The 288358-nt window shown below is 41.2% G+C and overlaps 2 protein-coding genes across 2 annotated transcripts; one reads left to right on the top strand and one right to left on the bottom strand.

The window, feature by feature from the left end:
- Window positions 1-79990: 79990 nt before the first annotated feature.
- Window positions 79991-81822, bottom strand: LOC128666982 (putative nuclease HARBI1). The gene is made up of 4 exons (XM_053721827.1): window positions 81416-81822; window positions 81056-81134; window positions 80177-80478; window positions 79991-80087 (listed from the first exon to the last, which is right to left on the bottom strand). The coding sequence occupies exons 1-4, from the start codon at window positions 81534-81536 to the stop codon at window positions 80083-80085; spliced, it is 507 nt and encodes a 168-aa protein (XP_053577802.1). The 5' UTR covers window positions 81537-81822; the 3' UTR covers window positions 79991-80082.
- A 17669-nt stretch (window positions 81823-99491) lies between these two features.
- LOC128636495 (vomeronasal type-2 receptor 26-like) lies at window positions 99492-262997 on the top strand. Its single transcript, XM_053689504.1, has 4 exons — window positions 99492-99500; window positions 106665-106791; window positions 219239-220161; window positions 262836-262997. The coding sequence occupies exons 1-4, from the start codon at window positions 99492-99494 to the stop codon at window positions 262995-262997; spliced, it is 1221 nt and encodes a 406-aa protein (XP_053545479.1).
- The last annotated feature ends 25361 nt before the right edge of the window (window positions 262998-288358 follow it).

The raw sequence follows: 288358 nt of genomic DNA, 5'->3' as shown, positions 1-288358 counted from the left end.
TTCTTACCGGTAAAACACAATTTTAGCAAAGGATTGCCCCCATTAGGAATGGATAACTAACCCTGAATAGCAGAAAAAATGTACAGAATATAAACATTTTTTATCACAGTCAAAGCACAATCTCACAGGTCTGCTGTGAGTGATTACCTCCCTCAAACTAACTTTTGAAGACCCCTGAGCTCTGTAGAGACGAACCGGATCATGCAGGGAAGGAGACAGACTTGTGACTGAATTTTCTGATGCGTAGCAAAAGCGCCAAAATAGGCCCCTCCCCCTCACACACAACAGTGAGGGAGATCAGTAAACTGTCTCAAATTAAATAAAACGACCGCCAAGTGGAAAAAACAGTGCCCAAAAACAATTTTTCACCCAGTACCTCAGATAATTAAACGATTTTAACATGCCAGCAAAAACGTTTAACATCAAATAAATTAAATGTCATTAGAAAGCCTGTTGCTAGTCGTTCCCACTGCAAGTTAGGCTAAAGTCTTATGCATACAGTATTATCCCAGTGAAGTGCCATTCCCCAGAATACTGAAGTGTAAATATACATAAATGACAGCCTGATACCAGTTGCTACTACTGCATTTAAGGCTGAGCTTACATTATATCGGTATGGCAGTATTTTCTAGTCAATTCCATTCTCAGAAAATAATATGCTGCTACATACCTCTTTGCAGGTTAATCTGCCCGCTGTCCCCTGATCTGAAGTTTACCTCACTCCTCAGATGGCCGAGAACAGCAAGATGATTTTAACTACGCCGGCTAAAATCATACAAAAACTCAGGTAGATTCTTCTTCAAATTCTACCTGAGAAGGAACAACACACTCCGGTGCTGTTTTAAAATAACAAACTTTTGATTGAAGGTATAAAACTAAGTATAATCACCACAGTCCTCTCACACATCCTATCTATTAGTTGGGTGCAAGAGAATGACTGGGTGTGACGTAGAGGGGAGGAGCTATATAGCAGCTCTGCTGGGTGATCCTCTTGCACTTCCTGTTGGGGAGGAGTTAATATCCCAGAAGTAATGATGACCCGTGGACTGACCACACTTAACAGGAGAAATCCACTTTAGCTGCAAGTACCAAATTGAACACATATTTTAAAGCTCTGACCACTTCATAGCACTCCGATGTGGAATTAGATGAAGAGGCAGGAGAAATGTCTACAAATGCATCCCCTAAATCAACAACATCAGAGAGAAGTGCCCCATTAACAAGGGCTGATTTAGACTCTTTACCAACCAAAGCGGACTTTAATACCCTATTACAACAAGTTGCAAAGATTGTAAAGGATGGTTTGGCAGAAGTTAGGAAAGACTTGGCAGATATGGGGGAGAGAATTGAATATATGGAAGAGCAAGCAAATGACACCAACAATGTGTTAGATGGTCACTCTAGATGCCTCTCGATACAAGACATTGAAATCCAGCAATTAAAGAGCCATCTGGAGGACCTAGACAATAGGGGGAGACAGCAGAATTTAAGAATTAGAGGAGTACCTGAGAGTGTCACACAGGATCTCACCCCACAATACTTACAAAGACTTTTCCATCACCTAACAAAAGACAATACTGCACCCCCATATCAGCTAGACAGGGCCCATAGGGCACTTAGACCTAAGCCAGGAGATGCTGACCCCCCACGGGATCTAATCATTAAATTCCATCAATACCAAGATAAAGAACTAGTTGCGCAAGCAGCGAGGAAGGCATCTCCTCTCAACTTCGAGGGTCACTCGATACAAATTTATGCAGACCTTAGTCCTATGACACTGAATAACAGAAAAGAAGCCAGGTACCTCACCGAACACTTGCGAGAGTTGGAGATACCCTATAGGTGGGGATTCCCCTTCTGCCTAAAGGTAAACAAAGGAAACAAAGTCGCCACCTATAAATCCACTGAGGACCTTGAAGAATTCTGTAAATTGATTGACATTCCACTACCCACCCCACCATCAATACACAAGAAATCCCTTCCAGGGAGCAACCTAACAGGGGAGACGCAGCTTCCTCAGAGGCCCCACTGGCAAAAGGTCAACCGGAAAAGAACAAGAAACCAGATTCCACCAATACAGAATAAATCGAAGGTGGTGGAGGACACTTGATCAACTAGGAGTGAGACTTAATAAAAAGGATAATTGACTATGAATGAGAGCTCACCCTCCATTAGAAGGACTTTAAATTGAGAGCATTAAGACCTAGTTGAGAATAGATGTACTTGTAGCATTTGGAATTCAGAAATTTATAATATTGTTGCCCTATAGAAGTTAGATCAATAATGAGCTAGTTCTATAAACCCCACAAGATATGCATGTACTATAGAATTCATTTACTGTTCATTTCCCAATGTGAATGTTGAGAGTATTTCAGTCTCTATCCACCCCCTATTTAGTTTAGACACTACTGTGTTTAAAGACCACAATATGTTAATTGTTGTTGATAATTCTGTTTCTGTTATGTTATCATTGATTTTTGTTATTGTTGTTCTGTTTTTAAGAAGTCAGCAAGCGATTCTTCAGAGATACTATTCCCATGTATGTGTTCCAACTGTTCATGAAGGAGCTAGAAATCTTAGACAGTCCGGAAATAGAGAGAGCAGCGGTAAGTCTCGTATTTTTCTGGGGGTGGGGGAGGCCGGCCTGCACCACACTACAGTACACGTCAACAAACTAGCTGATCAGCAAAATCCACTTAGGTCTTATAGATTATGGCTAACAAACCATTAGTGTTGCTGTCCCAAAACTGCAGAGGCCTCAATTCTCCCACAAAGAGGTCTATAGCTCTAAACCACTTTCGTAAACTTAAGGGTGACGTAGTTTTCATCCAAGAGACCCATTTTTTGGGACCTAACGCACCCAAATTTAGGTCAACTGATTACCCTTTAGGTTTCTTTAATGCCAACCCAAGCAAGAAGATAGCGGGAGTAGGGGTCTTGTTAAATAAGAATGTCCCCTTTCAACTACTAGATAAATATGAAGACAGAGAGGGCAGACTCCTCATACTGAGAGGCTCTATATTCGAAACTCCAGTCACGCTGGCCTGTGTTTATGCTCCCAATGTGAAACAAGCAAGGTTCATCAGAAGGGTATGTGAAAAACTCCTTGAGATTAAAAGAGGAATATTAATAGTGGGTGGTGACCTGAATGTACCCCTAGAGCCGAAGATAGATAGCTCAGCTCCTAGATCAAAGGGACCCCATAATGTTAGCATAAGTGTTGCAGACAGCCTTAAATCAGTTGCTTTGGTGGATGTATGGAGACTACAGCACGCACGCTCCAGAGACTTCACCTTTTACTCATTTGCAAAGAAATCATACTCTCGAATAGACTACTTGTTGATAGAACACAGTCATCTCACTTTAGCAACCCACACAGAGATCACCCCGGCAGCTTGGTCTGACCATGCGACAGTACTTTTAGAGATAGACTGGCCCACAAAACCTCTGAGACACTCATTTTGGAGAATAGATGACTCACAACTTCACGACCCTGATATAGTACAAGACATTAGGGAGAAACTGGAAGAATATTTTGCTCATCATTCTGACACAGTAGATACGAAAGGTGTCCTATGGGAAGCTCATAAAGCTGTAATAAGAGGTAATCTTATTAGTCACAGCATCAGATTAAAGAAACTCCATAACTTGACATACAAAGAACTTGCAGCAGAATTACACAGGGCGGAAACCACTCATAAACAGACCCCTGCTGACGACAAGTCCCTCACTGAGGCCTAGATTTGGAGTTCGGCGGTAGCCGTCAAAACCAGCGTTAGAGGCTCCTAACGCTGGTTTTGGCCGCCCGCTGGTATTTGGAGTCAGTGATTAAAGGGTCTAACGCTCACTTTTCAGCCGCGACTTTTCCATACCGCAGATCCCCCTACGCCATTTGCGTATCCTATCTTTTCAATGGGATCTTTCTAACGCTGGTATTTAGAGTCGTTTCTGAAGTGAGCGTTAGAGCTCTAACGACAAAATTCCAGCCGCCTGAAAATAGCAGGAGTTAAGAGCTTTCTGGCTAACGCCGGTTCATAAAGCTCTTAACTACTGTACCCTAAAGTACACTAACACCCATAAACTACCTATGTACCCCTAAACCGAGGTCCCCCCACACCGCCGCCACTCGATTAAAATTTTTAACCCCTAATCTGCCGACCGCCACCTACGTTATATTTATGTACCCCTAATCTGCTGCCCCTAACCCCCGCCGACCCCTGTATTACATTTATTAACCCCTAACTTGCCCCCCACAACGTCGCCGCCAGCTACTTAAAATAATTAACCCCTAATCTTCCGACCGCAAATCGCCGCCACCTACGTTATCCCTATGTACCCCTAATCTGCTGCCCCTAACATCGCCGACCCCTATATTATATTTATTAACCCCTAATCTGCCCCCCTCAACGTCGCCGAAACCTGCCTACACTTATTAACCCCTAATCTGCCGAGCGGACCTCAGCGCTACTATAATAAATGTATTAACCCCTAATCCGCCTCACTAACCCTATCATAAATAGTATTAACCCCTAATCTGCCCTCCCTAACATCGCCGACACCTAACTTCAATTATTAACCCCTAATCTGCCGACCGGAGCTCACCGCTATTCTAATAAATGTATTAACCCCTAAAGCTAAGTCTAACCCTAACACTAACACCCCCCTAAGTTAAATATAATTTAAATCTAACAAAATAAATTATCTCTTATTAAATAAATTATTCCTATTTAAAGATAAATACTTACCTGTAAAATAAATCCTAATATAGCTACAATATAAATTATAATTATATTATAGCTATTTTAGGATTAATATTTATTTTACAGGCAACTTTGTAATTATTTTAACCAGGTACAATAGCTATTAAATAGTTAAGAACTATTTAATAGTTACCTAGTTAAAATAATAACAAATTTACCTGTAAAATAAATCCTAACCTAAGTTATAATTAAACCTAACACTACCCTATCAATAAAATAATTAAATAAATTACCTACAATTACCTACAATTAACCTAACACTACACTATCAATAAATTAATTAAACACAATTCCTATAAATAAATACAATTAAATAAACTAGCTAAAGTACAAAAAATAAAAAAGAACTAAGTTACAGAAAATAAAAAAATATTTACAAACATAAGAAAAATATTACAACAATTTTAAACTAATTACACCTACTCTAAGCCCCCTAATAAAATAACAAAGCCCCCCAAAATAAAAAATTCCCTACCCTATTCTAAATTAAAAAAGTTACAAGCTCTTTTACCTTACCAGCCCTGAACAGGGCCCTTTGCGGGGCATGCCCCAAGAATTTCAGCTCTTTTGCCTGTAAAAAAAAACATACAATACCCCCCCCCAACATTACAACCCACCACCCACATACCCCTAATCTAACCCAAACCCCCCTTAAATAAACCTAACACTAAGCCCCTGAAGATCTTCCTACCTTGTCTTCACCATCCAGGTATCACCGATCCGTCCTGGCTCCAAGATCTTCATCCAACCCAAGCGGGGGTTGGCGATCCATAATCCGGTCCAGAAGAGGCTCCAAAGTCTTCCTCCTATCCGGCAAGAAGAGGACATCCGGACCGGCAAACATCTTCTCCAAGCGGCATCTTCGATCTTCTTCCATCCGGAGCGAAGTGGCAGGATCCTGAAGACATCCAGCGCGGAACATCCATCCGGACCGACGACTGAACGACGAATGACTGTTCCTTTAAGGGACGTCATCCAAGATGGCGTCCCTCGAATTCCGATTGGCTGATAGGATTCTATCAGCCAATCGGAATTAAGGTAGGAATTTTCTGATTGGCTGATGGAATCAGCCAATCAGAATCTAGTTCAATCCGATTGGCCGATCCAATCAGCCAATCAGATTGAGCTCGCATTCTATTGGCTGATCGGAACAGCCAATAGAATGCGAGCTCAATCTGATTGGCTGATTGGATCAGCCAATCGGATTGAACTTGATTCTGATTGGCTGATTCCATCAGCCAATCAGAAAATTCCTACCTTAATTCCGATTGGCTGATAGAATCCTATCAGCCAATCGGAATTCGAGGAACGCCATCTTGGATGACGTCCCTTAAAGGAACAGTCATTCGTCGTTCAGTCGTCGGTCCGGATGGATGTTCCGCGCTGGATGTCTTCAGGATCCTGCCGCTTCGCTCCGGATGGAAGAAGATCGAATATGCCGCTTGGAGAAGATGTTTGCCGGTCCGGATGTCCTCTTCTTGCCGGATAGGAGGAAGACTTTGGAGCCTCTTCTGGACCGGATTATGGATCGCCAACCCCCGCTTGGGTTGGATGAAGATCTTGGAGCCAGGACGGATCGGTGATACCTGGATGGTGAAGACAAGGTAGGAAGATCTTCAGGGGCTTAGTGTTAGGTTTATTTAAGGGGGGTTTGGGTTAGATTAGGGGTATGTGGGTGGTGGGTTGTAATGTTGGGGGGGGGTATTGTATGTTTTTTTTTACAGGCAAAAGAGCTTAAATTCTTGGGGCATGCCCCGCAAAGGGCCCTGTTCAGGGCTGGTAAGGTAAAAGAGCTTGTAACTTTTTTAATTTAGAATAGGGTAGGGAATTTTTTATTTTGGGGGGCTTTGTTATTTTATTAGGGGGCTTAGAGTAGGTGTAATTAGTTTAAAATTGTTGTAATATTTTTCTTATGTTTGTAAATATTTTTTTATTTTCTGTAACTTAGTTCTTTTTTATTTTTTGTACTTTAGCTAGTTTATTTAATTGTATTTATTTGTAGGAATTGTGTTTAATTAATTTATTGATAGTGTAGTGTTAGGTTAATTGTAGGTAATTGTAGGTAGTTTATTTAATTATTTTATTGATAGGGTAGTGTTAGGTTTAATTATAACTTAGGTTAGGATTTATTTTACAGGTAAATTTGTTATTATTTTAACTAGGTAACTATTAAATAGTTCTTAACTATTTAATAGCTATTGTACCTGGTTAAAATAATTACAAAGTTGCCTGTAAAATAAATATTAATCCTAAAATAGCTATAATATAATTATAATTTATATTGTAGCTATATTAGGATTTATTTTACAGGTAAGTATTTAGCTTTAAATAGAAATAAGTTATTTAATAAGAGTTAATTTATTTCGTTAGATGTAAATTATATTTAATTTAGGGGGGTGTTAGTGTTAGGGTTAGACTTAGCTTTAGGGGTTAATCCATTTATTAGAATAGCGGTGAGCTCCGATCGGAAGATTAGGGGTTAATAATTGAAGTTAGGTGTCGGCGATGTTAGGGAGGGCAGATTAGGGGTTAATACTATTTATGATAGGGTTAGTGAGGCGGATTAGGGGTTAATAACTTTATTATAGTAGCGCTCAGGTCCGCTCGGCAGATTAGGGGTTAATAAGTGTAGGCAGGTGTCGGCGACGTTGTGGGGGGCAGGTTAGGGGTTAATAAATATAATATAGGGGTCGGCGGTGTTAGGGGTAGCAGATTAGGGGTACATAGGGATAACGTAGGTGGCGGCGGTTTACGGAGCGGCAGATTAGGGGTTTAAAAAAATATGCAGGGGTCAGCGATAGCGGGGGCGGCAGATTAGGGGTTAATAAGTGTAAGGCTAGGGGTGTTTAGACTCGGGGTACATGTTAGAGTGTTAGGTGCAGACGTAGGAAGTGTTTCCCCATAGGAAACAATGGGGCTGCGTTAGGAGCTGAACGCTGCTTTTTTGCAGGTGTTAGGTTTTTTTTCAGCTCAAACAGCCCCATTGTTTCCTATGGGGGAATCGTGCACGAGCACGTTTTTGAGGCCGGCCGCGTCCGTAAGCAACTCTGGTATCGAGAGTTGCATTTGCGGTAAAAATGCTCTACGCTCCTTTTTTGGAGCCTAACGCAGCATTTGTTTGAACTCTCGATACCAGAGTTAATTTTATGGTGCGGCCAGAAAAAAGCCCGCGGAGCGTTAACAGCCCTTTTACCGCCGAACTCCAAATCTAGGCCTAAGTTAACAGAGGCTAGATTAGCGCTTAACTCATACCTAACCAAAGTCGCTCATAGGAGGGCATTATTTCTGAATAAGGTATATTTCCAGGGCGGAAATAGAGTGGGAGCACTATTAGCAAAAGCTTTACATAAGAAAAAAGCCAAATACCACATTTTTAGCATAAAAGACAGCTCTGGAAATAACATCCATAAGAGTCCAGAGATAGCGGAAGTCTTCAGGCGCTTTTATGACAACATATACAATTTAGACAGGTCCCTACCTTCCCCTAATGCAACAGATATAGACAACTATTTAGGATCTATAGAACTCCCGAGGCAAGCGAACAACAAAGAATAGCGCTAGAAGAGCCAATAACAATACAAGAAATTCTTAAAGCTATTAAATCACTGCCTGCAGGAAAGAGCTCTGGGCCAGATGGCCTATCAAATAAATACTATAAAACCTTTAGTATGGTCCTAGCGCCCCACCTGCTCTCATTGTTCCAAGCTATCGATGAAAGAGAGCAATTTCCCACTCTAACCAAAGAAGCGCACATTGCAGTGATCCCGAAATTAGAAAACCTATCAGATACCCCATCTAAATTTAGACCAATATCCCTCCTAAATACGGATTTGAAAATCTATGCGAAAATCCTGGCAACTAGAATCAGCGCCTTCCTTCCAACCTTGGTACACACAGACCAGGTTGGTTTTGTCCCTGGCAGAGAAGCCAGGGACAACACCATAAGAGCCTTGCAGTTAATGGAATACGCTAAGACACAGGGAATAAGCTCCATTTTATTTACGTCAGATGCAGAAAAGGCGTTCGATCGCCTTAATTGGTCCTTTTTATTTGCCACCTTGAAAAAATTCGGCTTCGGAGAGTTGGCAATAAACAGAATTCAGTCAATGTATATTAAACCAACAGCAAAGATTAAAGTGAATGGTGTATTGTCTGATTCCTTTCAGATAGGGAATGGAACAAGGCAGGGATGCCCTCTGTCTCCCTTGCTATTTGTGCTAGGTATTGAGACACTTGCGGCGCGCATAAGACAGAATGAGCTAATCAAAGGGATATCCCTAGGTCCAAATAACTACAAGGTCTCGCTATATGCGGACGATGTGCTGCTATCTCTTACTTCCCCCGACACTTCCCTACCCGCGGTGACAGAGGAGTTTAGGGAATTTGGTAAACTATCATTTTTTTCAATTAACCATCAAAAGTCTGAGATATTAAACGTAAATTTGACAGAAAAGGAGTTAGAATCACTAATGAAGGACTGTCCCTATCAACTGCAGTCTAAGACTATTAAATATCTAGGAATAAACCTAACGCCAAGAAATAAGCTTCTGTTTAATTCTAACTTTGGGTCACTCTATAATAACACACAGAAAGACCTAAAGGACTGGGGGACGAAGCCCTTCTCTTGGTGGGGGAGGATTCAAACATTGAAAATGACAGCTCTCCCCAGAATTTTGTATATTATGCAAGCACTCCTAATACACCTTCCGCCCAGCTTTCTCAAAAAACTACAGGCTTTGCTGAATAAATATGTTTGGGGTTCGATAAAACCTCGAGTAGATAGGAACACACTTTACAAACCTCTAGCGGACGGGGGGGTGGGACTCCCCTGCATAGCGACATACTATAGGTCAATAGGAGTTCAGAGGGTATTAGATTGGAATAGGAATGAGGCTACAAAGGCATGGATAACGATTGATTCCCACATACTGAAAACCCCGCATGTGGGAGCCTTGTGCTGGATTCCCAAGTCACATAGACCAGTAGCGACTAACACTTTCAAATTCTACACCTCAGTATTTGCGATTTGGGACAAGGTCCTGAGGACTTGCCCCTCCATCTCAACATTGAGATCACCCCTGACCCCGGTGTCCCCGAATGCAGAATTTCTGGGTGGTATGGAATATAGCCTAGTAAACAAAACTCCAGACGAGATTGGATACACGATACCCATACATAAGGTTTTGAACGGACAGAGGCTTAAAGATAGACAGGAGCTAGGGGACATCCTGCATGGGGTTTTTGCAAGCTGGTTAAAATATGGACAGTTGCAACATCTTTTTGAAAAGTCTAAGCATAAACCTGACTGGACGAGACCCATGACCCGTTTTGAGACCATATGCACTGCTCAAGGCCCCCTCAGGCACACATTATCACTAGCAAAATCCATGTTACAGGCAGATGGTAGGGTTACACGACCGTCATATACCACCAAGTGGCAGCAAGACCTAAATATTGTCCTAGAGGACAAAGAATGGAGTAGAATTTATGCTCTGGTGGGGAGGTCATCATCATCCACTAGAATACTAGAGCTCAATTATAAGTTATTATCCAGGTGGTACCTGACACCATCACGCCTTAAAAGTATATACCCACATTCATCCGATCTCTGCTGGAGGGGATGCAGCCTCAGGGGGACTATGTCCCATATGTGGTGGTGTTGCCCCGTGGTTAGGCCATTTTGGCGAGAGATAGAACTTTTCTTAAGACAACTATTAGACGACACATTTACACTAACCCCTGTTATTGCACTGCTGAATGCCCTCCCCAGAAACATGTGCCAAATCAGGCAAAAGGTGATCCAGTTTTCTCTGAACTCAGCTAGGTCTTTGATAGCTAGCAAATGGAAAACCCCTGTAAAACCTACAGTGCAGGAGTGGATGAAACATATTGATGACACACTACTATTAGAGGAATACAGCTATTTTAAAACACAGAGAAAGGCATTATTTTTAGACATCAAATTATACTGGGACCTAACGAAAGCAGGTTTCACACAATCACGGCTGGCCAGGCCTTCAACACCCCCAGTGCGAGACAGGAGTCTAGAATCGGGGAGCTGAGTAATCACTCCTGTAGATGAATTGGAAATAGACTGTATAATATGAAACTAATAAGCACAATGTTATCAAAATGCTCGCCCAGACTATATATACACCAGGAAAAGATGTATCTCAGAAAGTAACTTCTATATGTTAAGCTGACATGAATCGTGTTGTTAAGTTAAATGTTTTAAAGAACTGTTATTTTACCACTATCACTGTATTTTTGTGAAAATACCAATAAAACTCTTTGAAAGTTAAAATACCGTAAAAAACACACCAAGCTGTCAAGTTGAGAATATTAGAATATTAAACAACTTTTTTTTTAAGATTTGAATATGAGCCGTACTCTTTAGCTAGGAATATTTATTTTCTCAAAGTTTTCTTTTTTTCTCAAACTTAACTTTAATTATTAGTTCTATTCTTTTAAGCACAAAGATAGAAATTATCCAAACAGTCTCTTAGAAGCAGCACCTGTGACAATTCCACAGCTAAAACTGTAATTCTTTGTGGGATTTGGGTGTAAACGCTTAATAACATGAGACAACGCTTTTAAAATGACAGCTGATGCCAGTTTGAACAAATAATTTAAAATAGCCGGACTAAATGAAGCTATATTATCTAGTGAGGTCTGCAGCTTATAAATTAGTGAAGACACGCAGGCAATAGATTTTCCATAGAATTTGAGAGAAGGAAACAAAGAAATTAAAGAAGTCAGAAATGTAAGTGGGAAAGGGGGGTGAGAGAGAAAGAGAGAGTGAGTGAAAAAGTGTGAGAGAGGGTGAAAAAGAACAGGAAGCAAGAGAAAAAGAAAGAAATACAAGAAATAGAAAGAAAGATAAAGAGAGAAAGGGAGAGAGAGAGGGTGAGAGAGAGAGAGAGAGAGAGAGAGAGAGAGAGGGAGAGAGAAAGAGGGAGATCAAAAGGGAGAGAGAGAGGGAGATCAAAAGGGAGACAGGGAGAAAGAGGGAGAAAGAAGTGAGAGGGAGAGAAACAGGGAGGGAGAGAAAGAAAGAGTGAAAGAGGAAGAGAAAGAGCTAGAGAAAGAAGAGAGAAAGAGGAAGAGAGGATAATATTTTTTTGAGAAAGAGAGGGAAAGAGGGAGAGAGAGAGAGAGAGAGAGAGAGAGAGAGAGAGAGAGAGAGAGGGAGGGAGAGAGCAAAAGAGAGAGAGAGAGAGAGAGAGAGATAAAATAGAGACAGAAGGAGGGATAGAGAGAGAGGGAGAGAGAGAGAGAGAGAGAGAGGGGGGGGGAGGGAGACACAGAGAGAAAGAGGGATAGAGAGAGAGAGAAAAAGGAAGAGAGAGAGAGAGATAGAGAGAGAAAGAGAGAAACCATCTTTGTAGACCAAGATTTATGTTTAGAATATAGAGACCTATTCAATACACTGACCATACAATTTATATGTTTATTATCTTACCATATATGACCATATAGTTCAACTTTACATTTCTTGGTCAACAATGCAGATGTCACGACAAAACAGTCTGCTGTTGATACTCCTGAATATCTTGTTATGGATGGTGGCTTTAGCTTGTCACTTACAAGACTACAACACTCTGGTATCAGAGATCGAGCTTCCAGGGGATGTTACAGTCGGAATAATCTTGTCAATTAATGGTTTAGAACCTAATGATTTTCCACTGACATTCAGAAATGCGCCTGAGGATTCAAAAAACATTTTGTAAGTAGAGATGAGTGTTTTTCCTGTTGTAGAAAAAAGTTAATTGGATGAAACAACACAGTGTCATGAAAGCTTGCAATTATACTCTTTGTTTACCTTTATGTGTTTCCAATAACTTGTTATACCAGCTGCAGAGTATAAAATGTATGAGAAAATGTTCCTTTTGGTTTATTTTTTATATGAAATAGCTGACTTTGTTGTTTGAAATTGCAACCCATCGAAATGGGTTGAGCTTGCAGGAAAATCAGGTAGCCTTAGTTAATCACTTTCTGTACAAACACATGCTTCTTTATATCATCTCTGTAAATCAAAGCCCAAGACTAAGAACAAATTAAACAACATATGTATTGCTTATCTCTTCTACCTCCTAATGGAAACCTAATTTCTTCTGTTTGCTATGTTTACACAGATTTTATGCTTAAAGGGACATGAAACCCCCAAAAATTATTTCATGATTCACAAAGAGTATACAATTTTCAATGAAGGCATTTTATATATGTATTATACATCATTACAAACAAATACTGAAAGAAAAAAAGAGAGAAGAAAGAAAGAAAGATTGTTTCTCTTACAATCCTGACCTATAAATTAATTACCTAAACCTTTTAAGAGTATACAATTTTAAAAAAACTTTCCAATTTACTTATATTATTTAATTTGCTTCCTTACCTTGTTATTCTTTGCTGAAATGTTTATCTAGTCAAGCTCAGGAGCAGAAGAGAACCTAGGTTCTAGCTGTTGATTGGTGGCTGCATATATATATATATATCGATTGTGATTGGCTCACCCATGTGTTCAGTTAGAAACCATTAGTGCATTGCTCCTCCTTCAACAAATGATACCAAGAGAATGGAACAAAATTAGATAGTTGTAAATTAGAAAGTTGTTTAAAATTGTATTCTCTATCTGAATCATGAAAGAAAATGTTTGGGTTTCATGTCCCTTTAAGTATGGAAACTTTCAGAATAAGTAGGGATACCACAATCAAAAACAGCTATTTCACATGCTGAAGAAGATAGGTTGCTTGTATCTAAAATATAGTTTATAAAGCGAGAAAGCTGGGAGAACTTGAACCAATTATTTACACATCTTTTTTCAGTAAGTTCCTCAAACTATTCCAGTAAGCGCAGTTTCCCATCTACCATCAAATCAGCAAGTGGAAGGGTGTTATGTATAGATGAGGAAATAAACATAGAAGGGATAATAAATAGGGAGAAGTCTGAGTTACTTTTTAGCGATATTAGCGGAGATGGGGAAGTGGATATAGCCTTATGAGTTTTATGCACAGCATGCCATATTTGAAACATTTGAACTGTAATTGGATACTGGGTCTTCTATAGTTGCAACGATAATGTAGGTATCCAACAAGCACTCCCTAAATAAGCTGCATTAACTAAATCATATTCCAAAGTGACCCATTATTTAAAGTGATGGTTGAAGGGACATTAAACACTAAATACATGCTAGATAGAATGATGCATTCAAAGAAAAGATTAGTCCATGAGTAACATGTAGATGTATTTTTTAAAGTTTCATTAGTTGTTTAAAAAGTGACAAAATAAGTGTAAAGTTTCAGCATCTATAAAACACTGGGAGCTGCCATGTTGTAACTTGTGTTACCTTCTCTGCTGTGGCCAATTAGGGTCAGTTATAAATAGGTCACTAGAGTGTGCAGCCAATGGTTGTGCTGGATTTAACAGTGTTCTGCACTTCCATTTCTAACAGGAACTGAAAAGCTCACAATTTCAGAATGGAATTACAGGCAAAGAGGACAAAATAAATAATGAAAGTATATTGCAGAGTTGTTTTATTATATACAATTTATCATTTTATATTACCATCTCAAAGTGTTTAATGACCCTTTAAGTTACCCATGTAATACTTGTTATTTAGAGGGTTAGATTTATGAAATGTCAGACGGACATGATTCGCTGTGGCATTTATCATTACCCAAGCATTTCTGGTGAAATGCATTGCAATGCCTCCCCCTGCACATTTGCGGTTTTGGATTTGTTGCCATTATTTCCAGTTTACATTTTAATAAAATCTTATGCTATTGAATTTGAACAATTGAATGAACCTATCTTTCAATGCCAACAGAACATATGGTTGATTACAATCCTTCAGAAGAGTTTATCTCATGATTTTCTACAAAATTCATAATTTAAGTCTATGGGGCATATCTATCAAGCTCCGTATGGAGCTTGAAGCCCTGTGTTTCTGGCAAGGATTTAGGCTCGCCAGAAACAACAGTTATGAAGCAGAGGTCTAAAGACTGCTGCTCCATAACCTGTCCGCCTGCTCTGAGGGTTCCCCGGTTTTGCATAACCAACACTGTTAAGCAAAATTGGTGATAAAAGTAAATTGGAAAGTTGTTTAAAATTACATTTTTTTTGGACTTGGCTGTCCCTTTAAGTATAACGCTATAGGCCAACTTTGCCACTTGTAGCAAAGGAACATTTAGATTTGTTTAAAGGGACAGTCTATAATATAATTTTTATTGTTTTAAAAGATAGATAATCCCTTTATTACCCATTCCCCAGTTTTGCATAACCAACACAGTTATATTAACCCTTTAATGACCGCAGCACGTTTCCATTTTCTGTCCGTTTGGGACCAAGCTATTTTTACATTTTTGCTGTGTTTGTGTTTAGCTGTAATTTTCCTCTTACTCATTTACTGTACCCACACATATTATATACCGTTTTTCTCGCCATTAAATGGACTTTCTAAATATACCATTATTTTCATCATATCTTATAATTTGCTATAAAAAAAAATATAAAATATGATGAAAAAATTGAAAAAAACACACTTTTCAAACTTTGACCCCCAAAATCTGTTACACATCTACAACCACCAATAAACACCCATGCTAAATAGTTTCTAGATTTTGTCCTGAGTTTAGAAATACCCAATGTTTACTTGTTCTTTGCTTTTTTTGCAAATTATAGGGCCATAAGTACAAGTAGCACTTTGCTATTTCCAACTTTTTTTCAAAATTAGCGCTAGTTACATTAGAACACTGATATCTGTCAGGAATCCCTGAATATCCCTTGACATGTATATATATATTTTTTTTTAGAAGACAACCCAAAGTATTGATCTAGACCCATTTTGGCATATTTCATGCCACCATTTCACCGCCAAATGCAATCAAATAAAAAAAATTGTTCAATTTTTCACAAATTTTTTCACAAACTTTCTCAATGGAATTATTTACAAACAACGTATGCAATTATGGCATAAATGGTTGTAAATGCTTCTCTGGGATCCCCTTTGTTCAGAAATAGCAGACATATATGTCTTTGGCGTTGCTTTTTGGTAATTAGAAGGGCGCTAAATGCCACTGCGCACCACACGTGTATTATGCCCAGCAGTGAATGGGTTAATTAGGGAGCATGTAGGGAGCTTCTATGGTTAATTTTAGCTTTAGTGTAGTGTAGTAGACAACCCCAAGTATTGATCTAGGCCTATTTTGGTATATTTTATGCCACCATTTCATCGCCAAATGCGATCAAATAAAAAAAAAAGCTTTACATTTTTCACAATTTTAGGTTTCTCACTGAAATTATTTACAAACAACTTGTGCAATCTTTTTTATATTTTAATTTTTTTAGCATATTTACATATGCTGCTATGTAGGATCCCCCCTTAGCCCCTAACCTCCCTGATCCCCTCCAAAACAGCTCTCTAACCCTCCCCCTCTGCCTAATTGGGGGCCATCTTGGGTACTGGCAGCTGTCTGCCAGTACCCAATTTGCAAAAAAAAATGTTTTTATTACCAGCCAAATCGATCTTGTTAGATCAAAACTATTCAAAACTATTTGCCCACTTATTTGCAAACTTATTTCTGTAATGTAGCGCAGTGATTTTCAACTAGTGTGCCATGAGAGATTGTCAGGTGTACTGCCGTGAATTGGTCCCTTCTTGCCTAAGTGCACTCCTGAAGCGGAACAGGAGCCGGTAGCTGCTGCTACCCTACGCACTCATCCGTACATGCAGGGACAATCATATCCCAGATTGTATGTTAAACTTTTTCCTCATCTCCCTGCTCCTGCCCAGCTTGTCTGGGTAGGTCATTTCCCAGTGGCACCCAGGGCTGAGCATGTTGCAGGGTCATGGGATGTGTACCCGGTCCGGTATGAGAGTGCAGTTCCCTTCCGTGTTTTGTATATGTCTAGGGTGGTTACATATTCCTGTGCACCCTTCCCTTGTTTTCAGTTTGTTTAGATTTGAAAGCTTGCATTGTGTGGCTGTTTTACGGTCTCAGGTATTGGAAAGGACCTTGACGTGGTACCTGAGCTTGTCCCATTTGGCCAGATGCGGTGACTAACCTTTCCATTTTTGCTTTTAAATCTTAGCTGAGAGCTTGTAAGTGAGTGCTGGGTTTTCTCTGTGTGTTGTATTAATTTGTTTTGTAATTTTCCCTATGGTTCTTGCACCCAGACCTGTCTGGGGTTAACTGCTTGTGGCTCTGGGGACAGCACAGCTTCCTGTAAGTGCCAGTGGCACCCAGGGCTTAGCATGTTGCAGGGTCATGGGATGTGTACCCGGTCCGGTATGAGAGTGCAGTTCCCTTCCGTGTTTTGTATATGTCTAGGGTGGTTACATATTCCTGTGCACCCTTCCCTTGTTTTCAGTTTGTTTAGATTTGAAAGCTTGCATTGTGTGGCTGTTTTACGGTCTCAGGTATTGGAAAGGACCTTGACGTGGTACCTGAGCTTGTCCCATTTGGCCAGATGCGGTGACTAACCTTTCCATTTTTGCTTTTAAATCTTAGCTGAGAGCTTGTGAGTGCTGGGTTTTCTCTGTGTGTTGTATTAATTTGTTTTGTAATTTTCCCTATGGTTCTTGCACCCAGACCTGTCTGGGGTTAACTGCTTGTGGCTCTGGGGACAGCACAGCTTCCTGTGAGTGCCAGTGGCACCCAGGGCTTAGCATGTTGCAGGGTCATGGGATGTGTACCCGGTCCGGTATGAGAGTGCAGTTCCCTTCCGTGTTTTGTATATGTCTAGGGTGGTTACATATTCCTGTGCACCCTTCCCTTGTTTTCAGTTTGTTTAGATTTGAAAGCTTGCATTGTGTGGCTGTTTTAGGGTCTCAGGTATTGGAAAGGACCTTGACGTGGTACCTGAGCTTGTCCCATTTGGTCAGATGCGGTGACTAACCTTTCCATTTTTGCTTTTAAATCTTAGCTGAGAGCTTGTAAGTGAGTGCTGGGTTTTCTCTGTGTGTTATATATATATATATATATATATATATATATATATATATATATATATATATATATATATATATATTTATGCTGTATTAGGCTACAATGTATCATTTTGTAAAATTTTGGGATGGTGGTGTGCCGCAGGATTTTTTAATGTAAAAAAATGTGCCGTGGCAAAAAAAAGGTTGAAAATCACTGGTGTAGCGGTTCCCAACCGCTCCCTCCCCGTGCACGCGTCCGCCCCGCCTCCCCGTGCACGCGTCCGTGGGCGCCCCGGCCATCCCTGCCCACGATCCTGCCCCCTCCGCGTCACAAGGGCCATCTATGGCCGCCACCCGGCTCCCACCCACCAACGAACTTAGCCGTAGATGTCCGGTGCAGAGAGGGCCACAGAGTGGCTTTCTCTGCATCGGATGGCTAAAAATGGTTATTGCAGGATGCCTCAATATCGAGGCATCACTGCAATAACCGGAAAGCAGCTGGAAGCGAGCCAGATCACTTCCAGCTGCTTTCCACACCGAGGACTGACTTTTTTTTTAGGACGTACCCTGCACGTCCTCGGTCGTTAAGGGGTTAATATACTTTTTACTTCTGTGATTACCTTGTATCTAAGCATCTTCTTACAGCCCCCTGATCACATGACTTTGTATGCAGTCTCCTGTTGTGAAAAGCAATTAAAAATTCATGTGATAAGAGGCTGTCTATAGTGGCTTAGAAACAGGCAGAAATGTAGAAGTTTAAATGTTATAAAGTATATTAATCAAACAATGTTGGTCGTGCAAAGCTGGGGAATGGGTAGTAAAGGTGTTGTCTATCTTTTTAAACAATAACAATTTTTGTGTAGACTTTTCCTTTTTAAGGAGACAAATGTAAATGTTCCACGAATATTCAGTATTTGTTTAGTTTAAAACAAAATGAATATAACATAGTGCAGCCAAAGAATATTCGGTTAAACTAATATCCCTGAATATTCATTCCAAAAGATTCAGATGAACTGAAATTATTGGAGCTGCACAAGTCTAATGCCAATATTGTTTTGGTATTTATATTTCTTCACTTATAGAAATGTGTCCATGATGCACAAAGTTTAGAGAGCAACCATACAATTTTGCAAATCTGTTCAAACATGGAAATGAGTGAAAATTGTTGAGATTTGTCACAATAGAAATTCTATGTTAAAACAAGTCTGTGTACTGAAAAATTTATTTTTTTTACAATATACCCCACAAATCCCATTAGAAAGGAAAACTTGGCCACAAAACCAGAGCCACTAATCAGTAAAGTCTTTTGGGGGACCGGGGAGGGGTACTAGCTCCCCCAGCATGGTGGCTGGCTCTCTATGTGCCCCCCAACAAGATTGTCCCTCGGTTTCCCATCCCATTCTGCCCAGGCTCCCCCAGCACTGTGCTGGCCATGCCCACGTCACATCCAGACCACACCCATTGACCACCTTCTGATCACATGTCCCTGCCTACTAACTGGTTGCCCCTCTTCTCTACAGCCCTGTCCATAGCAACGGTGGGCCTCTAGGAAGTTCCCATCTTATAACTTTCTCTTGTAAGGTGTATCCAGTCCACGGATCATCCATTACTTGTGGGATATTCTCCTTCCCAACAGGAAGTTGCAAGAGGATCACCGACAGCAGAGCTGCTATATAGCTCCTCCCCTAACTGCCATATCCAGTCATTCTCTTGCAAGCTCTCAACATAGCTGGAGGTAGTAAGAGGAAAGGGGTGTAATATAGTTAGTTTTTTTCTTCAATCAAAAGTTAATTGTTTTTAAATGGTACCGGAGTTGTACTATTTTATCTCAGGCAGCATTTAGAAGAAGAATCTGCCTGCGTTTTTCTATGATCTTAGCAGAAGTAACTAAGATCCACTGCTGTTCTCACATATGTCTGAGGAGTGAGGTAACTTCAGAGGGAGAATGGCGTGCAGGTTATCCTGCAATAAGGTATGTGCAGTTTAAATTTTTCTAGGGATGGAATTTGCTAGAAAAAAAGCTGCTGATACCGGATTAATGTAAGTTAAGCCTAAATACAGTGATTTAATAGCGACTAGTATCAGGCTTGCTATCAGAGGTATATACTCTGATTAATGTGCAATGTAAAACGTTTGCTGGCATGTTTAATCGTTTTTATATATGCCTTGGTGATAAAACTTATTGGGGCCTAGTTTTTTCCACATGGCTGGCTTGATTTTTGCCTAGAAACAGTTTCCTGAGGCTTTCCACTGTTGTAATATGAGTGGGAGGGGCCTAGTTAAAATTACAGACAGAAACATTCAGCTTCCCTCAGCAGTCCCCTGCATGCTTTAGGACATCTCTGAAGGGCTCAAAAGGCTTCAAAAGTCATATATTGAGGAAGGTAAAGCCACAGTGAAGCTGTGGCAGTTGTTGTGACGGTTTAAAAACGTTTTTTTCAATTTGTTAATCCGTTTTTTGTATTAAGGGCTTAATCATCCATTTGCAAGTGGGTGCAATGCTCTGCTAACTTGTTACATACACTGTAAAAATTTTGTTAGCTTAACTGTCTTTTTTCACTGTTATTTCAAATTTTAGCAAAATGTGTTTCTCTTAAAGGCACAGTAACGTTTTTTATATTGCTTGTTTAACTTGATGCAAAGTGTTTTCCAAGCTTGCTAGTCTCATTGCTAGTCTGTATAAACATGTCTGACATAGAGGAAACTCCTTGTTCATTATGTTTAAAAGCCATGGTGGAACCCCATATGAGAATATGTACTAAATGTATTGATTTCACTTTAAACAATAAAGATCAGCTTTTATCTTTAAAAAATTTATCACCAGAGGATTCTGGCGAGGGGGAAGTTATGCCGACTAACTCTACCCACGTGTCAGACCCTTTGACTCCTGCTCAAGGGACTCACGCTAAAATGGCGCCAAGTACATCAAAGACGCCCATAGCGATTACTTTGCAGGACATGGCGGCAATCATGGATAATACCCTGTCAGCGGTATTAGCCAGACTGCCTGAATTCAGAGGAAAGCGCGATAGCTCTGGGGTTAGACGTAGTACAGAGCGCGCAGATGCCTTAAGGCCCATGTCTGATACTTCGTCACAATATGCAGAAGCTGAGGAAGGAGAGCTTCAGTCTGTGGGTGACATTTCTGATTCGGGGAAACCTGATTCAGATATTTCTACTTTTAAATTTAAGCTTGAGAACCTCTGTGTATTGCTTGGGGAGGTATTAGCTGCTCTTAATGACTGTGACACAATTGCAGTACCAGAGAAATTGTGTAGACTGGATAAATACTATGCAGTGCCGGTGTGTACTGATGTTTTTCCAATACCTAAAAGGTTTACAGAAATTATTAATGAGGAGTGGGATAGACCCGGTGTGCCGTTTTCCCCCCCTCCAATTTTTAGAAAAATGTTTCCAATAGACGCCACCTCACGGGACTTATGGCAGACGGTCCCTAAGGTGGAGGGAGCAGTTTCTACTTTATCAAAGCGTACCACTATCCCTGTCGAGGCATTCTTACGCTGTGTGCAAGACCGCCTAGTTATGGGAGTGATCTGTCCAGTTCCACTGACGGAACAGGGACAGGGTTTTTTATTCAAATCTGTTTGTGGATCCCAAAAAAGAGGGAACCTTCAGACCCATTTTGGATCTAAAGATCTTAAACAAATTCCTCAGAGTTCCATCGTTCAAAATGAAAACTATTCGGACCACCCTACCTATGATCCAGGAGGGTCAGTACATGACCACAGTGGATTTGAAGGATGCTTACCTTCACATACCGATTCACAAAGATCATCATCGGTTCCTAAGGTTTGCCTTTCTGGACAGGCATTACCAATTTGTGGCTCTTCCCTTCGGGTTAGCTACAGCTCCAAGAATCTTTACAAAGGTTCTGGGATCGCTTCTGGCGGTCCTAAGACCGCGAGGTATATCAGTGGCCCCTTATCTGGATGACATCCTGATACAGGCGTCAAGCTTTCAGATTGCCAAGTCACATACAGACATAGTTCTGGCATTTCTCAGGTCACATGGGTGGAAGGTGAACGAGGAAAAGAGTTCTCTATCCCCACTCACAACAGTCTCCTTCCTAGGGACTCTGATAGATTCTGTAAAAATTAAGATTTACCTCACAGAATCCAGGTTATCAAAGCTTCTAAAATCTTGCCGTGTTCCTCATTCTATTCCGCGCCCTTCAGTGGCTCAGTGTATGGAAGTAATCGGCTTGATGGTAGCGGCGATGGACATAGTGCCATTTGCGCGCCTACATCTCAGACCGCTGCAACTATGCATGCTCAGTCAGTGGAATGGGGATTACACAGATTTGTCCCCTCTGCTAAATCTAGATCAAGAGACCAGAGATTCTCTTCTCTGGTGGCTATCTCAGGTCCATCCGTCCAAAGGTATGACCTTTCGCAGGCCAGATTGGACAATTGTAACAATAGATGCCAGCCTTCTAGTTTGGGGTGCAGTCTGGAATTCCCTGAAGGCTCAGAGATCGTGGACTCAGGAGGAGAAACTCCTCCCAATAAATATTCTGGAGTTAAGAGCAATATTCAATGCTCTTCTAGCTTGGCCTCAGTTAGCAACCCTGAGGTTCATCAGATTTCAGTCGGACAACATCACGACTGTGGCTTACATCAACCATCAAGGGGGAACCAGGAGTTCCCTAGCGATGTTAGAAGTCTCCAAGATAATTCACTGGGCAGAGACTCACTCTTGCCACCTATCAGCAATCCATATCCCAGGTGTAGAGAACTGGGAGGCGGATTTTCTAAGTCGTCAGACTTTTCATCCAGGGGAGTGGGAACTCCATCCGGAGGTGTTTGCTCAATTGGTTCTAGCAGCGCCTTGGTTCTTCAACCTGGCTTATGTGTTTCCACCGTTTCCTCTGCTCCCTCGACTGATTGCCAAAATCAAACAGGAGAGAGCATCGGTGATCTTGATAGCGCCTGCGTGGCCACGCAGGACCTGGTATGCAGACCTAGTGGACATGTCATCCTTTCCACCATGGACCCTGCCTCTGAGACAAGACCTTCTACTACAAAGTCCTTTCAATCATCCGAATCTAATTTCTCTGAGACTGACTGCATGGAGATTGAACCTTCATTTTATCAAAGTGTGGCTTCTCCGAGTCAGTCATTGATACCCTTATACAGGCACGAAGCCTGTCACTAGGAAAATCTACCATAAGATATGGCGTAAATACCTTTTTTGGTGTGAATCCAAGAATTACTCATGGAGTAAGGTTAGGATTCCTAGGATATTGTCCTTTCTCCAAGAGGGTTTGGAAAAAGGATTATCAGCTAGTTCTTTAAAGGGACAGATTTCTGCTCTGTCTATTCTTTTGCACAAGCGTCTGGCAGAAGTTCCAGACGTTCAAGCTTTTTGTCAGGATTTGGTTAGAATTAAGCCTGTGTTTAAACCTGTTGCTCCCCCAGGGAGCTTAAACTTGGTTCTTAAAGTTCTTCAAGGGGTTCCGTTTGAACCCCTTCATTCCATTGATATCAAACTTTTATCTTGGAAAGTTCTGTTTTTGATGGCTATTTCCTCGGCTCGGAGAGTCTCTGAGTTATCTGCCTTACAATGTGATTCTCCTTATCTGATTTTCCATTCAGATAAAGTAGTTCTGCGTACAAACCTGGGTTTTTACCTAAGGTAGTTTCTAACAAGAATATCAATCAAGAGATTGTTGTTCCATCATTGTGTCCTAATCCTTCTTCAAAGAAGGAACGCCTTTTACATAATATGGACGTGGTCCGTGCTTTAAAGTTTTACTTACAAGCTACTAAAGATTTTCGCCAAACATCTACACTGTTCGGCAACCTCTCTTTCTTTTTGGCTTCGGAGCGTAATACACTTAGCCTATGAGACTGCTGGACAGCATCCCCCTGAAAGGATTACAGCTCATTCTACTAGAGCTGTGGCTTCCACCTGGGCCTTTAAAAATTAGGCTTCTGTTGAACAGATTTGCAAGGCGGCGACTTGGTCTTCGCTTCATACCTTTTCAAAATTTTACAAATTTGATACTTTTGCTTCTTCGGAGGCTATTTTTGGGAGAAAGGTTCTACAGGCAGTGGTTCCTTCCATCTAAGCCTGCCTTGTCCCTCCCTTCATCCGTGTACTTTAGCTTTGGTATTAGTATCCCACAAGTAATGGATGATCCGTGGACTGGATACACCTTACAAGAGAAAACATAATTTATGCTTACCTGATAAATTTATTTCTCTTGTGGTGTATCCAGTCCACGGCCTGCCCTGTCTTTTTAAGGCAGGTCAAAATTTTAATTTAAACTACAGTCACCACTGCACCCTATGGTTTCTCCTTTCTCGGCTTGTTTCAGTCGAATGACTGGATATGGCAGTTAGGGGAGGAGCTATATAGCAGCTCTGCTGTGGGTGATCCTCTTGCAACTTCCTGTTGGGAAGGAGAATATCCCACAAGTAATGGATGATCCGTGGACTGGATACACCACAAGAGAAATAAATTTATCAGGTAAGCATAAATTATGTTTTTTTTGGATATGTCACTGCCAATATTTTTTTTAAATGTGAAATACAGTCAAACTATATTTCAGTGTATACACTTCCCCCACTTCTTCACAGACTTAGATCCTTGTATATGTAGCCATGTATCCTCTATAACTCTTCCTATTGCTCTGAATAACCCTCCCTAAAACTTATCATATTGCTTCATAAAACCTTTCCATATAACTCCTTCTATTGCTCCTTATAACCCGCTCTATTACTCCTCCTATTGCTCCATATAACCCAACCTATAACTTCTCCTATTTCTCCATATAACTATTCCTATAACTTCTCCTATTGCTCCATGTAACCCTCCATATAACTCCTCGGATTGCTCCATACAACTCTCCCTATAACTTCTCCTATTGCTCCATGTAACTCTCTGTATAACTACTCGGATTGCTCTATATAACTCTCCCTATAACTCCACCTATTGCTCTTTATTACCATCCCTATAACTCCTCCTACTGCTCTATTAACCCCTCATAACTCCTCAAATCGCTCCATATTGCATCAACTTATAATACCCTTATGCTCTATAAAATGCCTCCATATGCCACCTCAGAATGCTCTATATAACGCCTCCATAAAAATCTTCATAATTTTCTAAATAAACCCCCCTATAATTCACCCTATTGCTCCATATAATATTTCCTTATTATGCATTTTGATCCATATAACCTATTACCAAGTATGTTTTATTGTTTTTCTCTTTTTAATGGCAGTATTTACCAGGAAAAATATCAAACTTTCCTAACCATCCTATTTGCCATTGATGAGATCAACGAGAATCCTATCCTCTTGCCAAATATTTCATTGGGATTCAGAATATATGAGTCTTTCCTAAATGAAGCTAAAACTTTGGATGCCTACATGAGAATACTAACTGGGAGCAGTCTTCGAGTTCCAAATTACAACTGTCAAAACCAAGGGAAGCTGGTAGCTATAATAGGGTGTGCCTCATCTGTGCTTTCTATTTTGGCTGCAAATACATTTGGGATATATGGCTATCCACAGGTAAAACCAAAGAAAAAAAATCTCCAAGGGGTACTTGTAGTCAACAACCAAAAAGCAACAACATAGTTTATTAGATAAATATAAAGTAGGAAAATATAAATGCCAAAAATATCAATCACAAAATACTGATAGACAACGCATTTCTAAATGGTCATAGATAGATATACACCCGCTACACAATTAAAAGAAAAACTCTAAAATCCTTTTTGGTTAAGAATCCCTCACATTAAAGGGATACTAAAACCAATTTTTTTTTTATTTCATGATTCAGATAGAGCACGGAACTTTAAGCAACTTGCTAATTTACTCCTAGTATAAATGTTTCTTCGTTCTCTTGCTATCTTTATTTAAAAAGCAGGAATGTAAAGCTTAGGAGACGGCACAAAACCTGGGTTACATTTGTTTATTGGTGGCTAAAAGTAGCCACCAATAAAGCAAGCACTATCCAGGGTGCTGAACCTAAAATGGTCCAGCTTCCTAAAATTTACATACCTGCTTTTTAAATAAAAATAGCAAGAGAACAAAGAAAATTTGAAAATAGAAGTAAATAAGAAAGTTGCTTAAAATTCGGTGTTCTATCTGAATCATTAAAGAAAAAATTTGGATTTAGTATCCCTTTAGGGTGGAATGTACAAAAATATATTATAACAGTAAAAGTAATACTGCTACTATTTATATTAAACTCCTAGAGAGAAGTATGTTAATAATTACATAATATATCATATTAAATAAAAATGAGAAGAGCATTAAACTCTGAATTAGTCCTTCGGAACTCATGTCTATATCTTAAAAACCCAATAGACCTTTTTTATTGACCCTATCGCTTCTTGTCTGTGGGGAAAATACCCTCTCTATTGCTGCCCATGAAAAGCTATCTGTATTCCAAATATACAGTGTAACATGGTTGATTAATATATAAAATAAATAAAAAAGAATATATATATATATATACATATATATATATATATATATATATATATATATATATATATATATATATATATATATATATATATATATATATATATAAATGCAGATTTGTAGGAAAAGGCACTCACTGGTCTTCTGCCATCCGTGACAAAATTCTTTATTAGTTGTGACGTTTCGGAGCCAAATGCTGTCCCTTCCTTTGACCCTCTGACAGCATTTGGTCCCGAAACGTCACAACTAATAAAGACAGTGAGTGCTTATTCCTACAAATTTGCATTTAATCATACTATAGCACCCTGGCAGTTTTTGTTTGACGGTGGGAGTGCATATACCCAATCAGCCTTGTGTATATATATATATATATATATATATATATATATATATATATATATATATATATATATATAAATGGTTTTTAGGTAAGATATATATATATATACCTATATATCTATATGGTTATGTATAAAAAAGATACATACCTTGGGGCTACTGGTAAAGTTTTCTTCTCCCATGGGGGCCGCTTCCAAAATTTCAAACTATACTGTAACTATATACATATATGTAATCATTACACACACACACCCAGACCCCCCCACACACAGAACGACATACACACAGACCCCCCCCCCCCCCCATTGCTCGCTCCAGGCCAAACTAAGATAATAAAAGTTTAAAAAATTATATATATATTTGCTTATTTTGACAACAGGGGAAACCTCAAAACGTTAATAAATACTTTATATTTCTTTGGAACAAGACCCTGTGACTTCCTTACCATCTTACCATTTGAATTATATTTACTACTGCACCCAGGGCAGTGTGGGATTTTTGGGCCTATTATTTTACCAGGAGTGCTACTACCTTTGCTGACATTGTGTGTGTATATATATATATATATATATATATATATATATATACATACACACAGTATATATATATATATATATATATATATATATATATATAGTAAAGGAAAAATCCAGACAAAAAGCTCAAAACAAGGTATCCTTTATTCAATTTAAAAGTCAGTAGTGACAGCAAATATGGGCAAAAAATGGCTATGATGTGGGGCCATTAGGAAGGCTGGGGTGGGCGTCTGACACGTTTCATCTTCTATGGAGCCCTATAACCTTGTACTAATTGATATAGGCTGTCTTAACTAGTTATTGGATACTAAGGCCCCTCTCTGCTACCAATGGTAATACTCTAAAGGGTACACACCCATCTAGGTAGGCTCTTTTATGTGTAGTCATCCTATTCCCCAAATACCTAAGGGAAAATATATACACTGTTGTGATAATCCATTTCTTAAATATAAGAATTGGATTTAAAGTTAACTCACTACTTTATTTATTTTTTGAGAGGAGACATTTTTAGAAACCTTTTTAGAAACATTTTTGGAAATTGAGAATAGATAGATAAATTAAATAGATTTGTCAGTATCAAGTACATATTAATGTAACACAGATAACTAAGGACCTGAATTCTTAAGCTATTACAACCTTAACTGCAGGTTAGCTATATATCTAGGGCCGCTGTGTTAAAGGAAAATAGAAGATACATATTGACTTTATTGGACTTATCTGTTTTTTAGCCTGTAGTGTGCTATTGTATATATGTATAGTGTTGGAAGACAAGTATGGAAGTGAATGAAAAAATGAATGAATATATGTTCCAAGTAAAAGGTAAGGGGGTGAAATAAGTATATAGTCTGCCACTAATTAATGAGTAAATGAGTTAAATAAACTAAATTAAATTCAATTAAATTGAATGAGATAAAGTGGACTTATTTACTTTCCTATAAAGTATATTTCATATTCAATTAATGACTGCACTTTATGTATATTTTACCAGTGATTAATCAGGTCTGTTTCAATATTGAGACCGATAGGTTGTCGAGTCCCTAAAGCGAAGATCCAAAAGACCTCCTTTTTAAAGAGGTCCTTAGATCTATCACCTCCTCTTGGTTTGTTATGGATTTGATCTATGACCATCCAGGAGAAGTCCCTCACATCCCTACAGTGCTCCTCAACAAAATGTTTAGAGGCTCCTGTAGTTATGTTGCCACGCTCAATGTCATTGAGATGGGCTCGTATCCTCTCTCTGACCTCACGAGAGGTACACCCCACATACTGTTTGTCACATTTAGAACATGTAATCATGTAGATGACAAAAATTACCTACAGTTGGTACATTGAAAGTGCGAGTATACTCTCTGTGTTGTCAGTGATTGGAAAACTTTACCTACAGTGACATAACCACAGGCTTTGCAAGTGCTGTAATGTCCTTTTTGTGACAACCAACTGCTCTGTGGTTTAGGTTTTTTGAGCATAGAGGGAGACACTTGATTCCCAATTGTTATATTGCGTCTTGCGATGCAAAAACAACCATCGCTTATCTCATCCTTCAAGTTATCATCAGCCAAAAGTATTGGCAGATTTTTTCATAGAATTTTACATATTGAGTAGTATTGGGAGCTATAGGTAGTCACAAAAGTAGTTTTTTGTCTCGCCTTCTTTGACCTGCTCCCATCCTCAAGCAAAGACAATCTTTCTTTCTGGCTGACCTCATTTAGTGCTTTATATACAACGCCTCTGTCGTATCCTCGTTCTAAGAATTTGTTGGTTAGTTTTTCACATTCACGCGTGAAGCTATCATCCTCGGAACAGTTCCTTCGTAATCTTAAGAACTGGCCTTTTGCTATCCTGTAGCTGGTATGTGGAGAATGACAGCTTCTTGCATGTAGGAAAGTATTTGATTATATAGGTTTAACATACAGCGATGTACTAACCCTATTTTCATCTGGGAGTCCTGTCAAAGTTACATCTATGTAAGGAATCTTGTTTTTTTCAAAGGAAAATGTAAACCTCAATCCAACAACATTATCATTAAGATAGTTAACAAAAAGTTCACTATCACCCTGTGTACCAGACCACACAACCAGAAGGTCATCTATATACCGCTTATAGCTGATAATAGATATAAGAAAAGGATTTTGATCCACGTATAGATATGAGTGCTCCCACCAGCCCATGAAGATATTCGCATAGGCCAGGGCAAATTTGGCCCCCATAGTTGTGCCTCACTTTTGTAGGTAGAAATTCCATGAGAATTCAAAATAATTGTGTGTTAATAGAAAGTCCAAGACTCTCAGAATATATTGTTTTAAATCAATAGAGTAATTGCTAAATGTATCCAGCATATACTTAGTAGCTTCTAATCCTTTATCGTGTGGAATGGCTGAGTACAGTCCCACTACATCTATAGTGAGCCAACCCATGTTGTGGTTCCAGATGTGGTCATTCATCAGCCTTAAGAGATGTTTGGTATACCTCAAGAATGATGGTAAATTATATACCAGGGGTTGTAAAAGGGATTCCAGCCAATAGGATAGATTCTCAAAGAGACAATAGGGCGCCCTTTCACCTCCTCCAAAGATTTATGAACCTTGGGGAAGTGATGGAAAATGGGGACCACTGGATGTTTAACATGGAGATATTCGAAGGTGTCATCATCGATAACTCCTAGATATTTGCCATCATCAAGCAAATACAAAAGGCTCCAAATCGCTGCATGGGATCTCCAGGCAACTTGTTATAGACAACGGTGTCTAAAAGTTGTCTCTCTGCTTCAAGTATATAGTATGATTTATCCAACACAACAATTGAGCCCCCCTTATCGGATTGCTTAACGATGATATCCTCTCTATTCTGAAGCTTCATTAAAGATAGCCTTTGCTTGCGAGTAAGATTAGTCTTAACTTCATTATGTTCACTGACTAATTTTAGGAGGTCTTCCTCTATTCTTCGTTGGAATGACTCAAGGGCTTAACCCCTGAAGTGTATAGGGTAGAAAATAGATTTTGGTTTAAAGCCTTTGTGGGAACCAATAAAGGATTCTTCACCCAGACACTCTGTTTCCAATGCATGGACCAGACACACCGTTGGAGAAAGTAATTTATCAGGTAAGCATAAATTCTGTTTTCTCCAACATTGGTGTGTCCGGTCCACGGCGTCATCCATAACTTGTGGGAACCAATACCAAAGCTTTAGGACACGGATGAAGGGAGGGAGCAAATCAGGTTACCTAAACAGAAGGCACCAGGGCTTGCAAAACCTTTCTCCCAAAAATAGCCTCCGAAGAAGCATAAGTATCAAATTTGTAGAATTTGGCAAAAGTGTGCAGAGAAGACCAAGTCGCTGCCTTACATATCTGATCAACAGAAGCCTCGTTCTTGAAGGCCCATGTGGAAGCCACAGCAATAGTAGAGTGAGCTGTGATACGTTCAGGAGGCTGCCGTCCGGCAGTCTCATAAGCCAATCGGATGATGTTTTTCAGCCAGAAAGAAAGAGAGGTAGCAGTAGCTTTTTGTCCTCTCCTCTTACCAGAATAAACGACAAACAAAGAAGAAGTTTGTCTGAAATCCTTTGTTGCTTCTAAATAGAACTTTAAAGCACGGACTACATCTAAATTGTGTAACAAACGTTCCTTCTTTGAAACTGGATTCGGACACAAAGAAGGAACAACTATTTCCTGGTAAATATTCTTGTTGAAAACAACTTTTGGAAGAAAACCAGGTTTGGTACGCAAAACAACCTTATCTGAATGGAACACCAGATAGGGTAAATCACACTGCAAAGCAGATAATTCAGAAACTCTTCTAGCAGAAGAGATGGCAACCAAAAACAGAACTTTGCAAGTGAGTAACTTGATATCTATGGAATGCAAAGGTTCAAACGGAACCCTTTGAAGAACTGAAAGAACTAAATTTAGACTCCAGGGAGGAGTCAAGGGTCTGTAAACAGGCTTGATTCTGACCAAAGCCTGTACAAAAGCTTGTACATCTGGCACAGCTGTTGTTTGTGTAACAAGACAGATAAAGCAGAAATCTGTCCTTTAAAAGAACTCGCTGACAATCCCTTATCCAAACCTTCTTGGAGAAAGGAGAGGATCTTAGGAATTTTAATCTTATTCCAGGAGAATCTTTTGGATTCACACCAACAGATATATCTTTTCCATATTTTATGGTAAATCTTTCTAGTCACAGTTTTTCTGGCTTGGACCAGAGTGTCTATCACTGAATCTGAAAAACACACGTTTGGACAAAATCAAACGTTCAATTTCCAAGCAGTCAGCTGCAGAGAAACTAGATTTGGATGTTCGAATGGACCTTGTACTAGAAGATCCTGTCTCAAAGGTAGCTTCCATGGTGGAGCCGATGACATATTCACCAGGTCTGCATACCAAGTCCTGCGCGGCCACGCAGGAGCTATCAGAATCACAGAGGCCTTCTCCTGTTTGATCCTGGCTACAAGCCTGGGAAGGAGAGGGAACGGTGGAAACACATAAGCTAGGTTGAACGACCAAGGCGCCACTAATGCATCCAGTAGAGTCGCCTTGGGATCCCTGGATCTGGACCCGTAGCAAGGAACCTTGAAGTTCTGACGAGACGCCATCAGATCCATGTCTGGAATGCCCCATAAGTGAGTCAAATGGGCAAAAACCTCTGGGTGGAGTTCCCACTCCCCCGGATGGAAAGTCTGACGACTCAGATAATCCGCCTCCCAGTTGTCCACTCCTGGGATGTGAATTGCAGATAGGTGGCAGGAGTGATCCTCCACCCATTTGATGATTTTGGATACCTCTCTCATCGCCAAGGAACTCCTTGTTCCCCCCTGATGGTTGATGTAAGCTACAGTTGTCATGTTGTCTGACTGGAATCTTATGAATCCGGCCTTCGCTAGTTGAGGCCAAGCCCGGAGAGCATTGAATATCGCTCTCAGTTCCAGGATGTTTATCGGGAGAAGAGACTCTTCCCGAGACCATAGACCCTGAGCTTTCAGGGAATTCCAGACCGCGCCCCAGCCTAATAGACTGGCGTCGGTCGTGACAATGACCCACTCTGGCCTGCGGAAACTCATTCCCTGAGACAGGTGATCCTAGGACAACCACCAACGGAGTGAGTCTCTGGTCATCTGGTCTACTTGAATCTTTGGAGACAAGTCTGTATAGTCCCCATTCCACTGCTTGAGCATGCACAGTTGTAATGGTCTTAGATGAATTCAAGCAAAAGGAACTATGTCCATTGCTGCAACCATCAACCCTACTACTTCCATGCACTGAGCTATGGAAGGCTGCAGAATAGAAAGAAGAACTTGACAAGCGTTTAGAAGCTTTGACCTTCTGACCTCTGTCAAGAAGATCTTCATTTCTAAAGAATCTATAATTGTTCCCAAAAAGGGAACTCTTGTCGACGGAGACAGGGAACTCTTTTCTACGTTCACCTTCCACCCGTGAGATATGAGAAAGGCTAGAACAATGTCTGTATGAGCCTTTGCCTTGGAAAGAGACGACGCTTGAATTAGAATGTCGTCCAGATAAGGTGCCACTGCAATACCCCTTGGTCTTAGAACCGCTAGAAGGGACCCGAGCACCTTTGTGAAAATTCTGGGAGCAGTGGCTAGCCCGAATGGGAGAGCCACGAACTGATAATGTTTGTCCAGAAGGCGAACCTTAGGAACTGATGATGATCTTTGTGGATAGGAATATGTAGATACGCATCCTTTAAATCCACGGTAGTCATATATTGACCCTCCTGGATTGTAGGTAAAATTGTTCGAATGGTTTCCATTTTGAACGATGGAACTCTGAGAAATTTGTTTAGAATTTTTAAATCCAGAATTGGTCTGAAAGTTCCCTCTTTTTTGGGAACTACAAACAGATCTATCTGTTTGTAGTAGTTTGTGGGAGGGCATGGCCCTTTCCCCCAGTGATGTCTGAAATAATCTCTTTCAATTCTGGCCCAAAAAGGGTCTTACCTTTGAAAGGGATATTAAGCAATTTTGTCTTGGAAGATACGTCCGCCGACCAAGACTTTAGCCAGAGCGCTCTGAGAGCCACAATTGCAAACCCTGAATTTTTCGCCGCTAACCTCGCTAACTGCAAAGCGGCGTCTAAAATAAAGGAATTAGCTAACTTAAGTGCGTGAATTCTGTCCATGACTTCCTCATACGGAGTCTCCCTACTGAGCGACTTTTCCAGTTCCTCTAACCAGAACCACGCCGCTGTAGTGACAGGAATAATGCACAAAATAGGTTGAAGGAGGTAACCTTGCTGTACAAAAATCTTTTTAAGCAAACCCTCCAACTTTTTATCCATAGGATCTTTGAAAGCACAATTGTCCTCAATGGGAATGGTCGTGCGTTTGGCTAGTGTAGAAACCGCCCCCTCGACCTTAGGGACTGTTTTCCTTCCTGGGGTCGACCATAGGGAACAATTTCTTAAATATAGGAGGAGGGACAAAAGGTATGCCTGGCTTCTCCCACTCCTTATTCACTATGTCCGCCACCCATTTAGGTATCGGAAATGCATTAGGGTGTATCGGGACCTCAAGGAACTTGTCCATCTTGCACAATTTTTCTGGAATGACCAAAGAGTCACAATCATCCAGCGTAGTTAGTACCTCCTTAAGTAATGCGCGGAGATGCTCTAACTTAAATTTAAACGTCACAACATCAGGTTCTGCCTGCTGAGAAATTCTTCCTGTATCAGAAATTTCTCCATCTGACAAACCCTCCCTCACTGCCACTTCAGACTGGTGTGAGGGTATGGCAGAAAAAATATCATCAGCGCCCTCCTGCTCTACAGTGTTTAAAACAGAGCAATCGCGCTTTCTCTGAAATGCTGGCATTTTGGATAAAATATTAGCTATGGAGTTATCCATTACTGCCGTCAATTGTTGCATAGTAACAAGCATTGGCACGCTAGAAGTACTAGGGGTCGCCTGCGCGGGCATAACTGGTATAGACACAGAAGGAGAGGATGCAGAACTATCTCTACTTCCTTCATCTGAGGAATCATCCTGGGCAACTTTACTATTTGTGACAGTACTGTCCTTACTTTGTTTGGACGCTATGGCACAATTATCACACATATTTGAAACCACATTGGCTTCCATACATACAGAACATGATCTATCTGAAGGTACAGACATGTTAAACAGGCTTAAACTGGTTAATAAAGCACAAAAACCGTTTTAAAACAAAACCGTTACTGTCTCTTTAAATGTTAAACAGGGCACACTTTATTACTGAATATGTGAAAAACTATTATCCAATCGTTACCAAATTTTCACCACAGTGTCTTAATACATTCAAAGTATTGCACCCCAATTTTCAAGCTGTTAACCCTTAAAATGTGGAAACCGGAGCCGTTTGCAATTTTAACCCCACTACAGTCCCAGCCACAGCCTTTGTTGCGACTTCATCAATCCCAGGGGGGTATACGATACCAATTCAAGCCTTCTAGGAATGTTTTCAGTGGATACCAGACCCTCACACATGCAACTGCATGCACTGTACTCAAAAGTAACTGCGCAATAATGGTGCGAAAATGAGGCTCTGCCTACTATAGTGAAAGGCCCTTCCTGACTGGGAAGGAGTCTTAACTAGTGCCTGACGATAAAAACGTTCCCCAAACAATAAAAGTGTGAAAATTACTTCAAACTTTCAAAAATAACTTAAATAAACAATCGATTTAGCCCTTAAGAGTGTCCACCAGTTAATAGCCCATAATAAGCCCTTTATTCTTTCTAAGTCAAAGAAAATGGCTTACCGATCCCCATGAGGGAAAAATGACAGCCTTCCAGCATTACACAGTCTTGTTAGAAAAATGGCTAGTCATACCTTGAGCAGAAAAGTCTGCAAACTGTTCCCCCCAACTGAAGTTCTCTCAGCTCAACAGTCCTGCGTGGGAACAGCAATTGATTTTAGTTACTGCTGCTAAAATCATACTCCTCTTTTAATTGAAATGGTTTTTATTGATTTTATAAGCATAATAGAAAAACATAGATATACATTAAAGGTGAATATCAGTAATTACACATATTTCGCTGACAAGTGCTGTGGTAGTCTTTTACATATAACTCGTAACCTTTTTACAGCAAGTGGAATTTATCACTTTTGAGAATATCTCACCTTTCAAATTATGGTATAATAAACAATACATCATAACCTTAATACAAAACCCCTCTCCCACCCTCCCCCCAGGTGTTTCCAAACCTTATACGTATCTTTCCTTTATCTAATGAAACGTAATGTCCAGTTATTGCTATGGAAGTCAATGTTAGTAGATTTGTCTCATACTTCGAGGAACCAAATATCTGTCCATAGTGGGATCTTTCTATTTCCTTCCGTGCTACCTCACTATACCTCTCTCTTTTACTCATTTCCCTCCTGGTTGGGGTGTGGTCTAGCATAGCCTTTCATGATCCAGTAGAACCATATTTTTTGAAACTGTTCATTATTCCCCTGTGTCCATGCTGCTAGTTCTGACATTAGGTAGGTATCGTTTATCTTATCTAGTACTTCTGTCCACCCTGGAGCCCCTACCTTCCAATGTCTAGCAATGCATATACGAAGGCAGGTACATAAGGTCTTAATAAAAGTATTAATCGCTGAATTTAGAGGACGTACCCTCTCGTGTAAAAGTGCTTGGGTTATTGTCAACTCAATCCTTTCATCTAATGTGTCGCTAAGGAGGTTCGATAATTTCTCCCATAATGGCCGTACTATGGAACAGTCCCACCACATGTGTCTATACGTGCCCCTCACTCCACACCCCCTGTAACAGAGAGCACTATTTAGGGAGGGAATGTGAGCTGTCCGTTCTGGGGTCAGGTACCATCTAAAGGCTACCTTCAAGCAATTTTCTTTCATGTCTGCACTAAGGAGACCCTTCCCTGTTTCTGAGAAAATCTTTTCCCAAGTTTCCTTTTCCCTCACTTCCCCTACATCTCTCTCCCATCTCTCCATATTGGGACCCTTAAGAGTGTCTTTCTTTCCTTGCAATGTTATGTAAATCTGAGATATTACATGTTTCCCCCTAGATTGTGTGGTGCATAATCTTTCTAGTAAGGTCAAGGGTTGGCTTGTTCTACCCGCCATGTATTGAGAAATAGCTGACGAGATCTGTAGGTAGAGAAACCAGTTTAAAACGTTTGGCTGAATCTTGTCTCTGATCTGGTTAAAAGTGAGTGTTGCTGATTTATCTAGGAAATCCGCTACCCTATATAACCCTTTATTTTCCCATTTTCCCACCACTTTTCTTAGTTCCTTAGGTAGCAAAAACTTTAAAGGTAATAATACTGACTGAGGACTCAACAAGCCCATCTGTTTAGCCATCCTATGCCAGGTGTAAAGTGTCTCATGTGTCACTGGTGATCTGTATGTGAGTTTTTTTGTCTTCCACAAAGGGTCCCATAAAATATCCGCTGGATTCTCGCTGCCCTCAATAGCCGCCTCTATCTTTGGCCAAATGACTCCCTGAAAGTTTTTCCCCAGGATGACCGACTGTGCCAATCTAGACGCGTGATAATAGTCCACTAGATTCGGAACTCCCACCCCCCCATCTGTCTATGTTGTTTCAACAACTGTGATGCAATGCGAGGTTTACCATCTACCCTCAGGAACCGAAATAGATCAGACTGTAAGGCATTTAGATCCGTCACGGGGACCCCAATCGGAAGAGCTCTAAAGAGGTATAAAATCCTAGGGAGGACATTCATTTTTATAGCCGACAGTCTCCCATACCATGAGAACCTACTCTTCTTCCAGTTATTTAGATCCTTCCTAATGGTTTTATAAATAGGAGTATAATTTAACCCATATAAATCTGAGAGAGTGTTATTTATCTTGACACCCAAGTAGGTTATGTGGGTTTTTGCCCATGTCAAATTAAAATTTAGTTCTACTGTTTTTTGTGTATGAGAGGGGAGACAAATCGGCAAGGCTTCGCATTTATCCAGGTTAATCTTATAGCCTGAGATCTCTGCGAATTTCCCTAAAATAGCATACAGGTTAGGTAAGGAAATTAAAGGCTTCGTCAGCGTCAATAAAACGTCGTCCGCAAATAGTGTTAATTTGTATTCGTCGTTTGCTAACTGTACCCCCGACACATCTACTGATTGCCTTATAAGCGCTGCAAGTGGTTCAATACAAATGGCAAATAGAAGCGGTGAGAGTGGGCAGCCCTGACGAGTACCATTCAAAATGTCTATGGACCTAGAGATGTATCCTGCAGCCCCCACTACCGCCGTTGGTCTTGAATATATGGTTGTGAGTGCCTTTATAAAGGCTCCCTTAAATCCCATTTTGTCTAAAACTCTAAACATAAAAGGCCAATCTACCCTGTCGAACGCTTTTTCCGCGTCAAGTGCTAGTAGCAGCGATGGTGTTTTAGTCTGTACAAGGTAGTCTACTAGAGTCAGTGTTCTCCTAACGTTATCTGGGGCCTCCCTTTCCATAATAAAGCCTACTTGGTCTTTGTGGATGAGTGATGGTAGAATCAATTTAAGTCTGTTAGCCATCATTTTTGTAAAGATTTTGAGATCTGTGTTAATCAGGGAAATGGGCCTATAGTTCTGACAATATTTCGAATTTTTTCCTACTTTGGGTATCACCACTATCTTGGCTTGTAACATATCCCTGGGTAATTCCCGTCCCGCCAATATGCCATTATAAAAAGTCAATAAATGGGGTAATAATTCTTTCTTAAATAATTTATAATATTCTCCTGTTAATCCGTCTGGGCCCGGCGCTTTACCCGTTTTAAGGTCCTTGATTACTGATAGTATTTCTAAGGTCGTGATGTCTGCATTCAACCCTGTCAAGTCTGTGTCCTGTATCGTCGGTAGTTTAGCTTGCTCTAGAAAATCCTGTGTTTGCCGACTGAGGTCCCCCCCATCTACCTTTTTCCCATCATAGAGACCTTCATAATACTGAGCGAAAGTCTCAGTTATTTCCTGAGGGTTTGATGTGGAATTTCCATCCTGTTTGTGGATAGAGGGTATGGCAAAGAACTTGGTTCTTTCCCTCAGTTTATATGCCAGATATTTATCTGGCTTATTTGCGTATACATAATAGTGTGCCCTAAGCCTCATAGCTGCGCGCATAGAGTTATAATTTAAAATTGTAGACAATTCTTTCCGTTTGGACTGGAGGGACTTATAAACCCCTGAGGATAGTGTGCGTCTATGTTCTAGCTCAAGTGTCTCGACCTCCCTCTGCAGTGTGGTCACTATGTGTGTTGATTGTTTTACCACTATCGACTTCTCTTTGATAAATAGACCTCTCATCACAGGCTTATGTGCGGCCCAGACCGTTAACGGGTTATCCGTGGACCCCTCAACTGCCAATATTCCCTCAATGCTATTTTTATCTTCTCCTGTATGCCTGGGTTTTTAAGGAGCGCTGGGTTAAATGTCCATGATCTGGGTCTTAAAAAATTTAGAATTCCCGCTAGCTCTAATATTACTAATGTATGATCTGACCATACACACGGTTGCGTGCTCGAGGTCACTAAATTAGGGATCATTATTTGACTCACAAAAATATAATCTAAGGTGGAATATGAGTTGTGTGCCGGTGAATAGTATGTGTAGTCATGATTAGAATATCCTAACGCCTCCCAAGAGTCTATCAGGTTGTGTGCCCCCATCGATTCCCTAATCGATTTGACAACTGCATTATGGCGATGTTGTTTACTTGACTGCCCTTTAGCTCCATCCCCCTTAAAGGAGTTCATGGAAACATTAAAATCCCCCGCCAAGATAATTCTATCCTGTGACCATTGGGTAAGGTGTTGTGAAATTTTCTCAAAAAAGGCATTCTGGGTTTCATTGGGTGCATACACATTACAAAGTGTGACTTTAGTATTTTGAATTGAGCCTCTTAATATCACAAACCTGCCCTCGCTATCCCTTATCTCGCTATCAAGTATAAAGTCCAAAGATTTATGTATTAGGATTGTCACCCCCCTTTTTTTGAGTCGGTTGTTGAATGAAAGTGATGGGGGAACTGTCGCGACCAGTATTTAGGGATTGTCTGGGACACGAAGTGCGTTTCCTGGAGAAAAATTATGTTTGCATTTACCTTCAGGTAGTGTGTCATTGCCGTCCGTCTCTTATTGTCTGTATTCAACCCCCTAACGTTATGGGAGACTAGTCTAATATTATGTGTCATCCATATTCCCCCTCTCCCTTCCTCTCATGTAGTTGTGTTAAGCCTATCTCAGCTATTCTGTTAGAGTTAATAAAAATCTCCTTTCCCACATCAAACCAAAGTACCTGATACCCTCTAGTACCTCGAGATCTCCTCCCATTCTTACTTCCAAATCTATAAGGAAACACCTGGTTAAAAAAACAAAAAATTAAATAACAAAAAACATTGAACATGTAAACAAAAACTTTGATAATCCCCACAGGATTCCAACACATTCTGTTCCTAAGTGCAGATATCATCATACCCTATTCATTATGACTTAATAAATGTCCTATCTAAAGGCAAGAATAGAGAAGGGCAACAAAAAACAGTAGGAAAACATTCCATGGCATAGAGTAATAATTGTAAATAATAAGTCAAACAGGCAGGACCTCATCCCCCACATTCTATCTCTGCATAATACCTGCTAGGGGAAGAAAAAAAGCATGAAATTGCAACCCAAACTTGGCCCCTTCTTCCAGTATGGTTCCCTGTTTATACTGTATGAAACTTTCAAACAACAAACTTTTTTTTATCAAACTATTTGCAGATTGTCATTATACTTATCTGGCCTCTGGAGAGCGTCCTTACTGGCCATATGAGTTCAGAATTTTATCTCCTGTTACCATCCCCTTGTTTTCAACACATAAGAAGGGGAGAAAAGAAAAGAGAAAAGGGGGGGCTCCCCCCTTATTCAAGCAGATTTATTTTAAACTTCAGAGTGATCAGGTTTTCCATTTTTTGTCCGGAATTTTGGACCAATGCTTCTGACGTGGTCTTCCCCCCTGGTTGTTCAGCTCAGAGGAAGGTTCTTGTTGCGGCATAGCCGGAGGATCTAATTTCATTTTACGGCAGATTTCTGGGATTTCCTGAGGATCTTTGATAGAAAAAAACATAATTTATGCTTACCTGATAAATTCCTTTCTTCTGTAGTGTGATCAGTCCACGGGTCATCATTACTTGTGGGATATTAACTGCTCCCCTACAGGAAGTGCAAGAGGATTCACCCAGCAGAGTTGCTATATAGCTCCTCCCCTCTACGTCACCTCCAGTCATTCGACCAAGGAAAAACGAGAAAGAGAAAGCCAAGGGTGTAGTGGTGACTGGAGTATAATTTAAAAAATATTTACCTGCCTTAAAAAACAGGGCGGGCCGTGGACTGATCACACTACAGAAGAAAGGAATTTATCAGGTAAGCATAAATTATGTTTTCTTCTGTTAAGTGTGATCAGTCCACGGGTCATCATTACTTGTGGGATACCAATACCAAAGCAAAAGTACACGGATGACGGGAGGGATAGGCAGGCTCTTTATACAGAAGGAACCACTGCCTGAAGAACCTTTCTCCCAAAAATAGCCTCCGAGGAAGCAAAAGTGTCAAATTTGTAAAATTTGGAAAAAGTATGAAGCGAAGACCAAGTTGCAGCCTTGCAAATCTGTTCAACAGAGGCCTCATTCTTAAAGGCCCAAGTGGAAGCCACAGCTCTAGTGGAATGAGCTGTAATTCTTTCAGGAGGCTGCTGTCCAGCAGTCTCATAAGCTAAACGAATTATGCTACGAAGCCAAAAAGAGAGAGAGGTAGCAGAAGCTTTTTGACCTCTCCTCTGACCAGAGTAAACGACAAACAGGGAAGACGTTTGTCGAAAATCTTTAGTTGCCTGTAAATAAAATTTAAGGGCACGAACTACATCCAGATTGTGCAAAAGACGTTCCTTCCTCGAAGAAGGATTTGGGCACAAGGATGGAACAACAATCTCCTGATTGATATTCCTGTTAGTGACTACCTTAGGTAAGAACCCAGGCTTAGTACGCAGAACTACCTTATCCGAGTGAAAAATCAAATAAGGAGAATCACAATGTAAGGCTGATAACTCAGAGACTCTTCGAGCCGAGGAAATAGCCATTAAAAATAGAACTTTCCAAGATAACAACTTTATATCAATGGAATGAAGGGGTTCAAACGGAACACCCTGTAAAACGTTAAGAACAAGGTTTAAACTCCATGGTGGAGCCACAGCTTTAAACACAGGTTTAATCCTGGCCAAAGCCTGACAAAAAGCCTGAACGTCTGGAACTTCTGACAGACGCTTGTGTAACAGAATGGACAGAGCTGAGATCTGTCCCTTTAAGGAACTAGCGGATAACCCCTTTTCTAAACCTTCTTGTAGAAAAGACAATATCCTAGGAATCCTAACCTTACTCCAAGAGTAACCTTTGGATTCGCACCAATATAGGTATTTACGCCATATTTTATGGTAAATCTTTCTGGTAACAGGCTTCCTAGCCTGTATTAAGGTATCAATAACTGACTCAGAAAAACCACGCTTTGATAAGATCAAGCGTTCAATTTCCAAGCAGTCAGCTTCAGAGAAGTTAGATTTTGATGTTTGAAAGGACCCTGAATCAGAAGGTCCTGTTTCAGAGGTAACGACCAAGGTGGACAGAATGACATGTCCACCAGATCTGTATACCAAGTCCTGCGTGGCCATGCAGGCGCTATTAGAATCACTGATGCTTTCTCCTGTTTGATTCTGGCAATCAATCGAGGAAGCATCGGGAAAGGTGGAAACACATGAGCCATCCTGAAGGTCCATGGTGCTGTCAATGCATCTATCAGGACCGCTCCTGGATCCCTGGATCTGGACCCGTAGCGCGGAAGCTTGGCGTTCTGTCGAGACGCCATGAGATCTATCTCTGGTTTGCCCCAACGTCGAAGTATTTGGGCAAAGACCTCTGGATGAAGTTCCCACTCCCCCGGATGAAAAGTCTGACGACTTAAGAAATCCGCCTCCCAGTTCTCCACTCCCGGGATGTGGATTGCAGACAGGTGGCAAGAGTGAGACTCTGCCCAGCGAATTATCTTCGATACTTCCATCATTGCTAGGGAGCTTCTTGTCCCTCCCTGATGGTTGATATAAGCTACAGTCGTGATGTTGTCCGACTGGAACCTGATGAACCCCCGAGTTGCTAACTGGGGCCAAGCCAGAAGAGCATTGAGGACTGCTCTCAATTCCAGAATGTTTATTGGAAGAAGACTCTCCTCCTGATTCCATAGTCCCTGAGCCTTCAGAGAATTCCAGACAGCGCCCCAACCTAGTAGGCTGGCGTCTGTTGTTACAATTGACCAGTCTGGCCTGCTGAATGGCATTCCCCTGGACAGATGTGGCCGATAAAGCCACCATAGAAGAGAATTTCTGGTCTCTTGAATGGAATGAAGGACACGGCATGCATTTTGAAGTTTTGTTAACCTGTCCTCTGTCAGGTAAATCTTCATTTCTACAGAATCTATCAGAGTCCCCAGGAAGGGAACTCTTGTGAGTGGAAAGAGAGAACCTTTCTCTTCGTTCACTTTCCATCCATGCGACCTTAGAAATGCCAGTACTATCTCTGTATGAGATTTGGCAGTTTGAAAGCTTGAAGCTTGTATCAGTATGTCGTCTAAGTACGGAGCTACTGAAATTCCTCGCGGTCTTAGTACCGCCAGAAGAGTGCCCAGAACCTTTGTGAAGATTCTTGGAGCCGTAGCCAGTCCGAATGGAAGAGCTACAAACTGGTAATGCCTGTCTAAAAAGGCAAACCTTAGATACCGGTAATGACTTCTGTGAATCGGTATGTGAAGGTAAGCATCCTTTAAATCCACTGTGGTCAAGTACTGACCCTCTTGGATCATGGGCAAAATTGTTCGAATAGTTTCCATCTTGAACGATGGAACTCTTAGGAATTTGTTTAGGATCTTTAAATCCAAGATTGGCCTGAAGGTTCCCTCTTTTTTGGGAACTACAAACAGATTTGAGTAAAACCCTTGTCCTTGTTCCAACCGCGGAACTGGATGGATCACTCCCATTAATAAAAGATCTTGTACGCAGCGTAGAAACGCTTCCTTCTTTGTTAGGTTTGTTGACAACCTTGACAGATGAAATCTCCCTCTTGGGGGAGAGGATTTGAAGTCCAGAAGGTATCCCTGAGATATGATCTCTAACGCCCAGGGATCCTGAACATCTTTTGCCCAAGCCTGGGCGAAGAGGGAAAGTCTGCCCCCCACTAGATCCGGTCCCGGATCGGGGGCCCTCAATTCATGCTGTCTTAGGGGCAGCAGCAGGTTTTCTGGCCTGTTTGCCCCTGTTCCAGGACTGGTTAGGTTTCCAGCCTTGTCTGTAGCGAGCAACAGCTCCTTCCTGTTTTGGTGCAGAGGAAGTTGATGCTGCTCCTGCTTTGAAATTACGAAAGGAACGAAAATTGGACTGTCTAGCCTTGGCTTTGGCCTTGTCCTGAGGCAGGGCATGACCTTTACCTCCTGTAATGTCATCAATAATCTCTTTCAAGCCGGGCCCGAATAAGGTCTGCCCTTTGAAAGGAATATTAAGCAATTTAGATTTAGACGTAACATCAGCTGACCAGGATTTTAGCCACAGAGCTCTGCGTGCCTGAATGGCGAATCCTGAATTTTTAGCCGCAAGTTTAGTTAAATGTACTACGGCATCTGAAATAAATGAATTAGCTAACTTAAGGAATTTAAGTTTGTGTGTGATGTCATCTAGTGTGGATGATTGAAGTGTCTCTTCCAGAGACTCAAACCAAAATGCTGCTGCAGCCGTGACAGGCGCAATACATGCAAGAGGTTGCAATATAAACCCTTGTTGAACAAACATTTTCTTAAGGTAACCCTCTAATTTTTTATCCATTGGATCTGAAAAAGCACAGCTATCCTCCACTGGGATAGTGGTACGCTTAGCTAAAGTAGAAACTGCTCCCTCCACCTTAGGGACCATTTGCCATAAGTCCCGTGTGGCGGCGTCTATTGGAAACATTTTTCTGAATATAGGAGGGGGTGAGAAAGGCACACCGGGTCTATCCCACTCCTTAGTAACAATGTCAGTAAGTCTCTTAGGTATAGGAAAAACGTCAGTACTCGTCGGTACCGCAAAATATTTATCCAACCTACACATTTTTTCTGGGATTGCAACTGTGTTACAATCATTCAGAGCCGCTAATACCTCCCCTAGTAACACACAGAGGTTCTCAAGCTTAAATTTAAAATTTGAAATGTCTGAGTCCAGTTTATTTGGATCAGAACCGTCACCCACAGAATGAACCTCTCCGTCTTCATGTTCTGCAAACTGTGACGCAGTATCAGACATGGCCCTTGCATTATCAGCGCACTCTGTTCTCATCCCAGAGTGATCACGTTTACCTCTTAGTTCTGGTAGTTTAGCCAAAACTTCAGTCATAACAGTAGCCATATCTTGTAATGTGATTTGTAATGGCCGCCCAGATGCACTCGGCGCTACAATATCACGCACCTCCTGAGCGGGAGATGCAGGTACTGACACGTGAGGCGAGTTAGTCAGCATAACTCTCCCCTCGTTGTTTGGTGAAATATGTTCAATTTGTACAGATTGACTATTTTTTAAAGTAGCATCAATACATTTAGTACATAAATTTCTATTGGGCTCCACTTTGGCATTAACACATATAGCACAGAGATATTCCTGTGAATCAGACATGTTTAACACACTAGCAAATAAACAGCAACTTGGAAATACTTTTCAAAGTAATTTACAAATAATATGAAAACGAACTGTGCCTTTAAGAAGCACAGAAAAATATTATAACAGATAAAATAATTAAGTTATAGCATCAATCTTTGTCAGAATATACAGTTTTAGCAAAGGATTGTTCCCCTCAGCAAATGATAACTAACCCAGGCAGCAGAAAAAAAAACAAAAAAAAAAAACGTTTTTTATATCACAGTCAATACAATCAGCACAGCTCTGCTGTAATGATTACTTCCCTCAAAAAAGACTCTTGAGATCCCTGAACTCTGTAGAGATGAACCGGAACATGCAGGAAGAAAATGAACCTCTGACTGAGTTTTTCTGATGCATAGTAAAAGCGCCAAAAACGGCCCCTCCCCCACACACATAACAGTGAGAGGGATCAGTGAACTGCTCTAATTTAAATCAAAACTATTGCCAAGTGGAAAAAAAGTGCCCAAAACATTTTTTCACCCAGTACCTCAGAGAAAAAAACGTTTTTACATGCCAGCAAAAAAACATTTTACCTCAATAATTAATTGTCATTTAAAACCTATTGCAAGTCCCTGCAAAATAGGTTAAGTCTATGTATACAGTTTAAAAGCCAGAGAAGTACCATTTCCCAGAAAACTGAAGTGTAAAATATACATACATGACAGCCTGATATCAGCTACATCTACTGCATTCAAGGCTGAGTTTACATTATAACGGTATGGCAGGATTTTCTCATCAATTCCATGTCAGAAAATAATAAACTGCTACATACCTCTTTGCAGATTAATCTGCCTGCTGTCCCCTGATCTGAAGTTTACCTCTCCTCAGATGGCCGAGAAACAGCAATATGATCTTAACTACTCCGGCTAAAATCATAGAAAAACTCAGGTAGATTCTTCTTCAAATTCTACCAGAGAAGGAATAACACACTCCGGTGCTATTATAAAATAACAAACTTTTGATTGAAGATCTAAAAACTAAATATATCACCATAGTCCTCTCACACATCCTATCTAGTCGTTGGGTGCAAGAGAATGACTGGAGGTGACGTAGAGGGGAGGAGCTATATAGCAACTCTGCTGGGTGAATCCTCTTGCACTTCCTGTAGGGGAGCAGTTAATATCCCACAAGTAATGATGACCCGTGGACTGATCACACTTAACAGAAGAAAGACCTGTTTTCCCACGATATATGCAGGGCAAAAGGAAAGCCCCATCTATATGGAACTTGGTTTTTCCTCAGTAGCGAGGTAAAAGGTCGAAAAGAACTTCTTCTCTGTAGGGTCCGTAGGCAAAGGTCCTGATAAAATTGAATAACGTTCCCTTGGTACTTAAAAGTGGGATTCTTCCTCGCAGCAGCTAGCAATTCCTCTCTCTCTTGAAAGCGCAGCATCTTGTTGATAACATCCCTGGGGGGGTCTTCCCCCTTTGGTTTGGGTCGAAGTGCCCTGTGAGCCCTTTCCATTTGGAATTTGTCTTCACCCTCTGAGCCAGTAATACTTAGGAAAAGGTTATGCAGATAGAAATTTAACTCTTTAGGGCCTATTGTTTCAGGGACTCGTTTTAGACGTATATTAGATCTTCTGCTACGGTTCTCTAAATCTTCTAGTTTATCGTATATATCGTCAATTTCTGATTGTTGAGAGGTAGCTTTATTTGTTACTGCATTCAGATCCTCTACCACTGAGTCCCCATTTTCTTCCAGGGAGTTTACTCGGGAACCCAGATCTACTATCTCCTGTTTCAATTCCGTTACACTATTAGTCACAGAATTTTGCAAGCTCTCCATTCTTTCTAGCAGTCTTTCAAAATTTATGTTAATATCTTGCTTGGAGACAAGATGCTCCAAATCTGCTTTGGTGATAGGCCTTGAGTCTTCTGATTTGTCTTTAGAGCCCTCATCCATCTCCCTCTCCTCATCTGAGTGTTGCATCTGTGTATCTGGCATCTTATCTCCCTTCAGAGGTTTAAAGAAAAGGTTAGTCGAGGACTGTTTAGCAAGTGATTGCGTTTTGGAATTTTTCCTTGCAGTCATTGTGATAATTTCTTGTCTCCCTGTGAAGTGTGGCATGTACTATAGGAGTGAGGGACAGCTAGGCTGCTAGCGAAAAACAGCTTTCAGTTTTTATTGTCAGCAGGAATAAGAATATTATGTCCACCGGCACAGGAACTTTAAACATTCACTTTTAGCACCTTTGTTGCCCCTAGTGACCGGCTTTTTCCCAAGGTCTTTTTATATCTGGGCCCCCATGTCGTGTTTAAGAAATAGTGGCTGAAGGGGTACAGGGTTTGGGGCCTGCTGGCTTATAGATAGAGCATAGTAGTAAAAAGAGTCCTCCTCCAGAATCACTCTCCCCGTGTCTTATATCTCCATGTCGCATCTGAGCCTATTAACCCAGTGTATATCTTTGGGAGCGGTGTCTTGGGATAGTGTTATGTCTCTTTTAATTTACTTGTGAGCATGCCTTTTATATAGATCCCTTATAGCCTTTCCATTTAATGACCGGTAAAGGCCTCCAGCCTAAATGATATGCGTGGTCAGGCTTTCCCTGCATACCTGTCAATCCAGAGCCCAGATATTGCAACGGCCGTTTACTCCTTCATCATTTCCCTTCTGTCGCCTCTCCTGTCCTCTCACATATTTGCGGATCGTCGATGCGATTCTTTCAGCCTCCACTTCAAGTGTCTCTAACTCCTTGCGCTCTCGCTGTGAGAGCTATGTGTGAAGTAGTGCCACGTGGGCTGTAGAGATGGCGGCTATACCGCTGTTGCGCTCACCTCCGTAATTAAGGTCCTTGGATCAGCGTGGCAAAGATTCTCTATTAATCCCTAAAGACCACAAACATGTTTTCGTGTGTCAAGCCTCTCCTGTGCTTAATTTCTTGCCTCTTACATCAACTTTTAAGCCTATTTACTTAATGTTCTGCACGGAGCTTCACCCTTAGGCTTCCATTCCTCAGCTCCTCCAGGCTCCGCCCCCATACTCTTTTAAACAGAACTCTTCATCTCTTTCTGTTTCAGAGTAAATAGTACATACCAGTACTATTTCAAAATAACAAACTCTTGATAGAAGAATACAAAACTACAACTAACACCACAAACTCCTCACCATCCCCGTGGAGATGCTACTTGTTCAGAGCGGCAAGGAGAATGACTGGGGGGCGGAGCCTGGGAGAGGCTATATGGACAGCTCTTGCTGTGTGCTCTCCTTGCCATTCCCTGTAGGGGAGGAGAATATCCCACAAGTTATGGATGACGCCGTGGACCGGACACACCAATGTTGGAGAAACACTGAAATTAGAAGTTGGAACAAAGTTAAGACCTAGGCTTAAAACTTCCATCTCAGACTTGGTCAAGGAAACTGTGGATAGACGTATTATATTGGATCTCTGTATCTGTTCGCTTGTCTGCCTCTCCTCAATGTGTAATGTTCCCTCTGTATCCCTTGCCTTGGTCTGCCTCTTCCTCCTTCTTGTCCCTGTGCTATTTGAAAAATCTGCTGCCCTATCTGGGTATCTACCTTAGGGGTATGTTTTTTTTTTTAAACTTATGACCCCTAGGTGGTTTTGGGAGATCTGATTTTTTTTAAATAGCAGGTGTTCCTGTCAACTCATTAGGTTGTAAGGGGGGTATAGTGTCAGAGGGGGGTATGTTGGTATGAACCAAAGGGAGGGAAGGGGGATGTGGATGTGGTGCTTCTAATCCAGTCGCCTGGATAAGCACTCCACCGTCATCATCTGATGATTGTTCACTTGACATAAAGGAGACAAAAGTCCTGAAGATCATCATTCTCATTTGACTCCTGATCAGTGTCAGAGAAATAAACCTTCTTCTGGGCCTTTTTGCCCCCTTTTGGCTGATATATCTTTTTATTGCCCTGGTTTCTATGCCTTGTCTATTTCATTGGGTTCCAATTATACACCCTGTTCTTGTAATCTTCAGTATCTCTTGTATATTTCTTAAATTTAATAGTGTCCATCTTTCTTTTGGCTGTATCCACTGTTAGTTGTAATATGCTGTCCAGCTTGGGATAATCTTTTCTAAAAGATAGGGGGCGCCCTAGAGCGTGATCAAATATCCTAGTGATGACAACTGAAGCGTACTACGTGAGTTACATCCCCCGTGCAAATTAGGAGTTACCTATAGCCCTATGAGCCTCTCGACTATAATCACCTAGAGATGGGTATCAATATATGGTTTTTATTATAGAATACTAATTGGCGAAAGGTTTACTATTAACCTACATGGACTATCAGACAACAAAGAGTGGAAGGGGGGGGGGTGCGCTATTTAATCTATAACCATAGTGAGGTTATTTTATTGCCGTGATGTAGCCAAGCGGCCATCATAACAACTTAGAGGTGCCTCTTACGAATTTCCAGCACTAGGATGACACTCAAAACACACATTTTTGAACTTGAATCCCTTTAAATAGAATAGATGAACCACCTAATATTGCTACGTTACTCAGAGAATACACGCATGCGTACACGTAAGATTAAAAATGACAGATGACATCACACGCATGCGCAGTTAGAATTAGTGAACGCCGTAGGATACACTAGCATGAAGTTTTACTCTCCATCGACATATGATACTACTATGTCAAGTTCAAGTAAGTAAATGCAATTTTAAGGTTATAGACATACACTATCTCCCCAATCTTTAGTTACTATCAGAGGGAATTTGCACTATCGTATCACGCATCTATATATAAAAAAAATTATATCGGTCAATGGTGCCCAATAGGATGATTAATTGTTTAGATGGAGAAATACATATGGGAATATATAATAATAAACAAATAAGCACACTGGTATCGTTGATAAACATCATTTTTTTATAATGTAATGATCTATAGTGAGATTTACATATTGTCTCCCAACACAGTAAATGCTGATAGGGTGTTCTCAAATGGGAGTTGCCTTATGCCACTCCCCTTATAGGTGTGTCCATTTTTTGTTGATACATTGTTTGGTTATAAATAGCAAGTGTTTGAATTATATGTTGTAAGCCTGATGAAACAGCCTGTGTGCTGAGAAACGCGTCGCTTGTTTTTACTTGTTTTTACTAGTAAATATAATACTTTATTAAAACACACTTGCTCTTGTGCATTTTGTGGACCAATTTATTTTGGCCCAATTTATTGGACACCTGCTGACTGCTTCCTGTGGATACCCTGTCTAAAGTCTGTTGGGTGGCTGCGTTGATCCCATCCTGCTTGAGTGGCATCACTGTGGATGCTATATCAAATGTGAGTATATTACTTTAAACACTGTAATATATCCTGGGTCCAAGCCGTGCTGGGCCGTGTGGGCACCTCTGTGTCTCTCTATATATCCACTACAGATTACTCCACTTTATCCTGGAGGTCGGTCTGCTGGGTGGCTGTGATTGATCCCAGGCTGCTTCTATTGCACTGATTGAAGTGCTCCCTGAATTGTGAGTTTGCATATGCACAACTAGATCATATACATTGTGTTGAACAAACAATATTGGGCCATGTGGCGCATCTGTCTCTCTCTTGTTTTGGGATAATCTTCATGATCCATAAAGGTGTTGAGGTCTTTTTGAACATTCTCAATATGTTCTCTTGCTTCCAATAGCTTGATATCTTTATGTTTGACGATGAGTGCCATGAGTCATAGAGCATTCAAATAATATAGTATTCCATTCTAAGGTGAACTTGTCATCAGTGGTAAGAAAAGTGGGACATTTTCTTAATCGTAGGCCTCTGGGAACCATATTTAGAGATGTGTATGTTTCTAGTGTACGTTTATCCCACCATAATTTGTATTCTTTGATAAGTGCTCTCTCCATAGACATAAAGACATCAGATATATCCAATAGGTTCAATTTATTCTCAAATGTTTCTTCTAGACTGGGTCGATTACCCTCTAGATTAGCCACTGTTTGCATAGAGTAAAAGTGTTGAGCCATCATGCCCTTGCTGTACTGTGTACTGTCAAATTCAACAGACAATCAACACTATAATTGCTGTGTTTGCTAATGTGGTATAGCATTGATATTTAAGCCAATCCTATATAACTGTGAACTGTAATCACATGAGAGGGAGTATGTCCATATAACAATCTGGGCACCCTGGAGACTGAAGAGAGTGATTAATAATAATGAAAAGAGGCTTGTGTTGTCAGTCTCTGAAACAGGCTGCTGCCAGATATTGGTTGTTTGTAAATGGAGCAATGCATAAAGAAGGTAGGTATCGATATAATTGCAGATAAAACACACTGCATGAATGTGACAGTTTCTGTGAATATATATATATATATATATATATATATATATATATATATATATATATATATATATATATACAAAACACGAAAGGGAACTGCACTCTCATACCGGACCGGGTACACATCCCATGACCCTGCAACATGCTCAGCCCTGGGTGCCACTGGCACTCACAGGAAGCTGTGCTGTCCCCAGAGCCACAAGCAGTTAACCCCAGACAGGTCTGGGTGCAAGAACCATAGGGAAAATTACAAAACAAATTAATACAACACACAGAGAAAACCCAGCACTCACTTACAAGCTCTCAGCTAAGATTTAAAAGCAAAAATGGAAAGGTTAGTCACTGCATCTGGCCAAATGGGACAAGCTCAGGTACCACGTCAAGGTCCTTTCCAATACCTGAGACCCTAAAACAGCCACACAATGCAAGCTTTCAAATCCAAACAAACTGAAAACAAGGGAAGGGTGCACAGAAATATGTAACCACCCTAGACATATACAAAACACGGAGGGGAATTGCACTCTCATACCGGACCGGGTACACATCCCATGACCCTGCAACATGCTCAGCCACAGGAAGCTGTGCTGTCCCCAAAGCCACAAGCAGTTAACCCCAGACAGGTCTGGGTGCAAGAACCATAGGGAAAATTACAAAACAAATTAATACAACACACAGACAAAACCCAGCACTCGCTTACAAGCTCTCAGCTAAGATTTAAAAGCAAAAATGGAAAGGTTAGTCACCGCATCTGGCCAAATGGGACAAGCTCAGGTACCACTTCAAGGTCCTTTCCAATACCCGAGACCCTAAAACAGCCACACAATGCAAGCTTTCAAATCCAAACAAACTGACAACAACGGAAGGGTGCACAGGAATATGTAACCACCCTAGACATATACAAAACACGGAAGGGAACTGCACTCTCATACCGGACCGGGTACACATCCCATGACCCTGCAACATGCTCAGCCCTGGGTGCCACTGGCACTCACAGGAAGCTGTGCTGTCCCCAGAGCCACAAGCAGTTAACCCCAGACAGGTCTGGGTGCAAGAAGCATAGGGAAAATTACAAAACAAATTAATACAACACACAGAGAAAACCCAGCACTCACTTACAAGCTCTCAGCTAAGATTTAAAAGCAAAAATGGAAAGGTTAGTCACCGCATCTGGCCAAATGGGACAAGCTCAGGTACCATGTCAAGGTCCTTTCCAATACCTGAGACCCTAAAACAGCCACACAATGCAAGCTTTCAAATCCAAACAAACTGAAAACAAGGGAAGGGTGCACAGAAATATGTAACCACCCTAGACATATACAAAACACGGAAGGGAATTGCACTCTCATACCGGACCGGGTACACATCCCATGACCCTGCAACATGCTCAGCCACAGGAAGCTGTGCTGTCCCCAAAGCCACAAGCAGTTAACCCCAGACAGGTCTGGGTGCAAGAACCATAGGGAAAATTACATAACAAATTAATACAACACACAGACAAAACCCAGCACTCACTTACAAGCTCTCAGCTAAGATTTAAAAGCAAAAATGGAAAGGTTAGTCACCGCATCTGGCCAAATGGGACAAGCTCAGGTACCACTTCAAGGTCCTTTCCAATACCCGAGACCCTAAAACAGCCACACAATGCAAGCTTTCAAATCCAAACAAACTGACAACAACGGAAGGGTGCACAGGAATATGTAACCACCCTAGACATATACAAAACACGGAAGGGAACTGCACTCTCATACCGGACCGGGTACACATCCCATGACCCTGCAACATGCTCAGCCCTGGGTGCCACTGGCACTCACAGGAAGCTGTGCTGTCCCCAGAGCCACAAGCAGTTAACCCCAGACAGGTCTGGGTGCAAGAAGCATAGGGAAAATTACAAAACAAATTAATACAACACACAGAGAAAACCCAGCACTCACTTACAAGCTCTCAGCTAAGATTTAAAAGCAAAAATGGAAAGGTTAGTCACCGCATCTGGCCAAATGGGACAAGCTCAGGTACCATGTCAAGGTCCTTTCCAATACCTGAGACCCTAAAACAGCCACACAATGCAAGCTTTCAAATCCAAACAAACTGAAAACAAGGGAAGGGTGCACAGGAATATGTAACCACCCTAGACATATACAAAACACGGAAGGGAACTGCACTCTCATACCGGACCGGGTACACATCCCATGACCCTGCAACATGCTCAGCCCTGGGTGCCACTGGCACTCACAGGAAGCTGTGCTGTCCCCAGAGCCACAAGCAGTTAACCCCAGACAGGTCTGGGTGCAAGAACCATAGGGAAAATTACAAAACAAATTAATACAACACACAGAGAAAACCCAGCACTCACAAGCTCTCAGCTAAGATTTAAAAGCAAAAATGGAAAGGTTAGTCACCGCATCTGGCCAAATTGGACAAGCTCAGGTACCACGTCAAGGTCCTTTCCAATACCTGAGACCCTAAAACAGCCACACAATGCAAGCTTTCAAATCCAAACAAACTGAAAACAAGGGAAGGGTGCACAGGAATATGTAACCACCCTAGACATATACAAAACACGGAAGGGAACTGCACTTTCATACCGGATCGGGTACACATCCCATGACCCTGCAACATGCTCAGCCCTGGGTGCCACTGGCACTCACAGGAAGCTGTGCTGTCCCCAGAGCCACAAGCAGTTAACCCCAGACAGGTCTGGGTGCAAGAACCATAGGGAAAATTACAAAACAAATTAATACAACACACAGAGAAAACCCAGCACTCACTTACAAGCTCTCAGCTAAGATTTAAAAGCAAAAATGGAAAGGTTAGTCACCGCATCTGGCCAAATGGGACAAGCTCAGGTACCACGTCAAGGTCCTTTCCAATACCTGAGACCCTAAAACAGCCACACAATGCAAGCTTTCAAATCCAAACAAACTGAAAACAAGGGAAGGGTGCACTGGGGGGCTTGGGTGGTCACTTTTTTGTTTTTCTTCCCTCCCCCCTCGAATTGATCCTGGGCCCCGTGAAAAACCTGTGATTTTGGAAGTTTCGGGGCTGGTATGTTAGTTTTTACTTTTAGTTTAGCTCCTAAATCAGAACTATTTTTAAGGATACCTTTATTTAAACTACTGGTTGGTGTTTTCTCTTGTATCTGTACAGTTGGTTCATCATCACCAGTTAGAAAATCATCTCCTGATGCTCCATCAATACTGGAGGCAAATCTGTCTTCATCAGAGGGGTCCCCCTCTGAGTCTGAAAAGGTAACCTTTTTAGGGGTGTCATTGGTTGGAACAGAAGGTTCCTTCCTATTCCCTCCATGTTGTCGGTAACCCCTCCTCCTATTCTTATTCCTATTTCTATTCTTATAACTGGGATTATAGCCCTCACCTAGAGGAATATCCTGGTTATCATATTGATACCAGGACTTATTTCTCTGGCGACGACGCCACAGATAAACAGTATCCTGTGTATAGTCTTTCTGGTCCCGTAGGAATTTACTGTGTTTAGTTTGTATAACCAGCTTTTTAGATTCTTCTAATGTTTTCTTAAAAATAGCATCAAACTTTAAATACACCTCATAATCTTTGTATCTATCCATATCAGCTTGGATCTTACAAATTTTAGTTCTAATTTCAGCTAGCAAATAATCCTTATATTCTATCAACAGTGATATAAGTACCAAAGAACAATCAGAGAGAGCAGAATTCCAACGTTTGACAAAGTCCTGGTCAGTAATCTCATAGGTAGGAAATTTATTTAAACGAAGTCCCCTGGGAATCATTTTTAATTTCACATATTTATTCAGAATCCATTTGTCCCACTTGAGCTTCTGCTCCTTTAACTTTAAATATTCATAGTCCTGGAACAGATCACCTAGTACAACTTTAGGTGAATCAAATTTAAAAACATCCTCCAGGTCTAGAGCTTCAAGGTTATCCTCATCCACATCCTTAAACAAAAGAAATTCCATGTCCATATCTTCCTCCATATTTAATGTATAGACAGGCTCAGTCCTAAACGTATCATAAATATTACTACTTCCACTCTCCAAAATACACCTCTAATATGTGCTCCACTATCTCAAAGAAATGACAGGATAACAAATTTTAGATAAAAGATGAACCTTTAAGAATAGTGTAAGAGCAAAGAGGTAAACCAATTCTTCTCAACTTGGTATAAGGCAAACAGGAACACCCAGCTCTCCGTATCAATTATCAGCCAGATTCACTTTACTAGGGTGAGACTTATGTAGTTTTATAATTCGCCCTCTTTAGAGTAAGAAAAACTCTTAGAGAAAAGATACTGCAGCAATTACACTCTTTATTTCTACACACTGCTGCACCTTGCGCAGACCAGTGTGGATAAGATAACAGCAGCACCTTCCAAATGGCGTCTCAGAAACATCAAATTTCACTTCAAACAGTTAGTTTATGGCTTCACTCACCCCTGTAGAGAGTCCGGCTTCAGTTTCCAGCCTCTGTGGAACTAGCTGCGATATTTACTCACAACTCTTCTGTTCCTTCCCGTGTCCGGCGTCTCGAAGCAGCTCCTTGGCTGGCGCCAGATTCTCTCACACGTTGGAACACTAAGTCAGCAGACCGGAAGTGGGAGGCGGCTCCATATGTGCCTATTTGCAGCTCCGTGTTGGTATTAGTATCGAGAGTGGAAGTGTATAGACAGGACTGCCCCAAAACAAAATCCTGGAAAATGTAATCCTATAGTAGCGGACTCCTGACAATCCACAATAAATGATATATGAAAAGAGCAAGGAAGTCCATTCTCCGGATTTAATTAAAAGTTCCTTTTTATTTGGTATTAGTTAAAAAACAGGCATAGAATAACAGTGCAAAGATGCAAAGCCAGCACAAAGTCTGACCGGTTTCGGTCAAAAGACCGTAATCATAGACTAAAATTAAAACATCTGTTTCAATCCTAAATAGGATGTAAAACTGCGTGATTGGTTAAAATCATCAACTGTCTTAGCACCTTAGGTTGTGTGATTGGGGTAAGTGATTTACCAGTTAACCCTTGATAAGCACAGTGGGACAAACATGGATATATACAAATTAGCATTGATAAATGAATAAAATGCATGCTAGTATTAACATTGATTAAATGCTACCTTGGATAAACACTATATACCAGAGCTTTGACCAAACATATATCACGCATACCTAGATCACGCATACCTACATCACAAAAACACAATCTAACAGTTAAAGAAAAGACAGCACTATCCAATTTACAACATAATGATAGTATAATCATAAAACAATCGGACAAAGGGGGGAGTGTTGTCATAATGGATAAAGATATTTATATCAATGAAGCCCTTAGACAATTAAGGGATCCTGAGACCTATTATCAACTTCAAGGGGACCCCACATCTAGGTTTACTCATGAATTGAGTCACCTATTGGATGAGGCTGTGGAAGATGGGTTGATGGACAGAGTGACTGCAAATCAGTTAATGGTAAAAGATCCAATTATCCCCATCTTCCACCACCTCCCAAAGGTGCACAAGAGCCTAGAAAATGTGAGGGGGAGACCCATTGTTGCAGGCATAGGCTCGATGTTCGAGCCATTGTCACAATGGGTAGATCATTTCCTGCAGCCCCTTGTTCCCAGGTTACCAGGGTACATAAGAGATACAACACATGCCCTTAAGACTATGGAAAATATGACATGGGAGGAGGGGTACAGCTGGTTAACCATTGATGTGGTCTCGCTGTACTCCTCCATCCCTAATATCTTTGGATTGAGAGCAGTGGAGTTTTATTTGGATCTGTACACTGATTTATCTGCAGGTATGAAAGAACTTATAGTCCAAGTGGTAAAATTTCTCCTTGAGCATAATTTTTTTATGTTCCAGGGTATATACTATCTCCAGAGACGTGGGACCGCTATGGGGGCAAAGTTTGCCCCCTCCTACGCCAACCTTTTCATGGGTTGGTGGGAGAGGTCCCACGTCTTTGGAGGTGAGGAGACACAGTACAGTGGATGTATTGTTAAATACGTCCGTTTCATAGATGACCTGCTTCTAGTTTGGTCTGGAGAGAAGGCCAAAGCTGATAAGTTTGTACAGCATCTTAATGACAACGAAATAGGCATTCAATTTACCCACGAGTGGAGGAAAGACCAGATATCCTTTTTAGATATAACTCTACAGGGTTTAATAAAGGAAAATAAAGTGGTTTCATCCTTATACAGAAAGCCTATTTCGGGCAACAGTCTGTTACATGCTAAAAGCAACCATCCCAGTCATGTGTTTAAAGGTATTACCAAGGGACAATTCATGAGGGTCCGACGAAATTGTACCCAGGATGATATGTTCCAGAAGGAAAGTATAAAACTCAAGTCAAGGTTTAAAGATAGAGGTTACCCAAAGGAAATGGTAGACAAAGCATGTGAGACAGTAAGTAGGATGGAGCGAACAACACTACTTACTGATAAAAAAATGAGACAGACAGGGAATTTTCCTAGACGACAAATAAAACCAAAGTTTGTCACCTCTTTCTCAAACCAGTATAAAGAGGTTTGCGAAATTGTTGACAAGAATCTACCAATATTAATGGGAGATGTCAAATTGAGAGGAAAAGTTCAGGGAGGTTGCATGTTCGTCGCTAGACGGGCGGCAACATTAGGCAACATTCTGTCACCAAGTATGCTCAAGAGCGAAAGAGCCAGTTCATGGCTACATCATAACGGTACATATAGATGTGGGAGGCGGACATGTACATCCTGTGATCACATTAAAGTTGGAACGGAATTTAAATCACATAATACAAATGACATATTTGAAACAAAGGGCTGCATAAACTGCAAAAGCACATATGTTATCTACCTTATAGGATGCACCATATGTTCCAAGTCCTATGTGGGTAGGACGACACGAGATGTGGGAACAAGGATCAGAGAACATCTGTCCTATATATCAGGAGACAAACCATGCTCTGCATTATCAAGGCATTTCCTTGAAATGCATAATCAGAATGTAACTAGCTTTGAGTGGCAAGCAATAGAACAGATCCCAAAGAAACCTAGAGGAGGGGACAGACAAGCAGTCTTAAACAGACAAGAGACCTACTGGATTTTCAAACTGAAAAGTTTGATAACAGCAGGGTTCAATTCAGAACATGATATAATTAACTACTGGCACAGATAAGTCCAGAGTTGATTATTATTATCATTTCCATCTAATAATATATTGTAGCTTGATACACAAATAAAATAAACTATTGGCCACCCAAGCATTAATAGTTACTATGTGAATAATTATATCATTAAATATTGTGAGAAAGATAAAGCATCTATGGGGTAGTTTGTTCCCGTTTGTTGGTCTCTCCTCCTCATCTATTCTGCAAACTTTATTGTTTGGGATATATTGTTCCTAACATATTAAATTACTGTACAGAGTTATATGTGAGGTAAATTAGACAAGAGAATGATGTACAGGTAGTCACTATTTAATATAATGAGCAATTGTTTGGATACCATCACTTCCCTTAACACTAACTATTGGTTACGAATGTGAGCTATAAATTTAATAATTACCATTATCTGTATAAACCTAATATAGTTGGTTACTTGTAAGGAGGCCCTAATTTATTCAGAAGTATAGATTCCATACCGCAGTTATAGGATGTGTGGTGATATCCCTTTAAGAGATGACTGTTCATAAAAGGTCCCTTTAATTCTGTTTATGGGTCTGTTCAGAAATATAGTTTCTTTAACGCTATGTTAGATTGTGTGGTCCCTTTAAGAGATGACTGTTTATAAAATGCTCCTTTAGTATCTTAAGTATCTGTAACCAAATATCTAGGTATGCGTGATATATGTTTGGTCAAAGCTCTGGTATATAGTGTTTATCCAAGGTAGCATTTAATCAATGTTAATACTAGCATGCATTTTATTCATTTATCAATGCTAATTTGTATATATCCATGTTTGTCCCACTGTGCTTATCAAGGGTTAACTGGTAAATCACTTACCCCAATCACACAACCTAAGGTGCTAAGACAGTTGATGATTTTAACCAATCACGCAGTTTTACATCCTATTTAGGATTGAAACAGATGTTTTAATTTTAGTCTATGATTACGGTCTTTTGACCGAAACCGGTCAGACTTTGTGCTGGCTTTGCATCTTTGCACTGTTATTCTATGCCTGTTTTTTAACTAATACCAAATAAAAAGGAACTTTTAATTAAATCCGGAGAATGGACTTCCTTGCTCTTTTCATATAAGGTATCCTTTATTCAATTTAAAAGTCAGTAGTGAAAGCAAATATGGGCAAAAAATGGCTATGATGTGGGGCCGTTAGGAAGGCAGGGGTGGGCGTCTGACGCGTTTCAGCTCCTATGGAGCCTTAATCATAGACTGTATGGTAACCTATAGCCTTGCACTAATTGATAAAGGCTGTCCTAACTAGTTATTGGATACTAAGGCCCCCCTCTGCTACCAATGGTAATACTCTAAAGGGTACACACCCATCTAGGTAGGCTCTTTTATGTGTAGTATATAAATCTTTATGCTCTATTAAACAGATCCCATCTGTGATGGTTGTGTGTCATATGAGTCATTATTACACACACACGATATGGCATGGCACAGTATTTTAAACAATAAAGCAAGTTATACAGCCCTTCAGATAGGAATTTTCTATACACACCAATAAAAAACTCCCTATAAGTCAGCTGTACTTGGAACATACTTCGCTCAAACCCCCTCGCTTATCCTCCTTTGCTGCTGCTCCTGACCATCTGCTGCCTGCTCAGGCTCAGTTTGCCCCACAGTTCCACTGACAGTGACGCCACACTCCCCCATTGCAGTCCTGGGTCCCCTTATCATTGCTCACCCCAGAGTACAGGCCAAACAAACACAAGCTACAGGCAAAATACTCCTCTACTCGCTCGCTCGCGTTCGTCTTCTGCTGCCACATCCACAAACGGCTATGGTGACAATTGTTTCATGCCCTGCGCACACAGGGGCTTATCTAGGGTCTTGGTCCTGCAGCTCCTCCTGTCCCTGACATTAGATTAATCAGTTACAGCTGAATATTGCATACTTTTTTTTATGTTTTCAGCTACTTGACTGCAAAGGGCTCCAATACACATACACACACAGTGCGTATATATATATATATATATATATATATATATATATATATATATATATATATATATATATATATATATATATATATATATATACACACACATATCTATATACAGGGAGTGCAGAATTATTAGGCAAGTTGTATTTTTGAGGATTAATTTTATTATTGAACAACAACCATGTTCTCAATGAACCCAAAAAACTCATTAATATCAAAGCTGAATATTTTTGGAAGTAGTTTTTAGTTTGTTTTTAGTTTTAGCTATTTTAGGGGGATATCTGTGTGTGCAGGTGACTATTACTGTGCATAATTATTAGGCAACTTAACAAAAAACAAATATATACCCATTTCAATTATTTATTTTTACCAGTGAAACCAATATAACATCTCAACATTCACAAATATACATTTCTGACATTCAAAAACAAAACAAAAACAAATCAGTGACCATATAGCCACCTTTCTTTGCAAGGACACTCAAAAGCCTACCATCCATGGATTCTGTCAGTGTTTTGATCTGTTCACCATCAACATTGCGTGCAGCAGCAACTACAGCCTCCCAGACACTGTTCAGAGAGGTGTACTGTTTTCCCTCCTTGTAAATCTCACATTTGATGATGGACCACAGGTTCTCAATGGGGTTCAGATCAGGTGAACAAGGAGGCCATGTCATTAGATTTTCTTCTTTTATACCCTTTCTTGCCAGCCACGCTGTGGAGTACTTGGACGCGTGTGATGGAGCATTGTCCTGCATGAAAATCATTTTTTTCTTGAAGGATGCAGACTTCTTCCTGTACCACTGCTTGAAGAAGGTGTCTTCCAGAAACTGGCAGTAGGACTGGGAGTTGAGCTTGACTCCATCCTCAACCCGAAAAGGCCCCACAAGCTCATCTTTGATGATACCAGCCCAAACCAGTACTCCACCTCCACCTTGCTTGCGTCTGAGTCGGACTGGAGCTCTCTGCCCTTTACCAATCCAGCCACGGGCCCATCCATCTGGCCCATCAAGACTCACTCTCATTTCATCAGTCCATAAAACCTTAGAAAAATCAGTCTTGAGATATTTCTTGGCCCAGTCTTGACGTTTCAGCTTGTGTGTCTTGTTCAGTGGTGGTCATCTTTCAGCCTTTCTTACCTTGGCCATGTCTCTGAGTATAGCACACCTTGTGCTTTTGAGCACTCCAGTGATGTTGCAGCTCTGAAATATGGCTAAACTGGTGGCAAGTGGCATCTTGGCAGCTGCACGCTTGACTTTTCTCAGTTCATGGGCAGTTATTTTGCGCCTTGGTTTTTCCACACGCTTCTTGCGACCCTGTTGACTATTTTGAATGAAACGCTTGATTGTTCGATGATCACGCTTCAGAAGCTTTGCAATTTTAAGAGTGCTGCATCCCTCTGCAAGATATCTCACTATTTTTTACTTTTCTGAGCCTGTCAAGTCTTTCTTTTGACCCATTTTGCCAAAGGAAAGGAAGTTGCCTAATAATTATGCACACCTGATATAGGGTGTTGATGTCATTAGACCACACCCCTTCTCATTACAGAGATGCACATCACCTAATATGCTTAATTGGTAGTAGGCTTTCGAGCCTATACAGCTTGGAGTAAGACAACATGCATAAAGAGGATGATGTGGTCAAAATACTCATTTGCCTAATAATTCTGCACTACCTGTATGTATACAATATGTATTTAAGTGTGTGTATATGTCTGTAAATACATATATACACCTATATATACAACAAATACATATTTACACATATATAATCATATAATCACATATATTATACATACACACTCACTGGCCACTTTATTAGGTACACCTTGCTAGTACTGGGTTGGACCCCTTTTTACCTTTAGAACTGCCTTAATTCTTCATGGCATAGATTCGACAAGGTGTTGGAAACATTCCTCAGAGATTTTGGTCCATATTGACATGATAGCATCACGCAGTTGCTGCAGATTTGTTGGCTGCACATCCATGATGCAAATCTCCCGTTCCACCACATCCCAAAGGTGCTCTATTGGCTTGAGATTTGGGGACTGTAGGCCACTGGAGTACAGTGAACTCATTGTTATGTTTAAGAAACCGGTTTGAGATCATTTGAGCTTTGAGACATGGTGCATTATCTTGCTGGAAGTAGCCATCAGAAGATGGGTATACTGTAGTCATAAAGGGATGGACATGGTCAGCAAAAATACTCAGGTAGGCTGTGGTGTTTAAACGATGTTCAATTGGTACTAAGGGGCCCCAAGTGTGCCAATAAAATATCCCCCACACCATATACCTTATACCACCAGCCTGAACCATTGAAACAAGGCAGGATGGATCCATTCTTTCATGTTGTTTACACCTAATTTTGACGCTACAATTTGAATGTCGCAGCTGAAATCAAGACTCATCAGACCAGGCAACGTTGTTTCCAATTTTTTATTGTCTAATTTTGGTGAACTTATGTGAATTGTAGGATCAGTATCCTGTTTTTAGCTGACAGGAGTGGCACCAAGAGTGGTCTGCTGCTGCTGTAGCCTGGTTTGTCGTGTTAAGCATTCAGAGATGGTACTCTGCATACCTTGGTTGTAACAAGTGGTTATTTGAGTTAATGTTGCCATTCTATCATCTCGAACCTGTCCATTCTCCTCTGACCTCAACAAGGCATTATCGTCCACACAACTCGCGCTTACTGGATATTTTCTCTTTTTCAGACCATTCTCTGTAAACCCTAGAGATGGTTGTGTGTGAAAATCCAAGTAGATCAGCAGTTTTTTTAAATACCCAGACCAGCCCGTCTGGCACCAACAACCATGTCACATTTAAAGTCACTTAAAGCCCCATTCTTCCCCATTCTGATGCTTGGTTTGAACTTCAGCAAGTCATCTTCACCATGTCTAGATGCCTAAATGCATTGAGTTGCTGCCATGTAATTGGCTGATTAGCATTTTGTCTTACCAAGCAATTGAACAGATGTACCTAATAAAATTGCCGGTAAGTGTGTGTATGTATATATATATATATATATATATATATATATATATATATATATATATGCGCACACGCACATATTTAGACATGTATGAATGTATGCATCTTTATATTAAAGCCCTTTGCAAGGATTTTCTTTTTTATTTAATTTTTTATGTGTTTTGTGCAACTTTTAACAGTAAACTAGAGTTCTGAAGTCGTGCTATTCCAACGTATGTTAAATTAAATTGCGCTCAAGCGAACGCGTTGACTTTAAAACCATGATACTTTTGATGCGTGCAAAAAGCTGTGATAAATCCCTTTTTGCTTGTGCACAAAAGTTACTGTGCTAATCATAATCTAGCTCAAAGTGTTTTATCAAAATATCATAATTTATATTTGGCATGATAAATTGTATCGCACAAGCAACAACGTGTTGGTACCATTAAATAGTAATATTTAAACTATTTTATTATACTTTAGTATGTAAAATAAATAACATTCAACTGAATGTACATTGTAAACAATGAGTCTTGGGCAAAGTACTGCATGACCTAGTAGCTACGTCCATTTGGCATAAGGGTTAAATACTTTCTGTGTTGCTATGAATAGAGTTTTATGCTGTGATTTCTTAAATAAGAGCTTTAGATCATTAGAGTGTTTAACAAAGAAATTAAAAAAAAGTTATATTGTTCATTTGCAGATCAGCTATGGTTCCACAGACCCTTTGTTGAGCAACCATATGAAATTTCCTTATTTTTACCGAACAGTCCCAAGTGAAACCCATCTTTACACTGTTTTGAGCTCTTTGCTGAAACACTTTGGCTGGACTTGGATAGGCATAATTTACTCAGACGATGAAAGCAGTGGAAACGCCATAGAAAAACTTAAAAGAATTATAGTCAACAATGGAGGGTGCATTGATTTTACCGAAAAGTTTTTAAGCTCATCCACATACAAAAGAGAGGTATATATTAGGATGGCTCAGAAAATTGTTCGCTCTACAGCTACTGTAATTTTGTTTTTGGCTGACCTGCAATTTTCATTTGGTTTCTACACTCTGATGAGCAAATTCATTGTCTCCAATAAAGTCTGGGTCATTATATCAGATATGGAACACCTGCTTACGCCAACCATAAATGACCTGGATCTTACGCCATTCCATGGGAGCCTGGGGTTTCAGTTAAGCAGCAGAGAAATTCCTGGGTTGATGTCATATTTCTGGAATGTAACTCTAGATGGTTATCCAAAAAGTCTCTTCAGTATGGTATACAATGCCATGATCAACAAATGCCAAGAAAGCAATGGTCATTTGCTTTATGAGACATGCAAACATGACACTGAAAATATGAAGGAAATGCTTGGTACGCAGACATCCATAGCAAGTTATCGCATATATAACGCCATTTATGCGTTGGCCTATGCATTGCATGAGCTACTTTTAACCAAAAATCATCAATATAATTCCATAAACACAGATGCAAATAAGAAAAACTTTCTTGACTTCCATCCATGGCAGGTACCTTCAATAGAGTAAATATTTTAGGACAAGTGTTTATTTACTGTAGATTTGGGAATAGCAGTTATAAAATACATCTCACAATGCAATTCCCCATCATTTTACTGATGCAAATGAAAAAACAATGCAATGTAATTTGATTTATTTTGCTTGGCTTTGCTACAAAATTCCTTGCTTTTGCTGTAACAAGAAGGGTTAAATAGCAAATTCTGTGCCCTAAGTATGCTGCAAAATATGCATATTGACTGACTAAGCTACAAATAGTATATCTTTGATTATGGATAGGTAATGGATATATGATAGACAGCTGATAGATAAATAGATAGATAGATAGATAGATAGTATGCTCACTGTTAAAGGGATATGAAACCTAAAATGTATTTTGTGATTCAGACAGAGAACTCCATTTAAAAAAAAAAAGGTTCCAATTTACTTCTATTACTAAATTTGCTTTAAGATACAAAAGGAGACAGTGCAATCCTCAACCCAAGGTAGTATTTATTCAAATAAATTGCAGAACACGCTAGTAGTAATATACTCACTAGACGTTAAAATTCAAAAAGCCCCAATAACATAGATTCAGAATGGACAGAAGGTAACAAATGGAGTCAGCGTCTTTGCCAGATCGCAAATGGATAGTTCCGTTTGAAATTTGAAGTTCCCGGCTGTCGGCACAAGGAATTCAGCTGATGTCACACCAAGGCCTCTTCTTCGGATCCTCGTTCAGGACAAAGACTCAACGCGTTTCGCCGGTAGAGTGCTCCAACTTTCTCAAGAGTGTATAGTTCCTCCTTATGTTACAACTTTTGCAGTCTCCTCACTGGTCCCAAGTTTTGTAGTACAAGAGTGTGTCTCTCAGCAAATTTAGATGACAATAGGCCGTTTATGTTCTCAGTCAAATTTATTTATTTATAAAATATTTTACCAGGAAGGATACATTAAGATTTCTCTCGTTTTCAAGTATGTCCTGGGAATTAAAAATAATCACTAAATTTGCTTTGTTACCATGATTTTCTGTGTTGAAGTGATACCTAGGTAGGCATCTGTAGCACTACATGGCAGGAAATAGTGCTGCCATCCAGTGCTCTTGCAAATGGATAACATTCCTGCAAAATTGCTGCCATATAGTGCTCCAAAAATTAATAGAAGAAAATTAGAAAGTTGTTTACAATTGTATGCTCTATCTGAATCACAAAAGAAATATTTGGGGTTTCATATCCATTTAAATCTTATTTTCTTCCCCTACAGCTTCACAAATTTTTAAAGGTCATCAATTTCACTAACACTGCTGGAGAAAACACATATTTTGATGAGAACAAAGAAGTACCGGCTTCATTTGATATCATCAATTGGGTGTATAACTCTAGGAAAACGCTTGCTGGAGTAAAGGTTGGGAAAGCCACATTTAGAACCCAAGAAGACATATTCATCAACAAATCTGCCATTGTCTGGTCCACAAACTTCTCTCAGGTGCTGTATGTATTTTAGTTGACATAAAAGGTTATTTGAAATTTGCCTCAAAATCCCTTTTCTAGAGTTTATTTTCTTTATAGAATGTAGAGGAAACGCATTTTCTTCAATACAGTAAAGGGACACTAAAACCAAATTTTTTCTTTTATGATTCAGATAGAGCAGCAACTTTCTAATTTACTCCTATTATCAATTGTTCTTCATTCTCTTGCTATCTTTATTTGAAAAAGCTGGAATATAAGCTTAAGAGCCGGCCCATCTTTGTATCAGCACCTGGGTAGTGCTTTCTGATTGGTGGTTAAATGTAGCCACCAATCAGCAAGTGCTATTAAGGGTCCTAAACCATAAATGGCCCGTCTCCTATGCTTGCATACCGGCATTTAAAAAGTTGCTTAAAATTGCATACTCTATCTGAATCATGAAATAAAAAATCTGGGTTCAGTACCCCTTTACAAGTTGAGCGGTATTTCGTGTTTTTGCTATAGCCCTCCCTCGTGCAAACACCATAACATATTCGCAAAAGCTCTAACCCAAGATTAAATTCTTAATATATCATATTCCAATGTTTTCGTAAAGCAATGTAAATATTTCTATATAAATCTGATGTTTTTTTAAATATATATTATATATATATATATATATATATATATATATCTATACAGTATATATATATATATATATATATATATATATATATATATATATATATATATATATATATATATATATATATATATATATATATATATATATTTAAATATAAAAGGAAAAAGGAATCCGGACAAAGGCTCAAAGCACAAGACCTTTGATTCAACTATAAAAACAGGTCAGAAAATTCACAGCATAATCAGGCAGATAAAGCGGAGTTGTGGGACCGGTAGGAAAACTGTAGTGGGTGACTGACGCGTTTCAGCTCTGTTGGAGCCTTAATCATAGACTGTTTAGTGCCCTATAGCATAATGCTTGTTAATAAAGGCATTCATTGGATACATGGGGCTCCTACTATGGACCAATGGCTAAGCTGGACGTGAACACACCCACCATATATTAGATTAGTACTACAGTCTATAATCCAACTAAATTCCTAACATAATGGCTACTTAGCTATATTTTAAATACTGGGTTCATCTATTGTAAAGTATTGGAATGTAAAATGAGATATATATATATATATATATATATATATATATATATATATATATATATATATGTGTACATAGAGCATATTCTGCTATGTACAAAACATTGGAATGTGAAATATTTACAGTAAATACATAGTTAAAACCATTAATAAATATGAATATTGCATAAATATGCTTCTACATGTTTTCATCTACTTAACGGCAAAGGGCTCTTATGCACTTATATATGTCTGTGTGTATATATATATATTAATATAGATGTACACACACATATACAGTATATATATATATATATATATATATATATATATATATATATATATATATATATATATATATATATATATATATATATATAATACACACACACACATATTTAGACATATATATATACACACATATTTAGACATATACTGTATACATATACACACGCATATATATATATATATATATATATATATATAATACACACACACACATATTTAGACATATATATATACACACATATTTAGACATATACTGTATACATATACACACGCACATATATATATATATATATATATATATATATATATATATATATATATATATATATATATATACATATACATATACACATATACATCTTTAACAATGTATATGTATGTATCTATCTTAAAGCCCTTTGCAGTCTTTTTTTTTCTAAAACTGAGATCTCATATATTTGAGCCCTTATAACTTTTGTGTGCAATATTTTTTTTCAAATCATTTTTTCAGACAGTGTTAATATGAGTGTAACTTACTTTGTAATGTATTTTTTTAAGTGTTTTGTGCAACATTTTTTTTTTTTGTAAAACAGTTAACCAGAGCTCTGAGGTTGCGGTAAGGACTGAAGCGTAAATCGCATTTCCCTTTATCACCCATTCCCCAGTTTTGCATAACCAACATGGTTATATTAATATACTTTTTACCTCTGTGATTACCTTGTATCTAAGCCTCTGCAGACTGCCCCTTTATTTCAGTTCTTTTGACAGGCTTGCATTTAAGCCAATCAGAGCTGACTTATAAATAACTTCACGGGAGTGAGCACAATGTTATCTACATGACACACATAAACTAGTGCTGTCTTGCTGTAAAAAAACTATCAAAACTGAAAAAAACTGAATTTATGCTTACCTGATAAATTACTTTCTCTTACAGGTGTATTCAGTCCACGGATTCATCCTTACTTGTGGGATATTCTCATTCCCTACAGGAAATGGCAAAGAGAGCACACAGCAAAGCTGTCCATATAGCTCCCCTCAGGCTCCGCCCCCCCAGTCATTCGACCGACGGTTAGGAGAAAAAGGAGAACCATAGTGTGCAGTGGTGACTGTAGTTATTGTAAATTAAATTTGAACCTGACTTAAATATCAGGGCGGGCCGTGGACTGAATACACCTGTAAGAGAAAGTAATTTATCAGGTAAGCATAAATTCTGTTTTCTCTTACTTGGTGTATTCAGTCCACGGATTCATCCTTACTTGTGGGATACCAATACCAAAGCAATAGGACACGGATGAAGGGAGGGAACAAGTCAGGTAACCTAAACGGAAGGCACCACAGCTTGCAAAACCTTTCTCCCAAAAATAGCCTCCGAAGAAGCAAAAGTATCGAATTTGTAAAATTTGGCGAATGTATGCAGTGAAGACCAAGTCGCTGCCTTACAAATCTGTTCAACAGAAGCCTCATTCTTGAAAGCCCATGTGGAAGCCACAGCTCTGGTGGAATGAGCAGTAATTCGTTCAGGAGGTTGTTTTCCAGGAGTCTCATAAGCCAATCGGATGATGCTTTTCAGCCAGAAGGAAAGAGAGGTAGCAGTCGCTTTCTGACCTCTCCTCTTACCAGAATACACAACAAACAAGGATGATGTTTGTCTGAAAAGTAATTTATCAGGTAAGCATAAATTCTGTTTTCTCTTGCAAGGTGTATCCAGTCCACGGATTCATCCTTACTTGTGGGATACCAATACCAAAGCTTTAGGACACGGATGAAGGGAGGGAACAAGACAGGTAACCTAAACGGAAGGCACCACTGCTTGCTAAACCTTTCTCCCAAAAATAGCCTCCGAAGAAGCAAAAGTATCGAATTTGTAAAATTTGGCAAAAGTATGCAGTGAAGACCAAGTCGCTGCCTTACAAATCTGTTCAACAGAAGCCTCATTCTTGAAGGCCCAAGTGGAAGCCACAGCTCTGGTGGAATGAGCTGTAATTCGTTCAGGAGGCTGCTGCCCAGCAGTCTCATAAGCCAATCGGATGATGCTTTTCAACCAAAAGGAAAGAGAGGTAGCCGTCGCTTTTCGACCTCTCCTCTTACCAGAATAGACAACAAACAAAGATGATGTTTGTCTGAAAACAAAATTTATGCTTACCTGATAAATTCCTTTCTCCTGTAGTGTGGTCAGTCCACGGGTCATCATTACTTCTGGGATATTATCTCCTCCCCTACAGGAAGTGCAAGAGGATTCACCCAGCAGAGCTGCTATATAGCTCCTCCCCTCTACGTCACCTCCAGTCATTCGACCAAAGGACCAACGAGAAAGGAGAAGCCCAAGGGTGTAGTGGTGACTGGAGTATAATCCAAAAAAAATCTTTAGCCTGCCATAAAAAACAGGGCGGGCCGTGGACTGACCACACTACAGGAGAAAGGAATTTATCAGGTAAGCATAAATTTTGTTTTCTCCTGTTAAGTGTGGTCAGTCCACGGGTCATCATTACTTCTGGGATACCAATACCAAAGCAAAAGTACACGGATGACGGGAGGGACAGGCAGGCTCTTTATACGGAGGGAACCACTGCCTGAAGAACCTTTCTCCCAAAAACAGCCTCCGAAGAAGCAAAAGTGTCAAATTTGTAAAATTTGGAAAAAGTATGAAGAGAAGACCAAGTTGCAGCCTTGCAAATCTGTTCAACAGAAGCCTCATTCTTAAAGGCCCAAGTGGAAGCCACAGCTCTAGTAGAATGAGCTGTAATTCTTTCAGGAGGCTGCTGTCCAGCAGTCTCATAGGCTAATCGTATTATGCTACGAAGCCAAAACGAGAGAGAGGTAGCCGAAGCTTTTTGACCTCTCCTCTGGCCAGAATAAACGACAAACAGGGAAGACGTTTGCCGAAACTCCTTAGTTGCCTGTAGATAAAATTTCAGGGCACGGACTACATCTAGATTGTGTAGCAGACATTCCTTCTTCGAGGAAGGATTAGGACAGAAGGATGGAACAACAATCTCTTGATTGATATTCCTGTTAGTGACCACCTTAGGTAGGAACCCAGGTTTAGTACGCAGAACTACCTTGTCTAAATGAAAAATCAGATAAGGAGAATCACAATGTAAGGCAGATAACTCAGAGACTCTTCGAGCTGAGGAAATAGCCATTAAAAACAGAACTTTCCAAGATAACAACTTGATATCAATGGAATGAAGGGGTTCAAACGGAACACCCTGTAAAACATTAAGAACTAAGTTCAAACTCCATGGTGGAGCAACAGTTTTAAACACAGGCTTGATCCTAGCTAAAGCCTGACAAAAAGCTTGAACGTCCGGAACTTCTGACAGACGTTTGTGCAAAAGAATAGACAGAGCTGAAATCTGTCCCTTTAAAGAACTAGCGGATAACCCCTTTTCTAAACCTTCTTGTAGAAAAGACAATATCCTTGGAATCCTAACCTTACTCCATGAGTAACTCTTGGATTCGCACCAATATAAGTATTTACGCCATATTTTATGGTAAATCCTTCTGGTAACAGGCTTCCTAGCCTGTATTAAGGTATCAATAACTGGCTCAGAAAACCCACGTTTTGATAAAATCAGGCGTTCAATTTCCAAGCAGTCAGCTTCAGAGAAGTTAGATTTTGATGTCTGAATGGACCCTGAATCAGAAGGTCCTGTTTCAGAGGTAGAGACCAAGGCGGACAGGATGACATGTCCACTAGATCTGCATACCAAGTCCTGCGTGGCCATGCAGGTGCTATTAGGATCACTGATGCTCTCTCCTGCTTGATTCTGGCAATCAATCGAGGAAGCATCGGGAAGGGTGGAAACACATAAGCCATCCCGAAGGACCAAGGTCCTGTCAAAGCATCTATCATAACCGCTCCCGGATCCCTGGATCTGGACCCGTAGCGAGGAAGCTTGGCGTTCTGACGAGACGCCATGAGATCTATCTCTGGTTTGCCCCAACGTCGAAGTATCTGGGCAAAGACCTCCGGATGAAGTTCCCACTCCCCCGGATGAAAAGTCTGACGACTTAAGAAATCCGCCTCCCAGTTCTCCACTCCTGGGATGTGGATTGCAGACAGATGGCAAGAGTGAGACTCTGCCCAGCGAATTATCTTCGATACTTCCATCATTGCTAGGGAGCTTCTTGTCCCTCCCTGATGGTTGATGTAAGCTACAGTCGTGATGTTGTCCGACTGAAACCTGATGAACCCCGAGTTGTTAACTGGGGCCAAGCCAGAAGGGCATTGAGAACTGCTCTCAATTCCAGAATGTTTATTGGAAGGAGACTCTCCTCCTGATTCCATAGTCCCTGAGCCTTCAGAGAATTCCAGACAGCGCCCCAACCTAGTAGGCTGGCGTCTGTTGTTACAATTGACCAGTCTGGCCTGCTGAATGGCATCCCCCTGGACAGGTGTGGCCGTTAAAGCCACTATAGAAGAGAGTTTCTGGTCTCTTGATTCAGATTCAGAGTGGGGGACAAATCTGAGTAATCCCCATTCCACTGACTTAGCATGCACAATTGCAGCGGTCTGAGATGTAGGCGTGCAAAAGGTACTACGTCCATTGCCGCTACCATTAAGCCGATCACCTCCATGCATTGAGCTACTGACGGGTGTTGAATGGAATGAAGGACCCGGCATGCATTTTGAAGCTTTGTTAACCTGTCTTCTGTCAGGTAAATCTTCATTTTTACAGAATCTATCAGAGTCCCCAAGAAGGGAACTCTTGTGAGTGGAAAGAGAGAACTCTTCTTTTCGTTCACCTTCCATCCATGCGACCTTAGAAATGCCAGTACTAACTCTGTATGAGACTTGGCAGTTTGAAAGCTTGAAGCTTGTATCAGAATGTCGTCTAGGTACGGAGCTACCGAAATTCCTCGCGGTCTTAGTACCGCCAGAAGAGTACCCAGAACCTTTGTGAAGATTCTTGGAGCCGTAGCCAGTCCGAATGGAAGAGCTACAAACTGGTAATGCCTGTCTAGAAAGGCAAACCTTAGATACCGGTAATGATCTCTGTGAATCGGTATGTGAAGGTAAGCATCCTTTAAATCCACTGTGGTCATGTACTGACCCTCTTGGATCATGGGCAGAATTGTTCGAATCGTTTCCATCTTGAACGAAGGAACTCTTAGGAATTTGTTTAGGATCTTTAAATCCAAGATTGGCCTGAAAGTTCCCTCTTTTTTGGGAACTACAAACAGATCTGAGTAAAACCCTTGTCCTTGTTCCGACCGCGGAACTGGATGGATCACTCCCATTAATAAAAGATCTTGTACGCAGCGTAGGAACGCTGCTTTCTTTATTTGGTTTGTTGATAACCTTGACAGATGAAATCTCCCTCTTGGGGGAGAGGATTTGAAGTCCAGAAGGTATCCCTGAGATATGATCTCTAACGCCCAGGGATCCTGAACATCTCTTGCCCAAGCCTGGGCGAAGAGAGAAAGTCTGCCCCCTACTAGATCCGGTCCCGGATCGGGGGCCCTCGATTCATGCTGTCTTAGGGGCAGCAGCAGGATTCCTGGCCTGCTTGCCCTTGTTCCAGGACTGGTTAGGTTTCCAGCCTTGTCTGTAGCGAGCAACAGCTCCTTCCTGTTTTGGTGCAGAGGAGGTTGATGCTGTTCCTGCTTTGAAATTACGAAAGGAACGAAAATTAGACTGTCTAGCCCTAGGTTTGGCTTTGTCCTGAGGCAGGGCATGGCCTTTACCTCCTGTAATGTCAGCGATAATCTCCTTCAACCCGGGCCCGAACAAGGTTTGCCCTTTGAAGGGTATATTAAGCAATTTAGATTTGGAAGTAACATCAGCTGACCAGGATTTTAGCCACAGTGCTCTGCGTGCCTGAATGGCAAATCCGGAATTCTTAGCCGTAAGTTTAGTTAAATGTACTACGGCATCTGAAATAAATGAGTTAGCTAACTTAAGGGTTCTAAGTTTGTCTGTAATCTCATCTAGTGTAGATGATTGAAGTGTCTCTTCCAGAGACTCAAACCAAAATGCTGCTGCAGCCGTGACAGGCGCAATACATGCAAGAGGTTGCAATATAAAACCTTGTTGAACAAACATTTTCTTAAGGTAACCCTCTAATTTTTTATCCATTGGATCAGAAAAGGCACAGCTATCCTCCACCGGGATAGTGGTACGCTTAGCTAAAGTAGAAACTGCTCCCTCCACCTTAGGGACCGTTTGCCATAAGTCCCGTGTGGTGGCGTCTATTGGAAACATTTTTCTAAATATCGGAGGGGGGGAGAACGGTACACCGGGCCTATCCCACTCCTTAGTAACATTTTCAGTAAGTCTCTTAGGTATAGGAAAAACATCAGTACTCACCGGTACCGCAAAATATTTATCCAACCTACACATTTTCTCTGGTATTGCAACTGTGTTACAATCATTCAGAGCCGCTAACACCTCCCCTAGTAATACACGGAGGTTTTCCAGCTTAAATTTAAAGTTTGAAATATCTGAATCTAATCTATTTGGATCAGAACCGTCACCCACAGAATGAAGTTCTCCGTCCTCATGTTCTGCCGCCTGTGACGCAGTGTCTGACATGGCCCTAATATTATCAGCGCACTCTGTTCTCACCCCAGAGTGATCACGCTTGCCTCTAAGTTCTGGTAATTTAGCCAAAACTTCAGTCATAACAGTAGCCATATCCTGTAATGTGATTTGAAATGGCCGCCCAGATGTACTCGGCGCTACAATATCACGCACCTCCCGAGCGGGAGATGTAGGTACTGACACGTGAGGCGAGTTAGAGCTCGCTTCCATTGAGTCGTTAAAAATGGAGCCGTAAGCTACCGAAGCGGACGACAGCTAAAAGTAATTTACGGCTCCATTTTAGTACCAGGTTTCCATTGAAAAGATTAGCGTGTTGCGCGCAGTCGCTCTTTTCGGCTGTACGTAAGTTTGCGTTGCCAACCGATGTCGGATTTGTCGAAAAGCGCGCCATAACAAGTGCATTGCCATGGTAACCCGACCTCTGTCTATAAGAATAACGGTTTGCGCCTGCGCTCTTTACCTGTGATCGCCTCTAGAGAGAAAGACACGGGAGCTAGTTGCGTTGGTAGGAGTTTTGGGTTTTTGAGAGTTGTTTGAGAGTTAGTGGAGATTTTGATATTTGATTTTCATATATTCTTATTGTAGGCCTCATATAATATTAGGAACACACACACACATCCATACATTAGTTAATTAACACACATTAGTTTATACACACAAATACACACACACACACATACACACTTTTATTTGATACAAACACATTCACATTTTTTTTTTCATTAACCCCCATATCCCCATCTTCCTTTATTACTCCTTTCATTAATCCCCTTATTCCACTTCCCATCCCCCCTTTGACTACCCTTCCCTTCCTCACTATATAACTTGTTTTTTTATATATATATTTTTCCCATCCTATTTTTTTTTTTTTAGATCCCATATTTTTTGGTTCATTTGACTATATAGCTCACCCCTTTCTTCATTTGCATCCCTTATTATTTTTCTATAATTTTGTTCTAATCCTCCTTAGTTTTTCCTTTTTCATTTACATCCCTTTGTTTATTTTCACCCCCACAATTTTTTTTTTTTTGAGGGATATAGAATAGAGATAGTTAGGGTCTAGATAGGTTAGGTAGTTAGTTTTGGGGCTATTTAATTTAGGGTTTAGTTAGGTGAATTAGTGTAGTTAGGTGAGCTAGGGACTTTAGTGTTAGGTTAGAGTTAGGGAGGAAGGAGAAAGGGATGGATAGGCCTAGTGGAGTTGGGAAGGGGGTGGCTAGGGGGAGGGCAGTGGTGAGGGTGGATAGAGGGAGGGGGAGGGGGGAAGTAGGGAGTAGTATGGGCAGGAATAGGGGCCGAGGTTTGGGTGGAGGATTTGTCCTTCCTCAAACCCTGGCAGAGGAGGGAAGGAGAGAGGGTGGAAGAGGAATGGAGGTGGGAGGAGTGAGGAGGAGTCAGCCTCAGCTAGGCACAAAAAGAAAAGGGAAAGTGGGGCAGACTGTGGCAACTGGGGGTGGGGCTGGTGGTAGCCTGTCACAGCCTGCAGGGACAGAGGAGGTAGAGAGGGCTGGTCCCCAGTCACAGGAGGGAGAGTCTGTGTCTGCTGGCCCTTCAGGTGTGAAGGGCAGGCTTAGAGAGGAGAGGTACTCTGAGGAGGAGAAGGAGGCTCTTGTTGAGGCATACTTGGAGAGGGCAGCTCAGCTGGAGAACCCTAACCTGAGGCCGGCTGTCCGGAATAAGCTGTGGGAGGAGATTCGAGTGGCAGTCAGCTGCTTAGGACGTAATCGTTCTATTGCCAGCATTAAACACCGCTATCATGACTGCAGGAGGGAAACCAAAGCTAAGCTGGCACAGCAGGCCAAATATGCACGTGGGACAGGTGGTGGTCCTAGCAAGAGGATACACCTAAGGTCATGGGAGGAGATGATGGCCAATGTCATCTCAGATGAATCTGTTTACGGATGTAAGGGGACAATGGACACATCAGTGCCAGCTGAAGAGGTCCATGAAGGTGAATATTAAATATCATATGTAATAAATGTTTTATTTCTAACAAATATATGTTAACATCAGAAATATATATCGGCTTTGTTTTTTAAAATATAAATGTAATCATACACATGTGTAATACAGAATATAGAATGTTCATATATTATATATGTTTAGTAATCAATTGTGTTCAAGCATCAGTGGAAAACATACCTAGGTAGGATTAGTACAAGTAATGTTTTACATGGTTCAAAGTCTAATTTGCACAGTAACTTAAAGTGATAGTAAACCCAATTTTTTTATTTCATGATTCAGATAGAGCAGCAATTTTAAGCAACTCTCTAATGTACTACTATTATAGATATTTCTTTGTTCTCTTGGTATCTTTTTCTGAAAAAGTAGGAATGTAAGCTATGGAGACTTTGCATTTTTTGTTCAGAACCCTGGCTAGCGCTCGTGATTGGTGGCTACATTTAGCCACCCAATAAGCAACAGCAACCCAGGTTCTGAAACAAATATTGTCTGGCTCTTAAGCTTTACATTCTTGCTTCTCAAATAAAGATACCAAGAGAAGGAAGAAAATATGATAATAGGAGTAAAATATTAAATGTTGACTAAATTTGCATGCTCTGTCTGAATCATGAAAGTTTAATTTGTACTTCATTGCCCCTTTAATGGCATCTTAACATAGTTGTAGTGGATATATTCATCTGCTCAAACAAGCAAGGGTATAGATTTAAATTCTTTCTATCTATATCATATATATGGACTATGTGTAATACAAAGAGTCGCTTAGAGGCACAATCTTTAAATATACACCTCTGGTTAAATATGTTTAAGTTCATACAGAAATTATATATATATATATATATATATATATATATATATATATATATATATATATATATATATATATATAAAACTATATCTATAAAATTGATTTTCAAATGTTAGATGTTTCATCAGATTAATTTATAATTACAATTTATTTTTCAGAATTGGAACATGAGTATGAGTCCTCAACAAGACCGGAGGCCAGTGATGTTCCGGAATTCAGTGAGGAGGAGGAGGGGGATGTTATTGAAGCTGGATACTCCTACCTCAGCATACTTGAAGGAGATGAGCAACAGCCACTGGCCTATGAGGTTGAAAATGTTCCTGGCCCATCCCCATATTCATCTGGGAGGACATATCATCAGATGCAGCCTCCACCACCACAGCATTATCAGATGCATCCTCCACCACAGCATTATCAGATGCATCCTCCAACGCAGCATTATCAGATGCATCCTCCAACGCAGCATTATCAGATGCATCCTCCAACGCAGCATTATCAGATGCATCCTCCAACGCAGCATTATCAGATGCATCCTCCACCACCACAGCATCGGCAGATGCCTCCTTCATCACCACAGCATCAGCAGATGCATCCTCCACCACCACAGCATCAGCAGATGCCTCCTTCATCACCACAGCATCAGCAGATGCATCCTCCATCACCACAGCATCAGCAGATGCATCCTTCATCACCACAGCATCAGCAGATGCATCCTCCATCACCACAGCATCAGCAGATGCATCCTCCACCGCAGCATATGTACTATATGCCACCTCAACAACACATTCAGCACCCTCCCATGGCACAACAAATGCCGCCACCACTACCACCACCACAACAATCACCACCACCCCCCACCAATGTCTGTCCTCAATTGGATATTGAGCCACCCACACAGTCCCCAAGACTGAGTGACGACAACCTCACACAGAGCCAGGAATATGTGCCGGAGACACCTATACAGCCACAAGTGCCCCCCATGGAATCCAATATCCCCGCGCAGTCCCAGCAGGATGCTCTACTGAGGCTCATTCACAGGGAGCTTAGACTTACTAGGCTCCAGCAGCAGCAGGATTTCAGGAGGCTACAGAGCCAGATGGACATACATAATGCTGCACTCGTCCGCCTGGCAGAGGCAGTGGAGAGGGTTGCAGATAGGCCGCAAACTCCCTCCTCACTCGCATCCTCCGTTATCTCCCTGCAGGACCCTGAATCACATCTTTTAGCCTCCCAGCCAGCTGGTGTGCGTCGCCCAAGACGCCACACTTCCATCCCAAGTACCTCTCCTCCAAAGGCCAAATCCCGCCGCAAGCATTAAGAAGTTTTTTTCTTTTTAAATTCTTTCAAGATATATAATATCTAATTTTTTTATGAAGCACTTTCTTAAGTGTGATTTCCATCTCATAAATATGCATATATTTTTCTAATCAAAATTAGAAAATATATTTCTAAATTGTTTTAATAGCTGTTTATTTTCAAAAACATTAACAGCTTTATTCATTTTTATTTCACATGATGTCAATTAATATGCAGGTGTAAATTGTTGATAAATGTATGTGTCCTTTTATTGAGGATATTATGCCGTTTAAGAATACTTGGGGATACGTGTCTGAAATTTATACAGTATATGCTATCTAACATTGGTCAACGTGACATGTGTAAATGTTATGATTTATATTCCACAAGCATATGTTGTTTGCTCCTTCAGATGAAGCTAATAAGGCTTATACAGTTATAGAAGAGTTGAAAAGTAAATATTCCTTCCTGTTGATATGGCCAAATACCTTGCATTCATTATAGTCCTATGTGGAATGTAATATCTGAAATATATACCTATCATGACTAACGCACTCCTTTTTGTCAAGATTATTATTCAATATTTAGAATAATTAGATAAATGTATCTTTATGATATTTAAGCACTGGTGTATACACAACATATATGTGATTGCCATGATATAGAGGTGATTAATACATTTTAATTGACATCATATGAACAGACACAGACTCTCCCTGGGACCAATGCACAATGCACTTTTAAATTGTTTCAATAACTCCATGTTAAAGACAATACTTCATATCTCTTGAAGTATGTCATATTAAGCACTTATGTATTTTGGTTAATAGTCTAAATATTGCAAATGTATTATCTGCTTTAGCAGACATGACATTACATATATTTTATAAATATTAGTACTATGACACATTATAACTTTAATGTGTCATCGTTTTGTATTGAATAAATATGATTTTCACATTGAAAATTACATTTGAATGAGGGTAAATCTGTAATAATAAAACTCATCTTCATGATAAAAAGATTTTTTCCTTTGACTTATTTTTCGATATTATTTTCTATGAGGTAACCATGCCATTCAAGTGTGCAATCTCAGGGGATTGTATGTATTGATAATGTATCTTTATTTTAAGGATTATATTATATCTGGATTTGTCTCTTTGAAATGAGCATCTGATATATTTCTTAAAGGGATAGCCTATTAAAAATAAAACTCAGGAATTAGAGCATGCAGTATTTATATACTTAAATATGTAATCCTATAATCTATTTAACTTAATTATCATCTGTAATTTAATAAAACAGGAATGTTATCTTAGGAATCTACCCATTTTGAATCTGCACATGGGGAGCGCTTGATGATTGTTGTCTAAATGTAGGCAACAATCAGCAAGTGCACCACAGGTGATGAGCATTAAATGGAATGGCTCCTAAACTTAAATACATGATTGAAATAAGAAACATAAAAGGATTAAATTGATTATGAGTACATATGTAAGTTGATTGGATTTGAATGATTTATCTGGTTCATTAATGTTTTATTGTGAACACACTCTTCCTTTTTTTTTTTAAAGTGACATAAATTCCATTATTTTGCTAAAACATATATATTTAAAAGCAAATCTAATATATTTATATTCTTTATATTTCTTAATATTCTTAGTATCCTTTGATTATAGTTTTATTTAGGTAAGATCAGGAGCAGCATAGAACCTATGTTGGAGCTGTTTATTGTTGCCAACATACAGTATATATCCTGTCTGTCATTGGTTCACCCATGTACTCAATTTTATTAACCAGGAGTGCATAGCTGCTCTTTAAATAATTATACCAAGAGAACAAAGTCATATTTGGAATATAATTAAAATGATATTTTAGATAATTATGTTATACATAAATCATAAGATGAATGCATTGATTAGTACATAGCTGGAAATAAAGAAACATTCACCATGACTATATTTGAGTAAAGTATACATTTATTTAGGGAAAATGTGGTAAATATAGGGATGAGGAGAGAGGGAGGGGAGTGGTATTCCATTTCTGAGAATCTTCAATCTGTAAAACATTAAAAGAAACAAATGTGTATTATTAAAAAACATAATCATAAATAACTAAAAGGTCTCATTACAATACTATAAAAATACCTGAAAAGAATTCTTGAATAGTTGCAGATCTCTCCAAATGGGCATTGAGGGGTTGGGGATGATTAATTACATCAGGCTCAAAGATTTCACCTGGGGGCTGTGGTGTTGGAAGTAAGTCGTTCAACATCCCATGCTCCTGTGCCATGTTGTGTAGACAGCAACATGCCACTATGATTTTAATAGCTTTTTCCGGACTGAATTGGAGATCCCCCCCTGATCTGTCCAGGCAGCGAAAGCGCATTTTTAGAACACCAAACAGTCGTTCTATTATAGCACGTGTTCGGATATGTGCTTCATTATATCTGTATTAAAAGAACAAGAAATATGATTATAATATATAATGTGAAGACAAATCAAATACTAATGAGCTAACTACATTCCTGGTTTGATCTTATAAATCTTTAAACCATTTTATATATATATAAATATATTTATATTGAAGCAGAGAGATTTATAAATGCTTCACTGATAATAGATGATTTGTATTTTGACTGTCCCTTTAAAGGCACTCAGTACAACATTGTTATGTCTGTGATAGTGATATATACACACACACACAAGATAATCAAGCAACAAATGTATGTGCACAAACACAGATATATAGCTTAATAAAGGGGCAGGAGCCCCGAAACGTTGCTCAATAAAGGTGCTGTTGCTCCACATAGAGTGCTACCTGTGTGTTCTATTTCATTACATTTACTGGGACTTTGGAAAAGGAGGTCCTCCAGGTTTGCACCTACATTCACCCAAGAGTGATTTAAAGGGACATTCCTATGAAGTGTGTACTGGTCCTACTTTTCTACAGATTATAGTGAGCATTTTGCAAGGCACAATCAATATTTCTGACACACATGAGCAGAAAATAAATATATATTTTACCTTAATTCAGCAGGCCCAACAACCTGGTTCTCTTTCAATGGTGTCCAAATCCATTTTTTAAGAGGATATGCAGAATCTGCTAAAATATGAATGCATAGATATACAGTATATATATATATAGATATAGATAGATAGATAAACACACATCTTTCCATAAAGCAATGTATGACATAAAATAATGTTATGCATATGTCTTACTATGACATAGTTAATATATATCTTTTAAATGATTAACAATTTATTTATTTAATCAATTTCACCCCCTTAGACACATACATAAAGGATTATAAAGCAATGAAACAATAAAATGTCAAAATATTGAACACATGAAGGCATCATAATATATACATAAACACTTACCGAGGAGATGTCCTTCAGGCATTTGATTTGTCTCAAACAATCTCCACACACCAGAATTCCTGAGGATGTAGGCATCATGGCTACTTCCTGGGAACCCTGCCACAACATTTAATATGCGCATGTTTGCATCACATATAATCTGCACATTTAAGGAGTGGAAGTGTTTCCTATTTCTAAATATTATCTCCCTGCGCACAGGGGGTCTTAGGGCAATATGAGTGCAGTCAATGGCCCCAAGGACATTGGGTATGCCACCTAAAAGAAAAAAGTCCCTCTTAACATCACGCCAACCTCTGGGTGATGTGGGGAAAAAAATAAATTTTCTGCAATTATCATAAAGTCCATCAATAACTTTTGAAAGATGCTTAGAAAGAGTGGACTTATGCACCCCAGTTACAATGCCCCCTGTCACCTGAAAGGATCCAGAAGCCAAAAAATGAAGTGCCCCTAGTAGTTTGGTCATTCCAGGGACAGCCCTGCTTGAATAGCCCTGGCTTTCCAGCCTATCTTGCAACAGGGCATATAACTGATATATTTTCTCCCTGTTGAGCCTGAAACTTTCAAACACCTGCTGCTCATTCAGGGTTTCTATATCCAGCCTCACTCTGGGGATGTCAGGCCTACGCTGTCTAACTTCAGCATTGTCAGCTTCTCTCTCACCCTGCATTTTGAAATATCTGTTCTGAGGTTAGGCTAGGTGTGCTCTTTTTTTATAGCTGTGTGTTGCTTGTTAACATATGTGAAACTGGTGATTGCAATGAATAACATGGGGGGGAGGGCTTATCTTCATCTCATCTAATCCTTAATTTAATGAACAGTTTGAAAGTATATACTTACTCATGACTTTTATTTTTGATATGAACTATAATTTCAACATATATGTAGTTACATATCGGAAATTCAAAGACACTGAATGTAATTATTATATTTTTCAATTTAAATATATCAGCCTTTATCATAACAGTTAAAAGTAATTATTAAAATTATATGATTTATATAGGTCAAATATATATATACAATTATCATACATATATACATGTAGGAGAAGATTATTATTAGATAAAATTATATTTCTATATGTAATTTTTTTGTGATTTGCAATTTCAATGAGAAACAGGCCTCAAAAAGCTCTTTTTTCCTCCTTTACACCTAGTTGAGCTGGGGGTAATATGTCTCAATGTATCGACAGCCTCCGACAGTGTATTAACGGTTAGCGATTTCAATGGAAACCTGGTATAATTTATCGATTAACGGCTTCTATTACTTTCTATGGGACGCGAAAATCTTTTCGGCAGCCGAAGTCCGGAAGCCGATATTAAGGTATAACGCGCCATTGGAAACAGTCGTTAAACGCTATTGCTTTCGACAGCATATTTAACGGTTTGCGAGTGCACGCAAACTGAATTACGACTCAATGGAAGCGAGGCCTTAGGCCTCGCTTCCATTGAGTCGTTAAAAATGGAGCCGTAAGCTACCGAAGCGGCCGACAGCTAAAAGTAATTTACGGCTGCAATTTAGTACCAGGTTTCCATTGAAAAGATTAGCGTGTTGCGCGCAGTCGCTCTTTTCGCGTAGCTGTAAGTTAACGTTGTGTTAACGCTTCCATCTGACGTCGGATTTCTTGAAAATCAATTAGTTGCTAAGGTAACCCGACCTTACGCTATAGAATTTACGTTTAACGTCCGTGCTTCTTACCTGTGATCGCCTCTCAAGAAAAATAAAAAAACACTTATCCATATTTTTAATAATCAAATACTATTTTCTAATATAATTATATTTAACACTTCATAAATATAAGTAATATTTATTGCTGCCCTAGGCATAGGTCTAGTTTGCATTCTGTAGATATGTTCTTGCATATATTATTATATTTAAATATATACTGATATTTCTATTAGAATATAAGTTCAACTATTTCTATACATGAGACAACAATAAATATTACTTATAACAATTTATTTCTACATTAAAACACTTGCATTATATGCAAGTTTTATCATTTCAATAGAAAATAGGTCTCAAAAAGCACAATTTTCCTCCTTTACACCTAGTTGAGCTGGGGGTAATATTTCTCAATGTATCGACAGCCTCCGACAGTGTTTTAACGGTTAGCGCTTTCAATGGAAACCTGGTATAATTTATCGATTAACGGCTTCTATTACTTTCTATGGGACGCGAAAATCTTTTCGGCAGCCGAAGTCCGGCAGCCGATATTGAGGTATAACGCGCCATTGGAAACAGTCGTTAAACGCTATTGCTTTCGACAGCATATTTATCGGTTTGCGAGTGCACGCAAACTGAATTACGACTCAATGGAAGCGAGGCCTTAGTCGGCATAACTCTCCCCTCGTTGTCTGGTGAAATATGTTCAATTTGTACAGATTGACTTTTATTTAAAGTAGCATCAATACAGTTAGTACATAAATTTCTATTGGGCTCCACTTTGGCATTAGCACATATAGCACATGTATCTTCCTCTGAATCAGACATGTTTAACACACTAGCAATTAACTAGCAACTTGGAAATGCTTTTTAAGTAATTTACAATAATATGAAAACGAACTGTGCTTATAAGAAGCACAGAAAAAATTATGACAGTTGAAAATAACTAAGTTATAGCATCAAATCTTTGTAAGAAATAAACAATTTTAGCAAAGGATTGTTCCCATTAGCAAGGATAACTAACCCTGGCACAGAAAAAATACACAAAAAAACGTTTTTTATCACAGTAAACTACACTCTTCACAGCTCTGCTGTGATGATTACCTCCCTCAAACAAGGCTTTGGAGATCTCTGAGTTCTGTAGAGATGAACCGGATCATGCAGGAAGAAAATGAACCTCTGACTGAGATTTTTTGATGCGTAGTAAAAGCGCCAAAAATGGCCCCTCCCCCTCACACATAACAGTGAGAGAGATCAGTGAACTGCTTTAAATTAAACAAAACTATTGCCAAGTGGAAAAAATAGTGCCCAAAACATTTTTTCACCCAGTACCTCAGAGAAATAAACGTTTTTACATGCCAGCAAAAAAACGTTTAACCTCAATAAATGAATTGTTATTTAAAACCTATTGCAAGTCCCTGCAAATTAGGTTAAGTCTATGCATACAGTATAATCCAGTGAAGTACCATCCCCCAGAATACTGAAGTGTAAAATATACATACATGACAGCCTGATACCAGCTACATCTACTGCATTTAAGGCTGAGTTTACATTATAACGGTATGGCAGGATTTTCTCATCAATTCCATGTCAGAAAATAACAAACTGCTACATACCTCTTTGCAGATTAATCTGCCCGCTGTCCCCTGATCTGAAGTTTACCTCTCCTCAGATGGCCGAGAAACAGCAATATGATCTTAACTACTCCGGCTAAAATCATAGAAAAAAACTCAGGTAGATTCTTCTTCAAATTCTACCAGAGAATGAATAACACACTCCGGTGCTATTATAAAATAACAAACTTTTGATTGAAGGTAATAAACGAATTAAATCACCACAGTCCTCTCACACATCCTATCTATTCGTTGGGTGCAAGAGAATGACTGGAGGTGACGTAGAGGGGAGGAGCTATATAGCAGCTCTGCTGGGTGAATCCTCTTGCACTTCCTGTAGGGGAGGAGATAATATCCCAGAAGTAATGATGACCCGTGGACTGACCACACTTAACAGGAGAAATATTTAGTTGCTTTTAAATAGAACTTTAAAGCACGAACCACATCAAGATTGTGCAACAGTCGTTCCGTCTTAGAAACTGGATTAGGGCACAGAGAAGGAACAATGATTTCCTGGTTAATATTCTTATTAGAAACCACCTTTGGAAGGAAACCAGGTTTAGTACGCAAAACAACCTTATCTGCATGGAACACCAGATAGGGTGCATTACACTGTAAAGCAGACAATTCTGAAACTCTTCGAGCAGAAGAAATAGCTACTAAAAACAAAAAACTTTCCAAGATAATAACTTAATATCTATGGAATGCAAAGGTTCAAACGGAACCCCTTGAAGAACTGAAAGAACTAAATTTAGACTCCATGGAGGAGTCACAGGTCTGTAGACAGGCCTGATTCTAACTAGGGCCTGTACAAACGCCTGAACGTCTGGTACAGCTGCCAGACGCTTGTGTAACAGGATAGACAGAGCAGATATCTGTCCCTTTAAGGAACTAGCTGACAGACCTTTCTCCAATCCTTCTTGGAGAAAAGACAATATCCTTGGAATCCTAACTTTACTACACGAGTAACCCTTGGATTCACACCAACAAAGATATTTCCGCCATATCTTGTGGTAAATTTTCCTAGTGACAGGCTTTCTGGCCTGTATCAGAGTATCTATAACTGAATCAGAGAAACCCCGCTTAGCTAGGATTAAGCGTTCAATCTCCAAGCAGTCAGCTGCAGAGAAACTAGATTTGGATGCCTGAAAGGACCTTGGAGTAGAAGATCCTGCCTCGATGGCAGTTTCCATGGTGGGACCGATGACATGCCCACTAGGTCTGCATACCAAGTCCTGCGTGGCCACGCAGGTGCTATCAGAATTACTGAAGCCTCTCCTGTTTGATTCTGGCTATCAGCCGAGGTAGAAGAGGAAATGGTGGAAAGACATAAGCTAGACTGAATGACCAAGGCGCTATTAATGCATCTATCAATGCCGCCTTGGGATCCCTGGATCTGGATCCGTAAAGGGGAAGTTTGGTGTTCTGACGGGACGCCATCAGCTCCAACTCTGGAATGCCCCAAAGCTGAGTTAGTTGAGCAAAAACCTCCGGGTGGAGTTCCCACTCCCCGGATGAAAAGTCTGACGACTTAAAAAATCCGCCTCCCAGTTGTCTACTCCTGGGATGTGAATTGCAGATAGATGGCAGGAGTGATCCTCCGCCCATTTGATAATCTTGGAAACTTCCTTCATCGCCAGGGAACTCTTTGTTCCCCCCTGATGATTTATGTACGCTACAGTCGTGATGTTGTCCGACTGGAATCTGATGAATTTGGCCTCTGCTAGTTGAGGCCATGCCTGGAGCGTATTGAATATCGCTCTCAGCTCCAAAATGTTTATCGAGAGAAGAGATTCTTCCCGAGACCATAGCCCCTGAGCCTTCAGGGAGTTCCAGACCGCACCCCAGCCTAACAGACTGGCATCGGTCGTGACAATGATCCACTCCGGTCTGCGGAAACTCATTCCCTGAGACAGGTGATCTTTTCTGGTCCATTTGAATTTGAGGAGACAAATCTGCGTAATCTCCATTCCACTGATTGAGCATGCACAGCTGCAGTGGTCTGAGATGGATTCGGGCAAAAGGGACTACGTCCATTGCCGCGACCATTAACCCAATTACTTCCATGCACTGAGCCACGGAAGGCCGAAGAATGGAATGAAGAACTCGGCAAGTATTTAACAGTTTTGACTTCTTGACCTCTGTCAGAAAGATTTTCATTTCTACCGAGTCTATTAACGTTCCCAGAAAAGGAACCCTTGTGAGCGGGGACAGAGAACTCTTTTCTACGTTCACCTTCCACCCGTGAGACCTTAGAAAGGCCAGAACGATTTCTGTATGAGCCTTGGCTCTGTGAAAGGACGACGCCTGTATTAATATGTCATCCAGGTAAGGTGCTACTGCAATGCCCCGCGGTCTTAGTACCGCTAGAAGGGACCCTAGCACCTTTGTGAAAATTCTGGGAACCCGAAAGGAAGGGCCACAAACTGGTAATGTTTGTCCAGAAAGGCGAACCTTAGGAACTGATGGTGATCTTTGTGGATAGGAATATGCAGATACGCATCCTTTAGATCCACGGTAGTCATATATTGACCCTCCTGGATCATCGGCAAGATTGTCCGAATGGTTTCCATCTTGAAAGACGGAACTCTTAGGAACTTGTTTAGAATTTTTAGGTCCAGGATTGGCCTGAAAGTTCCCTCCTTTTTGGGAACTATGAACAGGTTTGAGTAAAAGCACAGTCCTTGTTCTGCAATAGGAACTGGGTATATCACTCCCATTTTTAGAAGATCTTCTACACAGCGTAAGAACCCCTGTTTCTTTATTCGGTCTGAAGACAAATGAGAAATGTGGAACCTTCCCCTTGGGGGAGAATCCTTGAATTCTAGAAGGTACCCCTGAGCAACTATTTCTAATGCCCAGGGATCTGGAACGTCTCTTGCCCAAGCCTGAGCGAAGAGAGAAAGTCTGCCCCCTACTAGATCTGATCCCGGATCGGGGGCTACCCCTTCATGCTGTCTTGGTAGCAGGAGCAGGCTTCTTGGCCTGTTTACCCTTATTCCAGCCCTGCAAGGGTTTCCAGGTTGCTTTGGGCTGGGAAGCGTTATCTTGCTTTGCGGCAGCAGAGGTTGTGGCAGATCCGCTCCGGAAGTTGCGAAAGGAGCGAAAATTAGCTTTGTTTTTGGCCTTGAATGGCCTATCTTGTGGAAGGGCATGGCCCTTGCCTCCAGTGATATCTGAAATAATTTCTTTCAGCTCTGGGCCGAAAAGGGTTTTCCCCTTGAAGGGAATGTTTAACAGTTTCATCTTGGACGACACATCCGCCGACCACAATTTGAGCCAAAGTGCTCGTCGCGCCATGACGGCAAAACCAGAGGTTTTTGCCGCTAATTTAGCTGATTGGAGCGCGGCATCAGTGATAAAAGAATTAGCCAGTTTTAAAGCGTGAATTCTATCCATGACCTCATCGTATGAAGTCTCCCTCTGGAGCGATTCCTCCAGAGCCTTGAACCAAAAGGCCGCTGCAGTAGTTACAGGAATAATGCAGGTGATTGGTTGAAGCAGAAAACCTTGCTGAACAAAAATTTTCTTTAGTAAGCCCTCCAATTTTTTATCCATAGGGTCTTTGAAAGCACAACTGTCCTCTATTGGTATAGTTGTACGCTTAGCCAATGTTGAAACAGCCCCCTCTACCTTAGGGACCGTCTGCCACGCGTCCCTCCTGGGGTCATTTATGGGGAACATTTTCTTAAAGATAGGTGGGGGAACAAAGGGTACACCTGGTCTCTCCCACTCCTTAGTCACAATATCCGCCACCCTCTTAGGGATCGGAAATGCCTCAGTGTATACAGGTACCTCTAAGTATCTGTCCATTTTACACAATTTTTCAGGGACCACCATGGGGTCACAATCGTCTAGCGTAGCCAAAACCTCCTTAAGCAGTACGCGGAGGTGTTCCAGCTTAAATTTAAACGCTAAGGAATCTGACTCTGTCTGCTGAGAAACTTTCCCTGTGTCAGAAATTTCTCCCTCAGACAGCCCTTCCCTCACTGCTACCTCTGAGTTTTGTGAGGGTGCTACAGATACATTATCCAAAGCTTAAGATGGCTCATCCTCTATGTTTAACACTGAGCTATCGCGCTTTCTTGGAAAAACTGGCAGTTTGGATAAAAAAGCTGCAAGGGAATTATCCATTACTGCCGCTAATTGCTGTAAGGTAACAGGGGGCAATGCGCTAGAGGTACTAGGCATCGCTTGCGCGGGCGTAACGGACGTAGACACGTGGGGGGAGGAAGGAGGACTATCCTCATTACCCTCCGTTAAAGAATCATCTTGGGCAGCATTTTGTATTGTCACTGGATGATCTTTGAAATGTTTAGATGCTTGTGCACACTTTAAACATAAGTGTAAAGGGGATATTGCCATGGCTTTTGAACATAAAGAACAAGGTCTATCTGAAGACTCAGACATGTTTGACAGACTCAGAAAACACTAAAAGGTTGAAAAAAATACTTTTTGAAAAAACGTTACTGTCTCTTTAAATAATAAAAAGGCACACACTTTTTACCAAATCATCAAAAAACATCCGATCTTAATGAAATTTTCACCACATGATCCTCATGCCTTGAAATGATTGCACACAAGTTTTCAAATCGTTTAACCCCTTAATGCCCAAACCGGAGCAAAATGAGTAAAAAAAAACAGTTTAATCCACTACAGTACTCTGCCACAGTCTTTGCCGTGGCTTTACCTTCCTTTAGGGTTATTTGCAGGAGTAAATGAAGCCTCTCTGAAGTCCTCCAGTACTCTCAAGGCTCTGCACATGAAGCTGCGTGGAGCTGTGTTCCAAACTAACTGCGCAATTGAGGCGCGAAAATGTGGCCTCCTCCTTCTCACTCTAGAGATATTGGGCCTTTCTGAGTCAAAATAGCTGTCTATTACAATGTCAGGCGTAAAAATACCCCAAAAAGTGTTTGCAAACGCTTAAAAACGTTGAATCACATCAGATTACTCTAATAAAGGAATCGATTAGCCCATTAAGTGTCTGTCAGTATTAAGCCCTTAAGTGAAACCCTCTTTCTATACTGTGTCTGAGAAAATGGCTTACCTCCCTCATCGGATATCTGTCAGTTTTCTAGCACTACCAGGTCTTGTTAGAAAATATGACTGAAACATACCTCAAGCAGAATAAGCCTGCAACTGTTCCCCCCAACTGAAGCTCTCCTGTATTCAACAGTCCTGCGTGGGAACAGCAATGGATTTTAGTTACAACATGCTAAAATCTTTTTCCTCTCAGCAGAATCTTCATCACTTTCTGCTGCAGAGTAAATAGTACAAACCGGCACTATTTTAAAATAACAAACTTTTGATTGAGGAAGTAAAAACTACAAATCTAACACCACATACTCTTTACCATCCCCGTGGAGATGCTACTAGTTAGAGCGGCAAAGAGAATGACTGGGGGGGCGGAGCCTGAGGGGAGCTATATGGACAGCTTTGCTGTGTGCTCTCTTTGCCATTTCCTGTAGGGAATGAGAATATCCCACAAGTAAGGATGAATCCGTGGACTGAATACACAAAGTAAGAGAAAAGAGGTGGCCTTCAAGGGCTTAGAAATTAGCATGAGCCTACCGTGGTTTAACTTTCAACTAAGAATACCAAGAGAACAAAGCAAAATAGATGATAAACGTGAATTGGAAACATGTTTAAAATTACATGCCCTATCTGAATCATGAAAGTTTAATTTTGACTAGACTGTCCATTTAAAATATCCATACTCACATTCCTTACTCCTAATTAGTATGAATGTAAAAAAAATAAAAAAATAAAATTAACCCTTTAGTGACCACAGCACTTTTCAATTTTCTTACCGTTTGGGACCAGGGCTATTTTTACATTTCTGCGGTGTTTGTGTTTAGCTATAATTTTCCTCTTACTCATTTACTGTATCCACACATATTATACACCATGTTTCTCGCCATTAAATGGACTTTCTAAAGATACCATTATTTTCATCATATCTTATAATTTACTTTAAAAAAAAAATACAAAATATGATGAAAAAATTGAAAAAAACTGACTTTTTTCTAATTTTGACCCCCAAAATCTGTTACACATCTACAACCACCAAAAAACACCCATGCTAAATAGTTTCTAAATTTTGTGCTGAGTTAAGAAATACCCAATGTTTACATGTTCTTTGCTTTTTTTGCAAGTTATAGGGCAATAAAACATAATTTATGCTTACCTGATAAATTCCTTTCTTCTGTTGTGTGATCAGTCCACGGGTCATCATTACTTCTGGGATATTATCTGCTCCCCTACAGGAAGTGCAAGAGGATTCACCCAGCAGAGTTGCTATATAGCTCCTCCCCTCTACGTCACCTCCAGTCATTCGACCAAAGACCAACGAGAAAGGAGAAGCCAAGGGTGTAGTGGTGACTGAATTATAATTTAAAAAATATGTACCTGCCTTAAAAAACAGGGCGGGCCGTGGACTGATCACACAACAGAAGAAAGGAATTTATCAGGTAAGCATAAATTATGTTTTCTTCTGTTATGTGTGATCAGTCCACGGGTCATCATTACTTCTGGGATACCAATACCAAAGCAAAAGTACACGGATGACGGGAGGGATAGGCAGGCTCATTAAACAGAAGGAACCACTGCCTGAAGAACCTTTCTCCCAAAAATAGCCTCCGAAGAAGCAAAAGTGTCAAATTTGTAAAATTTGGAAAAAGTATGAAGCGAAGACCAAGTTGCAGCCTTGCAAATCTGTTCAACAGAGGCCTCATTCTTAAAGGCCCAAGTGGAAGCCACAGCTCTAGTGGAGTGAGCTGTAATTCTTTCAGGAGGCTGCTGTCCAGCAGTCTCATAGGCTAAACGTATTATGCTACGAAGCCAAAAAGAGAGAGAGGTAGCAGAAGCTTTTTGACCTCTCCTCTGTCCAGAATAAACGACAAACAGGGAAGAAGTTTGGCGAAAATCTTTAGTTGCCTGCAAGTAGAACTTGAGGGCACGAACTACATCCAGATTGTGTAGAAGACGTTCCTTCTTTGAAGAAGGATTTGGACACAAGGAGGGAACAACAATCTCTTGATTGATATTCTTGTTAGAGACAACCTTAGGTAAGAACCCAGGTTTAGTACGCAGAACTACCTTGTCTGAGTGAAAGATCAGATAAGGAGAATCACAATGAAGGGCTGATAACTCAGAGACTCTTCGAGCCGAGGAAATAGCCATTAAAAATAGAACTTTCCAAGATAACAATCTTATATCAATGGAATGAAGGGGTTCAAACGGAACACCCTGTAAAACGTTAAGAACTAAGTTTAAACTCCATGGCGGAGCAACAGTTTTAAACACAGGCTTGATCCTAGCTAAAGCCTGACAAAAGGCCTGGATGTCTGAATTTTCTGACAGACGCCTGTGTAACAAGATGGACAGAGCTGAGATCTGTCCCTTTAATGAGCTAGCCGATAAACCCTTTTCTAAACCTTCTTGTAGAAAAGACAATATCCTAGGAATCCTAACCTTACTCCAGGAGTAATCTTTGGATTCACACCAGTATAGGTATTTACGCCATATTTTATGGTAAATCTTTCTGGTAACAGGCTTCCTAGCCTGTATCAGGGTATCAATAACCGACTCAGAAAACCCACGTTTTGATAAAATCAAGCGTTCAATTTCCAAGCAGTCAGCTTCAGAGAAGTTAGACTTTGATGTTTGAATGGACCCTGAATCAGAAGGTCCTGTCTTAGAGGTAGAGACCACGGCGGACAGGATGACATGTCCACTAGATCTGCATACCAAGTCCTGCGCGGCCATGCAGGCGCTATTAGAATCACTGATGCTCTCTCCTGTTTGATTTTGGCAATCAATCGAGGAAGCAGCGGGAAGGGTGGAAACACATAAGCCATCCTGAAGTTCCAAGGTGCTGACAAAGCATCTATCAGAACCGCTCCCGGATCCCTGGATCTGGATCCGTAGCGAGGAAGTTTGGCGTTCTGGCGAGACGCCATGAGATCTATCTCTGGTTTGCCCCAACGTCTAAGTATTTGGGCAAAGACCTCCGGATGAAGTTCCCACTCCCCCGGATGAAGAGTCTGGCGACTCAAAAAATCCGCCTCCCAGTTCTCCACTCCCGGGATGTGGATTGCTGACAGGTGGCAAGAGTGATACTCTGCCCAACGAATTATCTTTGATACTTCTATCATTGCTAGGGAGCTTCTTGTCCCTCCCTGATGGTTGATGTAAGCTACAGTCGTGATGTTGTCCGACTGAAACCTGATGAACCCCCGAGTCTTTAACTGGGGCCAAGCTAGAAGGGCATTGAGAACTGCTCTCAATTCCAGAATGTTTATTGGCAGGAGACTTTCCTCCTGACTCCATTGTCCCTGAGCCTTCAGAGAATTCCAGACAGCGCCCCAACCTAGAAGGCTGGCGTCTGTTGTTACAATTGTCCAGTCCGGCCTGCTGAAAGGCATCCCCCTGGACAGATGTGGCCGAGAAAGCCACCATAGAAGAGAGTTTCTGGTCTCTTGATCCAGATTCAGAGTAGGGGACAAATCTGAGTAATCCCCATTCCACTGACTCAGCATGCACAATTGCAGCGGTCTGAGATGTAGGCGTGCAAAGGGAACTATGTCCATTGCTGCTACCATTAAGCCGATCACCTCCATGCATTGAGCTACTGACGGGAGTTGAATGGAATGAAGGACACGGCATGCATTTAGAAGCTTTGTTAATCTGTCCTCTGTCAGATAAATCTTCATTTCTACGGAATCTATAAGAGTCCCCAAAAATGGAACCCTTGTGAGAGGCAAGAGAGAACTCTTCTTTTCGTTCACTTTCCATCCATGCAACCTTAGAAATGCCAGAACTAACTCTGTATGAGACTTGGCAGTTTGAAAGCTTGAAGCTTGTATCAGAATGTCGTCTAGGTACGGAGCCACCGAAATTCCTCGCGGTCTCAGAACCGCCAGAAGGGCACCCAGAACCTTTGTGAAGATTCTTGGAGCCGTAGCCAATCCGAATGGAAGAGCTACAAACTGGTAATGCCTGTCTAAGAAGGCAAACCTTAGATACCGGAAATGATCTTTGTGAATCGGTATGTGAAGGTAAGCATCCTTTAAATCCACTGTGGTCATGTACTGACCCTTTTGGATCATGGGCAAGATTGTCCGAATAGTTTCCATCTTGAACGATGGAACTCTTAGGAATTTGTTTAGGATCTTTAAATCCAAGATTGGCCTGAAAGTTCCCTCTTTTTTGGGAACCACAAACAGGTTTGAGTAAAACCCTTGTCCTTGTTCCGACCGCGGAACCGGATGGATCACTCCCATTAATAATAGATCTTGTACACAGCGTAGAAACGCGTCTTTCTTTAATTGGTTTGTTGACAACCTTGACAGATGAAATCTCCCTCGTGGGGGAGATAATTTGAAGTCTAGAAGGTATCCCTGAGATATGATCTCTAGCGCCCAGGGATCCTGGACATCTCTTGCCCAAGCCTGGGCGAAGAGAGAGAGTCTGCCCCCCACTAGATCCGGTCCCGGATCGGGGGCCCTCGGTTCATGCTGTCTTAGGGGCAGCAGCAGGTTTTCTGGCCTGCTTGCCCTTATTCCAGGACTGGTTAGGTTTCCAGCCTTGTCTGTAATGAGCAACAGCTCCTTCCTGTTTTGGTGCAGTGGAAGTTGATGCTGCACCTGCTTTGAAATTCCGAAAGGGACGAAAATTAGACTGTCTAGCCTTAGCTTTGGCCTTGTCTTGAGGTAGAGCGTGGCCCTTACCTCCTGTAATGTCAGCGATAATTTCTTTCAAACCGGGCCCAAATAAAGTTTGCCCCTTGAAAGGTATATTAAGTAATTTGGACTTAGAAGTTACATCAGCCGACCAGGATTTTAGCCACAGCGCCCTACGTGCCTGAATGGCGAATCCTGAATTCTTAGCCGTAAGTTTGGTTAAATGTACTACGGCCTCCGAAACGAATGAATTAGCTAGTTTAAGGACTCTAAGCCTGTCCGTAATGTCGTCCAGCGTAGCGGAACTAAGGTTCTCTTCCAGAGACTCAATCCAAAATGCTGCCGCAGCCGTAATCGGCGCGATGCATGCAAGGGGTTGCAATATCAAACCTTGTTGAACAAACATTTTCTTAAGGTAACCCTCTAATTTTTTATCCATGGGATCTGAAAAAGCACAGCTATCCTCCACCGGGATAGTGGTGCGCTTAGCTAAAGTAGAAACTGCTCCCTCCACCTTAGGGACCGTTTGCCATAAGTCCCGTGTGGTGGCGTCTATTGGAAACATCTTTCTAAATATTGGAGGGGGTGAGAACGGCACACCGGGTCTATCCCACTCCTTAGTAACAATTTCAGTTAATCTCTTAGGTATAGGAAAAACGTCAGTACTCGCCGGTACCGCAAAGTATTTATCCAACCTACACATTTTCTCTGGTATTGCAACAGTGTTACAATCGTTAAGAGCCGCTAAGACCTCCCCTAGTAATACACGGAGGTTTTCCAATTTAAATTTAAAATTTGAAATATCTGAATCCAATCTGCTTGGATCAGAACCGTCACCTACAGAATGAAGCTCTCCGTCCTCATGCTCTGCAAGCTGTGACGCAGTATCAGACATGGCCCTAGAATTATCAGCGCACTCTGTTCTCACCCCAGAGTGATCACGCTTGCCTCTTAGTTCTGGTAACTTAGCCAAAACTTCAGTCATAACAGTAGCCATATCTTGTAATGTTATCTGTAATGGCTGCCCAGATGTACTAGGCGCCATAATATCACGCACCTCCCGGGCGGGAGACGCAGGTACTGACACGTGAGGCGAGTTAGACGGCATAACTCTCCCCTCGCTGTTTGGTGAAATTTGTTCAATTTGTACAGATTGGCTTTTATTTAAAGTAGCATCAATACAGTTAGTACATAAATTTCTATTGGGCTCCACCTTGGCATTGGAACAAATGACACAGGTATCTTCCTCTGAATCAGACATGTTTAACACACTAGCAATAAACATGCAACTTGGTTACAATCTTATTTAACAAAAACGTACTGTGCCTCAAAGAAGCACTAAACGATTAAATGACAGTTGAAATAATGAACTGAAAAACAGTTATAGCATCACTCTTTAAAAACAACATAACTTGTTAGCAAAGGTTTGTTCCCATTAGTAAAGCAATACTAATTAAATTTTAAACATAAAAATCACAGAGCAACGTTTTAAAACACAGTCACTATATAAATCTCACAGCTCTGCTGAGAGAATCTACTTCCCTTCAAAGAAGTTTGAAGACCCCTGAGTTCTGTTAGAGATGAACCGGATCATGCAGAAAATATAAGTGTAACTGACTGGAAATTTTTGATGCGTAGCAAAGAGCGCCAAAAACGGCCCCTCCCCCTCACACACAGCAGTGAGAGAGAAACGAAACTGTCATAATCAAAAAGCAAACTGCCAAGTGGAAAAATAATGCCCAAATATTTATTCACTCAGTACCTCAGAAATGCAAACGATTCTACATTCCAGCAAAAACGTTTAACATGAATTAAATACCTATTAAAAGGTGTAATGTATTTTAACAGAGTAATTCCGGTGAAATACCATCCCCAGAACACTGAAGTGTAGAGTATACATACATGTCATTATAACGGTATAGCAGGATTTTCTCATCAATTCCATTCAGAAAATAAAAACTGCTACATACCTCAATGCAGATTCAACTGCCCGCTGTCCCCTGATCTGAAGCTTTTACCTCCCTCAGATGGCCGAGAAACAGCAATATGATCTTAACTACTCCGGTTAAAATCATAAGAAAAACTCTGGTAGATTCTTCTTCAAACTCTGCCAGAGAAGTAATAACACGCTCCGGTGCTATTGTAAAATAACAAACTTTTGATTGAAGTTATAAAAACTAAGTATAATCACCATAGTCCTCTCACACCTCCTATCTAGTCTTTGGGTGCAAGAGAATGACTGGAGGTGACGTAGAGGGGAGGAGCTATATAGCAACTCTGCTGGGTGAATCCTCTTGCACTTCCTGTAGGGGAGCAGATAATATCCCAGAAGTAATGATGACCCGTGGACTGATCACACATAACAGAAGAAATACAAGTAGCACTTTGCTATTTCCAAACCATTTGTTTTTTTCAAAATTTGCATGTTACATTTTAACACTGATATCTGTCAGGAATCCCTGAATATCCCTTGACATGTATATATATATATTTTAGTAGACAACCCAAAGTATTGATCTAGGCCCATTTTGGTATATTTCATGCCACCATTTCACCGCCAAATGCGTTAAATAAAAAAAAATGTTCACTTTTTCACAAACTTTAGGTTTCACACTGAAATTATTTACAATTAGCTTGTGCAATTATGGCACAAATGGTTGTAAATGCTTCTCTGGGATCCCCTTTGTTCAGAAACAGCAGACATTTATGGCTTTGGCATTGCTTTTTGTAATAAGAAGGCTGCTAAATGCCACTGCGCACCACACTTGTATTATGCCCAGTAGTGAAGGGGTAAATTAGGTAGCTTGTAGGGTTAATTTTAGCTTTTGTGTAGTGTAGTAGACAACTCAAAGTATTGATCTAGGCCCATTTTGGTATATTTCATGCCACCATATTACCGCCAAACACGAAAAAATAAAAAAAATTGTTCACTTTTTCACAAACTTTAGGTTTCTCACTGAAATTATTTACAAACAGCTTGTGCAATTATGGCACAAATGGTTGTAAATGATTCTCTGGGATCCCTTTTGTTCAGAAATAGCAGACATATATGGCTTTGGCATTGCTTTTTGGTAATTAGAAGGCAGATAAATGCCGTTGTGCACCACACTTGTATTATGCCCAGCAGTGAAGGGGTTAATTAGGGAGCTTGAAGGGTTAATTTTAGATTTAGTGTAGAGATCAGCCTCCCACCTGACACATTCCACCCCCTGACCCCTCTCAAATAGCGCTCTTCCCTCCCGCACCTCACTATTGTCACCGCCATCTTTAGAACTGGCAGAAAGTCTGCCAGTATAAATATAAAACGTTTTTGTTTGTTTGTTTTTTATATTTAAATTTTTTTAATTATATATTTTCTGCAGTGTAGGATCCCTCCTTCCCACCCAACCTCCCTGAGCCCCCCAAACAGCTCTCTAACCCTTGCCCCATTTGTCGCCATTTTGGGTACTGGCAGCTGTCTGCCAGTACTCACTTTCAATAAAATGTGCCCTTTTTTATATAAATCAAACTTTTTTTCTGTAGTGTAGCTGCTCCCCCTCAATACCCTACCCCCCTCCCAGATCCCTTTCCCAACATTATTCCTCCCTCCCTCTCCCACCCTTTTCTCCCACCACTTTTTGTTAAAGGTACATAATACTCATATGCTAAATCACTTGAAACTGATGCAGTATAACTGTAAAAAGCTGACAAGAAAATATCACCTGAGCATCTCTATGTAAAAAAAGAAGATATTTTACCTCACAATCTCCTCAGCTCAGCAGAGTAAGTTCTGTGTAAAAAGTTATACTCAGCTGCCGCCCAGCTGCAGGTAAAAAAAAAAAAAAAATGAAGAAATGATCAGCAGCCAATCAGCATCAGTAGTGCTGAGGTCATGAACTCTTTTACTGTGATCTCATGAGATTTTACTTAAAGGGACATGAAACCCAATTTTTTTTCTTTCATGATTCAGATAGAGAATACAATTTTAAGCAACTTTCTAATTTACTTCTATTATCTAATTTATTTCATTCTCTTGGTATAATTTGTTGAAAGAGCAGCAATGCACTAATGGTTTCTAACTGAACACATGGGTGAGCCAATCACAATCGATATATATATGCAGCCACCAATCAACAGCTAGAATCTAGGTTCTCTGCTGCTCCTGAGTTTGCCAAGATAAACCTTTCAGCAAAGGATAACAAGAGAAGGAAGCAAATTAAATAATAGAAGTAAATTGAAAGGTTGTTTAAAATTGTATTCTCTAATCTCTATCTGAATCATAATTCATTAAAATTAAGGGGGAGATAAAAAACTGAAATTAAAATCCTCCATGTCTCAAAATTAAATCAATGTAAATATTTGAATAGGAAATTAGCACATCTAGGCAAGATTCCCCGCTCGCTTTTTCCCAGAAATACCTAATATATAATGTTACCATTGCACAAGGGAATTCTGGGTAAGATATGCAAATTAGATATGTAAATGTTATGATATGTTAAAACAGTATTTTAAAGCAAAACAACTGAGAATTTGCATATCTAATTTGCATATCTTACCCAGAATTTCCTTGTGCAATGGTAACATTGTATATTAGGTATGTCTGGGAAAAAGCGAGCGGGGAATCTTGCCTAGATGTGCTAATTTCCTATGCAAATATTTACATTGATTTACTATCTGAATCATGAAAGAAAAAATTTGGGTTTCGAGTCCCTTTAACTCTCATGAGATTTCATTGTAAATTTTCTTACACTGAATAGGGAAATAAGATGAGTGTGCACGAATGCTCGCTCCTTCTGCTGTCCCGGGACAGACATACTGATTTGTTGCTTAGAAGTCCTTTACAATGGGATGTGGCTACTGAGAAACTTTTGAGGTCAAATATCTTCCTTTTTTACATAGAGATGTTCAGGTGATATTTTCTAGTCAGCTTTTTACAGCTATACTGCATCACTTTCAAGTGTTTAAACATTTGGGTATTATGGCCCTTTAAGTGGTCGCGCGCGCGCACCCACAGAGTGGCTCTCTTTGCATCGGATGCTTAAGAACGGGTATTGCAGGATGCCTCAAAATCGAGCCATCACTGCAATACCCTAAAAGCATTGAGATCATGATCGCTTCCAGCGCTTGAAAACCCTAAAGATGTATAGGGTATGTCCTTGGTCATTATGTACCTAATTAACCCCTTCACTGCTGGGCATAATACAAGTGTGTCGCGCAGCGGTATTTACAGCCTTCTAATTACCAAAAAAGCAATGCCAAAGCCATATATGTCAGCTATTTCTGAACAAAGGGGATCCCAGAGAAGCATTTACAACCATTTGTGCCATAATTACACAAGCTGTTTGTAAATAATTTCAGTGAGAAACCTAAAGTTTGTGAAAGAGTTAGTAAAAAACATAAATTATGCTTACCTGATAATTTCATTTCCATCGTTGGGAGGAGAGTCCATGGCTTCATTCATTACTGTTGGGAATTAAGGAGTAGGCAAAGACACCCCAGCCACCTTAAATACCTCCCCCACTTCCCTCATCCCCCAGTTATTCTGCCAAGGGAACAAGGAACAGTAGGAGAAATATCAGGGTATAAATAGTGCCAGAAGATGAATTCAATTTAGGTCCGCCGATTGGAGATACGGGCGGGAGCCATGGACTCTCCTCCCCACGATGGAAATGAAATTATCAGGTAAGCATAATTTATGTTTTCCATCTAAAGGGGAGGAGAGTCCACAGCTTCATTCATTACTGTTGGGAAACATATACCCAAGCTTTAGAGGACACTGAATGAAACCGGAAGGGTAAAATGTGGACCCTAATCTGAGGACACCACAGCCTGCAAAACCTTTCTCCCCAAAACAGCTTCCGCAGAAGCAAAAACATCTGATTTGTAAAAGTGTGTAAGGAGGACCACGTAGCCGCCTTACAAATTTGCTCCATAGAGGCCTCATTCTTGAAGGCCCAAGACGAAGCCACAGCTTTAGTTGAATGAGCCGTGATCCACTGAGGAGTCTTATACCCCGCTGTCTCATAGGCCAAGCGAATCAAGCTCCTCAACCAAAAGGACAAAGAAGTAGAAGAGGCTCTCTGCCCCTTGCGCTTCCCTGAATACACCACAAAAAGAGATGTAGACTGTCTGAAATCCTTTGTAGCCTGAAGATAGAACTTTAAGGCAGGAACCACATCCAGGTTATGAAGCAACCTCTCCTTAGAAGAAGGGTTAGGACACAAAGAAGGAACAACTATTTCCTGATTGATGTTACGGTTAGACACCACTTTGGGAAGAAATCCCAAATCAGTGCGAAGCACGGCCTTATCCGCATGAAAAACCAGATAAGGATGCTCACATTGCAAGGCAGCCAGTTCACATACTCTACGTGCCGATGCAATGGCCAATAGGAAGAGAACCTTCCAGGACAGAATCCTAATGTCAATAGAATGCATAGGCTCAAACGGAACCTTCTGCAATACCTTAAGAACCAAGTTTAAGCTCCATGGGGGAGCAGACTGTCTAAAAACAGGCCTGATTCTAGACAGAGCATGAACAAAAGATTGGATGTCAGGGACCTCAGCGAGTCTCCTATGCAACAAGACTGATAATGCCGAAATCTTTCCCTTTAAGGAACTGGCGGAAAGACCCTTGTCCAAACCCTCTTGGAGAAAGGACAGAATCCTGGATACCTTCACTTTATGCCAAGGATATCCATGTGTCTCACACAGGAAAAGTAAGTCCTCCACACCTTATGGTAGATGCGGCGAGTGACTGGCTTCCTTGCCTGAATTCGAATATCAATCACACTTTCAGAAAAGCCTCTGTTGGCCAAGACTAGGCGTTCAATCTCCACGCAGTTGGCCTCAGAGAATCGAGATTTTGATGTTGAAAAGTACCCTGTTCCAGCAGATCCCTGCGAGAGGGTAACCGCCACGGCGGAGAGGATGACATCCCCACCAGATCCGCAAACCACCTCCTCCGCGGGCCACGATGGAGCAATCAGAATGGCCGAAGCTCGCTCCTGTTTGATGCGTGCCGCTACACAAGGTAGAAGTGGTAACAGTGGGAAAAATATAAGCTAGGCTTGACCCCCAAGGCACCGCTAAGGCATCTATCAGCTCTGCTTGGGGATCCCTGGACCTCGACCCGTATCGGGGTAGCTTGCAATTGAGTCTGGATGCCATGAGATCTATCTCCGGTGATCACCACCTGAGACAAATCTCTGCAAACACTTCAGGGTGAAGAGACCATTTCCCCAGATGGAAGGATTGTATGCTGAGAAAGTCTGCTTCCCAGTTGTCCACACCTGGAGTGTGAATCGCTGAGAGCTAGCAGCTGTGGGACTCCGCCCACTCCAAGATCCGAGACACCTCCCTCATGGCTATGGAGCTCCTCGTACCTCCCTGATGGCTGATGTAAGCCTCAGAGGCAATGTTGTTGGTCTGGAATCTGATGAAGCTGAATGACCCCAGAGGAGGCCATGCCTTCAGAGCAATGTAGATTGCTCAGAGTTCCAGAATATTTATCGGAAGGAGAGACTCCTCCTGGGACCATTTTCCTTGTGCCATCCTGGCACCCCAAACAGCTCCCCATCCTGCCAGACTCACGTCCGTGGTCACAATCTCCCAGGACGTTCTCAAGAAGGATGTCCCCATGGACAGTTGCTCTGGACAGATCCACCAAGAGAGGGAAATCAGAGTCTGAGCATCCATGGATATCTGCTGAGATAGATCTGAATGATCGCCGTTCCACTATCTCAACATGCACAATTGAAGAGGTCTGAGATGAAACCTGGCGAATGGGATGACGTCTATGCTGGAGACCATGAGTCCGATCACCTCCATACACTGAGCCACTGAGGGGCTTGAGGAGGACTGAAGGGCAAGACAAGAGGACGCAATTTTCTGGTGTTGATGGTCTGTGAGAAATATCTTCATGGACATAGAGTCTATTATCGTGCCCAGCAAATCCACCCTGTTGCTGGGAACCAGGCAACTCTTTCCTGTATGATCTTCCAACTGTGAGATTGGAGCAAAAGAAGACGTGCCCTCGAATGATCCTCTGTGAGACTGAGCAACGTCACCTGGACTATCACAAACTGGAGGTGTTGGTCCAGAAACGCAAATCTTAGGAACTGGAAGTGGTCCCTGTGAATTGGCACATGAAGGTAAGCGTCCTTGAAGTCTATAGTTGTCATGAACTGTCCCTCTGGAAATAGGGGCAGATTAGATCTGATTGTTTCCATTTTGAACGATGGAACACTCAGAAACTTGTTTAAACACTTTAGGTAAAGAAACGGGCGGAACATGCCCTCCTTCTTTGGAACCACAAAAAGATTTGAATAGTACCCTAGACCCCTTTCTGCTTGGGGTATTGGTACAATAATACCTAGAGAGGAGAGATCCCTCACTCATTCTAGAAAGGCTTCTCTCTTTTCCGGTCTTGAAGACAGGTTTGACAGGAGGAATCTGCCCCTGGGCGGATGGGATCGGAACCCTATCCTATAACCCTGGGTGACAACATCCAGAACCCAAGGATCCTGAATGTCCTGCAACCAGGCTTCTGAGAAGAGAGATAATCTTCCCCCTTCTTGGTCCGGAGACCGGTCGGGGGCCGCCCCTTCATGCCGATTTTGAATCGGCGGGCTTCTTGCTCTGCTTAGACTTATTCCAAGACTGAGCCGGTTTCCAAGTTCCCTTGGACAGGTCCGCTTTCGCAGCAGGCTGCTAGTGCTGGGCCTTGTCTGCACAAAAGGGTCGTAAAGTAGATCCTTTAGGCTTAGCCTTCGTATCCTGCGGTAGGAAAGCTCCCTTGCCTCCTGTAACCGAATCCAATCCTGGACCGAACAGAATCTTTCCTTGAAAAGGCAGGGACAACAGTCTCGACTTAGGGGTCATAACCGCAGACCAAGACTTTAGCCACAGAGCCCTTCAGGCTAAAACGGAAAAACCTGACACCTTAGCGTTCAGGCGAATAATTTCCATATTGGCATCACATATGAAAGAATTGGCAATCTTCAGCGCCTTAATTTTATCCTGTATCTCGTCGATGGAAGTCTCCCCCTTGATCATTTCACACAGGGATTCACACCAATATGTTGCAGCTCCGGCGACCATGGCTACAGCCGCTGCTGGCTGAAAAACAAACCCTGTGTGTTGAAACATCTTCCTTAACATGTTTTCCAACCTTTCATCCATGGGCTCTTTAAACGACAAACTATCCTAGAGGGGAATAGTTGTCCGCTTCGCGAGCGTGGAGATAGCACCATCCACCTTAGGGACAGTACCCCACAACTCAAGCTGAGAGTCTGGAATGGGGAACAGTTTCTTAAAGGAAGAAGAAGGGGAAAAGGAGGAACCTAATTGCTCCCATTCATTTTTAATAATATTCGCCATCTTAACAGGAACCGGAAAGGCCTGAGGCACCACCCAGTCCTCATATACCTTATCAAGCTTAGGAATCACCGTTTTTTCTGGAAGTTTCGGTTCCGGCACTTCCAGAGTAGAGAGCACTTGTTTCAGCAAAAAGTGCAAATTTTCCATCCTAAACCTAAAGTCAGGCTCCTCCGGAGCCAGAGGTTTACATGACACAGACTCCGACCCAGAAGGGGCCTCCTCCGAAAAGTCGGAGTGGGCCTCGTCATCGTATAACAACTCTAATATTTCCACAGGCGTAGACAACCCCTGGGCCGGGTCGCCATGATACGCCCTACGCTTAGCAGAACGTGGTAAGGCATGGATCACTTTCAATACCGCCGTTTGCAGTTGATCAGCAAAATCCAACGACCAACAAATCTCTCCAGCAGGAGTAATGGTTGGACCCCGGGGCGCAATTGGAGATGGATGCAGGGAACGCACCTCACGGGACGGGGAACCCTCAGAGGTAGACGGCTCAGTAGTACTAGACATCCGTTTGCTTTTAGATGTCGTAACTTTATTAAGGCATGTGGAACATAGGTGAGCAGGCTGATCTACCAGAACCTCCTCACAATAAACACAGGAATGAGACCTAGTTAAAGAGGGAGAACCCTTCAACGCGCTGCTATTACGGACTTGATTAACTTAATAAATCGGCACCTTTATAATCTCCAATGGCTGTGGCACTAACCATCTCCTATAACCTGGACTACAGAAACCGTTTCATCTCCTGCGCCGCTTATCAATAGAGAAAGAGATAGCCACACCCGGTCACATGGAATGCCTGACAGGACCGCCCCTGCCTAAGGAGAAAACGTGCCCAAAAAAGGTCACGCAATACTTCCCTAAGTCACCTGAAAGTTCCACATATTGCCAGAGCCTCATCTCGCACATAACGCAGCAATGACACAATAAACAATATAATGTATAAACCGCCCTTGTTCAATTATACCCTTTCCAGGAATATTACCCTTGATTCTTTAAGATAAAGGTGTCACACTGTGACCCTAGGGCTGCAACTAACAATTATTTTGATTATTGATTAATCGGCCAATTATTTTTTCGATTAATCGACTAATAAATAAATAACTTCATTTTTTCCTATATTTAAAATAAGATCTACATACTGAGTGTTATAAATATAAACTTCCGACTAAAACTTTACATTAAAACTGTTGGTCCATTTTTTAAGCAGCAGAACACATTTTAATAATTAAGCAAAACAAAACCACAAACTGTTTGAAAAGAGGTAGAACAAGTAATAGGTAGACTATCACTGTTTATAGCATTCTGTGATTCACTCTTTCAGAAAATTTGCAGTGAAATGCAAAAAAATGTCAAACTGTCCACACGCTCCTGGCTGAGGCCAGCTCTCTTTTTTGCAAGCTATTTTGCCTGCAGCAGAGGAGAGGCGCTCAGATGGTATTGAGGTGCCTGAGATGCATAAATAGGGTTTTGCCAATTTCACCAAGGTGTGCTATTTATCATTCTTAGTTCTCCACCAATGTGAGGGGACTCTTAACAAAGTAAGCCTGGACTTCACTTTAACATAAAAATATCTTGAATATCTATATGCAGTGGTAAATAACCATCTATAAGGTTAGGGAGAAAAATATCTAGTCCACTGTTAAACTAACAGATATATTATTAGAGGTTGAATTTGGTACAATTAAAAATAGAAAGAAAAAAAGTCAAAAGGGCTAAAGACTATACATCAGTAAAAGGACCCCAGCCTTACACATTTATCTATACAGTACATATAATCAGCAATAGCAAGCAATCTGCTAAAAATTGTGCAAACAGATAATAGTGACATCAATTCATATAACAAATGCCATCAATCTAAGGCTAGGTATAAATAACAAGCTCTGCAATATATCATGCAAAGCACAGTCCCAAATCACCTTGTTTTATATAAACAATGAAAATTATGACTCCTATTTTATTTATGTGTTGCACATAAGACAGGAGTAGTTGTAAAATTAAAAAGAAACTTATACTGTCCTAAAAAAGTGAAAAGTAAAATATCTGTAGACGTCCTTTAAGCTAAGGGCATAACCATAAAACACAATACCATGTGCAGGAGCTCATTGGGGTAAAGCAGCTGGTGCTGTGCACAGACCAACTAATTGCAAACCAACTAATTGATTATGAGATTTGTTGACAACTATTTTCCTAAATCGATTATTATCAATTATGCCGATTAGTTGTTGCAGCTCTAGACCCTGTCTGTCTTCCATGTTATCATTTATGTAACAAAAAATTAAACAATCTTAACAGAATCTACGCTGTGGAACAGGAACACGGCCCTTTAAGTGTGACAGTTTAGTAGCCTCGCTCTTGACATGGACTTGAGTGAAAAAGCAGGCAGCGAAACTCATCAACACTGATTGCTTGTGGAGCTGTTAATCTGAGTCGGGATGGTTTCGCACAAACACTCTCCCTGCATCTCCGGACTCTTACTTTCGCCCAGGCTCTCACTGAGAGGCTGACAGGACTACTTAAAACTCTAGTCCCAATGCGAAGAGTACTACCCTCCATAAAAGACTACTCCGATCTTTGGCACTTCTCTGCCGTCCTCCTGTGGCAAAGAATGACTGGGGGATGAGGGAAGTAGGGGGAGTATTTAAGCCTTTAGCTACGGTGTCTATGCCTCCTCCTGGTGGCCAGGTTCATAATTCCCAACAGTAATGAATGAAGCCGTGGACTCTCCTCCCCTTTAGATGGAAATTGGGTTTAGTATCCCTTTAAATTGTATTCTGGAGTGTATGGGGAGCCAGTGTAGAGACTTGCAGAGCGGAGCAGCTGATGTTGTGGTTTATTAATTTTATGGCTGCATATTAACAATAGCATAGCCCTTTTTTTAAATATATTAATAAACTGGTGCAATTCATTGTATGTCACCCCACAGGTTCCACCCCAGTCAGTCTGCACTGACAGCTGTCCAAAAGGTTACAGAAAGGTGATCCAGGAAGGGAGGAAATCTTGCTGTTATGATTGTGTCTTATGTTCAAGAGAAGAAATCTCTAACCAAACTGGTGAGTTGTAAAGGAGCCTGAAGGCTACATGTGACCCTTTGCACTAGCTTTTGTGCCCCCAGGGAAAAAGCCAAACTGGGTTTTAAAGAAAAGGGAAGGTGCAGGGGGTGTCTTGGCCTCTTTTCTAGTAAGCTCCTCACAAGCTTAAAACATGAAACAAGAAAAATACAATTACAAATAAAAAGGACGCTGTACAGCAGACAGTTTAAATTTAAAAGGATATACCACTAAATCACAATATTGCATATAGTATAAAATATTTAATAAGAACAATATATAAAATTAAATAGCAACAGCAAAATGAATCAAGGACGTCTCCCTTAAGTTCGCTAGCATAAAATTCCAAAGAGTTAAAAATACCACCTTATCCAAAGAGTTAAAAAGCCATCTTATCCAGATAAGTCTTTATCAAAGGATATTTCAGACACTACAACTGAATTTGCCAAAAAATTTAACGCACGGTTCCAGTGTATCACTGTTTCCCAATAATTTCCAACCAGCTGTATACTGGATTTTGAGAACAGAGCCGCATCAGCTAAAACTGGGAAATAAAAACCGCTTCAACGTTACCTCACCACGGTATGTGATATACCACGCCAAGACTGCAAACCCTCCTTGGAAAGAAAAAACGAGCAGCTCCTCCCCCACGTTTTTGCTCTTAGAGTAGGGATTTCCTGCTGCTCCGTTTGAGTCACCTGCATGTGTGATTGGTAATGCGGTCGACCATCTGACCTGTAGATGTCCTCTGATTGGTCTAAAGTCACTCTTTCAGTTTAAGGCTTCTTTATCAATATCGTATGTCACAGGCTTGATAAAATATGGCTTTCAAAGTATCACAGTGGCACCCCAGTGCCACTGTGATACTTTGAAAGCCATTATTTATCAAGCCTGTAACATATACGATATTAAAGAGAGGCCATAGGGGCATATTTATCATGCTTGACGCCCCTCGTTTCCTGCGAGCCTTCAGGCTCGTCGGAATCAGAAGTAATGAAGTAGCGGTCTAAAGACCGCTGCTCCATAACTTGTCCGCCTGCTCTGAGGCCGCGGACCAAAATCAACCTGATCGAATACGATCTGGTTCATTGACACCCCCTGCTAGCGGCCGATTGGCCGCAAATCTGCAGGGGGCAGCATTGCACCATCAGTTCACAAGAACTGCTGGTGCAATGATAAATGCCAACAGCGAATGCTGTCGGCATTTATCGATGTACAGTGGACATGATACACTACTTCGTATCATGTCCGCTCGCACATTGATAAATATGCCCCTTAAACTGAAAGAGCGATTTTGGATCAATTACCACATTACCAAACACACATGCAGGTGACTCAAAAGGAGCAGCAGGAGATCCCTACTCAAAGAGCAAAAATGCTGTGAGAAGCTGCTCGTTTTTTCCTTCCAAGGAGGGTTTGCAGTCTTGGCGTGGTATATCACATACTGTGGTGAGGTAACGTTGAAGCGGTTTTTATCCCGCAAAAGCCGGCGACGCCGAATTTTGCGCGGGTTTGGTATCCTATATATGGCGTAACCTAGAAGTTACGCTTGTATATTTCTGCCTTCGCCCGCAGTTTTTTGGGCCATAGGCAGGTATACCAAACCCACGCAGTTTGGTATCCAAAATACAGCGTAAGGACTTACGTGGCGAAAATGTAGAAATCTTACTCCATTTTCACCTCGCCACAAAATGCAGCCCTAGTAAGCCTTACACTGTCTATCGGAGCCCCGTAACTCCCTAAACTACCTGCCAAATAAAACCTAACACCTAAAGCATGCGCAATGTCTATCTACCTGTCAACCGCAAACTGCTAAATAAAACCTAACCCACCCAAACCCCCCATAAAAAAAACCTAACACTACCCCCCTGAAGATCTCCCTACCTTGTATTCACCCAGCCGGGCAGAACTCTTCATCTGCTCCGGGCGATGTTTTCAATCAAGCGGCAGAGAAGTCTTCTTCCATCCGGGAGATGTCTTCAATCAAGCGGCAAAGAAGAAGCCTTCATCCCGGCGATGTCTTCAAGCAAGCGGCAGAGAAGTCTTCTTCCATCCGGCGATGTCTTCAAGCAAAGCGGCATCTTCAATCTTCTTTCTTCGCTCCTCCGACGCGGAGCATCCATCCGGCACGACGACTGAACGAGGAATGATTGGTTCAGCCAATCGGATTGAACTTGAATCTGATTGGCTGATTCAATCCGCCAATCAGATTTTTCTACCTTAATTCCGATTGGCTGATAGAATCCTATCAGCCAATCGGAATTCGACGGACGCCATCTTGGATGACGTCATTTAAAGGTACCTCATTCCTCGTTCACTCGTCGTGCCGGATGGATGCTCCGCGGCAGAGGAGCGAAGAAAGAAGATTGAAGATGCTGCTTTGCTTGAAGACATCGGCGGATGGAAGAAGACTTCTCTGCCGCTTGCTTGAAGACATCACCCGGATGGAAGAAGACTTCTCTGCCGCTTGCTTGAAGACATCGCCCGGATGGAAGAAGACTTCTCTGCCACTTGATTGAAGACATCGCCTGGATCGGATGAAGAGTTCTGCCCGGCTGGGTGAATACAAGGTAGGGAGATCTTCAGGGGGGTAGTGTTAGGTTTTTTTAAGGGGGGGTTGGGTGGGTTTAGAATAGGGGTATGTGGGTGGTGGGTTGTAATGTTGGGGGGTGGTATTGTGTTTTTTTTTACAGGCAAAAGAGCTGTTTTCTTTGGGGCATGCCCCGCAAAAGGCCCTTTTAAGGGCTGGTAAGGTAAAAGAGCTGTTACCTTTTTTAATTTAGAATAGGGTAGGGAAATATTTTTATTGTGGGGGTTTTTATTATTTTATTAGGGGGCTTAGAATAGGTGTAATTAGCTTAAAAATCTTGTAATCTTTTTTATTTTTTGTAATTTAGGGTTTTGTTTTTTTGTAATTTAGTTTAGTTTATTTAATTGTATTTTAGTTTAGATATTTGTAGTTTATTTAATTTATTGATAGTGTAGTGTTAGGTGTATTTGTAACTTAGGTTAGGATTTATTTTACAGGTAAATTGGTAATTATTTTAACTAGGTAGCTATTAAATAGTTATTAACTATTTAACAGCTATTGTACCTAGTTAAAATAAATACCAAGTTACCTGTAAAATAAATATAAACCCTAAAATAGCTACAATGTAATTATTAATTACATTGTAGCTATCTTAGGGTTTATTTTATAGGTAAGTATTTAGATTTAAATAGGAATATTTTAATTAATAATATTAATATTAATTAGATTTATTTTAATAAGAATTTAGTTAGGGATGTTAGAGTTAGATAGGGTTATTATACTTAATATATATATAATATAATAACGATATTAACTATATTAACCATAATATAATTAGGGTTAATATAGTTAATATATATAATATAATAACTATATTAACTATATTAACCCTAATATAATTAGGGTTAATATAGTTAATATAGCTGGCGGCTGTGTAGGGGGATTAGATTAGGTGTTAATGTGTTTAATATAGGTGGCGGCGGTGTAGGGGGATTAGATTAGGGGTTAATGTGTTTAATATAGGTGGCGGCGGAGTAGGGGGATTAAATTAGGGGTTAATAATTTTAAAATAGATGGCGGCGGGGTAGGAGCTCACTTTAGGGGGTAGGTAAGGTAGATGGCGGCGGTGTAAGGGGCTCACTTTAGGGGTAGGTAAGGTAGATGGCGGCGGGGTAGGGGCTCACATTAGGGGGTTATAGATTTAATATAGCTGGCGGCGGGGTCCGGGAGCGGCGGTTTAGGGGTTAATAACTTTATTAGGTGGCGGCGGGGTCCGGGGGCGGCGGTTTAGGGGTTAATACATTTTTTATTGTTAGGATAGTGAGAGGGGATAGCGGAGAGAGGGTTAGACGTGTCGGGCTATGTTTGGGAGGCATGTTAGACAGTACGGGTGATTTTATAACAGTCAGGTTTTGTAGGCGCAGGCAGTTTCTAAAGTGCTGTAAGTCACTGGCGACTCCAGAAATTTGTACTTGCGCAGATTTCTGGACATCGCTGGTTTGTCAGACTTACGGCACTTTAGCATCTGACGGCGCCGTATATAGGATAGCTCGAGTTGCGAGCTGAAACTACGGGCGGTGGGGGTTCCCTCGCTTGCGCCGCAAACTACGATCTATATCGGATCGCGCCCCTGGTTGAAAATTATTGGAACAGTGAAACAGTGATACACTGGAACTGTGCAATTAAGTTTTTGGCAAATTCAGTTGTCGTGTCTGAAATATCTTTTGATAAAGACTTATCTTTGGATAAGGTGGTATTTTTAACTCTTTGGAATTTTATGCTAGCGAACTTAAGGGAGACGTGCCTGATTCATTTTTGAGTATATTGCTCTTGCTATTTAATTTTATATATTGTTCTTATTAAATATTTTATACTATATGCAATATTATGATTTAGTGGTATATCCTTTTAAATTTAAACTGTCTGCTGTAGAGCACCCTTTTCATTTGTAATTGTAAAAAGCCAAACTGACTATTTGTGCCATAGTGTTTGTGGTCCAAGGGAAAAACAAGATTAGAAATGTGTGACCACAACTCAAAAAAGCCCTCTGGATAGAAGAACAGAACACAGAGGTCACTCTGAAACATTATCTGCCTCTGGATCTGTGTGGCCCTTAAATGGACAGGAAACCTTGTAATTACAAGACATTTCTGTTGTGTAGCTATAGAATGACATATCAGTCAAGTCTTAAAGGGATAAAAAACGCAATTTTTTTTATGATTCAGATAGAGAATGCAATTTTAAAGAACTTTCTAATTTATTTCTATTATAATTTTTTCTTCATTTACTTAGTATCTTTTGTTGAAAAGCAGGAACTAGAGCACTATATGGCAGCAGTTTTGCTACAATGTTATCCATTTGCAAGAGCACTAGATGGCATGTAGGGCACCAGACACCTTACCAAGGTATCTCTTTAACAAAGAATAACATGGGAACTAAATGTAAAAATAGAAGTAAATTGGAAACTTTTTTGAAAATGGTATGCTCTATCAAACATACAATATTTTGGGGGAGTTCATATCCTTTTAACGTTTTAAAATAAATATTTTTACTGTAGTTATTATTCAATAACAAACTAAACCCGAGATTTGCTTCATTTAGAAGAGCCAATCTGGGCTTTAGTCTGCAGACAACAAGGCTAACTACTCTGATCAATTTAGTATACAATCCATTATTTTGCATTTGTTATCAGTTAAAGCCAATAAGGGAAATATTTGTAGGAAAATAAATGCAATATGTAATTAGGGAAATATATGTAGCAGGTTTAGCCTTGAGAAGTCAGCAAGGTTTATTTCAAGGTTTGAGAGTTAGAAAGTGCTCTATTTTCCCACAGAGCTTAATTACATGAATAGGGGGCAAAATAAACAATAAAAATATATTGCAAAGTTGTTTCTTTATGCATAACATTTTATATAAAAATCTCAAGAAATTTACTGTCCATTTAAAGCTTTTAAAATATTGATCTGCACCCCCATGTTTTAGGAAGTTGGCGGTTACTGGTATAAAGGTTTGTCTAAAATTGCATTTGCATATCGGGTAATTCAGAGAAGAGTTGTTGAGAATAATTACAGAAACAATTAGGAAAATTGTTGGATAGAGAATTACAGAAATATTTTGCATAACAGTTAAAGGGACGCTTAAGTCAAAAATAAGATTTATGCTTACCTAATAAATCCATTTCTTTTCGGATATGGTGAGTCCACGGGTTCATAAAACTGTTGGGAATACCACTCCTGGCCTGCAGGAGGAGGCAAAGAGCACCACAGCAAAAGCTGTTAAAGGGACAGTCAACACCAGAATTTTTGTTGTCTTAAAAGATAGATTTTCCCTTAATTATCAATTCCCCAGTTTTGCAGTATTATAATTATACACGTTTTACCTCTGTAATTACTTTGTATCTAAGCCTCAGCAGACTACCCCTTTATTTCAGTTCTTTTGATAGACTTGCATTTTAACAATCGGAGCTGTCTCCATGGTAAATTCACGTACATGAGCTTAAAGGGACACCGAACCCAATTTTTTTTCTTTCGTGATTCAGATAGAGCATATAATTTTAAGCAGCTTTCTAATTCACTCATATTATCATTTTTTATTTGTTCTCTTGCTTTCTTTATTTGAAAAATAAGGCATCTAAGCTTTTTTCTTGGTTCAGATCTCTGGACAGCACTTGTTTATTGGTGGATGAATTTATCCACCAATCAGCAAGGACAACCCAGGTTGTTCACCAAAAATGGGCCGGCATCTAAACTTACATTCTTGCATTTCAAATAAAGATACCAAGAGAATAAAGAAAATTTGATAATAGGAGTAAATTAGAAAGTTGCTTAAAATTTCATGCTCTATCTGAATCACGAAATAAAAAATTTGGGTTCAGTGTCCCTTTAATGTTATCTATATGAAACACGTGAACTAATGCCCTCTAGTGGTGAAAAACTATCAAAATGCATTTAGACTAGAGGCGGCCTTCAAGGTCTAAGAAATTAGCATAAGAACCTCCTAGGTTTAGCTTTCAACTAAGAATACCAAGGGAACAAAGCAAAATTGGTGATAAAAGTAAATTGGAAAGTTGTTTAAAATTACATGTCCTATTTGAAACATGAAAGTTTTTTTTTAACTTGACTGTCCCTTTAACACAAGGTGTAGAGGTGCCTGATGTTAGTAAAAAATAACTCTCTTAAATAAGAAGGATGGGGCCATGGACTCACCATATCCGAAAAGAATATAGGTAAAGCAAGCATAAATCTTATTTTCTTTTCTAAGATATGGTGAGTCCACGGGCTCATTGATTACTAGTGGGAATCAATACCCAAGCTAGAGGACACAGATGAACAGGGAGGGACAAGACAGGTAGACCTAAACAGAAGGCACCACCGCTTGAAGATTTTATTGGAAGAGATATATGCTCAGCGCTGTTGTGGTATAGGCACTTAGATCTAGAGAAGCTTCCTCTGTGCTTCCAATGTGGTAATCAAGAAAGTGGAGCAAAGAAATAAGAGCGCTGGGAAGCTAATACCAAATGCAGGGAAATAAATATCTATTATACACAAATTACTTTATAATTTTGTTAGTTTATTTCTTTTATAAAATACAATGTATACAGTGTTAATTTTATAATGGTCAGAGAGTTTTCTATTTTTGGTATTTCCTGTGCCTCAGAATATTGTCAGTATGTGTTTGACACACACTGTTTGTGCTTGACCGTGAAGCTTAGTGTGAGTGCTTAGTAATAAAACTGGGTGCGAGTAATCGAATAGGCGATAATGAATTTGTACATTGGTGTGAAATAGCACCTATCACGCATTGTATTTTATGGGATCATGATATTTTGTTTCATTTTATAACAGTAAATAAACTAATAAAATTATTTTATAAAGTAATTTGTGTATAATAGATATTTATTTCCCTCTATTTGGTATTGGCTTCCCAGCGCTCTTATTTCTTTGCTCCACTTTGTTGATTACCACCGCTTGAAGAACCTTTCTCCCAAAAGAAGCCTCAGCCGAGGCAAAAACACAATTTATGCTTACCTGATAAATTTATTTCTCTTGTGGTGTATCCAGTCCACGGATCATCCATTCTTTGTGGGATATTCTCCTTCCCAACAGGAAGTTGCAAGAGGACACCCACAGCAGAGCTGCTATATAGCTCCTCCCCTAACTGCCATATCCAGTCATTCAACCGAAGACAAGCAAGAGAAAGGAGAAACTATAGGGTGCAGTGGCGACTGTAGTTTAAAATAAAAATTACCTGCCTTAAAATGACAGGGCGGGCCGTGGACTGGATACACCACAAGAGAAATACATTTATCAGGTAAGCATAAATTGTGTTTTCTCTTGTAAGGTGTATCCAGTCCACGTATCATCCATTACTTGTGGGATACCAATACCAAAGCTAAAGTACACGGATGAAGGGAGGGACAAGGCAGGTACTTAAACGGAAGGTACCACTGCCTGTAAAACCTTTCTCCCAAAAATAGCCTCCGAAGAAGCAAAAGTATCAAATTTGTAGAATTTTGAAAAAGTATGAAGCGAAGACCAAGTCGCCGCCTTGCAAATCTGTTCAACAGAAGCCTCATTTTTAAAGGCCCAAGTGGAAGCCACAGCTCTAGTAGAATGAGCTGTAATCCTTTCGGGAGGCTGCTGTCCAGCAGTCTCATAGGCTAAGCGGATTATGCTTCTTAGCCAAAAAGAAAGAGAGGTTGCCGAAGCCTTTTGACCTCTTCTCTGTCCAGAGTAAACAAACAAAGCAGATGTTTGACGAAAATCTTTAGTAGCTTGTAAGTAAAACTTTAAAGCACGAACCACGTCCAGATTGTGTAATAGACGTTCCTTCTTTGAAGAAGGATTAGGACACAATGATGGAACAACAATCTCTTGATTGATATTCTTAGTAGATACCACCTTAGGCAAAAACCCAGGTTTGGTACGCAGAACTACCTTATCTGCATGGAAGATCAGATAAGGAGAATCACATTGTAAAGCAGATAACTCAGAGACTCTACGAGCCGAGGAAATAGCCATCAAAAAAATAACTTTCCAAGATAAAAGCTTGATATCTATGGAATGAAGAGGTTCAAACGGAACCCCTTGAAGAACTTTAAGAACCAAATTTAAGCTCCATGGGGGAGCAACAGGTTTAAACACAGGCTTGATTCTAACCAACGCCTGACAAAACGCCTGAACGTCTGGAACATCCGCCAGACGCTTGTGCAAAAGGACAGTGCAGAGATCTGTCCGTTCAAAGAACTAGCTGATAATGCTTTCTCCAAACCCTCTTGGAGAAAAGATAATATCCTGGGAATCCTGACCTTACTCCATGAGTAGCCCTTGGATTCACACCAATAAAGATATTTACGCCATATCTTATGGTAGATTTTCTTGGTAACAGGCTTTCGTGCCTGTATTAAGGTATCAATGACAGACTCGGAGAAGCCACGCTTTGATAAAATCAAGCGTTCAATCTCCATGCAGTCAGTCTCAGAGAAATTAGATTTGGATGATTGAAAGGACCTTGAAGTAGAAGGTCTCGTCTCAAAGGCAGAGTCCAAGGGGGAAAGGATGACATGTCCACTAGGTCTGCATACCAGGTCCTGCGTGGCCACGCAGGCGCTATCAAAATCACTGATGCTCTCTCCTGCTTGATTTTGGCAATCAGTCGAGGGAGCAGAGGAAACGGTGGAAACACGTAAGCCAGGTTGAAAGACCAAGGCGCTGCTAGAGCATCTATCAGCGTCGCTTCCGGGTCCCTGGACCTGGATCTGTAATAAGGAAGCTTGGCGTTCTGGCGAGACGCCATGAGATCCAGTTCTGGTTTGCCCCAACGATGAATCAATTGAGCAAACACCTCCGGATGGAGTTCCCACTCCCCCGGACGAAAAGTCTGACGACTTAGAAAATCCGCCTCCCAGTTCTCTACACCTAGGATATGGATCGCTGATAGGTGGCAAGAGTGTTTCTCTGCCCAGCGAATTATTTTGGAGACTTCTAACATCGCTAAGGAACTCCTTGTTCCCCCTTGATGGTTGATGTAAGCCACAGTCGTGATGTTGTCCGACTGAAATCTGATGAACCTCAGGGTTGTTAACTGAGGCCAAGCTAGAAGAGCATTGAATATTGCCCTCAATTCCAGAATATTTATTGGGAGAAATTTCTCCTCCTGAGTCCACGATCCCTGAGCCTTCAGGGAGTTCCAGACTGCACCCCAAACTAGAAGGCTGGCATCTGTCGTTACAATTGTCCAATCTGGCCTGCGAAAGGTCATACCTTTGGACAGATGGACCCGAGATAGCCACCAGAGAAGAGAATCTCTGGTCTCTTGATCCAGATTTAGTAGAGGGGACAAATCTGTGTAATCCCCATTCCACTGACTGAGCATGCATATTTGCAGCGGTCTGAGATGTAGGCGTGCAAACAGAACTATGTCCATTGCCGCTACCATTAAGACGATTACCTCCATGCACTGAGCCACCGAAGGGCGCGGAATAGAATGGAGAACACGCCAAGAATTTAGAAGTTTTGATAACCTGGACTCCATCAGGTAAATTTTAATTTCTACAGAATCTATCAGAGTCCCTAGGAAGGAGACTCTTGTGAGTGGGGACAGAGAACTCTTTTCCTCGTTCACTTTCCACCAGTGCGACCTCAGAAATGCCAGAACTATGTATGTATGGGACTTGGCAATTTGGAAATTTGACGCCTGTATCAGGATGTCGTCTAGATAAGGGGCCACTGCTATGCCCCGCGGCCTTAGGACCGCCAGAAGCAACCCCAGAACCTTTGTAAAAATTCTTGGGGCTGTAGCTAACCCGAAGGGAAGAGCCACAAACTGGTAATGCCTGTCCAGAAAGGCAAACCTTAGGAACCGATGATGATCTTTGTGTATCGGAATGTGAAGGTAAGCATCCTTTAGATCCACTGTAGTCATATATTGACCCTCCTGGATCATAGGTAGGATGGTCTGAATAGTTTCCATTTTGAATGATGGAACTCTGAGGAATTTGTTTAAGATCTTTAGATCCAAGATTGGTCTGAAGGTTCCCTCTTTTTTGGGAACCACAAACAGATCTGAGTAAAATCCCTGTCCCTGTTCCTCCTTTGGAACTGGATGGATCACTCCCATAACTAGGAGGTCTTGCACACAGTGTAAGAATGCCTCTTTCTTTATCTGGTTGACAGATAATCGTGAAAGGTGAAATCTCCCTTGTGGAGGAGAAGCCTTGAAGTCCAGAAGATACCCCTGAGATATAATCTCCAACGCCCAGGGATCCTGAACATCTCTTGCCCAAGCCTGGGCGAAGAGAGAAAGTCTGCCCCCTACTAGATCCGTTACCGGATAGGGGGCCATTCCTTCATGCTGTCTTAGAGGCAGCAGCAGGCTTTTTGGCCTGCTTGCCTTTGTTCCAGGACTGGTTAGGTTTCCAGGCCGTCTTGGATTGAGCAAAAGTTCCCTCTTGTTTTGTAGCAGAGAAAGTTGATGCTGCACCTGCCTTGAAGTTTCGAAAGGCACGAAAATTAGACTGTTTGGCCCTTGATTTGGACCTGTCCTGAGGAAGGGCATGACCTTTACCTCCAGTAATGTCAGCAATAATTTCCTTCAAACCAGGCCCGAATAGGGTCTGCCCCTTGAAGGGAATGTTAAGTAGTTTAGACTTTGAAGTCACGTCAGCTGACCAAGATTTAAGCCATAGCGCCCTACGCGCCTGGATGGCAAATCCAGAATTCTTAGCTGTTAGTTTAGTCAAATGAACAATGGCATCAGAAACAAAAGAATTAGCTAGCTTAAGTGCTCTAAGCTTGTTAAGTATGTCCTCCAATGGAGTCGTTGTCTGTAAAGCCTCTTCCAGAGACTCAAACCAGAACGCCGCAGCAGCAGTGACAGGAGCAATGCATGCAAGGGGCTGTAGGATAAAACCTTGTTGAATAAACATTTTCTTAAGGTAACCCTCTAAATTTTTATTCATAGGATCTGAAAAAGCACAACTGTCCTCGACAGGGATAGTAGTACGCTTTGCTAAAGTAGAAACTGCTCCCTCCACCTTAGGGACCGTCTGCCATAAGTCCCGTGTGGTGGCGTCTATGGGAAACATTTTTCTAAAAATAGGAGGGGGGGAAACGGCACACCGGGTCTATCCCACTCTTTATTAATAATTTCTGTAAACCTTTTAGGTATTGGAAAAACCTCAGTACACACCGGCACTGCAAAGTATTTATCCAGTCTACACAATTTCTCTGGCACTGCAATTGTGTCACAGTCATTCAGAGCAGCTAAAACCTCCCTAAGCAAAACACGGAGGTTCTCAAGCTTAAATTTAAAAGTAGAAATATCAGAATCAGGTTTCCCTGAGTCAGAGATATCACCCACAGACTGAAGCTCTCCTTCCTCAGCTTCTGCATATTGTGAGGCAGTATCAGACATGGCTCTTAAAGCGTCTGTATGCTCTGTATTACGCCTAACACCAGAGCTATCACGCTTTCCTCTAAATTCAGGCAGTCTGGCTAATACCGCTGACAGTGTATTATCCATGACTGCCGCCATGTCTTGTAAAGTAATCGCTATGGGCGTCCTTGATGTACTTGGCGCCATTTGAGCGTGAGTCAAAGGGTCTGACACGTGGGGAGAGTTAGCCGGCATAACTTCCCCCTCATCAGAATCCTCTGGTGATAAATTTTTTAAAGACAAAAGCTGATCTTTATTGTTTAAAGTGAAATCAATACATTTAGTACACATTCTCATATGGGGTTCCACCATGGCTTTTAAACATAATGAACAAGGAGTTTCCTCTATGTCAGACATGTTTGTACAGACTAGCAATGAGACTAGCAAGCTTGGAAAACACTTTAAATCAAGTTAACAAGCAAATATAAAAAACGGTACTGTGCCTTTAAGAGAAACAAATTTTGTCAAAATTTGAAAAACAGTGAAAAAAGGCAGTAAATCAAACAAAATTTTTACAGTGTATGTAATAGGTTAGCAGAGCATTGCACCCACTTGCAAATGGATGATTAACCCCTTAATGCAAAAAAAGGATAAAAAACTAAATAAACGTTTTTTAAACAGTCACATCAACTGCCACAGCTGTGGCCCTACCTTCCTCAATAAACGACTTTTGAAGCCTTTAGAGCCCTTCAGAGATGTCCTATAGCATGCAGGGGACTGCTGAGGGAAGCTGAATGTCTCTGTCTGTAATTTTAACTGCGCAAAAAAGCGCTAAAATAGGCCCCTCCCACTACAACAGTGGAAAGCCTCAGGAAACTGTTTCTAGGCACAAATCAAGCCAGCCATGTGGAAAAAACTAGGCCCCAATAAGTTTTATCACCAAAGCATATATAAAAACGATTAAACATGCCAGCAAACGTTTTATATTGCCATATTATCAGAGTATATATCTCTGGTAGTAAGCCTGATACAAGTCGCTATTAAATCACTGTTTTTAGGCTTAACTTACATTAATCAGGTACCAGCAGCATTTTCTAGTCCCTAGAAAAACTTAAAACTGCACATACCTCAATAGCAGGATAACCTGCACGCCATTCTCCCTCTGAAGTTACCTCACTCCTCAGACATATGTGAGAACAGCAGTGGATCTTAGTTACAAGCTGCTAAGATCATAGAAAAACGCAGGCAGATTCTTCTTCTAAATACTGCCTGAGATAAAATAGTACAACTCCGGTACTATTTGAAAATAACAAACTTTTGATTGAAGAAAAAACTAACTATATTTTACCACTCTCCTCTTACTACCTCCATCTTTGTTGAGAGTTGCAAGAGAATGACTGGGTATGGCAGTTAGGGGAGGAGCTATATAGCAGCTCTGCTGTGGGTGTCCTCTTGCAACTTCCTGTTGGGAAGGAGAATATCCCACAAGTAATGGATGATCCGTTGACTGGATACACCTTACAAGAGAAAGTATAACATTTTTAAAATTTGGAAAAAGTATGCAGAGAAGACCAAGTTGCAGCCTTGCAAATTTGTTCCACTGAAGCGTCATTTTTGAAGGCCCACGAAGAGGATAAAGCCCTAGTAGAATGAGTCGTAACTCTCTCAGAAGGCTGCTGCAGTTTCATAAGCAAAACAAATTATGCTTCTCAACCATAGAGAAAGAGAAGCAGCAGAAGCTTTCAGACCTTTATGTTTCCCTGAGAAACAAACAGAACAGAAGACTGGCAAAAATCTAAAAATAGTCGCCAGTAAATAAAATTTTAAAGCACGAACTACATCCAAGTTGTGCAAAAAACGTTCTTTGTGAGAAGAAGGATTAGGACATAGAGAAGGAACAACAATTTCCTGATTAATATTTTTATCCGAAACCACTTTCGGAAGAAAACCCAACTTAGTATGGAGAACCGCCTTATCAGCATGAAAGATAAGATAAGGCAAATCACACTGTAAAGCTGAGAGTTCCGAAGTTCTCTGAGCAGAAGAAATAGCAACAAGAAACAAAACCTTTCTAGATAACAACTTAATATATATGGTATGCAAAGGCTCAAACGGAGCCTGCTGAAGAATTTTAAGAACAAGGTTAAGGCTCCAAGGGTGAGCAACAGACTGAACACAGGCATGATTCTGAACAAGGCCTGACAAAAAGATTGCACGTCTGGCACATATGCCAAGCACTTATGCAACAAAACAGATAATGCAGAAATCTGACAAACCTTTCTCCAGACCTTCCTGGAGAAAAACAAATTATGACTTAGCAGATCATTTTCTTTCCTTCGATACAGGGAGAGTCCACAGCTGCATTCATTACTTGTGGGAATACAGAACCTGGCCACCAGGAGGAGGCAAAGACACCCCAGCCAAAGTCTTAAATACCTCCCCCACTTCCTCCATCCCCCAGTCATTCTGCCGAGGAACAAGGAACAGTAGGAGAAATATCAGGGTGAAAAAGGTGCCAGAAGAAAAAACTATTTAAATTTAGGGCCGACCACCAGAGAGCACGGGCGGGAGCTGTGGACTCTCCCTGTATCGAAGGAAGGAAAATTATCTGATAAGTCATAATTTGTTTTCCTTCTAAATACAGGGAGAGTTCACAGCTGCATTCATTACTTGTGGGAAAATTATACTCAAGCTACAGAGGACACTGAATGCTAACGGGAGGGACAAATAAGAGGCGGCCCAATATGAGGGCACCACAGTCTGCAAACAAACAACTCCAGAAGGCTTTCATAGAAGCAAAAACTAAAGAAAAAGAATGTTAGGATGTTAGGAGGACCAAGTAGCCGTCCAACAATCAGAACCATAGGAACTCATGTCAGAGACTCCCAAAGATGTCACCACAGACCTCTAAAGCCAGCTAAACACACACCTCCACCAACAAGGAGGACGTTAATCAGCTTCCAAACCTAGCACTCCCCCGACCTAAAGGAAAAAAACAGAATATTCTGATAAAGTCTGACAGAAACTTCAAGGTAAGAGTCCCCAAAAAAAGAGGAGAACCTCATCCCATTTGGACAATGGATAGCCGACCATCTAGGGAGAAAAAAACTTGGATAACCATATTAGAAGGGAGAACCCAAGAAGGAAAATATATTGTAATAGTTGCAACACATGAACTATAACATGAGGAAACACCACTACAGACAAAATAGGTCCTTGAATAAAATTCAAAAACCACCTCCTGTAAAGGTACAAAGGAAAACTGATGCAACTCCAGAAGGACAAATCCAACCCCAAAAGAGCAGGAAATAGACCTGCCAACCCTGCCACAAGCAGTGCCCTAGCCAAATAACAACACTTGGAAGATCAATGATTTCTGGAACCAAATACCAACAGATAGCAAAAACTACCTGTGAAAACATATCAGAGAAAGGAACCATAACTGGGTCCATCTGCAATCTTCCACTTGCCAAGCAGCTAGGCCAACCCAGATTAACTGTCACAGCAGGATTCAAAACTCCAAGCCAACAGCTTACTAAACCGGAAAAACAATCCTTGAGGCCACGAAGGCCAGTGGACCTCCGATGAGAACTCAATCTGCTTTCCTCAGATCCACAGTCGATAATCTCTGAATAGACAGAACAAATGGACATTCGTAAGTAACACCCGTTCCGAAAGAGCATGCTCAGAGAATGAATTGCCACCAAGAGAAGTGGTGGGCCTCCGGCCACCACCAAATCGAGAACCCCCCCCGTCTACACAGGAGGGACTCACTAAGTCACAAATAATTCACTCACTAAGAGGTCCCGACTGGTATGAAGCTAGCAAACCAGACCTCAGAGCAAAATGCTTGACTGGTAAGAGAAACCCCCAAGATAATTGAAAGCAAAAATTCCAAGCCCCACTCTCACCCTGCTGACGGGGAAGAGACTAGACAAAACTGCCCCGGTGTATTAGGATAAAAATCCCCCAACACCGGGAGATTATAACCAAATACTGGAGAATGAATCCCAAATCGGTATTTGAAAGAAAAGACAGCTCAGACAGAAACAAAAACCCCAGCACTATGTCAAAGACGCGGCCTGGGCAGAATCCATCACCCCCGCTACGTGCCAATGAAGGCCTGAAGGTGAATTGGAGGGCAGAAACCGATGAAGCATTCTAACTTCGCAAGGTCAAAAACAAAGAGCCTTCCTGTCTGAAAGACCAAACTGCATCCAAAGGAGTAAACCTGGTGCCAACACCAGAACTCAGATCTATGTCCACCTCTGAGGGTGGAATCAGCAGGAAGCAATCCCAAAGAAGTCTACTAGTACACGCTGGAAAAACCAGAACCGTCAAGACTCGGGAGCCACCGCAACACCTAGAAAATGGCTACTGCCAAATTAAACCAAACGAGGTTCCAGAAGGAAAAATGGTCATTAGGAACTGGGCCTGCTTAAACAAGGACGTAATAAATGGGTATCCAGCAACAGCAGCTGGATTCAAACCCTCAACCTTTGAGTTGCAAAACCACAGAGATAACTAGGATACACTGGACTGCTCTAGAAAGATATATTCAGCCTAAATCCCAGAGGAAAGAACCGTGAATTCTCACTGACCAAAAAGATGTAATAAGCTCTGCCTAAAATCATCAGACCCGGAAAGGGCAGGAAAAAACCCTCCACTTAATGGACCACACCAACAGTGTAAAGACACTGTAAAGGGTACCGGGACAAGACTCCAAAAATTACCTAGTCCAGAAGGCCTGAAGGAAAGGCTCAACTCTGTCCTCTAGGACCCCCGGACCCCTATGATCCAGTATAGACGGACCTGCTCTGCCTTAGCCAGAAAAACTCCTTCTCTAAAGTAGGAGTAAAGAACAGACTTAACTTTACCCAAAACAGGTCCTGCCTGTCATCAAGGGTACGGCATGCCTGTCATAAAAAAACATACCAAAAAGAAAATTTTTAAGTCCCAGCAGTGCTAGGAAACTGAGAATAGGAAAATGGAAATAAGCTCCGAGATTTAACTTTAATTTCCAGAAAACCGAGGGAACATCCCCCAACCAGAGACCTAGAAGCTTCCATTGGAAAACTCCAACAATCTCAAATATCAAAGTCGATAGTACCAAAAATCCCATGTGACGAAACATCTTTCTATGAAGAGTTTCTATAACAACCCAGAGCTCTAAAAAAACAAAAAACTATCCGAAACGGAATAGCAAAGCAAAGCATAACAGGCAACTGCCCTGAAAAAGGAGAGTGCAAACAAAAACAGGTCCGGCCTGTAATACGACAATCCCCCATAGAGCTCGGAACTGGGATTCCAAATAAACAAACAAAAAAGGTAACACAAGACTAAAGGAATAGGATCCCATCCTTCCCTCATCTAGTTAAGATCGTTATCAGATTTAGAGGACTGAGGTGCAACTGATCAGTACTTGGCACCTCTAAGATCGCCAAAACCTCACTCAGGAGTAAATGCAGGCATGCCAATCTAAATACTAAGCCCTCAGCAATCGAAGGACCCAAGTCAGCAGACTCCGACCAAGGAGGATCTCCCTCTAATGCCTCAGAGGGAACCGCATCCCCAGAGGACTGATCAGATACAATCATTATTTTACATGAGTGTCCATGGACAGGAGAGCCCAGATAACCCCTTCACTTACACATAGCAGGGATAGGTAACATAGCTAAAGCCGTAGAGATGGCCATGCGGAACTGCGTAGTAACCTCTGGTGTAAACAAACCTCTTACAGGCGAAGGAAGTCGGAATCCAGGACAACCGCATATGTAGGAACAGAATCTAGGGAACACACCTCACTGGACAAAGAATTCTCAGAGGCGGATGGCTCAGTGGTCTCTAACATCTCAACATTGGTTGATGAGAACACCCTATTGCAGCATACAGAACATAATTGAGAGGGCTGGGTTACCCGGGCCTCCTCACAATATACACAGGTATCAAAATCTGTATTGGAGGAATCCTCTAAAATATCAGAATCCACCATAATGAACTGTGCAGCTCTCCAATGAAAATAACCTGTATATACCGTATCAGTCTGGGAGCCCAAACGTTCTTACACATAAGCAGTCAAATCACATAACAAATATGATTAAAAAGTCCTACTGTCCAATAATCCCCCTCAGGAGATATTAAGCCTTGATTCCATAGAGATAAAGGAGTCCCACTGTGACCTGTCTTCTATCGTTATCAAGTGTATAAAGTAATAAAACAATCTTACCGGAATCTATGCCATGGAACAGTGACACGGTCCATCAAGTTTGACAGATTGTAGCAGCGCCTCTGACATTGACTAAGTAAAGAAAGCAGGCAGCGAAACTCGTCAATGCTGATTGCTTAAGGAGCTGTTAAAATGAGTCTGGATGGCTTCGCAGAAAGACTCTCCCTGCATCTCCAGACTTTCGCCAATGCTCTTACTGAGAGGCTGACAAGACTATTTAAAACTGCAGTTCCATCTCGAAGAGTACTACCCTCCATAAGGAACTACTCCAAAAACTTATGACACTTCTCTGCCAACCTCCTGTAACAAAAGGCAAAGAATGACTGTGGGATGGAGAAATTGGGGAAGGTATTTAAGCCTTTGGCTGGAGTGTCTTTGCCTCCTCTTGGTGGCCAGGTTCTGTTTCCCACAAGTAAAGAATGCAGCTGTGGACTCTCCCTGTATTTAGAAGGAAAGAGAATTCTAGGAATCTTTACTCTACTCCAAGAGTATCCCTTAGAATCACACCAATAAAGGTATTTACGCCATACCTTATGGTAAATCTTACGAGTAACAAGCTCGCAAGCTTGCAGCATGGTCTCAAAGACCGACTCAGAAAAACCATGCTTAGATAGAACTAAGCGTTCAATCTCCAAGAAGTCAGCTTCAGAGAAATGAGATTTAGATGGAGGAAGGGACCCTGAAGTAGAAGATCCTTCCTTAGAGGTAATCTCCATGGAGGGAGAGATGACATCTTTACTAGGTCCGCATACCAGATCCTGCGAGGCCACGTCAAAGCTATTAGAATCACTGATGCCCTCTCCTGTTTGATACGAGCAATGACTCATGGAAGGAGAGCAAATGGAGGAAACAAGTATGCTAGACTGAAGTCCCAAGGTAATACCAGAACATCTATTAGAAATGCCTGTGGATCCCTTGATCTTGAACCGTACTTTGGAAGTTTGGTATTTTGCCATCAGATCCGACTCCGGCATCCCACATTTGAGGGTAAAGTTGGAGAACACCTCCGGATGGATTTTCCACTCCCCGGGGTTAAAAGTCTGTCTGCTCAGAAAATCCGCTTCCCAGTTGTCAACTCCTGGAATGTGGATGGTAGATAGACAGCAATTGTGAGCTTCCGTCCACTGAATAATCTGAATGACCTCTCTCATGGCTAAGGAACTCAGAGTTCCTCCCTGGTGGTTGATGTAAGCCACTGAGGTTATGTTGTCCGACTGAAACCTAATAAACTGGAGTAAGGACAACTGAGGCCAAGGCATCAGAGCATTGTAAATTGCTCTCAACTCCAATATGTTGATGGGGAGGGCAGATTCTTCTTGAGTCCAAAGTCCCTGCTCCTTTAACGAGTTCCAGACTGCACTCCAGCCAGCAGGCTGGCATCTGTGGTCACAATCAGCCAGGTCTCAGAAAGCATGTGCCCTGAGACGGATGTTCCTGAGACAACCACCACAGGAGAAAGTCTATTGTTGACTGGTTTAGATCTATCCTCTGAGACAGATCTACATGATCCACGTTACATTGTCTGAGCATGCACAACTAAAGGGCTCTCAAATAGAAACGAGCAAAAGGAATGATGTCCATGGAGGCCACCATCAGACTTATTACCTCCGTACACTGAACCACTGATGGCAGAACAGTAGACTGTAGAGAGAGGCAAACTGAATACATTTTGACTCTTCTGACCTACGTCAGAAAAATTCTCATCTATGGCGAATCTATTATGGTTCCTAGAAAGATTACCCTTGTAGCTGGAATAAGGGAGCTCTTTCCCAGATTCACTTTCCATCCGTGGGAACGAAGAAAAGACAACAAGATCTCTGTGTGAGATTCTGCTAGTTGAAAAGATGGCGCCTGAACCGATATGTTGTCCAGGTAGGGAGCCACTGCAATTCCTCTTGACCGGATCACTGTCAAGAGAGCTCCCAGAACCTTTGAAAAAATTCTGGGAGCTGTGGCAAGGCCAAATGGAAGAGCCATAAACTCAAGGTGTTTGTCCAGAAAGGCAAATCTTAGAAATGTCTGATGATCCCTGTGAATGGGAACATGAAGGTACGCATCCTTTAGGTCTATGGTTGTCATGCACTGACCTTCCTGCACTAAAGGAAGAATGGAGCAGATAGTCTCCATCTTGAAGGAAGGTACTCTGAGGAACTTGTTTAGACATTTCAGGTCTAAAATGGGTCGAAAAGTTCCCTCTTTTTTGGGAACTACAAACAGGTTGGAATAGAAACCTAGACCCTGTTCCTGAACTGGAAATGGAACAACCACTCCCAGGGAGGAAAGATCCTGAACACATTTCAAAAACGCCTATCTTTTTATCTGGTCTGCAGATAATCTTGAGAGGCGGAACCAGCCCCTGGAAGGAAAAGTCTTTCATTCCACTTTGTAACCCTGGGGTATTATTTTCACAGCCCAGGGATCTGGGACATCTCGTATCCATGCTAGAGAAAACTGAGACAGTCTGTCCCCAACTTAATCCGATCCCGGATCAGGGCAAACCCTTCATGCTGATTTAGAGTCAGCTGCAGGCTTCTTGGACTGTTTTCCCCTGTTCCAAGACTGGGAGGGCTTCCATGAAGGTTTAGATCGTTCCTGCTTGGAAGAGGAAGGGAAAGACTTTCCTCTGAAATTTTGAAAAGAACAAAAATTACACTGACGTCCTTTAAGTCTATTCTTCTAATCTTGTGAAAGGAAAGATCCTTTTCCTCCCATAACATCAGAGATAATTTCAGTCAGGCCGGGTCCAAACAAGGTCTTACCCTTATAAGGAATCGCCAGCAACTTAGATTCAGAGGAAACATCTTCTGACCAAGATTTCAACCACAATGTTCTGCGTGATAGCACGGCAAAACCAGAAATCTTAGCACCCAAATTAATGGCCTGAAAGGTAGCATCAGTAATAAAGGAATTGGCCAACTTAAGAGCCTTAATCCTATCTTGAATTTCCTCTAAAGGAGTCTCAACCTGAAGTTATTCAGCCAAGGCAACATACCAATAGGCTGCAGCACATGTCACAGTGGCAATACACATCAGAGGCTGCCATTGAAAACCTTGATGAACATACATTTTCTTAAAATAAGCCCCCACTGTTTGCCAAGGATCCTTGATTGAGTCATCAATAGGAAACTTTTTTTTTTTAAATTGCAGAAGGAGAAAAAGGAATCCCAGGCCTCTCCCATTCCTTTGCTATAATCTCTGTGGCACGGTCTGGTACAGGAAAACACAATTTATGCTTACCTGATACATTTATTTCTCTTGTGGTGTATCCAGTCCACGGATCATCCATTACTTGTGGGATATTCTCATTCCCAAAAGGAAGTTGCAAGAGGACACCCACAGCAGAGCTGTTATATAGCTCCTCCCCTAACTGCCATATCCAGTCATTCGACCGAAAACACGCAGAGAAAGGAGAAACCATAGGGTGCAGTGGTGACTGTAGTTTAAATAAAAAAATTGCCCCTCCATTTCCCCCTCTTTTATCCGAGCGGCTTTTTGCCCGCTGATATCCCCTTCCCCCCTACATATGGCGGCCCAAGAGTGGCCAACACACATACCAACTCTCCACAGACTGAAGCTCTGACTCAGTTATGCTATGAAGCGTTTCCCATTGTGCTGTGGAGATCACTTGCCAATAATATAATATAAAATGAAGTTCTATTTTATTTCACCTGTACTTTTGTCTAGCATCATGTTAAAATATGAATATACGTAACTCTCTTATTACATGTCAATACTATTTTGTCACCAAACTTATATTTTAGACAATGTAAGACTCTCTTTGATGTAATATTGTTCTAAAGGTGAATCTTGTTTGTTAATACTTCTTTCAACTTCAATAAAAAATTATTTACAAAAAAAAATAAAAAAATTACCTGCCTTAAAATGACAGGGCGGGTCGTGGACTGGATACACCACAAGAGAAATAAATTTATCATGTAAGCATAAATTGTGTTTTCTCTTGTAAGGTGTATCCAGTCCACAGATCATCCATTACTTGTGGGATACCAATACCAAAGCTAAAGTACACGGATGAAGGGAGGGACAAGGCAGGTACTTAAAGGGACACTGAACCCAAATTTTTTCTTTCATGATTCAGATAGAGCATGCAATTTTAAGCAAATTTCTAATTTACTTCTATTATCAATTCTAATTCGTTCTCTTGCTATCTTTATTTGAAAAAGAAGGCATCTCAGCTAAGGAGCCAGCAAATGTTTGATTCAGTACCATTAACAGCACTTGTTTATTGGTGCTGACCAATCAGCAAGGACAACCCAGGTTGTTCACCAAAAATGGGCCGGCATCTAAACTTACATTCTTGCTTTTCAAATAAACATACCAAGAGAATGAAGAAAATTTGATAATAGGAGTAAATTAGAAAGTTGCTTAAAAATGCATGCTCTATGTGAATCACGAAAGAAATTTTTTGAGTACAGTGTCCCTTTATACAGAAGGTACCACTGCCTGTAAAACCTGTCTCCCAAAAATAGCCTCCGAAGAAGCAAAAGTACCAAATTTGTAGAATTTTGAAAAAGTATGAAGCGAAGACCAAGTCGCCGCCTTGCAAATCTGTTCAACAGAAGCCTCATTTTTAAAGGCCCAAGTGGAAGCCACAGCTCTAGTAGAATGAGCTGTAATCCTTTCAGGAGGCTGCTGGCCAGCAGTCTCATAGGCTAAGCGGATTATGCTTCTTAGCCAAAAAGAAAGAGAGGTTGCCGAAGCCTTTTGACCTCTCCTCTGTCCAGAGTAGACAACAAACAAAGCAGATGTTTGACAAAAATCTTTAGTAGCTTGTAAGTAAAACTTTAAAGCACGAACCACATCCAGATTGTGTAATAGACGTTCCTTCTTTGAAGGACACAAGGATGGAACAACAATCTCTTGATTGATATTCTTGTTAGATACCACCTAAGGTAAAAACCCAGGTTTGGTACGCAGGACTACCTTATCCGTATGGAAGATCAGATAAGAAGAATCACATTGTAAAGCAGATAACTCGAAGACTCTACGAGCCGAGGAAATAGCTACCAAAAACAGAACTTTCCAAGATAAAAGTTTGATATCTATGGAATGAAGAGGTTCAAACGGAACTCCTTGAAGAACCTTAAGAACCAAATTTAAGCTCCATGGGGGAGCAACAGGTTTAAACACAGGCTTGATTCTAACCAAAGCCTGACAAAATGCCTGAACGTCTGGAACATCTGCCAGACACTTGTGCAAAAGAATAGACAGAGCAGAAATCTGTCCTTTTAAGGAACTAGCTGACAATCCTTTTTCCAAACCATCTTGGAGAAAAGATAATATCCTGGGAATCCTAACTCTTGGATTCACACCAATAAAGATATGTACGCCATATTTTATGGTAAATTTTCCTGGTGACAGGCTTTCGTGCCTGTATTAAGGTATCAATGACTGACTCGGAGGAGCCACGCTTTGATAAAATCAAAAGCGTTCAATCTCCAGGCAGTCAGTCTCAGAGAAATTAGATTTGGATGGTTGAAAGGACCCTAAAGTAGAAGGTCCTGTCTCAGAGGCAGAGTCCATGGTGGAAAGGATGACATGTCCACCATGTCCACCAGATCTGCATACCAGGTCCTGCGTGGCCATGCAGGCGCTATCAAAATCACTGATGCGCTCTCCTGCTTGACCTTGGCAATCAGTCGAGGGAGCAGAGGAAACGGTGGAAACACATAACCCAGGTTGAAAGACCAGGGCGCTGCTAGAGCATCTATTAGCGTCGCCTTGGGATCCCTGGACCTGGATCCGTAACAAGGAAGCTTGGCGTTCTAGCGAGACGCCATGAGATCCAGTTCTGGTTTGCCCCAACGATGAATCAATTGTGCAAACACCTCCGGATGGAGTTCCCACTCTCCCGGATGAAAAGTCTGATGACTTAAAAAATCCACCTCCCAGTTCTCTACACCTGGGATATGGATAGCTGATAGGTGGCAAGAGTGAGTCTCTGCCCAGCGAATTATCTTTGAGACTTCTAACATCGCTAGGGAACTTCTTGTTCCCCCTTGATGGTTGATGTAAGCCACAGTCGTGATGTTGTCCGACTGAAATCTGATGTACCTCAGAGTTGCTAACTGAGGCAAAGCCTGAAGAGCATTGAATATCGCTCTTCCAGAATATTTATTGGAAGGAGTGTCTCCTCCTGAGTCCACGATCCCTGAGCCTTCAGGGAGTTCCAGACTGCACCCCAACCTAGAAGGCTGGCATCTGTTGTTACAATTGTCCAATCTGGCCTGCGAAAGGTCATACCTTTGGACAGATGGACTCGAGATAGCCACCAGAGAAGAGAATCCCTGGTCTCTTGATCCAGATTTAGTAGAGGGGACAAATCTGTGTAATCCCCGTTCCACTGACTGAGCAAGCATAGTTGCAGCGGTCTGAGATGTAGTCGTGCAAACGGCACTATGTCTATTGCCGCTACCATTAAGCCGATTACTTCCATGCACTGAGCCACCGAAGGGCGCGGAATGGAATGAAGAACACGGCAGGAATTTAGATGCTTTGATAACCTGGACTCCGTCAGGTAAATTTTCATTTCTACAGAATCTATCAGAGTCCCTAGGAAGGAAACTCTTGTGAGTGGGGATAGAGAACTCTTTTCCTCGTTCACTTTCCACCCATGCGATCTCAGAAATGCCAGTACTACATCCGTATGAGACTTGGCAATTTGGAAGTTTGACGCCTGTATCAGGATGTCGTCTAAATAAGGGGCCACTGCTATGCCCCGTGGCCTTAGGACCACCAGAAGCGACCCTAGAACCTTCGTAAAGATTCTTGGGGCTGTAGCTAATCCAAAGGGAAGAGCTACAAACTGGTAATGCCTGTCTAGAAAGGCAAACCTGAGAAACCGATGATGATCTTTGTTATCGGAATGTGAAGATAAGCATCCTTTAAATCCACTGTAGTCATATATTGACCCTCCTGGATCATAGGTAGGATGGTACGAATAGTTTCCATCTTGAATGATGGAACTCTGAGGAATTTGTTTAAGATCTTTAGATCCAAAATTGGTCTGAAGGTTCCCTCTTTTTTGGGAACCACAAACAGATTTGAGTAAAAACCCTGTCCCTGTTCCTCCTTTGGAACTGGATGGATCACTCCCATAACTAGGAGGTCTCGTACACAGTGTAAGAATGCCTCTCTCTTTATCTGGTTTGCAGATAATTGTGAAAGGTGAAATCTCCCTTTTGGGGGGGAAGCTTTGAAGTCCAGAAGATATCCCTGGGATATAATTTCCAACACCCAGGGATCCTGGACATCTCTTGCCCACGCCTGGGCGAAGAGCGAAAGTCTGCCCCCTACTAGATCCATTACCGGATAGGGGGCCGTTCCTTCATGCTGTTTTAGAGGCAGCAGCAGGCTTTTTGGCCTGCTTACCTTTGTCCCAGGTCTGGTTTGGTCTCCAGACCGTCTTGGACTGAGCAAAAGTTCCCTCTTGTTTGCATTAGAGGAAGTTGATGCCGCACTTGCCTTGAAGTTTCGAAAGGCACGAAAATTAGACTGTTTGGCCCTTGATTTGGACCAGTCCTGAGGAAGCGCATGACCTTTTCCTCCAGTGATATCAGCAATAATCTCCTTCAAACCAGGCCCGAATAGGGTCTGCCCCTTGAAGGGAATGTTAAGCAGCTTAGATTTTGAAGTCACGTCAGCTGACCATGATTTAAGCCATAGCGCCCTGCGCGCCTGTATAGCAAAACCAGAATTCTTAGCCGTTAGTTTAGTCAAATGAACAATGGCATCAGAAAACAAAGGAATTGGCTAGCTTAAGTGCTCTAAGCTTGCCAAGTATCTCATTCAATGGAGTCGCTACCTGTAAAGCCTCTTCCAGAGACTCAAACCAGAACGCCGCAGCAGCAGTGACAGGAGCAATGCATGCAAGGGGCTGTAGGATAAAACCTTATTGGATAAACATTTTCTTAAGGTAACCTAATTTTTTATCCATTGGATCTAAAAAAAGCACAACTGTCCTCGACAGGGATAGTAGTACGCTTTGCTAAAGTAGAAACTGCTCCCTCCACCTTAGGAACTGTCTGTCATAAGTCCCGTGTGGTGGCGTCTATTGGAAACATTTTTCTAAAAATAGGAGGGGAAGAGAACGTCACACCTGGTCTATCCCATTCCTTATTAATAATTTCTGTAAACCTTTTAGGTATTGGAAAAGCATCAGTACACACCGGCACTGCATAGTATTTATCCAGTCTACACAATTTATCTGGCACTGCAATTGTATCACAGTCATTCAGAGCAGCTAAAACCTCCCTGAGAAACACGCGGAGGTGTTCAAGCTTAAATTTAAATGTAGAAATATCAGAATCAGGTTGCATCATCTTTCCTGAGTCAGAAACATCACCCACAGACTGAAGCTCTCCTTCCTCAGCTTCTGCATATTGTGAGGCAGTATCAGACATGGTTCTTAAAGCGTCAGTATGCTCTGCATTTCGTCTAACCCCAGAGCTATCTTGCTTACCTCTAAATTCAGGTAGTCTGGCTAATACCGCTGACAGTGTATTATCCATGACTGCTGCCATGTCTTGTAAAGTAATCGCTATGGGCGCCCTAGATGTACTTGGCGCCATTTGAGCGTGAGTCCCTAGAGCGGGAGTCAAAGGATCTGACACGTGGGGAGAGTTAGTCGGCATAACTTCCCCCTCGTCAGATTCCTCTGGTGATAAAAATTTTTAAAAACAGAATATGATCTTTATTGCTTAAAGTGAAATCAGTACATTTGGTACACATTCTAAGAGGGGGTTCCACCATGGCTTTTAAACATAATGAACAAGGAGTTTCCTCTATGTCAGACATGTTTGTACAGACTAGCAATGAGACTAGCAAGCTTGGAAAACACTTTAAATCAAGTTAACAAGCAAATATAAAAAACGGTACTGTGCCTTTAAGAGAAACAAATTTTGTCAAAATTTGAAAAACAGTGAAAAAAGGCAGTAAATCAAAGACATTTTTACAGTGTATGTAATAAGTTAACAGAGCATTGCACCCACTTGCAAATGGATGATTAACCCCTTAATTCAAAAAACGGATAAAAAAAAAACGATAGACGTTTTTTAACAGACACAACAAACTGCCACAGCCTGCTGTGGCCCTACCTTCCCCAATAAACGCCTTTGAGCCCTTTAGAGATGTCCTATAGCATACAGGGGACTCCTGAGGGAAGCTGGATGTCACAGTTTGTAATTTTAACTGCACCAACTGTAACTTTTATACTACAACAGTGGAAAGCCTCAGGAAACTGTTTCTAGGCAAAATTTAAGCCAGCCATGTGGAAAAAACTAGGCCCCAATAAAGTTTTATCACCAAAGCATATATAAAAACGATTAAACATGCCAGCAAACGTTTTATATTGCAATTTTATAAGGGTATTACCCCTGAGAGTAAGCATGATACCAGTCACTATTAAATCACTGTATTCAGGCTTAACTTACATTAATCCGGTATCAGCAGCATTTTCTAGCATTTTCCATTTCTCGAAAAAATTGTAACTGCACATACCTCATAGCAGAGTAACCTGCACGCCATTCTCCCGCTGAAGTTACCTCTCTCCTCAGACATATGTGAGAACAGCAATGGATCTTAGTTACAACCTGCTAAGATCATAGAAAACTCAGGCAGATTCTTCTTCTATTTACTGCCTAGGATAAAACAGTACAACTCCGGTACCATTTAAAATAAACTTTTGATTGAAGATAAAAAACTAACTATATTTCACCACTCTCTCTTACTACCTCCATGCTTGTTGAGAGTTGCAAGTAATGGATGATCCGTGGACTGGATACACCTTACAAGAGAAAACATAATTTATGCTTACCTGATAAATTTATTTCTCTTGTGGTGTATCCAGTCCACGGCCTGCCCTGTCTTTTTAAGGCAGGTCAAAATTTTAATTTAAACTACAGTCACCACTGCACCCTATGGTTTCTCCTTTCTCGGCTTGTTTCAGTCGAATGACTGGATATGGCAGTTAGGGGAGGAGCTATATAACAGCTCTGCTGTGGGTGTCCTCTTGCAACTTCCTGTTGGGAATGAGAATATCCCACAAGTAATGGATGATCCGTGGACTGGATACACCTTACAAGAGAAAGACCTCCACGAGGAAGGAACATCAAAGTATTTGTTTAGTGTGTCAGATTTTCTAAGGATGAGCATTAGGAATATCTGAGTCGTCAAGTGTAGCTAAAACCTCTTAACAGTACATGGAGGTGTTCAAGCTTAAATTTGAAGGACACAACTTCAGCATCAGATAAAGGAATTATGCGGTCTGCATCTGAGATTTCACCCTCAGAAGCTACTGACATATCTTCCTCATTAGACTTATGAGAAAGAGCAACCTGGGTAGCAGAAGTCGGAGCAGCAACCCTAGAATCTGAATCTCTAAACTTCCTCTTGCGTTTACCCTGAAGATTGGGAATGGCAGCTAATGCCGCAGATACCACAGAGGATACCTTGGGCTGCTATCTCTGCTTGCAAATAAATTCCTTCATGAGATTGAGAGGAAACGCAAGGCACTGCATGTGACACCATTAAGGATTGGGACGTCTGAGGATAAAACTGTGGCATTGCCTGGACAGCAACACCCTGAGAGACTGTTGGCTCAGAAACAAAAAGTTTATTTTTATATTTTAATGTTCTATCTATACATGAAAACAAAAAAAGACAAGGGAGGTACAATTTCACTATCCATGCAGATTGGACATTTATCAATGGTAACGACATCACCATCCATATTGCAGAAAAATGAAAACTCCAAAAAAATATATAAAAAAATTATTGTGTGTACTGTTCCTTTAAGAGACAATAAAGAAACGAAGAAACTGCAAGGATATTTTGTTTTAAATACAGTCAAAAATGGCTACCGGTACCCCACAAGACAGTTTTCAAGTATGTTTGAATTAATACTTTAGTAATCAAACTGACAAAAATTTAATTAACAATGTATATGTGTAAATATGCCCCTCTACACTCTTTTACTGAGGTGCCTACTTGCCCTTCATACAGATATGTGAAGTTGTTAGCAGAAAAACTGAACAGAGGAAAAGATGCCGGTTTGAAGCTGCTGCCTCTTTGACAGAAAAAAGTGTACTTCAGACCGTAAGAGAAGGCTAGGAAAATGGAGCCGCATTGTCAGGGTTTTTTCCGTCTTTGTTTGCCATCTGCTGCTGGCAGCCATTTTACTCACCTCTCTTGCTGACTCTGGTGCATATTGTGTGATGCTGCTCATTTCCTGCACTTCCTTTTATGGACAGAATGGTGTATATTATCCGTGTGAGATAGGATGCAGTCTCAGAATTGTGATGTCATCACTTATTATTTAAAGGGCCTCGGTTCAGTATGCTTTGCCCTTGCGTTGTCTCAGACATGTTTGTGAGAGCTCCTGTGTACTACTTGGCTGTCTGACGTCCCTCCTGGTTCATGATCCCTGGCTTGTTCCTGACTCTGCTGTTCTCCTTGTTCCTGATTCCAGCTCGTCTAACTACTTGCTTTGTCTCCTGACTCGGCTCATCTGACTACCAGCTCTGGTTTTGATTCCTGGCTTGTTATTTGACTTGTGGCCTTTTTATTATTTTTTGCTATTAATAAAAGGTGTGATTATTGTTGCACTTCTCGTCTCAGTCTGATTCCTGGCATCCTGACATTATGCAAGGGCCATGAATCCTGATGGTACTAATAATCCACCTTTACCTGCCATAATTTCCAGGATGGATGAACAGGATCACCGCTTGGATCAATTTGCACTAGCCCTGCAAACCTTGCTGACTTGCACTGCACATTTGCACCAAAGTGTCCCGCAAGTTATGGCTGCTCCTGTTTCCGCTGCTGCACCTATGCCTACCAGAAGCATGTCTGGTTCTGCACCTCTACCTTAGCGATTTGGAGGCGATCCTATTCAGTGCAGAGGGTTTTTGAACTAGGTGGGCATTTACTTTGAGATGTTACCTCAGGCCTTTCCCTCTGACAGAGCTAAGGTGGGTTTTCTCATCTTGTTACTCTTGCCTGGGCTAATCCCTTGTTGGAGACTAATAAACCTGTGATATCAAATTACCCTGAATTTGTGGCCTCCTTTCGAAGGGTATTTGATGTTCCGGCTCGCTCCTCCTCTGCTGCTAAACGGCTCATGTCCATTCAGCAAGGTACAAGATCTGTTGCTCAGTATGCCATTGAGTTCCGTACGCTTGCCGCAGAGGTAGGTTAGAATAATAAAGCCCTTGTTGCAGCTTTCTTTCATGGGCTCTCTGATGCGATTAAAGACGAAGTTGCTGCCAGAGATTTACCAGAGGATCTTGAGGCATTGGTGTCTTTTTTGATCCTAATTGACATCAGACTCAGAGAGAGGCCCTCTTTCAAGGAGTGCTTGCGGAAGCCTCCTTTTCCGTTGTCTCCTACGTATTCGTTCCCACCCATGCCTTCCTCTCCTCCCATGACTCCTGGTCCCGAGTCACCAGGTACTGCTGAGCCAATGCAGTTGGGATTCACGTGTCTCTCTGCGGTGGAGAGGGCCTTTAGGAGGAGGAAGGGGCTCTGCCTCTATTGTGGGTTACAGGGCCACCTTTTGAAGTCTTGTCCTACACGGCTGGGAAACGCTCACACCTAAGGTCCTATCGGGGGCAGACCTTGGGTGGTTTATCCTCGTCCCCGGAACCGCTAAAGGAGAAAACCTTTGGTCATGGTTGTCCTTTCCTGGGTGGACTCCTCCATAGTCACCCAGGCTCTTGTTGACCCTGGTGATGCGGGCTATTTCATTGACAATGCTTTTGTATCAAAGCACTCCATTCCTGTTTTGCTTTGGTCCGTTCCACTTGCTATTGAGGCCATTGATGGCAGGCCCCTTCAGCCTGCACTCGTTACTTACGAAACTGCTCCGTTATCCATGGCTGTTGGGGCTCTCCATTTTGAAATCCTCAAGTTCCAGGTGATAAATTCTCCGTATTTTCCGGTTGTTCTGGGTTATCCCTGGCTTCAAAAGCACAATCCCAGTCTTGACTGGTACAGGTCCGAAATTTTGTCGTGGTCTCCGCAATGTATTTCCACTTATTTCAGAAACCAGTTAAAGTTTTGTGCACTTCTTCGGTATCTCAATTGCCAGAGGAGTACCGAGAGTTCCTAGATGTTTTTGACAAGGTGCGTGCCGGTATTTTGCCTCCTCACCGGTCTTACGATTGTGCCATAGACCTGCAACCCGGAGCCATTCCTCCTTGGGGCCGGGTTTACCCTTTGTCTGTCGCGGAGAATTGTGCTATGGAGGAGTATGTTGCCGATGCTCTGTTGCGGGGGACCATCCATAAATCCGGCTCTCCTGCAGGGGCTGGCTTCTTCTTTGTGAAGAAAAAGGGTGGCGAGTTAAGACCATGCATCGATTATAGGGGTCTTAATCGTCTTACCATTAAGAATTCTTACCCTATTGCGCTCATTACGGAAGTCTTTGACCGCCTCAAGGGAGCTATGGTCTTTACTAAACTTGATTAGATCTCGTTAGGATCAAGGAGGGCCTCAAATGGAAAACAGCATTTAACACCAGGAGCGGGCATTATGAGTATCTTGTAATGCCCTTTGGCCTATGTAATGCTCCTGCTGTTTTCCAGGAATTTATTAATGATGTCCTACGAGATATGTTGCAACAGTGTGTTGTGGTGTACTTAGAAGACACCCTCATACACTCACCCACACTTGAAGCTCATCGTTCTGATGTTACACAGGTTCATCAGAGACTACGTGAGAACTGCCTGTTTTGTAAACTCAAAAAATGTGAGTTCCATCAGACTCAAGTAACCTTCCTAGGTTATGTTATCTCCGTTGCAGGGTTCTCCATGGATCCTGACAAGTTATCTGCAGTTCTGCAGTGGCCTCGTCCAGTTGGTCTTCGGTCTATTCAACGTTTTTTGGGGTTCGTCAATTACTATAGAAAGTTTATTAAAAACATTTCTTCCTTGGTCAAACCTATAACAGACATGACCCGTAAAGAGAATGATCCACTCCATTGGTCACCTACTGCCATTAAGGCCTTTCATAGTCTTAAAACTGCCTTTTGCTGCCGCTCCAGTTCTGGCTCATCCTAACCCTGTCCTGCCTTTCGTTCTTGAGGCCGATGCATCTGAGACTGGTGTAGGTGCCCTCTTGTCTCAACGTCCTACGCCTGATGGTTCCTTGCATCCGTGTGGTTTCTTCTCTAAGAAATTGTCTCCAGCGGAGTGCAATTATGAAATTGGCGACAAGGAATTACTGGCCATAATTTTGGCACTCAAGGAATGGAGGCATCTTCTCGAGGGTACTAGCGTGCCAGTGCTCATTCTTACTGACCACAAGAATTTAACTTACTTATCTGAAGATGGGCGCTATTTTTGTCTCGGTTTAATTATGTGGTATCCTACCTGCCTGGTAGTAAGAATGTTAGGGCTGATGCCCTCTCTCAACAATTTTCGCCTCTGTCCAAGGAGGAATTTGTACCCACTCCAGTTATACCTCCTGACCATATTATGGCTACCATACGTACTAATTTGACTTCTCCCTTGGGGGAAGAGATCCTGGCTGCACAAACCAATGCACCTCCTGAGAAACCTAGTGGTAAGTGTTTTGTTCCTGAGAATCTACGAACTAAACTTTTGCACACTTCCCACTATCCTAAAGCCGCAGGTCACCCAGGCAAGAACCAAATGATTTGGTCTGTCACTCGACAATTCTGGTGGCCAGGTCTTCTTTTTTATGTTGCTGCGTATGTGGCCTCCTGCTCAGTTTGTGCACAGAATAACACTCTTTGACGTCTTCCTGTGGGTCTTCTTCAACCTATTGCTAATGATGAGCGTCCTTGGACACATCTTTCCATGGACTTCATTGTCGAGCTCCCTGTTTCCGATGGCAATACTGTTATCCTTATGGATAACATCGTTCTGATGTTACACAGGTTCATCAGAGACTACGTGAGAACTGCCTGTTTTGTAAACTCAAAAAATGTGAGTTCCATCAGACTCAAGTAACCTTCCTAGGTTATGTTATCTCCGTTGCAGGGTTCTCCATGGATCCTGACAAGTTATCTGCAGTTCTGCAGTGGCCTCGTCCAGTTGGTCTTCGGTCTATTCAACGTTTTTTGGGGTTCGTCAATTACTATAGAAAGTTTATTAAAAACATTTCTTCCTTGGTCAAACCTATAACAGACATGACCCGTAAAGAGAATGATCCACTCCATTGGTCACCTACTGCCATTAAGGCCTTTCATAGTCTTAAAACTGCCTTTTGCTGCCGCTCCAGTTCTGGCTCATCCTAACCCTGTCCTGCCTTTCGTTCTTGAGGCCGATACATCTGAGACTGGTGTAGGTGCCCTCTTGTCTCAACGTCCTACGCCTGATGGTTCCTTGCATCCGTGTGGTTTCTTCTCTAAGAAATTGTCTCCAGCGGAGTGCAATTATGAAATTGGCGACAAGGAATTACTGGCCATAATTTTGGCACTCAAGGAATGGAGGCATCTTCTCGAGGGTACTAGCGTGCCAGTGCTCATTCTTACTGACCACAAGAATTTAACTTACTTATCTGAAGATGGGCGCTATTTTTGTCTCGGTTTAATTATGTGGTATCCTACCTGCCTGGTAGTAAGAATGTTAGGGCTTATGCCCTCTCTCAACAATTTTCGCCTCTGTCCAAGGAGGAATTTGTACCCACTCCAGTTATACCTCCTGACCATATTATGGCTACCATACGTACTAATTTGACTTCTCCCTTGGGGGAAGAGATCCTGGCTGCACAAACCAATGCACCTCCTGAGAAACCTAGTGGTAAGTGTTTTGTTCCTGAGAATCTACGAACTAAACTTTTGCACACTTCCCACTATCCTAAAGCCGCAGGTCACCCAGGCAAGAACCAAATGATTTGGTCTGTCACTCGACAATTCTGGTGGCCAGGTCTTCTTTTTTATGTTGCTGCGTATGTGGCCTCCTGCTCAGTTTGTGCACAGAATAACACTCTTTGACGTCTTCCTGTGGGTCTTCTTCAACCTATTGCTAATGATGAGCGTCCTTGGACACATCTTTCCATGGACTTCATTGTCGAGCTCCCTGTTTCCGATGGCAATACTGTTATCCTTATGGTGGTTGACTTTTTTTCTAAAATGTCACATTGCATTCCCTTGAAGAAGTTGCCTACCGCTCAGGAGCTTGCTTCAATTTTTGCCCGGGAGGTCTACCGTTTACATGGGTTACCCAAGGAGATAGTGTCGGACCGGGGTAGCCAGTTTGTCTCCAGATTTTGGCGTTCCTTTTGTGCTCAAATGGGGATCCAGCTTTCCTTCTCCTCTGCATATCACCCTCAATCTAATGGGGCTGCGGAACGGTCTAACCAAGCTCTGGAACAGTTGCTCTGTTGCCATGTCTCAGATCACCACAATAATTGGTCTGAACTGTTACCTTGGGCAGAGTTTGCTCGTAATAGTGCTATTAATGCTTCCTCCAAGTTATCCCCGTTCATGGCGAATTATGGGTTTCACCATCCTTGTTGTCCGATTCATTCATGTCTCAGGGTATTCCGGCTTTGGAGGAGCATCCCCGGCAACTCCGTTCCACGTGGGTGCAGATTCAGGATTGCCTTCATCGTTGTATGCAGAGCCAAAAGTTCCAGGCCGATCATAGGCGTCTGCCCGCGCCTTCCTACCAGGTTGGTGAAAGAGTTTGGCTGTCCTCCTGCAACTTGAACCTTCGTGTGCCTTCCAGTAAACTGCTTTCCAATAAACTGGGTCAATCCTGTGGCCTACGCTCTTGACCTTCCTCCTGCAATGCGCATCTCCAATGTTTTTTATGTCTCCCTCTTGAAACCATTGGTTTGTAAATGGTTTACCACTGTGTTGCCTCGTCCCCATCCTATATTTGTTGACAACCATGAGGAGTATGAGGTCAGCAGCATTATTGACTCTCGTATGTCCAGGGGCCGCATACAGTATTTGGTTCACTGGAGATGCTACGGTCCAGAGGATCGTTCATGGGTTCCATCCTCTGATGTTCATGCTCCCGCCCTCCTCCGTGCCTTCCATGCCCGTTTCCCAATAAGCCTTTTGTCCTCCTGCGGGGGAGGGGTACTGTCAGTGTTTTTTCCTGCTTTGTTTGCCATGTGCCATTTTACTCACCTCTCTTGCTGACTCTGGTGCATACTGTGTGATGCTGCTCATTTCCTGCACTTCCTTTTATGGCCAGACTAGTGTACATCATCCGTGTGCGGCAAGATGCAGTCTCAGAATTGTGATGTCATCAATTATTATTTAAAGGGCCTCTGTTCAGTATGCTTTGCCCTTGCGTTGTCTCAGATCTGTTTGTGAGAGCTCCTATGTATTACCGGGCTGTTTGACGTCCCTCCTGGTTCCTGATCCCTGGCTTGTTCCTGGCTCTGCTGTTCTTTTTCCTGATTCCGGCTCGTCTGACTACTCGCTTTGGCTCCAGACTCGGCTCGTCTGACTACCAGCTCTGGTTTTGATTCCTGGCTTGTTATTTGACTTTTTATTATTTTTTGCTATTAATAAAGGTGTGATTATTTTTGCACTTCTCGTCTCAGTCTGATTCCTGGCATCCTGACACACATCCTGTGACGCCTTTTCAAAGCGTTACTGAGGAGAAAACACAATATGCGATGTAAAAGTTTAAAAAACACACATTTGTTTCTCAAATAAAGTTTCTGAATTATGCCAACAAATAAAATTAACCCCTGCAATACCGGAGTTAAATTATAGTCTCTGTCACTATGTATAGTGCCTGCCTCTATGTGTAATAACCCTCACTTCAGGATGATTGTCCCATTATGCGTGCAGGAATAATAAAAAAAAAAAATGACTTACCAGATAATTTCCTTTGATTCAGGAAGAGTCCCCAACTTCATTACTTTTGGGAATGCAGAACCTGGCCCCCAGGCAAAGACACCCCAGCCAAATGCTTAAATACCTCCCCCACTTCCCTCATCCCCCAGTCATTCTTCCGAGGGAAAAAAGAAGAGTAGGAGAAATATCAGGGTGAAAAAGGTGCAAGAAGAAAACAATTTAAAATTAGTGTCGCCCTCCAGAGAGCACGGGCGGGAGCTGTGGACTCTCCATGTATCGAAGGAAAGGAAATTATCTGGTAAGTCATCATTTTTGTTTTCCTTGTAAATACAGGGAGAGTCCACAGCTGCATTCATTACTTTTGGGAAAACAATACCCAAGCTATAGAGGACACTGAATGCTTACGAGGGGGGGGGGGGGGTAATAATAAGGTGGCCCAATCTGTGGGCACCACAGCCTGAAAAAATCCCATCTCCCAAAAACTGCTTCAATAGCAGCAAAAGACCCAAACAAGTTAGCAGGACCAAGTAACTGCCCAACAATTAGGACCGTAAAAGCCCATAACAGAGATCACACAAAATCACCAATCCCAAAAAGAGCCCACAAACCGCTGAGGAGACGAGAGTCCTGCTGACTATGAGGTCAGGCGAAGAAACGCTCCTCCATGAACACAACAAGGGGGACAACCAAAACTCCCAACACTGTACCCTTCCATAGGAAGAACACAGAAACAAAGTGACTATGCTAAAGAGGATAGAGGACCGCGAGGTACGATCCCAGAAAAAAAGGGAGAGAAGCCCCTGCAGAACCCGAAAAAAAGTCTCCTTAGAAAGAAGACCCCAAGAAGGCGGATTACCCTGAAAGTGATACTAGGACCAGTAGAGATATTCCAGAAACGTAACAAGTCAATGAATAGGCAAATTTAAGGACCATCTGCTGCATCGATACAAAGAACGGATGCAATCCTAGACAAGAAGCCCAATGTCCTGACGGACAAATTTTGAATGCAACTGCCTGACCGCCGGCCGTGTTAGCAAAAGGAAATGAACACCAAGGATTCATTACCTCAGAATAGGACAGAAACAGGTAACTAGATCTGCTTAGGAGCCCACATATCCGGGCAGAAGTGACGGAAGAGACCACCCATAAACCGCACATCTGTTAGACTGCCAGGCTAACCCTCAGGCTAAAAAACTAGCCGTCCTATCAAGCACTGGCTAAGAAGTCTTTCTCCAAGACACCCTGGAAGGACCAGAGAGAACCTCAAGAAGAAATATAAAATCAAAGGGAACCAACACACCCCCCCACCAAAACATGTAGGAAAGGCCGCCAACCCAAAAAGTAGAATGAGGGACCAGCTACAAGCTGAGGAAATGACTGACACCCTTCCGAAAAAAAAAACTTCCTCACGATACAACAAAACACCAAGGGCGAAGACCCTGTCAAAACTCCATAATAAGGAGCACCCATAATGGAGAAGACCAACCACGAAAATGAGTCGTAGCACAAAAAAAAGAGCAATCAGGTACCCTGATGCCTACCCCTAACAGACTGATCAACTCAGAAGAGGTGACATAGTCGAAGGGAAAAAGAAATAATAAACTTCCCCAGTACCGAAAGATCCAGAGATCTATGTAAGAATCCCTGACCACAATCCCCTAAGGGCAATGATAGGCACGAACGCCCAGAGAACCTAGATTAGATCCCACCAAAGGTACAGATCCTCAAAAGGACACACCAAAAGAGAGTCCCTCGACCCCCTGCTGAACTGTCAGAGTCAGAAAAAGGATCTACTTCAGAAAGAACACAACTGGAAAAACTTAGAAGACCAGGTCCTCAGAGTAGAAAGAGTGACCGAAGATTCCTAAGAAAAAACAGACGGAATCCCAGAAGACACTCTCCCACTTCCATGGAAGTGATAAGCCAAGCTGCCCAGTTGACCAAAGGTAGGTTTCCCAGAAAAGGGAAAGATATACCGCAGACTGGCGACCGGTGTGGACTAACCAGAAATCTCTGAAAATCTGGAGATAGATAGCAACACGCCGATCCAAAAAATCCTACTGATAACCTCCAACACCCACAGAACCCACTAAGGACTGAAGGAAAACAGCAGGGCAAGCCTATAGAATATTTTAACTCAAAAGGCCTAGGAGACTTCCTGTCTGAGAATCAAACAGAATCATAACCCACCCTGGAGTTTACCCCAGGAACTCCATTCCAAAACCAACTGGAAAGGACAAGAGAGATTCTTTTTTTTTTTTTTTTTTTTTATTGAGGTTCATGGCAAGGCATACATGAAACAAAAAAAAACAAGCATAATAATAATAACGTATAAGCTTCATATGGTACAAGTACATCAATACATAGTATAATTCAAAAGGACATTTTAGAGATATAGTACACAGGAAGAATGCCTAATATTCTTAGGCTATTGCTAACAATGGAAACCACTTTTGGATCTCCAAATAAGAACCTCATTTTTTATATTTTTGGGTTCTCAACTTGAAATAACAAGTAATTAGAAAGTGAACACTAGTAATTAGAGTGCCAACTCCAGCCATTCAGTTAAAAGTTAGTCAGAATGTAGGTCTAAAAGACAAATAATTAAAACTCTGGAGGTCCCATCAATTAGTCTGAACAGAAGGGAGAGGTAAACAGGAAATAAGTTAGCTAAAAGAGGTGACTTGATGAGCTAACTGCTAGGGTATATTGAGGACCGTTAGGACAAATATGATTTTAAAGGTATGCACACCAACTTTGAAGAGAAGTAATCAATAAAACAGTATAAGTAAATAGAACATTAGAGCACAAGATGGGCTACACTGGTAATTGGGGTAAAAATTAGAGGTTTGCAAGCCACATCAAAAACTGGACTAGGTTTTAAAATTTTAAACTAAGGTGTTTGCATGTAAGAGAACCGGACCATCTATGTCATAGTGTGTTAGTTTAAAAAAAAAAAAAAGATCATACTATGGGCATGTATGCATAATGCTGGATACAACTTTGTATAACGTTGCTCTCATCTTCCCAAGGGGAAAGTATTGGTGCAGGACCTGCCTGCATTAGAAGCATGGCCAAGAAAAGAGAGTCACATCACAATACAGGTCACATCATTAACAAATAAAGTGTACATATTAATTTTTTTTACAATTGCTAAATGTTTAATGTAACTAAAAAACTGATGAAACCCACAATAGGGGTCCACAATTGCCTAATTTATCTATTTTATATAAGCTAGTCAGTTACTCAAATCTAAGGTTAATATGAATGACAATATAAGTAGTAGGATTCACAACCTCATGTTCGTGCCCAAAAGTCTGTGTGCAGAAAGTAAGGCATCATAAATGAAATAGCAAACGTCCAAATACGCATCTTGCTCTTAATGGTGAGTAAAACAGGCAAGTTAATGGCATATCCTATGAAAATAGGTCTCCATCGATCCCCCACAGCGGCTAGCAAGCCGCGAGATAGATAGTAAAAATATCAGTCCCTGACCTGCGCTCCACTCACAGAGAGATCACGGACCTCCAGGGTCCCATGTAAAATATAGTAGGGCTGTGCGATGGCTTGAATGCAGCCTCTGTGGAGATGGTAACAATTGCCCTAGGTCTCTGGTGTTACGGTTACCCTTAGTCTCGCTGAGAGATGGACCGCTTAGTAGCCTGGATTCCTATTGCTGAAGAGGGGAGAAACTGCTTTCCATAGTATTCTATATGAGTCTCGCAAATGTAGAATAATCCCCCTTAGCTGTAGTACAGCTAGGATACCCTTCTGCCCACAAAAACGAGTCAACGCTGCGATTGAGGGACAACCAAGAACTGAGGACTGGGATGCCCAGCCTGCTTTTTATTTAGGTTACATGCACACAGGGCACTCCCAGGGGGGGAAGCATAAAATCCCCCATCACACATTTAGACAAAGCCCTTGGACAGGCCACCGCAGATAACAAGTACACACAAGAAAACAATTGAGTCCTTCTTATCACCTAGCAGTGAATGCTTATCACAAACTTAATTACAGTACACAATATGCTAGGAAACCTGCCTCAGAAAATAGTTTTCTCAAAACTGAACAGAGTTAACCCTTTATGAAATGATACTTGTTACAGTTTTCTTGGAGCCCTTCTTAGGCGCTGGCTTGGCTGGTTCAGGCATTGCTGCTGGGAAATAAGTTTCTTCACAACAAAATAACTAATGCTTCTGTAACAGTGCTCCCTTTCTGTGGAACACTCTGGCAGACACGGTCTGACCCCTTTTCGGGGCAGACTAAGGCTGTCCAGACCGCTGGTTATGCGGGGCTGAGGTCGGTTTGTCTGGACAACCCGTCGGCGTTGCCATTCTGTTTCCCAGGTCTGTAAGTAATGGTGAAATTGAAGGGTTGCAATGATAAACTCCAACGTAATAGCCTGCCATTATCTCCAGAGACCCGGTTCAGCCACACCAACGGGTTATGGTCGGTGACCAGAGTGAACTCCTGCCCATATAAATAGGGAGTCAATTTCTTTAATGCCCACACCAAAGCCAAACACTCCTTTTCGACCGCTGCATAGCTGACTTCGCGGGGCAGGAGCTTCCGGCTGATGTAGGCAACTGGATGCTCCCCTCCATCTTCGCCTACTTGGCTGAGGACGGCTCCCAGCCCGAACATGGAAGCATCTGTATGGACGATAAAACGTTTGTTAAGGGCTGGAGCCGCCAAGACAGGAGCGTTAATTAGAGCATTTTTGAGAGCCTGGAAAGCCGTTTCACAGTGGGGAGACCACAGGACCTGTCGAGGTAAGTTCTTCTTGGTCAAGTCAGTCAGGGGTTTGGCAAGTGTGCTGTAGTCTGGTACGAACCGTCTATAGTACCCTGCCGTGCCCAGGAAGGCTAGGACCTGAGTCTTAGTGATGGGGGTGGGCCAATTGGCGACAGCTTCTATCTTGGCCGGCTCTGGTCGCTGCTTTCCACACCCCACCCGGTGACCCAGGTACTGTACCTCGGCCATCCCAAAGTGGCATTTTTCTGGCTTCCGAGTCAGGCCAGCAGCCCGGATCTGATCCAGAACCATTCCTATGTGAGCTAAGTGGTCCTCCCATGACTCACTGTGGATCGCTATGTCGTCCAGGTAGGCGCAAGCAAAACTCTGGAAGCCATCCAGGAGCCTATCCACCAAGCGCTGGAATGTAGCTGGGGCATTCTTCATCCCAAACGGCATTACCCTAAACTGATATAAGCCGAATGGGGTGACGAATGCCGACTTGGGGATAGCCTCCGGGGCCAGGGGAATCTGCCAGTAACCTTTGCAGAGGTCAATAGTGGTCAGGTAATTTCCCCTGGCTATACGATCGAGTAGCTCGTCTACCCTGGGCATAGGGTAAGCGTCCGTCACGGTCTTTTCATTGAGCCTCCGATAGTCTACGCAGAACCGGGTGGTCCCATCTTTCTTGAGCACCAAGACAACTGGGGAGGCCCAGGGACTATCGGAGGGCTCAATTACCCTGAGTTGGAGCATCTCATCGATCTCCTTCTTCATTCCTATCCTAACTGCTTCGGGGATTCGGTACGGAGCCTGGCGCAAGGGAGCTTGTCCCGGAGTATCTACCTGGTGGGTGGTTAAAGTAGTGTACCCTGGCTTCGGGGAGAAGGTGAGGTGTTTGGACTGTAGGAGTTGGTTGAGCTGCTCCCTTTCAGTGGGGCTAAGTCGGTCTCCTATCTGAACCTGAGCCACTATACCTGTGGGGAGACTCTTTTCTAATAGGTCTGGAATGGGTAGACTGTCGGGGCCTTCCTGAGGGGAACAACATACGGCCGTCACGTTCTCTGGTCGCTCAAAATATTCCTTGAGCATGTTTACATGGAATGTCTTTCTAAGATTGTTGTCGTGGCAGCTAGCTATCACATAAGTGGTGTCTCCCCTTTTCTCTACGATCTGGTAGGGGCCCTGCCAGGACGCCTGCAATTTGTCTGTCTTCACCGGCTTAAGTACTAACACCTTTTGTCCTATGGTAAAGATTCTCTTTCGGGCCCCCCGATCGTACCATACTTTCTGTCTTCTCTGGGCCGACTGGAGATTAGCCCGCACGGATTTGGCTAATTGCTCCATTCGGTCCCTGAGTTCCAGCACGTATGGCACAATGGGGACACCGTCAGTCTCCATCTCTCCCTCCCAGTGCTCCCAGATCAGGTTTAGGGGTCCCCGTACCTTTCTTCCGTAGAGCAACTCGAAGGGAGAGAACCCTGTCGTTTCCTGGGGCACCTCCCGATAAGCAAAAAGGAGGTGCGGCAGGAAGCGTTCCCAGTCTCGGTATTCCTGAGTGAACGTCTTGAGCATTTGCTTGAGGGTCCCATTGAACCTCTCACACAGCCCGTTCGTCTGGGGGTGGTATGGGGAGCTCAGGAGGGACTTAATTTTGCAAACCTGCCAGAGTTGTTGGGTCAATTCAGCCGTAAATTGGGTGCCTAGGTCGGATAGGATTTCTTTTGGAAATCCTACCCGGGAGAACACCTGTACTAGTGCATTCGCTACCGTATCCGCTTGTATGTTGGATAGGGCGACAGCCTCTGGGTACCTGGTAGCGTAGTCCACTACAGTAAGAATGTAGCGCTTACCGGAGGGACTAGGGGTAGCCAGTGGTCCCACTAGGTCAATAGCAACCCGGCTGAAGGGTTCCTCTACAATGGGAATATTTACCAGATGGGCTTTAGGGTGATCGCCTCGCCTTCCTACTCGTTGACACACATCGCAGGTGTTACAGTAAGTTCTAACGTCAGCGTGTACCCCTGGCCAAAAGAACGTGTGAGTAATGCGGTGTAGGGTACGGGTTACAGCTAGGTGGCCTGCTAAGGGGATGTCGTGGCCTATCTTGAGGATTTCTTGACGGTATTTGTGGGGCACTACCAGCTGTCGCCTACGCTGTCCCCTTTTCTCTGTCCAGCGGTATAGTTTCCCTATTTCCCATAAGAATGTTTCATTATCTGCCCCGCCCCCTCCGGTCTCTGCTCGTTCCCGGTACTTTTGTAAGGTCGGGTCAGTCTTAGACTCTGTCTCGAAAGCATCTGGGGTGTCCCAGGGTATGGGGCCTAACATGTCAGGCAAGGTCGGGGTAGGTCTTACCTGTGTCTCCCGCACTGGTGAGAGTTCTCGCTCCGTCCGGGCTTGGGCCCGTGTAGTCACTGGGTCCGCCTCGTTGTTGCATACTGGAGCATAGGCAGAAGTCATGGGGCCCAAATCATTGCCCAGTAGTACTTCGGCAGGTAAATTATCCATTATGCCCACGTTCACAGCCCCCTTTCCCGCTCCACAATCAAGATGCACTTTAGCTGTTGGAATTTTGTACACATCCCCCCCCGCCACTCTAACGGCCACAGTCTGTCCAGATCGCTTGTGCTCCGGCACCAAATGACTCTGTACCAGCGTGATAGTAGCCCCTGTGTCTCTCAATCCCTCGGTAGATCGCCCCTCGAGCCATACCTTCTGCCGATGGTGCTGGCGGTTATCTGAGGCAGCATATACAGGGTCCGCCTCGTGAAGCGGCCCCAAATATTCCTCCATAGGGGCCTCTTGGTTAACACAGAGGGTCCGGGCCGGACGATATGCCCCAGAGGGGTAATTGTAATTCCTGGGTGTCTGGTGCGTATTAAGGGGGCAGCTAGCCATGAAATGCCCTGGTTGCTTGCATCGGTGGCAAGTCGGTCTGGGACGCTCAGAGCTGTTATTGGGTGGTCCTGAGTGTCGGGCGGGCCCTGCGGGCACCGGGGCTCGGAATTCAGCACGAGGGGGTGCACGGTAAACCTCTCTGGGTTCGTGAAGACGGGAGTCATAATGTTCATCGGCCAATTTGGCTGCTTCTTCTAAGGTAGAAGGTCGCCTGTCTCGCAGCCATTCCTTCCCTTGCTGTTCCATGCCATTATAAAAATGTTCTAAGAGAAACAATTGTAAAATTTCCTCACCAGTCACCGCTTTACTTCCGCTCATCCAGTGATTTGCCGCTCTCCGCATTCGGTGCGCCCATTCCATATGGGTATCGTTAGGCTTCTTTTTCGTGCCCCGAAACTGTTGGCGATACGCGTCCGGAGTTACTGCGTACCGTCGCAACAGTGTCTCCTTAACTAGCTCATACTGTGTCACTTCCTCAGCACCCAGAGTACGAAAGGCTTCCAGGGCTCGCCCGGATAGTTTCCCAGACAATATCGTGGGCCACTCCCTGCTGGGAATCTGGTGCAGGGCACATTGCCTTTCGAAGTCCGCCAAATATTCATCAATCCCTGTCTCGCTCTCTAGGAAGGGTCGAAATGCCGCATAGGGTATCTTGGGCCTCCCAGCATTTTTGACAGGGATGATTACCTGCGGGGCTTCAGCATTGCGGTGTGCGTTCGCTAGGTTGAGTTCGTGGGCTCGAGTCTCTCGTATATCCTTGTCCGCTTCCGCCATCAACTGCTGTACCAATTCCATGGAGGGGTTCGGCCCGTACAGTGAGAGCCTCTCCCGAACAATCCTGGTTTTTTCGTCACTAATCGTGGCCAGTGTTTCCGCCATTGTGAAGCTCTGATCCAGTTCGGTCAATTCTGCGATCAGCTCTCTCCTCGGCCGGTTGCTGGCGTACCCCCCTCTGCTTTCAAGTAAATCCTTTAGGGTTGTACGCTTCAATTTTTCGTAAGCGCTCTCCATCCGTTCTGTACCTCTCCTAGGAAATCCAGGAAAAATCCCACCGCTGCCGCCAAATGTTACGGTTACCCTTAGTCTCGCTGAGAGATGGACCGCTTAGTAGCCTGGATTCCTATTGCTGAAGAGGGGAGAAACTGCTTTCCATAGTATTCTATATGAGTCTCGCAAATGTAGAATAATCCCCCTTAGCTGTAGTACAGCTAGGATACCCTTCTGCCCACAAAAACGAGTCAACGCTGCGATTGAGGGACAACCAAGAACTGAGGACTGGGATGCCCAGCGTGCTTTTTATTTAGGTTACATGCACACAGGGCACTCCCAGGGGGGGAAGCATAAAATCCCCCATCACACATTTAGACAAAGCCCTTGGACAGGCCACCGCAGATAACAAGTACACACAAGAAAACAATTGAGTCCTTCTTATCACCTAGCAGTGAATGCTTATCACAAACTTAATTACAGTACACAATATGCTAGGAAACCTGCCTCAGAAAATAGTTTTCTCAAAACTGAACAGAGTTAACCCTTTATGAAATGATACTTGTTACAGTTTTCTTGGAGCCCTTCTTAGGCGCTGGCTTGGCTGGTTCAGGCATTGCTGCTGGGAAATAAGTTTCTTCACAACAAAATAACTAATGCTTCTGTAACATCTGGGAATCACAAACGATCTCTGGGTAGTTGTAAAGGGGTATATGATACTCGGTGGAAAGTTATTATAGCCACTTTCCTGTACTTGAGGGAACAGCGCCTGCAAGTTGAGCTTACCATCTATGCTTCCCTGCTGTTCAGCGTTTGGAAGGTCAGCAACTGTAAGAGCACAGGCCAGATATGCGGGATTTTTGAGAGCAGCCACTGTTCTGTTTACCAGCATACTCTCCTGCAGCATTGCTGTTCCTTCATTCTTGTTTTCCGTTTCTTTAACAGGCATATCAGATGCAGGGTGCAGACGCCGGGGCCCCAAGACGCTGCCCCCTTCACTCTCCGACGGGTTAGTTTCAAAACATATCAAGTTCATTCAAAGGGGGGTATTGAAGAGATGCAGCTAGCACAAAAAATTGATTTTTCGTAAAAAACAAGACTTTATTTCATCCTTTAAAATATATACAAGCACAATCCATGGTAGTTACCCATACACACAGGGAGAAAAAAGGCTGCTTCCGACGCGTTTCCTGCTCACAGGGAGCACTTCATCAGGGATAGCAGCTGCTTCCCATACATGCTATTTATTCAAAATGATAGTGTTAACCCTATGTGGCCAAAAAATTAGCCTACATGTCTTTTCAACAAAGGACTATTTGCAAACAAGGGTGTAACACGATCACTTTAACAAATATTACTAAATAAACATTCATAGTGATAACATAGTTATTTACATTCATTAAAAACTGAAAAATATTTTCAAAAGCGAGGGAATAAGAAATTCTCTATGGAAAAAGTTTTATAATGTTACATTAGACCTGTTGGTAAATGGGTTGGTAGCTCCTTATATACGCAGAGTTGGGTAATTTCTAACCATAAACAGTGTTATGCAAAATGCTATAAAATTAATGGCTACCCATATCTCAAGATATATTTAAATCCGAAAATTGCATATAGTGTGAGCTAGCTGAGGTACATATACATTTTTTCACAAACTTTTTAATTTGTAAATTTTAGATATCCTATTTTAACTTTTATTGGTTCTTAAGTTAATTCATTTGAGGAAGGGAACCTAGGATGTCTCACAGTGTGAGCTAGCTGAGTTTAAATATTTCTATGTTTCCTTTATGATTATTTCTAGTATTATTTATTTATTATTCACCTTGTTAAGATATAGAATTTAATCTATCATAAAGAAAAGATTTTGTTAGTGGGAGCATAATTATTCATGATCAGACCAAGCGATCATTTATTATTTTATTTCTATTTTTAACTTTTAATTTTAAATTTTAATCTAAATTTGTAGTCTACATTTTAGTCTAGATCATGATTTTAATTTGGTTTAACAGTTAATACATAGAAATGTGGGATACAAAAAAAACAATTCTTAGTTCATTTCTATTCATGATTTTTAAAGATTATAAATTTATAATGCTTCTTATTTGAAATTCATAGGAGGGTAGACTTAACAAACCTTAGTCACCGGTATACAATTGTAGGTCCCATATTTTATTCATACCTTTTGGGAAACCGGTTTCCAACTTGTGGATCCAGAAGGCTTCCCTCCTATTGAGTTTCGCTAGCCTGTCCCCCCCAGAAATTCTCTTAGGTACCCTGTCGATCACCTGGAACTGAAATAAAGCCAGTATTTGATCTTGCATGGCTCTATCATAAGTTGCTCCATATCTATGTGTTGCAAAGTGCTTAGCCACTGGGGTTTTGGGTTCTTTCGCCTCAATAGATAGAAGATGTTCATGTATACGCTCTTTCACAGCTCTAATAGTTCTACCTGTATACTGTTTGCCACACAGTTTACAAGTTATTAAATATACAGCAAAATCAGATTGGCATGTAAAATGCTGAAAAATATTAAATTCATGTTTTGTAGTAAACGATTCAAATATATTCCATGTTTTCACATAGTTACAGCTTTTGCATGGCCTTCCTCCACATTTAAAGGTACCTTTCTTAGGGGATAGCCACCTATCTGCACTAGCTGTCATCTCTCCTTGTGAATCTGAGAAATTCTTATTGACATATTGTGCTATAGTTTTAGCTCTCCTAGAGACAAATTTTACTCCATTATTAGATATATGAGCTAATGAATTCTCTTTCTCTAAGATTGGGAGGTATCTTTTTACTATGTTACATATCTTATGATATTGATTGTTAAATTGTGTGGAGAACACTATTTTACCTTCTGCATCATCGTTTTTACTTTTATCTTTTAAAAGTAAATCTCGGTCCATTTCTCTCACACACTTTTGTGTATGCTCTAAAGTCTTCCTATTGTAGCCTCTATCAACTAATCGTTTTTTTAGTTGATCAGAATGTCTATTATAGTCACCTATACTACTACAATTACGGCGTAACCTCATAAATTGTCCCTTAGGTATGGCACTTTTTAAGTGCTTAGGATGATTCGACTCTGCTCTTAAAATAGTGTTACCTGCTAGTTCCTTCCTGTATGTTTCCATACTCACTATTCTATTGTTCATGTCTGCTTTAATTTTTAAATCCAAAAAGTTAATGCTATCCCCTGCCCAATTCCATGTAAATTTCAAATTCATACTGTTGTTATTTAATGATGTAACAAAATCCTTCATCTGTTCTACACTTCCATTCCAAATTATTAGGACATCGATGAACCTGGTGTAAAATCTGATGTTCTCTTTAAAGGCATTGAGGTCCCCAAATATTTTGAACAATTCAAAATAGCCCAGATAGATGTTTGCATATGAGGGGGCAAATTTTGCCTCTCTGCTGTAAAAACATCTTGAATTTAAAGACAAAATAATTATGCGTTAACAAATAGCTAACTACATCTATGAGATAGCTGATGAAAATTACATCAAAATTGGTATATAATTTCAGAATTTCCTCTAAAGCTAATAATCCTTGTTGGTGGGGGATACAAGAATATAATGACACTACATCAATGGTTAGTAGTAAATCTGAATCTCTCAGCTCAAACCCATCCAACTTCCTTAAGAGTTGTTTAGTATCCCTAAGATGTCCAGGTAAATTAACCACTATGGGCTGTAAAAAGCCATCGACCCATTCTCCTAATTTCTCACCTAGGGTACCTATTGTGGAAATAATGGGTCTCCCTGGTGGTTTTGTTGGATTTTTGTGAATTTTGGGCAAGTGTTTGAAAGTTGATATCACAGGAAACCTTACCAATAATAAGTCAGCTGATTTTTCATTTAGGATACCTAGCTTTTTGCCTTCTTCTAATAGGGAATCTAATTATTTTACAAATTTAGTGGTAGGATTAAACGTTAACGCTCTATAAGTATCTGTATCATTTAGCTGCAAAAACGCTTCATCTTCATAGGCTGACCTATCTAAGATAACAATTGAACCTCCTTTATCGGAGCTGGTGACCACTATATTCTCATTCTTTTGAAGGCTTTTGAGTGCTAATCTTTCTTTCCCTGTAAGGTTACTATTCTTGTTAGTGATTCTACTTCTGTCACTATTGTGTAGTTTTGTGATTTCCTGTTCAACTATAGTGTGAAATAGGTCTATATTTTCACCCCTAGACTGTGAGGGATAAAAACATTTATTGGTAAATTTCATATCACTTTTGGGTACTTCTAGGCCTACATCATTATATCTGTCTAGATCATTAGCAACCTTTAACATTGAAAAATGTTTCTTAAGGGTTATTTTTCTCATACATTTATTTAGATCTAGTAACACATCAAACAAATTAAAGTCACTTGTTGGAGCAAAACCTAACCCTTTAGCTAACACTTTATATTGGTCATCAGTGAGTTGTAGGCTGGACAAGTTGATTATATTTTGTCCTTCTGTTGTTTCCCGTTTTTTGACCCCTTGTTTGATCTACTGGGGTATCTTGGTGTAGACATTTTCTGTTCTCCCTTTGAGACCGGACTTATAGTTGAAGCTGAATCTTCTTTGATCATCTCTGAAAACGACTGTCGTGCTGTAGATATTCTTGGTCTGGCACCTAGATCACTTTCTTTAGCTTCTGCACCTCCCAGATCTTCACTAGTTGATTCTATTTCTATAGTGTCCATGTGATCACTTTCCATTGAAGTTGATGGATCTCCAGTTGTATTCGCTGATATATCTGTACCAGCACTGCTTTCACTGAAAGTTACTTTTCTTTGTCCAGCACCTTTCTTTTTGTTGTTATTCCTCTTGTGCCAGTTGTTTTTTCTTTTATTTCCTTGGGCACCTTTCTCACTCGTATTCCAATTATATACAATGTTTAAATCATAGTCCTTACAGTCACGTTTATATTTCTTCATCTTTCTTTCCATTATTTCTTTATCCAATTTGTCAAGGGTGTCATCAAACTGTTTTTGAAAAGCTGTATATCTAGAATCCTCCTTTGTTGCATCCAACCTGGTTTGTAAATCTGTAAGGTCCAATAGAACTTTTTCTCTTTCCATTTTCTTTTTATTTAGTAGTTTCCCCATGAGTATTAGAGAACATTTAGTGAGGGTTTCGTTCCACTCTTTCATGAAAGTTATATCATCCCTTTCATTTGCAGGGTATTTCTTTAATCTCAGTCCTCTCGGAACTTTGTTTTCGTTTATATATAATTGAAGGAACTCCACTTCCCACCAAAGCCTCAGTTTGACATGTAGACATGTAGGCTAATTTTTTGGCCACATAGGGTTAACACTATCATTTTGAATAAATAGCATGTATGGGAAGCAGCTGCTATCCCTGATGAAGTGCTCCCTGAGAGCAGGAAACGCGTCGGAAGCAGCCTTTTTTCTCCCTGTGTGTATGGGTAACTACCATGGATTGTGCTTGTATATATTTTAAAGGATGAAATAAAGTCTTGTTTTTTACGAAAAATCATTTTTTTGTGCTGCCTGCATCTCTTCAATACACCCCCTTTGAATGAACTTGATATGTTACAGCGTAAGGGAAAATGCTACATTGGAGAATTTGCAATTTGGTGTAACTTTGTCTTTCTGGATACTAATCACTGCCTGTGCAGTGTTCAATCAGTGAGCTAACAACCCGGTGTGTATAGCAACTTTGAAAAGTTTGGACACAAGTTTCAAACTTACCTGTTTACGGTGGAAAAAGAAGATACAAGTCGGAGCTGACATCTACCCTCCCTGCGGTGAGTAGGACCGGTGTTTTAATACTATTGTTTTTACAACTATACCGGTGTGGGTTTATATATAAAACCGTAGTATATGAAACAGATATTTGAAGTGGACACACTGAGTTTTATTAAATAGCTCATTTACCAACTGTGATTTTGCATAAGACTCTTGGATACAAAGGTGATGAATGCATTTATAAAGTTCGTTATAAGAATTGATTACACTTTTGCTACTATCATACATCTTTGAAAAAGTGAAACGCAGTGTCTGATGGTTTCCAATGCACAGAAATATTTAGATACACCCAAGCCTATTAAGCCTTTCCAAGTATAAGACGGAGTTTTTGTATGAATGTTGGTTATTAGTTTCAAAACAAGCAGGTTGTGGAACCAAGTAGATGTCGCTGCTATCAGGTGCAGGATAGAGTTTGCTTGCTAGGGCAGTGTGATGGCTCAAAAGCAAATTGCGCAGTTCTGCGAAAAAAGTCGATGGGATCTCCATTTTAAACACCCGTGGCCAGACGTTGAACATGAACTTGGTAGGCGATGTTATGGCAATTGCAAGCAGTGTCTTGATAATTTGAGAACTTGCAGGATTTTGCGGAACTCCCTGCTTCCTAACGACAGAGGCGAATGATTGCCCTGCCGGGGGGTTAGAATGGTAGGCCGCAACCTCTGGTTCTTGCCGTGGGTATTGAAAATTGCCTCAAATCTAGAAATAGTAGTCATACATACTACAGGTTGCTCATCAGTGTTAGTTTGGCTCAAGAAATACGTTTGATGCAGTATTAAAGAGAAGATTTTAGGTAGATTTGCGCTGATGGTGAGGAGAGCTGATAAATATGCGACCAGTCATGGCCGCCACCCGGAAGTCTCCCCCCAAGAGAGATTCTTTAAAACTCCTAGTAGGTGATGGAGAAACCAGAACCACCAAAAAACATAATTTATGCTTACCTGATAAATTTATTTCTCTTGTAGTGTATTCAGTCCACGGATCATCCATTACTTATGGGATATATTCCCTTCCCAACAGGAAGTTGCAAGAGGATCACCCAAGCAGAGCTGCTATATAGCTCCTCCCCTCACATGTCATATCCAGTCATTCGACCGAAACAAGACAAGAAAGGAGAAACCATAGGGTGCAGTGGTGACTGGAGTTTTAATTAAAATTTAGATCTGCCTCAAAAGAAGACAGGGCGGGCCGTGGACTGAATACACTACAAGAGAAATAAATTTATCAGGTAAGCATAAATTATGTTTTCTCTTGTTAAGTGTATTCAGTCCACGGATCATCCATTACTTATGGGATACCAATACCAAAGCTAAAGTACACGGATGATGGGAGGGACAAGGCAGGAAGTTAAACGGAAGGAACCACTGCCTGTAGAACCTTTCTCCCAAAAACAGCCTCCGAAGAAGCAAAAGTGTCAAATTTGTAACATTTTGAAAAGGTATGAAGCAAAGACCAAGTCGCAGCCTTGCAAATCTGTTCAACAGAGGCCTCATTCTTAAAGGCCCAGGTGGAAGCCACAGCTCTAGTGGAATGAGCTGTAATTCTTTCAGGAGGCTGCTGTCCAGCAGTCTCATAGGCTAAACGTATTATGCTACAAAGCCAAAAGGAGAGAGAGGTAGCCGAAGCTTTTTGACCTCTCCTCTGTCCAGAATAAACGACAAACAGGGAAGACGTTTGACGAAAATCTTTAGTTGCCTGTAAATAGAACTTCAGGGCACGGACTACGTCCAGATTATGCAAAAGTCGTTCCTTCTTTGAAGAATGGTTAGGACATAATGAAGGAACAACAATCTCTTGATTGATATTCCTGTTAGAAACTACCTTAGGTAAGAACCCAGGTTTAGTACGCAGAACTACCTTGTCTGAATGAAAAATCAGATAAGGAGAATCACAATGCAAGGCAGATAACTCAAAAACTCTTCGAGCCGAGGAAATAGCCATCAAAAACAGAACTTTTCAAGATAACAGGTTGATATCAATGGAATGAAGGGGTTCAAATGGAACACCTTGAAGAACGTTAAGAACTAAGTTTAAGCTCCACGGCGGAGCAACAGTCTTAAACACAGGCTTAATCCTAGCCAAAGCCTGACAAAAAGCCTGAACGTCTGGAACTTCTGCCAGACGTTTGTGTAAAAGAATAGACAGAGCAGAAATCTGTCCTTTTAACGAACTAGCAGATAAGCCCTTTTCTAAACCCTCTTGTAGAAAAGACAATATCCTAGGAATCCTAACTTTACTCCATGAGTAACTCTTGGATTCGCACCAATATAAATATTTACGCCATATCTTATGGTAAATCTTTCTGGTAACAGGCTTCCGAGCCTGTATTAAGGTATCAATAACCGACTCCGAGAAGCCACGCTTTGATAGGATCAAGCGTTCAATCTCCATGCAGTCAGCCTCAGAGAAATTAGATTTGGATGGTTGAAAGGACCCTGAATTAGAAGGTCCTTCCTCTGAGGCAGAGACCATGGTGGACAAGACAACATGCCCACTAGGTCTGCATACCAGGTCCTGCATGACCACACAGGCGCTATCAGAATCACCGATGCTCTCTCCTGTTTGATCTTGGCAATCAGTCGAGGTAGCAGCGGAAATGGTGGAAACACATAAGCCATGTTGAAAACCCAAGGGGCTGCTAGAGCATCTATCAGCGCCGCTCCCGGGTCCCTGGACCTGGATCCGTAACAAGGAAGCTTGGCGTTCTGGCGAGACGCCATGAGATCCAGTTCTGGTTTGCCCCAACGATGAATCAGTTGAGCGAAGACCTCCGGATGAAGTTCCCACTCCCCCGGATGAAAAGTCTGGCGACTTAGAAAGTCCGCCTCCCAGTTCTCCACGCCTGGGATGTAGATCGCTGACAGGTGGCAAGAGTGAGACTCTGCCCAGCGAATTATCTTTGAGAATTCTAACATCGCTAGGGAACTCCTGGTTCCCCCTTGATGGTTGATGTAAGCCACAGTCGTGATGTTGTCCGACTGAAATCTGATGAACCTCAGTGTTGCTAACTGAGGCCAAACTAGAAGAGCATTGAATATTGCTCTCAACTCCAGAATATTTATTGGGAGGAGTTTCTCCTCCTGAGTCCACAATCCCTGAGCCTTCAGGGAGTTCCAGACTGCGCCCCAACCTAGAAGGCTGGCATCTGTTGTTACAATCGTCCAATCTGGCCTGCGAAAGGTCATCCCCTTGGACAGATGGACCCGAGAAAGCCACCAGAGAAGAGAATCTCTGGTCTCTTGATCCAGATTTAGTAGAGGGGACAAATCTGAGTAATCCCCATTCCACTGACTTAGCATGCATAATTGCAGTGGTCTGAGATGCAGGCGCGCAAATGGTACTATGTCCATTGCCGCTACCATTAAGCCGATTACTTCCATGCACTGAGCTACTGACGGGCGTGGAATGGAATGAAGGACACGGCAAGCATTTAGAAGCTTTGATAACCTGGACTCCGTCAGGTAAATCTTCATCTCTATAGAATCTATAAGAGTCCCCAGGAAGGGAACTCTTGTGAGTGGTAATAGAGAACTCTTTTCCACGTTCACCTTCCACCCATGCGACCTCAGAAATGCCAGAACTATCTCTGTATGAGACTTGGCAATTTGAAAACTTGACGCTTGTATCAGAATGTCGTCTAGGTACGGAGCCACCGCTATGCCTCACGGTCTTAGCACCGCCAGAAGTGAGCCCAGAACCTTTGTAAAAATTCTCGGGGCCGTAGCTAACCCGAAGGGAAGAGCTACAAACTGGTAATGCCTGTCTAGAAAGGCAAATCTTAGGTACCGATAATGATCTTTGTGAATCGGTATGTGAAGGTAGGCATCCTTTAAGTCTACTGTGGTCATGAATTGACCCTCTTGGATCATGGGTAGGATGGTTCGAATAGTTTCCATTTTGAATGATGGAACTCTTAGGAATTTGTTTAAGATTTTTAGGTCCAAGATTGGTCTGAAGGTTCCCTCTTTCTTGGGAACCACAAACAGATTTGAGTAAAATCCTTGCCCTTGTTCCGTCCGCGGAAACTGGGTGGATCACCCCCATTACTAAGAGGTCTTGTGCACAGCGTAGAAATGCCTCTTTCTTTATTTGGTTTACTGATAACCTTGAAAGATGAAATCTCCCTTGTGGAGGAGAAGCTTTGAAGTCCAGAAGATATCCCTGAGATATGATCTCCAACGCCCAGGGATCCTGGACATCTCTTGCCCAAGCCTGGGCGAAGAGAGAAAGTCTGCCCCCCACTAGATCCGTTTCCGGATAGGGGGCCCTCTCTTCATGCTGTCTTAGGGGCAGAAGTAGGTTTTCTGGCCTGCTTGCCCTTGTTCCAGGACTGGTTAGCTTTCCAGCCCTGTCTGTAACGAGCAACAGTTCCGGAGTTCTTAGCCGTTAGTTTGGTTAAATGTACAACGACATCAGAAACAAATGCGTTAGCTAGCTTAAGCGCTTTAAGCTTGTCCATAATCTCATCCAATGGAGCTGTGCGAATGGCCTCTTCCAGAGACTCAAACCAGAATGCCGCAGCAGCAGTGACAGGCACAATGCATGCAAGGGGCTGTAAGATAAAACCTTGTTGAACAAACATTTTCTTAAGGTAACCTTCTAATTTTTTATCCATTGGATCCGAAAAAGCACAACTATCCTCCACCGGGATAGTGGTACGCTTCGCTAAAGTAGAAACTGCTCCCTCCACCTTAGGGACCGTCTGCCATAAGTCTCGTGTGGTGGCGTCTATTGGAAACATTTTCCTAAATATCGGAGGAGGGGAAAAGGGCACACCGGGTCTATCCCACTCCTTACTAATAATCTCTGTAAGCCTTTTAGGTATAGGAAAAACGTCAGTACACACCGGCACCGCATAGTATCTATCCAGCCTACATAATTTCTCTGGAATTGCAACTGTGTTACAATCATTCAGAGCCGCTAATACCTCCCCTAGCAATACACAGAGGTTCTCAAGCTTAAATTTAAAATTAGAAATCTCTGAATCCGGTCTCCCTGGATCAGATCCGTCACCCACAGAATGAAGCTCTCCGTCCTCATGTTCTGCAAATTGTGACGCAGTATCGGACATGGCTCTCACATCATCAGCGCGCTCTGTCCTTAACCCAGAGCTATCGCGCTTGCCTCTTAATTCTGGCAATTTAGATAATACCTCTGTCATAACATTAGCCATGTCTTGCAAAGTGATTTGTATGGGCCTCTCTGATGTACTTGGCTCCACAATATCACGCGCCTCCTGAGCGGGAGGCGAAGGTACTGACACGTGAGGAGAGTTAGTCGGCATAACTTCCCCCTCGTTGTCTGGTGATAATTTCTTTACAGATAAAGACTGACTTTTATTTAAAGTGACATCAATACATTTAGTACACATATTTCTATGGGGCTCCACATTGGCCTTCAAACATAGTGAACAAACAGATTCATCTGTGTCAGACATGTTTAAACAGACTAGCAATGAGACTAGCAAGCTTGGAAAATACTTTCAAATAAGTTTACAAGCAATATAAAAGACGCTACTGCGCCTTTAAGAACCACAAAAAAACTGTCACAGTTGAAATAACAATGAACCAAATCAGTTATAGCAACCAAATTTTCACAGTAAATGTATTAAGTTAGCAAAGTATTGCACCCACTAGCAAATGGATGATTAACCCCTTAATACCCAAAACGGATAATCAATTTAACAATTAACGTTTTTATCACAGTCAAACACACTGTCACAGGTCTGCTGTGACTGATTACCTCCCTCAAAATGAATTTTGAAGACCCCTGAGCTCTCTAGAGACGTCCTGGATCAAGGAGGAAGAAGCAGGAAGACTGTGACTGAATTTTTACTGCGCAAAAAAAGCGCTAAAATAGGCCCCTCCCACTCATATTACAACAGTGGGAAACCTCAGTTAACCGTTTCTATGCAGAAATATACGTCAGCCATGTGGAAAAAATCATGCCCCAAAAAGATTTATCACCAAAGTACCTCACAAAAACGAATAACATGCCAGTAAACGTTTTAAACATACATTTTAAAGGTTATGTAGAGTTATCAATAAGCCTGCTACCAGTCGCTTCTACTGCAGTTAAGGCTCATACATTAGTTCAGTATTAACAGTATTTTCTTAGTCAAATTCCATTCCTTAGAAAATTACTTTACTGCACATACATTCATCAGCCTGATACCAGTCGCTACTACTGCATTTAAGGCTGTACTTACATTACATCGGTATCAGCAGTATTTTCTTAGTCAATTCCATTCCTTAGAAAAATATTTACTGCACATACCTCATTTGCAGGGGACCCCGCATGCTATTCCCTTTCTGAAGTTACCCCCACTCCTCAGAATGTGCGAGAACAGCCAGTGGATCTTAGTTACTTCTGCTAAGATCATAGAAAACGCAGGCAGATTCTTCTTCTAAATACTGCCTGAGAGAAAAAACAGCACACTCCGGTGCCATTTAAAATAACAAACTTTTGATTGAAGAAATATTTAAGTATAAAACTCCACACTCCTCTCACGACCTTCCTACTTTGTTGAGAGTTGCAAGAGAATGACTGGATATGACATGTGAGGGGAGGAGCTATATAGCAGCTCTGCTTGGGTGATCCTCTTGCAACTTCCTGTTGGGAAGGGAATATATCCCATAAGTAATGGATGATCCGTGGACTGAATACACTTAACAAGAGAAATAGGAGCACCCAGAACCCAAAAACAAACAGGATACTGTATAAAATAAAACTAGATCCCAGAAAGCTAGGATCAGAACGAGATTACTGAAAACAATACGGTCCCTAAAAACTGGATTTCCTCAACATGATGATAGAAAACTATCTATCCCTCTGATAAGGGAAGAGAGAACCATATATCAACCCTCAAGAGAAAGAAGAGGGCATAGAAAATCAAAAAGAACGAGATAACCCCTATGGAGCACCAATAGGGGGGGAAAACACCCCTGTGAAAAGGAACCGGAATTTGTTTTCCAAAAAAGTCACCCATCCTCCCCTCATCAAGAGAGGTGAAACCTAGCTCCTAAAGAAAACTGCCACAGCAGAATTTGAACTCCAAGTCACAGCTTTGCAAAGCAGGGTATTAACTCGTAGGCCACTTGGACTGCATACGATCCAATATCAGATGCCCCACCAAGACAATATAACCAGGACCAGCCTGACATCCAGGATAGAAGGGCATCCTCTGGACCGAAAAACAACCTTGAGAAGAAGAAAGAAGAGAGGTAACTAGTACCCAAACAGGACCAGCCTGTTAGTCAGGATACAACATATCTGTGCAAACCGCAAAAGAACAGAGATAACTATACCCAACCAGGACCAGCCCAATATGAAGGATACAACATATCTGTTCTAAATTCCTAGCAGGGCCAGAAAACTGAGAATAATAAACAGAAAAACATATAAGCTCCGAAGCTTAAACATAGTCTCGGACATATTGAGGGAACAACACCCCGACCAGAGACAACCTTCTATTTTTTTATTTTTTTTAGAACTTCCACCGGTGGATTCCATCAATCGCAACATGAAAATTGCTAATACCAGAATCCCAGAATTAAAATTCTTCCCAAGAAGAGTTACAACAGAATCTCACGCTCAAAAATAAAAGGAAAATAAAAACTTATCCTAACCGGATTAGAAAAGAAATTAGGCAAGCGCACACAAGAGATAGCCCAAGGGAAAGAGAAATCAACAGGTCCCGCCCGTCGTGCGACACCATTCTTCAAGAGATTCGATCTGGGAATCTGATGCAAAAAACAAAAAAAATAACAATATAGAGACGATAAAGAATAGGATCACCATCCCTCAAGTATTCTAAACAAGCTCGCTATCTGAATCAGCAGACAGATTCAGCTGGCGGATCCAAAATAGGATCCTCCAACATCACCAAAACTTCTCTCAGAAGTAAACGTAGGCGAGCCATTTAAAATTTAAAAGCAAAATTCACCTCCGTTTGAGTTTCAGACTACCTCCTGTCTACTAACGTTACAAGTATGTAAAAATTTAAACAATCTTACCGGAATCTATACCGTGGAACAGCAACACGGTCCTCCAAGTTTGACAGATTGTAGCAGCGCTTCTTACATGGACTTAAGTGTAGAAAAAGCAGGCAGCAAAACTCGTCAACGCTGATTGCTTATGGAGCTGTTAATATGAGTCGGGATGGTTTTGCAGAAAAACTTTCCCTGCATCTCCGGACTCTAACTTTCGTCAATGCTTTCACTTCTCTGCCAACCTCCTGTGACGAAAGGCAAAGAATGACTGGAGGATGATGGAAGTAGGGGAGGTATTTAAGCCTTTGGCTGGGTTATCTTTGCCTCCTCCTGGTGGCCAGGTTCTTTATTCCCAAAAGTAATGAATGCAGCTGTGGACTCTCCCTGTATTTAGAAGGAAAACATGTTTATTAATCATGTAGTGCCACCCTCCTATCCACTCCAGAAGACATTAGGCACTTACCTGCATTTTAGACTGACAGGGAGATAGTCCTCACGGTATAGAAGGATGCCACTTCTTACAGGGATCTGTGGAAACAAGAAAGAACAGAGTAAACCTACTCTGGCTTTCTATATCAGGGCAGCAAAATGTTAGGAAAACGCAGTGAAGTCCACTCCACAAGTTCCTTACTGCTCTAAAGTCACCATTGCCCTACTGAAGAGACTGACATGGAGCACAGCTATACCCAATGTTGAAGGGAAAGATCAGAGCAAATCTACTCTGGCTTTCAAAATATCTTGATTGAAGTGAAAATCATCAGACACTAAAACTTCACCTCCTCCTTGTACCGAGGGCAAAGAGAATGACTGGGGGTTATGGTTAGGGAAGTGATACTTAACAGCTTTTGCTGTGGTGCTCTTTGCCTCCTCCTGCAGGCCAGGAGTGGTATTCCCAACAGTAATTAATGAACCCATGGACTCACCATATCTTAGAAAAGAAATAAACTTTTATGATTCAGATAGAGCAGCAGTTTTAGGACACTTTCTAATTTACTTAGATTATGAAATTTTGCAGTCTTTTTATATTCACACTTTCTGGGGAACAAGATCCTACTGGGCATGTGCACAAGCTCACAGGGTATACGTATACTAGGCTGTGATTGGCTCATGTCTGTCACATGATACAGGGGGCCGGAAAATGGGAGAAAGAATACATTAGTAGTAAGAGTATGGAGGTTATGTCAAACACCTTTTTGACAGGTACCACGCCCCTTTTTCACACCTTTGACAGGTTGACACGCCCCTTTCTCCTCCCTTAATCCCGCCCCTTTTTAATATCAATTTGATATAAAATTGATATAAAAAGGTGATTTTGATATAAAATTGATATAAAATTGATATAAAAAAGTGATTTTATATTAAATTGATATAAAATTGATATAAAAAAAGGTGATTTTGATATAAAATTGATATACAATTGATATTAAAAAAGTGTTTTTTAATATCAACTGGATATCCAATTGATATGCATATTTATTAGGATTAAAAGGTTGTAAGAAGTGTATTATTGATATTTTGATTTATAAAAGATAAATGTTATTTAATTCTAAAAGTTGTAAATTACACTTTGATATTGTATTCTATTAAGCTTAAGATTTCTCTATAATGTTCAACAGATTTAATAAGACATGTCAGGACTTGTTTTATTGTTGATATTTTGATTTATAAAAGATAAATGTTATTTAATTCTAAAAGTTGTAAATTACACTTTGATATTGTATTCTATTAAAATATTAGGAGTTTTTAAAAAGGGGGATAAAAGTATAATTTTGATAATGTTTGTTAACATTTGTTATAGGATTTCTGTGAAACAAATCATTTAATTCAGCATTGCACATATCTTCTCTGTCTTCATGCCAGCATATTGTATGAACTGAATGCACAGTGCTCTGACACTTTTTATGTTATTAAAATGCTGACTTATCTAATACGTTATTTGTTAAATGATGACTAAGTATTTTGTTAAAAAATCATCATATTACTTTCAGATGTCATTTGAATTAACAAGCTATTTTAAAATACTGATACACATAATTTCTGTACGACTAAGCATATCACATGTTATCTAAACTAAAGCAAACTGTCAAGGTTAGCTCAATGCAAATAACAAATCTCATACCTTTACCCTAAATATCTATAGCAAGATAATGTCATTAAAAATTTTATAAAATCTAGATGAGTAAAATACTATCAACAGATTGTTTATATGTACAGAGTTCATACAAGTTTAAACCATTGATCACAAAATAAACATTCAGAAACATAAGTTTGCATAACCTTAAAGCGACCTTCAACTACACAAGATTAGCGTGTTATCTGTTTTTAAAAAAAACTTAAACTCTTACCTAATTTTATGTAACATGGTAAATAAAATCTTATAAATGTACATTTACTGATATTGTTTTTAATATCAAATTCATATCAGAATCCTTATACAACTTATACTTGGTTACACGTTAACTTTGTGGGTGTGAAACTTAAAATTTGGCCTTCTGGCTCATACAGTTTCAAAGTACAAGTGACTCAAAGTATAATGGAGCAGTTTCACCACGATGTTGCTTATCAACAACAGTATCCAACGGTAAGCTATGTTATTTTTTTATTTATATTTATAAAAATGTTTAAAAACAGCTTTTTTATTGAAATGTGTATATTAATTATGATTTAACAATGAAATATTTCCTAACTTTATTAGGCTAACAACATGCAACAGAAGCAAATTCTCAATTATCTTTTTAAATTAACTTTATACCCACAAAACTAAAATAAACATTTATACATCACAAATACAAATAAGCATAATGCAAACATGTTAATAAAATGATTAACTCACAATATTATTTTATTTTGAACTCACATATCTGTACACAGCTGATGAAGCAATTTAAAACAAATACAGATACACAAATACAATATTTTTTAAAACATTGCATGTGCTTGTGAACGTGAAGTTATCTGGGAGCAGGCACTGATTGGCTAGACTGCAAGTCTGTCAAAATAACTGAAAAAAGGGGCAGTTTGCAGAGGCTTAGATACAAGATAATCACAGAGGTTAAAAGTATATTATTATAACTGTGTTGGTTATGCAAAACTGGGAAATGGGTAATAAAGGGATTATCTATCTTTTAAAACAATAAAAATTCTGGTGTAGACTGTCCCTTTAATAAAAAAATAAATACATCTCTTATAGAAATATTTTTTTCTATCTTATTTTAAAAACCTCTATTTTTTACCACCCCTGCTTGGATGACAATATGTGTACCAACAAACTCTTTTTTACTTTTTTATACTCATTGTAAAGTGTTACACTAAGTAATTAAGCTTAACTTATATTAATGAAACTAATGTTACCATCAGTTTACACAGTTTACAACAGCAGTGTGTTCTCATTGTGACCACTTAATATAGCTAGTGATTTTTAACCTCTCATACTAATAATATATCACTTAATGCACTTGTTGGCTATATCACATGAGTATTTCATCTTGTTTTACTAAGGACAAACTGCATTTGTATATTAGGTATGGTGTATATGAGCATATTTATATTAGGTATGGTGTATATGAGCATATTTATATTTTCCACAGGGATGCCAGTTTTATAGCAATTCAATGCAATCTCTAGGATTTTATTTGTATCTTGTACTATTAACAAAGAACATTTAGTATCTGAAGATGCTGGTGTGACTGTTATTTGCTATAACAATGAGTGAATTTATTGTGTAAGGGTAGTGTAGGGCAAGATCCTCTTATTTCTTTTGTCTCTCTCTCTCTTTTTGTGTGCATATATTTTACTTTTTACCTCCATGCACTTTCCCTGGATATTGTTTTGGGACCATGTGCCTTAGTAGCTGTCTAACTCACACACATTCATTTGTGAAGGGGAGTGCTATCCTAGTTGCATAATATTTCCTAACATCAGCTTCCAGGGATTGCGAGAAGCCATATTTAAAGTAGTGAAGCTTTTGGTATAGTGAAGGCTCACCTATCAGCCCTAAAACTCTCTAATTAAGGAGAGGATTACCAATTTATTTCCAGAAAACACATTTTGGCTATCTTCTCTCACAAAACACGTCCACTCCCTTACTTTTTCCCATTCCCCATTCATCAACCACATAAATAGTAGATTTAAACAGTATGGGCTGTTTTATGAAGCTGTGGATGCAGGTTTGAACCTTTGTGACCCTGCAACATCTAGTTAAGAAGCAAAAGTCTTAAGAAGCTGCACATGAACAAAGTTACCAGGCAACGAAAGCTGACCACCCATGCTAGCCACCAGTAAACTCTCTTAATTATAACTAGACTTAACCCCAGCTCTACAGAATTGTGCAATACTATACAAACTATAATAATAATCGTTCTCAGGAGTCACCATTCATGGTTAAAACAATAGATTAGGACACTGTATGTTAAAAGTGTAGGACATTTTACCTAACGTATAAAGGAAAATATAAACAACTTACTTATTTAGTTAAAATCTGCATAGACGTTTACCCCAAATTATTTGAGTTATTTAGGATTTGTTATGTTTGTTAAGTTTTCAAAAATACAGACTTGTTTAAACTTCAGAGTTGCAAACACATTTATTAACAAATTATAAGATTGAGTGCAAATCATACGATTCACATAAGTAGATGTACGTATAGTATTGGTAATGAATATATATATATATATATACATATAGCTATACACAGAGCAACATACGTTAGATTTCCTTCCAATTTTTATTTACATACAGTTACACACAAATTTACAACTGCTACAAATAAAACTAGGGATTTTAAGTATATTAAGTATGTCACTGAAATAAATGTATGGACATAAATATGTATATAATATACTAAAAATACATAGAGACTTGTATCAACATAAGTACTTACAAATACAGTTAAAACTGTCATAAACTTCCACAATTGGGTCATACATTAACTTAAGTACCATCCCATATAAATAATTATATATAAATTATATCTGAACAATACACTTACATACCTACATCATTTTAAATTTACATATCAAACACAAATATAAAAGCACACGAAAACACAGTTCACTCTTTACCTTGTGTATTTTAAACAAGATTCATATTTTGTTTATTTTGTAATATATCAAATGGGTGCAGAAGATTTTTAATTTAAATGTTTAGATATTTGTATGCTTGATATATTTCTGTAACATTTTAGTATGTGCCCCACAATATATAGTAATGTCACTCTTTATAAGGCTGCTATGTTCAACTGAGTCTATAAAATAGGATAAAGTTAGATCAATAATATCAGTTCTAGTTTATATGTGACTTTGCCTCTGTTACTGAAATAATTATAGTAACAAAGTTAACATACCTAAATATATTTCTTACAGAAGATTCCATGTCAAGCTTCAGATAACACAAATAACATATTTATTACATATTTACTTCTAAACATAATACATTATTTATATTTCTGTTCTAGAAAATAACTTTGGTAATTAAGATCAACGGCATTAAATATCTTTACTGGTAACAATATAAGTTTAATACCTGGCTTATTCATTTTAGTTTGAAATGACTACTTTTTAGCAGTTTTCTTGCATTGGTTTGTATTTATTCTAAGCACATGTTTATTGTTTGTCTTTGTACTAGATGTATAATAGTGTCATTGCTTTATGTATTGAATCTGTTTTCTTGCATAGAGAGTGTTAAACACAGAAAGGTATATAGGTTATGATCAGCCTCAATTCTTCTTGCACAGAGAGTGCTAAATACAGAAAGGTATATAGGTTATGATCAGCCTCAATTCTTCTTGCATTGAGAGTGTTAAATACAGTAAGGTGTTTATCAGCCTTTATTATTTCTTGCAGTGAAGGGGCTAAAAAATAAATACAAAAAATAATCTTTTTATGTCACAACAGTACAAAGACGTATTTTAAAATGTAAAGAGTGCTCCACTAACATAAACCCCACCCAAACTCTAATCTAAGAAAAAAATGTTGCTGGGCTGTCCATTAGTCTGTTGTGGACACTTGATAGCCAACACCCTGCATTAGCCACAAGAAAAAAAAACAACTAGATGTACATGAAGTAGCAGTCTAAATCAATGCCTTGTCAATATATGTGGCTTTCATTTCATAAATCTTCATCATCAAGGTAATGTTACACGTCACTTTTATGTTGTTTAAGAAAGTTTGTTAAGAATTATTACGTAATTAAAAGTAGATCTTTATGTTTTTAAAATATTTTCTTAATGAAAAATAATGTTTTAATATAAAAACTATGGCCTAGATTTGGAGTTCGGTGGTAGCCGTCAAAACCAGCGTTAGAGGCTCCTAACGCTGGTTTTGGCCGCCCGCTGGTATTTGGAGTCAGTGATTAAAGGGTCTAACGCTCACTTTTCAGCCGCGACTTTTCCATACCGCAGATCCCCCTACGCCATTTGCGTAGCCTATCTTTTCAATGGGATCTTTCTAACGCCGGTATTTAGAGTCGTATCTGAAGTGAGCGTTAGAGCTCTAACGACAAGATTCCAGCCGCCTGAAAATAGCAGGAGTTAAGAGCTTTCTGGCTAACGCCGGTTCATAAAGCTCTTAACTACTGTACCCTAAAGTACACTAACACCCATAAACTACCTATGTACCCCTAAACCGAGGCCCCCCCACATCGCCGACACTCGATTAAAATTTTTAACCCCTAATCTGCCGACCGCCACCTACGTTATATTTATGTACCCCTAATCTGCTGCCCCTAACCCCGCCGACCCCTGTATTATATTTATTAACCCCTAACCCTGCCCCCCACAACATCGCCGCCAGCTACTTAAAATAATTAACCCCTAATCTTCCGACCGCAAAGCGCCGCCACCTACGTTATCCCTATGTACCCCTAATCTGCTACCCCTAACACCGCCGACCCCCTATATTATATTTATTAACCCCTAATCTGCCCCCTCAACGTCGCCGACACCTGCCTACACTTATTAACTCCTAATCTGCCGAGCGGACCTGAGCGCTACTATAATAAAGTTATTAACCCCTAATCCGCCTCACTAACCCTATCATAAATAGTATTAACCCCTAATCTGCCCTCCCTAACATCGCCGACACCTACCTTCAATTATTAACCCCTAATCTTCCGATCGGAGCTCACCGCTATTCTAATAAATGGATTAACCCCTAAAGCTAAGTCTAACCCCTAACACTAACACCCCCCTAAGTTAAATATAATTTACATCTAACGAAATAAATTAACTCTTATTAAATAAATGATTCCTATTTAAAGCTAAATACTTACCTGTAAAATAAATCCTAATATAGCTACAATATAAATTATAATTATATTATAGCTATTTTAGGATTAATATTTATTTTACAGGCAACTTTGTAATTATTTTAACCAGGTACAATAGCTATTAAATAGTTAAGAACTATTTAATAGTTACCTAGTTAAAATAATAACAAATTTACCTGTAAAATAAATCCTAACCTAAGTTATAATTAAACCTAACACTACCCCATCAATAAAATAATTAAATAAACTACCTACAATTACCTACAATTAACCTAACACTACCCTATCAATAAATTACTTAAATAAAATACCTACAATTACCTACAATTAACCTAACACTACACTATCAATAAATTAATTAAACACAATTCCTACAAATAAATACAATTAAATAAACTAACTAAAGTACAAAAAATAAAAAAGAACTAAGTTACAGAAAATAAAAAAATATTTACAAACATAAGAAAAATATTACAACAATTTTAAACTAATTACACCTACTCTAAGCCCCCTAATAAAATAACAAAGCCCCCCAAAATAAAAAATTCCCTACCCTATTCTAAATTAAAAAAGTTACAAGCTCTTTTACCTTACCAGCCCTGAACAGGGCCCTTTGCGGGGCATGCCCCAAGAATTTCAGCTCTTTTGCCTGTAAAAAAAAACATACAATACCCCCCCCCCCAACATTACAACCCACCACCCACATACCCCTAATCTAACCCAAACCCCCCTTAAATAAACCTAACACTAATCCCCTGAAGATCTTCCTACCTTGTCTTCACCATCCAGGTATCACCGATCCGTCCTGGCTCCAAGATCTTCATCCAACCCAAGCGGGGGTTGGCGATCCATAATCCGGTGCTGAAGAGGTCCAGAAGAGGCTCCAAAGTCTTCCTCCTATCCGGCAAGAAGAGGACCGGCAAACATCTTCTCCAAGCGGCATCTTCGATCTTCTTCCATCCGGAGCGAAGCGGCAGGATCCAGAAGACCTCCAGCGCGGAACATCCATCCGGACCGACGACTGAACGACGAATGACTGTTCCTTTAAGGGACGTCATCCAAGATGGCGTCCCTCGAATTCCGATTGGCTGATAGGATTCTATCAGCCAATCGGAATTAAGGTAGGAATTTTCTGATTGGCTGATGGAATCAGCCAATCAGGAATCTAGTTCAATCCGATTGGCCGATCCAATCAGCCAATCAGATTGAGCTCGCATTCTATTGGCTGATCGGAACAGCCAATAGAATGCGAGCTCAATCTGATTGGCTGATTGGATCGGCCAATCGGATTGAACTTGATTCTGATTGGCTGATTCCATCAGCCAATCAGAAAATTCCTACCTTAATTCCGATTGGCTGATAGAATCCTATCAGCCAATCGGAATTCGAGGGACGCCATCTTGGATGACGTCCCTTAAAGGAACAGTCATTCGTCGTTCAGTCGTCGGTCCGGATGGATGTTCCGCGCTGGAGGTCTTCAGGATCCTGCCGCTTCGCTCCGGATGGAAGAAGATCGAAGATGCCGCTTGGAGAAGATGTTTGCCGGTCCGGATGTCCTCTTCTTGCCGGATAGGAGGAAGACTTTGGAGCCTCTTCTGGACCTCTTCAGCACCGGAATATGGATCGCCAACCCCCGCTTGGGTTGGATGAAGATCTTGGAGCCAGGACGGATCGGTGATACCTGGATGGTGAAGACAAGGTAGGAAGATCTTCAGGGGATTAGTGTTAGGTTTATTTAAGGGGGGTTTGGGTTAGATTAGGGGTATGTGGGTGGTGGGTTGTAATGTTGGGGGGGGGGTATTGTATGTTTTTTTTTACAAGCAAAAGCGCTGAAATTCTTGGGGCATGCCCCGCAAAGGGCCCTGTTCAGGGCTGGTAAGGTAAAAGAGCTTGTAACTTTTTTAATTTAGAATAGGGTAGGGAATTTTTTATTTTGGGGGGCTTTGTTATTTTATTAGGGGGCTTAGAGTAGGTGTAATTAGTTTAAAATTGTTGTAATATTTTTCTTATGTTTGTAAATATTTTTTTATTTTCTGTAACTTAGTTCTTTTTTATTTTTTGTACTTTAGCTAGTTTATTTAATTGTATTTATTTGTAGGAATTGTGTTTAATTAATTTATTGATAGTGTAGTGTTAGTTTAATTATATCTTAGGTTAGGATTTATTTTACAGGTAATTTTGTTATTATTTTAACTAGGTAAACTATTAAATAGTTCTTAACTATTTAATAGCTATTGTACCTGGTTAAAATAATTACAAAGTTGCCTGTAAAATAAATATTAATCCTAAAATAGCTATAATATAATTATAATTTATATTGTAGCTATATTAGGATTTATTTTACAGGTAAGTATTTAGCTTTAAATAGGAATAAGTTATTTAATAAGAGTTAATTTATTTCGTTAGATAAAAATTATATTTAACTTAGGGGGGTGTTAGTGTTAGGGTTAGACTTAGCTTTAGGGGTTAATCCATTTATTAGAATAGCGGTGAGCTCCCGATCGGAAGATTAGGGGTTAATAATTGAAGGTAGGTGTCGGCGATGTTAGGGAGGGCAGATTAGGGGTTAATACTATTTATGATAGGGTTAGTGAGGCGGATTAGGGGTTAATAACTTTATTATAGTAGCGCTCAGGTCCGCTCGGCAGATTAGGGGTTAATAAGTGTAGGCAGGTGTCGGCGACGTTGAGGGGGTCAGATTAGGGGTTAATAAATATAATATAGGGGTCGGCGATGTTAGGGCAGCAGATTAGGGGTACATAGGGATAACGTAGGTTGCAGCGGTTTACGGAGCGGCAGATTAGGGGTTAAAAAAAATATGCAGGGGTCAGCGATAGCGGGGGCGGCAGATTAGGGGTTAATAAGTGTAAGGGTAGGGGTGTTTAGACTCGGGGTACATGTTAGAGTGTTAGGTGCAGACGTAGGAAGTGTTTCCCCATAGGAAACAATGGGGCTGCGTTAGGAGCTGAACGCTGCTTTTTTGCAGGTGTTAGGTTTTTTTTCAGCTCAAACAGCCCCATTGTTTCCTATGGGAGAATCATGCACGAGCACGTTTTTGAGGCTGGCCGCGTCCGTAAGCAACTCTGGTATCGAGAGTTGCATTTGCGGTAAAAAATGCTCTACGCTCCTTTTTTGGAGCCTAACGCAGCATTTGTTTGAACTCTCGATACCAGAGTAAATTTTATGGTGCGGCCAGAAAAAAGCCCGCGGAGCGTTAACAGACCTTTTACCGCCGAACTCCAAATCTAGGCCTATGGAACTTGGTACAGATAACTACACCAAAAAACAAAAATGTTTTAGTTATTCAAGTAATGATATCAATTTAAAAAGGATGCTACTTGATTTTCGGATACATTGCGACTGCCAAATACATTAACGTGTTTGGCTGTTCATACTAGTAGCCATACTATTCTTTTAAACTTGCAATCTCCCTTTATAATATTTACATAGATTAACTTAAATTCAAAATAGTAATATTTTATTGTATAAAAGTATACATGGAAACATTTAAAACTCAAGAGATGGCACGCTAACTTGGGACAAGGTAAAGAACTTTCCAGAATATGGCTCTTCAATAGTGGTGAGTAAATAGCTGATCCCAAAACCCAGAGATTTGACAAGAGATTGAATAAATGTTAAGTTTCTCTGGCAATGGCATCTGGCATTTATTTATCCCATTAATTTTAAAATAAAATAAATGATAACACTTCATGAAATAATCTAAATAAAATGTTAATGGTATTGTAGGTGCGCAAAGCAGAAGTTTTCAATATACCTTGTTTCTCTGTAATAATTCATTCTTACGATCAAGACCCTGGAAAGAAAAGGGATAGCACAATCTGCCCTAGATACTCTATAGCTTTTTGCTAATTACTAGATGGTCCTTTGTAAATTATGAAGTTAAAATACCAAATGCTCCAGTTGAAATTATTTGCGTTTCTCACATTTTGAAGGCTCTAGAATTACTCATTCTTTAATATTATATCTATTAAAACTTGCACAACCCTGAAGAAATAATGTAATATATAGTTGAAAATGAGACTCTAGTTTTTTCCTCTAAGACATTAAAGTTAATCCATCTTTAATATTGTCTTAAATGAATAGATTAACATTTAATTTGAAATATTTTTCCTTTTACCATAAAATAGGTATATCCAGTTGCCTTAAGTCTGATACGTGGAAACTTGTAATTTTCTATACTTCTATTTTAAGAAAAGAAAAAACTATACAGGTCCAAAATTGATTGTGTTTATAGAAGAATAATTAACTTAAATAATTGTGTAAATATTAATAATTAAAATATTTAAAGTTTTGAGTGATTTAATTGAGTTAATCATTCTTAAAATATTTTCAGAGTTTAAAACTTTTAATTTTTTGTTTGCAAATTCGTAGGTTTACAGAGAAATAACAATTTAATGTTTGAAAGATGAAACCAAGCATCATATATTAAGAGATAAAAAACTGATAAAATGTATTTTCTTAATTTTGTGGACCTCTTAACAGTTTCATAATCAAGTAGGATTCAATTATAGAGAAAATAAAAAATATTGTAAGACTGAGGGACAGATTTTACTATAGATGTATAATTCTATACATAAACAAAATGTTGATTAAGTTTGTCTTGTACTTCTTAACTGAACAGACATGTATAATTAGTTTAGTGTTGGGGAAACTTTAACACATTAGTGTTCCTTAATACATCAGCATTACTTTAGTAGAAAACTAGCTACAAATATAAAGTACTATTTATCAGGAATCCAAATACTTGTCAAATACATTTGGCTCGTATAATCAGTACAAAACAATCAATTTGGATTTGGTGTAAGTGCTATGAGTTGTTGTATCAATTGTATCGTTTTTTCTTTTCTTAAAATAGAAGTATAGAAAATTACAAGTTTCCACGTATCAGACTTAAGGCAACTGGATATACCTATTTTATGGTAAAAGGAAAAATATTTCAAATTAAATGTTAATCTATTCATTTAAGACAATATTAAAGATGGGATTAACTTTAATGTCTTAGAGGAAAAAACTAGAGTCTCATTTTCAACTATATATTACATTATTTCTTCAGGGTTGTGCAAGTTTTAATAGATATAATATTAAAGAATGAGTAATTCTAGAGCCTTCAAAATGTGAGAAACGCAAATAATTTCAACTGGAGCATTTTGGTATTTTAACTTCATAATTTACAAAGGACCATCTAGTAATTAGCAAAAAGCTATAGAGTATCTAGGGCAGATTGTGCTATCCCTTTTCTTTCCAGGGTCTTGATCGTAAGAATGAATTATTACAGAGAAACAAGGTATATTGAAAACTTCTGCTTTGCGCACCTACAATACCATCAACATTTTATTTAGATTATTTCATGAAGTGTTATCATTTATTTTATTTTAAAATTAATGGGATAAATAAATGCCAGATGCCATTGCCAGAGAAACTTAACATTTATTCAATCTCTTGTCAAATCTCTGGGTTTTGGGATCAGCTATTTACTCACCACTATTGAAGAGCCATATTCTGGAAAGTTCTTTACCTTGTCCCAAGTTAGCGTGCCATCTCTTGAGTTTTAAATGTTTCCCATGTATACTTTTATATAATAAAGTATTACTATTTTGAATTTAAGTTAATCTATGTAAATATTATAAAGGGAGATTGCAAGTTTAAAAGAATAGTATGGCTACTAGTATGAACAGCAAAACACGTTAATGTATTTGGCAGTCGCAATGTATCCGAAAATCAAGTAGCATCCTTTTTAAATTGATATCATTACTTGAATAACTAAAACATTTTTGTTTTTTGGTGTAGTTATCTGTACCAAGTTCCATAGTTTTTATATTAAAACATTATTTTTCATTAAGAAAATATTTTAAAAACATAAAGATCTACTTTTAATTACGTAATAATTCTTAACAAACTTTCTTAAACAACATAAAAGTGACGTGTAACATTACCTTGATGATGAAGATTTATGAAATGAAAAGCTACATATATTGGCAAAGTATTGATTTAGACTGCTACTTCATGTACATCTAATTGTTGTTTTTTCTTGTGGCTAATGCAGGGTGTTGGCTATCAAAGTGTCCACAACAGACTAATGGACAGCCCAGCAACATTTTTTTCTTAGATTAGAGTTTGGGTGGGGTTTATGTTAGTGGAGCACTCTTTACATTTTTAAAATACGTCTTTGTACTGTTGTGACATAAAAAGATTATTTTTTGTATTTATTTTTTAGCCCCTTCACTGCAAGAAATAATAAAGGCTGATAAACACCTTACTGTATTTAACACTCTCAATGCAAGAAGAATTGAGGCTGATCATAACCTATATACCTTTCTGTATTTAGCACTCTCTGTTGCAAGAAGAATTGAGGCTGATCATAACCTATATACCTTTCTGTGTTTAACACTCTCTATGCAAGAAAACAGATTCAATACATAAAGCAATGACACTATTATGCATCTAGTACAAAGACAAACAATAAACATGTGCTTAGAATAAATACAAACCAATGCAAGAAAACTGCTAAAAAGTAGTCATTTCAAACTAAAATGAATAAGCCAGGTATTAAACTTATATTGTTACCAGTAAAGATATTTAATGCCGTTAATCTTAATTACCAAAGTTATTTTCTAGAACAGAAATATAAAATAATGTATTATGTTTAGAAGTAAATATGTAATAAATATGTTATTTGTGTTATCTGAAGCTTGACATGGAATCTTCTGTAAGAAATATATTTAGGTATGTTAACTTTGTTACTATAATTATTTCAGTAACAGAGGCAAAGTCACATATAAACTAGAACTGATATTATTGATCTAACTTTATCCTATTTTATAGACTCAGTTGAACATAGCAGCCTTATAAAGAGTGACATTACTATATATTGTGGGGCACATACTAAAATGTTACAGAAATATATCAAGCATACAAATATCTAAACATTTAAATTAAAAATCTTCTGCACCCATTTGATATATTACAAAATAAACAAAATATGAATCTTGTTTAAATACACAAGGTAAAGAGTGAACTGTGTTTTCGTGTGCTTTTATATTTGTGTTTGATATGTAAATTTAAAATGATGTAGGTATGTAAGTGTATTGTTCAGATATAATTTATATATAATTATTTATATGGGATGGTACTTAAGTTAATGTATGACCCAATTGTGGAAGTTTATGACAGTTTTAACTGTATTTGTAAGTACTTATGTTGATACAAGTCTCTATGTATTTTTAGTATATTATATACATATTTATGTCCATACATTTATTTCAGTGACATACTTAATATACTTAAAATCCCTAGTTTTATTTGTAGCAGTTGTAAATTTGTGTGTAACTGTAACTGTATGTAAATAAAAATTGGAAGGAAATCTAAACGTTATGTTGCTCTGTGTATAGCTATATGTATATATATATATTCATTACCAATACTATACGTACATCTACTTATGTGAATCGTATGATTTGCACTCAATCTTATAATTTGTTAATAAATGTGTTTGCAACTCTGAAGTTTAAACAAGTCTGTATTTTTGAAAACTTAACAAACATAACAAATCCTAAATAACTCAAATAATTTGGGGTAAACGTCTATGCAGATTTTAACTAAATAAGTAAGTTGTTTATATTTTCCTTTATACGTTAGGTAAAATGTCCTACACTTTTAACATACAGTGTCCTAATCTATTGTTTTAACCATGAATGGTGACTCCTGAGAACGATTATTATTATAGTTTGTATAGTATTGCACAATTCTGTAGAGCTGGGGTTAAGTCTAGTTATAATTAAGAGAGTTTACTGGTGGCTAGCATGGGTGGTCAGCTTTCGTTGCCTGGTAACTTTGTTCATGTGCAGCTTCTTAAGACTTTTGCTTCTTAACTAGATGTTGCAGGGTCACAAAGGTTCAAACCTGCATCCACAGCTTCATAAAACAGCCCATACTGTTTAAATCTACTATTTATGTGGTTGATGAATGGGGAATGGGAAAAAGTAAGGGAGTGGACGTGTTTTGTGAGAGAAGATAGCCAAAATGTGTTTTCTGGAAATAAATTGGTAATCCTCTCCTTAATTAGAGAGTTTTAGGGCTGATAGGTGAGCCTTCACTATACCAAAAGCTTCACTACTTTAAATATGGCTTCTCGCAATCCCTGGAAGCTGATGTTAGGAAATATTATGCAACTAGGATAGCACTCCCCTTCACAAATGAATGTGTGTGAGTTAGACAGCTACTAAGGCACATGGTCCCAAAACAATATCCAGGGAAAGTGCATGGAGGTAAAAAGTAAAATATATGCACACAAAAGAGAGAGAGAGACAAAAGAAATAAGAGGATCTTGCCCCCTACACTACCCTTACACAATAAATTCACTCATTGTTATAGCAAATAACAGTCACACCAGCATCTTCAGATACTAAATGTTCTTTGTTAATAGTACAAGATACAAATAAAATCCTAGAGATTGCATTGAATTGCTATAAAACTGGCATCCCTGTGGAAAATATAAATATGCTCATATACACCATACCTAATATAAATATGCTCATATACACCATACCTAATATACAAATGCAGTTTGTCCTTAGTAAACAAGATGAAATACTCATGTGATATAGCCAACAAGTGCATTAAGTGATATATTATTAGTATGAGAGGTTAAAAATCACTAGCTATATTAAGTGGTCACAATGAGAACACACTGCTGTTGTAAACTGTGTAAACTGATGGTAACATTAGTTTTCATTAATATAAGTTAAGCTTAATTACTTAGTGTAACACTTTACAATGAGTATAAAAAAGTAAAAAAGAGTTTGTTGGTACACATATTGTCATCCAAGCAGGGGTGGTAAAAATAGAGGTTTTTAAAATAAGATAGAAAAAAATATTTCTATAAGAGATGTATTTATTTTTTTATTAAAGGGACAGTCTACACCAGAATTTTTATTGTTTTAAAGATAGATAATCCCTTTATTACCCATTTCCCAGTTTTGCATAACCAACACAGTTATAATAATATACTTTTAACCTCTGTGATTATCTTGTATCTAAGCCTCTGCAAACTGCCCCTTTTTTCAGTTATTTTGACAGACTTGCAGTCTAGCCAATCAGTGCCTGCTCCCAGATAACTTCACGTTCACAAGCACATGCAATGTTTTAAAAAATATTGTATTTGTGTATCTGTATTTGTTTTAAATTGCTTCATCAGCTGTGTACAGATATGTGAGTTCAAAATAAAATAATATTGTGAGTTAATCATTTTATTAAGATGTTTGCATTATGCTTATTTGTATTTGTGATGTATAAATGTTTATTTTAGTTTTGTGGGTATAAAGTTAATTTAAAAAGATAATTGAGAATTTGCTTCTGTTGCATGTTGTTAGCCTAATAAAGTTAGGAAATATTTCATTGTTAAATCATAATTAATATACACATTTCAATAAAAAAGCTGTTTTTAAACATTTTTATAAATATAAATAAAAAAATAACATAGCTTACCGTTGGATACTGTTGTTGATAAGCAACATCGTGGTGAAACTGCTCCATTATACTTTGAGTCACTTGTACTTTGAAACTGTATGAGCCAGATTGCCAAATTTTAAGTTTCACACCCACAAAGTTAACGTGTAACCAAGTATAAGTTGTATAAGGATTCTGATATGAATTTGATATTAAAAAACAATATCAGTAAATGTACATTTATAAGATTTTATTTACCATGTTACATAAAATTAGGTAAGAGTTTAAGTTTTTTTTAAAAACAGATAACACGCTAATCTTGTGTAGTTGAAGGTCGCTTTAAGGTTATGCAAACTTATGTTTCTGAATGTTTATTTTGTGATCAATGGTTTAAACTTGTATGAACTCTGTACATATAAACAATCTGTTGATAGTATTTTACTCATCTAGATTTTATAAAATTTTTAATGACATTATCTTGCTATAGATATTTAGGGTAAAGGTATGAGATTTGTTATTTGCATTGAGCTAACCTTGACAGTTGCTTTAGTTTAGATAACATGTGATATGCTTAGTCGTACAGAAATTATGGCCTAGATTTAGAGTTCGGCGGTAGCCGTCAAAACCAGCGTTAGAGGCTCCTAACGCTGGTTTTGGCCGCCCGCTGGTATTTTGGAGTCAGTGATTAAAGGGTCTAACGCTCACTTTTCAGCCGCGACTTTTCCATACCGCAGATCCCCTACGCCATTTGCGTAGCCTATCTTTTCAATGGGATCTTTCTAACGCCGGTATTTAGAGTCGTTTCTGCAGTGAGCGTTAGAGCTCTAACGACAAGATTCCAGCCGCCTGAAAATAGCAGGAGTTAAGAGCTTTCTGGCTAACGCCGGTTTATTAAAGCTCTTAACTACTGTACCCCTAAAGTACACTAACACCCATCAACTACCTATGTACCCCTAAACCGAGCTCCCCCCACATCGCCGCCACTCGATTAAATTTTTTAACCCCTAATCTGCCGACCGCCACCTACGTTATACTTATGTACCCCTAATCTGCTGCCCCTAACCCCGCCGACCCCTATATTATATTTATTAACCCCCTAACTTGCCCCCCCACACACGTCGCCGCAAGCTACTTAAAATAATTAACCCCTAATCTTCCGACCGCAAATCGCCGCCACCTACGTTATCCCTATGTACCCCTAATCTGCTGCCCCTAACATCGCCGACCCCTATGTTATATTTATTAACCCCTAATCTGCCCCCCACAACGTCGCCGACACCTGCCTACACTTATTAACCCCTAATCTGCCGAGCGGACCTGAGCGCTACTATATAAAGTTATTAACCCCTAATCCGCCCTCACTAACCCTATCATAAATAGTATTAACCCCTAATCTGCCCTCCCTAACATCGCCGACACCTACCTTCAATTATTAACCCCTAATCTGCCGACCGGAGATCACCGCTATTCTAATAAATTGATTAACCCCTAAAGCTAAGTCTAACCCTAACACTAACACCCCCCTAAGTTAAATATAATTTTTTATCTAACGAAATAAATTAACTCTTATTAAATAAATAATTCCCTATTTAAAGCTAAATACTTACCTGTAAAATAAATCCCTAATATAGCTACAATATAAATTATAATTATATTATAGCTATTTTAGGATTAATATTTATTTTACAGGCAACTTTGTAATTATTTTAACCAGGTACAATAGCTATTAAATAGTTAAGAACTATTTAATAGTTACCATAGTTAAAATAATAACAAATTTACCTGTAAAATAAATCCTAACCTAAGATATAATTAAACCTAACACTACCCTATCAATAAAATAATTAAATAAACTACCTACAATTACCTACAATTAACCTAACCACTACACTATCAATAAATTAATTAAACACAATTGCTAAAAATAAATACAATTAAATAAACTATCTAAAGTACAAAAAATAAAAAAGAGCTAAGTTACAGAAAATAAAAAATATTTTACAAACATAAGAAAAATATTACAACAATTTTAACTAATTACACCTACTCTAAGCCCCCTAATAAAATAACAAAGCCCCCCAAAATAAAAAATTCCCTCCCTATTCTAAAAATACAAAAATTACAAGCTCTTTTACACCTTACCAGCCCTGAACAGGGCCCTTTGCGGGGCATGCCCCAAGAATTTCAGCTCTTTTGCCCTGTAAAAAAAAACATACAATACCCCCCCCCCCCAACATTACAACCCACCACCCACATACCCCTAATCTAACCCAACCCCCCTTAAATAAACCTAACACTAATCCCCCTGAAGATCTTCCTACCTTGTCTTCACCATCCAGGTATCACCGATCCGTCCTGGCTCCAAGATCTTCATCCAACCCAAGCGGGGTTGGCGATCCATAATCCGGTGCTCCAAAGTCTTCCTCCTATCCGGCAAGAAGAGGACATCCGGACCGGCAAACATCTTCTCCAAGCGGCATCTTTCTATGTTCTTCCATCCGATGACGACCGGCTCCATCTTGAAGACCTCCAGCGCGGATCCATCCTCTTCTTCCGACGACTAGACGACGAATGACGGTTCCTTTAAGGGACGTCATCCAAGATGGCGTCCCTCGAATTCCGATTGGTGAAAGGATTCTATCAGCCAATCGAATTAAGGTAGGAATTTTCTGATTGGCTGATGGAATCAGCCAATCAGAATCAAGTTCAATCCGATTGGCCGATCCAATCAGCCAATCAGATTGAGCTCGCATTCTATTGGCTGTTCCGATCAGCCAATAGAATGCAGAGCTCAATCTGATTGGCTGATTGGATCGGCCAATCGGATTGAACTAGATTCTGATTGGCTGATTCCATCAGCCAATCAGAAAATTCCTACCTTACTTCCGATTGGCTGATAGAATCCTATCAGCCAATCGGAATTCGAGGGACGCCATCTTGGATGACGTCCCTTAAAGGAAACGTCATTCGTGTCTAGTCGTCGGAAGAAGAGGATGGATCCGCGCTGGAGGTCTTCAAGACTGGAGCCGGTCATCATCGGATGGAAGAACATAGAAGATGCCGCTTGGAGAAGATGTTTGCCGGTCCGGATGTCCTCTTCTTGCCGGATAGGAGGAAGACTTTGGAGCACCGGGATTATGGATCGCCAACCCCCCGCTTGGGGTTGGATGAAGATCTTGGAGCCAGGACGGATCGGTGATTACCGGATGGTGAAGACAAGGTAGGAAGATCTTCAGGGGATTAGTGTTAGTTTATTTAAGGGGGGTTTGGGTTAGATTAGGGGTATGTGGGTGGTGGGTTGTAATGTTGGGGGGGGGGTATTGTATGTTTTTTTTTACAGGCAAAAGAGCTGAAATTCTTGGGGCATGCCCCCGCAAAGGGCCCTGTTCAGGGCTTGGTAAGGTAAAGAGCTTGTAATTTTTGTATTTTAGAATAGGGTAGGAATTTTTTATTTTGGGGGGCTTTGTTATTTTATTAGGGGGCTTAGAGTAGGTGTAATTAGTTTAAAATTGTTGTAATATTTTTCTTACTGTTTGTAAATATTTTTTTATTTTCTGTAACTTAGCTCTTTTTTATTTTTTGTACTTTAGATAGTTTATTTCATTGTATTTATTTTTTAGCAATTGTGTTTAATTAATTTATTGATAGTGTAGTGTTAGGTTAATTGTAGGCAAATTGTAGGTAGTTTATTTAATTATTTTATTGATAGGGTAGTGTTAGGTTTAATTATATCTTAGGTTAGGATTTATTTTACAGTAAATTTGTTAATTATTTTAAACTAGCGTAACTATTAAATAGTTCTTAAACTATTTAATAGCTATTGTACCTGGTTTAAAATAATTACAAAGTTGCCCTGTAAAATAAATATCTAACTCCTAAAATAGCTATAATATAATTATAATTTATATTGTAAGCTATATTAGGATTTATTTTACAGGTAAGTATTTAGCTTTAAATAGGAAATTATTTATTTAAATAAGAGATAATTTATTTCGTTAGATAAAAATTATATTTAAGTTAGGGGGGTGTTAGTGTTAGGGTTAGACTTAGCTTTAGGGGTTAATCAATTTATTTAGATAGCGGTGAGCTCTCCGGTCGGCAGATTAGGGGTAGGTTAATAATTGAGGTAGGTGTCGGCGATGTTAGGGAGGGCGCATTAGGGGTTAATACTAATATGATAGGGTTGTGAGGCGGAATTAGGGGTTAATAACTTTATTATAGTAGCGCTCAGGTTCGCTCGGCAGATTAGGGGTTAATAAGTGTAGGCAGTGTCGGCGACGTTGCTGGGGGCAGATTAGGGGTTAATAAATATAAACATAGGGTCGGCGATGTGTAGGGCAGCAGATTAGGGGTACATAGGGATAACGAAGGTGGCGAGCGGTTTACGGAGCGGCAGATTAGGGTTTTAAAAGTGTAATGCAGGGGTCAGCGATAGCGGGGGCGGCAGATTAGGGGTTAATAAGTGTAAGGTTAGGGGTGTTTAGACTCGGGGTTACATGTTAGAGTGTTAGGTGCAGACGTAGGAAGTGTTTCCCCATAGGAAACAATGGGGCTGGTTAGGAGCTGAACGCTGCTTTTTTGCAGGTGTTAGGTTTTTTTTCAGCTCAAACAGCCCCATTGTCTTCCTATGGGAGAATCGTGCACGAGCACGTTTTTGAGGCCGGCCGCGTCCGTAAGCAACTCTGGTATCGAGAGTTGCATTTGCGGTAAATGCTCTACGCTCCCTTTTATGGAGCCTAACGCAGCATTTGTTTTAACTCTCGATACCCGAGTTAAATTTATGGTGCGGCCAGAAAAAGCCCGCGGAGGTTAACAGCCCTTTTACCGCCGACTCTAAATCTAGGCCTATGGTGTATCAGTATTTTAAAATAGCTTGCTTAATTCAAATGAACATCTGAAAGTATATGATGATTTTTTAACAATAATACTTAGTCATCATTTAACAAAATAAGTATTAGATAAGTCAGCATTTTAATAACATAAATGTGTCAGAGCACTGTGCATTCAGTTCATACAATATGCTGGCATGAAGACAGAGAAGATATGTGCAATGCTGAATTAAATGATTTGTTTCACAGAAATCCTATAACAAATGTTAACAAACATTATCAAAATTATACTTTTATCCCCCTTTTTAAAAACTCCTATATTTTAATAGAATTACAATATCAAAGTGTAATTACAACTTTAGAATTAAATAACATTTATCTTTTATAAATCAAAATAATCAACAATAAAACAAGTCCTGACATGTCTTATTAAATCTAGTTGAACATTATAGAGAAATCTTAAGCTTAATAGAATACAATATCAAAGTGTAATATTACAACTTTTAGAATTAAATAACATTTATCTTTTATAAATCAAAATATCAATAATACACTTCTTACACCTTTTAATCCTAATAAATATGCATATCCATTGGATATCAGTTGATATAAAAAAACACTTTTTTAATATCAATTGTATATCAATCTTTATATCAAAATCACCTCTTTTTTATATCAATTTTATATCAATTTAATATAAAATCACTTTTTTTATATAATTTTATATCAATTTTATATCAAAATCACCCTTTTTATATTCAATTTTATATCAAATTGATATTAAAAAGGGGCGGGATTAAGGGAGGAGAAAGGGGCGTGTCAACCTGTCAAAGGTGTGAAAAAGGGGCGTGGTTACATGTCAAAAGGTGTTTGACATAACCTCCATACTCTTATACTCTACATTTGTCAGAAAAAAAATCTACTGCTTATTTGAATTCAGAGTAGTTGTTAAATCCATTATCTTTTTATTATGCACTTGTTAATTATGCAATTCTACTGCATTGTGTGGTCATTTAAAGCTACCAAAAAAAACTACAGATTGATGTTGAGGGATTATAGACTTACCGCATACATTAGTCATAGGTGACATCCTATAGGATGACATCAGGAAGGAAAGTTCCCAAAAAAATTTAAGGAGAGTATTTATGGAATCCACTAAAAAAAACTTTTAGAATTCATCCCTCAGTATGAATTCTCTTGACTCTAGTTGGGTTTCAGTGGATAAAGAATAACTAGAAAACCAATGAAGAACAAGGAAAGGAGGGGGGAACTTCCGGGAGGCGGCCATGATAGGTCGCACTATACCACTCTGCTCCAGTCTTTTCAAAATTTTCACTTAAAGGGACATAATACTCATATGCTAAATCACTTGAAAACTGATGCAGTATAAACTGTAAAAAGCTGACAGGAAAATATACCTGGAGCATCTCTATGTAAAAAAGGAAGATATTTTACCTCACAATTTCCTCAGCTCAGCAGAGTAAGTGTGTGTAAAAAGTTATACTCAGCTGCAGCCCAGCTGCAGGTAAAAAAATTAAAAAAAAATGAAGAAAATGAACAGCAGCCAATCAGCATCAGCAGTGCTGAGGTCATGAACCTCTTACTGTGATCTATGAGATTTGACTTAACCTCTCATGAGATTTCATAGTAAGCTTCCTTTACCTGATTGGTGAAATAATATGAGAGTGCACGATGCCTAGTCCCTTCAGATGTCCCAGGACAAACACACTAAAATGCTGCTTAGAAATCCTTTAACAATGGGATGGTGGCTACTGAGGAACTTTTGAGGTAAAATATCTTTTTTTTTACATAGAGATGTTCAGGTGATATTTTCTAATCAGCTTTTTCAGCTATGCTGCATTACTTTCAAGTGATTTAAACATTTGGGTATTATGGCCCTTTAAAATAACTTTTCAGACGGCTCATCTATTTGTCACCCAGCCTGATTCCTAAGCGCTAGAGCTCCTGCATTAGATGAGCCTAAATAATCTGAGTTGGGACGTAACTTTGAGCGCCCCGGAGGCACACTCTTAAGGCAGAGGCTTTCATCTACCCCCGGCGAGGAGACTCGTCGTTACGGCAGCACATAGTGCTGAATACAAAGCACCAGGAACAGATTGCAAGCTGATTATCCTCTAAAATGAGGTAGTGGATATGGAACCCATTTGTTTATTAAAGGAAATTGGCCATCTGCTTCTTCACTATCGGGAGGTCTTCTTGGAGCCACCCCGCGAAACATCTGATACCCCTTGCATAGATGGGACCTAAACACCCCTATGGTTGAACTGAAGTGTAAAACCAGGTGAACGGAGGCACAGTGATTATACCTGAAGGGCGACCGGCATCTCCTAGGGCAACTACACAGGCGAACCTCAAACCTTTAACGACGCGGAGTTTATTCCAGTGGTGGACAATACTACGGAACTAGAGGGCCCCCCTATATACTTGTCTACCGCCCATGTTGGGACCATGGAAACATACAGATGCAGATTCCGGGGCCCTCACCCCACAAGGCGATCAGTACAGAGCTTCAACTATGCCGGGTTCCGAACATGAGACCGGCCCCTGCAGAATTTGGGCGCTTTCAACAAACGTCCGGGTCACCAGATACCCAGAATAGGAGTGTCCCTCTAACGTGTATGCAGCTTCACTGCTCCCGACATCGCTCTGTAGTTAATGACCTGCCTATGCCAATTCTTCCGACGCCGCAGCTTCCTAACCTAGCTAGATCAGAGAGCAGTAGGTGGAAGGGAAAAAATAACTTACTACCGAGTATAACACTTATACTGACTGCGTTCAAACAGCAGCGGTCTTGTATTGTGTTCTCATCGGCAGCTGCTGGGCTGTGTTTGCAGGGCCGGCTTCTGTTGTTACCATGGCTAACACCCGGCCTCATCGAGGACAGGAGTGGGTTGATGAGGCTTCTTGACCGCACGTACAAATCTGCAGTGGGTATGTTATAGAGCCCACTGCCTATCTAACTATTCATTAGACCTGCAAATCCCGTGGACATATTTTCTTAAGCATGATTTCCCTTCCCTGATAAATGTTTACGAACTGTACCCATAGCCTTATGTGAAACAAATAGAACTTGAAATACAGAGACCACTTCATCTTGCCTTTGCTAGACGTTTATACTATTTTTTACCATCTTCAACAGGACTGCTATATATTGCCTGGTAGGGGCCTCGATGGGGTGTTGGGTCTTTTGATGTTTAGACGGTTTGTGTGTAATTCTATATTCGGTTTGTCAATTGCCAATTGTAAATATGATCCTATCACTCTATCATACAGGGATTATAATAGTGCTTTGAGTTTGTGTATTACTTTTACTGTGCAGCCCTTCCTTGTGGCCCTAGGTCAGTATCCAGCATAAGTATAATATGCCCCTTGTGCCATCACCCTGTATCCCATGTGGAGGTATCTATTTTGAGGAATGATGTTGTTTAACCACCCAGATTACCTTATCAAGAGCCAGCTCAAGACTTCATATGTACCTTCTTATGTGAATCCATGTGGTTATATGATTGATGTGTTTTACATTGTGATAACCTCACTAATCTATCGGTAAAGCATCCCTCCCTCTCTAGTTACATATAGGCTGATTGTATCGCGTAAGTCAATATTGATTTTACTGAGTCCTCTGAGATGTTGGCTAGTACTCTGATCATCATAAATTGCTAGCATTGGGTCTGATGGAATGCTATTTCTAGGCTTGCTTTTACTAGAATTATATTTTATTTTATTATCTGTAGAGTCTCTGCGCCCAGCATATGACGTTACCAATATGCTTATTTTGCCTCAAGTTTACCCTAACAAGGATCCTTGGGCCTTTTTTCCTAGTCTTTGGGAGGGTCGCCGCCTGCGGCCGGGGCGGTGCGCTCTAACATTTTATTGCCATCTGGGGATCCCTTTTTTTTTTTTTCAGCAACTGCATAATTGTATGTCTGGGTAGCTCTATATATCTAGCTTACAGTATAAATCTTTTGAGCAAGGAATTAGCTGTACTACAAACCCACCAATAAGACCCTCATAGTTTATAGACTTAGCACTTAATTGACTTACACTCCAATGCACTTTATGGAAAGTGAGCTCAATATACTCCACAATTTAGGCTATGGTTATGTGTTACCACGTTTATTGCACTCCTCCAGTCTTAATGTTTTTAAAATTTCATCTGTAAATATGAGGTGTTTGCATAAATTGGTAGAGCCACTAGCTAAACTATCAAATGGTTGTCAAGGGGTCTGGTACTGCTTTGACACTAAAAAAACGATATTCTCTTGCAATTCATACTATTATTTAGACTCCCGTATAATCTGCATATCCCAGACTCCGTCTTATCTCCCTTGTTCTTATGAGGGGTCTTTGAAATAGGTCTTGTTCCAACATGTAAGGTGTTTATTTCATAGGTATGGTTCCTGTTTACATTCAACTAGGGGATAGTCGGCTATTCTTTTACATAAAAATAATTTCATTACCATGTTATTTTTTAATACTGTTTAAAGAGTGCATAACCTATGTTAACTATTAAAAAAAACAAAAAGAGGTTTGTTTGGGGGCCCAAAAGTGGTCTCCCGTATTTCATGGTAACCTTTCTAACTGGCTTATACTACTTAGATGTGAGGTCCAAGAGTGGCCTCCTGAGCTCAATAGAAGGTTCACATTTAAATTGGCAACTCACCATTATACATCAGAGTGTTTACTAATGCATTATTTTCTTGTTTTTGGGTTACCTGTATACACTCGCCTAAAGTATAGTACTTGAAACTCTTTGTATTTATTAACTGTGTATGATGTTACTCCCTTTTTATCTTGTGAGTTGTCTGTTGAAACCTCAATAAAAATATATTAAAAAAAAAAAAAAAAAAGAACAAGGAAAGGACATATATTTCACCATAGGTACAGCAACTATAACATAGAAATATTATTAGGTTAAAGCCAAAGAAGAAGCTATTGTGCTTAGCTCTATAATGTGACAAATTGGTTTTAGATATCATTTTCTGTTTTCCGGTATTTAATTTTAAAATCCCTTTTTATGAAGGCATGCAATTTGGAATATTAGAGCAACAAATCATAAAGAAAGCACCCTTTTAGATTAAAAACACAGATATACTTCTTTAATATTATGCGAAGTACATTAAAAAACATACAAAGAGAAGCCTGTTCTATGGCGATTTACCCCCTGGGTGCAACTCTTTTAGCCCCAGTAATGCTTCTTTCACAGAGTGAACTTTTCCTGTAGTATATCCGTCTGATCCCGCCTATTACGGTCAGTCCAGCCCTTTTTCCCATAGGGTGTCTAAATACAAAGAGAAGTGCACTCACAGGAATGAACAAACTGGACTCAATCGCCATAAATCGCCCATAGAACAAGGCTAACAATGGTATTGAGCCACTTGTTCGATCCTGTGAGTGCACTTCTCTCTGTATGTATTTAGTCTCCCTATGGGAAAAAGGGGCAACCTGACGTGGACTCCTTGCTCAGTTTGCTCAGAGGAATATGGCTACACCTCACTGACGAGGCCCAATGAAAGCTGAAACGATCGTCTGGGGTTGCTGTGTTCCTTGTTCAGAGAAGAATTGCCTGGTATTTCGGCGCTGGACTGACCGTAATAGGCAGGATCAGACTGATATACTACAGGAAAGTTTGACTCTGTGGAAAGCATTACTGGGCTAAAAAGTTGCACCCAGGTGGTAAATCGCCATAGAACAGGCTAACAATGGTATTGAGCCAGTTCGTTCCTGTGAGTGCTCTTCTCTCTGTAAGTACATTAAAAACAACATAGAGGCCCAGCTTGCAAGTGGCGCACTATTTTTTTTGTTCGTGCCAAAATGTGCTTGAAGTAAAAAATTTGCATGCCAACATAAGCACATATTACAAGTTGAAAGTTACTGGGAGAGCAAAAGACTGAGGCGCACTAACTTCAGATATATTGCAACCACATTAAATCATTCTCCTCAGACTTCTATGGAGCATACTGGGGAAAAACTATTAGTTATCGCTTGAGCGCTAATACAAACATTGCGGCTAGACCAACTGTGCTAAAGACGAAGGTGCGTTATAAATACTTCAAATTCCTATGTTCTTCGCATACAAGAAAATGTTATTTTAACATTATATGACATCTTTTAAAAACATGATATACATGATAATATATACACACACGCACATATATATATATATATATATATATATACACACACATACACATACAACACACATAATATATATACACATATACAATATTATATATACACACACATACATATATACATGTATATATACACACATATATAGTACATATATATATACACACACACATATATATATATATAAATATATATATATATATATATAATATATACAAACAAAAATTTATGCTTACCTGATAAATTTATTTACTCTTGTGGTGTATCCAGTCCACGGATTCATCCATTACTTGTGGGATATTCTCCTTCCCAACAGGAAGCTGCAAGAGGATCACAACCACACAGAGCTGTCTAATAGCTCCCTCCCCTAAACTGCCACCCCCACCCAGTACATTCGAACCCGAAGACAAGCAAGAAAAAGGAGAAAACTATAGGGTTGCAGTGGTGACCTGTAGTTTTAAAAAATAAATAACACCTGCCTTAAAATGACAGGGCGGGCCGTGGACTGGATACACCACAAGAGAAATTTATCAGGTAAGCATAAATTTTTGTTTTCTCTTGTAAGGTGTATCCAGTCCACGGATTCATCCATTACTTGTGGGATACCAATACCAAAGCTATAGGACACAGATGAAGGGAGGGGACAAGCGCAGGCCGCTTAAACGGAGGGCATCACCTGCCTGTAAGGACCTTTCTCCCAAAAACAGCCTCCGAAGAAGCAAAATTATCAAATTTGTAGAATTTGGAAAAGGTATGAAGCGAAGACCAAGTCGCCGCCTTACAAATCTGTTCAACAGAAGCCTCATTTTTAAAAGCCCATTTGAAAGCTACTGCTCTAGTGGAATGAGCTGTAATCTCTCTCAGGAGGCTGCCTGGCCAGCAGTCCTGGTAAGCCAAAGCGATTATGCTTCTTAACCAAAAGAAAAGAGAAGTTGCCGAAGCCTTTTGGCCTCTCCTCTGTCCAGAGTAAACCCCAAACAAAGCAGATGTTTGAACGAAAATCTTTAGTGGCTTGTAAATAGAAATTTTAAAGCACGGACCACATCAAGATTGTGTAATAGACGTTCCTTCTTTGAAGAAGGATAGGACATAGTGAAGGAACAACAATCTCCTGATTGATATTCTTATTAGATACCCACCTTAGAAGAAACCCCAGGTTTGGTACGCCAACACTACCTTATCAGCATGGAAAATGAGATAAGGAGAATCACATTGTAAAGCCGATTAACTCCCCGAAACCTGTCGAGCCGAGGAGATAGCTACCAAAAACAGAACTTTCCAAGACACAGCTTGATATCTATGGAATGCAAAGGTTCAAACGGAACCCCTTGAAGAACTTTAAGAAACTAAATTTAGACTCCATGGCAGAGCCACAGGTTTAAAACACAGCTTGATTCGAACTAAGACCTGACAAAATGCCTGAACGTCTGGAGTATTAGCCAGACGCTTGTGCAAAAGGACAGAGCAGAAATCTGTCCCTTTAAGGAACTAGCCGACAATCCCTCTCCAATCCTTCTTGGAGAAAAGATAATATTCTAGGAATCCTGACCTTTACTCCATGAGTAACCCTTGGGATTCACACCACTGAAGATATTTACACCATATCTTATGATAGATTTTCCTGGTAACCGGCTTTCGAGCCTGAATTAAGGTATCAATGACCGATTCAGGAGAAACCACGCTTTGAAAAAATCAAGCATTCAATCTCCAAACAGTCAGACCGCAGAGAAATTAGGTTTGGATGGTTGAAAGACCCTGAAGTAGAAGGTCCTGCCTCAGCAGCAGGGTCCATGGTGGACAGGATGACATGTCCCTCCAGGTCTGCATACCCAAGTCCTGCGTAGCCCACGCAGTGCTATCCAAATCACCGAAGCTTCTCTCCTGCCTGATCTTGGCAATCAGACGAGGGAGCAGAGGAAACCAGTGGAAACACATAAGCCAGGTTGAACGGACCAAGGCGCTGCTAAGAGCATCCTATCAGCGTTGCCTTGGGGTCCCTGGACTTGGTCCCGTAACAAGAGATCCAGTGCTGGTTTGCCCCAAAGTTGAATCAACTGAGCAAATAATCTCCGGATGGAGTTCCCATCTCTCCGAGATGAAAAGTCTGCGATTTAGAAAATCCGCCTCCCAGTTCTCGACACCTGGGATATGGGATAGCTGATAGATGGCAAGAGTGAACCTCTGCCCATAGAATTATCTTTGAAACCCTCAAACATTGCTAGGGAACTCCTTGTTCCCCCCTGATGGTTGATGTAGGCTACAATTTGTGATATTGTCCGACTGAAATCTGATGAACCTGGACCCCAGCTAGCTGAGGCCACCCTGAAGAGAATTGAAAATCGCTCTAGTTCCAGAATGTTTATCGGAAGGAGTGCTTCCTCCTGAGTCCACAAGCCTTGAGCCTTCAGGGAGTTCCAGACATGCACCCAGCCCAGCAGGCTGGCATCTGTCGTTACTATAGTCCAATCTGGCCTGCGGAAGCTCATCCCCTTGGACAGATGGACCTGACATAGCCACCAGTAGAAGAGAATCCCCTGGTTTCCTTGATCCAGATTTAGTATGAGGGGACAAATCTGTGTAAATCCCCATTCCACTGACTGAGCATGCAAAGTTGCAGCGGTCTGAGATGTAGGCGGGCAAACGGTACTATGTCCATTGCCCCCGCTACCATTAAACCGATTACTTCCATACACTGACCCCACTGAAGGACGAGAAGTTGGAATAAAGAACACGGCAAGAGTCTAGAAGTTTTGACAATCTGGCCTTCGTTAGTAATCTTCATTTCTACCGAATCTATCAGAGTCCCTAGGAAATTAAACTCTTGTTAGAGGTGATAGAGAACTCTTTTCTTCGTTCACCCTTTCCACCCATGGGACCTCAGAAATGCCAGAAACAATGTCCGTATGGGACCTTGCGATTTTGAAAAGTCGACGCCCCTGTATCAAGAATGTCGTCCTAAGTAAGGGGCTACTGCTCTATACCCGTGGCCTTAGGACCGCTAGGAGGGACCCTAGAACCTTCGTAAAGATTCTTGGTGCCGTGGCAAACCCGAAGGGAAGAGCCACAAACTGGTAGTGCCTGTCTAGAAAGGCAACCTGAGAAAACAATGATGACCTTTGTGTATCGGGGATGTGAAGATAAGCATCCTTTAAGTCTACGGTAGTCATATATTGAGGGAAACCAATGCGCCAAAAGAGGCTAGGTCTAAGTAAGTCCAAGATAAAACACAACGGGGTTAGAGTTGGATAAAAACAGGAATCACCCTTTAATTACATACACATCCGGTTACGGATGTTTGGACAGCTAACAATAATTTATAAAAAACAGATAATAAAAACTAATAAAAACTTAAATCACTAGCCCTGATTCACTCGGCTCGTAGTAGGCGATCGCTAAAAAAATATTTCTGGATCCACAGTAAACAATAGACCAATACACACTAACGTCCTAAGAGTTCGCCTGAACTTATGTACTTGTGGTGAAGTGAAGTAAGGACTCCACTGCCCTAGGGGATTAAAGGTTTCCTAAAATGTCTGCAAGTAGATGATTTCTTAATACAAATAGCCCAAAAGGGGTTGGTAGTGGTAAAGCATAGTTTTACAGAATAGTAAAACTATCTTTACCACTACCAACCCTATTGGGCTATTTGTATAAGAATCCTCTACTTGCAGAATTTTAGGAAACCTTTAATCCCCTAGGGGGCAGTGGATAGTCCTATACTTCACTTCACCACAAGTACATAAGTTCAGGCAAACTCTAGGACGTTATTGTGTATTGTCTATTGTTTACTGTGGATCCAGAAATTTTTTTAGCGATCGCCTACTAGCCAGTGAATCAGGCTAGTGATTTAAGTTTTTATTAGTTTTTATTATCTTGTTTTTAATAAATTATTGTTAGCTGTCCAAACATCAGTAACCGGATGTGTATGTAATTAAAGTGTATTCCTGTTTTATCCAACTCTAACCCCGTTGTGTTTTATCTTGGACTTACTTTAGACCTAGCCTCTCTTTTTGGCGCTTTGCTTTCCCTCACTATTTATACACAATTTTTTTGACTACTAGGAGTCAAAAATCCAAAGCTAAGGTCTTATCAGGTGGGCGCTCAGTGATACCCGTTCACTTACGTAGTCATATATTGGACCCTCCTGGAATCATAGGAAGGATGGTTCGAAATTAGTCTCTATCTTGAAGGATGGGACGCTGAGAAATTTGTTTAAGATCTTGAAATCTAAGATTGGTCTGATGTTCCCTCTTTCTTGGGAACACAACCAGATTTGAATAGAAGCCCTGCCCCCTGTTCCTCCTTTGGAACTGGGGTGGATCACTTGCATAACTAGGAGGTCTCGAACACAATGTAAGAATGCCTCTCTCTTTATCTGGTTTACAGATAAATGTGAGAGATGAAATCTCCCATTTTGGGGGAGAGGAGTTTGAATTCCAGTAGATAACCCTTGAGACACAATATTTCCAATGCCCAGGGATCCTGGACATTCTCTTGCTCTTCCAAGCCTGGGCGAAGATGAGAGGAGTCTGCCCCCTACTAGATCACGTTTTCCCGGATCGGGTGGGCTGCTCCTTCAACTTGCTGTCTTAGGGAGGCAGCAAGCAGGCTATTTTGGCCTGTTTCCCCCCTTGTTTCCAAGCCATGGTTAGGTCTCCAGGACCGGCTTAGACTGGGCAAACGTGTCCCATCTTGTTTTGTGTTAAGAGGAAGTTTGAAACTGGCGCCACTCTTGAAGTTTCGAAAGGGGCTGAAAACTAGACTGTTGGTTTCCTATAATTAGTTGGAACCTGTCTTGTAGAGGAAGGTGCGTGACCTTTATCAGACCCATTCCAGTGATGTCAGAAAATATCACCTTCCGTGCTGTTCCAGTGTCCTAAGAATAGGGTCTGTCCTTTGAAGAGAATATTGAGAAGTTTAGACTTTGAAGTCACGTCAGCTGACCAGGATTTAAGCCATAGCGCCCTACGCGCCTGAATAGCAAAACCTGAATTTTTAGCCGTTAGCTTGGTTAAATGAACAACGGCGTCAGAAACAAATGAATTGGCTAGCTTAAGGGCCCTAAGCTTGTCAATAATATTTTCCAACGGGGTTTCAACCTGTAGAGCCTCCTCTAGAGACTCAAACCAGAAAGCCGCAGCAGCAGTGACTGGGGCAATGCATGCAAGTCGCTGGAGAATAAAACCTTGTTGAATAAAAATTTTCTTAAGGTAACCCTCTAATTTTTTGTCCATTGGATCTAGAAAAGCACAACTGTCCTCGACAGGGATAGTGGTACGCTTAGCTAGAGTAGAAACAGCTCCCTCCACCTTAGGGACCGTCTGCCACAAGTCCCGTGTAGCGGCGTCTATAGGAAACATCTTTTTAAAAACAGGAGGGGGAGAGAACGGTACACCTGGTCTATCCCAATTCCTTAGTAATAATTTCAGAAAACTCCTTAGGGATTAGAAAAACATCAGTGTAAGTAGGTACTACATAGTATTTATCCAATCTACATAATTTCTCTGGGACTACAATTAGCGTCATAGTCGTCCAAGTGTTGCTAAGACCTCCCTGAGCCATATGCGGCAGGTGATGCTCAAGCTTAAATTTAAATGTAAACATATCAGAATCAGGTTGAAGTATCTTCCCTGAATCAGAAAAAATCGCCCACAGATTGAAGCTCCCCTGCTTCAGCTTTCAGTGCATTGTGAGTGTATCAGACATAGCCACTAAAGCGTCAGAGAGCTCTGTATTTTATACTAGACCCAGAGCTGTCATCGCTTTCCTTGCAATCCTGGAAGTTTAGATAATACTCTGTACAGGGTATGATTCATAACTGCTGCCCATGTCTTGTAATGGTTTACCGACAATATGGGCTCGGCTAGATGTACATGGCAGTCCCCTGAGCGGGAGTTATAGGTTCTCGACACGTGGGGAGAGTTAGACGGCATAACTTCCTCCTTGTCAATTTCTTCTGTGATAAATTTTTAAAGCCAGAATATGGTCTTTGTACTCTACTAGTAAAATCAGTGCATTTGGTTACACATTCTAGAGGAGGGGTTCCATAATGGCTTCTAAACATAATGAATAATGAGTTTCCTCTATGTCAGACATGTTTAAAACAGAACTAGTAATGAGACCAGCAAGCTTGGAAAACACTTTAATAAACTGTGAACAAGCAAAAATAAAAACGGTCCCTGTGCCTTTTAAGACAAAAAAACAATCACAGAAACTGCAAAACAGTGAAAAAAGCAGTAAAATTAACGAATTTTTTACAGTGCTGTATAATAGACCTGAAATAGCATTGCACCCACTTGCAAATGGATGATTAACCCCTTAGCTTTCAAAACCGGATCAAAAATACGATATAACCATTTTTAAACAGTCACAACCAACTGACCACAGCTCTACTACTGTGGCTCCTAACCTGCCCATACAACGAACTTTGGAAGGCACAAAAACCCTTTAGAGAGGTCCTATATGTTCAGGGGGACTCCTTCAGGGAAGCATATGTCTCAAGCTGCAAAAACTACTGCGCCAATTAAGGCGCGAAAATAGGCCCCCTCCCAACATGTACTACACAGTGAGAGGGCATAAAATAAAACTATCCCATAGGCAAAATCTAGTCCAGCCTTGTGGAAAAACTGGGCCCCCAGGGAATAAGTTATACACCTTTGTAATAAACGTTTATATACATCAAGCAAACATTATATCTATTAAGTAATGAGAGTAAATAACAAAAAATATTACCCTTTACAGCAGCATGATACCAGTCGTTATTAAATCACTGTAATCAGTGCTTACCTTAAACAAATCAGGCACTGTCAGCATTTTCTAGCATCTCTCTAGAAAAATTTTAAAACTGCACACTACCTCAGAGCAGGTAATCCTGCACGCTATTCCCCCAGCTGAAGTTACCCATCTCTTCAGCTTATGTGTGAGAACAAGCAGTGGATCTTAGTTACAAACTGCTAAAGATCATCAAAAAACCTCAGCAGGTCTTTCTTCAACTTTCTGCCTGAGGCTAAAATAGTACAACTCCGGTACCATTTGAAAATAATAAACTTTTGATTGAAGATAAACTACATTAATACACCACATCTCTCTAGCTACTTCCCTTGTCGAGAGCTGCAAGAGAATGACCATGGGGGTGGCAGTTAGGGGAGGAGCTATATAGACAGCTCTGCTGTGGGTGATCCTCTTGCAGCTTCCTGTTGGGAAGGAGAATATCCCACAAGTGATGGATGAATCTGTGGACTGGATACACTTACAAGAGAAAATATACCATTCATACACACACAGGTATATATAATATAATATATATACATATATATTATATATATATATACATATATACATACACACAACAGTATATATATATATATATATATATTATATATACTATATATATATATATATACCTCACACAGTATCTATATATATATAAATATAATAAATAAAAACAATTTTTATGCTTACCTGATAAATCTATTTCTTTCCGGATATGGAGAGTCCACAACGTCATTAATTACTGTTGGGAATATCACTCCTGGCCAGCAGGAGGCGGCAAACAGCACCCCAGCAAAGCTGTTAAGTTTCACTCCCCTACCCACAATCCCCATTCATTCGACCAAAGGAAAATGGAAACAACCCCATGCTTTTGTACTTGCTTTTCAAAACAACAGACTGCTGATTATATATAGACAACATTGTGCTCACACCCGTTGAGTAATTTAAGAGTCAGCACAACAAGGCACTAATTGGCTAAAATGCAAGTCAATAGATAATAAATAAAAAGTCATGTGATCAGGGGGCTGTCAAAAGATTCTTAGATAATCAAAGAGATAAAAAGTATATTAATGTAACTTCGTAGGTTATGAATAAAGGGATTATCCAGATTTTAAAACAATACAAATTCTGGTGTAGACTGTCCCTTTAGACATTTAGGGCTAGATTACACGTCATGTGCTATTTAGCAGTCCTGCTTGAGCAAAAACAATGCTAGTAGTGAACTTTTTTGCATGCACGGGTTAGCACGCATATTACAAGTTGAAAGTAAAATGTATGTACGTGAGCAAAACCCGACGTGCACTAGCTAAAGTACTTTGGATATTGAGACTGCGCATTCTCCCCATAGACTTCAATAAAGAGCTTAGAACAAAAAAAAAAATATCACTTGCATCCTAGCCCGACAGGAGTTATTAATATTTCACATCCTAATATTCTTCACATACAGGAATATGACATTTGTATTTTAACCCCTTAGTGACCAGACCGTTTTTCAATTTTCTTACCGTTAGGGACCAGGGCTATTTTTTACATTTTTGCGGTGTTTGTGTTTAGCTGTAATTTCCTCTTACTCATTTACTGTACCCACACATATTATATACCGTTTTTTCTCACCATTAAATGTACTTTCTAAAGATATTATTTTCATCATATCATATAATTTACTATAATTTGATTTTATAAAATATGATGAAAAAGGGAAAAAACACACTTTTTCTAACTTTATAAAATCTGTTACACATCTATAACCACCAAAAAACACCCATGCTAAATAGTTTCTACATTTTGTCCTGAGTTTAGAAATACCCAATGTTTACATGTTCTTTGCTTTTTTTTTTGCAAGTTATAGGGCAATAAGTACAAGTAGCACTTTGCTATTTCCAAACCTTTTTTTTTTCTTCAAATTAGCAATAGTTACATTGTAACACTGCTATATATCTGGAATCCCTGAATATCCCTTCACATGTACATATTTTTTTTAGTAGACAACACAAAGTATTGATCTAGGCCCATTTTGGTATATTTCATGCCACCATTTCTCTGGGATCCCCTTTGTTTAGAAATAGAAATGGCATTACTTTTCGGTAATTAGAAGGCCGCTAAATGCTGCTGCACACCACACTTGTATTATGCCAAGCAGTTATAGGGGTTAATGAAGTAGTAGGGAACTTGTAGGGTTAATTTTAGCTTTAGTGTAGCGTAGTAAACAACCCAAAGTATTGATCTAGGCCCATTTTGGTATATTTCATGCCACCATATTACCGCCAAATGCGATCAAATAAAAAAAAATGTTCACTTTTTCAAATAATTTAGGTTTCTAAATGAAATTATTTACAAACAACTTGTGCAATTATGGCACAAATGGTTGTAAATGCTTCTCTGGGATCCCCTTTGTTCAGAAATAGCAGACATATATGGCTTTGGTGTTGCTTTTTGGTAATTAGAAGACAGCTAAATGCTGCTGTGCACCACACTTGTATTATGATCAGCAATTAAGGGGTTAATTAGGTAGCTTGAAGGGTTAATTTTAGCTTTAGTGTAGAGATTAGCCTCCCACCTGACACATCCCAGCCCCTGGCCCCCCTCAAACAGCTCCCTTCCCTCCCCCACCTCACAATTGTCACCACCATCTTAAGTACTGGCAGAAAGTCTGCCATTTCTAAAATAAAAAGCATTATTTTTTTATATTGATTCTGCAGTGTTGGATCCCCCCTTAGCCCTCAACCTCCTGATCCCCCTTCCCCCCATATAGCTCTCTACTCTAACCCTCCCCCCTCTACCTATTTGCCACCATCTTGGGTATTGGCGGCTGTCTGCCAGTACCCAGTTTGCAAAAAAAATGTTTTTTTTGTTTTTTTTTATATATATAATAAAACATGTTCTGAATTAGTAAAACCAGGAGTACATTTGCTTCTCAATTTTAACAAGGAGAAAAAAACAAACAAAAAAAAACATATAATAACTTTGAACACTTTAACTATACAACATATAACTGCACCAATGAGTATATTAAAGAAGCAAATATCACAGTGTAAGCTTCATCAACTTTCCAAACCAGAACAATGCTCTGTAACAGGATTCTGACAGATACAAGACAATTATATCACAGTATTAAAGCTATAGAAATGATCTCATTTTACTTTAAAGGGACATAATACTCATACTGCATTAATTTCAGTTGATTTAGCATATAACTGTGAAAAGCTGACAAGAAAATATCACCTGAGCATCTCTATGTAAAAAAGGAAGCTATTTTACCTCACAATCTCCTCCGCTCAGCAGAGTAAGTTCTGTGTAAAAAGCTATACTTCAGCTGCAGGTAAAAAAATTAAAAAAAATGAAGAAATGAACAGCAGCCAATCAGCAGTGCTGAGGTCATGAACTATTTTACTGTGATCTCATGAGATTTGACTTAAAGATACATAAAACTCATATGCTAAATCACTTGAAACTGATGCAGCATAACTGTAAAAAGCTGACAGGAAAATATCACCTGAGCATCTCTATGTAAAAAAGGAAGATATTTTACCTCACAATGTCCTCAGCTGAGCAGAGTAAGTTCTGTGTAAAAAGCTATACTTCAGCTGCAGGTAAAAAAAAAAAAAAAAAATTGAAGAAATGAACTGCAGCCAATCAGCATCAAGAGTGCTGAGGTCATGACCTGTTATCTCATGAAATTTGACTCAACTCTCTCGAGATTTCATAGTAAACTTCCTTAAAGGGATAGTCTACGCCCAGAATTTTTTATTGTTTAAAAAGATAGATAATCCCTTTATTTACCTATTGCCTAGGTTTTGCATAACCAACACACAGTTATATAAATACACTTTTTTACCTCCTGTGATTATCTTGTATCTAAGCCTCTGCAAACTGCCCCCTTATTTCAGTTCTTTTTGACAGACATCCATTTTAGCCAATCAGAGCTGGCTCACTGGAACTCCACGTGCGTGAGCACTCATTATCAATATGACACACATGAACTGACACCCTCCTAGTGGTGAAAACTGTCAAAAGTTTAGAAATTTGGCATATAAAACCTCCTAGGTTTAGCTTTCAACTAAGAATACCAAGAGAACAAAGCAAAATTAGTGATAAAAGTAAAAAGGGAAAATAGTTTAAAAAAGTGACATTCTCTATCTGAATCATGAAAGTTTATTTTGGACTAGACGGTCCCTTTAAAGGGAAATTAAACACTAAATAAATGCTAGCAAGAATAATGCATTCAAATAAAAGATTATTCTGATAACGTAAATTTATTTTTTAAAGTATTATTAGTTGTTTAAATGGTGACAAAATAAGTGTAAAGTTTTAATGTCTATAAAATAATGGGAGCTGCCATGTTGTAACTTAGGTTACCTTCTCAGCCGTGGCCAATTAGGTACAGTTATCAATATGTAACTAGAGTTTGCAGCCAATAGTTGTGTGGAATATAACAGTGTTCTGTACTTCCATTTCCAACAGGAACTGAAAAGCTCACAATTTCAGAATGGAATTACAGGAAAAAGGGGCAAAATAAATAATGAAAGTATATTGCAGAGTTTTTTTTTTATAGATATGATTATATATTACAATTGCAAAGTGATTAATGTCCCTTTAAACTGAATAGGGAAATAACATGAGTGAGCACAAAGCTCACTCCCTTGCCTGTCCTGGGACAGACATACTGAGATACTGCTTAAAGTCCTTTGCAATGGGGTTTGAATACTTAGGACATTTTGAGGTAAAATATCTTTCTTTTTTACATAGAGATGCTCAGGTGATATTTTCTAGTCAGCTTTTTACAGCTATGCTGCATCACTTTCAAGTGTTTCAACATTTGGGTATCATGGCCCTGTAAGTAATATTTGCATTTATACAAGACCATAAAGAAGAGGGCAACATATAAGTTAAGTGACTTTTAAATCTAAAATCAAAAGGTTGAGGTCACAGCTGCACCTATCTAGTACAAGGGAGGTTATAGTTGCAGAAAGCAGTCCTATCTTAAGAGTTAAGACAGTGAGAGGATGAACTTGAAACCGCATTCACATATCGTTGACATTGCAAGAAGTGTAACATATTACAAGCACTAAACTGCTACAAAGCCTCCTCTACTCCCTCATAAAAAGTAATGGCGCTAATTTGTCGTAACCTCCTAACACCTGTGCCGTCTATCCTAATAACACCACGTTATATCCTGATAAACACTGTGTGCATACCTCGGATAACACAAAAGGTTATATATTACATAAATCATAGGCTTACACTCCCCGGTAGTATTGTGATGTAGTGACGGCTAAATTAACGCTAACATGAAATAGCCTAACATCACCTAAAAGTGCATCGAAACAACAATTAACTCCCCCTACGATTAATGTCATTTGGATTCTAGATCCATTGGCTGGGGAGGCAAGATAACATTTTATTACTTACATGCAGCCCCCCACATTAAAGAAAAACCCTATTAATAGCTATCATGGCAGTGTAGATTTTCAGGGAACTAAGACAACTGCCAGTTAATTATACAGTAATAAATTTAGTAAAGAAAATACAGGTGGAATAACTTAATATAGTGCAGAGCCAAACAAACTTCAGAGCAACAAACTAGTAAACCTTTGCAAAATATATATATTTAACATGTTAGAACACATCATACAAAGCCCATCATGCATTCACTGCTAATCAATAACAAAAGAAAAGGGAAACCATCTAGTAGCGCATAAACAATTATACATCCTAGTGTTTAGGATTACGGACCCTTACAGCTCCCAGTTCTAGAAGAGAAGAAAAAGTAGCATTATGGCAGTCTTTAATGGTTCCCCCATAGAAAAGCCCATCAGATGCCAATTACTGTGCGAGGTACGTCTCATAGCACCTCTAGATTGATGACCCAGATCACTAATATTGCCAAGCTGTAATGAAAAAAGCCCCCTCCATTACCCAGGCCACTGTTGCCAAGGGATATAAGGATGGCGAGATGTATAGCCACTCTCTACCATAAGCTGTACAGAGCTTAAAAAAACCTCAGTGGCCATCTTGGAACACCGCCCCACGGAAGACCACGTCTGACTTATTTTATTTTTCTTCTATGGTCTTTTTAAGGAGTGTCTTCTAGGGATTTTTTAGCATTTTCAGATTTATCCCTATCTCTTCTTTAGTAGAAGTATATTTTATTTTTTATTCTACCGTACCTATTAAAATAATTTTTATATTCTATCCCTGTCTGCAGTAGAGGTTTGTATTTGATATTGTTATAAGCTCTCTTCCTGCTTATCTTATCTTTTCCTTCTGAACTTTGCAATGTGTGCCATTAGGGATGTTAGCTTTGCTTCTTTTATCCCTATCTTTTTTGCAGACAAGAATAGCCTGGAGATTGTTATAAGCATTATGCCTGCATATCCACAATTCCTGCTAATTGCGATTTTCAGGGATTTCCATGTTTTATCCCTCATTCTCTACCGTAAAGAATGTATGTTCCAGATTCTCATTTCCCCCTATGGGAATCTGTGTTTTCTTTATTGCTGTGGCAATATTCATATATCAATTGTAGTAGACTGCTGGTTAGCCTAGCTGCCTATCAAGAAGAAGATTTGCAGTTTTGTATCAAGCTGCAACTGCTTGCACCTCTGAATGTGTGATTGCAAGTTGTTTTACCTTTCTGTCTGACTTCGGGTAACAGTTTCTCTCCCCTGGAAAGTGGGGCCGTCTCTGACCTCTATCAGAGGATTGTCCTAGACTATCTGACAAGAGCTCTGTTCTGGTAGCTTGCTTTGCCATCTTTTCCAAGGCACATGCTTCTTGAGAACCCCTCCGGGGGGAGGAGAGTGCTATAAGATGCCAGTCTTCGAATGGGGAGCAGTTTGGGGTCCTTCCTACGGTGGTTTTGGTTTCCTTTATCGTTCAACAATTCTTTTTAAGAAAGAACGTCTGTTACTCCTACCTGGATGTAGTTCGTGCTCAGCTATACAGTTTTCAGGCTACTACAGCTTTCTGTAAATCTTTTGCCCTTTTTTTTTTTAGTTTTTCTGGTTAACGCAAGAGTCTGAGAACCTCATCCACTACTCTTTTCCTTTTGGTTTGAGGAGTATCGTTCGTATTGGTTTTTTGAGATAGCCAAGAAATAGCCTCCTGAGAGGATTATGGTTCTTTCTTCTAAGGCTGCTTTCTTCTTCCTGGGTTCTTTAAGACGAGATTTTGTGGGGGCAAGTTTGCAAGGGTGGCTACTTAGGTTGTTACAAACTTTTTTTTTAAAATATGTATGTTATATGTTTTTGCCTCAGCTGCGGCTTCCCTTTGGCAGAAAATGTTTTTCAAACAGTGGTGCCTTCAGTTTAGATCCGACCCCTGTCGTGTTTCTCCAATCCCTTTCCATTTTGTTTCCTCTAGCTTGGGTATTGGTTCCCACTAGTAATAAGAATGGATTTGTGGACTCTCCATGCCATTGGAAAGAAAACAAAAACATAATTTATGCTTACCTGATAAATGTATTTCTCTTGTAGTGTATACCAGTCCACGGATCATCCATTACTTACTGGGATATTCTCCTTCCCAACAGGAAGTTGCAAGAGGATCACCCACAGCAGAGCTGCTATTATAGCTCCTCCCACTCACTGCCATATCCAGTCATTCGACCGAAACAAGACGAGAAAGGAGAAACTATAGGGTGCAGTGGTGACTGTAGTTTAATTAAAATTTAGACCTGCCTTAAAAGGACAGGGCGGGCCGTGGACTGGATACACTACAAAGAGAAATAAATTTATCAGGTAGTAAGCATTAAATTATGTTTACTCTTGTTAAGTGTATCCAGTCCCAGGATCCATCCATTACCTTATGGGATACCACATACCAAAGCTAAAGTACACGGATGATGGGAGGGACAAGGCAGGATTAATACGGAAGGAACCCACTGCTGAAGAACATTTCTCCCCAAAAAACAGCCTACCCGAAGAAGCAAAAGTATTCAAATTTGTAAAAATCTGTTTCAACCACAGGCCTCATTTTTAAAGGCCCAGGTGGCAAGCCACAGCTCTAGTAGAATGAGCTGTAATCCTTTCAGGGGGCTGCTGTCACCAGCAGTCTCATAGGCTAAGCGAAATTATGCTCCGAAGCCAAAGGAAAGAGAGGTTGCCGAAGCTTTTTGACCTCTCCCTCTGTCCCAGGAGTAAACGACAAACAGGGAAGATGTTTGGCGAAATCTTTAGTAGCTTGTAAGTAAAACTTCAAGGCACGGACTACGTCCAGATTATGTAAGGAGACGTTCCTATCTTTGAAGAAGGATTAGGACACAATGATGGAACAACAATCTCTTGATTGATATTTCTTGTTAGAAACCACCTTAGGTAAAAACCCAGGTTTGGTACGCAGAACTACCTTATCTGCATGAAAAATCAGATAAGGAGAATCACATTGTAAGGCAGATAGCTCAGAGACTCTTCGAGCCGAGGAAATAGCCATCAAAAACAGAACTTTCCAAGATAAAAGTTTAATATCAATGGAATGAAGGGGTTCAAACGGAACTCCTTGAAAAACTTTAAGAACCAAGTTTAAGCTCCACGGGGGAGCAACAGTTTTAAACACAGGCTTAATTCTAACCAAAGCCTGACAAAATGCCTGGACGTCTGGAACCTCTGCCAGACGCTTGTGCAAAAGAATAGACAGAGCAGAAATCTGTCCTTTTAAAGAACTAGCTGATAATCCTTTGTCCAAACCCTCTTGGAGAAAGGACAATATCCTAGGAATCCTAACCTTACTCCATGAGTAATTCTTGGATTCACACCAATAAAGATATTTACGCCATATCTTATGGTAGATTTTCTGCGTGATCAGGCTTTCGTGCTCTGTATTAAGGTATCAATGACTGACTCGGAGGAAGCCACGCCTTGATAGGATCAAGCGTTCAATCTCCATGCAGTCAAGTACTCAGAGAAATTAAGATTTGGTGATTGAAAGGGACCTTCAGTATTAGAAGGGTCCTGCATCAGAGGTCCACATGGTGGAAAGCGATCGACTATGGTCCCACTAGGTCTGCAATACCCAAGTGTCTGCTAGGCCTCGCCAGGCGCTGATCAGAATCAATGTTGCTCTCTCCTGCATGATTTTGGCAATCAGTCGAGGGAAGCAGACGGTAACGGTGGATAAAACATAAGCCAGGTTTGAAGAAACCCAAGAAGCTGCATAGATGCATCTAATCAGCGTCGCATCCCCGGGTCCATGGACCTGCATCCTGTAACTAAGGAAGCTTGGCGTTCTGGCGAGACGCCATGAGATTCCAGTTCTGGTTTGCCCCAACGATGGGATCAGTTGAGCAAACACCTCCGGATGGAGTTCCCACTCCCTCGGATGAAAAGTCTGACGACTTAGAAAATCCGCCTCCCAGTTCTCTACGCCTGGGATGTGGATCGCTGACAGATGGCAAGAGTGAGACTCTGCCCAGCGAATTATCTTTGAGACTTCTAACATCGCTAGGGAACTCCTGGTTCCCCCTTGGATGGTTGATGTAAGCCACAGTCGTGATGTTGTCCGACTGAAATCTGATGAACCTCAGGGTTGCTAACTGAGGCCAAGCTAGAAGAGCATTGAATATTGCTCTTAACTCCAGAATATTTATTGGGAGGAGTTTCTCCTCCTGAGTCCACGATCCCTGAGCCTTCAGGGAGTTCCAGATTGCACCCCCAACCTAGAAGGCTGGCATCTGTTGTTACAATCGTCCAATCTGGCCTGCGAAAGGTCATACCCTTGGACAGATGGACCCGAGATAGCCACCAGAGAAGAGAATCTCTGGTCTCTTGATCCAGATTTAGTAGAGGGGACAAATCTGAGTAATCCCCATTCCACTGACTTAGCATGCATAATTGCAGCCGGTCTGAGATGCAGGCGCGCAAATGGCACTATGTCCATTGCCGCTACCATTAAGCCGATTACTTCCATGCACTGAGCCACTGACGGACGTGGAATGGAATGAAGGACACGGCAAGCATTTAGAAGTTTTGATAACCTGGACTCCGTCAGGTAAATTTTCATCTCTACAGAATCTATAAGAGTCCCCTAGGAAGGTGACTCTTGTGAGTGGGGATAGAGAACTCTTTTTCCACGTTCACTTTAAACCCATGCGACCTCAGAAATGCCAGAACTATCTCTGTATGAGACCTTGGCAATTTGAAAGCTTGACGCCTGTATCAGGATGTCATCTAGATACGGAGCCACCGCTATGCCTCGCGGTCTTAGAACCGCCAGAAGTGAGCCCAGAACCTTTGTAAAGATTCTCGGGGCTGTGGCCAACCCGAAGGGAAAGAGCTACAAATTGGTAATGCCTGTCTAGAAAGGCAAACCTTAGGAACCGATGATGATCTTTGTGAATCGGTATGTGAAGGTAGGCATCCTTTAAGTCCACTGTGGTCATGTACTGACCCTCTTGGATCATGGGTAGAATGGCCCCGAATAATTTCCATTTTGAATGATGGAACTCTGAGGAATTTGTTTAAGATCTTTAGATCCAAGATTGGTCTGAAGGTTCCCCTCTTTCTTGGGAACCACAAACAGATTTTAATAAAACCCCTGTCCCTGTTCTGTCCGTGGAACTGGATGGATCACTACCATTACTAGGAGGTCTTGCACACAGCTTAGGAATGCCTCTTTCTTTATCTGGTTTGCTGATAACCTTGAAAGATGAAATCTCCCTTGTGGAGGAGAAGCTTTGAAGACCAGAAGATATCCCTGAGATATGATCTCCAACGCCCAGGGATCCTGAACATCTCTTGCCCACGCCTGGGCGAAGAGAGAAAGTCTGCCCCCTACTAGATCCATTTCCGGATAGGGGGCCGTTCCTTCATGCTGTCTTGGGGGCAGCAGCAGGTTTTCTGGCCTGCTTGCCCTTGTTCCAGGACTGGTTAGGTTTCCAGGTCTGTCTGGAATGAGCAACAGTTTCCCTCTTATTTTGAAGCGGAGGAAGTTGATGCTGCTCCTGCCTTGAAATTTCGAAAGGCACGAAAATTAGGACTGTTTGGCCTTTGATTTGGCCCTGTCCTGAGGAAGGGTATGACCCTTGCCTCCAGTAATGTCAGCAATAATTTCCCTTCAAGCCAGGCCCGAATAAGGTCTGCCCCTTGAAAGGAATGTTGAGTAACTTAGACTTTGAAGTCACGTCAGCTGACCAGGATTTAAGCCATAGCGCCCTACCGCGTCTGGATGGCGAATCCGGAATTCTTAGCCGTTAGTTTAGTCAAATGAACAATGGCATCAGAAACAAATAAGTTAGCTAGCTTAAGCGTTCTAAGCTTGTCAATAATTTCCTAAAATGGAGCTGTATGGATGGCCTCTTCCAGGGCCTCAAACCAGAATGCCGCCGCAGCAGTTGACAGGTGCTGCAAAATAAAACCTTGTTGAATAAACATTTTTTTTTAAGGTAACCCTCTAATTTTTATCCATTGGATCTGAAAAAGCACAACTATCCCTCAACCGGGATAGTGGTACGCTTTGCTAAAGTAGAACTGCTCCCTCCACCATTAGGGACCGTCTGCCATTAAGTACCCGTGTAGTGGCGTCTATTGGAAACATTTTTCTAAATTTAGGAGGGTGGGGGAAAAGGGCACACGCGGTTCTATCCTACTCCTTGCTAATATTTTCTGTAAGCCTTTTAGGTATAGGAAAAACGTCAGTACACACAGGCACCACATAGTATCCTATCCAGCCCACCACAATTTCTTGGAATTGCAACTGTGTTACCAGTCATTCAGAGCAGCTAATACTCCCCACAGCAATACACAGAGGTTCCTCAAGCTTAATTTAAAATTAGAAATTTCTGAATCAGGTTCTCCCCGAGTCAGAGATGTCTCCCCACAGACTGAAGCTCTCCGTCCTCATGTTCTGCATACTGTGACGCAGTAATCAGACATGGCTCTAACAGCAATTTGCGCGCTCTGTATCTCTCCTAACCCCAGAGCTATTGCGCTTGCCTCTTAATTCAGGCATCTAGATAATACCTCTGACAGGGTATTATTCATGATTGCAGCCATGTCCTGCGAAGGTAATCGCTATGGGCGTCCCTGATGTAATTGGCGCCATATTAGCATGCGTCCCCTGAGCGGGAGGCGAAGGGTCTGACACGTGGGGAGAATTAGTCGGCATAACTTCCCCCTCGACAGAACCCTTGGTGATAATTCTTTTATAGATAAAGACTGATCTTTTACTGTTTAAGGTTGAAATCAATACATTTAGTACACAATTCTCCTATGGGGCTCTGTTACGGTTACCCTTAGTCTCGCTGAGAGATGGAACCGCTTAGTAGCCTGGATTCCTATTGCTGAAGAGGGGAGAAACTGCTTTCCATAGTATTCTATATGAGTCTCGCAAATGTAGATAATCCCCCTTAGCTGTAGTACAGCTAGGATACCCTTCTGCCCACAAAAACGAGTCAACGCTGCGATTGAGGGACAACCAAGAAACTGAGGACTGGGATGCCCAGCCTGCTTTTTATTTAGGTTACATGCACACAGGGCACTCCCAGGGGGGGAAGCATAAAATCCCCCATCACACATTTAGACAAAGCCCTTGGACAGGCCACCGCAGATAACAAGTACACACAAGAAAACAATTTGCTTCTTATCACCTAGCAGTGAATGCTTATCCACAAACTTAATTACAGTACACAATATGCTAGGAAACCTGCCTCAGAAAATAGTTTTCTCAAAAACTGAACAGAGTTAACCCTTTATGAAATGATACTTGTTACAGTTTTCTTGGAGCCCTTCTTAGGCGCTGGCTTGGCTGGTTTCAGGCATTGCTGCTGGGAAATAAGTTTCTTCACAACAAAATAACTAATGCTTCTGTAACAGTGCTCCCTTTCTGTGGAACACTCTGGCAGACACGGTCTGACCCCTTTTCGGGGCAGACTAAGGCTGTCCAGACCGCTGGTTATGCGGGGCTGAGGTCGGTTTGTCTGGACAACCCGTCGGCGTTGCCATTCTGTTTCCCAGGTCTGTAAGTAATCGGTGAAATTGAAGGGTTGCAACGATAAACTCCAACGTAATAGCCTGCCATTATCTCCAGAGACCCGGTTCAGCCACACCAAAGGGTTATGGTCGGTGACCAGAGTGAACTCCTGCCCATATAAATAGGGAGTCAATTTCTTTAATGCCCACACCAAAGCCAAACACTCCTTTTCGACTGCTGCATAGCTGACTTCGCGGGGCAGGAGCTTCCGGCTGATGTAGGGCAACTGGATGCTCCCCTCCATCTTCGCCTACTTGGCTGAGGACGGCTCCCAGCCCGAACATGGAAGCATCTGTGTGGACGATAAAAACGTTTGTTAAGGGCTGGAGCCGCCAAGACAGGAGCGTTAATTAGAGCATTTTGAGAGCCTGGAAAGCCGTTTCACAGTGGGGAGACCACAGGACCTGTCGAGGTAAGTTCTTCTTGGTCAAGTCAGTCAGGGGTTTGGCAAGTGTGCTGTAGTCTGGTACGAACCGTCTATAGTACCCTGCCGTGCCCTGGAAGGCTAGGACCTGAGTCTTAGTGATGGGGGCGGGCCAATTGGCGACAGCTTCTATCTTGGCCGGCTCTGGTCGCTGCTTTCCACACCCCACCCGGTGACCCCGGTACAGTACCTCGGCCATCCCAAAGTGGCATTTTTCTGGCGTCAGAGTCAGGCCAGCAGCCCGGATCTGATCCAGAACCATTCCTATGTGAGCTAAGTGGTCCTCCCATGACTCACTGTGGATCGCTATGTCGTCCAGGTAGGCGCAAGCAAAAACTCTGGAAGCCATCCAGGAGCCTATCCACCAAGCGCTGGAATGTAGCTGGGGCATTCTTCATCCCAAACGGCATTACCCTAAACTGATATAAGCCGAAATGGGGTGACGAATGCCGACTTGGGGATAGCCTCCGGGGCCAGGGGAATCTGCCAGTAACCTTTGCAGAGGTCAATAGTGGTCAGGTAATTTCCCCATGGCTATACGATCGAGTAGCTCGTCTACCCTGGGCATAGGGTAAGCGTCCGTCACGGTCTTTTCATTGAGCCTCCGATAGTCTACGCAGAACCGGGTGGGTCCCATCTTTCTTGGGCACCAAGACCAACTGGGGAGGCCCAGGGACTATCGGAGGGCTCAATTACCCTGAGTTGGAGCATCTCATCGATCTCCTTCTTCATTCCTATCCTAACTGCTTCGGGGATTCGGTACGGAGCCTGGCGCAAGGGAGCTTGTCCCGGATCAGGTTTAGGGGTCCCCGTACCTTTCTTCCGTAGAGCAACTCGAAGGGAGAGAACCCTGTCGTTTCCTGGGGCACCTCCCGATAAGCAAAAAGGAGGTGCGGCAGGAAGCGTTCCAGTCTCTGTATTCCTGAGTGAACGTCTTGAGCATTTGCTTGAGGGTCCCATTGAACCTCTCACACAGCCCGTTCGTCTGGGGGTGGTATGGGGAGCTCAGGAGGGACTTAATTTTGCAAACCTGCCAGAGTTGTTGGGTCAATTCAGCCGTAAATTGCGTGCCTCGGTCGGATAGGATTTCTTTTGGAAATCCTACCCGGGAGAACACCTGTACTAGTGCATTCGCTACCGTATCCCGCTTGTATGTTGGATAGGGCGACAGCCTCTGGGTACCTGGTAGCGTAGTCCACTACGGTAAGAATGTAGCGCTTACCGTAGTGGACTAGGGGTAGCCAGTGGTCCCACTAGGTCAATAGCAACCCGGCTGAAGGGTTCCTCTACAATGGGCATATTTACTAGATGGGCTTTAGGGTGATCGCCTCGCCTTCCTACTCGTTGACACACATCGCAGGTGTTACAGTAAGTTCTAACGTCAGCGTGTACCCACTGGCCAAAAGAACGTGTGAGTAATGCGGTGTAGGGTACGGGTTACAGCTAGGTGGCCTGCTAAGGGATGTCATGGCCTATCTTGAGGATTTCTTGACGGTATTTGTGGGGCACTACCAGCTGTCGCCTACGCTGTCCCCCTTTTCTCTGTCCAGCGGTATAGTTTCCCTTTTTCCCATAAGAATGTTTCATTATCTGCCCCGCCCCCTCCGGTCTCTGCTCGTTCCGGTACATTTGTAAGGTCGGGTCAGTCTTAGACTCTGTCTCGAAAGCATCTGGGGTTGTCCCCAGGGTATGGGGCCTAACATGTCAGGCAATGTCGGGGTAGGTCTTACCTGTGTCTCCCGCACTGGTGAGAGTTCTCGCTCCGTCCGGGCTTGGGCCCGTGTAGTCACTGGGTCCGCCTCGTTGTTGCATACTGGAGCATAGGCAGAAGTCATGGGGCCCAAATCATTGCCCAGTAGTACTTCGGCAGGTAAATTATCCATTATGCCCACGTTCACAGCCCCCCTTTCCCGCTCCCCAATCAAGATGCACTTTAGCTGTTGGAATTTTGTACACATCCCCCCCCGCCACTCTAACGGCCACAGTCTGTCCAGATCGCTTGTGCTCCGGCACCAAATGACTCTGTACCAGCGTGATAGTAGCCCCTGTGTCTCTCAATCCCTCGGTAGATCGCCCCCTCGAGCCATACCTTCTGCCGATGGTGCTGGCGGTTATCTGAGGCAGCATATACAGGGTCCGCCTCGTGAAGCGGCCCCAAATATTCCTCCATAGGGGCCTCTTGGTTAACACAGAGGGTCCGGGCCGGACGATATGCCCCAGAGGGGTAATTGTAATTCCTGGGTGTCTGGTGCGTAATTAAGGGGGCAGCTAGCCATGAAATGCCCTGGTTGCTTGCATCGGTGGCAAGTCGGTCTGGGACGCTCAGAGCTGTTATTGGGTGGTCCTGAGTGTCGGGCGGGCCCTGCGGGGCACCGGGGCTCGGAAGTCAGCACGAGGGGGTGCACGGTAAACCTCTCTGGGTTCGTGAAGACGGGAAGTCATAATGTTCATCGGCCAATTTGGCTGCTTCTTCTAAGGTAGAAGGTCGCCTGTCTCGCAGCCATTCCTTCCCTTGCTGTTCCATGCCATTATAAAAATGTTCTAAGAGAAACAATTGTAAAATTTCCTCACCAGTCACCGCTTTACTTCCGCTCATCCAGTGATTTGCCGCTCTCCGCATTCGGTGCGCCCATTCCATATGGGTATCGTTAGGCTTCTTTTTCGTGCCCCGAAACTGTCGGCGATACGCGTCCGGAGTTACTGCGTACCGTCGCAACAGTGTCTCCTTAACTAGCTCATACTGTGTCACTTCCTCAGCACCCAGAGTACGAAAGGCTTCCCAGGGCTCGCCCCGGATAGTTTCCCAGACAATATCGTGGGCCACTCCCTGTTGGGAATCTGGTGCAGGGCACATTGCCTTTCGAAGTCCGCCAAAATATTCATCAATCCCTGTCTCGCTCTCTAGGAAGGGTCGAAATGCCGCATAGGGTATCTTGGGCCCTCCCCAGCATTTTCGACAGGGATGATTACCTGCGGGGCTTCAGCATTGCGGTGTGCGTTCGCTAGGTTGAGTTCGTGGGCTCGAGTCTCTCGTATATCCTTGTCCGCTTCCGCCATCAACTGCTGTACCAATTCCATGGAGGGGTTCGGCCCGTACAGTGAGAGCCTCTCCCGAACAATCCTGGTTTTTTCGTCACTAATCGTGGTCGGTGTTTCCGCCATTGTGAAGCTCTGATCCAGTTCGGTCAATTCTGCGATCAGCTCTCTCCTCGGCCGGTTGCTGGCGTACCCCCCTCTGCTTTCAAGTAAATCCTTTAGGGTTGTACGCTTCAATTTTTCGTAAGCGCTCTCCATCCGTTCTGTACCTCTCCTAGGAAATCCAGGAAAAATCCCACCGCTGCCGCCAAATGTTACGGTTACCCTTAGTCTCGCTGAGAGATGGATCGCTTAGTAGCCTGGATTCCTATTGCTGAAGAGGGGAGAAACTGCTTTCCATAGTATTCTATATGAGTCTCGCAAATGTAGAATAATCCCCCTTAGCTGTAGTACAGCTAGGATACCCTTCTGCCCCACAAAAAACGAGTCAACGCTGCGATTGAGGGACAACCAAGAACTGAGGACTGGGATGCCCAGCCTGCTTTTTATTTAGGTTACATGCACACAGGGCACTCCCAGGGGGGGGAAGCATAAAATCCCCCATCACACATTTAGACAAAGCCCTTGGACAGGCCACCGCAGATAACAAGTACACACAAGAAAACAATTGAGTGCTTCTTATCACCTAGCAGTGAATGCTTATCACAAACTTAATTACAGTACACAATATGCTAGGAAACCTGCCTCAGAAAATAGTTTTCTCAAAACTTAACAGAGTTAACCCTTTATGAAATGATACTTGTTACAGTTTTCTTGGAGCCCTTCTTAGGCGCTGGCTTGGCTGGTTCAGGCATTGCTGCTGGGAAATAAGTTTCTTCACAACAAAATAACTAATGCTTCTGTAACAGGCTCCACCATGGCTTTCAAACATAATGAACAAGTAGGTTCCTCTGTATCAGACATGTTTAAACAGACTAGCAATGAGACTAGCAAGCTTGGAAAACACTTAAAACAAGTTTACAAGCAATATAAAAAACGTTACTGCACCTTTAAGAAACACAAATTTTGTCCAAATTTGAAATAACAGTGAAAAAAGGCAGTTACACTAATGAAATTTTTACAGTGTATGTAACAAGTTAGCAGAGCATTGCACCCACTTGCAAATGGATGATTAACCCCTATAATACCAAAAACGGAATAACAAATGACAAAAACGTTTTTTAAACAGTCACAACAACTGCCACAGCTCTACTGTGGCTTTTTACCTCCCTCAATACGACTTTTGAAGCCTTTTGAGTCCTTCAGAGAAGTCCTGGAACATGCAGGAAGAAACTGGATGTCTGTGTCTGTAATTTTTCTGCACAAAAAAGCGCTAAAATAGGCCCCTCCCACTCATATTACAACAGTGGAAAGCCTCCAGGAACTGTTTCTAGGCAAAATTCAAGCCAGCCATGTGGAAAAAAACTAGGCCCCAATAAGTTTTATCACCAAACATATATAAAAAACGATTAAACATGCCAGCAAACGTTTTAAATACACCTTTATAAGAGTATGTATCTCTATTAATAAGCCTGATACCAGTCGCTATCACTGCATTTAAGGCTTTACTTACATTACTTCGGTATCAGCAGCATTTTCTAGCAAATTCCATCCCTAGAAAAAATTTTTAACTGCACATACCTTATTGCAGGAAAACCTGCACGCTATTCCCCTCTGAAGTTACCCTCACTCCTCAGAATATGTGAGAACAGCAAAGGATCTTAGTTACTTCTGCTAAGATCATAGAAAACGCAGGCAGATTCTTCTTCCAAATACTGCCTGAGATAAACAGTACACTCCGGTACCATTTAAAAATAACAAACTTTTGATTGAAGAAATAAACTAAGTATAAAACACCACAGTCCTCTTACGACCTCCATCTTAGTTGAGAGTTGCAAGAGAATGACTGGATATGGCAGTGAGGGGAGGGGCTATATAGCAGCTCTGCTGTGGGTGATCTTCTTGCAACTTCCTATTGGGAAGGAGAATATCCCATAAGTAATGGATGATCCGTGGACTGGATACACTTAACAAGAGAAATGTATGCTTACCTGATAAATTATTTTCTTTCCTGGCATGGAGAGTCCACGACCCACCCTTATGTCATTTTTAGACGTCTTAGTTTGTTTCTGTTATTTCTAAACTTCAGGCATCTCTATACCCTTTGTGTCCTCTTCTCTTCCACATTCCTTTGGCTTAATGACTGGGGGATTGTGGGAAGTGAGGATACTTAAAGCTTTGCTGGTGTGTTCTTTGACTCATCCTGGTGGCCAGGAGTTTAATTCCCACTAGTAATTAGAATGGATTAGTGGACTCTCCATGCCAGGAAAGAAAGTTATTTATCAGGTAAGCATAAACTTAGTTTTTTCAATATCTTATATTTAATTAATACATAATGTGCCTTAAGATAACTCATGTCAGGTTAGTGCACATTAAGGGATAGATTTATCAATTGTCGGGCAAACATGATCTGCTGTATCGGATCATGTCCCCCCGACATTGATAAATGCCGACAGCATACGCTGTCAGCTTTGATCATTACACAAGCATTTCTAGTGAAATACTTGTGCAATGCCGCCCCCTGCACATTTGCAGCCAATCGGCTGCTAGCAGGGAGTGTCAATCATCCCGATCGTATCTGAATGGGATGATTGCTGTCTACCACCTCAAAAGTGGCGGATGAGTTAAGACGCAGCAGTTTTACGACCGTTGCTTCTTAATTTAAGTTTCAGGTGGACCTGAAACTTCAGGGGTAGAATGCAGCATCCGCTGCTTGATAAATCTACCCCTAAGAATGAATGTACTCCGTCGGGTTATATGCGCAAACCTGACAGAGGTACATTCCTTCTTCATGTGCACTAACCCTACATGAGTTATTTTAGGGGATCTTTTAGAGGATATTTTTAGTCCCTAATCCACAGTCATTGGTGACAGCTGCCCAACATTTGCAGGGTAGCACATTTTGCTATGCATATTGCACCATGCAGACAAGGTAACAAAGGGAAAAGAGGGATTTAATAAATATAAAAAATGTAGGAATAGATAGAAGAACACTAATTCAGTACAACCTATACCCTTGATATTTAGTTTTGTAGTCAAAGTTCTGCACCTCACATGTCATGCTCTAGAACCACCATGAGTAATATCCACTGATACTTTTTTTTTTATCATGCATGTGTTTTCAAGATATGGAAAAATGCTGGAAGTGCCCAGAAGACCAGTGGCCAAATAAGAGGAAAGATAAATGCCTACCAAGAATGATTACCTACCTGACCTATCAGGAGATACTAGGAGTTTCTCTGGCCGCTGTTGCTGTGTTTTTTTCCTTGGCTTCTCTTTTCACTTTAACAACTTTCATCCATTATCAAAATACATCTGTTGTAAAATCCAACAACCGGAACCTTAGCTTCCTTCTTCTTGTGTCCCTTACTGTCACATTTCTCAGTTGTTTGGTCTTTATAGGTCTCCCAGGAAGATTCACCTGCATTGTAAGACAGACACTTTTTGGCATAACCTTTACTGTTTGTGTGTCCTCTATTCTAGCCAAAACCATAATTGTAGTTTTGGCTTTTCACGCCACCAAACCTGGAAGTCCACTAAGAAGATACCTTGGGAAGAAGCTACCAAGCTCTATAGTGGCCATATGTTCTTCTATCCAGTCTCTTATCTGTATCACATGGATTGGGATTTCTCCACCATACCCATTCAAGGACTTTTATTCAGAACCTGGACAAATAATTATTGAATGCCAAGAAGGTTTAGGGTTATATTTTATGTTGGGATTCATTGGGCTTCTTGCAAAAGGAAGCTTTATAATTGCCTTCCTTGCTAGGAATTTACCAGATTTGTACAATGAAACAAGACTTATCACCTTTAGCATGTTAATCTTCTTCAGCGTATGGATCTCCTTTATCCCAACTTACATGAGCACCAAAGGAAAGTATATGGCAGCTGTAGAGATTTTTGCCATTCTGTTTTCTGGTGGTGGGATTCTGCTATGTATGTTCTTTCCAAAGTGTTACATATTGCTTTGTAAACCAGAGAGGAAGAGGAAAGCTTGCATTACACACAGTCACCCAGTGAAAATATTACCTACAAAAATAATTCAGGTAAATAAGGCCTAGATTTAGAGTTTGGCGGTAGCCGTGAAAACCAGCGTTAGAGGCTCCTAACGCTGGTTTTTAGGCTACCTCCGGTATTTGGAGTCACTCAAAAAAGGGTCTAACGCTCACTTTTCAGCCGCGACTTTTCCATACCGCAGATCCCCTTACGTAAATTGCGTATCCTATCTTTTCAATGGGATCTTTCTAACTCCGGTATTAAGAGTCGTGTCTGAAGTGAGCGTTAGAAATCTAACGACAAAACTCCAGCCGCAGAAAAAAGTCAGTAGTTAAGAGCTTTCTGGGCTAACGCCGGTTCATAAAGCTCTTAACTACTGTACTCTAAAGTACACTAACACCCATAAACTACCTATGTACCCCTAAACCGAGGTCCCCCCACATCGCCGCAACTCGATTACATTTTTTTAACCCGTAATCTGCCGACCGCCACCTACGTTATCCTTATGTACCCCTAATCTGCTGCCCCTAATACCGCCGACCCCTATATTATATTTATTAACCCCTAATCTTCCCCCCCACAACGTCGCCGCTAGCTACCTACACTTATTAACCCCTAATCTGCCGTCCGCACGCCGCCGCCAGCTACATTATCCCTATGTACCCCTAATCTGCTGCCCTAACATCGCCGACCCCTATATTATATTTATTAACCTCTAACCTGCCCCCCACAACGTCGCCGCCACCTACCTACAATAATTAACCCCTAATCTGCCGACCGCAAAGAGCCGCCAGCTACATTATAGCTATGTACCCCTAATCTGCTGCCCCTAACACCGCCGACCCCTATATTATATTTATTAACCCCCTAACCTGCCCTCCCTAACATCGCCGACACCTAACTTCAATTATTAACCCCTAATCTGCCGACCGAATCTCGCCGCTATTCTAATAAATGTATTAACCCCTAAAGCTAAGTCTAACCCCTAACACTAACACCCCCCCTAAATTAAATATAATTTAAATCTAACGAAATTAATTCACTCTTATTAAATAAATTATTCCTATTTAAAGCTAAATACTTACCTGTAAAATAAATCCTAATATAGCTACAACATAAAACAGAATTTATGTTTACCTGATAAATTACTTTCTCCAACGGTGTGTCCGGTCCACGGCGTCAACCTTACTTGTGGGATATTCTCTTCCCCAACAGGAAATGGCAAAGAGCCCAGCAAAGCTGGTCACATGATCCCTCCTAGGCTCCGCCTTCCCCAGTCATTCGACCGACGTAAAGGAGGAATATTTGCATAGGAGAAATCATATGATACCGTGGTGACTGTAGTTAAAGAAAATAAATTATCAGACCTGATTAAAAAACCAGGGCGGGCCGTGGACCGGACACACCGTTGGAGAAAGTAATTTATCAGGTAAACATAAATTCTGTTTTCTCCAACATAGGTGTGTCCGGTCCACGGCGTCATCCTTACTTGTGGGAACCAATACCAAAGCTTTAGGACACGGATGAAGGGAGGGAGCAAATCAGGTCACCTAGATGGAAGGCACCACGGCTTGCAAAACCTTTCTCCCAAAAATAGCCTCAGAAGAAGCAAAAGTATCAAATTTGTAAAATTTAGTAAAAGTGTGCAGTGAAGACCAAGTCGCTGCCTTACATATCTGATCAACAGAAGCCTCGTTCTTGAAGGCCCATGTGGAAGCCACAGCCCTAGTGGAATGAGCTGTGATTCTTTCAGGAGGCTGCCGTCCGGCAGTCTCGTAAGCCAATCTGATGATGCTTTTAATCCAAAAAGAGAGAGAGGTAGAAGTTGCTTTTTGACCTCTCCTTTTACCAGAATAAACAACAAACAAGGAAGATGTTTGTCTAAAATCCTTTGTAGCATCTAAATAGAATTTTAGAGCACGAAATACATTCAAATTGTGCAACAAACGTTCCTTCTTTGAAACTGGATTCGGACACAAAGAAGGCACGACTATCTCCTGGTTAATGTTTTTGTTAGAAACAACTTTCGGAAGAAAACCAGGTTTAGTACGCAAAACCACCTTATCTGCATGGAACACCAGATAAGGAGGAGAACACTGCAGAGCAGATAATTCTGAAACTCTTCTAGCAGAAGAAATTGCAACCAAAAACAAAACTTTCCAAGATAATAACTTAATATCAACGGAATGTAAGGGTTCAAACGGAACCCCCTGAAGAACTGAAAGAACTAAATTGAGACTCCAAGGAGGAGTCAAAGGTTTGTAAACAGGCTTGATTCTAACCAGAGCCTGAACAAAGGCTTGAACATCTGGCACAGCTGCCAGCTTTTTGTGAAGTAACACAGACAAGGCAGAAATCTGTCCCTTCAAAGAACTTGCAGATAATCCTTTCTCCAAACCTTCTTGAAGAAAGGATAGAATCTTAGGAATTTTTACCTTGTCCCAAGGGAATCCTTTAGATTCACACCAACAGATATATTTTTTCCATATTTTGTGGTAGATTTTTCTAGTTACAGGCTTTCTGGCCTGAACAAGAGTATCAATGACAGAATCTGAGAACCCTCGCTTTGATAAGATCAAGCGTTCAATCTCCAAGCAGTCAGTTGGAGTGAGACCAGATTCGGATGTTCGAATGGACCTTGAACAAGAAGGTCTCGTCTCAAAGGTAGCTTCCATGGTGGAGCCGATGACATATTCACCAGGTCTGCATACCAAGTCCTGCGTGGCCACGCAGGAGCTATCAAGATCACCGATGCCCTCTCCTGATTGATCCTGGCTACCAGCCTGGGGATGAGAGGAAACGGCGGGAATACATAAGCTAGTTTGAAGGTCCAAGGTGCTACTAGTGCATCTACTAGAGTCGCCTTGGGATCCCTGGATCTGGACCCGTAGCAAGGAACCTTGAAGTTCTGACGAGAGGCCATCAGATCCATGTCTGGAATGCCCCACAATTGAGTAATTTGGGCAAAGATTTCCGGATGGAGTTCCCACTCACCCGGATGAAATGTCTGACAACTCAGAAAATCCGCTTCCCAATTTTCCACTCCTGGGATGTGGATTGCAGACAAGTGGCAGGAGTGAGTCTCCGCCCATTGAATGATTTTGGTCACTTCTTCCATCGCCAGTGAACTCCTTGTTCCCCCCTGATGGTTGATGTACGCAACAGTCGTCATGTTGTCTGATTGAAATCGTATGAACTTGGCCTTTGCTAGCTGAGGCCAAGCCTTGAGAGCATTGAATATCGCTCTCAGTTCCAGAATATTTATCGGGAGAAGAGATTCTTCCCGAGACCAAAGACCCTGAGCTTTCAGGGGTCCCCAGACCGCGCCCCAGCCCACCAGACTGGCGTCGGTCGTGACAATGACCCACTCTGGTCTGCGGAAGCTCATCCCCTGTGACAGGTTGTCCAGGGACAGCCACCAACGGAGTGAATCTCTGGTCCTCTGATCTACTTGTATCGTCGGAGACAAGTCTGTATAGTCCCCATTCCACTGACTGAGCATGCACAGTTGTAATGGTCTTAGATGAATTCGCGCAAAAGGAACTATGTCCATTGCCGCTACCATCAAACCTATTACTTCCATGCACTGCGCTATGGAAGGAAGAGGAACAGAATGAAGTATTTGACAAGAGTTTAGAAGTTTTGATTTTCTGGCCTCTGTCAGAAAAATCCTCATTTCTAAGGAGTCTATTATTGTTCCCAAGAAGGGAACCCTTGTTGACGGAGATAGAGAACTTTTTTCTGCGTTCACTTTCCACCCGTGAGATCTGAGAAAGGCCAGGACAATGTCTGTGTGAGCCTTTGCTTGTGGAAGGGACGACGCTTGAATCAGTATGTCGTCCAAGTAAGGTACTACTGCAATGCCCCTTGGTCTTAGCACCGCTAGAAGGGACCCTAGTACCTTTGTGAAAATTCTTGGAGCAGTGGCTAATCCGAACGGAAGTGCCACAAACTGGTAATGCTTGTCCAGAAATGCGAACCTTAGGAACCGATGATGTTCCTTGTGGATAGGAATATGTAAATACGCATCCTTTAAATCCACCGTGGTCATGAATTGACCTTCCTGGATGGAAGGAAGAATTGTTCGAATGGTTTCCATTTTGAACGATGGAACCTTGAGAAACTTGTTTAGGATCTTGAGATCTAAGATTGGTCTGAATGTTCCCTCTTTTTTGGGAACTATGAACAGATTGGAGTAGAACCCCATCCCTTGTTCTCCTAATGGAACAGGATGAATCACTCCCATTTTTAACAGGTCTTCTACACAATGTAAGAATGCCTGTTTTTTTATGTGGTCTGAAGACAATTGAGACCTGTGGAACCTCCCCCTTGGGGGAAGCCCCTTGAATTCCAGAATATAACCTTGGGAGACTATTTCTAGCGCCCAAGGATCCAGAACATCTCTTGCCCAAGCCTGAGCGAAGAGAGAGAGTCTGCCCCCCACCAGATCCGGTCCCGGATCGGGGGCCAACATCTCATGCTGTCTTGGTAGCAGTGGCAGGTTTCTTGGCCTGCTTACCTTTGTTCCAGCCTTGCATTGGCCTCCAGGCTGGCTTGGCTTGAGAAGTATTACCCTCTTGCTTAGAGGACGTAGCACTTGGGGCTGGTCCGTTTCTGCGAAAGGGACGAAAATGAGGTTTATTTTTGGCCTTGAAAGTCCTATCCTGAGGAAGGGCGTGGCCCTTGCCCCCAGTGATATCAGAAATAATCTCTTTCAAGTCAGGGCCAAACAGCGTTTTCCCCTTGAAAGGAATGTTAAGCAATTTGTTCTTGGAAGACGCATCCGCTGACCAAGATTTTAGCCAAAGCGCTCTGCGCGCCACAATAGCAAACCCAGAATTTTTCGCCGCTAATCTAGCCAATTGCAAAGTGGCGTCTAGGGTGAAAGAGTTAGCCAATTTGAGAGCATGAATTCTGTCCAAAATCTCCTCATAAGAAGAATCTTTATTGAGCGCCTTTTCTAGTTCATCGAACCAGAAACACGCTGCTGTAGTGACAGGAACAATGCATGAAATTGGTTGTAGAAGGTAACCTTGCTGAACAAACATCTTTTTAAGCAAACCCTCTAATTTTTTATCCATAGGATCTTTGAAAGCACAACTATCTTCTATGGGTATAGTGGTGCGTTTGTTTAGAGTAGAAACCGCCCCCTCGACCTTGGGGATTGTCTGCCATAAGTCCTTTCTGGGGTCGACCATAGGAAACAATTTCTTAAATATAGGGGGAGGGACGAAAGGTATGCCGGGCCTTTCCCATTCTTTATTTACAATGTCCGCCACCCGCTTGGGTATAGGAAAAGCTTCGGGGGGCCCCGGGACCTCTAGGAACTTGTCCATTTTACATAATTTCTCTGGAATGACCCAAATTCTCACAATCATCCAGAGTAGATAACACCTCCTTAAGCAGGGCGCGGAGATGTTCCAATTTAAATTTAAATGTAATCACATCAGGTTCAGCTTGTTGAGAAATTTTCCCTGAATCTGAAATTTCTCCCTCAGACAAAACCTCCCTGGCCCCCTCAGACTGGTGTAGGGGCACTTCAGAACCAATATCATCAGCGTCCTCATGCTCTTCAGTATTTTCTAAAACAGAGCAGTCGCGCTTTCGCTGATAAGTGGGCATTTTGGCTAAAATGTTTTTGATAGAATTATCCATTACAGCCGTTAATTGTTGCATAGTAAGGAGTATTGGCGCACTAGATGTACTAGGGGCCTCCTGTGTGGGCAAGACTGGTGTAGACGAAGGAGGGGATGATGCAGTACCATGCTTACTCCCCTCACTTGAGGAATCATCTTGGGCATCATTTTCTCTAAATTTTGTGTCACATAAATCACATCTATTTAAATGAGAAGGAACCTTGGCTTCCCCACATAGAGAACACAGTCTATCTGGTAGTTCAGACATGTTAAACAGGCATAAACTTGATAACAAAGTACAAAAAACGTTTTAAAATAAAACCGTTACTGTCACTTTAAATTTTAAACTGAACACACTTTATTACTGCAAATGTGAAAAAGTATGAAGGAATTGTTCAAAATTCACCAAAATTTCACCACAGTGTCTTAAAGCCTTAAAAGTATTGCACACCAAATTTGAAAGCTTTAACCCTTAAAATAACGGAACCGGAGCCGTTTTTATATTTAACCCCTTTACAGTCCCTGGTATCTGCTTTGCTGAGACCCAACCAAGCCCAAAGGGGAATACGATACCAAATGACGCCTTCAGAAAGTCTTTTCTATGTATCAGAGCTCCTCACACATGCATCTGCATGTCATGCTTCCCAAAAACAAGTGCGCAATAGAGGCGCGAAAATGAGGCTCTGCCTATGATTAGGGAAAGCCCCTAGAGAATAAGGTGTCCAATACAGTGCCTGCCGGTTATTTTACATAATTCCCAAGAATAAAATAATTCCTCAAAGCTATGAAGTATAAAATATGCTTATATATCAATCGTTTTAGCCCAGAAAATGTCTACAGTCTTAAAAGCCCTTGTGAAGCCCTTTTTTTCTTTATGTAATAAAAATGGCTTACCGGATCCCATAGGGAAAATGACAGCTTCCAGCATTACATCGTCTTGTTAGAAATGTGTCATACCTCAAGCAGCAAAAGTCTGCTCACTGTTTCCCCCAACTGAAGTTAATTCCTCTCAACAGTCCTGTGTGGAAACAGCCATCGATTTTAGTAACGGTTGCTAAAATCATTTTCCTCTTACAAACAGAAATCTTCATCTCTTTTCTGTTTCAGAGTAAATAGTACATACCAGCACTATTTTAAAATAACAAACTCTTGATTGAATAATAAAAACTACAGTTAAACACCAAAAAACTCTAAGCCATCTCCGTGGAGATGTTGCCTGTACAACGGCAAAGAGAATGACTGGGGAAGGCGGAGCCTAGGAGGGATCATGTGACCAGCTTTGCTGGGCTCTTTGCCATTTCCTGTTGGGGAAGAGAATATCCCACAAGTAAGGATGACGCCGTGGACCGGACACACCTATGTTGGAGAAATTATAATTATATTATAGCTATTTTAGGATTAATATTTATTTTACAGGTAACTTTGTATTTATTTTAACCAGGTACAATAGCTATTAAATAGTTAAGAACTATTTAATAGCTAAAATAGTTAAAATAATTACAAATTTACCTGTAAAATAAATCCTAACCTAAGTTACAATTAAACCTAACACTACACTATCAATAAATTAATTAAATAAAATACCTACAATTACCTACAATTAAACCAAACACTACACTATCAATACATTAACCCCTTAAGGACCAGCGACGTACCCTGTATGTCGCTGGCCTTTTTTTGGGACTTGATTGTTTTATAGCACGGTCTTGCCACCAGCGTTGAGACTGCTCTATTCCACAAAGCCTGCTGGAGGGAGGGCATTAATAGCGTGTTCTTGCTAGAATTGTGCTATTATGTCCTGAAAAAACCCTTAACGACCAGTGACATACAAGGTACATTGTGGTCATTAAGGGGCTATTTAAATACATTATCTACAAATAACTACAATGAAATAAACTAACTAAAGTACAAAAAATAAAAAAGAACTAAGTTACAAAAAATAAAAAAATATTTACAAACATAAGGAAAATCTTACAACAATTTTAAACTAATTACACCTACTCTAAGCCCCCTAATAAAATAACAAAGCCCCCCAAAATAAAAAATGCCCTACCCTATTCTAAATTACTAAAGTTCAAAGCTCTTTTACCTTACCAGCCCTGAACAGGGCCCTTTGCGGGGCATGCCCCAAGAAGTTCAGCCCTTTTGCCTGTAAAAAAAAACATACAATACCCCCCCCCAACATTACAACCCACCACCCACATACCCCTAATCTAACCCAAACCCCCTTAAATAAACCTAACACTAAGCCCCTGAAGATCATCCTACCTTGTCTTCACCATACCAGGTTCACCGATCCGTCCTGGCTCCAAAATCTTCATCCAACCCAAGCGGGGGCTGGCGATCCATCTTCCGGCGGCTGAAGAGGTCCAGAAGAGGCTCCAAAGTCTTCATCCTATCCGGGAAGAAGAGTAGATCCGGACCGGCAACCATCATCTTCCAAGCGGCATCTTCTATCTTCATCCGATGAGGACCGGCTCCATCCTGAAGACCTCCACCGCGGACCCATCTTCATCCGGCGACGTCCAACTGAAGAATGACGGTTCCTTTAAGGGACGTCATCCAAGATGGCGTCCCTCGAATTCCGATTGGCTGATAGGATTCTATCAGCCAATCAGAATTAAGGTAGGAATATTCTGATTGGCTGATGGAATCAGCCAATCAGAATCAAGATCAATCCGATTGGCTGATCCAATCAGCCAATCAGATTGAGCTTGAACAGCCAATAGAATGCGAGCTCAATCTGATTGGCTGATTGGATCAGCCAATCGGATTGAACTTGATTCTGATTGGCTGATTCCATCAGCCAATCAGAATATTCCTACCTTAATTCCGATTGGCTGATAGAATCCTATCAGCCAATCGGAATTCGAGGGACGCCATCTTGGATGACGTCCCTTAAAGGAACCGTCATTTTTCAGTTGGACGTCGCCGGATGAAGATGGGTCCGCGGTGGAGGTCTTCAGGATGGAGCCGGTCCTCATCTGATGAAGATAGAAGATGCCGCTTGGAAGATGATGGTTGCCGGTCCGGATCTACTCTTCTTCCCGGATAGGATGAAGACTTTGGAGCCTCTTCTGGACCTCTTCAGCCGCCGGAAGATGGATCGCCAGCCCCCGCTTGGGTTGGATGAAGATTTTGGAGCCAGGACGGATTGGTGAACCTGGTATGGTGAAGACAAGGTAGGATGATCTTCAGGGGCTTAGTGTTAGGTTTATTTAAGGGGGTTTGGGTTAGATTAGGGGTATGTGGGTGGTGGGTTGTAATGTTGGGGGGGGGCATTGTATGTTTTTTTTTACAGGCAAAAGAGCTGAACTTCTTGGGGCATGCCCCGCAAAGGGCCCTGTTCAGGGCTGGTAAGGTAAAAGAGCTTTGAACTTTAGTAATTTAGAATAGGGTAGGGCATTTTTTATTTTGGGGGGCTTTGTTATTTTATTAGGGGGCTTAGAGTAGGTGTAATTAGTTTAAAATTGTTGTAAGATTTTCCTTATGTTTGTAAATATTTTTTTATTTTTTGTAACTTAGTTCTTTTTTATTTTTTGTACTTTAGTTAGTTTATTTCATTGTAGTTATTTGTAGATATTGTATTTAATTAATGTATTGATAGTGTAGTGTTAGGTTTAATTGTAGGTAATTGTAGATATTTTATTTAATTAATTTAATGATAGTGTAGTGTTAGGTTTAATTGTAACTTAGGTTAGGATTTATTTTACAGGTAAATTTGTAATTATTTTAACTATTTTAGCTAGGTAACTATTAAATAGTTATTAACTATTTAATAGCTATTGTACCTGGTTAAAATAATTACAAAGTTACCTGTAAAATAAATATTAATCCTAAAATAGCTATAATATAATTTATAGTGTAGCTATATTAGGATTTATTTTACAGGTAAGTATTTAGCTTTAAATAGGAATAATTTATTTAATAAGAGATAATTAATTTCGTTAGATGTAAATTATATTTAATTTAGGGGGGTGTTAGTGTTAGGGTTAGACTTAGCTTTAGGGGTTAATACATTTATTAGAATAGCGGTGAGCTCCAGTCGGCAGATTAGGGGTTAATAATTGAAGTTAGGTGTCGGCGATGTTAGGGAGGGCAGATTAGGGGTTAATACTATTTATTATAGGGTTAGTGAGGCGGATTAGGGGTTAATAACTCTATTATAGTAGCGCTCAGGTCCGGTCGGCAGATTAGGGGTTAATAAGTGTAGGCAGGTGGAGGCGACATTGTGGGGGGAAGATTAGGGGTTAATAAATATAATATAGGGGTCGGCGATGTTAGGGCAGCAGATTAGGGGTACATAGGGATAATGTAAGTAGCGGCGGATTACGGAGCGGCAGATTAGGGGTTAATAATAATATGCAGGGGTCAGCGATAGCGGGGGGCGGCAGATTAGGGGTTAATAAGTGTAAGGTTAGGGGTGTTTAGACTCGGGGTACATGTTAGAGTGTTAGGTGCAGACGTAGGAAGTGTTTCCCCATAGCAAACAATGGGGCTGCGTTAGGAGCTGAACGCGGCTTTTTTGCAGGTGTTAGGTTTTTTTTTCAGCTCAAACAGCCCCATTGTTTCCTATGGGGGAATCGTGCACGAGCACGTTTTTGAGGCTGGCCGCGTCCGTAAGCAACTCTGGTATCGAGAGTTGAAGCTGCGTTAAATATGCTCTACGCTCCATTTTTGGAGCCTAACGCAGCCTTTATGTGGACTCTCAATACCAGAGTTATTTTTATGGTGCGGCCAGAAAAAAGCCGGCGTTAGCTATGCGGGTCCTTACCGACAAAACTCTAAATCTAGCCGTAAATGAGTTAAAGGGACATGAAACCCAAAAATGTTCTTTAAAGGGACAGTCTAGTCCAAAAAAAAACTTTCATGATTCAGATAGGGAATGTAATTTTAAACACCAATTTACTTTTATCACCAATTTTTCTTTGTTCTCTTGGTATTCTTAGTTGAAAGCTTAACCTAGGAGGTTCATATGCTAATTTCTTAGACCTTGAAGGCCACCTCTTAAAAATGCATTTTAACAGGTTTTTTACCACTAGAGGGTGTTAGTTCATGTTTTTAATATAGATAACACTGTGCTCGTGCACGTGAAGTTACCTGTGAGCCATCACTGATTGGCTAAACTGCAAGTCTGTCAAAAGAACAAATAAAGGGGCAGTCTGCAGAGGCTTAGATACAAGATAATCACAGAGGTAAAAAATATATAAATATAACTGTGTTGGTTATGCAAAACTAGGGAATGGGTAAACAATGGATTATCTATCTTTTAAAACAATAACAATTCTGGTGTAGACTGTCCCTTTAATGATTTAGATAGAGCATACAGTTTTAAACAACTCTCCATTTATTTATAATATCTAATTTGCTTTGTTCTTTTGCTATAATTTGTTGAAAAACATACCTAGGTAGGCTGAGGAGCTGGGAACTAGCTGCTGATTGGGGGCTGCACATATCCCTTGTTTACCCATTCCCTAGTTTGGCTTACCAATGTTTTCAGCTAGCTCCCAGTAGTGCATTGCTGCTCCCTCAATAAAAGGCTACCAAGAGAATGAAGCAAAATTGATAATAGAACTAAATTGGAAAGTTGTTTTGGGTTTTATTTCCCTTTAAACCTCTTAGTCTAGATCATGAATGGCAAATTTTTTTGAGAGAGTGTTCCAAATTGTTAATCTTTTAACAGTTTACTCTCAGGCACTCTGTCTCAAACAGTAGCCCAGGGGCAATACTGAATGCTGCAGGCCGACAACATTTATTGGTGTGCCACATCGGGAACGACTGTCTAGATTTGCCACACCTGGGGGGTCAATTTATCAACCCGTCAATGCATCTGTTTCCGCGAGAGCCTTCAGCCTCGCCAGAAACAGGAGTTTAGGAGCAGCGGTCAACCTCTGACAATCAGATATGATCGGGTTGATTGACACCCCCTGCTAGCGGCCATTGCACAAGCATTTCACTAGAAATGGTTGTGCAACGATAAATGCCGAGAGCGTATGCTGTTGGCATTTATCGATGTGCTGCGGACATAATCCGCTACAGCGGATCATGTCTTCCCGTACATTAGTAAATCGGGCCCCTGGTGTAGACGCCTTTGTAAATTCCATGCAATTTATAAAACATATATTTGAATAAAATATTGTAATTATTACATTTTAGAATTTAACATTCATCTTGAAGTCACTTGGGTAGTTGCTTATCACCCAGCAGTTCAACCTATTGCTGTGTCCTGCTGGACATTACAACTGCAATTGTTACCCATTGCATCATACGTGCTATCCATTACCTCCTACTGTGTCCTGATGGCTTTTACCTCACATTGTATCTGCTAGCCACTATTATGTCCTACTGGCTTTTACCCGACATTGCTCTTCCTGGCCATTACTCACTGCCTCATCATGCTGATCTATTCCTACCAATGTATCTGATAGCCATTACCTACTGCTGGTCTATGCCTGCCACTGCATATGTTGGCAATTACCAACTGCTTTGTACTGCTGGTCATTGTCCACTGCTTTATTATGCTAGACTATTTGTACCATTGCACCTGCTGGCAATTATTTAGTGCTATGTGTTGCTGATCTATTCCATTATACATGTTGCTTATTAACAAATGTTGTGCAACACCCCTTTATTTTGCTCTCTTTCTCCCCATCTCTTTTGCTCTCTCTCCCCCCTCTCTTTTGCTCTCTCTCCCCCCTCTCTTTTGCTCTCTTTCCCCTCTCTTTTTCTATCTCTCTCCTCTCTTTTGCTCTGTCTCCCCCCTCTCTTTTGCTCTCTCTCCCTCCTTCCCCTCTCTTTAATCGCTCTCTCCCCCCTCTCTTTAATCACTCTCTCCCCCTCTCTTTAGCTCGCTCTCTCCCCGTCTCTTTTGCTCGCTCTCTCCCCCTCTCTTTTGCTCTCTCACCCTCTCTTTTGCTCTCTCACCCTCTCTTTTGCTCTCTCCCTCCCCCTCTCTTTTGCTCGCTCTCCCTCCCCCTCTCTTTTGCTCACTCTCCCTCTCCCTCTCTTTTGCTCTCTCCCCTCTTTTCCCCTCTCTCTCTTTCCTACCTTTTTATTAATCTCTCTCTCCACGCCGCCTGACATGCACGCCCACGCCCAGGCCCATTCACCAACTAAAGTCTGCTATTTAGTCATTTGTGTAACTGATTAATATTGTTGGTTTATTTTTGGATTGTTCTAGATCACTGGTTTTCAAACCTGTCTTCAAGCCTTCCTAACAGGACACATTATGAGGATCTCTGAACTGAAGCACAGGTGAAATAATCAGCTGATTAGTAACCATGGCTATTTTACTGCTCTCATTAAAGGTTATCCTGAAAACTTGGCCTGTTGGGAAGGTCTGAAGACATGTTTGAAAACCAGTGTTCTAGAAGTTTTTAGACTGCGAAATTCATCCTATAATATAAAAGGCCTAGTGTGTTTGTCCGAAGCAGTCATGTGCAGTAGAGGCAGCGCGAGGACAAACACCTTGCCTTAGAATCTACCTGATCTTCTGCAGTGTCCAACTGTCCAATAATGTAATCTGCTGACCATTACATACAATCTGTGACCTGCTGAGCTTTACCTACATACTATAGCCTGCAGTATCTCCTGTTGCTCTTTACTTGCATTCTATGACCTGCTGACCATGATATGTATTCTGTTGGCCTTTAACTGCATTCTGACCTGCTCACCAATATGTATTATGCTGGCCTCTACCGGCATTCTATGACCTGCTGACCATTATATGTATTCTGTGTTCCGTTGGGTTTACTTGCATTCTATGACCTGCTGAACATTATGTGCATTGGCCTTTACCTGCATTCAATTATTTGCTGACCATTATATGTATTCTGTGTTCTGTTTGGCTTTACTTACATTCAATAACCTGCTGACCAATATGTGCATTCTGTTGGCCTTTAACTGCTTTCTATGACCTGCTGACCATTATATGATTTCTGTGTTCTTTTGGGCTTTACTTGCATTCTATGACCTGCCGAGCAATATGTGCATTATATTACCCTTTAACTGCTTTCTATGACCTGCTGACCATTATATGTATTCTGTGTTCTTTTGGGCTTTATTTGCATTCTATGACCTGCCGAGCAATATGTGCATTCTATTGGCCTTTAAAGGGATAGGAAAAACAAAAAACTTATTTAACTTGTTCAAAACTTTTGTATATAATAAATATATTTCTAATTGATACTTAAAGTTTTTTATAATTTTCTTGTAATTTTATTTATAAAATTACTCCTGTGCCAAACCCATTTTTTTACTCGTTATTTGGCCCCTATTACAATGTTCTACCTAGGTAGAAACATCATGGCGGCACGCATGCGCATTCAAATTATTCTACTGCCGATGCGTGTGCAGAATCGTCCCTTCTCTATTTTCTCTATCAACGCGTCACGATCCAAGCTGCAGATGCTGGGTTGACATGTGGATCGTGATGTCGACCCAGGGAGGAGTGGCGCACCAGAGCGCTGAAGTTCTGGGGACCATTGAAGTTGAAGAGGAAGGAACGGCAGCAGATTTAGCAGTGTCTTTGAGGTAAGTATACAAAGTACCCCTAGGCTAATGAGCATGTTGAAAAAGTATATGGAGTACTACCCTAGACGAACAAACTTATATATGGCCACTGTACATTGATATAAGTAGTGCGCAGGCCAATTCTTTATAAAGCAAGTGAGCATGCGATGTGGGCTGAAATTAATATTAAAACCAAGTGACCTAAACACTTCGCCATTGGATGGGGGGCCGGTAGCAGGGTTAACAAACTACGCCTCCTTTTGTGGGTGGTCGTTGTCCCTCCTTTCATGATAACTTTAAAATAAAAATCATCATATGTAGAAGCTTCGTTTTTCACCACAGTTTTATTTAATAAAATATGTAATAGTTGTTATAATAATGTGGTTTAGTTAAGTTAAATTTTGCATCAATTTCTAACCCTTTAACTGCTTTCTATGACTAACTGCTCTTTACCTAGATACTATCACCTGACAAAAATTACATTCACTCTGTGTGACATGTTGGCTTTTACTTGCATTCTGTGAGTTGCTGACCATTACATACATTGTGTACTGCTGGTCAATACCTGCATACTGTGACCTGTAGAACTTTACCTGCACTCTATGGGTTCGATTTATCAAAGCCCTACGGCTGCAAGTTCTCACAAGAACTTGCTCGCCGTAATTTAACAAGCAGCAGTCACCAGTCCGCGGCTTCCCTAGCCTCTTCGCCACCTCTAAGTTGGCAAAATTCAATCTCTGCGGTCTAGTCCGACCGAGGAGATTGACAGCTCCTGCCCGCGCGTGATTGGCTGTGAGCGGGCAGGGGGCGGAATTGCACACAAGCGCAAAATTGTGCTTGTGTGCAATGGTGATTACCTGTGGGTAATTTAGCCCCGCCACAGGCGAGCTTAGGCGTACAGGGGCGCATATACGCGCCCCTATCTACCTCAGCTTTGATAAATCTAGCCCTATGACCTGCTGGTCATTATGTGCATTTTGTGAGTTTCCTGTTAGTCTTCATATGGATATTATGACCAGGCAACAATTACATGCATTGTGTCCTATTGGTTTTACCTACATACTGTCGGCTGCAAACTGTATTCTACACACCATTATCTGCACATTGTGTCCTGCTTGCTATTACTTCTATTCTGTATGATGCTGAGCATTTCTGTCTGGTTTACTATCTGCGTTCAACAACAGCCTTTTTTTTTTGGGGGGGGGGTTTGTAAAGCCAACTCTGAGATTATCCACCCTATTCCACTGCCTTAGTTCTGTCCTTTGCTTCATATGTAGCTTACTGGCCTCTGGGTTTACTAACATCTGTTATACATGTATTCATTATTTTATTTATTAAATAGATCATTAATTAAGGGATAAGAAAGTCAAAATTAAACTTGCAGGATTCAGAAAGAGCATGTAATTTTGAGATACTTTTAAATTTACTTCTATTTTCAAATGTGCTTTGTTCTCTTACTATACCTTGTTAAAAATAAAAACACGCACAAATTCTACACTAGTGGGAGTTAGCTGCTGATTGGTGCTTGCTCACATTTGTATCTTGTGATTGGCTTACTAGATGTGTTCAGCTAGCTGCTAGTAATGCAATGCTCTTCCTTCAGCAAAGGATAACAAGAGAATGAAGCAAATTTGATAACAGAAGTAATTCAGAAAGTTGTTTAAAATTATATATTCTATCCAAATCATGACATAAAATGTTTGGGTCTTCTGTCCCTTTAAGTAAATACAACAACATAATATACATTCATGATTTATTTTGTGCTTTTTAACCTGTAAAATTGCTTATGCTCGATAAATTGTGCCGTCTCACACTCCGTAGAGACAGTGAAAAATGAATGATTTAACCTACCTATTCTACAGAATGCAGCAAATTGTCTGACGCTACATATTTCACAGCATTTGCTTAGAAAAGTAGACACATTAATTTACAGTATATTGATTTTATGTATGTTTAATAATGTCTATGAATAAAAGATAACCTTTACTGTCGAAATATAACGATTCATAGTATTTCTGAACTTATAAAAGCAATTCAAGTTCAAGCAGCAATTGAACAATATGTTTGTCTACAAAAAAAAAATTTTTAAGAAATATTTAAAATGGTTAAAGTTAAAGGGACAAAAAACCCACAAAACAATTGATCTCCAATAGCCAGATCACTATAAATATGTGCATTTTGTAATTACAATAGCGCTTCATATAATTCATTATAAGTCATTGTACGCACATGCACATGCGTGGGTAGACAAATTGATACGTGCAAGCGCATGGTCAGGAAAACACTGCATAATGAGATGCAAAAATTTTAATTTCTATTGGTGTTTGTCCGATTGCGCGCCTCCCATATTTGAGGGTTGTCTGATGTGACGTAAATACCCGAAAATAAAAATTAATTATTCTGAAGTTTAGAAGCTTTGTTACAAGCAGCAAATAGATATGTTATAATATGTATACATGCTAAATTTCATATTTGTGGTCTGTTAGTGCAAAAATTCAAGTTTTGGAATCCTTTAACTAAATGTTAACCGGATAATGTTCAAATACAACATTTGACCCATCTACAGAAATTCAGATTATCCCAACTTTATTGTAGATATAATCTAGATTTTATTAAAGAAACAGAGACGAATATTTAGTATAATCCTTCTCTTTACTGCTCAGGACAGCATTTAAAACAATAAATATAACAGTAAAAAGTACATTAGAAATAAAAATAGGGAACAAACTGCCAGAAAAAAATGGTGACCGATGAGAATACATTTTGAGTGGACAGTGAACGAAAGAACAGAGTAATTTAAACGTCCAAATAATGACCGGTAATATCCAAACTGTCCTCTTTCTGTTTTGATGCGAGAAATAAATATAAAGTTCATTAAAGGACAGTCAACACCAGAATTTTTGTTGTTTTAAAAGATAAATAATTCCTCAATAACCCATTCCCCAGTTTTGCATAACCAACACAGTTATAATAATACGCATTTTACCTCTGTGATTACCTTGTATCTAAACCTCTGCAGACGGCCCCCTTAAATCAGTTCTTTTGGCAGACTTGCATTTTAGCCAATCAGTGCTCATTCCTGGGTAAATTCACGTGTATTAACTCAATGTTATCTATATGGAACACATGAACTAATGCCCTCTAGTGGTTAAAAACCGTCAAATGCAGAGGTGGCCTTCAAGGTCTAAGAAATTAGCATATAAACCTCCTAGGTTTAGCTTTCAATTAAGAATACCAAGAGAACAAAGCAAAATTGGTGATAAAAGTAAATTGGAAAGTTGTTAAAATTACATGCCCTATCTGAATCATGAAAGTTTATTTTGCACTAGACTGTCCCTTTAAAGAAAAATGCAGGAGAAACAAAGCAACCATTGTTGTATGGAAAAGTTGAAAAATATTTTAAACTTGAAGAAGCTTGAAATTTTGGAATTCCAAAACTTGAGAATTCTAACAGGTAAGGAATTTTGATTGAAGTACCTTGGTGATTTGCTTGAAGTGAAGATTCAGGATACAGTTGAGGAAGGATTTGGAGCTGAAATGATAACAAGGAATACATAGATATTTTAAATTAAAATATATATAAGAAAAGTATACAGGTGAAAAAGGGTGGGAGAAGAAAGAATGGGAGGGAAAATATTTGTCTCTGTGTCTAGACCGGAAGTCTCAGGGAGAAAAACAGGTCCGGGCACCTAATAGTTCAGGCAAACCTTACCCTAGAACTAAACACCCCAACTGGCCAAAAAGCTAGACACAAGGATATGGAGGCATATCCAGAGAATCCGGATAGCGAGAAGAACTCGAAAGCCCCAACCAAAGGAAGGAACCACCCCTAGCTAAGTCGTATGAAGATACTTCTCAGAGCCTCAGGACAACCAAGGGATACCTCAAGGTCAAATAAATCATACTAGCAGGAATAGTCTTCCTATCACCTCCGCACAAGCAGAGGACAGAAGGAAGAGAAAGGCACTAAGCCTACCCAGCTCCGGAAAACCCTGAGCTAAACAAAGTCCCCGCAGGGAACAACCATCACCCGGAAACACAGATCCCTAAAAGGAGATCCAACTCACCTAGAGACAATGGAAAAAGACGCAAGTCTCTTATAACTCAGACAGACAGCATATGTCAAAGAGTAAGAGCTGCATCTAGATACACTACAAACAGCTTACACGTACACCCGCAAGGCGTCAAAAGCTACAACTGGTTTCAAACTGTAAAGCTTCCACATGCTAGACAGCTATCCTGTACAAGCTGTTGGATCAAGCCCAAAACGACAAATCCAGATGCCTAAAAATGAAGGCCAAACCGATCAACTGCGGTAAGGGGCATTAAGCCCTCCAACCCTCCACCACATGGGGGGAGGAAAACTCTAAGTTCTGATGAAATTAGATGTCAGAGTAAGGCAGCGGAAAACTCCCCTGCACGGCCATCTATGACTGAAGGCTCTAAGGAATGAAACAATCCGTCCCACCTCACAGACTCACAGGTCCTCTCAAATGCTTAGTTAAACATGAAAAACAATGATAACCTAAGCACTTTGCGCTTCTATCGAACCAGCAAAGCAGAACAGCGCCACGTGTCTGAACAGCCGCAAGACCAAACGAACCTGACAGGACCAGTCTGCACCTAGGTTCCTACCGGCAAGCTGCATAAATTCTCCCTCATAGGGAAAAAAACATTAAAATTCAGGGATCAATGTGTCCTCAATGAATTGGTGGTCCTTATGGATAATATTGAAGAGGGGAGCTCTTGTTCCCATAAGAAATGTCCAACTTTAAAAACTAACAGTAAAAGTAATTTCTACCCAGTACAGGCACGTGGGAGGAATATAGAAGTGTTCCAAAGAACCATTGAACACAAATTAATGGATTTAGCAGAAAAAACTAAAAATCCTGATAGTTCTAAACAAACACATAACAACCTAAGTGGGAACCATTTTAAAGCTCTTAAGTCCCTTAAGGACAATACCAATATAGTCATAAAAGCGTCCGATAAAGGCGGCAATGTCGTCGTTATGGAAAGAGAATACTATATCTTTGAATCCAAACGTCAATTAAGTGACAGTGGTGTATATGAAAAGCTGGATCAAAATCCGACCGAAAAATTTAAACAGAAACTGAATAGAATAGTTCAGTTAGGTGTACAGATTGGTCTTATCGATGTTAATAAGAAGGAACAATTGATTCCACATGACCCTTTTGTTCCTATCTTTTACTTTTTGCCAAAGCTGCATAAAGATATTGCCCATCCCCCGGGGAGACCCATTATTTCTGGGGTGGGCTCCCTCCTTGAGCCCACTTCAGAATTATTGGATGCCTTCTTACAACCCCTTGTGGGACAGCTTATTATTATCGGTTATTTGTAGAGCGCCAACAGATTCCGCAGCGCTAAGCTTACCAGTTATATTAAGGACTCTACGCAAGTTTTACAGGCCATGCAAAGTATACAATGGAAATCTACCTATAGGTGGGTCACTGTTGATGTGGCCTCATTGTACACCTCCATCCCACACGACACAGGTGTAGAAACCAATTCTAAGATTTTAGATCATCTAATTATTCAAGAAGTGAAGCACTTTATTATTTGTACTTTGGAATTTCTGTTAACACATCATTTTTTTCTTTTTGAGGGGATTTACTATCTGCAGAGACGTGGGACAGCTATGGGGGCGAAATTTGCGCCCTCATATGCCAATCTCTATATGGGATGGTGGGAGCTGTTCCACGTCTATGCAGATAGAAATCCCTTCAGTTACCATATAATGTATTTTGGTCGCTATATTGATGACCTGTTGTTGGTGTGGGATGGAGATGAACAATCAGTGGAATCTTTTTTTGAATATTTGAACTATAATGACTACAACTAAGTTTTGAGATTGTCTTTTTGGATATTAAACTATCCGTCAAGGATCATGTAATAGTGACTGACTTGTACAGGAAACCGAGTGGTAATACCATATTAAACTACAAATCCTGTCATCCCAGACATACCCTTAACTCAATCCCCAAAAGTCAGTTCATCAGAACTAAAAGTATTTTTATATATATATATATATATATATATATATATATATATATATATATATATAGAGAGAGAGAGAGAGAGAGAGAGAGAGAGAGATAGAGATATATATATAGATATATTATATCATGAACAAAGCCAAGTTCTCCATGAGAGACTTTTAGATAGAGGTTATAGCAGTAAGCTACTCAATGAGGTAAAAAGCAAAGTGGATGAGAGTCCTTGTGAATCATTGTTGACATACAAGGACAAAAATTAAAGAAACATCAATAAAAATAGGATAAAGGATAATATTATTTTCAGCACCTCATATACCTTAGAATTTAAGCAAATATGTGATATTATTCATGAAAGTTTACCTACTCTACAGAGTGATATAGTGCTAGAGAAAATTATTAAAAAAGGTGTCAAATGTGTATCCAAAAAAGCGAAGAGCATACAAAATGTTGTTGCACCTTCGTATTTACCAGAAATTAGAAACAGTACATGGTTACGCAATCGAGTCGGTTTCTTTAAATGCAGAAGTACACGCTGCAAGACGTGATTATGTGGTTGAAGGGGAAAATTTTGCATCACAATCCACTGGCAAAGAATACAAAATTAGATTTAATCTTACATGCAATTCGACGCATGTTGTTTATCTTATGACTTGCAAGGGCTGCAAAATTCAGTACCTGGGTAGAACAAAGATAAGGTTGAGAGATTGTGTTCTTGAACATATCAGGGTTCACATCAGTAGCATCTCATTTCAAATTTAACCATTTGGGAGATTCCTCACTGGCCTCTTTTCAGGCCATTGATCACGTTCCATTTTCTAAATGTGGGGGCAATAGGGAATATGCCCTCAGCAAAAAAAGAGGTTAAGTGGATTTTTTACATGAATACACGCACTCCGTTTGGTCTTAATGTTGAAGCTGATGTTAATTTATTTGTCTAAACAGACTAGTTTTATCACGGAGTTCCTATATTATTCATGTCTATTTCCCCTTAACCATCTTGCTTAAGAATGAAAGTCCAATTGGGGCTATTCCCTCTATTAGCATTGCATTGAAATTTTTGTTGCACAATAATGTAAAAACTATTTTTATGTTTTTCCTCATAGATAGTTATTAGTATGTTATTACATTGGTGTTACTGTAACAGTCAAAACTCATCTTGAGCTTATATTCTCCTTATAAATTTTTGTATTATACTGTGGAGTTATATCATTATAGTAGCTATTTTACTTATGTGCTTATCCTTGTGCTTCTGTCTATATACGGTACCCTTAAGAGTTAAATCAAGTCACAGATGTTTTCAATAATCAATTTACTCACCTTTAAGAGTACCGTGTGGCAGATTTGCAAATCATGCAGTGAACAAGTGCGGGAGACCCGCATGAAACGCGTATGCACGTACCTGCCGTTTTTGTCTGATCAGCACTGCTGATCGACTATCTTGTTTTTACCTATGTATTTGTTTTTAGAGCACTGAAATAAAAGTTTTGGATTAGTTTACATTGCCTGGATTGTGGATTCTTTTTCAGCAGTTAGCCAGAATCTCTGTATTTCCTCTACTTCCTAGCCTGCAACCCTCACCTGTTTTCCGGATCTCGGTTGCTCTCAATAGTTACAGCTCAGTCTGTCACCGCTGTACAGTGACGTCAACCTCTTGGAGTTAGTGCGATCCGGATCCTTCAACACTGCCGATTCAGCTAAGGATTCTACTGCTCCTCTCTGAAGATGTTCCCTACATTATCCAGCTGTCTGAAGTCTTTCCCTTTACAGCACGACTACTTCCTCAGGCAGCTGCTACACCCAGTTACTGCAAGCACCACTCCCAGCCTGTGTCTGCTTAATCCTCGCATCCATTTCCTGTCTGGGTAAGACTACTACTTTCAATGTTGTGCTAACTGTTCAATATAGGAATTTCATAACATAACAGTTCCTTATACCTTCCTCTAACTACAACGGTCTTTGCACTCTCTCCACTGCTGTATTATATATACCATCCAGTTTTCCAGCTTTAGTAGAAGAGATAGCAAGCTACCATATATCATTTGGCTATACATAACTGTGAAATTAGTAACTGTTCTTCTAAGAACTTTATACTCTTTTCTATGTTATCTTGCAACACATCTAACTTGTACCTAGATCTGCATTTGTGGTTCAGTAATATATCACTTACATTATACTCTAGTCAATTCTTACAGTACCTCTTTTTCCTTTAGGAATAAACCTAAATAAAAAAATCCTTAAGAGTGTTACAGTCAGAGACAATATTTACAGGTATACCATGAAGGCGTACCACATGAAGAAGAAATAGACGTGATAACTCTTGGGCAGTAGGTAAGCTTGACCAAGGGCACAAAATGAGCAAGCCTGGAAAATTAATCCACCACAACCCAGATAACTGTATGATGGTCAGAAGGAGGGAGGTCAACAACAAAATCTATTGTTATGTGTGTCCACGGTTGTTTGGGAATGGACAACGGTTGGAGTAATCCATTAGGCAAGGATCGGGGAGTCTAATTAGCAACACAAGTCATGCAGGCTTTAACATAATCCTGAGAATCAGACTTCATGGTAAGGCCACCATACATGTTGGGGAAGGAGCTTAAAGGTTCTTGTCAAACCAGGATGTCCTTATAGTTTTGCTGTCATGAGCCCAGGATAGCACAGGGGTGTGTAGGTTCTGAGGTACAAAGATGATATCAGGAGCCGCAGGGGCTTCAGGAGGCTTTCTAGACTGGGCACGTTGCAGTCTTTGAATTAGAGAGGTGTTAAGTTGAGCAACTACACAGGAGGGGGGTTTAATGTGTTCAATAGGAGCTTCAGAAGAGTCATTAGACTGAAGAAACTGATGGGAAAGGGTGTCGACCTTTTTATTCTTGGTCCCAGGAAGATAAGTCAAAACGGGAAAAGAACAAGGCCCACCTGGCCTGTCGAGGATTGAGTCAGTGAGCAGTCTCTAGGAAAGTCTGATTCTTGTGGTCAGTGAAAATTTGAATGGGGTTGGAAGTACCCTCTAGTCTAGCCAATGACGCTAGTCAAAGCCATTTTAATGGCTAAGAGTTCACGATTACCCACATTGTAAATCCTCTCTGCTGGACTAAAGCATTTGGAGAAAACTAAATTTATGCTTACTTGATAAATTGATTTCTTCTATGGTAAGACGAGTCCACGGATTCATCCTGTACTTGTGGGATATTATCCTCCTGCTAACAAGAAGTGGCAAAGAGCACCACAGCAGAGCTGTCTATATAGCTCCTCCCTTAGCTCCACCCCCCAGTCATTCGACCGAAGGTACAGGAAGGAAAAGGAGAAACTACAAGGTGCAAAGGTGACTGAAGTGTAAATCAAAAAAATATAATCTGTCTTAAAATGACAGGGCGGGCCGTGGACTCATCTTACCATAGAAGAAATCAATTTATCAGGTAAGCATAAATTTAGTTTTCTTCTATAAAGGTAAGACAAGTCCACGGATTCATCCTTTACTTGTGGGATACAATACCAAAGCTACAGAAAACGGATGAACGGGAGGGACAAGACAGATGGTTAAACAGAAGGCACCACTGCTTGAAGAACCTTTCTCCCAAAAATAGCCTCCGAAGAAGCAAAGGTATAAAATTTGTAAAATTTGGAAAAGGTATGAAGCGAAGACCAAGTCGCAGCCTTACAAATATGTTCAACAGAAGCATCATTTTTAAAAGCCCATGTGGAAGCCACCGCTCTAGTAGAGTGAGCTGTAATTCTTTCAGGAGGCTGCTGTCCAGCAGTCCCGTATGCCAAACGGATGATGCTTTTCAGCCAAAAGGCAAGAGAGGTAGCCGTAGCTTTTTGACCTCTACTTTTTCCAGAATAGACAACAAACAAAGAAGATGTTTGACGGAAATCTTTGGTCGCTTGCAAGTAAAACTTTAAAGCACGAACCACGTCCAAGTTGTGCAATAGATGCTCCTTCTTAGAGGAAAGATTAGGAAACAGAGAAGGAACAACAATTTCCTGATTAATATTCTTATTAGAAACAACCTTAGGAAGGAATCCAGGTTTGGTACACAAGACCACCTTATCAGCATGGAAAACAAGATAAGGCGAGTCGCATTGCAATACAGATAGTTCAGACACTCTTCGAGCTGAAGAGATAGCAACTAAAAACAGAACTTTCCAAAATAGAAGCTTAATATCTATGGAATGCATAGGTTCAAACAGAACCCCTTAGAACCAAATTCCATCTCCATGGCGGAGCAGCAGGTTTAAACACAGGCTTGATTCTAACTAAAGCCTGACAGAACGACTGAACGTCTGGAATATCTGCCAGATGTTTGTGCAGTAGAATTGATAAAGCAGATATCTGTCCCTTTAAGGAACTAGCTGATAGCCCCTTCTCCAATCCTTCTTGGAGAAAGGACAAAATCCTAGGAATCCTGATCTTACTCCATGAGTAGCCTTTGGATTCGCACCAATAAAGATATTTACGCCATATCTTATGATAAATTTTCCTGGTGACAGTCTTTCGAGCCTGAATCAAGGTATCTATGACCGACTCAGAGAACTCCCGCTTGGATAAGATCAAGTGTTCAATCTCCAAGCAGTCGCAGAGAAACTAGATTTGGATGTTGGAATGGATCTTGAATCAGAAGGTCCTGCCTCAGTGGCAGAGTCCATGGTGGAAGAGATGACATGTCCACCAGGTGCTATCAAAATCACCAAAGCTCTCTCCTGTTTGATTCTTGCAATCAAACGAGGAAGTAGAGGAAAAGGTGGAAACACATAAGCCAGGTTGAACGACCAGGGTACTGCTACAGCATCTATCAGTACTGCCTGAGGATCCCTTGACCTGGACCCATATCGAGGAAGTTTGGCATTCTGACGAGACGCCATCAGATCCAATTCTGGTGTGCCCCATTGCTGAATTTATTGAGCAAACACCTCCGGATGGAGTTCCCACTCCCCCGGATGAAAAGTCTGACGACTTAGAAAATCCGCTTCCCAGTTCTCCACTCCTGGGATATAGATTGCTGATAGATGGCAAGAGTGAGTCTCTGCCCATTGAATTATTTTGGTAACCTCTATCATCGCTAGAGAACTCTTTGTTCCCCCTTGATGATTGATATATGCTACAGTCGTGATATAGTCCGACTGGAATCTTATGAATCTGGCCGATGCCAGCTGAGGACATGCCTGAAGTGCGTTGAATATCGCTCTCAGTTCTAGAATATTTATCGGTATACCTCCATATAGAATATTTATCAGTATACCTCCATATACTGAGCCACTGACGGGCGAGGAATGGAATGAAGAGCTTGGCAGATGGACAAAATTTTTGATTTCCTGACCTCCGTCAGAACATTTTCATATCCACCGAATCTATCAGAATTCCCAGGAAAGGAACTCTTGTGAGAGGGATAAGTGAACTCTTTTGTATGTTCACCTTTCACCCGTGAGATCTTAGAAAAGCCACCACGATGTCCGTGTGAGACTTGGCTAGTTGGAAAGTTGACGCCTGGATTAAGATATCGTCCAGATAAGGCGCCACAGCTATGCCCCGCGGCCTTAGAACCGCCAGAAGGGACCCTAGCACCTTTGTGAAAATTCTGGGAGCTGTGGCCAACCCGAAGGGAAGAGCCACAAACTGGTAATGCTTGTCCAGAAAGGCGAACCTGAGGAACTGGTGATGATCTTTGTGGATAGGAATGTGTAGATACGCATCCTTTAAGTCCACGGTGGTCATATATTGACCCTCCTGGATCATTGGCAAAATTGTCCGAATGGTCTCCATCTTGAAGGATGGGACCCTGAGAAATTTGTTTAGGATCTTGAGATCCAAAATTGGTCTGAAGGTTCCCTCTTTTTTGGGAACCACAAACAGATTGGAGTAGAACCCTTGCCCCTGTTCTGTTTTTGGAACTGGGCAGATCACTCCCATGGTATATAGGTCTTCTACACAGCGGAAGAATGCCTCTCTTTTTGTCTGGTTTACAGACAATTGAGAAAGATGGAATCTCCCCCTTGGGGGAGAATCTTTGAAATCCAGAATATACCCCTGGGTTACTATTTCTAAAGCCCAGGAGTCCTGAACGTATCTTGCCCAAGCCTGAGCGAAGAGACAAAGTCTGCCCCCTACTAGATCTGGTCCCGGATCGGGAACTACCCCTTCATGCTGTCTTGGTGGCAGCAGCGGGCTTCTTGGCCTGTTTACCCTTGTTCCAAGTCTGGTTCGGTCTCCATACTGACATGGACTGAGCAAAATTCCCCTCTTGCTTTGCGACAGGGGAAAAGGTAGAGGGACCACCTTTGAATTTCCGAAAGGAACGAAAATTATTTTGTTTGGTCCTCAAATTATTCGTCTTATCCTGAGGAAGGGCATGGCCTTTCCCTCCAGTGATGTCTGAAATGATCTCTTTCAGTTCAGGTCCGAATAGGGTCTTACCCTTGAAAGGGATGGATAAAAGCTTAGCTTTTGATGACACACCAAATGCTGAAAAATATTTGATGACACATCAGCAGACCAGGACTTAAGCCATAACGCTCTACACGCTAAAATGGCAAAACCTGAATTCTTCGCCGCAAATTTAGCCAATTGAAAAGCGGCATCTGTAATGAAAGAATTAGCTAGCTTGAGAGCCCTAATTCTATCCAGAATATCATCTAATGGGGTCTCAACCTGAAGAGCCTCTTCCAGAGCCTCGAACCAAAAGGACGCTGCAGTAGTTACAGGAACAATGCACGCTATAGTTTGGAGAAGAAAATCTTGGTAAACAAATATTTTCTTCATAAGACCCTCTAATTTTTTATCCATAGGATCTTTGAAAGCACAACTGTCCTCGATAGGTATAGTTGTACGCTTAGCCAGGGTAGAAATAGCTCCCTTCACCTTAGGGACCGCCTGCCACGAGTCCCGCACAGCATCAGATATGGGAAACATTTTCTTAAAGTAGGAGGGGGAGCGAACGGAATACCTGGTCTATCCCACTCCTTAGTAACAATTTACGAAATCCTCTTAGGGACCGGAAAAACATCAGTGTAGGCAGGAACCTCTAGGAATCTGTTCATTTTACACAATTTCTCTGGAACTACAATAGGGTCACAATCAGCCAGAGTCGCTAAAACCTCCCTGAGCAATAAGCGGAGGTGTTCTAATTTAAATTTAAAAGTCGTCATATCTGAATCTGTCTGAGGGACCATATTTCCTGAATCAGAAATCTCTCCCTCAGCCAGCAAATCCCTCACTTCAGAACATTGTGAGGGTACATCAGATATGGCTAATAAAGCGTCAGAGGGCTCAGCGTTTGTTCTCACACCAGACCTACTGCGCTTCCCCTGCAACCCAGGCAGCTTAGATAAAACCTCTGTGAGGATAGTATTCATAACTGCGGCCATATCTTGCAGGGTGAAAGAATTAGACACACTAGAAGTACTTGGCGTCGCTTGTGCAGGCGTTAACGGTTGTGACACTTGGGGAGAATTAGATGGCAAAACCTGATTCTCTTCTGACTGAGAATCATCCTGCGACATACTTTTAGTAGCTGAAATATGTTTTTTACAATTTATTGACCTTTCAGTGCATGAGGGACACATTCTAAGTGGAGGTTCCACAATGGCTTCTAAACATATTGAACATTGACTTTCCTCAATGTCAGACATGTTGAACAGGCTAGTAATGACTACAAACAAGCATGAAAACCCTTTACTTAGTGAAAAAAATAACAATCTTAAAAAACGGTACGGCGCCTTTAAGAGAAAAAAAGCATACACGTTCTGCAAAACAGCCTAAACATGCACCAAATTTTTCAAAATTTTTTATGTAGACACAATATAGGTAGTTAAGATTGCACAACAAATTTTTTTAACAATTAACCCCTTAGTTTGAAAACTGGATCGAAAATAGGCCCAGATCCGGAAAAAAACACCCTCTCAGCACCTTGCCACAGCCCTGCTGTGGCCCTACCTTCCCTCAGGGATCGAAAATGTGGGGTAAAAGCTTCGATTTGGCCCAAAACATCAACCAGGGCCCTCAGAAGTTAGAGCTTGCTGCTTGCTGATCAAACTAACTGCGCATCTGAGGCACGAAAATAGGCCCCGTCCATCTCACTTGATGTCTCCATAGCCTTACAGAACCGCACCAGAGCGGTTATAACTAGCCATGTGGGTTCTGAGACCCAAAAGTTAAGCCATGTGTGCCCTTAATAAAGCTGCCCAAAACGTTATTGCCCACAAAAACGTTAAAGCACTCCCAAGTCAAAAAACGTTTGCTCCCAAACATTTGTAATTCAGTGTCAACCATATTTGTAATTGGCCCCATATGCAAGCAAAGTAATGCCCTTCTTTTATCTCTAGGATTACTGCTTACCCTCCTGGGTATAATGTCAGCCTTTCTGAAATACACAGTCTCTCCAGAAAAATATGACTGAACATACCTCATTGCTGCATAGCATGAAACCGTTCCTCACACTGAAGTTTCCTGTACTCCTCAGCCTCTGTGGGAACAGCAATGGATCTTAGTTACAAATGCTAAGATCATCATCCTCCAGGCAGCAGTCTTCATCCATCTGCTGCCTAAGAGTAAATAGTACACACTGGTACCATTTAAAAACATAATTTATGCTTACCTGATAAATTCCTTTCTTCTGTTGTGTGATCAGTCCACGGGTCATCATTACTTCTGGGATATAACTCCTCCCCAACAGGAAATGCAAGAGGATTCACCCAGCAGAGCCGATATAGCTCCTCCCCTCTACGTCAGTCCCAGTCATTCGACCAAGAATCAACGAGAAAGGAGTAACCAAGGGTGAAGTGGTGACTGGAGTATAATTTAAAAGATATTTACCTGCCTTAAAGACAGGGCGGGCCGTGGACTGATCACACAACAGAAGAAAGGAATTTATCAGGTAAGCATAAATTATGTTTTCTTCTGTTATGTGTGATCAGTCCACGGGTCATCATTACTTCTGGGATACCAATACCAAAGCAAAAGTACACGGATGACGGGAGGGATAGGCAGGCTCATTATACAGAAGGAACCACTGCCTGAAGAACCTTTCTCCCAAAAATAGCCTCCGAAGAAGCAAAAGTGTCAAATTTGTAAAATTTGGAAAAAGTATGAAGCGAAGACCAAGTTGCAGCCTTGCAAATCTGTTCAACAGAGGCCTCATTCTTAAAGGCCCAAGTGGAAGCCACAGCTCTAGTGGAGTGAGCTGTAATTCTTTCAGGAGGCTGCTGTCCAGCAGTCTCATAGGCTAAACGTATTATGCTACGAAGCCAAAACGAGAGAGAGGTAGCAGAAGCTTTTTGACCTCTCCTCTGTCCAGAATAAACGACAAACAGGGAAGAAGTTTGGCGAAAATCTTTAGTTGCCTGCAAGTAGAACTTGAGGGCACGAACTACATCCAGATTGTGTAGAAGACGTTCCTTCTTTGAAGAAGGATTTGGACACAAGGATGGAACGACAATCTCTTGATTGATATTCCTGTTAGTGACTACCTTAGGTAAGAACCCAGGTTTAGTACGCAGAACTACCTTGTCTGAGTGAAAAATCAGATAAGGAGAATCACAATGTAATGCTGATAACTCAGAGACTCTTCGAGCCGAGGAAATAGCCATTAAAAATAGAACTTTCCAAGATAACAATTTTATATCAATGGAATGAAGGGGTTCAAACGGAACACCTTGTAAAACGTTAAGAACTAAGTTTAAACTCCATGGCGGAGCAACGGCTTTAAACACAGGCTTGATCCTAGCTAAAGCCTGACAAAAGGCCTGGACGTCTGGATTTTCTGACAGACGCCTGTGTAACAAGATGGACAGAGCTGAAATCTGTCCCTTTAATGAACTAGCTGATAAACCCTTTTCTAAACCTTCTTGTAGAAAAGACAATATCCTAGGGATCCTAACCTTACTCCAAGAGTAACATTTGGATTCGCACCAGTATAGGTATTTGCGCCATATTTTATGGTAAATCTTTCTGGTAACAGGCTTCCTAGCCTGAATCAGGGTATCAATAACCGACTCAGAAAAACCACGCTTTGATAAAATCAAGCGTTCAATTTCCAAGCAGTCAGTTTCAGAGAAGTTAGATTTTGATGTTTGAATGGACCCTGTATCAGAAGGTCCTGTCTTAGAGGTAGAGACCAAGGTGGACAGGATGACATGTCCACTAGATCTGCATACCAAGTCCTGCGTGGCCATGCAGGCGCTATTAGAATCACTGATGCTCTCTCCTGTTTGATTTTCGCAATCAATCGAGGAAGCAGCGGGAAGGGTGGAAACACATAAGCCATCCCGAAGTTCCAAGGTGCTGTCAAAGCATCTATCAGAACCGCTCCCGGATCCCTGGATCTGGACCCGTAGTGAGGAAGTTTGGCGTTCTGGCGAGACGCCATGAGATCTATCTCTGGTTTGCCCCAACGTCGAAGTATTTGGGCAAAGATCTCCGGATGAAGTTCCCACTCTCCCGGATGAAAAGTCTGGCGACTCAAGAAATCCGCCTCCCAGTTCTCCACTCCCGGGATGTGGATTGCTGACAGGTGGCAAGAGTGAGACTCTGCCCAGCGAATTATCTTTGATACTTCCATCATTGCTAGGGAGCTTCTTGTCCCTCCCTGATGGTTGATGTAAGCTACAGTCGTGATATTGTCCGACTGAAACCTGATGAACCCCTGAGTTGTTAATTGGGGCCAAGCCAGAAGGGCATTGAGAACTGCCCTCAATTCCAGAATGTTTATTGGAAGGAGACTCTCCTCCTGATTCCATAATCCCTGAGCCTTCAGAGAATTCCAGACAGCGCCCCAACCTAGCAGGCTGGCGTCTGTTGTTACGATTGTCCAGTCTGGCCTGCTGAATGGCATCCCCCTGGACAGGTGTGGCCGATAAAGCCACCATAGAAGAGAATTTCTGGTCTCTTGATTTAGATTCAGAGTAGGGGACAAATCTGAGTAATCCCCATTCCACTGACTTAGCATGCACAATTGCAGCGGTCTGAGATGTAGGCGTGCAAAAGGTACTATGTCCATTGCCGCTACCATTAAGCCGATCACCTCCATGCATTGAGCTACTGACGGGTGTTGAATGGAATGAAGGACACGGCATGCATCTTGAAGCTTTGTTAACCTGTCTTCTGTCAGGTAAATCTTCATTTCTACAGAATCTATAAGAGTCCCCAAGAATGGAACTCTTGTGAGAGGAAAAAGAGAACTCTTCTTTTCGTTCACTTTCCAACCATGCGACCTTAGAAATGCCAGAACTAACTCTGTATGAGACTTGGCAGTTTGAAAGCTTGAAGCTTGTATTAGAATGTCGTCTAGGTACGGAGCTACCGAAATCCCTCGCGGTCTTAGTACCGCCAGAAGGGCACCCAGAACCTTTGTGAAGATTCTTGGGGCCGTAGCCAATCCGAATGGAAGAGCTACAAACTGGTAGTGCCTGTCTAGGAAGGCAAACCGTAGATACCGTTGATGATCTTTGTGAATCGGTATGTGAAGGTAAGCATCCTTTAAATCCACTGTGGTCATGTACTGACCCCTTTGGATCATAGGTAAGATTGTCCGAATAGTTTCCATTTTGAACGATGGAACTCTTAGGAATTTGTTTAGAATCTTTAAATCTAAGATTGGCCTGAAAGTTCCCTCTTTTTTGGGAACCACAAACAGGTTTGAGTAGAACCCTTGTCCTTGTTCCGACCGCGGAACCGGATGGATCACTCCCATTAATAACAGATCTTGTACACAGCGTAGAAACGCTTCTTTCTTTATCTGGTTTGTTGACAACCTTGACAGATGAAATCTCCCTCTTGGGGGAGATAATTTGAAGTCTAGAAGGTATCCCTGAGATATGATCTCTAGCGCCCAGGGATCCTGAACATCTCTTGCCCAGGCCTGGGCGAAGAGAGAAAGTCTGCCCCCCACTAGATCCGGTCCCGGATCGGGGGCTCTCGGTTCATGCTGTCTTTGGGGCAGCAGCAGGTTTCCTGGCCTGTTTGCCCTTATTCCAGGACTGGTTAGGTTTCCAGCCTTGCCTGTAACGAGCAACAGCTCCTTCCTGTTTTGGTGCAGTGGAGGTTGACGCTGCTCCTGTTTTGAAATTCCGAAAAGGACGAAAATTAGACTGTCTAGCCTTAGCTTTGGCTTTGTCTTGAGGTAGGGCGTGGCCCTTACCTCCTGTAATGTCAGCGATAATTTCTTTCAAACCGGGCCCAAATAAAGACTGCCCCTTGAAAGGTATATTAAGTAATTTGGACTTAGAAGTAACATCAGCTGACCAGGATTTTAGCCACAGTGCTCTACGTGCCTGTATGGCGAATCCTGAGTTCTTAGCCGTAAGTTTGGTTAAATGTACTACGGCCTCCGAAATGAATGAATTAGCTAGTTTAAGGACTCTAAGCCTGTCCATAATGTCGTCTAGCGTAGATGAACTAAGGTTCTCTTCCAGAGACTCAATCCAAAATGCTGCCGCAGCCGTAATCGGCGCGATACATGCAAGGGGTTGCAATATAAAACCTTGTTGAACAAACATTTTCTTAAGGTAACCCTCTAATTTTTTATCCATTGGATCTGAAAAAGCACAGCTATCCTCCACCGGGATAGTGGTACGTTTAGCCAAAGTAGAAACTGCTCCCTCCACCTTAGGGACCGTTTGCCACAAGTCCCGAGTGGTGGCGTCTATTGGAAACATCTTTCTAAATATTGGAGGGGGTGAGAACGGCACACCGGGTCTATCCCACTCCTTAGTAACAATTTCAGTTAATCTCTTAGGTATAGGAAAAACGTCAGTACTCGCCGGTACCGCAAAGTATTTATCCAACCTACACAGTTTCTCTGGTATTGCAACGGTGTTACAATCATTGAGAGCTGCTAAGACCTCCCCTAGTAATACACGGAGGTTCTCCAATTTAAATTTAAAATTTGAAATATCTGAATCCAATCTGTTTGGATCAGAACCGTCACCCACAGAATGAAGCTCTCCGTCCTCATGCTCTGCAAGCTGTGACGCAGTATCAGACATGGCCCTAGTATTGTCAGCGCACTCTGTTCTCACCCCAGAGTGATCACGCTTGCCTCTTAGTTCTGGTAATTTAGACAAAACTTCAGTCATAACAGTAGCCATATCATGTAATGTTATCTGTAATGGCCGCCCAGATGTATTAGGCGCCAAAATCTCACGCACCTCCCGGGCGGGAGATGCAGGTACTGCCGCGTGAGGCGAGTTAGTCGGCATAACTCTCCCCTCGCAGTTTGGTGAAATTTGTTCACATTGTACAGATTGACTTTTATTTAAAGTAGCATCAATACAGTTAGTACATAAATTTCTATTGGGCTCCACCTTGGCATTGGAACAAATGACACAGATATCTTCCTCTGAGTCAGACATGTTTAACACACTAGCAATAACTTGCAACCTGGTTATAATCTTTTTTAGCAAAAAACTTACTGTGCCTCAAAGAGGTACTTAAACGATTAAATGACAGTTGAGATAATGAACTGAAAAAACAGTTATAGCATCAACTTTAAAATAACACAACTTTTAGCAAAGGTTTGTTCCCATTAGTAAATAACAATAACTAAATTTGACATAAAAAATTATAGAGTAACGTTTTTATTCACAGTCAATATAAAATTCTCACAGCTCTGCTGAGAGAATGTACCTCCCTTCAAAGAAGTTTGAAGACCCCTGAGATCTGTCAGTGAACCGGATCATGCAGGAAATATAATAGTAGCTGACTGGAAATTTTTGATGCGTAGCAAAGAGCGCCAAAAACGGCCCCTCCCTCTCACACACAGCAGTGAGGAGAAACGAAACTGTCACAATTTAAAGCAGACAACTGCCAAGTGGAAAATAATGCCCAAACATTTATTCACTCAGTACCTCAGCAATGTAAACGATTCTACATTCCAGCAAAAACGTTTAACATGATAATATTTATTAAAAGGATTAGTGACCTTTAACAGAGTAGTTCCGGTGAAATACCATTCCCAGAATACTGAAGTGTATACATACATGTCATTATAACGGTATAGCAGGATTTTCTCATCAATTCCATTCAGAAAATAAAAACTGCTACATACCTCAATGCAGATTCATCTGCCCGCTGTCCCCTGATCTGAAGCTTTTACCTCCCTCAGATGGCCGAGAACAGCAATATGATCTTAACTACTCCGGTTAAAATCATAGTAAAAAACTCTGGTAGATTCTTCTTCAAACTCTGCCAGAGAAGTAATAACACGCTCCGGTGCTATTGTAAAATAACAAACTTTTGATTGAAGTCATAAAAACTAAGTATAATCACCATAGTCCTCTCACACATCCTATCTAGTCGTTGGGTGCAAGAGAATGACTGGGACTGACGTAGAGGGGAGGAGCTATATCGGCTCTGCTGGGTGAATCCTCTTGCATTTCCTGTTGGGGAGGAGTTATATCCCAGAAGTAATGATGACCCGTGGACTGATCACACATAACAGAAGAAATAACAAACTCTTGCTTGAAGAAATTAAAAACTAATATTTTATCACCTCTTTCACGTTACCCTTCCTAGTACTTAGAGTAGGCAAAGAGAATGACTGGGGGGTGGAGCTAAGGGAGGAGCTATATAGACAGCTCTGCTTTGGTGCTCTTTGCCACTTCCTGTTAGCAGGAGGATAATATCCCACAAGTAAAGGATGAATCCGTGGACACGTCTTACCTTTATAGAAGAAAAAGGCCACAGGATGCAACTTGGAGGTTGAAGAATCCCTTTGGGTTAAGACTGCTCAAGCTCCAGTGTCGGAGGCGTCAACCTCTAAAGTTAACTGCAGGTCAGGATCAGGATGGTGGAGCATCCCTGACTTCAGGAAGCCAATTTTTGTTGTTCCATTTAGTCAACTCAGTGAGTGGAGCAACTATCTGGGATAAGTTCTTTATAAATTTGCGGTAATAATTGGAGAACCTCAAGAATCTCTGTAGTTCCTTTAATGAAGTGAGTTGAGGCCATTCCAGAACTGTGGTGACCTTAGAAGGATCCATGGAAAAACCCTCCTTTAAGATGTCATTGTCAGGGTATTCACTATTACAATCCTGTCCCTTTAATTCTGAATCCTCTTTTCCTATTTAAGGCCCCTCCTCTCTATGCTCCTCGCTTGGTAATTTGAATCAGTTACTTTATGTGACTCCTCTCTGAAGACACCTAGCCCTTTCCTCAATCTGTGGGGATTTCTTACTTGTTGCTTTGAAACTTTGCAGCCTACATTAATCCTTCATTGCTGTGTGCCGGTGTGCCTATTCTATTACTCGCAGTTTCTTAGGAACCAAAGGAGCTGCTTTCAATTCCCTAACTGTTACACCGGGTGGCTGTGACGTCACACCCGGCATCTCAGCGTGTCTGCAGCGCGTGTACCGCGCTGTGTCCTCTCTACAAACAAACATTCAGGATACCGTAAGGTTTTCATCTGGCTCTGACTTAGCCTTCCAAATAACCATCAGGAATTGGTCTGTATATTTTATTACTCTATTTGGATATCATTATGTCTCTCAAGTAAGCAAACTACCTATGCTCTGTATTCAATGACTGTTACTATCACTAAAATGCAGGATTAACTTCAACTGCCTGTCACAATGCTTACTCTGTTTGAACTGCTGTTTGATTAACATCATTTGCTGTGATCACCTTGAACCTAACTAAGTGACTTATCGTTTGTTACTATCTTATCCTTGCATAAACTATATATGATAACATAATCCAAAATATCATTCAAACTACATATGATATTCCCTGAAGTGCTGAATTCCTAACAAATACATTTTGGCCTAATTACAATATCTCTTTGTACTACATCTGTTTGTATTACATTCCATTTCACTACCTACTCTATCTATAGATACTCCTCCTATCTGTTGATATACAGGCATCCTGTAACCTGGTTGCGTGACAGCTCCGTTTTCACTCTGTACCCTGCAGTAGTGACCCTCAGTTCAATGAGCAAAACCGGATTCCTGTAAGTTAAATCTGTGTGAATCCAAGGTTTGGTGTGAGGCTGAGTGGTCCTACTATAGCGGATACTAGGTACCTAAACTTATTTACCACCTGTTCTAACACATAACTTTACAGAACATAACATATTACCAAGCCTAAAAATAAAAGTACCTCTATCCACTATCATGGAGTTGAGTGAGCTTTCCAATAGAGTGGGTTCTCTAGCACAAAGTATGGATAGTATGTTACAGGGTTTAAGAGAGATACAAATTGAGAACCAGAATATTAGAAAATTTATTAATGAGCATATGACAACTAAACCTTCCACTTCTGAGATTACACCGGAGCCTGTTGTAAGTCCGCCAGAGAAATTCTCTGGGGACAGGTCCATGTTCAGAGACTTTAGAAATTCTTGCACTCTTATGTTCACTTTGAAACCTAGGTCTTATCCTACTGACAGAATTAAAGTTTTGACTGTGATTTCTTTTTTGCGTGGAGAAGCTAAATCTTGGGCCAACACTTTCTATGAGACTGATGATCCCATATTAAATTCTCTTGATTCTTTTTTTTCTGCGATGTCCCTTTTATATGAGGATCATAACAAGCAGAATACTGCTGAAACAGCTTTGAGATCCTTACGCCAAGGGAAAAGGATGGTAGAGGAATACATAACAGACTTTAAAAGATGGGCTCCTGACACTTTATGGAACAACCCAGCTCTGAAAAATCAATTTCGCTTGGGCCTCAGTGACTCATTAAAAGATGAACTTGCTAGAGGTATCATTCCAGATGTTCTTGAGGATCTCATGACGTTATGTATTGGTATTGACCGGAGACTCAGGGAAAGGAAATATGAAAAATCCGCAACTGACATCACTCCTAAGAAATACACTCCCTATCATATAAATCTTCCTACCCATGCTACCAAGAATGTTGATGAACCCATGGATGTTGCTGTGATTAGAGGCCCTTTAAAGCCTGAAGAGAAAGCCAGACGCAAACTGCTTAATTTGTGCCTCTATTGTGCCGAAAAGGATCATGGCGTAAGGGATTGCCCATCTCTCCTTCGTCAAAAGAAGGGTAAGAGAGTGAGATTTAAGCACAATGTTAATATGGTTAATAATAAATTGCTTCATTTATCAATCCCTCTCTCGTTGCAGTGGGATCAGCAGAAGATAGACGTACAGGCCGTAATTGACTCTGGAGCATCTGGGAATTTCATAGATTTAGTTTTTGTTGATAAGCACAAAATACCACTAATAAAAAAGAGTGTTGCACTAGCCATCCGTTTGGTTGATGGATCATTTTTTAGTTCTGGTCCTATTTCACACCATACAGTTCCACTTAAGGTTACCTCAGACTCAGGGCATACTGAGTTAATATCTTTTGATGTTTTACCAAGTTCTGTCTACCCAATGATACTCGGTATTCAGTGGTTGTCTATGCATAACCCCACTATTTCTTGGACAGACTCTACTGTAGTTTTTGATTCTCAGTACTGCAAGCAATTCTGCACTGATTCTCATACACTTTGTCATATTAATGTAGAGACATTACCAGATTGCTACAAAGAATATGCTGATGTTTTTGATAAGGTTGAGGCAGCCACACTTCCACCACATAGGAAGTATGACTGCCCTATTGATCTCATTCCTAACTGCACCATTCCATATGGTCATATATATCCCTTGTCCCAACCTGAACTAGCACACCTTAAGGAATATCTAGACGAAAACTTGAAAAAAGGGTTTATACGTCCATCCACTTCCTCTGCAGGTGCTGCTATGTTTTTTGTGAAAAATAAAGATGGCAGTTTACGCCCCATTATAGATTACAGACAACTGAATAAATGTACTAAGAAAAACAGATATCCCCTGCCTCTCATTCCTGAACTAATTGAGCGCCTTCAGGGTGCCACCATTTACACCAAGCTCGATCTTAGGGGTGCTTACAATTTAATCAGGATGAGAGCAGGGGATGAGTGGTTAACGGCTTTCCGTACACGATACGGACTTTACGAATACACAGTAATGCCGTTTGGGCTCTGCAACGCCCCAGCCACTTTTCAGTGCTTCATAAATGATGTTTTTCACGACCTTCTGGATGTATGTATTGTTATCTATCTAGATGACATTCTTGTCTATTCAGACACTTTTGAAAATCATTTAAAACATGTAAAACTAGTTCTATCTCGTTTAAGACAACATCATCTCTACGCTAAACTAGAGAAATGTATATTTAATACTAACTCTATTTCATTTCTGGGTTACTGTATCTCTCCTACTGGGATTACTATGGAGACCAGTAAAGTAGAAGCTATACTTAAATGGCCTGTACCCTCATGTAAAAAAGATGTCCAGAGGTTTCTTGGTTTTGCGAATTTTTATAGAAAATTCATTAAAGATTTCTCACATATTGTCAAACCATTAACAACTTTAACTAAGAAACATATCAGGTTTTCATGGGATAGTAAAGCTCAGGACTCTTTCACTACCCTCAAGAATAAATTTACTTCAGCCCCTATTTTGCAATTCCCAGATCCCAGTTGTCATTTTACGCTTGAGGTTGATGCTTCTGAATTTGCAATAGGGGCTGTTCTATCTCAGAGGGCCTCTCAAGAAAAGCCATTACATCCTGTTGCATTCTACTCTCGTGTCATGAGCTCAGCTGAGATAAACTATGGTATTGGTGATAAGGAATTGCTTGCCATCAAATCCGCATTGGAATTCTGGAGGCATATCTTGGAAGGTACAAAATTTCCAATTACTATTTACACAGACCATCGTAATTTAGAGTATTTAAAGTCAAACAAGACCCTGACTTCTCGTCAAGCCGCTGGAGCCTCTTCTTTTCACGTTTTGATTATGTGATCACCTATCGTCCAGGTTCTAAGAACCTTAAGGCAGATACCCTCTCTCGTATACCTCCTAAGCCACAAGATCATTTGACACCTGCCTCAGTGATACCTGCGGACAGAATCATTTGTTTAACAAACGATTTCTTGGAGACCCTAAAGCTGCAACAGAAGGAGGATTCATTAATAACACACCTCAATTTAAATAAACATTCTGATGAACTGTTCTATCATCATGACCAGCTATATGTACCCAAGGATCTCAGGAATCAACTTTTAGCAGCAGCTCATGATTCCTCTTTAGCAGGTCATCCTGGAGTACATAGGACTCTTCATATCCTCTCAAGGAATTATTGGTGGCCCAAAATGTCTGATACAATCAAGCAATACATCAAAACATGTTTACTTTGCACTACTAAAAAACATCAACATACACGTCCCTACGGATACCTTCTATCTCTTCCAATACCTGAAAGACCTTGGGCAGATATTGCCATGGACTTTATTGTCGATCTGCCACCTTCTGCTAACTTCAACACTATCATGGTCATTGTTGATCTTTTTTCTAAAATGGCCCATTTCCTGCCACATAGAGGTCTACCCACAGCTCAAGAAACAGCTACTCTTTTCATAGATCATATTGTCAAATTACATGGTCTACCAAATTCCATTACTAGTGACAGAGGTTCTCAGTTTACCTCTAGATTCTGGGAACATCTTTGTAAATCCCTCAACATCTCCAGGAGGTTAAGTACAGCTTTTCATCCACAAACCAATGGGCAGACTGAGAGAACAAATCAAGCCCTGGAACAGTATCTCCGTTGTTACTGTTCTCTAGAACAAGATAACTGGCATTCTCTCCTTTCCACTGCTGAATTTGCTCATAATAACATGCTCAACTCCTCCACTAAAATGTCTCCATTTTTCCTTAACTACGGTTTTCATCCTTCTTATGACATTCAGACTCCAAAAAATTCTCCTATACCCGTTGTTAATGATAAAATCAATACCCTAGTGAAAGGTTTCGCCACCGTTAAACAACTACTACTCGATGCTAAAAAAGCTCAAAAACATTACTACGATCTACGACGTTCTAAACCTCCTGAATATAAGGTGGGAGATAAAGTTTGGTTAAGCACGAAGAATATAAGATTACAAGTTCCTTCCAAAAAGCTCGCTTCACTTTACTTGGGTCCCTTTGAAATTAAGAATGTTGTTAATGTGAATGCAGTCACTCTTCAACTACCTTCTTCCATGAGAATTCATCCAACATTTCATGTCTCACTCCTTAAACCCTATGCTTCCATCAGGGCTACATCTTCGATGGATACTTCTTTAACTCATGTGACAGATGAGAAGGAGTACGAGATTGATTCTATTCAAGATTCTCGATACTTTCGAAACCACCTTCAGTATTTGGTCAGTTGGAAGGGTTATGGACCTGAAGAAGACTCTTGGGAGCCTGCTACTAATGTTATGGCTCCACGCTTGGTTTCCTTGTTCCATAGGAGGAATCCACACCGTCCAGGTCCTTGATCCGCTGAGCGGCTCCTTGAGGGGGGTGTCCTGTCAGGGTATTCACTATTACAATCCTGTCCCTTTAATTCTGAATCCTCTTTTCCTATTTAAGGCCCCTCCTCTCTATGCTCCTCGCTTGGTAATTTGAATCAGTTACTTTATGTGACTCCTCTCTGAAGACACCTAGCCCTTTCCTCAATCTGTGGGGATTTCTTACTTGTTGCTTTGAAACTTTGCAGCCTACATTAATCCTTCATTGCTGTGTGCCGGTGTGCCTATTCTATTACTCGCAGTTTCTTAGGAACCAAAGGAGCTGCTTTCAATTCCCTAACTGTTACACCGGGTGGCTGTGACGTCACACCCGGCATCTCAGCGTGTCTGCAGCGCGTGTACCGCGCTGTGTCCTCTCTACAAACAAACATTCAGGATACCGTAAGGTTTTCATCTGGCTCTGACTTAGCCTTCCAAATAACCATCAGGAATTGGTCTGTATATTTTATTACTCTATTTGGATATCATTATGTCTCTCAAGTAAGCAAACTACCTATGCTCTGTATTCAATGACTGTTACTATCACTAAAATGCAGGATTAACTTCAACTGCCTGTCACAATGCTTACTCTGTTTGAACTGCTGTTTGATTAACATCATTTGCTGTGATCACCTTGAACCTAACTAAGTGACTTATCGTTTGTTACTATCTTATCCTTGCATAAACTATATATGATAACATAATCCAAAATATCATTCAAACTACATATGATATTCCCTGAAGTGCTGAATTCCTAACAAATACATTTTGGCCTAATTACAATATCTCTTTGTATTACATCTGTTTGTATTACATTCCATTTCACTACCTACTCTATCTATAGATACTCCTCCTATCTGTTGATATACAGGCATCCTGTAACCTGGTTGCGTGACAGCTCCGTTTTCACTCTGTACCCTGCAGTAGTGACCCTCAGTTCAATGAGCAAAACCGGATTCCTGTAAGTTAAATCTGTGTGAATCCAAGGTTTGGTGTGAGGCTGAGTGGTCCTACTATAGCGGATACTAGGTACCTAAACTTATTTACCACCTGTTCTAACACATAACTTTACAGAACATAACAGTCATAGCCAAGGAACTGGATCTGAACTTGATCAAACTCACATTTCTCCAGTTTGGTTACTAGAGAATTGTCTCTGAGGCGAAGAAGTACCTGTCTCACATGTTCATGATGCTCCTCAAGGGTGGAGGAGAAAATAAGGATATCATCCAGGTAGACGATGACAGTGCGATTGAGGTCACGGAAGACATCGTTGACAAATTCTTAAAAGACTGCAGGGGCATTACACAGCCCAAAAGGCATTATGAGGCATTGGTAATGAGCTGATCTCGTATTGAAGGCAGTCTTCCATTCATGCCCTAGGAATATACGAATAAGATTGTACACCCCACGTAGATCCAACTTCGTGAAGTAGAGAACATTTTGGAGCGAATCGTAAAGTTAAACGATTAAAGGAATAGGATAGTCTGAGCCCCCCATCCTTCTTACTGATGAAAAAGAAGCCAGCCCCGGCAGGAGAAGAGGGAGGGTGAAAAAAACCTTAAGCTAGATTCTCTGGAATATAGTCCTCCATAGCCTTGGTTTCAGCTTTGGAGAGTGTATAAGTCCTTCCTTTAGGAAGTGGTGCTCCAGAAAAGAGGTCAATTTTGCAGTTGTAAGGACGGTGGGATAGCAGCACATCAGCTGCTTTCTTTTCAAACACATCTGTAAAATCTGTGTATACTGAGGGAAGACTTGAATGGGTCAGTAGTGTCAGATCCTATCTGCCTCCTCTTACTGTTCCTTTAAATTTCTCCTATCAGGCTATAAAACCCCACAGCTTCTCTAACTCTTTGCTGGATTATTTTTCCTGTCTCTGACGTCTCAGAGTTTCAGTGAACCAATCCGGTTCTCACCTTACAGGAAGTCAGTTTCACCTGTGGACTCTGCTTCTCTCTAGCCTTTTGCGCTCCTCGCATCACTCTGCTTCCAGAGCCTGTCAGCTCTCACAACCTCTCAGCACTCACAGCCTGTCAGCACACGCTGTTACGTCATCAGCTGCAGCCGCAACCGTTACCGCTCTCACAGTTCCTCAGAGCAGGGGTAAATCAAGCTGTAATATCTTCTGGCTTGTGACGGATTCCTCTAACAGCAACCTCAGGTCGTATACTACCATTCTGCTGATATTTTATCTTGCTCATGAATGCTGTAACTCCTATATTCATATTATTGTCTACAGTATTACTGTCCATATTACTTCTTGTGTTTTCTACCATTATCTCCACGCCTCTGCATAGTGATACAGACTCCAGTGTCTGTCTTCCACTTCCGCATTTGGCACATATTAAACTCAGATTCTCTGCCTGCAGTACTTTCAGCTGTTTGTAGGCAAGGATACTGAGACATTCAATTACCAGGAAGTAAACTTCTCATATAAAAGTTTTTATTTTACAAAATATTCTGATACTGTTCAAAAGGTGTGGTATAATAATCCAGCCTAAAAAAGTGTATACACTGGTGCTACAGTTATGGATATCACTGAGGTATCAAACCAATTAACAGTGCTCACACAGCGCATGGATAATGTGACTCAATCAATCAGGGAATTACAAGGTGAAACCCAGGTGTTAAAAGATTGTGTGAGAGAGATGTATGCTGTTAAAACTACACAACCAGAACCTCAGGTTTCCATGCCAGACAAATTCAGTGGTAACAGGGCTAATTTCAAAGAATTCAGAAATGCCTGTTTGCTTTTGTTTGAACTCAAACCTAAAACTTATAATACTGACCGGTTAAAGGTTCTAACCATAATTTCTTATTTAAGGGCTGAGCCCCGTATTTGGGCTGACAGTCTATTTGAAAACCAAAACACTATATTAGATTCACTACAAGATTTCTTAAAGGCATTTTCATCTTTGTATGATGATCCTTTCAAGCAGGAATCCGCTGAGACATCACTTAGGGGTTTAAAACAAGGCAGACAGCCTGTTGAGAATTATATATCCCAATTTAAAATATATGCCATTGAATCCAAATGGAATGAGGCATCACTGAGACATCAATTCAGAATTGGACTTAGCGAGGAGATAAAAGATGAGTTGTCCCGCACTGGAGTACCAACCAGATTGGAAGATCTCTGTAGTCTTTGTACTACCATAGACAGACGTCTGCGTGAACGCAAACTTGAGAGATCTGGTACCTCATCAATTTATAAAAAGTACACCGCCTCAGCTCCAATTCATAAGGAGTCAGAAACACAGATGGAGATCGGGTTTATGCGTGGTCCACTTTCTACTGAAGAGAAAAGTAGAAGACGCGCTTTAAGATTGTGCATGTACTGTGCATCCCCAGAGCATGATGTGAACGCCTGCCCTCTTTTGAAAAAGACAAAACTTGGTAAGACAATTTCAAATTCTCTTAGCCTATCTTTAAACAAAAAATCTAACACTTATATTACATTGCCACTTATCTTACAGTGGGATCTCCATCACACTGAAGTCGAGGCTTTAATCGATACCGGGGCTTCAGCAAGTTATATTGATTCAGAATTTGTTAACCTTAATAAAATTCCCTTCCTTGCAAAACAGGTTTCCGTCTCAATTAATTTAGTTGATGGATCTTCTTTATCCACAGGTCCTATAACTCATGAGACTATACCCTTACTACTCTGCATTAATTCACGTCACAGGGAAGTTATTAGTTTTGACATTATCCCTAGCCCTCTATATCCTATCATTCTAGGCTTATCTTGGTTGCAATTACACAAACCTGATTTTGACTGGCAACACTCGACAGTAAATCTAAATTCCACATATTGTACACAAACTTGTTATCCACTTGACAATATATTACTCACCACTACTGAAAAAATACCTACTGAATATCAAGACTTTCAGGATGTATTTAATAAAATTGAGGCACAGGTCCTTCCGCCACACAGGCCATACGACTGCCCCATTGACCTTCTTCCTGGTGCTACCATTCCCGTTGGTCACATATACCCATTGTCAAAACCTGAACTTGACCACTTGAAGTTATACCTACAAGAGAATTTAGCCAAAGGGTTTATAAGACCTTCAAACTCCCCAGCTGGGGCCAGTATTTTTTTCGTTAAAAATAAAGATCAGACACTCAGGCCTATAATAGATTATAGAGAGCTAAACAAAAGAACAAAGAAGAACCGCTATCCACTCCCACTTATACCTGAACTTATAGAGAGGTTACGCACTGCCAAGATCTTTACAAAATTGGATCTCAGGGGTGCTTACAACCTCATACGAATGAGGGCTGGAGATGAATGGTTGACGGCATTTAGAACCCGGTATGGCCATTACGAATATACTGTCATGCCATTCGGCCTTTGCAATGCCCCAGCAACATTTCAATGTTTTATTAACGACATCTTCCGTGACATTTTAGACAATTTTGTAGTTGTATATCTAGATGATATACTCATTTATTCAGACACTGAACAACAACATACCACCCATGTCAGGACTGTTTTAGCACGTTTAAGAGAACATAAATTGTATGCCAAGGTAGAAAAATGTGAGTTCCATAGTTCAAGGGTCACTTTTTTGGGATATGTCATTTCCAACTCTGGAATTACGATGGATGACTCAAAAATCCATGCGATAACCCAGTGGCCGACTCCTAATACTAAGAAACAGGTACAACGGTTTCTTGGATTTGCCAACTTTTATCGTAAATTCATTTGTAATTTTGCACATACAGCCAGACCTCTTACTGACTTGACTAAGTTGGGAAAGCCTTTTAAATGGACTGATGAATGTGAACAGGTCTTCCAAAAATTAAAAAAAGACTTCACCACAGCTCCCATACTGCAGTTCCCTGACACTAACAGACAGTTCATAGTCGAGGTTGACGCTTCGGATTATGCTCTGGGGGCAATCTTGTCACAAAAAACAATACTTACTGATAAAATGCATCCAGTTGCTTACCTCTCCAGACTACTTACATCTGCCGAACGTAACTACCCCGTTGGGGAAAGAGAATTACTGGCGATCAAGATTGCGTTTGAGCAGTGGAGACACCTACTTGAGGGTGCTACATGTCCCATTGTAGTTATAACAGATCATAAAAACTTGCAGTATTTACAGCAAAATAGAACCCTCTCGGCCAGACAACTTCGCTGGAATCTCTACTTCTCTCGTTTTGACTTTATCATAACTTATCGACCAGGTAGTCAAAATGGTAAGGCTGATGCCCTCTCCAGAAGGGACTCCAGACCTCTTACTCTGGAAGCACCGTCTACCATTATCCCAAATTCTAAAATTCTAGGGTTACTTATAACCTCTCATCCAGATTTTCAAAACTCTCAAATTAATGATCCATCCAAACCACTGCAACTTCTCCATACAAAACAAAACGGCTTGTATTATTACAAAAGCTTATTATATATACCTCCTACTTGCAGGACTGATCTCCTTCACTCTTGCCATACCTCTCCTCTATCTGGACATTTAGGTTTTAAGAAAACACTGGATTTGCTTCGCCGTCACTACTGGTGGCCAGCTATGTCCACATCAGTTCAAAATTTCATCACTCAATGTACCATATGTACAACTTCGAAACCAAGTCATCGATTTCCAATAGGGTTGCTCCAATCAGACCCGGTTCCTGAAACTCCTTGGACCCATATTGCAATGGATTACATTGTCGACCTTCCACCATCCAACTGTTACACTTCAGTACTTGTAATCGTAGACTTATAACGAAAATGGCACATTTTGTCCCTGCAGTTGGTTTACCTACTGCTCAGGAGACCTCCAACATGTTCATTAAAGAAATAGTCCGTTTACACGGGCTCCCCACAGTCATTTTAACTGATAGGGGTTCACAATTTACGTCTCGATTCTGGAGGACCCTCTGCCAAACTTTGCAAATCACTCAGAAACTCACAACCTCTTATCACCCCCAGTCCAACGGGCAAGCAGAACGAACTAACCAGTGGTTGGAGCAGTATCTGAGGTGTTTCTGCTCAAACCAACAAGACACTTGGGCGAAGCATCTAGCATTGGCAGAATTCGCTTATAATAATTCCACAAATTCATCCACCTCTTTCAGTCCGTTCTATCTCAATTATGGGTTACACCCAAGGATCTCCTACTTACCCTACACTCCATCCTCAAACCCAAGGGTGAATGATGCTGTAAACGATATCTCCCAAACTTTCACAGTAGCTCATCGTAACATTCAATCTGCACAAGCATCGCATAAAAAATACTACGATTTGCGTCATACACCTCAACCTACTTATCAAATTGGTCAACATGTATGGCTCTCTACTAAGAATCTTCGCTTACGTACCCCATCTAAGAAGCTAAGTAAACTTTTTATTGGTCCTTTTCCAATTGTGGACATTAAACATCCTACGACTGTTACTCTTCAACTACCTGATGTCTACAAAATCCATCCCACATTCCATGTTTCCCTAGTGAAACCCTGTCTTGTTCATAACCTGACTCCCAATTCGGTCTCCCACAGCGTAGCCCAGGATCCAGAATATGAGGTACATTCTATTGTTGATTCCAGGCGCAGAAAGGGTGTTCTGGAATTTCTCATCCACTGGAAGGACTTCGATCATTCTGAAGACTCCTGGGAGCCGGCTACTTCTGTATCTGCTCCTAGATGTGTGTCCTTGTTCCACCGTCGTAACCCCGATAGGCCTGCACCCTGAACACTCGTGGTGCGTTCCTTTTTGGTGGGGCTGTGTCAGATCCTATCTGCCTCCTCTTACTGTTCCTTTAAATTTCTCCTATCAGGCTATAAAACCCCACAGCTTCTCTAACTCTTTGCTGGATTATTTTTCCTGTCTCTGACGTCTCAGAGTTTCAGTGAACCAATCCGGTTCTCACCTTACAGGAAGTCAGTTTCACCTGTGGACTCTGCTTCTCTCTAGCCTTTTGCGCTCCTCGCATCACTCTGCTTCCAGAGCCTGTCAGCTCTCACAACCTCTCAGCACTCACAGCCTGTCAGCACACGCTGTTACGTCATCAGCTGCAGCCGCAACTGTTACCGCTCTCACAGTTCCTCAGAGCAGGGGTAAATCAAGCTGTAATATCTTCTGGCTTGTGACGGATTCCTCTAACAGCAACCTCAGGTCGTATACTACCATTCTGCTGATATTTTATCTTGCTCATGAACGCTGTAACTCCTATATTCATATTATTGTCTACAGTATTACTGTCCATATTACTTCTTGTGTTTTCTACCATTATCTCCACACCTCTGCATAGTGATACAGACTCCAGTGTCTGTCTTCCATTTCCGCATTTGGCACATATTAAACTCAGATTCTCTGCCTGCAGTACTTTCAGCTGTTTGTAGGCAAGGATACTGAGACATTCAATTACCAGGAAGTAAACTTCTCATATAAAAGTTTTTATTTTACAAAATATTCTGATACTGTTCAAAAGGTGTGATAAGTAGACTATAGGGATGTGGTGCAGAGGAGTAACCTTAGCCAGACAGGAGTGGAAGCAGGAAGAAACCCAGGAAGCCAACTGTCCCTCAGTCGAGTCGAATTGCGGGCTGTGTATATGAAGCCAAGAAAGACCAAGGATGACAGGTTGTGCTGGGGAATCAATGATTGATCTGCAACTGTTTGGTATGAAGGACTCCCACAGTCAGTGTTAGAGGTACAGATTCAAAATGGATTAACCCTGATCCAAGGGGAGTGCCATCCAGAGTAGTTATTTTGAGACATTGTTTTTTCTGCAGAAGAGGCAACCCTGCCTGAACCATAAAACGGTGATCAAGAAAATTTCCAGCTGCCCCTGAATCAATGAAGGCTTTAGCGTGGACAGAATTCCAATCGGCAAATAGAATGCGAGCTCAATCCTATTGGCTGATTGGATCAGCCAATAGGATGAAAGCTCAATCCTATTGGCTGATTGCAACAGCCAATAGGATTTTTTAAACCTTAATTCCGATTGGCTGATAGAATTCTATCAGCCAATCGGAATCTAACGGACGCCATCTTGGATGACATAATTTATAGGAGCCTTCATTCCGAACAAGACATCGTAAGAAGAGGATGCTCCGTGTCAGATGTCTTGAAGATGGAGCCGCTCCGCGCCAGATGGATGAAGATAGAAGATGCCGTCTGGGTGAAGACTTCTGCAGGCTTGGATGAAGACTTCGGCCGCTTGGATGAAGACTTCTGACGGCTTCGATGAGGACTTCTGCCGCTCCGTTGAGGATAGATGTCGGATCTTCAGAAACTGTAAGTGGATCTTCGGGGGTTAGTGTTAGGATTTTTTAAGGGTTTATTGGGTGGGTTTTATTTTTAGGTTAGGGTTTGGGCAGCAATAGAGCTAAATGCCCTTTTAAGGGCAATGCCCATACAAATGCCCTTTTCAGGGCAATGGGGAGCTTAGGTTGTGTGGGTGGTGGGTTTTACTGTTGGGGGGGGTATTTGTATTTTTTATTTACAGGTAAAAGAGCTGATTTCTTTGGGGCAATGCCCCGCAAAAGGCCCTTTTAAGGGCCATTGGTAGTTTATTGTAGGTTAGGGGTTTTTTTATTTTGGGGGAGCTCTTTTATTTTCATAGGGCTCTTAGATTAGGTGTAATTAGTTTAAATATTTGATAATTTATTTTTTATTTTGTGTAACTTAGTGTTTATTTTTTTTTGCAACTTAGTTGTTAGTTATTTGTAACTTTGTAATTTTTTATTGTAGATTTAAATTATTTTAGTAGGGTTAGGTGTTTAATTATATAATATATTTAATTTAATTTGTAGTTTAATGTAGTTTTAGTATAACAGTTAGGGTAGATTAATTATTAGTTTAATATAGTTTAATGCAATTTAGTATAATAGTTAGGGTAGATTAATTGTTTAATGTAATTTAGTATAATAGGGTAGATTAAATAATAGTTTAATATAGTTTGTTTTAATTCTAAAGGTAAGTTTTAATTTATTATAAGATAGGGATGAGGTAATATTTAATATAAAGTTAACGGGTTGTTAGGTTTAGGGGTTAATAGGTTAATAGGTTAATTTAGTTTATGGCGATGTGGGGCGCTGGCGGTTTAGGGGTTAATAGGTTTAGTAAGTGCTAGTGATGTGGGAGGCCAGAGGTTTAGGGGTTAATAACTTTATTAGAGTCATGGTGGGCTCCGGGAGCGGCGGGATAGGGGTTAAACAGTTTAGTATAGTGGCAGTGTTTAGTGACAGTATACAAATAAAGTTGTGAAAAAGCCAAATAGCAGCGAGATCAATGACTGTTAGTTAACAACAGTCCGCTGCTCATCGCTCCGTACTTGGTGCGCAGCTTTTTGACAGCGTTTTTGTTAAATATGCAGAACGTATTCAGGTCCGCGGTAGCAATGTTAGGCGATGTCAGGCGAGCATATGGGTCCGTTGAATGCAAGTAAGTTGATGGCTTGATAAGTAGGCCTCATAGTGTTATGAATTCATCCAGGGAAGAAGGAACATCACGATAAGTAAGCTTGTCCTTGATTCGCTCATGCAAACCTCTCCTATAGGCTGCCTTGAGAGCACTGCTGTCCCAATTGGTCTCAAGTGCCAAGGTGCGAAACTCAATGGTGTATTGTGCCACAGATCTATTGCTCTGGCGGAGATTCAAGAGAGTACTCTGTAGCAGAAGCGCCCAGAGGCCCCAAACAGAAATGGAGGCATCAGCATCGTTTTAGAGTTGAGTGCTCTGTTCCAAAAGGGGAGAGACCCAGGTAAGGGCCTTGTTTTTCAATAAAGAAATGATAAAAGTGACCTTTGACTGATAAGACTAGAAGGTATGAGGATCATTGTGAAAGTGCAGCCTGCACTGATTAAGAAAACCCCTACAGTCGGTATTACCATCATACTTCTCAGGTAATGGTATCCAGGGTATACTTCCAGAATCAGGGGAAGAAGCTGCAGCACTAGCAGCAGGGACCGGCTGTGTAACAACAGGAGCAGTGTTCTTCTCTGCAACCAGTGAGCAGAGCATAGTGGTTATAGCCTCAAGTTTAGAATCCAAATTCTGCCAGTGCATGGAATGGGTTCCCAGCATCTGTCCCTGAAGAGAGACTGCTCTTGCTACCTCATTTGGGTCCATGGCCAAGTATAATGCAATGCTCTTGGGATATTCCTCTATCAGACCAAACTTGGCCAGTAGTCTTCTTTACCGGCGTCAAGTGGAATGATAGGAAATATCCCAGAGCAGAGAGAGTAAGTAAAATGTGGTAAGCAGTACTCACAGAAGGCAGGCTAGTCCTTAGTGGTAACAGGAACACAATACAGCAGTATAGCAGTTCAGGGGTAAACCAATAGAAGGACCAGACAGGCAGAGTTCAGTAACAGTATAGCAATCCAACAGTTCAGGGGTTAAGCAGGCAGAGTGGTCAGACAAGCAGAGTTCAGCAACAGTAAAACAATCCAGCAGTTCAGTAATAGTAAGTAACACAGCACCAGGAACACACACAGTAACACCTATACTTGGGCACAGGTGAGAGTGACTGAGGCACTTACATAGGGTAGGATTTGTGCCACAAGAGGGATCCAGACCGGCATTACAAGACAGGGTGGGTGGTGATCACCGAGCTGTAGTAGCAACGCTGCATCCCTAGCAACAGGACCGCCTGCGTCCATGGCAACGGCCATAGCAGAGCGGAGGAGCGGCGTGACAGAATCCATTAAATGGGACAAAGATTTGTACTAAAGGGGTAACCCCAGCAGCTGATATGAAGAGAGATAGAAAATCTAGGGAGAGATACTAAGAATCACAGGAATGTCAAAAAGGGACAAATAACAGATAAAAGGATGGTGTTTACTTCCCAATTCAAAATGGATAAAGGATATTAACTATTTTCAGCAAAAAAACATAAATTATGCTTACCTGATAACTTCATTTCCATCTGTGAAAGGAGAGTCCACTGCTTCATTCACTGCTTGTGGGAATTAAAAACCTGGTCACCAGGAGGAGGCAAAGACACCCCAGCCAAAAGGCTTAAATACCTCCCCCACTCCCCTCAACCCCCAGTCATTCTGCCAAGGGAACAAGAAACAATAGGATAAATATCAGGGTATAAATGGTGGCAAAAGAATACAATTAAATTTAGGTCCGCATACCGGAGAAACGGGCGGGGGGAGTGGACACTTCTCCCACAGATGGAAATGAAATTATCAGGTAAGCATAATTTATGTTTTCCATCTTAATGGGAGGAAAGTCCACTGCTTCATTCATTACTTGTGGGAACAAATACCCAAGCTCTAGAGGACACTAAATGGAAAAAAACAGGAGGGCAAAAGGAGGCAGACCCTAAACTGAGTGTACCACAGCCTGCAGAATCTTTCTCCTAAAAGCTGCTTCCACCGAAGCAAAAACATCACATTTATAAAATTTTGCAAAAGTATGTAAGGAAGACAAAGTGGCCGCCTTACAAATCTGCTCCATAGAAGCCTTATTGTTAAAGGCCCAAGAAGAGGCCACAGCTCTAGTCGAGTGATCCGTAATCCTCTGAGGAGGCTTGTGTCCCGCTGTCTCATATGCCAGATGGATCATACTCCTCAACCCAAATGATACACAACAAATAAGGATGAGGTCTATCTGAACTCCTTCGTGGCCTGAAGATAAAACTTCATAGCCTGAACCATCTCCAGATTATGAAGTAACCTCTCCTTCGAAGAAAAAGGGTTAGGACACAAAGAAGGAATTACTAGTTCCTGATTGATGTTACGACTCAACACCACCTTGGGAAGGAATTCCAATCCAGTGCGAAGAACAGCCTAATCAGTATGAAAAACTAAGTAGGGCGGCTCGCATTGCAAGGCCCCCAACTCAAAGACTCTGCGTGCCGATGCAATAGCCAATAATAACAGGACTTTCCATGAAAGAACCTTAAAATATAAAAATAGAGCATTCTGCAAAACCTTAAAGAGACATTCAAGTCCAAAAAAAATGTTCATGATTAAGATAGTACATGTAATTTTAAACAACTTTCCAATTTACTTTTATCATCAATTTTGCTTTGTTCTCTTGGTAGTCTTAGTTGAAAGCTAAACCTAGGAGGTTCATATGCTAATTTCTTAGACCTTGAAGGCCACCTCTAATCTAAATGCATTTTGATAGTTTTTCACCACTAGAGGGCATTAGTTCACGTGTTTAATATAGATAACATTGGGCTCCTGCACGTGAATTTACCATGGAGAAAGCTCTGATTAGCTAAACTGCAAGTTTGTCAAAAGAACTGAAATAAGGGGGCAGTCTGCTGAGGCTTAGAAACAAGGTAATCACAAACGTGTATAATTATAACTGTGTTGGTTATGCAAAACTGGGGAATTGGTAATTAAGGGATTATCTATCATTTTAAACAACAAAAAAAGTAAATGTATGCTTACCTGATAAATTGATTTCTTCTATGATACGACGAGTCCACGGATTCATCATTTACTTGTGGGATATTATCCTACTGCTAACAGGAAGTGGCAAAGAGCACCACAGCAGAGCTGTCTATATAGCTCCTCCCTTGACTCCATCCCCCAGTCATTCGACCGAAGGTATAGGAAGAAAAAGGAGAAACTAAAAGGTGCAGAGGTGACTGAAGTTTTAAATCAAAAAATATAATCTGTCTTAAAATGACAGGGCGGGCCGTGGACTTGTCGTATCATAGAAGAAATCAATTTATCAGGTAAGCATAAATTTACTTTTCTTCTATAAGATACGACGAGTCCACGGATTCATCCTTTACTTGTGGGATACAATACCAAAGTTACAGGACACGGATGAACGGGAGGGACAAGACAGATGCCTAAACAGAAGGCACCACTGCTTGAAGAACTTTTCTCCCAAAAATAGCCTCCGAAGAAGCAAAAGTATCAAATTTGGAAAATTTAGAAAAGGTATGAAGCGAAGACCAAGTCGCAGCCTTACAAATCTGTTCAACAGAAGCATCATTTTTAAAAGCCCATGTGGAAGCCACCGCTCTAGTAGAGTGAGCTGTAATCCTTTCAGGAGGCTGCTGTCCAGCAGTCTCGTATGCCAACCGGATGATGCTATTCATCCAAAAAGAAAGAGGTAGCCGTAGCTTTTTGACCTGTACGTTTTCGAGAATAGACAACAAACAGAGAAGATGTTTGACGGAAATCTTTGGTCGCTTGCAAGTAAAACTTCAAAGCACAAACCACGTCCAAGTTGTGTAACAGACGCTCCTTCTTAGAAGAAGGGTTATTACACAGAGAAGGAACAACAATTTCCTGATTAATATTCTTATTAGTAACAACCTTAGAAAGGAATCCAAGTTTGGTACGCAAAACCACCTTATCGGAATGGAAAACAAGATAAGGCGAGTCGCATTGCAATGCAGATAGTTCAGAAACTCTTCGAGCCGAAGAGATAGCAACTAAAAACAGAACTTTCGAAGATAGATGCTTAATCTCTATGGAATGCATAAGTTCAAACGGAACCCTTGAAGAACTTTAAGAACTAAATTCAAACTCCATGGCGGAGCAACAGGTTTAAACACAGGCTTGATTCTAACCAGAGCCTGACAAAACGACTGAACGTCTGGAACATCTGCCAGACGCTTGTGCAGTAAAATTGATAAAGCAGATATCTGTCCCTTTAGGGAACTAGCTGATAACCCCTTCTCCAATCCTTCTTGGAGAAAGGACAAAATCCTAGGAATCCTGATCTTACTCCATGAGTAGCCTTTGGATTCGCACCAATAAAGATATTTACGCCATATCTTATGGTAAATTTTCCTGGTGACAGGCTTTCGAGCCTGAATCAAGGTATCTATGACCGACTCAGAAAATCCCAGCTTAGATAAAATCAAGCGTTCAATCTCCAGGCAGTCAGCGGCAGAGAAACTAGATTTGGATGCTGGAACGGACCTTGAATGGGAAGGTCCTATCTCAGTGGCAGTTTCCACATGGCAGAGATGACATTTCCACCAGGTCTGCATACCAATTCCTGCGTGGCCACGCAGGTGCTATCAAAATTACCAAAGCCATCTCCTGTTTGATTCTGGCAATCAGACGAGGAAGGCGAGGAAAAGGAGGAAACACATAAGTCAGGTTGAACGACCAAGGTACTACTAGAGCATCTATCAGTACTGCTTGGGGATCCCTCCATCTGGAACCGTAACAAGGAAGTTTGGCATTCTGACGAGATGCCATCAGATCCAATTCTGGTGTGCCCCATTGATGAATCAATTGTGCAAACACCTCTGGATGGAGCTATCACTCCCCTGCATGAAAAGTCTGTCGACTTAGAAAATCCGCTTCTCAGTTCTCCACTCCTGGGATATAGATTGCTGATAGATGGCAAGAGTGAGTCTCTGCCCATCGAATTATTTTGGAAACCTCTATCATCGCTAGAGAACTCTTTGTTCCCCCTTGATGATTGATATATGCTACAGTCGTGATATTGTCCAACTGGAATCTTATGAATTTGGCCGAAGCCAGCTGAGGCCACGCCTGAAGCGCGTTGAATATCGCTCTCAGTTCTAGAATATTTATTGGAAGGAGAGCCTCCTCCTGAGTCCACACACCCTGTGCCTTTAGGGAATTTCAGACTGCACCCCAGCCCAAAAGGCTGGCGTCCGTCGTCACTATGACCCATGCTGGCCTGCGGAAACACATTCCCTGGGACAGATGATCCTGTGACAACCACCAAAGAAGAGAGTCTCTGGTCTCTTGATCCAGATTTATCTGAGGAGATAAATTTGCATAGTTCCCATTCCACTGTCTGAGCATGCATAGTTGCAGTGGTCTAAGATGCAAGCGAGCAAACGGAACTATGTCCATTGTTGCTACCATTAATCCAATTACCTCCATACACTGAGCCACTGACGGCAGAGGAATGGAATGAAGCGCTCGGCAGGTGGTTAAGATCTTTGATTTTCTGACCCCCATCAGAAAAAATTTAATGTCTACCGAGTCTATCAGAGTTCCCAGGAATGGAACTCTTGTGAGAGATACAAGTGAACTCTTCTTTATGTTCACCTTCCACCCGTGAGATCTTAGAAAAGCCAACACGATGTCCGTGTGAGATTTGGCTAGATGGTAAATTGACGCCTGAATCAAGATATCGTCCAGATAGGGTGCCACTGCTATGCCCCGCGGCCTTAGAACCGCCAGAAGGGGCCCTAGCACCTTTGTGAAAATTCTGGGAGCTGTGGCCAACCCGAAGGGAAGAGCCACAAACTGGTAATGCTTGTCCAGGAAGGCGAACCTGAGGAACTGGTGATGATCTTTGTGGATAGGAATGTGAAGATACGCATCCTTCAAATCCACGGTGGTCATATATTGACCCTCCTGGATCATTGGTAAAATAGTCCGAATGGTCTCCATCTTGAAGGATGAAACTCTGAGAAATCTGTTTAGGATCTTGAGATCTAAAATTGGTCTAAAGGTTCCTTCTTTTTTGGGAACCACGAACAGATTGGAGTAAAACCCCTGCCCCTGTTCTGCTTTTGTAACTGGGCAGATTACCCCCATAGTATATAGGTCTTCTACACAGCGTAAGAACGCCTCTCTTTTTGTCTGGTTTACAGACAACCGTGAAAGATGAAATCTCCCCCTTGGAGGAGAATCTTTGAATTCTAGAAGATACCCCTGGGTCACAATTTCTAATGCCCAGGAATCCTGTACGTCTCTTGCCCATGCCTGAGCGAAGAGAGAAAGTCTGCCCCCCACTAGATCCGGTCCTGGATCGGAGGCTGCCCCTTCATGTTGTCTTGGTAGCAGCAGCGGGCTTCTTGGCCTGTTTACCTTTATTCCAGGTCTGGTTAGGTCTCCAGACTGACTTGGATTGAGCAAAATTCCCCTCCTGCTTTGTGGCAGGGGAGGGGGTAGCGGGACCACCTTTGAAGTTTCGAAAGGAATAAAAATTATTTTGTTTGGCCCTCATTCTATTTGTCTTATCCTGAGGAAGGGCATGGCCTTTTCCTCCAGTGATGTTGGAAATTATCTACTTCAGTTCAGGCCCGAATAGGGTCTTACCCTTGAAGGTAATAGCTAATAGCTTAGATTTGATGACACATCAGCAGACCAGGACTTAAAGGGACATTAAACCCAAATCTTTTCTTTTGCGATTTAAAAAGAGTATGCCATTTTAAAAAACTTTCTAATTTACTTCTATTATCTCATTATCTTAATTCTCTTGACATACTTTGTTGAAAAGCAGAACTAGATAGGCTCAGTAGTTGCTGATTGGTTGCTGCACATAGATGCCTTTTGTGATTGGCTCCCCCATGTGCATTGCTATTTCTTCAATAAAGGATATCTAAAGAATGATGTGAAATAGATAATAGAAGTCATTTGGAATGTTGTTTAAAATTGTATTCTCTATTTGAATCATGAAAGAAAATATTTGGGTTTAGTGTCCCTTTAAGCCATAACGCTCTAGGTGCTAAAATGGCAAAACCTGAATTCTTTGCCGCTAATTTAGCCAGTTGAAAAGCAGCATCTGTAATAAAAGAATTAGCTAGCTTAAGAGCCTTAATTCTATCTAAAATATCATCCAATGGGGTCTCAGCCTTAAGAGCCTCCTCAAGTGCCTCGAACCAAAAAGCAGCTGCAGTAGTTACAGGAACAATGCCCGCTATAGGTTGCAGAAGAAAACCCTGATGAATAAATATTTTCTTTAGAAGACCCTCTAATTTTTAATCCATAGGATCTTTGAAAGCACAACTGTCCTCAATGGGTATAGTTGTACGCTTAGCTAGGGTAGAAATAGCTCCTTCCACCTTAAGAACCGTCTTGCCACGAATCCCGAATGGTGTCAGATATGGGAAACATTTTCTTAAAAGTAGGAGGGGGAAAGAACGGAATGCCTGATCTATCCCATTCCTAAGTAACAATGTCCGAAATCCTCTTAGGGACCGGAAAAACATTAGTGTAAGTAGGAACCTCTAGATACATATCCATTTTACACAAATTCTCTGGTGGAATTACAATAGGGTCACAATCATCCAGAGTCGCTAAAACCTCTGTGAGCAACAAGCGGAGGTGTTCAAGCTTAAACTTAAAAGCCGTCATATCTGAGTTTGTTTGAGGGAACATCTTTCCTGAATCAGAAAGCTCTCCCTCAGACAGCAATTCCCCCACCCCCAAATCAGAACATTGTGAGGGTACATCGGAGATGGCTAATAAGGCGTCAGAGGGCTCAGCATTAACTCTCATACCGGACCTACTCCCCTGCAAACCAGGCAGTTTAGATAATACCTCTTTGAGGGTAGTAGACATAACTGCGGCCATATCTTGCAGGGTGAAAGAATTAGATGCACTAGAAGTACTTGGCAACGCTTGTGCGGGCGTTAAAGGTTGTGACACTTGGGGAGAAGTAGATGGCATAACTTGATTCTCTTCTGACTGAGAATCATCCTGAGACATACTTTTATCAGCTAAAAACAGAATTTATGTTTACCTGATAAATTTCTTTCTCCAACGGTGTGTCCGGTCCACGGCGTCATCCTTACTTGTGGGATATTCTCTTCCCCAACAGGAAATGGCAAAGAGCCCAGCAAAGCTGGTCACATGATCCCTCCTAGGCTCCGCCTACCCCAGTCATTCGACCGACGTTAAGGAGGAATAATAGCATAGGAGAAACCACATGGTACCGTGGTGACTGTAGTTAAAGAAAATAAATTATCAGACCTGATTTAAAAACCAGGGCGGGCCGTGGACCGGACACACCGTTGGAGAAAGAAATTTATCAGGTAAACATAAATTCTGTTTTCTCCAACATAGGTGTGTCCGGTCCACGGCGTCATCCTTACTTGTGGGAACCAATACCAAAGCTTTAGGACACGGATGAAGGGAGGGAGCAAATCAGGTCACCTAAATGGAAGGCACCACGGCTTGCAAAACCTTTCTCCCAAAAATAGCCTCAGAAGAAGCAAAAGTATCAAACTTGTAAAATTTGGTAAAAGTGTGCAGTGAAGACCAAGTCGCTGCCCTACATATCTGATCAACAGAAGCCTCGTTCTTGAAGGCCCATGTGGAAGCCACAGCCCTAGTGGAATGAGCCGTGATTCTTTCGGGAGGCTGCCGTCCGGCAGTCTCGTAAGCCAATCTGATGATGCTTTTAATCCAAAAAGAGAGAGAGGTAGAAGTTGCTTTTTGACCTCTCCTTTTACCTGAATAAACAACAAACAGGGAAGATGTTTGTCTAAAATCCTTTGTAGCATCTAAATAGAATTTTAGAGCGCGAACAACATCCAAATTGTGCAACAAGCGTTCCTTCTTTGAAACTGGTTTCGGACACAGAGAAGGTACGATAATCTCCTGGTTAATGTTTTTGTTAGAAACAACTTTCGGAAGAAAACCAGGTTTAGTACGTAAAACCACCTTATCTGCATGGAACACCAGATAAGGAGGAGAACACTGCAGAGCAGATAATTCTGAAACTCTTCTAGCAGAAGAAATTGCAACTAAAAACAAAACTTTCCAAGATAATAACTTAATATCAACGGAATGTAAGGGTTCAAACGGAACCCCCTGAAGAACTGAAAGAACTAAATTGAGACTCCAAGGAGGAGTCAAAGGTTTGTAAACAGGCTTGATTCTAACCAGAGCCTGAACAAAGGCTTGAACATCTGGCACAGCTGCCAGTTTTTTGTGAAGTAACACCGACAAGGCAGAAATCTGTCCCTTCAGGGAACTTGCCGATAATCCTTTTTCCAATCCTTCTTGAAGGAAGGATAGAATCCTAGGAATCTTAACCTTGTCCCAAGGGAATCCTTTAGATTCACACCAACAGATATATTTTTTCCAAATTTTGTGGTAAATCTTTCTAGTTACAGGCTTTCTGGCCTGAACAAGAGTATCGATAACAGAATCTGAGAAACCTCGCTTCGATAAAATCAAGCGTTCAATCTCCAAGCAGTCAGCTGGAGTGAAACCAGATTCGGATGTTCGAACGGACCCTGAACAAGAAGGTCTCGTCTCAAAGGTAGCTTCCAAGGTGGAGCCGATGACATATTCACCAGATCTGCATACCAAGTCCTGCGTGGCCACGCAGGAGCTATCAAGATCACCGACGCCCTCTCCTGATTGATCCTGGCTACCAGCCTGGGGATGAGAGGAAACGGCGGGAACACATAAGCTAGTTTGAAGGTCCAAGGTGCTACTAGTGCATCCACTAGAGCCGCCTTGGGATCCCTGGATCTGGACCCGTAGCAAGGAACTTTGAAGTTCTGACGAGAGGCCATCAGATCCATGTCTGGAATGCCCCAAAGTTGAGTGACTTGGGCAAAGATTTCCGGATGGAGTTCCCACTCCCCCGGATGCAATGTCTGACGACTCAGAAAATCCGCTTCCCAATTTTCCACTCCCGGGATGTGGATAGCAGACAGGTGGCAGGAGTGAGACTCCGCCCATAGAATAATCTTGGTCACTTCTTCCATCGCTAGGGAACTCCTTGTTCCCCCCTGATGGTTGATGTACGCAACAGTCGTCATGTTGTCTGATTGAAACCGTATGAACTTGGTCCTCGCTAGCTGAGGCCAAGCCTTGAGAGCATTGAATATCGCTCTCAGTTCCAGAATATTTATCGGTAGAAGAGATTCTTCCCGAGACCAAAGACCCTGAGCTTTCAGGGATCCCCAGACCGCGCCCCAGCCCATCAGACTGGCGTCGGTCGTGACAATGACCCACTCTGGTCTGTGGAATGTCATCCCTCGTGACAGGTTGTCCAGGGACAGCCACCAACGGAGTGAGTCTCTGGTCCTCTGATTTACTTGTATCTTTGGAGACAAGTCTGTATAGTCCCCATTCCACTGACTGAGCATGCACAGTTGTAATGGTCTTAGATGAATGCGCGCAAAAGGAACTATGTCCATTGCCGCTACCATCAACCCGATCACTTCCATGCACTGAGCTACGGAAGGAAGAGGAACGGAATGAAGTATTCGACAAGAGTCCAGAAGCTTTGTCTTTCTGGCCTCTGTTAGAAAAATCCTCATTTCTGAGGAGTCTATAATTGTTCCCAAGAAGGGAACCCTTGTTGACGGGGATAGAGAACTCTTTTCCACGTTCACTTTCCAGCCGTGCGATCTGAGAAAGGCCAGGACGATGTCCGTGTGAGCCTTTGCTCGAGGGAGGGACGACGCTTGAATCAGAATGTCGTCCAGGTAAGGTACTACTGCAATGCCCCTTGGTCTTAGCACAGCTAGAAGGGACCCTAGTACCTTTGTGAAAATCCTTGGAGCAGTGGCTAATCCGAAAGGAAGCGCCACGAACTGGTAATGTTTGTCCAGGAATGCAAACCTTAGGAACCGATGATGTTCCTTGTGGATAGGAATATGTAGATACGCATCCTTTAAATCCACCGTGGTCATGAATTGACCTTCCTGGATGGAAGGAAGGATAGTTCGAATGGTTTCCATCTTGAAAGATGGGACCTTGAGAAATTTGTTTAAGATCTTGAGATCTAGGATTGGTCTGAATGTTCCCTCTTTTTTGGGAACTATGAACAGATTGGAGTAGAACCCCATCCCTTGTTCTCTCAATGGAACAGGATGAATCACTCCCATTTTTAACAGGTCTTCTACACAATGTAAGAACGCCTGTCTTTTTATGTGGTCTGAAGACAACTGAGACCTGTGGAACCTTCCCCTTGGGGGAAGTCCCTTGAATTCCAGAAGATAACCCTGGGAGACTATTTCTAGCGCCCAAGGATCCAGAACATCTCTTGCCCAAGCCTGAGCGAAGAGAGAGAGTCTGCCCCCCACCAGATCCGGTCCCGGATCGGGGGCCGATATTTCATGCTGTCTTGGTAGCAGTGGCAGGTTTCTTTGCCTGCTTTCCCTTGTTCCAGCCTTGCATTGGTCTCCAAGCTGGCTTGGCCTGAGAAGTATTACCCTCTTGCTTAGAGGACGCAGCACCTTGGGCTGGTCCGTTTTTACGAAAGGGACGAAAATTAGGTCTATTTTTTGCCTTGAAAGGCCGATCCTGAGGAAGGGCATGGCCCTTGCCCCCAGTGATATCAGAGATAATCTCTTTCAAGTCAGGACCAAACAGCGTTTTCCCCTTGAAAGGAATGTTTAGTAGCTTGTTCTTGGAAGACGCATCAGCCGACCAAGATTTCAACCAAAGCGCTCTGCGCGCCACAATAGCAAACCCAGAATTCTTAGCCGCTAACTTAGCCAATTGCAAAGAGGCGTCTAGAGTGAAAGAATTAGCCAATTTGAGAGCATTGACTCTGTCCATAATCTCCTCATAAGGAGGAGAGTCACTATCGAGCACCTTAATCAGTTCATCAAACCAGAAATATGCGGCTGTAGTGACAGGGACAATGCATGAAATGGGTTGTAGAAGGTAACCCTGCTGAACAAACATCTTTTTAAGCAAACCTTCTAATTTTTTATCCATAGGATCTTTGAAAGCACAACTATCCTCTATGGGAATAGTGGTGCGTTTGTTTAAAGTAGAAACCGCTCCCTCGACCTTGGGGACTGACTGCCATAAGTCCTTTCTGGGGTCGACCATAGGAAACAATTTTTTAAATATGGGGGGAGGGACGAAAGGAATACCGGGCCTTTCCCATTCTTTATTAACAATGTCCGCCACCCGCTTGGGTATAGGAAAAGCTTCTGGGAGCCCCGGCACCTCTAGGAACTTGTCCATTTTACATAGTTTCTCTGGGATGACCAAATTTTCACAATCATCCAGAGTGGATAATATCTCCTTAAGCAAAATGCGGAGATGTTCCAATTTAAATTTAAAAGTAATCACATCAGATTCAGCCTGCTGAGAAATGTTCCCTAAATCAGTAATTTCTCCCTCAGACAAAACCTCCCTGGCCCCCTCAGATTGGGTTAGGGGCCCTTCAGAGATATTAATATCAGCGTCGTCATGCTCTTCAGTAACTAAAACAGAGCATCCACGCTTACGCTGGCAAGGGTTCATTTTGGCTAAAATGTTTTTGACAGAATTATCCATTACAGCCGTTAATTGTTGCATAGTAAGGAGTATTGGCGCGCTAGATGTACTAGGGGCCTCCTGAGTGGGCAAGACTCGTGTAGACGAAGGAGGGAATGATGCAGTACCATGCTTACTCCCCTCACTTGAGGAATCATCTTGGGCATCATTGTCATTATCACATAAATCACATTTATTTAAATGAATAGGAATTCTGGCTTCCCCACATTCAGAACACAGTCTATCTGGTAGTTCAGACATGTTAAACAGGCATAAACTTGATAAGAAAGTACAAAAAACGTTTTGAAATAAAACCGTTACTGTCACTTTAAATTTTAAACTGAACACACTTTATTACTGCAATTGCGAAAAAACATGAAGGAATTGTTCAAAATTCACCAAACTTTCACCACAGTGTCTTAAAGCCTTGAAAATATTGCACACCAATTTTGGAAGCTTTAACCCTTAAAATAACGGAACCGGAGCCGTTTTAAGCTTTAACCCCTTTACAGTCCCTGGTATCTGCTTTGCTGAGACCCAACCAAACCCAAGGGGAATACGATACCAAATGATGCCTTCAGAAGTCTTTTATAAGTATCAGAGCTCCTCTCACATGCGACTGCATGCCATGCCTCTCAAAAACAAGTGCGCAACACCGGCGCGAAAATGAGACTCTGCCTATGCTTTGGGAAAGCCCCTAAAGAATAAGGTGTCTAAAACAGTGCCTGCCGATATTATTATATCAAAATACCCAGAATAAATGATTCCTCAAGGCTAAATAAGTGTTAATATCAATCGATTTAGCCCAAAAAATGTCTACAGTCTAAATAAGCCCTTGTGAAGCCCTTATTTACAATCGTAATAAACATGGCTTACCGGATCCCATAGGGAAAATGACAGCTTCCAGCATTACATCGTCTTGTTAGAATGTGTCATACCTCAAGCAGCAAAGGACTGCAAACTGTTCCCCCAACTGAAGTTAATGCTCTCAACAGTCCTGTGTGGAACAGCCATGGATTTTAGTTACGGTTGCTAAAATCATTTTCCTCATACAAACAGAATTCTTCATCTCTTTTCTGTTTCTGAGTAAATAGTACGTACCAGCACTATTTGAAAATAACAAACTCTTGATTGAATAATGAAAAACTACAGTTAAACACTAAAAAACTCTAAGCCATCTCCGTGGAGATGTTGCCTGTACAACGGCAAAGAGAATGACTGGGGTAGGCGGAGCCTAGGAGGGATCATGTGACCAGCTTTGCTGGGCTCTTTGCCATTTCCTGTTGGGGAAGAGAATATCCCACAAGTAAGGATGACGCCGTGGACCGGACACACCTATGTTGGAGAAATATGTTCTTTGCAATGTAAGGCCCTTTCAGTATATGAGGGACACATTTTAAGTGGGGGTTCCACAATGGCTTCTAAACACATGGAACATTGGCTTTCTTCAATGTCCAATGTTAAACAGGCTAGTAATGACCACAAACAGGCTTGAAAACACTTTATTTAGTGAAAAAAAACAAAATTTATGCTTACCTGATAAATTTCTCTCTCTTGTGGTGTATCCAGTCCACGGGTTTAACCATTACTTGTGGGATATTCTCCTTCCCAACAGGAAGTTGCAAGAGGACACCCACAGCAGAGCTGTCTATATAGCTCCTCCCCTAACTGCCACCCCCAGTCATTCGACCGAAGACAAGCAAGAAAAAGGAGAAACTATAGGGTGCAGTGGTGACTGTAGTTTAAAAATAAAAAACACCTGCCTTAAAGTGACAGGGCGGGCCGTGGACTGGATACACCACAAGAGAAAGAAATTTATCAGGTAAGCATAAATTTTGTTTTCTCTTGTAAGGTGTATCCAGTCCACGGGTTCATCCATTAGTTGTGGGATACCAATACCAAAGCTTTAGGACACGGATGAAGGGAGGGACAAGGCAGGAACTTAAACGGAAGGCACCACTGCCTGCAAGACCTTTCTCCAAAAAATAGCCTCCGAGGAAGCAAAAGTATCAAATTTGTAGAATTTGGAAAAAGTATGAAGCAAAGACCAAGTCGCCGCCTTACAAATCTGTTCAACAGAGGCCTCGTTTTTAAAAGCCCATGTGGAAGCTACCGCTCTAGTGGAATGAGCTGTAATTCTTTCAGGAGGCTGCTGGCGAGCAGTCTCATAAGCTAAACGAATTATGCTTCTCAGCCAAAAAGAAAGAGAAGATGCCGAAGCCTTTTGGCCTCTCCTCTGTCCAGAGTAGACAACAAACAAAGCAGATGTTTGACGAAAATCCTTAGTAGCTTGCAAATAAAACTTTAAAGCATGAACCACGTCAAGATTGTGTAATAGACTTTCCTTCTTTGAAGAAGGATTAGGACACAGTGAAGGAACAACAATCTCCTGATTGATATTCTTATTAGATACCACCTTAGGAAGAAATCCAGGTTTTGTATGCAAAACTACCTTATCTGCATGGAAGATCAGATAAGGGGAATCACGCTGTAAGGCAGATAACTCTGAAACTCTTCAAGCCGAAGAGATAGCTACCAAAAACAACTTTCCAAGATAAAAGCTTGATATCTATGGAATGCAGAGGTTCAAACGGAACCCCTTGAAGAACTTTAAGAACTAAATTTAAACTCCATGGCGGAGCAATAGGTTTAAACACAGGCTTGATTCTAACTAAAGCCTGACAAAATGCCTGAACGTCTGGAACATCTGCCAGACGCTTGTGCAGAAGAATAGACAGAGCAGAAATCTGTCCCTTTAAGGAACTAGCTGACAATCCCTTCTCCAATCCTTCTTGGAGAAAGGATAATATCCTAGGAATCCTGACTTTACTCCATGAGTAACCCTTGGATTCACACCAATGAAGATATTTACACCATATCTTATGATAGATTTTACTGGTGACAGGCTTTCGAGTCTGAATTAAGGTATCAATGACCGACTCGGAGAAACCACGTTTTGATAAAATCAATTGTTCAATCTCCAAGCAGTCAACCGCAGAGAAATTAGATTTGGATGTTTGAATGGACCTTGGAGTAGAAGGTCCTGCCTCAGAGGCAGAGTCCATGGTGGAAGGGATGACATGTCCACCAGATCTGCATGCCAAGTCCTGCATGGCCACGCAGGTGCTATCAAAATCACTGAAGCTCTCTCCTGCTTGATCTTGGCAATCCGACGAGGGAGGAGAGGAAATGGTGGGAACACATAAGCCAGGCTGAAGGACCAGGGCACTGCTAGAGCATCTATCAGCGCTGACTGGGGATCCCTTGACCTGGACCCTTAACAAGGAAGCTTGGCGTTCTGAGGAGACGCCATCAGATCCAGTTCTGGTTTGCCCCATAGTTGAATCAGCTGGGCAAATACCTCCGGATGGAGCTCCCACTCCCCCAGATGAAAAATCTGCCGACTTAGAAAATCCGCCTCCCAGTTCTCTACTCCTGGGATATGTACAGCTGAGAGATGGCAAGAGTGAACCTCTGCCCATAGAATTATCTTTGAAACCTCCAACATTGCCAGGGGGCTTCTTGTTCCCCCCTGATGTTTGATATAGCCTACAGTCGTGATATTGTCCGACTGAAATCTGATGAACCTGACCTCCGCTAGCTGAGGCCAAGCCTGAAGAGCATTGAATATCGCTCTCAGTTCCAGAATGTTTATCGGAAGGAGGGCTTCCTCCTGAGTCCACGAACCCTGAGCCTTCAGGGAGTTCCAGACTGCGCCCCAGCCCAGAAGGCTGGCATCTGTCGTCACTATAGTCCACTCTGGCCTGCGGAAACATTCCCCTGGACAGATGGACCCGAGATAACCACCAGAGAAGAGAATCCCTGGTCTCTTGATCCAGATTTAGCAGAGGGGACAAATCTGTGTAATCCCCATTCCACTGATTGAGCATGCAAAGTTGCAGTGGTCTGAGATGTAGGCGGGCAAATGGAACTATGTCCATTGCCGCTACCATTAGGCCGATTACTTCCATACACTGAGCCACTGACGGCCGAGAAGTGGAATGAAGAGCATGGCAGGAAGTTAGAAGCTTTGATAACCTGACCTCTGTCAGAAAATTTTTCATTTCTACTGAATCTATCAGTGTTCCTAGGAAGGAAACTTTTGTGAGAGGGGAGAGAGAACTCTTTTCTTCATTCAGCTTCCACCCGTGAGACCTCAGAAAGGCCAGAACAATGTCCGTATGGGACTTGGCAAGTTGAAAAGTCGACGCCTGTACCAGAATGCCGTCTAAGTAAGGAGCCACCGCTATGCCCCGTGGCTTTAGAACCGCCAGTAGGGACCCTAGAACCTTCGTAAAGATTCTTGGTGCAGTGGTTAACCCGAAGGGAAGAGCCACAAACTGGTAATGCCTGTCTAAGAAGGCGAACCTGAGGAACTGATGATGATCTCTGTAAATCGGAAAGTGGAGATAAGCATCCTTTAAGTCCACGGTAGTCATATATTGACCCTCCTGGATCATAGGGAGGATGGTTCGGATAGTCTCCATCTTGAAGGATGGGATCCTGAGAAATTTGTTTAGGATCTTGAGATCCAAGATTGGTCTGAAAGTTCCCTCTTTTTTGGGAACTATAAACAGATTTGAATATAAGCCCTGCCCCTGTTCCTCCCTTGGAACTGGGTGGATCACTTCCATAACCAGTAGGTCTTGAACACAACGTAAGAATGCCTCTCTCTTTATCTGGTTTACAGATAATTGTGAGAGATGAAATCTCCCCTTTGGAGATGAAGCTTTGAAGTCCAGAAGATATCCCTGGGAAACAATCGCTAATACCCAGGGATCCTGGACGTCTCTTGCCCAAGCCTGGGCGAAGAGAGAAAGTCTGCCCCCCACTAGATCCGGTCCCGGATCGGGGGCTAATCCTTCATGCTGTCTTAGAGGCAGCCGCAGGTTTCTTGGCCTGCTTCCCCTTGTTCCAAGCCTGGTTAGGTCTCCAGACTGGTTTGGACTGGGCAAAATTTCCCTCTTGTTTTGCATTAGAGGAAACTGAAGCTGCGCCACTCTTGAAGTTTTGAAAGGAACGAAAATTATTCTGTTTGTTCCTTAACTTATTGGACCTATCCTAAGGAAGGGCGTGACCTTTACCTCCAGTAATATTAGAAATGATCTCCTTCAGACCGGGCCGAATAGGGTCTGTCCCTTGATGGGGATGTTAAGAAGCTTAGACTTTGAAGTAACGTCTGCTGACCAGGACTTAAGCCATAGCGCCCTACGCGCCAAAATAGCAAAACCTGAATTCTTAGCCGTTAGCTTGGCTAAATGAAAAATGGCGTCAGAAATAAAGGAGTTAGCTAATTTAAGAGCTTTAATCCTGTATAGAATATCGTCTAGCGGGGTCTCCACCTGTAGAGCCTCCTCAAGAGACTCAAACCAAAAGGCCGCTGCAGCAGTAACTGGGGCAATGCATTCAAGAGGCTGGAGAATAAAACCTTGATGTATAAAAATTTTCTTAAGGTAACCCTCCAATTTTTTATCCATAGGCTCTAGGAAAGCACAACTGTCCTCGACGGGGATAGTTATATGCTTAGCTAGGGTAGAGACCTTAGGAACCGTCTGCCACGAGTCCCGTATGGTGGCATCTATGGGAAACATCTTTTTGAAAGCAGGAGGGGGAGAGAACGGCACACCTGGTCTATCCCATTCCTTAGTAATAATTTCCGAAAACCTCTTAGGGACTGGAAAAACATCAGTGTAAACAGGCACTGCAAAGTATTTGTCCATTTTACACAATTTCTCTGGAACCACAATGGGGTCACAGTCATCGAGAGTCACTAAAACCTCCCTAAGCAATAAGCGGAGGTGTTCAAGCTTAAATTTAAACGCTGTCATTTCAGAATCAGACTGAAGCAACGCCTTCCCTGAGTCTGAA

The sequence above is a fragment of the Bombina bombina genome, chromosome 7 (assembly GCF_027579735.1).
Source record: "Bombina bombina isolate aBomBom1 chromosome 7, aBomBom1.pri, whole genome shotgun sequence".
NCBI lineage: Eukaryota > Metazoa > Chordata > Amphibia > Anura > Bombinatoridae > Bombina > Bombina bombina.
The sequence above is the reverse complement of the archived record's forward strand: the minus strand, read 5'-3'. Positions and strand labels throughout refer to the sequence as shown.

What these genes read in the sequence shown, in the direction of transcription:
- LOC128666982 (XM_053721827.1), bottom strand. Translation starts at nt 81,536, where the DNA reads ATGCGCATATTAAATGTTGTGGCAGGGTTCCCAGGAAGTAGCCATGAT. An exon ending in GCCTGAAGGACATCTCCTCG is followed by an intron (nt 81,135 to 81,415) that starts GTAAGTGTTTAT and finishes TTCATATTTTAG; the next exon opens with CAGATTCTGCATATCCTCTT. An exon ending in GTTGGGCCTGCTGAATTAAG is followed by an intron (nt 80,479 to 81,055) that starts GTAAAATATATA and finishes CTTTTAATACAG; the next exon opens with ATATAATGAAGCACATATCC.
- LOC128636495 (XM_053689504.1), top strand. An exon ending in AGAAATCTCTAACCAAACTG is followed by an intron (nt 106,792 to 219,238) that starts GTGAGTTGTAAA and finishes TGTGTTTTCAAG; the next exon opens with ATATGGAAAAATGCTGGAAG. An exon ending in TACCTACAAAAATAATTCAG is followed by an intron (nt 220,162 to 262,835) that starts GTAAATAAGGCC and finishes TATTGTCTACAG; the next exon opens with TATTACTGTCCATATTACTT.